Raw genomic sequence first — 259,374 nt, forward strand, 5'->3', positions numbered from 1 at the left:
TGTGCACATCCTTTAGCTCTTTGCATATCCTGTGCATAATTTAAACGGAAGGACAAACAAACAAATAATTGCGCATTAATTTATTGGCATTCTCATTAGGATCGCAATTAAATTGGTTGCATTTGTTGTTGTTGTTTTTTGCTTTGCTCTTAACTTAATAAACGCATAATTGAATAATTATGAACAGCAAAAAAATGTTCATGCAAATTTGTGAATAATTCATGGAGCTCGCTCTCCTCGCCGCTCCTGATTTTTAGCCAAATTAAATATACAGAAATAGCTTCGATAGAGGAATGTCTACCGCATTGCAGCGGATTACAATCGAATGCCATTTAATGGGAATGTGCTCGGTAATATTATAAAAATTAATATTAATTATTATTATTACTACAGTTTGTACCTTGGTACCTTTGCCACTCCACCTTCTTTTGTTATATTTTGTCACACACTTTCTCTAGATGTTGGTGGAGTATTTCAGTCGTCATTCGTTTCTGTCATTCCCCACTTACAGCTACCGATTTATGGTACACATATTCGGATTAACCCCATCCACGTGCTTTTCTTATTTAAGGCAAATAAATATTTGCATGTCTTTTGCCACCCATCCACCTACCAGCCAATCCACCCACCAACTACCAAATACCCAACCATTCATCCAAAGGCGGAGGGAGCATCATTTTACGAGTAATTTGGTTATGCATCGCCTCACATGCAGCCGCCTTTCTGGCCATGTGAAAATGAAAGAATGGCCAATGGGAAAATGGGCAAATGTGGAAAAAGAACGGGAAAAGGGAAAAGGGTGACCGAGGGAGGCAGAGGGAGCCGAACGCTGAACGCTTTTAATTATGTTGATTTTTCGCTGATTTAATTTTTACCTGCGTTCGTTAAGTTCGGAGCAGCAGCAGCAGCAACGGTAGCGGCAGCAGCACAAACCAAATGGAATTTAATTTAATCCTTTTGCCCGAAAGCCCCTTTGGAAAAACATTTCACTTTTTTGTTCAAATTGACCAGGAAAGGCAGCAAAAACAAAACAAAAAAAATAGAAACGGGTAACGGGTAACACAGGGGAACGCAGAGAAAAAGGCAAATTATAAAAGCGCTTTGGCAAACGAATTTTCACCGAAATCCGCACCCTTCCCACCCACACCATTCCTTTCTACTACGGAATAGACGAGAGAGTGAGAGCGGGTAAAAAATACTTCAAAAGCATCTATTCAAATGCAAACGAGAGAGAGGGTGAGAGCGGGGGTAAGGGTAGCCCAGACTCTTTTGGGGCACGTTTTGGTTAATGTTACACCATTTTTGGTTTAATTACTTTTTAGCTTTCGACCCCAACCCCCAGCTGCACACTTTCGACTGCACTTTTGCCGCGCCACTTGCGCAGTCAACAGCTTAATTAAATATCCTTTCGCTACCCAAGGATCTCTCGCTTGCTCTCTTTTTGGTTGCCTTGAAAGTAGTTCAATAATTGTATCAGAGCTCCAACAGATGAGCTAATTCGTGTTGGCATTATGTGGCTTTGGAGAGATTTGCGGTAATTAACAGATGAATACAAGCAGTGGCCACTGATTGGGCTGTAGCCTATAATAATAGAATGTGACATTAAAAACACTTAAATTGAATAATCCAATCTGTTATTGGGAGTGTGGATCAAGGTGTAACTGTAGGAGTAAGCTCCAGCGACGAAAACAGCGGCTGCACCACATTGGAGGTTGGTGCGCACGCTGCTTATCCAATGCGAAAGCAGTGCGGATCGGGAGAGCGAGAGCTGTTAGAGAGCGCTAACAGTGAGCTGTAAACGGGAAGCGGTCCGCCCACTTGCTGTTAATGTAGAGCGGCCACAACCAAGCAGTGCACTGGCTATTCACTGTGTGCGTTAACAGTCTGTTTAGTCTCTGTTCCCCTGCTAGAGCTCTACGCGAAGTTCATGCATAGCTTGAGTTATTTTCTCACACATTTACTACTTTCACTTTATTCATATTCCAGCATATCGTATTGTATTGTACATATCGTGTCGTAGGTAATATTAGAGGTATTGTACACTCGTAGAACTTGTGCCTGATGAACCTGTTTCGAGGGTCGTTTTAAGGGGGCATTGGCATAGCTGCATTTATGTAGTAGAAACGTAAAACGTATCGAAATAAATAGGTCTTTTGCTGGTCCGAACTTATTGTCTAACAGAATACCCGAACAGAAAACAGATACAGAAACAGAAATATTGAAAAACTATCACTGGATCCGCGTCCGATCTTATCACAAAAAAAAACTAAAAAAAAAACGACACACACATACATGTACTCGTCACTAAATAAAAAAAAAACAAAAAAAATATGACTAAACACAATTAATTAATTAATTATTGCAGCGATGCAGCGAAAAAATCACTCAAGTGGTTGTCTCCTCGTAGCCGCAGTGGATGTAGCCGGTGGAAAGGGAACCGCTGACAGCCGCCGATTTGCTGGGCAGCCCATTCTCCTCCTCCTGCAGGCCATTCGAGGCGGAGACGGCGAGAGTCTTCTCGCTGCAATCCAGAATCCTCTCGAAGACCGCCTCGAAGCGGCAGCGGTTGACGGAGAAGCGGGTGATGCCCACGGATATGTCCCGCAGGGCGGCAAACAGCTCGGAGAGCAGTGGACAGGGCGCAGCCCCAGGTGTCGAGGCGTCTCCGCCCGCACGCACCTTCACCAGGAAGCGCAGACTGTGGGCGTAGTGCTGCAGGTCGCAGGCGCCCGGCAGCCGCTGTGGCAGCATCTTGGCCAGCAGTGCCTGCTGGGCGGGTGGGCAGAAACAGCTGACGCTGTAGTAGCCTCCATGCTCGGCCTTGAGCCGGGCGGGACTGCTGCTGGCCACGATCTGGCCCGCCTTCAGCACCGCCACGCGCTGGCACAGATGCTCGATCTCGGAGACCGAGTGTGAAGTCAGCACGACGGCACGGCGGGCGGCCAGCAGGTGCTCGATGGTCGCGTAGACAAACTCCCGCGTCACCGGATCCATGTCGCTGGTGGGCTCGTCCATGAGGACGGTGGGCGTGTGGCCGCAGCAGGTGGCGGCCACCGTCAGTTTGCGTCGATTGCCGCCGCTCAGGTTCCGCACCTGGACATCCCGGCACGAGCGCAGCTCGTAGGTGTCCAGCACCCGCGCCAGCAGCAGATCCAGATGCAGAATGCCACGCAGGCGGCCATAGAAGAGGATGCATTCGCGCACGGTCAGCAGCGGATCCAGCGGATTGCTCTGCGGGCAGTAGGAGACGCCGGGCTGATCGAGGTGGATGTGCCCCACGTTTGGCTCCAGCTGGCCGGTGAGCACCTTGAAGATTGTGGACTTGCCAGCCCCATTCTTGCCCAGCAGCCCGAAGCACTCGCCCCGCTTGACGCCGAAGTGCACCTGGCGGACGGCGTAGCGGCCGCGGCTGTAGGCCACCCAAAGGTTGTCCGCACGCAGAGCCTCGCCCGGCTCCACGCAGCCCTTGAAGATGCTCTGCAGACTGACGATCTTCAGCTGCTGCAGCTTGTCCAGCTCGCGGCGGTAGTGCCAGTCGAGGAGGCGCTCCAGGCGCTTCCACAGCCGCTGCAGCAGATGGCACTCGATGAGGACATTCAGCACGAGTGCCGCGACACCCACCAGGGCGAGGGCAATGAAGTGGCGCTGCAGCAGATCGCTGGCCAGCGGATGCTTGTACGAGTCGATGTCGTAGCGCTTGAAGATCAGCGCCACCATGTAGTTCTTGCACAGCTCCAGCAGTCCATCGCCCAGCGCGTGCTGGGGGAAGATGAGGAAGGCCTCGTTCAGGCCATGCCGCCAGCCATCCCACGCAGTGCCCTCGCCCACAACGCCCAGAATGAGTATGATGCCCATGGTGACCAGTGGAATGATCATGTTTGCACAGAAGATCGACACAATGGCAATGCTCGAGTCGCTGAACAGCTTCTCTGCCACATGTACGGCGGGAACGCAGGCAAAACTAAGCAAAACGAAACGAAAGGTGAGTGAGATTGAAAGGTGGAAGAAGAGGAAGGGAAACCCACCTAAACATCAATGAGAGTCCAATGATGCCAATCAGCTGCTGTCTGGCGACAAACACGGGCATGCTGAAGATCAGCACGATGCCCAGGCAAACGGCGAGGGCCAGCACCATGATCAGATAGTCCCACAGGAAGGCCACCAGCCAGTAGGTCACAGCCGAGACGCCGCACAGTCGCTGCTGCAGCTTCTCACCGCTGATGCGCTCGTTGACGAGATAGACGGCATTGGCGGCCACCACCAGGCCGAAGGCAATCAGCAATATGAACACCATGCAGGAGTCGCCGGCCTGCCGCAGCAACGAGCTGGTACTGAGCTCCGCAAAGCCCAGCTTCCACGGCTCGTTGCGCGTGAGGATCCCGTACTCCGAGTCGTTCAGGCTGGTGCGCAGCAGCTCCGAGTTCAAGTCGTTCAGCCAGGCCATCATTGCGTGGTAGCCCTTGTTGTTGTACCAGACAGTGGCACCCGATCCGTTCAGCCCATAGCCACCATAGCGTCGCTCCCTGAACTCATCGATGGTCGTCAGCACCCAGTCGTACGCCTGCGCCGAGTCGCTGAACTCATGGCAGTCGCTGGAGTCGGAGGAGGAGTCACCGCAGCTGGATCTTAGACCTGGATAGAGCTGCTCGGTGAATGGTGTGAGGCTCTCGCGGCTGAGCAGCTGTACGCTGTGCGGGTAGAGGGCCCTGGTGAGGGGCAGCACCGTGTCAAAGTCATCCTCCAGGCGATAGCTGACGAACCACATGGCACACAGCTCGAACACGGCCGGCAGCAGGAGCACGTCCAGCAGCAGGCGATAGTTGCGGGCCAAGTGCCGCAGTCGCTTGCCAAACAGCAGTCGCAGCTGCACACAGGACGAGGGTGGATCCTCGGACACATCTGCGGGTCCAGCCACAATGCTGCTCTCCGATGATCCTGCTGCTGGTCCCACCTTTGGCTGCTCCTCGTTGCGACTGAGTTGCTCAAACTCCTGCTCCAGGCTGCTGCTCGACGAGAGCTCCACCTCGCTGATGGCTCCGAGGGACTCCTGCTGGTGCAGCAGCTCCAGGAACTGCACGGCAGCGGGTGTCAGATTCTCCGCATAGCTGGCGCTGATGGTCAGCCGATGCTGGCTCAGCTCCTCCTCGCTGGCAGGCAGCAGCTGGCTGTTGGTCAGCAACTGCTGGCTCCTGGCCGCCACATGAGCCGCCACTGGGGCATCCGCGCAGCGCATCTTCAGTCTGTAATTGGCCGTGCAGAGATGCTGCAACGAGTCGCGACTGTGCTGGGCAATGATGCGACCCTGCGGATGAAGGATTAGCAAGGGAAATTTCACACATAAGCTGGGTGGATCCACTCACGTTGCGCATGATGACCAGCGAATCGCTGAGGTACTTGGCCTCGTCCAGAAAGTGGGTGGCAAATATCACGGCTCGACCCTGGCGCAGCTGTTCGATCAGATGCCAGATGTCCTTGCGCGCCTTGGCATCCACCCCGTTGCAGGGCTCGTCCAGGATGACGACACTGGGCGAGGCAATGAAAGCAATGGCCACACAGAGGCGCCGCCTATAGCCACCCGACAGCTGCCACGACGGATAGTCCTCGTGCTGGCCAAAATTGAGGCTCTTCAGTGTGCGACTCACCTCCGCCTCGACGCTGTCCGCCGACGCCATCTCGCACGATCCAGTGCCACTGCCACTGGGGGACATCTTTATGTTGGCATACAGCTGCAGATGTTCGCGTGCCGATAGCATTGGTATGAGAATGTTGTCCTGCCAGCAGACGCCGACATTGTGCTCGTTGGCGAGCAGCACCTTGCCGCCCGTCTGCCGGATCTGGCCGGTGAGCAGCTTGATGAGGGTGCTCTTGCCGGCCCCATTGCGTCCGAGCAGGCAGCTCACCTGATTGCGCGCAAAATCCAGATTCAGATTGGACACGGCACACTGGTTGCCATAGAGCTTCGTGACATTCAGCAGCGAAGCGCCCAACTTGTCGTCCAAATGGGAGCGCGCAACCCGCACGAAGCTGTACTCGGCTGAAAGTTGGATTCAAACTTAAAACAGATCTAACGGGAGGATCCTCTGGGACAACTCACTTTTCTTCCACCTCTGATAGGCATAGCCAATGGCTGCGTAGAGCAGAAAGTCGAGCAGGAACATCAGCATTGCCATGGCGCACTCGCTGCGCGCGGGTCCCAGCTGGATGAGTTGGCCCCAGGTGAGGCCCTGCTGCTGCAGCTCCATGCGCATCAGTTCGCCCCAGCCCTTGGCGAAGGCCGTCGTGAAGGAGAGATCCACCAGGAAGCTCTCCAGCAGATTCAACTTTGCATCGAACATCAGCACAATGATGAAGGGACAGAGACTGATGAAGAACAGCAGCGATGTGGCCACCGCACCAATGTTGGCCGAGGTAAAGAAATTGGAGCACATGTAGCAGAAGGAGATGAGGCAGGCGCCAAAGCTCAGGCAGTAGAACATCATGAAGAACCAGTTGGTGTGCGAGAGGATGCCGCCGCTGTAGAGCACCACGCTGATGAGCACAAAGATCAGGCACAGCTCCATGAGGCTCATCAAGGCCCAGGCCAGCAGCTCCGAGTGAGCCTTCAAGCCCATCGAACGCATCAACTACAAATGCGAATGCAAATAATATCAGCAAAGAGTAACGGACCCGCTGAACACTCCACTCTCACCATACTGTTTCTGCTCTCTCGCATCCAGATGCGCTCCCGCACACAGATCGCCACGGCCACCACCAGGCCCAAGCAGTAGGCCAGCTGCACGGCCTGTGCCAGGTAGAGTCCCCGCTTGAACTCATCGTTGACGTACGCGGGATAGGGGAACTGTTTCGTGTAGAACTGCATGTTGTCCACCTCGAACTTGGGCTTCTTGTTGCCAGCGCCGCCGCCCCCAAGGCCGCTCAGCAGATCCAGCAGACCCTGACGCTTCGAGCGGCTGAGTACATCGCCATCGCCATCACTGTTCCCATTAGCTCCCTGTACATCCTCCAGGTTGAGCAGAAACTCGGGCTTAAAGGTTGTTTCCTTCGTCTCCTGCGCCACTGTGGTGCTGGGTGGAGGGGCAGTGGTCTCTGGATCCTGGATGGGTGAGGTGCTATCCTCCGTGGAGGTGCTCTCGATGCTCAGATCGAAGTCATCATCATCGTCGTCATCGTCGTCTGCGTCATCCACAGCCTTGATGCTGAACAAACTGCCGGGAGATCTGGTGGCGGGCTCCTCCTCAATGAAGCCCGCCTCGTCCCGCTTGTGCTTGACAATGCCCAGATCCACCATTTGCTTGAGCTGCACGAACCCTCGATGGTATTTCATATCGATGATCATGCTGTCCGCGGGCCCGGGGAACCAGAAACGGTTCCTATTCTCGAACGTCGGCTGCGTGTTGTCCGTGTCCATGTGCAGGCGATAGACCACCTCCTTGGTGCCGACGCTCTCGAAATTCAGGGCCGCCAGGAACATGCGCTTCTGGTTGAGATCGTAGGCGCGCTGCTGCAGCTCCTCCACGCTATCCACGGCCACAAAACGGTCCGCAGACACGCACTCCATCAGATCCGAGACGGTGGTGAGTATGTCATAGATGATTTGATTCGTGCGAATGAACTGGAACACTCGCTCGATCTCCTCGATGTCAAAGTCATCGCCGACAACGCTCTTCACCAGCGGCGAGCGGGCCAGCTTCAGCAGGTTATCAAAGGCCAACTGAAAGGTGGCATTCGTGTGGAGTTTGGTGAGGATCGTGCCCGCCGCCTGCGACAATTGCTTCAGTTTGTCCAGCTCCTCAAAGGTGGCATTGCTCTGAGGAAAAACACACCCAAAATTAGCGAGGAAATGGATGAGATGACTCTCAGGCTACTCACAAACTTCACCACACTCTCTGTGAGTGTATTCGCTGGAGTGTAGAGTATCTTGCCCTGGATGATCGGCTTGATGGTGTTCCACGTGAGCTTGCCCTGATTCGTGGAGGTCACATCCAGGTAGAGCCGCTTGCAGTACTTGGCTGTGGGGAGGATCAGCAGAAAAAGGGGAAATATAGTTTCGAGGATAGCCTTTGAGCTGAGCAGCAGCTAACTTGGCCTCCAGTCCACTGTTCCACTGGTCTGCCTTCTGGCTCTGCCGCTGCTTTTGTCGCTGCTTTGATACTCACTTGGCATGGCATCCAGCTCCGCATCATTCACCTCGCTAAAGTCCTCCGAATAGAGGATATCATTGACCAAGGGAATGCTCTCCGTGCTGGGAAATGGATGGCCACACAGCAGCGTTCCCAGTTTCACAAAAGTCTCGCGATCTGCAGGAGAAATGTCATGCGATTAATGGACTCAAGGATTCAAGCAAAGGATTCCTTCCACCTACTGGAGAACAGATGCTTGACGTCAAAGCTGTAGTTCATCATGCGCTCAATCTCTGGCACCAAGGAGATAATTTCTGTGATGTTTGCTAAGGGGTAAAAAAGGGTAGAAGGTTAGATAGATCCTGGGGCAATCCCTGGGACCACTCACTGCGTATAATGTCTAGATGATCGCTGGTTATGAGTGCCGTCACCGCGGACACAAAGTTCGCCTTCTCCGCCAGCTCCACGATGGCCGTGTGGAGCTTGTCATCCGTCACAAAGACATTCACCACATCGATCACAGAGTGAAGTCTACAAAGTAATCATTAAATAGAAGGCATTTAATATATGATAATTCCATGGAACTTACGGCGCACCCTTCCATTTGGAGTACTCCTCGTAGGGCTTCGCTGGCAGGCACTTGTTCTCGAGGCTGCAAATGTAGGAGAAGGCGCTGGGCACCATTTGGTTCTTGGTGGGCAGCAGTCTGGTGGGATATTGGCAGGCGGCCTTCTCCTCGGAGCCATACTTCATGCGTATCAAATACAGCATCATGAAGAGCAGAATGGGCCAAATGAGTAGCGTGAGGGTGAGGCCCTTTTGGCGCCATCGCACCAGGAGATCCTTGCGCAGCAGCACTCGGATCTCCCGCGTATTAAAATGCATCCTCATACTCGGTCACGCACCCAATATCAGTGCTAGCTCCAGATCTGTGCTGCTACTGCTCGAACGATCTGTAGTGGTTGTGATCTCTTTGGGTCTTCAGAGACAGTCCAATCATTGAGGCATCTTGAGGCCTGCAAGAGAAAGAGTTGGGAGTGGTGTTAAAGGGCTGCATGCTAATGGTTGCAGTTGCAGCAAAAGGTGTCAAGTGTGTGTGAATTGTGGGGCCCTAACAGATCCACCAAAATGAATCAAACAACAAACAAGTCGGTCCCAAGATACCAAAAAGGAGAGCCAAAAGAATGGAATGGAATTCGCATCTAGATATTTTATAGCTTCTCATACGAGTAGCTGATTCTGTAATGCCGTGAAGGGGCATTCGCATCATCATCATCGATTTCCTGCCTTATGTACGTACGTACGTACGAGTCTGTACTTCCCTATCGCATAATTAGCTGGCTGTTTGTCTACCGCGTTTGTTGCCTGGTTTCCTTTGTGTGTGGTGTGGTGTGGTGTGGTTTGGTTTGGTTTGGTGTATCTCCGATTGTATCTCCAATACGGTTTTAGTTTCGATTTGCACATTGCTAATTCAGGCAGGCCAGGCCCGGCCCGGCCCGGCCAGGCCGTTAATTCCGCTGTGGTTCGCCTTCAAATTGCACTTCCCCCTCTCGGACCCATCCAGCTAAAGAGCGTTGATGGTGGTGGTGGCGAGGAGGGGGAGAGAGAAGCAATGACAATTATTTTAAAGCGTGCTTCTGTAATTTAATTTAAATGAAATTATTGCCTGAGTCACTGACCGACCGAACGATGCCACAATTATAGATAATTTCACAGTCTCCAGTCTCCGGAGTGCAGTGCAGTGCAGTTGAGGCCTAAATCGGTGATGAATCTCTTGCAGGAATCCCTCGTAACCTTGTCCTCCTAATCACAGCACTCAAAGTGCTTGAAACTATCCATTAGACTTAACAGCCGCACTCTCAGGTGGGGGGAGCAGATGAGCCGCATCCATTACCCAGGCAGACATTTGCCGGCGCGATTTATGGCTGGTTGAACCTCGCTGAAAACCAGTTACAAATCAAATAATGCTCGTCTATAGCTTGTGTATACCATGTATTGGATACTGTATACTGGATACTGGATATATAAAATAATAATGAAGAAGCAAAAGCACAGCCCAAACTCCTGTTCTGTTCTTGTCTGTTCGGTTTGCATTTCGTATGCAAAGCTTGTGACTTCTGACTTTTGCATACCCCCCGAGTCCCAATCACAATCCATACAATCGGTGGATCCGTGTGTGTGACTGTCTGGCTACAGGTTCAGTTTCAGGTTCAGCTTTCGTCATGGGATTCGATTGGATCTACGATCGAAAGTGAGAAAATCCCAGGCGAGACAAAAGAATATTAAGCCACGGACAATTCTCGATAGAGTCAACGAACATTTGGAAGTGTTTAAGGATGAGACGCATAGAGTGATGCCAGTGTATCGGAAGCATACATTGAGGGACTCCTTAATGAATATTTGCAATGAAAACAAACGGAAAAACGATTGCAAAACGGTGCAATAAATGGCATGGGAAAACGGCTGAAAAACCGCTTCAAGCTATTTTCACATCTAAAATGGAATATGTTTAAAGTGCAACAATAAATAATCGCACATATGTATGTATATTCGCTCCAGCGATTGATCACTGTAGCAATCATTGCCCCAGAAACCATTGTCTGTGTCGTGGCGGTTCTCCACGTTTTTCGGAAACAATACAAGTATTTCCCATAAGAGCAAACCCCAAAAAAAACAAAAATCACACACACCAAGCAAGTTATTTGCTAATGGGAACCAGTTACCCATTTCCATTTCCAGTGCAAGTTTTAGTTTTAGTTTTTGGAGATTCATTTTCCAGTTTCAATTGCAGCTTGCAGTTCCAGTTGCAGTTTTCTTGATTAGCCAACAGCATAATATGTTGACTCAATGTCATCATCAATGATCGTTCGATGGGGGAATGGCATTATCTAACCGATTGACCTGATTCGACCCGGCATTTGCTCCACTTTAAGCTTTTTGCGATGTTTTCGGAGGAACCATCTATCATCGGTACTGGCGCTGATGCTACGCTGTGATTATTACGAGGTAATTTAATTATATACACAAACAACGTAGTAAATCCCCCACTATATATTTTACAACTACAATTTAGAGTTCAAATTTACGCAAGAACTTTCGTGGTTCTTTTTCTAATTGCCAGCTGGAAGATATTGAGTGGGGGAGAGCTGGAAGATATTCCCCCACCAGGCAGGCACGAGTCGTACATTACTTTGCGAATGTACTCGTACCGCTCCGTACCCCTTACCCTTAGACGTATTATAAACCAGACTTTGGACCACTTCACTTTGAGCATTTAGACTAATTAAAATCACAGCTAAAATCAGCAACAGAAAGTGCGCTGGTGCTGGTGCTGGTGCCGGTGTTGTGTTATGATGCAGTCGCTAAACAGGATTTTGATGGTGATTTGAAAGTAATCTCCCCTGCTGTACCCGTGTGCCCGTATACCCGTATACCCTGTTGTGCAATCAAAACTTGTTTAAATCACGTTCAAATAGCTGAACAATTCGCAGAAGCAGCAGCAGAATCGGAATCAGAAGTGCCAGCAGCAGCAGAGCCCATCTAATGCTCAATATAGAGTTCAGATCAGGGATCGATCCCTTGCATTCGAGAACTCTGATTAGAGCCCGACAGACAGCCAGACAGACAGCCGGACAGCGGTGCACTCACTCGTTAATAGACAAGATGGAGATGAGAGCACCCACCTTGGACAGCAGCTTCTGTCAGTCGCATTCCCAGACCAGACAATCAGCCTCACTAAATCATCTAGTAATGCAGTGGAGCACTAATATCTCATACAGATGGGCATGGTGTGGAGCCCCCACGGCTTCGGTTCTGACAGTTTTACGATGATGTGAGCGAACGAGCGCCATTTATCATCTAATCGAATGAGCGACCTTGACCATGAGTCTCACCACTGAAGAGCGAAATCTAGCAAGCTTAATTTAAATATTAAATAAAAAAAACTAGAAACTAGTTTGTGGCTGTCCATTAGGCGTATGGCATGGCATGGCATGGCCTGTCATGTCCCCCCCCCGGATCACTTCTCTGCACCATAAATGTGGTACCGTGTAATGCATTTTGTTTTGATGATTATCCCAATTACACATCCGCTCTCTCTCGCTCTCTCTCTTCTATCTTTAGCTATTGTATTAGCCGCGAATATCGCTCGACAAAAGTCGCGTGCGACGCTGCTGCAGTGACGCGTTTAGAAACGCACGCGTGTTTTTCCGCTACTTTTGATTTTTGTCAGTTGTCATTGGTTAATGATTATACCCAATATATGTATGTACATACATAGGTACGTCAGTACGTATCCTCACAGATCTTAATAAGTATATTTATACCTAGCTATTTTGGGCATTCAATTTTGATTTCTTAATTCCTATTTATTTATAAAGAGTTCTCCGAATGAGGAACCCCTGCAGCTAAATTGGCAGCAACCGACTGAGTTGCACTGTCGCTTGACACGTGTCGGCAAGGAATGTTAAGGGATTAAAGTGGCTCCCACATCTCCCACTTGGCGCCTGTTTGTTTTTGCTTAGTTCTGCTTCTGCTTCTGCTTCTCGGTGTTGACCATCGATCGATCGATCGAACGAACGATCAGCGTGAGTTGGCAAGAACCGCAGAGCGTAGAGTTGGCTATAACGATATGTACATACTTTAGATATATAGACACTCTCGTAGGTTTGTATGTAGATTCTGTCGCATATTTTATTTATACGGCTGCTGGCTGGCTGGCTGCATAGGAAATGCTTCTGACTCTTATTTATTTTGTTTTATTTTTATATTTTCTTTTTACTTTGTTGCTGCTGCTGGAGAAGGCTTCAACAGCAGCAGCAGCTATCAAGGTCATTGCTTACATGTGCAAAAACTTGCGATGCAATTAAGTCTGGATATGCCCGTCGTTTAGCTGAGACTAACTGAATGAGTGAGTGTCTCCCTCCCTCCCTCCGTCTGCCTCTCTGTCTGTCTGTGATAACCAGTCTCTGATAATAACTGCTGCCTGTTGCTGTTTTAATGCTGCTGCTGCTGCTCAAGGGCCTTTGATGTTGTCGGTATATGCTAAAAGAATATGCTAATGTGGCCAGAATATTGCCAAACCAGAAGCAAGCGAGCGAGCGATCATCCAGCAAGAGATAGTAGCAAGCGTCTGTAGTGGAGTGGGGATTTCGTGAGTTAAAAGATCTACAGAGGTACATGAATAGTATGAGTATTTGAGAGTATATCTCCCCAGGCAACCCAAGTAAGATCTCCAAGATATTTGCAGTTCGCACGTTGCAAACTTTTGTAAGTTTTCCAACTTTAGATTCAATGTCGAAAACCTTCTAGTTTTGCTTGATTTTTGCCTGTATAACACTTTGAACGTGTTAATTACTTGGATATGCATGTTAGCGATTTCTCATGCGTTAGTTGCGGTGTGGGGGGTGGGTAGAAAATACACTAATAAAGAATGGGTATACCAAACAGGCAATCAAAGGCCACTCAATCCCCATATAAAGATCGCTCTAGTCTCTGTTTAGAGTATGCACAGTTCCACATGTTTTTTCATGCTACGTGCTTTGTGTTTTCACTTTCGTTGGTTTATTGTCGATTTTGCCACCTTCTTTGGCTCGTTTGGCGTTGCTTTACGGCCACCCCACATATTTTCTATGGATTGTCATGGCTTTTGTTTTGCCTTTGCTCTTGCTCTCTTGCTCTCTTGCTGCTTTGTTTTGCTTTGTTGCTGGATGGAGCCAGCCTGCCCAAAAGGCAGATGAGCAATCGGTGGCGGGGCAACGTGCCAAGAAAACCCGATCCAGAAACAGAAACAGAAAAAGAAAACCAAAACCAAAACTAAAAGCAACTACGATGGACCCCGGACAAGAAATCAAACTGAATAACAAGTTGAAAGCGATAGCGATTGAAAACAGCTGTCGGCACGCCACGGAACGGGGACGGAACCGAACGGCTTGCGTCGCTCTTTGCTCTTAAAGACCAAAAGCTCTTCAAGACAGGCGGGCGGGCGGTCGGTTAGTGCATTTGTGTACTCTTTATCTCTTTTCTCTTTTGGCTTACAGTTAGGAAGTGGAAAGTGACTTGAGGAAGGAGGAAGTAGAACCCTGGAACCATTTGGGAGTTATTGCGTATTGTGGAAACCTTTATCAAGACCCAAATCGGTTAACTGTGCCCAAAGGCAACCCTTCTTATATTTAAAGGGCATACAAATGTCGACATGGCTCTGCAGAATCCACATGCACTTTTATGTTGTTTGTTGTTGCGCTTGAAGCACTTTTTTTTGGGTCTTGGGGCCTGCTGTTGCAAGCCCAACTGAATGAGTGGGACGGGCAATAATACAGAAGTGAAAAATACTTACTATGCGGCAGTTGAAGCACCAAATTGATGGACTACCTTCCCCCACTGAAGGTTGTCTGTTGTCTTTGGGGGTTTTTGGTTCTTGGCACAGATGCAGATGCAGATGCAGCAACCGTGAGAGACGCAAACAAAAACAAAGCACACACAAACACACTAAACACACACGAGACACAGCACAACACAACACACTTTTGTTGCTCCACAGTTGAGTTTTGTTGTTGAGTTTAAGTTTGAGTTCGGAGTTCTGAGATCACTGATTCTAAGTCTGTTATGGCTGGGGGCGGCTTCGCAACTGCATCCTCTCTTCGCACTCACAGGAACAACAACAAATAAAAAAAGGAGTTAGTTAGTTAGTTGGCTAAAAAACTGTTGCCAATATTCAATCAATCGCCTTCCAATCAAAAGCTCAACCGTCCGCTTCCAGTTCAACAATTGAACTGAGCTTGACGAAACGCGCGTACCGGGAATTATTTAATTCCGCAGCGTCGTCCGACGCGTCGCTCGAAGCTCTTCGCTCTTCGCTCTCCGTTGCGATCCGATCGACGCAACGCGAAGCGTCGCCGTCTCTCCAAAACTTTAAAGCTCCCTGCAGCCACTACTCCTAACTGTTCTTTCTCAGATCGGCGATCTGCGATTGCGTGACGGAAGCGAGATCACATATCCCACATTTCCAATTCGGCTTTCAATATATTTCTATAATTAATAATTCCATAGATTTGGGGGCTGCGTTAATTGATAGTTCTGATGTTCTCCCTGTACTTATATCCAATGAAATGCCGAAATATAAAACCCTTTTCCAAGCCCGAAATACGAGAGATGAAGAGAGAGGAAGAGAGAGAAAGAGGGAGGAATGAATGGTGCTGTGTCGCAAATGAAGGCTAATTTGGGTGGCCAGTGGGGCGTGTAATGTTTGTACTTTGTACCCTACGGGATTGGATCCATATGGTACATATGCTAATGGAAGTGGTCGAGAGCTGACTCGACATGTTTTCACACTGCAAGGAGATCTCTACAAGGAAACCCCCAAAGCATAATAAATTGTTTGCCATCGCTTGATCATCATTATATATGAAGAATGGGATCATCAAACAAATAAATAATAAAAACAGACCCAAAATCAAAGCATACTAAAAACCTCTTTCGACTGTTTTCTGATAAAGAACTCCTTTGGAATGCGACAGGTAATAGAGAAAAACAGAACTGCCTCTTGGTGCCCTTGCACTGTTTTATTTAAATTTAGATTCAATCAAATGGCAGAATTATTTCCTCTATAAACAGCTGCATGCAAATCATACAAGAGCTCTGGGCCAGTAATCTCTGCAATTTTCTAGTGCTTGAGTACCCAAAGAAATACCAAAACACCGAAAAGCAAAGGTCCATTCCCCATGGGTAAAACAGAGCTTGGACGTACGCCAATGGCCACTGGCCACCCACCCCGCATTCCCCTGGGCGCATTATACGAACCAGAACCAGAACCAGAACCATTCTCACATTCCCATTTGAAAACGAATAACAAATACAAATGTCCAAAAGATTCGCTTGGTTGCGTATCAGTTGGGCATAATTGCCAAAGTCATTATTGCCCAGGCCCAGGCCGCGGATCGTAAAAAACTAAATGCTCAAAAATAGTAAAAATTAAAATTAAAATTAAAAAACCAAATTATGAAATTGTTTATCAGAACAAAGAGCACAACCACATCTGCAAACGAGCAGCGATGGCAATCGCCAAAGTACGTACAGGTAGCAAAACGAAAGAAACCCCTAACTAAAAGCAATTAAAAAACAAGAAACACCGCAAAAAACAAAGAACTTTTACTAGAGCCAATGGAGAGCTTATCAACCAAGGTTTTACGTGCTCTCAGTCCGTGCTTTTGGGTATACTCCTAGATGCAGGACAACCTGTTTACGCTCTTATTGTCTTCCTTAAGATTTAATTGTTTATTCAGCAAGACTAACAAATTGGAACAATACAAACAATTTGTATCCTTAAGTTCATTGGCGGCACAGATTCGAGTAAAGCTGTTCTATAATCCTTTGTTCTATATTTCTGCCGACATCATTCCGGGTTCACCTACGGGGGCGACCCCATCATTCGGACTTCAATAAAATGGAAGCTTTTTATTATAGGCTACTGCCAACAGGAAGTGGTAGAATGCTTCCCCTTGGAGTTATCACACAACAGAGACTCAGCTGCGAGTGGACACCACCCCCTCGAGACACGCACATCATTGATAGATCAAGACCTTTGTTAGGGGGTCAAAAGTCAATGGAAAAATTAACACAACAATAATGATCATGTGTGTAATTATTTCCATTTCGAAAATATATCAATAAAGAGATTGTGTCAAAGCAGATCTATCAAATTAGAAAAGCTTATAAGAGTTTATCAATTTGAACAGAGATATTCATGGGTTGATGCTACACTTGTTTATACTTTATTTCGCTTAATTTTAGGACATGAAAATCATTTATATCAATCAAGATTTTGTTTGTGCCTACATCTATTTCATTTTTAACCTTAAGAATAGCTACAGGGACATGTGCAAAGATCAATCGTTTACCTTGGCATTAACATATATTCTGTACACAATGAATTATAAGGCACCCGAGCTATCACAGGAATATAACTACATATGCATGATGATATATCCAGTCTCAATTTGTCGGTTAGGAAAAGGATTCGTGCTTGAGGGTGCCCTTTGGCCAGTTTCTGGATATCGGGTTGGGCTGGGATCGAAAGTCGGGAGACAGCAACAATTTTTGTAAATAAAATAAATAATTGCAAAAGAACTTAACAGGTTCGCGTCTGAACAGAACGGAACGGAACGAAAGGAAACGGCGTGGAGGGGCTGGGGCGTAATCACGTTGTCGCAGCTGTCAATAGAATATATATTATACCATATACTATATATGTACATACATCTCGTTGTAAGTCTTTATATCGTTACTATTTGCCAAGTTATTCAAACCCAAGCGGGGAGTGGGGTGGGGCTGGAGGGGTGGCGGTGGATGCCTGAGTGGATGAGTGCCACTTAAGTGGCATTTATAAGACGACGATTTGCAATAGACAAGTCATGATTACAGTTATCTCCGTAACCGGTTCTCTTCTCGATTTTCGAATCATTTGATGGCCGCTTCGTTTCGTTGCCGCCAGTCGCTTACGTGTTTCCGTTTAACGTCTACGTTTTGTAGTGAATTTTGTTTTGTCTTGGTTGGGCCTATTGCTCGAGCAGGCGGCGATATTCGCACAGGAGCTGCTCCTCACGGATCAAGGGCAGATCGAGATGGTCCTGATCGGTCTGATTGATATCCGAATTGAAGCGTTCGTAGGCCTTGAGTGACTCCAGCTCATCGCGCGCCTTGCTCAGCACAACGTCAATGATCGACGAGTTGTGAGCCTGCGATGAGGTGGAGGGTCTGTCGACGCCGCTGTCGTTCGCCAGCTTTGTGGCCAGTTCGAGTGTCTCCTTCAGCTTGTCCTCGCTCTGAAGGGCCTGCAGCAGAAACTCTATGCTTTTCTCGACGTCGTTACCGGTGCACTCCAGGGCGGCGCGAATTGTGACGTCGTCAAAGCCCAGCTGCTGGAGGGCTGCCATCTGGGACTCATCCGCCGGTGTAACACTTTTGTCGGGCAAGGCAGCAAGCAGCTCAGCCGAGTTCTTCTGCAGCATATCCAGCTGTAAGTAATAGGAAAAAAAATAGGTTATAGAGCCAATTCTTGAGGATTAGGCTAAGGATTGTGTGTGGGGTGGACTTACTGCTTTCGTGACGTCGTTCTTGGTGCGCTGCAGGGCAAGGGAGGCCAGTTTTGTATCGAATCCCATCTCGACTAGGGTGCAAACGCTGCGTGGGTTAACCCAATCTGCATCCGTGCCATCCTCCCTGCCACGTCGATGCACCTTGCGCTCCAGCGTGGATTCCTTGCGGGCATCGCTCAGCTTCTTCTTGCGCTCTTGAATGAACTGCACGGCCTGGTCAATGTTGCCGCCGCTGGAGGAGCAGGAGCGCAGAGCGAGCCTGGCCTCGGCGACATCGAAGCCCATCTCCATCAACAGCAGCAGCTTGTCCTCGTCGACCTTCAGCTCCTTTAGCAGCGCTGAGGCAGCCTCAAACTTCTCGAAGGCCTCGTCGCGGCGATTCTGATGGAAGAGGACGATTCCCTGCAGCAACTTCAGGCGCATGAAGAGTGCCCGCTCCGGACAGGCGCGCCCCTTGAGGGCGTACAGGCGCTCAAAGCTCTCACCGTAGCTGCGGCGGAAGCTGCGCTCACAGATGGCCAGGCGCGACTCGGCGTCGGGCAGGTGGGAGACATTCTTGAGGCACATGTAGCACCAGACAATGTCCAGATTGAGCAGCGCAAAGTTGTCCACCGACTCGAGGAAGCTCGACTGGCAAGCGGCGAACTTCTCGTCGCCTTCGAGCAGCAGGAGCAGGCATTCCTCGTAATCCTCCCGCCGCATGGCTGCCTTGGCCTTCTCACAGAAGCCTAGGGCCATCAGCAGTGAGCGGTTCTCCTCGGGCGGCAGGAACACTGGATTTCCATCCTGATCCTCCATCTCCATCATGCGGTTCTGCGACGAGACCACCGCCTCCACATCAGCCTTAATCTTGTTCAGTCTCTCGTAGAGGTCACCATTCTGGTTGTCCCCCTGTCCCCCAATGATCACAATCACAGCCTGGTTGTTCTTCAGGTTCTGCGCTCCCAGCGTGGCATTCGGAGCCACGATCTTCCCGCAGGCGATGCACTTGACGTGCTCGGGATTGCTCAGTTGCAGCTTGGCGGCAATGGCCGCCTGCAGCTCGGAGCCCAGAGAGTTCAGGTCGCACTTGATCTCCAGCATGGTGGTGGTGCCGCTGTGATTGTCAATGCGACGCACCTTGAACGTGGCCATGCCCGTCTCGCTGAACTCCCGGCGGGCGGCCAGCTTGCGCAGGGCATGGTCCTGCAGCTCGCTGAGGGCGCTCATGCAGTTGGAGACATCGATGCCAAGAAACTGGGCATACCGCTGGGCCAAGTCCTGTGCACAGAGTTAGATCAATGAGAAAACATTATACATAAACTCATCTCAGACTCTTACCTCCATGACAACTTCAATGCTGCCGATACCTTCCGTGTAGTACGGCTCCTCCCACAGTTTTATCTTCTCTGCCTGAAGACGGGCCCGCACCAGATTAAACACATTTTCAATTTGTGACATGATGATCCTGACGCTGGAATCACTCAAAAGCCACGTCAGAGCAGAGCAGAGAGCAGGACAATATACACCTAAATTTACGGTTAATTCTTAATGGAACTAAACTGAAGTCCTCTCTGACGCACGTGCATCAACAGGGCTGTTGTTGTTGTTGCTGTTGTTGTTGTTAGTGCAAATGGGATAGTTTGAATGGAAAACACACATTTCTAATGCGAAATAGACTTAATCAATTTTGTGCACTGTCACTAAAAAAAATGCTGGATGGAAAGTGAAAAGAAAATAAGAACAGCTGATTCGCGAATCGCGATATTCACTATCGTCTGCTATCTATCGAGTGTGGCGCAATGCTCTTTGTTTGTTTGATTGAATTGCTCAAAGTAAGTTATTCTAGTTATTCTATTGTTTTAGTATTATTCAGGCTTATATATATATAAATTTACATATTGACAGAATTTCCAAAGCGGTTTTCAGAAATTCCACAATTATTTTAATTATTCGACAATGAAAGCTATCGATACCTAATATCGCGCTCAATATCGATACATAGCCATTGCCATTTATTTGAACTTCAACTTCTGTTCCGCGTATTTTGTCAACATATTTTGTGTGCGTGTTTATTGCATTTTAAAAAGGTTTTTTCGTTTCGGTAACTGTGAGAATCAATGTGGATTTTGGTGCTTATTGTTCCGTAGTTCTTTGCTTTGGCTTTTGTCAGCTTGTTGTGCTTGCTTTAATGCAATTGCTGCGCTCAGCGATACATTCTATACAGACATACAGCTTATTTCGTACAGCAGTGCATCAGATATGGTTTTATTTTCATGTTCAGTTGTGCTGTTTCTCTGTCTCGTGAACTCGTGCAGCAGGACTTGCCGGCTGACTGCACACGGCGATCCTGCCACCACCTGGCACCACCTGCCACATTCCCTACGAGAAACAAGGGTGAGTCCCGCGCCGAAACGTCCCTGTCCTACCTGACGCACTGCTTGTCACAATTTTCGTTCTGTCACACGGTAAACTCATTTCGAAAACAGTTTGCCCACAGGCACCACCACACATTCGAGTCTCAGACCAGAAAATACTCCAATACTCAGCGGATCCTGCGGGAGGATTGCGTGGGGCAGAAGAATGAAGACCCGCCATGTGCCAAACAGCGTCCAAGCAGCGTCCGCCATGACATCGACAACGGCCTCGTACCGGGCCAAACGGCGCAGCCGCAGCGAGGATGAAAGCCAGGAGACCTGCGAGCGCGAAAGGCGACACGAGGCCCACGTCCGCGAGCGGCAGGAGGAGGTGAAACGCACTCGAGCTGCCACGGCGGCGGCACTGAGGTCGCGCCAGCAGCAGCACCACCAACTGCAGCAGCTATCGGCGCGCAACAGCCAACGCTGGCCAATGGTGGACCCCACCCCCAGGGGCACGAAGAGCGAGCGAGCGCCGGTGCTGGTGCCGGAGAAGCCAGCAAGCAAAACAAAACCCGCGGCAACCAAGAGCAAGCCAAAGGCCAAAGAAAAGCCATTGAAGGCAGTGAAAGAGCGTGGAGAAACCCCGCCGAGAGAGCAGCAGACGGAGAAGGATCCGCTTTGGAGCGAGGAGTTGTTATTAGATGATAGCAGGATCTGCGAGGCGGACATGCGCAGAATAATGAAGGAGCAGCAGCAGCAGCAGCAGGAGCAGGAGCAGTCGCTGGGTAAGTGCCGCACAAGCCTGATTCTGTCAGCTAATTCTTGTCCGTATTCTGCAGGTCATCAGACGCAGCCGCAGCCACGGCCAGCAGACTCCCAGCTGGCCTTGGCACTGCATAGCCTGGTGGCGGAATTTCTGCACGCGGAGAACTATCAGCTGGCCCTCTCGGTGTTCTGCAACGAAAATCCACAACGGAGGGGCGATCACGGCCTGGGGGCGGCGCACAGCGAGTTCCGCTTTAGCCAGAACGATGTGCAGGACGTGCTGGGCGCTGTGCTCGCTGGATGGGGCGACACCACGGAGACGCTCAGTGTAGCGGTGCAGCGCAGCTACTACCAGGAGCATGACCAGAGCCTGCTCCGAGCTTTGCTGCGTGTCCTGATGGATGCCAAGCAGCAGAAGCAGCAGCAGTTGAAGACCAAAGGGCCACCAACGGAGGAAATGGAACTCGCGGAGGAGGCCCGTTCCGTGTTGATTGGCCCGCGCCTCTGCGAAAGCATTCACTCCATGGAGCAGCGGCTGAGAGAGGTGATGCGGCACATGATCCCGCTCTCGACTGCATGTGCCCCGCCCGTGGATGTCGTCAGCGAGGAGGATCTCGAGGACTTGCTGCTGCTCGAGCTGGAGGAGCGAGATCGCCTGATCGAGGACGGGCACAAGCTGGAGCCAGGAGAGACTGCCCTACTGCTGCCAGACCTTCATCCACGCAACCAGTTGACGGCCCAGCAGGAGGCGGACAACCTAATGGTCGCCGCAGCTGCTGAACAGATCAAGGAGCCAGTGATGCATGTGAATATGCCGCCGCTGCCGCAACTCTTTGCGCAGCAAATCGGTTACATGGCCACCATTCGCCAGAGCGTGGAGCGGATGCTGCGCAGCGAGAAGCAGCCACAGCCGAACAACCTGTTCGCCAGCTTCGAGCAGATGGACCAGCTGGTATCGGAGCTGTGCGTCAATGTCAGCCTGCTGGTCAACATGGTCAACATGGCGATGGAGCAGGAGCATGCGGTGGGCAGGAACGCCGGCTTCAAGCTCGGCTACCACGAGGGGTTTGGCCACGGCCACTTCTTGGCCGCTCAGGAGGCCGCGAAGTTACCCCTGAAGGAGCAGTTGGAGCAGCAGCCTGAGGAGCGGCCCACCCAAACCATACCAACCCGGGATGTGGCTGTCCAGGCCAAGGCAATTCGCAGCAAAAATGTCTCCACGCAGACCAAGAAAAAGATGGTTCAGCTGCTGGTGCCAGAGGAGGAGCTCCAAGTGGAGGCTCCCATGGAAATCCCAGTGGAGGCGGCTCCAAAAGAGCAGCAGTGGGAAGTGGCAACACAAACGATAATGGGCCAAGTGCCTGTGGCTGTGGCTGCCACACAAACAAAGAAGATGCCGCAGACGGGAACCTCAGGCCAAGTGGCTGTGGCTGCAACCCAAACAATCAAGAGCCAAGAGGCTGTGGACACTGCAACCCAAACGTTGAAGGCGGATCAGGAGAAGGACCAAGTGGCAAGGGGCACCCAAACGAAGGCGACGCCATGCAAAAGGACCTACGAAGATTGGATCGAGGAGATGCTGCGCAGTGCCAGTGGCAAGGTCTTCCTGAAGCGCGTCGAGATGTCGCTGAAGAAGGCCAACGATCTGCAGAAGCAGCAACTGGAGGATCTCTACCAAGTGAAAATGAAACATCAGGCCGAGATGATGCAGCTGAGCCAACGACAGAGCTCCTGGCGGGTGAGTAAATGTCCGACATCTGTTTCCATTTTCATAATTTTCCACTTACTTTCTTAGACACTTTGCCGCCACATGGACTCGGATACGTCTGTCGAGGCACGGGATTTGGTGCACAAGATCTTCAATCTGCTGGAGCACTACGAGGCCCATCAGCAGCTGCTAACCGAACAGATGAAGGCAACGGAGTTGGCTGCCGAGAAGGCGGTGCGCTTTGTGCCCGTGTTCAACGATAACAATGGAACAGACATTCCCATCTGCACCTCGGCAGCGTCCACACCTCCTACCTCAAGTCGTTCTAAGTCAACAGCAGTGGCTGCTGCTGCTGCTGCTGCTGCATCTCCCTTGGAGACACCGCGCTCTGCCCAACAGCAGCAGATGGTGCCAGCGGCGCCGACAATTGTTGTGGTGCCAGCCTCGCACAGGCCCAACGTGCATACTGTGGCTACCAATACGCCGCGCGCCATGTCCTCGCCGCCTGAGCAAACAACTTCGCCATATCCAGCATCGCCTAATACTTCGACTCAGGCAGCCTCGTCTCAGCCAGCTTCGTCGCGTCGAGCCTCATTGCGTAGAGTGCCAGCATCGTCCTATCCAGCATCACCTCATCGTGAGTCGTCTTACCAAGCTTCATCCCAGGCAGCTTCGTCTTATCGAGTGCCGCCAGAACGAGCTTCACCTCAAGCAGCTTCATCTTCATCCACGTCTCAGGCAGCACCAGCAGCAGCTGTTGCGAGCTTTGAGAATGCTTTGGCCAGTGCCAAGAGTCGCATGGAGCAGCTGGAGGAGGAGAGTGAGCGGCTCGAGCAGAATTTTCTCGACTATCTGGAGCGCTCACGACAAACGTTGCCGGAGCAGCAGCTGCCGCCGCCGCCCAGTGTATCCAAAAAGAAGAAAAAATGCTCGAGACGGAAGTTTGAGGATGCGTCGACTCTGTTCGAAATAGAGGAGCTCAATGAGCAGCAACAGCAAACGCTGACAAAGAATGAGAATGAGAACGAGGTGGAGCCAGAGCCAGAGCCAGCCAGCTATCAGTTCATTAATACATTAAATGTGGCCAGAAAGAAGCTGCTGGGGGAGCACTGTCAGCCCGCAAAGGAGGCAACGAAAGGTATAAGCCGTGAGTTGGCGCAGGTGCAGGAGCAAACGCAGCAAATTCTCTACCGCATGCGGACAGAGCACTCGCAGAGCACCACGCACGACCACCTACTGCCGGAGATCACGTCCGACTCGAACAGCAGCAGCAGCGATGAGCTGGAAGTGCTCATGCGTCGGGCCATGCACGCAATGAAGTTGAACGAAGAGCAGTCTGCACGTCCAAACTTGCAGCTGCTGGACTACAGCACCAGCAGCACCCTCACCAGCGGCAGGAGCAGCCGGAACAGCGCTGCCAGCGAGATGTTCCAGCCAAAGGCTGCCGCCAGCAGACAGTCAGCGGATAAGGATGCAGCAACGTCGCCGAGCGTACGGCTGCAGCGATCCATGGCCAAGATGCAGGAGCTATTTGCAGGCGCTGGAATACTAGCACCAGAGCATAGAGTGCCACTGCCACTGCCCAGAGCCACAACCGATGCCACAAGGCCCGTCAGTGCACCCTCGCCTGGTGGGACGACTAGAGCAGCAGGCGGTGGTAAAAGCCGCCCACACACGGCACCCACAACGCAACAGAAGAAACAGCAACAGCAGCAACAGTACTTCCCTGCAACCATCGAGGATGGTTTCAACGTGAGCTCCTCCCATGGCAGCAGCAAGAGCTCCGTGGACAGCAGCAGCTACGAGGGACGGGTGCTGGATCATCTGTTTGACAACACGACAGCGAACCAGCCACTGCCATCCAGTCCGGAGATCCTGCACAGCCGCAACTTCTGGAAACGACTGAACCTATGAGACCACACATACAGATGGTGCCCTTCCTTGGTAGAGTAGATAAATGTGCCACTCATTTCCAAGCCAAAAGTCTTGAAGGGGATTTTATTTTGTAGTTAGATGGCAGACAGCTTGATGGGATGGGAAGTCTACAGTGTGGAGGCGCTTGGAGTCTTCAGTGCTGATGTCTAGACCGCTGTGCCATTGATCAGATCGTAGGGATCGAGATTCTGGCCAAAGAGACTCGCATGGGAGCGTCGACGCTCTCGCTCGATCTCGTCCAAATCGAAGGCGGCATCGCTGACCGCGAAACTGGCCCGCCTCTGGGCATCGTCAAAGGCATAGCCACGCTGGAATTTCGGTGGATGAGCAGCACCTGGAGCGGCACCTGGAGCCGCATTCACTGCCACACTCGTCGCTGGATACAGCGGCTGTGGATGCTGCTGGTATCCCCCATGGCCGTAGTTCGAGGGCGACGATGGTATGGCCGCTGGCCATTGAACCACCTGAGTCTTGGGTGGCAGCTGCTGCTGCTGCTGCTGCTGCTCCTCCGCTGGCCTGGGCAGCGTCAGGGTGGAGAGGTAGCGATTCTGCTGCTGCAACTGCTGCTGATGCTGCAGCATCAGGTGATTGAATCGCTGCTGACTGGCGCCTGCATTGAAGCTGATGCCGCTCTGCAGCGAGCCGAGACTGTCCTGGCTGCCGGCAGCCGCCGCCGCCGCGGCCGACGACTGTCGCATGAAGCAACGTGGCAGGGTGCGACTCTGCGCCTGCTCGGGGGGCATCAGTCTCAGCTGCCCCGAGGCGAAGGCGGCGCCCGGCCAGGCCGTCTCGTTGTGCAGCGAGAGATTCGAATTGAGTTTGCGCAGCGGATGGCCCAGAGGAGCCTCCAGGGGGCACATCGAGGCGCGTCGTGGGCCCACCAGCTGGGCGTGATCTGTTGAGGATTGGTTGGGAATTAGCCCATGGATCGACTGGCAATGGATCAAATGCTCTCACCTCCGACAACGTAGAGCTGGTCCTCGTCCATGCCGCCACAGCGGAACTGCCGGAAGCCGTGATCATCGCCATCCGCATCGTCGTCATCCTGCCGCACAGTCGTCTCCGGATCGATGCGCTGCTGCAGCTGCTCCTCCTCCTCCTCGCCGCCACTGATGTAGTAGATATTCTTCGGCTTGGCACGCCCCAGGACGCCAGCCCGGCGACAGAACTCCTGGAAGAGCTCGTCCTTGGTCTTGCGCAGGCCGCGCTTGAGGCCGCATAGACGGGACTGATCCTGCGACTGCGACTGGGACTGATCCTGCGGCTGCATGTTGTGCGTATTGGTGGCCATGTTGCGGTGCTGCTTGCGCTTCAGCTGGCCCGTGTGGGGTGCTACAGCAGCAGCAGCCGCTCCTGTCGGCGGCGTGCTGTAAATGTCCGTGGTGGTGGACACGGAGCGAGTGAGCGGAAACTCCTGCGGCAGATCGGCGAACAGAGCAGGAGCCGGCAGCGTTAGCGGCGCCACAGGCCCAACCGTCGGCCCGGACAGCTCGTTCAACGATTTGGCAAAGCTGCGCGAATGGAGATTGCACTTGGACACCGCCGGCTTCTCAAAGTAAAAGCTGCCAAAAAGGGATCACAAGGATCAGAGTGGAGAGATGACTCTGCATACTCACCGACGCTCCAGATCGTTGTGAAAATAGAGATTCAGATTGGAGGCCACATTCGGATGCTTGCGGCAGGCATAGCCCCCTGGCAGGGTCTGCGTCTGGCCGGGATTGCGTGCGGCATCGTGCACCTGATGCTGTCTGCCCACAGCGGTGTTGGCCCTGAGTGCTCTTAGCACCTGCGGCTGATACGATTCATGCGGCTGCGACTGCGACTGCTGCTGATGATTGGCTGGAAGATGGACTTGGTTCAGTGTATCCTGACTGCCTGTCTGCTGCTGGACTCCGGGCTGCTTGTATCGCTTGTAGGAGTGACTCAGTGGATGCTGTAGCTGCTGCTGCTGCTGCTGTTGCTGTCCCTCCTTGATTTTGGCATTGATATTTGCCACACTGAAGCAGGGCAGGCGCTGCAGGGAAGAGGAGGCACGCAGTGAATCCCATTGGGGAAGGTATGAATTGAATGCCCAGCAAATACCCACACCATAGTAGCTGATCTCCTGCAGATTGATGAACAGAAAGATGTTCAGGACACCCACAAACTCCGTGACGATGAAGCCAAAAACAAACAGAAAGAAGCTCTGGCCGTAGGTGACCTTAAACAGGGCCGGCTGCAGGGTGGAGCGTGGCCGCAGCTTCGATCCAATCTCCGCCTTCAGTATGGATATGTACGCAATCAGTCCGATGAGCATGACCAAACCTGCAAGTGGAACAGCACAGAGATCACACTCCCAGAGATCACACAGAAAACGAGAGCGAGCGGGGACATACCGCTGACAATGAAGAGGATGCCGGCACTGAAGTAGAAGAGATTATTCTGGTGCGAGCATGTGGGTATGAGGAACACAATGAAGCTGATGACCAGAAAGACGCCAGCAGCCAGAAAGATGGGGCATGACTTGGTCACCGTGTCTGCAACAAACAAAGAGAAGAGCAAATAAATGTCAGGTATAAATGGAACCATGAAGGATTCCCCTGCGGAGCATGTCCGTGTCTAAGTTCCTTTATTCTTGACTCTCAAATGAATTTTGTAATTTGCTTTTCATTTTTGTAGGTGTGAAAGCCTGTCCTGGCAACTGGTCCCGCTCCCCGCCATCATTCATTGTGTGAATGCTGCCGCAAGGCACTAAAATATCAGCACACCTGCGTACCCCGTTGAGGCGCCGCCATCCCCCAGTCCCTCCTCGGAGCTGTCTAATAGTTTTTTATTTTATTTCTTTTTGTTGAAATTGTCACCCGCGGCGAGTTTAAAATTAGTTTTGAGGAATTGCCCATGTTTTGTGTGTGTCAGGAGCGAGGGGGTGCGGGGGGAAGGGAGGATTCTAGCAGGACAATGGACTGCCTTCGTACAAAATTAATGAAAAATATTTCAAATCTCTGGTTGGGGATATTGGCTCCTGGCCAATTGTGCGAAAATTAATGAAATTCCATTCGGCCCCTGTCTGTCTCTGTCTCTGTCTCTCATTGCAAATTGGAATTGTCACAAAGGACACACGCACGGGACCAACAACACGCGAATATCCTTTTTGAAATTTCCAAACTTTATTTGTCAAATGAAGCAGCAAGGGAAGGGCAATTGATTTCTTTCTTATTCGTTTATTAAATGGAAAATTGCAAAATGTGCAGCGTACCCTTTCAACCCTCCGTGCAACACACACACACACACACACACACACACACACACAATCTGTGGCAGTCTTCGTGTCCGTGGGGACACCACAAATCATATGGACAAAACTTTCGACAGCACAGAGGCCAAAAGTCTTTAATTAAAATTCAACCAACTAAAGGTACTTCCCGCTCCCGCTCCCGCCCTGCCGCTCCCTCTGCAAAATGCGTTGGCCACAAGCAATAAATCAATTCCAATTTGGCCTAGACGGGAGAAGGAGTAGCAGGAGGCCAACTAAAAACACGAGTACGCAGCACACAGTACAATAAATGCGGCAGGTAAGAGACCATTAAGAGACCAGTCAAACAGGACAGCAGAGAAGAGAAGCCTTTAAGCCATGCCAGTTGCCAGTTTGCCAGTTGCCAGTTTGCCAGTTGATTAGCAACCGTAATGAAGTGCAGTCGCACACAGGCTTAACATCCACTTACAGGGTATCGCTGGCGTCGAGTCATGCGGATCCGGCTGGTAGCCCTCGTTGGGGAAATAATCAATTTTAATGCAATTATACGAGTCCACATCGAGGCCTGCAAAAAGAAACAAGTAAGACAACAAATGCCATTGTTTAGTTTTGTTTATTTTTCTAACCATATTTTGGTTTATTTTTTAGTGAAATTAAATATATGTACATATGTGCAGCTTGAAATTAATTGCAGTTTTGGCAGCAATAAAAAGCGAAGATTGTAGAGTCCAACTTGAAATTAAATAAAGCTTCAAAGGGTACTAAGGCGCGGTTATCATTGATCACCGTCTTGGGTTTAATATTTTATAAATATTTACGCACTGCTGCAGCTCGAAATTAAATGCGAGAAGAAGGAAAGTAAACGAGAAAGTAGAAACCAGAAATGAACAAAAAGAAAACAGCGAAATATCCGAATTATGCGAGGGAAGATGGGAGCAGGCAGAAGTATCTGAAAAGAGGCCTCTACTGGCTGCACGATTTGCATGAGCATTAGATACATGGATCCTTCAATTAATAACAAATAGATTCTGCTCCACAGGAATATTTACGCACACATAGAAGATCATTGTGCAATGATTGAAAAATCGGTGCAAGGCACACTACAAATTCGAATTCAAGTGGACAGGAGAAACATTGGGAAAAAGTAATCCCAGAAGTTCGATTTTACACTCAAGAGCTACAAATCCCAGAAGCCCAGATAACTCTGAAACTGAAAGACAAGCAGAGAATGCGTAGCACTGCGAAGCGTCAAACAACAGCAGCAGCAACGGCCAAGAAGCAGCCACAGCAGATGGGTTCCTCCACGAGCAAGGAGCTGATGAAGACACAGCCTTCGACAATGGGCATCACTTTGGCCAGCAAAGTCAAGGGACAGCATACACCGGTGGCTGCTGCAAGAAGCTCAGAAGTTGGTGCCGGCGATGGGCTGGCAAAGAGCGGAAAGGATCGCTTGGTGACGCTGCGCTTTCAGGACATCTCGCTGCTGCATGCGGACGTGAAGTTGCTGCAGGAGCGTAGCTGCGGCATGAACGAGCGGCTGGTCGCCTTCTACTTTGCGTATCTGCAGCACAGACGCTACAAGCGGCAGTCGCAGGTGTACTTCATGCAGCCGTCGCTGGTGCAGAGCCTGCGCCGGCAGAGCCAGCGTGCCCTGAAGCGCGAACTGTGCCAGCGCGGCCTGCACGAAACAAGGTTCATCCTGCTGCCGCTGTGCAGTGCGCCAGGCTCCTTTAACCTGGACCACGAGCACTGGTCCCTGCTGCTGATCTCCCGGCCGGAGCGCAGATTGTATTACTACGATTCGATGGACAACAGCCACAAGCAGCTGGCCGGCGCCCTGCAACAGTGTCTGTGCGTGCCGCTGGCCCTCACCGGGTTCAGCCTGGTTGTGGGTCGCTGCCTGCAGCAGGCGCACGACGAGCAACACCAGTCGGGCATCCATTTGATGTGCATGGCCGACCATGTGGCTGACTATGTGCTGCGCTGTGGCTACGCCTCGAGCAGCCTGCTCATCGCGCGCGACTATGTGCAGGGCATGCGCACAGTTGTCCTTCAGCAGATCCAGTGCATGGGCGGAATGCTGCCCAACCAGAAGCGCAGCTCCTCTGAAGCTTGAGCCTCTACGCCCTGACTGATCTTCGCTCCTTCGTTTTGTTGTATCTTTCAGCGAGTAAATTATGAATAAAATCAATTAAAATCCACTGCTAATTAATGGATTGACTGTGGGCTGTGGTCTGTGGCCTGTGGCCAGTCCGTAGTTCTCATTAAGGCCACACGATACAGACGCATCATCATTCACACCCGGCCGTGCGTCTGTGTCACATTCATCTCAATTTTGGCGGAGAGGCTTACCTGGCAACGTTGTGCACAGTATCCAGAGACTGGACTTTGTGTACTTGGTGATGTAGGCGCCATCGTCCAGGGCATTGAAATTGGCCGTTCCATTGTAGTTGACATTCGGCAGCTTCTCCTCGGTGAAGAGCCACTGGGGCCCGGCCAAAGCGGCAATCACAATGGCAACGGATATGCTGAAGGTACAAACGAAAAGTACATTAGATTCATACGTACATGCATTCCCCCTTACTGATGGCCTCCCCTTTTCCTTGCCAACATTTTAGCCTGATTAAAAATACCTCAAAAAGTAGAACGAAATGCCGTGTGGTGGTTGGCCTGTGTTCTGCCCGGGATATGCAAATAAATGTCGCACAAACTCAATTGCTGGCGTGTTGGTAAAATATGTGCGAACAAAAAAGCCAAGCACATGGCATGCGAAATGGATAGGTATTTGGGAATACCTTTAAAATGTGTCTAATTGGATTCAGGAATCGAATTTAAATGTTCAAATGCACGAGACTCGATGCCAAATCCTTTGTTGGCATTAATTGTAGGCGGCATTAATGCTAATACCAATTAAGCTGTGCAACAAAATGAAACCAATTGCATTTACTTGGCATGATGCAAACAAATAGGCTATTTAAAATGGGTATGCTAGAGTCGAGGGTCTAGCTGCTAGGACTCCAAGTACCATCAATATAATGCCATAAGCCTCTTAGAATCAGACTCTACACTTGTAAAAATAAAAGAAAAATTAGTTTGAATGGCTAAATGATTCGTGGCTGAGGGGTTCATTGCTAAAAATTTTTAAAAAAGAGAGAAAACTTCAACTTTGGTGCGTTAAATCTTCAGCTAAAGCCATTGAATTGAAATGCATTCAAAACTCCTATGAAAGCTCATACAATTCCATTCAAATCTGTTTTCAACCATTCAATGAATTATTTTGTATATTTGCGCTGCGAAAAAAGTGCGAAATGCCATCAAATAAAACACATAAATAAGAAATTATAAAACGTTTTTGCTGCTCTAAGCACGGGTATTTGTATTCTTAAAAAATAAACATTTGCATTGATATACAAGAAATATTTACCCGCACAGCTCATAAATCTATGCAGAGAAATTCAATAAAATTGTTTTGCTTTTTTCTTTACTTTGGGACTGAAACTTGGAGCTTATTGGCTGTGGCCTGGGTGGCTTGGGTGGCTGGTGCTGTTGTGGTGCGAAATGCGAAATAGTTTGCGAACAAATTAAGCCTCACTTTGCAGTGATTTGTGCTGCTAACACAATTATGTGTCGTCGTCGTCGTCGTCGTCGTCGGGCAGGAGCATGTTGCTGCTGGGCTGCTGTGTGCCTGTCGCCTGTCGACATTTCTTCAACTTTCTTTAAACACAAAACAGAAATGGTAGCCCCAGTGAGTGTGTGTGTGTGTGTGTGTGTGTGTCTTAAGGTGCTACTGCTTTCTCTACTGCTTCTTCTACTGCTTCTCTTTGTATATTAAAGGCTTTGGTTTTTATAAGATTTTTCAAAGGAATTTCTGGAATTTTGCAGCATGCACAAGGACAAGGTGAAAGGCAGCTACAAAAGAGCAAAACACACAATGGGCGTGTGCTCAAAGGAGCACCCCTTGAATTTATTAAAGAATTGTACATAAAACCTATCCAGAGGCTGTGACTTACCTGGCGGCAACAGGTGTAAGGAGCCACAGGTAACTGCCACTGGCCAGGCTGCTCAGACTGCTGAATCCATGTGTCTGCTGCTGCTGCTGCTGCTGATGTTGTCCATCGGCTGGCTGTCCACGTGGCTGCTGTTGATGGCGCTGGCGCTGCTGCTGTTCCATGGTTGGCAGCGGCAGCGGCACTGCTTGCTGCTGGTAGTGGCCCACTGCTTGTCGCGACTGCTGCGACTGGCGTCGTTTGCCTGCCAAATTGTTGAGCTGCAGATCGCTGCCAAAGCCAGTGGCGGGAATGCTGCCCGAAATGGTATTGATCACGCCAGTATTCTGCTGCTGCTGCTGCTGCTGCTGCTGCTGTCTCTGTGGATACGGATGTGGTGGCATGGCAAATCTCTGGCCACGCGGCAATGTGGCATAGGGTGAGTGCTCCTGTTGCTCCTGTTGCTGCTGCTGCTGTGACGGATAACTGTGCTCTATGGATGCACTGGTGGTCAATTGATGGGGCTGCTGATGCTGCTGCTGCTCAATGCTGTGGCAAATGCTGCTGCTTATCTTCGTTGGATGCATTATCGGCTGCACATTGTTGTAGGGACTCTCGCTGTTGATGCTGTGCGTGGAGGCCACGCGGAATACACTGGGCACCGATGGATAGTCCCTCATGATGCTGCCACTCGACACTCACTTAAACAAAAAACCAAAACAAAAATTCACGCGCCAAAACAAGCTAATCAAAGCACACACACACACACACACACAGAATGGACTCTCGATGGACACAGAGAAGAGGCTGCTTCCGCTTTATTTTACTGCTGCTGCTGCTGCTGCTTCCGGGGCACGTCTGTTGCTCTGAAGAACTTTCAAGCGACTAACAAGCCAGGCAGCAGGACACAGACACGGACACGCATTCGGCTGTGGCAAGCTCGCTTCACGAGGCCCCACGAGCATACATCGTTTTGGCTGCAGCATCGCTGTGGCACGCAGCTCAGAGGGCAGGCACACAGATATCAAGGCAGCAGCAGCAGCAGCAGCAGCAGCAGCAGTGGCAGTGGCAGGGCGAAACTTGGATGCCCTCGTGGTAGAGTTTTGTTTGGGCTTGGGGATCCCCAAGAATTGGCCAGCAAAATGTTGCCCCATCATCTATGCAAAAGAGCATTCAACCAGCAGGAGGAGGAGAAGCACGAGAGGCAGCACGTGGAGCAACACGAGAAGTGGCAGCAGCAGACGTTAGCAGCTTCCGGCTGTTGGCCAAAAGTCACTTCCGGCCGCTGGGGGATCTATCCATCTACCTATCCGTATCCGTAGCCATAGCCGTAGCCGTATCTATTCGTGTGCACATTTATTGCCCTGACCAGGGCGCTGCTCTCCCGCCACTGCTCCCGGCACTCCACTGCCTCCCTGCTCTTGCAAGCTCTCGTTTATTTAATTGAATTCCCACACGTGATTGAGGCAAGTCCAACTCCAGCTCCGACTCCCGGTGCCATGATTGTGCCACATTAAAAGGGTACAATACCTGTGCTGGGCCACACCACAACATCATCCACCAGTCATGGCCTCCTCCTCACCGAAGCGCCTTGTTAAGTGCACTACTGCCGGAAAGCATAGCATAGCAGAGAAGAGCCCTGAGAGCACGAGAATGAAGTGAAAGTGTGGAATTGCTGAGTGGCTCAGACTATGGCCACGGCTCAGGCTCTGGGCTCTGTGTTCTGTGTTCTGGGCTCTCTTCTCTATGCTCGAAAGCTAAAAGCGAAAGATTATAGTGGCATCATCGAGACACCTCAACTCTGCCCCTACTCCACATTGAGTACACACACACATTTTCGGTTCTATGGGCGACAAATTTCATCAAAATCGGGCATTGGTGATTGTTGCTGCATGCCGCATGCCGCATGCAGAGTGCAACGTTTGTGAGACAAAAGCCGCAGACTAGCACAAAGGAATGCGCTGGGCAACTAATCGAAAATCTGTGCAACTTCCTGGCGGCAGCTTCATGGCCATTAGTGACAAATGAAAATAGTTGGGCATTGATGTAGTAGCCCATTGATGGATTAAGAGGACACTAATTAAGGCTAGAAAACCAAATGGAAAGCTACTTGCAGCATAAAATATTGAGCAGGCGCCGTACAAATTAGTTTTGGGGATTGGGTCTAGGGATTATGCTCAAATTGCCACGCATAATACTCTGAGTATCTTTGTGCATGGGCCTCTGTTCAGCTTCAGCTGCAGCTCGTAAATGCACCCAAGCAGCGCCAAGCAGTGCATGCAGTGCACTGGTTCGCCGCGCAGTGCACAAGTTGTCAAGCAGTCCAAGCAGCTCCTTATGCTTTCACTAGCATTTATGAATCATTCTACTGGTTTGTTGACTTATAGATAGATTTTCCATGGATTATATTCCCTCACAACACAACACAAATGTTGCAAGTGCTTTCAGTGCAAAATACTTGGTTGCAAAAAAGAAACAGGATCTCTGTTGCCTTTTTTCGTTACTTTGATGTTTTACCCCTTGGCAGGGGCTAGAACTGAATAATTAATTAGATAAGTATTACATTTCTATTGAATTTTGATACATTTCCCAGGCCTCACGCTCGTTGCCGTTTCTCTGTGCCTCCTTTTTGGAGTTTTGAAGCATTTAAATGCAGAGCAGCCAGCAGCAGTGGCAGCAGAGTTTACAACTTTTGAGAAAGTTTCCCTTCTAAATTCGCTGCTTGCAAAATGTTGGCAACACTTTTGCTCGTTTTCTTTATATACATACACCCATATACTATTCATACATATATATATATATATATATTTACTATATATTTAATGCTGCGTTTTGTTTTACACAGGGAGACGTAGCGGCGGGGACTCTGTTTGCCTTGTGCCTTTTGGCAGTTTAGTGTTGCATTTTCTTTCTTTTCTTCGTTTGTTCGCTCGTTTTTTCTTCCTGTAAAAATGTCAAATGTTTGCTTGACATACAGTCCCTACCATGTTGTTAGTGCCCTCTCGGATCATTCCTTGCAGTTATGTGACCGTGGAGGGGAACAGTGCCGAAGGTATACTCGTAGCGAGTGGGGGAGTCCATCTTGGGCCACTGTATTTGCTTTCATGTACATTGTCCATCTATTGAAGTGGATGTGGATGTGCGAGTGCAACATGTGTGTGGCTGTGTTGCAAGCTAATTTCGTGCTGCTGCTGCTGCTGCCACTCCAGCTTCCCTCTCCCCTCGCTAGGTACAAACGAGCAGCATCCTTCTCCCTCGCCTCTCTTCCGCAGACTGTCCAAATTCCTGGCTTTGCCCCTTGCTTGCGGTCACTTTTTGACATTTTTTGGGGTGCCTGGCCCCAGCCTTTGGCACACGCTGCTGCTGCTGTTGTTGCTACTGCTGCTGTTGCACTTGCAATTGCACTTCAATATTTGCTGCTCAAACAAAAAGAGTTTTTCATTTTGTACCCAAAGCAAAATGAAGGCCTGCGTGGGCCAGCGGCAGATTCCCATGGACGAAGAACTTCAATAAACATTTTTAGGCTCTTTTTGTGTTTTGCTTTGTTTTGAGCAAGCGATCAGGGAATTAAAGATCTTTCAATGCGAGCTTAAATTAGACTTTAGACATTTTTTAAGAGCAATTTAAGCACTACATCCAGATACATTTCTTGGGTATAATGAAAGAAAATGATCAAACATTTGGGGCTTAAATAAACCTTAATTTGGAGACAGTAATTAGTGCAGAAATTCTCTGCTACATCTATATCACGTAACTCAAATCTATGAGTGTATCCAACGGCTTTGGTGGTGTTCTCTGTGCTCGAGACTATATACTCCTAGATAGAGATATCCTTTCCGGTTTTCTGTCTGGCTTAAACTCTTTTCGACACTTTGTCAGTTGGTGGCGCTGTGGCTGCTGCTGGTTTTGCTGCTGTGGCTGCTGTCCAAATATTGATTAAATGCACGAAAACCAAAGCCAATGGAAAGGACTCCCTTCACTGGGGTTCGGGTTTGGGTTGGGGTTTGGGATGTCTAGCATAGTGACACACATAAACCGCAGGGACAGATTGTTGCTGCTGTTGCTGCTGACTGATTAGCGCCTTTGCCTGCTGTTTGTGTGGCTGTGTGTGAAAATTGATGAGCAATTAAGGTTATTGACCAACAGCCCGGTCGAAGGGTGGCAGAGTGGCAGTGTGGCATAGGGACAATGACGGTTGGCTAGGCAGAGCCACCTCGGGTGACCCAATCGCATGTACTCAGCCAAGCGACAACAATGAAAAGCCCTCCACCCCGCCTGCCCATGGCCATCCGACCATGGCAGGGACAGGGACATCGACATCGACATCGACAACGACAACGACAGCTCCTGGTCCGATCGATGCTCATCCAAACCAATCCGCCGGATGAGAGGCGTCAAACGGAAGCGGAAGCAATTGACTGGGTGACAGGCTGCTGGCTGTCCCTGTCCCTGTCCCTACCACTACCCTGCCCCACCCTGCTGCTGAATCAACGCCGCGGAATGCTGATTAACATTAACTGATTTAAGGTGAACGACTAACCTAAATCCAAAGCGTCAGAAGCAGAAGGAGCAGCAGCAGCAACAGCAGCCAGCAGCAGCCAGCAGCAGCAACTCCAGCCGTAAGTGGAGCGGAAGCAGAGTGTTGCAAACAAACGAAATGAGCAAGGCAAACTGCAATTAATTTTGCACATGCAACACCACAGTGCCCCTCCACCAGCCCACCACCCACCAGCCCTACCCAGCCTCAGGTGTACGAAAAAATAAAAAACATAGAGACAGGAAAAAAGATTGCAATTTTTTTGCCAGTTTGACGGCAAAATTCAATAAAGAGAAGGCAGAAAAGTGGAGAAAATCCAGTTACATGTCGAATATTCCAAAATTAAGCTGGAAAAAATGTGTAAATATTTTTCTGGCTCCGGCAGTCAATCATTTGATGGACTACTCTATTAACGGCAAGTTTTTTATTCGATGTTCTGTCTGCTGTGCGAAACCCTTTGGGCACGTGACCATTGGATAAACTAAAAATAAATAAAAAACCAGCACACGATTTAACAGAGGGGCAGGGAAGGTGGCAATGTAAAAAAAGAGCAACAGCTACATGTGTGTGTGGGGGTGAGTGTGTGTGATGTACACAGGCCAATGCACACAGCCGCCGGAGAGTATGCAGCGGGTTTTTTGTACCCCCACCTGCAATTGACTGCTTGACTGACTGCTTGACAACGATGCACTGCTTGGCGAGCCAGTACGCTACATGAACATACATACATACATATGTACACATATATGCACATATACTGCTTGGCGATTCACACGTTAGCCGTGCACACTGCTTGAGTGATGGATGTAATTAAACTTTTTTACACCCACCGTTAGAACAAGAGAGATAAAAGTAGAAGAGACGCGAACAAATGAAGAGCGAACGGTAGGGTGGAGAGGGGGAACAAAAAGTTAGAAGCCCCAACAGGAAACCAAAACAGGAAGCCTCAAGCGTTTGCAGATCCATCGCTGATTTTATTACTGATTAGATTTGGATTTCGATTTATATTCTAAGAGGAGACGGAACTAAGTAAAATAAAACCGTTTTAGCGGCCAAAAGTGCTGCCTTAATGGGTATAAAAGAGGTTGCACCACAACACGATGAGGATGGTCCACCACAGCCCCGTGCATATAGATAACCCGGTGGATGGCACAACCGCATACAGCAAAACCGCATCAAATATTAAAAATGTCGTTTGTCCAACTTTTCGAGAGAGAGGGAGAGAGAGAGGGAGAGAGTTTGGTCGTCTGTGGCCCCACGGCCATCTCCAGGACAATGTCGTTGGCAAAGTTAGTTGTCCCCCGGATCTGTGGCTACTACTTGCATGCATTAATTGCAAGCCTTCTGCCCTGCTGCTTGGTGTCTCCTGCCTTCTGCTGGCCCCTGCCTCCCTGCCATGCACCCAATCGTGCGGTCAAAAGACAACAGAGAGGAGAGCAGCGGAGACTGTGCTGCACGTCTCATGTCTCCCGTTTTTGGTATGCTTTTAAGGTTTTGGGGGGGTAAATGTCTAGTTAATTATGCAGTTTTGACTATATAATACTGTTGTACATATCTGATTAGATGTCCATTAACATAAACTGTCATTAGCAAGCCTTCCCCACAGAACTTACCTTCCCTTCTACGAGTAGATGCCCCTACATCCCGCCAAAGTAAGTTCAGTTAATGGATAAACAGATATTTGTGCCATGAGCGTTTAGCTGTCATTAAACTTATGCTTAGGTTTTATTTTATTTTCATTTTAATTAAGTTTTTAATTCTGCTCCAAGGTACGAAATACATTGAACTATTTGTTTGGTTTGCTTTTATCTTCGGTTCTCTTAGGTTTTCTGCTTAATGTGGATCTTACATGAGAGACAAACGTTGGGATCGATACAATACAATACAATGCAATGCAAAAGAATGCAATCTATGGGAGGGAAAACTCGAATAATGTGGCAATGAAACCAAATTCCATATTTGCATGCCTCAAAAAATCTCACAGTGAAAGGCAGTTTCAGGGCTGACTCTTTGCTCATTTTCCTATTGATATTGATGCCTAACTAGCTAACAAAATCATTAACGCCCAACGGTGCGTGGCGTGGCGGGGCGGGGCGGGGGGATTATGTGTACTACAAAAATAGAATGAGGCACACATGGCGCAATATCAAGATAGCCGGGTACATTAAATGCTCCAGGAATACTTTTTGGCTTCCTTCTGCCTGTACCAGGCATCCCTTCCTTTTGTTTTTTTTTTTTCAATTTTTGCCAGTTTATGTTTGATTTCTTCATGGTGGTGGGACGACCAATGATATGGGGCATATATTTATGTATGGGGTAGGGCACACACACACACACTGCCCTACGAGTAAGTACTGTGCTAAGGCTTGGGGATCGTTTGTGAATGGTTTCGGAATGGGGAATAGGTGGCCAGCGACACACAACAGAACATAATTTTTCTTACAGATAAGTATTCATATGTGTATGCATGTATGTTTGCATGTTTCTTTGTGTGGATGTGTCCTATGTTTAGTTTTTCTTTTTCTTTTTCTTTTTGTATAATGTACACTTAACAATTTGTTTTGGTTTTCTTACACTTTTTGCATTTTTTTTAATTGTTCTGTAACTATTTTTGTAACCATCTTTTTGTTTTTTGTAGTAATTCTCTTAACGTTAGGGTAATAAAAAAATACATTTTCTTCTTTATTTAATTAATAATCATTTCGTTCCTTTGTCTTTCCGTTCCCTAGCTGTTCCATCCCACGGTCCGCTTTCCTTCTGTTCTCCTCTTGTTTATATTTCTTTAGTTTCTAACCCTTTTAACCATAGTTATAGCGTAATACAATTTGCAACTAGACTAAATTTAATTTATAAATATATTTTCGCGCATTTCCATTTTGTAGTATGGCCATGGGTATTTCTGAAACACTGAAAGCAGTGCCATGCTGTGTTTTGCTTTAATGAAACCAAAAAAAATATTCCAAGGAAAATGCCATAAAATATATTTAAAAAAAAATAAAGATAATGATAAAACGATATCATTTTGTTCAATACAAAATACATTTAAATTCGATGTTCATCGAAAATTAACTGATTGAATGACTTAAACACTTATTAAAGCTCATTGACATCAAAATGAAACTTAAAGAAAAGCAAAAACTTCTGTGGCTCACACAAACTCGCATTGCCAAAGAAATACCCACAAAAAAATGTATAGTATTTGTATCTGTATTTGTATAACGACGCATGGCATTCGGTTTCCTTAAAAATATTGTAATTTTTTAGTTTCTTTTGTTTTTTTTTGGGCTTTTTCTGTGATTACCATTAGCAGCGGGGGCTCTCTCAGTATTACCTAAAATATACATCTAATAATACTCAAAAACACAAGTCTAAACATTTCCTCCTCGTTCCTCCGTCGCTCAACTGATCATCCTCTCACACGGCCGTCTCGTGGTCAGTCTCATCGATCCGTCCCAGGCGCCAGGAGTTTGGATCACCAGCTAAAAGCAAGTCAATTCAAAAGAAACAGAAACAAAAGAGAACAAAGATATATTTTTACTCAATATTGATTCCACATATAAAGTTTTTAGAAGTTTTTTGAAGAGACGGCGTGTAGCAAAAGAGTTGTTCGGCTTTTTAAGGGGGGGTAGGAACTAACGCATATGGAAACACTTTATTTTTCTTGTTTGAACAAAAGGCAGGGCTGGCATGCATAGAATATAACTCTAAAAAGCTTACAAAAACGAAAAACTATTACAAAACAGACACACAAACGGTCACACTACAAACGGTAACGGTAATGGTAACGGTAACGGTAACACAGACTTTTCAAGAGAGAGAGACACACACAGACTAAGGAGCATACATACGCTGACGGCTAAAGCATCTTTTCATTGATTTTATTTCATTTCTTTTGATCTGATTCTTTGTTGTAGCTTGAGTATTTGTTGGCACTTACCGCAATCGTAATACTTCGATATCCTGGGCAGGGCTGATACACCGATAACACCACACACAACAATCATCGATTGAGATTGGTGGGTTTTTTTTTGGTTGTTGTCGTTTTTTTAGTAGGATTGTAGTAGGTGTTGGTTGGTTGGTTTGTAGTTTTGTAGTTGGAGTTGTAGTTTTGTTGATAAACGTTTATGATCGAGAGTTTTTTGATATTTTTATTTTGGACATATCGTACAACAAAATTATAGTTCACCGAAAAAATAGAAAATCAAATACATAAATTTCATCACAAATCAAACATACAGATTACAATATATGTTGGCTTTTCTTTTGTTATAGGTAGGTAGCGGGTCTGGGGAAATTGTGAAAATCATTTGAGTATGGTAGGAGGAAAGCAGAGAGGGGGGAATAGACAGTGAGAGAAAGTACGGCTATGGTGGATCCAGATACAAACTACGACTAGTCTTCTATGGGGGGCAGTGTGTCACGCTCGCTAGTCGGGCGTGCTATTTTCAAAGCCTCTAATCGATTGCTATTTTGGTACAATCTGTCTCTGAACTAATCTGAGTCCAGACAGTTTATTTGTAAAGGTACTCTAGCTACAGCAGATAAGAATAAACTACCTGAGGCATTAGAACCACCATTTGGTTGACATTTTAGTCATATTTAGGACATACAAATCCGTTTTTGATGGTTCTAATTACTAACCGGGGCTAGCTCAAAGTATATATTTCAGTAATGTATTTGCTAATTGCGCTATAATTATTATTGATACACGGGCTTGCAAATGGGGCGGAAGTGATCAACTGCCTAAACAATTGATGTGTTTACAGAGTGTGTGCGCGAGATTGCCTCCTGCCTCACAGAAGCCGCAACACTTCCCCCTAATGCGATCATCGCAACGATAACCAGACAGACAGTCGGAGAAAGATCGCAATCAACAGTCGGCGCAGAGATCGCGACAATAGCAAAATTGTTTAATTAAATAGAAAATATTTTTGTTATTAAAATAAAAATCAAATCAATGCCAAAATAATGTTAATGATGCCAAATGGTCGACAGTCAACAGTCGGCAGTGGCAGAGCGCGTGCCTTCCCATTCAATTCATACAGTATCTGATACGAGTGAGAATGAGTGGAGTGGATGTTCGTTCTTCTCTTGATATATAATATGATTTTTAGTTTTTTATTTGCTTTCGTTTTTGGCTTGTTTACACATTCACATTGATTCCTTTCGTTATACAAATAATTATTTGTTGGGGGTATCTTGTGTGGTTGGTGGTGTTGGGGAGCAGGGACTTGGAGCGGGGCGATTATACACAGCAGATCATATATACAACTTTGTATTGGTATGTATATATGGTATGTACTATATTGCATGTATGGGTTATGTTATGTTATGTTATGTTATGTATATACAACGACTTAGGTGCCTAGGTGTATTGCTTACACAGTATTAAATATTATTCATTATTAATTCTAATTAGTTTTCGCGCTCAATTTGTATGCAAATCAATATAAATGTGGAGAATACAAACAAAACAAATAATAATAATAATAATATTAAAAATGTGTTAATGACAAACAAATTGATAGAAAGTATATTAGATAACAAATTCATTCAGAGAACTGATTTTTTGAAAGAGTTCACGTGGGTTCAAAAGATCATTTATAATTGATCATCACTTGTCACTCGATCGTCACCATTGAAGAAACGATGGATTCGAGCGCTGTTCTGAAGCCAGTTGACTGTTGCCTTTCAAGCAGCTGAATCGATGATTATGTGTCAAGGATTTTTAAGCTGCTTTGTGTTCAATTTTAGTGTCTCTTTGATCGTTTTCTATTTAAGGATACAATCTATGCGAGATTCAGATGGAGAATCTTTATTGATTGATATTCTGGTGCTAAAACAGAACATAATCTAAACTAAATGTCTAATCTATGATGAAGAATCTCTCTAATTACAGTCAAGTATCTTAATCTAATTCAAATCTGTGCTCATGTTCAGTCACAAGTGTCTATCAGCTTCAAATCTCGACTCGCTACAAGATCATCTGTCAGAGAATCATGATCAGCGTCAAACAAACATTTAAACTACAAGATACCATACACATGTAACTATGTATTCATAATCCAATCAACCTCAGGTATGTGTACGTTTGATCATGATCTGTCGAGTATCTCATGTTCACATCTGGTTTGACTACAACTCACACGCGACGTCGTGAGACATTCAAGGATTTGAATTAACTCCAACAAATTCCTCTGATTCAATTCAGATCTACCTTTTCTATGTTATTTCATTAGCGGCTCTGATCGATGGACTTCAATAAGAAATTTCCGTACTTCTGTGGAAAATTTCGTTGTGCGAGCGAGTGACAAGTGAGAAATTTTGTTTAGTCTGTGAAATTCGAGTGTTGCCTGGCAATTTGTTTGGATTGGGTTTTGGGTTTCTCGTTCGGTTGGTTATACAAACAATATAGAGTACATATCGTAATGCTTTCAGAGTGATTCTATCTGGTTAGACGGGTGGACGGGGACGGGGAGGAGCGTGAGTGTGTGTGTTTGTTTCTGTGTGCTAGATTCTATGAGATGCGATGCGATGATTGCTGCTGGAGTGATGATTAGGCGCTGGAGTTGGCGTTGGCTCTCTCTGCGATCGGATCGGGTTGATGAGTGGATGATGAACTGATGGACTGGTGGACTGATGATAGCTGCTGCTGCCTTTGCTGCTGTTGGTGGGTGGACTCCTGTGCGTGTGTGTGCATATGTGTGCCTTCTGCGGTGGTGTTGGTGGCTGTGGTGATTGATTGTTGTCTGGTTTTTTGGTCAGAGGCGAACTGTTTTGTTGGTATGGCAAGTGGCGGAGCGAGTAGCGATTAGCATCGTTGTAGCAGCATTTGATCTTCATTGCCCGTTCGTTCATTTCACAAAGCACTTTGATCGTTGTTGTTCGCGATGGAGGAGGACTCGTGCACTCGTGGCTCTGGTTGCAGTTGCAGTTGCATTTGCAGTTGGTGTTGCAGTTGCAGTTGTTCTTGTTGCAGTTGCAGTTGCAGTTGTTGTTTGTACGTGCGACCAAGTAAGGGAACATGCTCTTCTAAAATTAGAGTTTTTTTTTTGTTTTTTTGTTTTGTTTTTGCAAATAGATAGAAAAAAAATAAAAGAAAAGAACGGAACAATAAACAGAAACGTACAAAAATCCAAATGAATAATAAACTTAGTTTAACGAATAAGTCAAACTACTTGTAAATCGTACTTTGAGGTTAGGTTGGTTGGTTGGGTTCCAAATGTGAGGTTAGTTTCTAGCCAAAAGTGAGGTTAAGCCATGCAAAAGCCCCGTTACAAGCAGAAGGCGTGCAAACAGAGAGCCAGAGAGAGAGAGAGAGATAGAGAGAGAGAACGAGAGAGAGGTAGAGGTAGAGAGAGATTGTGAGGTGAAAAAATGAAGACTGAAAGAGGGAAGGGGGGCAGCTAGAGAGACAGAGTGACAGACACGTAGAGAGAGGGAGAGGGAGAGATAGACAGAGAGAGATAGTGTGAGAGAGAAGGTGTGGGGAACTCACCCTGCAATTGACGATTAATCAGCGCCGTCAGTCCATGGCCCACATCGACGCTCTTCTTCAGTATGAGCATCGGCTTATCCTCGGCATCCTCCGCATAGCCTCCCGATGGCAGGAAGCCATTGCTGGCTATCGATTCGCTCACCTGCAACAAAATCGAAATAATCGAATCATTTATCGGGCACTGTACGTACGGGGCGGCGGTGGGGCAGGGGCAGGGCGGAGAACCCAGACCAGACCTGTGTGACCTGCATAAGTTTCTTCACAACATCCCGGCCCAGTATATGATCAAAGACGGTCTGCAAGAAGGGCTCGGCCATAATTGACAATTTAAGCTTGTCCCGATGCCAGATGAGAACACGAGACTCCTCCATGGCCATAATGGAGACCTGCCAAAGAGCAATTAGCTGAGACACATACATACATTTGGGTTGAAAGTATTTACCTGAAAGTAATCATCGGTCGAGACGCCAAACCATTCCGGCGAGTCTAGGAACTGATGGGGAAACACAATATGCAATGCCCTCTGATGCTGCGAGACAACCAACCTTTCAATTGGGTAAAGGGAATACGTTTAGTATGTTCTCTTGTTGTTGGGGGTTGAATGATTCATTCATTTATTGGTTTAACTCACTTGCCACTCAGCACCAGCGACAGGCTATCGACCTTGGTGACCTTCTCCTGGGCATAGACCTCCTGGTACTTCAGGGCACGTATCACCTTCATGCAGTTAAGCACCTTTTTGAACTGATGGCGCGTCACATGCAGCGGCTGGAACAGGGCCATGTATACCTGTAATACCATGCAAAATGATCGGATTTTATTATCAAAATTAGAACAGAAAGTTACTTAAGGGAAGATCTTCCCATGAAATGTGTGTTCTTTGTGTCCCTCCCTCGGCTTGAAATGATCTGCAGTGATCTGTGATCTATAAACTCTAGTTGAAAACCTTCTTAACTCTGGGCAGTCGATGATTATTCATAATGGCATTCGTTTGAGTCATCGTACACATTTTCCACACGATCATTGGATGGGCATTACAGTATATGTACATTTTCCGTATATTTAATGGGCCTGTTTAAACATCTGTTCATACAAAATGAATTACGTTCCAGGTCGAGCCCCTCGCGCAGCAAAAGTAGGAGGATCCCCAGAGAAAGAGACAGAGAGAGAGCGAGAGATCATTGATCTCTCCAGAGAGCTGATCATCCCCCAGAAGTTGGGGGGTTGCCTCATCTGTTGCCAGGGTGCTGGCTCGCAACCAAAACAGCTTGTGGAAATCAGTCAATATTTTTCCACTAAACAAATCGTAATGTTGACATTCGTTTTGGCTCCGATTCGCGCCCTGCTAATCGTCAAGTACAACAAGATAGCGGCAGACGCTCTACGGGGGTGCAGGCGGCCACAGCCATATGACGTTTCGACCAGTTTTGGTTTTGTTTTCGGGGGCATCCGTCTACCCCTACCCCAACTCCCCACGCACACACAGCGAAATGGGCCACAAGCCAGCGAACAGCGAACGGCAAACAACGATCACATGGCCCAAACGATCGGCAGTTGCCATGCGAAAATGTTGCTGACGCAGCCGTTAGACAGGCGACCCAGGGGGCCCCTCAATCGGCATCGCATGGGAGGCACACCAACCAGCAAGTGGCAGCAGCAGCAGCCGCAGCAGATCGTATTGCATGCAGCGCCAGCAGTTTTGGCCCCGCGAATGCTCTGCTCTAAATACGAAGCACATGGACTTGTCGAGCGACCGATGGGCCCTGCTGGATGTCGCGAAATTAATTAATGAAAGCAGTTGAAGGACATGTTCTCTAGAGCATGGTTAAACCTATTTTAGATGTAAATTGTCAGTGTTGTACACTGTAAGCGGGAAATGCTTTAAAGAAGTGCTAAACAATTGAATATGAATAAAATCCAAGGGTCTCCCCACTTCGTTGTTTGATTTTATGTTGATTTACGTTCAACTTTTTGCTGTTTTGTGGCGGCAATAACATTAAACATTAACGAGCATGGCAAAATAAATAAATAAAATAATCAAAAATGTGTAGCCCGAGCGGCAGACAAATTGTAAATCCGACGACGGGGCAGGTTTGGCGGCTTCTCCTTCACCTCCGCCTCCGCCACCGCCACCGCCGCTCTGTGCCGCATGCGGCATCCACTCCATGGGGCGAATCCAGCGATTCGTTTCGATTTGCAACAGTCGCCACAGCAGTCGAGAGCCGGCAGTCGCCGGTCGTCGCGGACATTGCCGCAGATGCCAAAGTCACGTACGCCAAAAGCCCAGGCGGAGCTCTGAGCCGCCAGACGGCGGGCGGCTCCAAATACAAAGATCCATAAAGGCTACGCACACAGACACGGATGGGATACCCTTGCAAATCTAAAGATCATCGCCATTTAAGACAGAAATCGCTAACAGAATTCAACGATCTTGAGTGTGGCAAAGTAGGTTGAATTAATGGATGTGGAGGATGCTCATTCGACATTCGATTGCCATGAAAGTTACGCGACATAATAAGGGGTTAATAGATCCATTTAAAAGCTGTCTCAATCTGGAGGCTGACTAAGAGATTATCCATATAATCCATTTAGAAACGAACAGCAACAGATTGAAACAAAATTATAATAGAACCCGTCAGAAAGGGTAAAGAAAATAGCAGGAGGAGGCGGCACAAGCGGAACGAAGCACTGGGAATAGGAAGAGGCACTTGCAGATTAGTGGGTCTCTTGATGAAGATGAACTGCTGGACTGGGATAGAGATACAGAGATACAGATGAGCGATGCCCATACGATTATTGTCGTGTTCCTTTTTGTGTGGGAAACAAAGTGCAATTCCGTTGAGCCGCTCTACGCAATTTGCGAATTGAAATCAATGAATGCAAGAATTCCAAACAGAACACAAAAAATAATAATAATGCGTACACACAGAATGATAATACGGCAGCCACTGTACCAATTTGTGACATCAAATGGGGGAAGGGATGGAGATGGGAATGTAGATGGAGATGGGGCTGAGGATGATGAATGGCCTGATCTGAATGACAGATAATGCTCTCCGCTCCAATTGGAGCGCTTTGCGGAACCGATCCGCACTTCCAGGCGCCATAAAGCCAGGGACCGATAGCAAAAAGAGAGCGCAGGCTGACCCATAAAGATCGTAGCATTCCCAAGAAGATATCGCATACATTAGAATATGTTTTTTATTCTCTTCATTTATCAACATTTAAAAAAAGAAATTCTGTATAAAGCAGTAGATTTAACAAAATTTAAGCTGTCGCTGGTTTCCTGCATCGGAGGTTGAGTCGGATAAGCAGTAGAGCAAGCAGTAAGCAAAACTGACTAGCAGTGGAAGCTAAACCCAAGAAGCAGTCGAAACGCTGCACTAGTCCATCATCTCCCTCCGTAACAGGGGAATTTCCAGTAAGTGTCATAACGTGTTTCACGTATGGACATATGTATCTATGTATTTCCTTGGTCTATGTTCGTGACACCAAAGTAATTTTTCCTGCTCTCAATGAAATGCTCTTAACAAGTAGTGAGAACTAAAAACTGACCTGCCTGAATGAACAGATGAGAGACAGATCCCCCACCACTCTGATCAGTTTCCTAGATCGTTTCATGTGCATGTGTCTGCAAGAGATGAGTGAAAGCGCAGCAGCAGCAACATAGGCAGCCGCTCAGCAGCAGAAGAAGCAACGCAGCAGCACAACTTCAAGAAGCAGCGCAGCAGCAGCAGTAGAAGAAGCAGCGCAGTAGCAGCAGCAGCAGCAGCAGCAAAAGCACCAAAAGCAGTGCAGCAGCAGATCCATAGGGAGCTGAGCGCAGAAAAGCATTCAAAAGCCATTGAACCTGTTATGCCAAGCAGTGCGTGCTGTGTGTGCGTGTGTGAAAATAGCTGATAAGCAAGCGCCAAAGTGTGTTGCTTATAGGGTGTATAGGGTGTGCTTTATGCTAGTACTAGCGACAGTGAGAACGTCACCTACCAGCAGAGCCACTCTCTTAGCTATTCATAGAGAGAGAGAGAGAGAGAGAGAGAGAGTGGGTAACAATCGATAGGTGCACACGATCGGCTGCATGGCCCATGAATGCCTCTTCCATATATGGCTACCACGGAATGGTCAGAACTGGCAAAGGTAGTAGTATTTGTGGGAAGTTTCCAGTGCAGGCTAAGCCAAAATGGAGCGTGGTAAACAACAACCATCTTGCCGTCCTGCTGATAAGAGTATCTGCACCGCTGCACCCCTGCACTTCACTTTTGCACACTGCCACACCCACTCCACCCACAGCCTTCCTTATCATTGCGCCTCTGGACAGCAGGCTAGCGCCTACCAACAGCCATCTTATCAGCCGATCCTCTCAACAGTGCGATCGTCATTATGGTGAAATTCTTACCATGCGAAATCGAACTCCTGCCTTTTGGCTGTTGTTTGTTGCTCTCGAAAAATCATATTTCATTGCTGCTTGTTTGTTTTTTAGTGCTAATCGAATTCTATTGTCAATAAGCGACAATGATTTCGTTTCCATGTGCGATTCATATGACTTTCTTTGAGGCAGACACCGCCTCACGTGAGTTTTTTTCCTACCTCCAAAGGGGATTACATTTTGTTGGCTCTTTTTTTTTGGCAATGATTGAGCGAAGACATTGTGTGAGATTGGTATTGGGGGATCGTGACCAAAGACATGCCTACCCAACCCATGGTGATCTTTATTTGGATCACTGCCATATGATGGACAGACAGCTGATCCGATGATGATGCTGCCTAATGCTGACGCAGGGAGCGACATCTTTCATCAGATTTCGGGTAGCGCCTGACCACCGACGCGACGCCACGATGAATGCGTCAGGTGCTTAAAGAAAATCATTTCAATGTCCCCCTGCTGTACACTTTACGGGGCCTCTTCTCTCGATCACCGACCAAAACACACGCATGTGACGTGAAAGCCGAGCGGCACGTCCGCATTTGAGGCAATCAAGTGGAATTTGCCACAGACCCGAAAAAATAAACACCAGACGTAGCTTTTTGGCCAACGCATGTACCATCGCGTCCCATTGTCAAAAAAAAACAAGAGATAAGCGCGAAATAAGCAAAATCTGATACCATTCACTGATACCCCATGATCCCCCCGATGCTTCAGAGCAATGCCAATGTTGGAGGATGAAAAGCACAAAGAAAACAGAGGGAGTTTCTTTGATAGAATCAATATTTTAACTATTCTTGTATGGTGTCTCAAAAAAAAAAATTCAAATGAAATATCGACTAATCGAAATGAAATTAAATTTGATAAGAGGCTCCCGGACCCCCATGCATTAGCTCCTTCTGAAGAAGCAAATGAGTAAGCAAATGATTTCAAATGATTCACAACAACCCTACAGCCGACTGTCAGAATTTTGAGCATCAAAGTCAGAGATCAAAGTCCATGGGGAATGGGTGTATCGCCCCCACGAGTCTGTTCTTGGCAAAACTAAAAATAAACAACAAAAAAACCAAACAGAAAGTTGCCAAATAAACAAACTGATTAAATGATTAAAGGTCAGCCGCGGCATTGATTAGGCTGCCAGGCAGCTATCCAGCAATCATGGACAATCAGTGGATGGGTGGATGGGAGCCCCTTCCGAGGGTATTGCGTCTCCAACAATTCAAAGAACCAAAGCCCCCAGCGAATCTTCCTTAGCAACGATGATTGGGCAAGAAATCGAGTGAAGAGAGAACCATTAGAGAGAGCCCCCATGGAATTATTAAAATGCAATTATAATGGTCACGATGATCGGATCGGTTCGAATCGGTTCGATCGATTGGAGAAAGAGAGAGAATATCGGGGCTGCCATAACGATACTAATTGAAGCATTTGTATGCACAAAAAGGAGTCCCTGCCGCCATAAACGGATCCATCGATTGATCGATCGTCCGGGGAAAGATCCACGTCCGGCCAGAGCCCCAGAGCTGCACGGATCGTTTCGGATCGAATGGGAAGCGAAAAGAGTGAAGTGTGGAGCGGAGATTGGAGACCCGCCGTCGCAATTAGATAATGAGCAGTTTGTGGGCCGGTGGGCAGGCAGCGATTGCGATCGTGGCGGATGAGAAGATACTATATAGAAAGTTCCCTCCCGCCCTATCAATATTTCTGTGCGAGAGATCAGCTCTCTTGTCATGTGGGACACGTATCGCACAAAATTCGGCGGCGACGCCAAAAAAAATATTTTCTGAAAAAACGAATTCAGAAAATGGCCGACGAATCAGTCAATCAGTCAGTCAGTCAGGCAGTCGAGCAAATGCTTTAAAATAATGGTTATGGTGTCTGTAAAGATCAAAGATCTGCTGAATTTGTAAAGGCAAAATATTGCATGGATAATACAAGCAAATACATCCCCTTAGACTAAATGTAATTAAGTGATCCAAGTGATCTTTCATATGTTCCCAAAGCAAACATCTCGCAGTTTGAACCTTAAATGATCATCAATAACAATCGAAAGTGCTTTGAAAAGACATCACCTGTCCACTAGCAGATCAAAGAGCATTCTGAGGAATGATGTAAGCAGCTTTCAAACAATCCTCAAAGCGAAAAGTAAGAGCCCTTCAAAGTTATTGATTTTCTTAAATTTAACTAAGAATTAAGTAAAAGCAAATAAGAATGCCGTGCTAATGATATTTGGGGAGAAAGGAGTCGGGATTTCTGGTAAATTTCTTAAGAGAGGGACTGTTTGTTTTGGTTGAAAGAATCCCCACGAAAAAAACCACCATCGACGTCAAAGTGCGCGTATCAATTCATCGAAATCGATGTGCGACTCATTCGGGGATTTGGATTGCAGACTGGGTTCCCCAAAAGAGATGTACCCCCTCTCGGAGCACTCTCTCTGTGACGTCAAAGGGGAATTTTAAATCAATGAATTGTTTGTGAACTTAAATGTTTTTTTTTTGTAGTAGAAATTCCAAAGCCGATACGAACGGAAAGCTACACAAAAATCGTCAGAGACGGGTGAGCGCAGAGCGGTGAGAACTGAGAACTGGGAAATGGAGAACTAGCAACAAGTGGGATGGGATTGGGTGCGGGGATGAAGGTTAAGCCACAAAAACTATTCACATGTGGCGCTCATTAAAGCGCAGGGTCCCATTTGTCAGGTGCCTTACATGGTGGGCGGGTTCGGATTCGGATCGGGATCCAAAAAAACGCGAATGCGTGACAGAAGCCGCTAATTGAGATTCTGCAGGTGATAAGGGAACTGCAAAAGAAGGAGAGAGAGAGAGAATGAGAGAGCGTTGAGCGTTGAGCGTTGAGAGAGCGACTGCAACTCTCTCTCATTCTCTCGTAATTAATCCCGTTTAAGCGCAGAACTTGATCAGCCAAAAATCTGTAATCAAAGAAACGGGGAGAGAGAGAGCGTTGTCAAGAGAGCGCGCTGAAGAGAAGGAAGCAGCGACGTCGCAAAGAACCGAAGCGGCAGCGAGAGCGACGTCAACGGCAGCGGCAACAGCAACGTCAGGCGGCCCCCGTTGTATATAAAACCTTATGCCATGGCTGTCGGCCCCATTCACACCTCAACGCGCGTGGACGTCGTCGCCTGCCGTCACCCAACCAACCAACCACACACACTCCCCCCTTCGGCCACACTCACTCACTTACCCACCCAGTCCCGCGGTACCTCGACTAACCACCACGTACATTTCGAACTAAACAACAGTTAAATTTTTTTGATTGTGCAAAAAAGTGCTTCCGAAATACAGAAAGAGACATAAACAGAGCGAAAGAGAAACAGACAAAGAGGGAGTGCAAAGAACTAACTGTTAAATAACGTTGAGAGAAAGAAATCAATGCAAAAATGTGCCATAACTCGGGCATCGAAAAAGGCGAGCAGCAGATTGAACGGTACATGGCCTTCGGGATGCCCTCGCGTGCCGTCAAGAGCGTGAAATACACGATGCGCAAGCGAGAGAAGCAACAGCAGAAGAAGGAGCAGCAGCAGCTGCGCCAGAGGCAGCTTCAGCAGGAACAATACCTGGAAGAGCTGGAGCTGAGCAGCAGCAGCAACAGCAGCAATAATTACAGCGACAGCGAAGATAGCGGCACCGATAGCACCTCTATGCAGCTGGCCTCAGCAGAGGCAGCGAAAATGGTTGAAACAAAGCCAGAGGCCGAATCAGAACCAGAGGCAACAGAGCCAGAAACAGCAGAAACAGTAACAAGCAGCGCTGCAGCAGTGGCTGTGGCAGCGGCAGAGAACCTGACATTAACAGAGACCCACAACCAAAAGGGCATCAGCATGGATAACAGCAGCAGCAGCAACAACAACAGTGAGATCTTCAAAATTCCTAAAATGTGCGGACGATTCCGCAAACTGCAGCAGCAGCAGCAACAGCAACCGCAACAGGTGGAGGATATTTCAGAGCTGAAAGCACAGCAGCAGCGAAAGCTAAGCTCGTTGGAACCCTCCATGGATGATGCGCTCGCCATTGGTACCCAAATGACACGCAAGGTATCGGAACGGATCACCTGTCTGGTTGCCCAGCTGCAGGGCAGTCGCCTCTACACGTGAGTACCCTACCATATCAACGAGCCCCCAAAAATAGCACAAGCGAGCACACACCCATCCATCTATCATCATTTCACCATGTGACAAAAAAATTCCGATGCAAAAATGGGAATTATCAGCGGGCAGCAGGCAACAGGCAACAGGCATCCCTCTTATCGTTTGTTTGCACGGTAATGGATCATGCCGACCGACCGATCACCGATTGTCCGATCACGACCATTCATTATTTTCACCGAGTGCTTTTGAAATTTCTGTGCATATAACTGTATGTGTATAAGCTGTTTTGTCAGCTGTTGTTGTCTGGACACTAACATAATGCAAGCAGACCCACTCCAGACGAAAAATGTGCTTGATTAAATCTGAATCCCATTTGAATTTCCCTTCCCGTAAAGGGAGAGTGGACTTGGCCCCCACTGATAAGACCGAAAACACCCCCATAACCTAACCCAATACAACCTTACATTTCTGGCCCACAAAAAAAAACCAGTTGTTGCAGGTGATTCATTTGGGGGAAGACACCAGGCGGGCTTACTCAAATATAATTGGTGAATGCGAGTAATATTATTTTTAGATACGATAAATGTACGCTCGGTTCGTGTAGCCTTGACCGTTGAGTCAGCTTTTTGGATCGTGCGGGGGGTGGTCGAGATCCGGGGATCCCTGACGGAACGTAAAGTCAATAGAGTTCCTGCCCTCTCTTTGCCATGACAATGAAAGTGTTGCGAGGCACAAAGTGCGCTGCTGTGGCGTCAACGTCAACAGAGTTCCCGAGTTCCCTCGGAAACTTTTGCCTCCTCTCGGTCAAAGTCTGATTTCTGTGGCGACGTCACAGCAGAGAGAGAGAGAGGTGCTACTGGATCGTCGTCGTCGTCGTCTTCGTCGTCCGTCGGCTCCTCTCTCAATCTCTTTCCGGCATTGGCTATGTTGCTGAGTCGGCTACGTTCCCCCTTCCACCCACACTGCTGCGATAATGTTTCTGGATTTTTATCAGCTGGACGGCACAGCGCACAGCTGATTCTCTGAATTCGCTCCGTTCTCTGAATTCGCCTTAAAGGTGCAAGTGCAAAATTATCTACGGTTATGTAGATTGGCCATTTGCTACTTTAGTTCTACAGCTTCCCCCGACCCGCTATGGATGTTGTGTTTGTGTAGGGGGGGGGGGGGCCTTTTGTTAAGGGGAAGTGGAAAAAATGTTCATTATTTGGTTGCATGCGTTTTCGCACGTACGCCACTCTAGCTCTATATTCGCCGCAGAAGCAGAGCAACAGCAGCAATAAAAGCGCGAATATACATACACACAAGCATACATACATACATATGTATGCAAAAATGTGCACCCACCGAAGGTGGAAGGGGACTGAGGAGCAGACAACCAGCCGACGCAACAAATGCGTAAACCGAGACACACACACACACTCAGGCGTACAAACTTATTTGACGTCGACACCGACGCAAGAGGTAGACAAAAATAAATTATTAGCGTGCGATCTGATCGTTCACGCGCGCTCTCTATTTCCCTTGTTCGTCTGTGCGAAAGTTCGCTGCAAGCGAATCTAATCGTGAGGGCCACGTGTGGTGCATGCGTAACGGAACCAGAGAGAGAAAGAGCAACGTTTGATATGAACATTCAAGCGAGTGAAGTGACTGCATTCTGCCAGCCTTTACGTACAGTCTGTGACATAAGGAAATTTCGTGCTTGACAAAAGAGTTACAGCAACCTGGTTCAAGGGGTTTGGAGTTTGGACTGCACTCGAGTGACCCATCAGCGGACTCTGGATTGCATGGCACGGCTATAACTTATTCAGATTAGATAGATCAAAGCACTCGAACTCATACATTCATCGATTAGTCATCAATAACATGAAAACAAACAGCTTAACGGGTTAGCTAACTTTAATTTCGATCTTCTTTTATCTAAACAGAATACTGACGCGTACCACACAGCCAGCACACTTGATAGCCGTCTGCATTTTGGCCTTTGTGATGATGACTGTCGGTCGCGACCTTATCGAGGGTAGCCCCGCAACGACACCAACAACAACAACGACGAGAACTTTGAGCAGCAGCCCAGCCGGAGGAGGAGGCGGTGGAGGTGGCACCCTGCCGAACCTCGTCTATCTGGGGGCATTCGCCACTCACTTTGGTTCGCAGATCTGGATGACATTCGTCTCAGGTAAATGTCCATCCCATATCCATCTATCTAACACTGTTCCATCCTTGTAAGGGGATATCCCCTTGTACACTCAACTCAATGTATTAATCTATTATTTATTTATTTTCATGCAGGCCTCTCCCTGTACTTCTCCCTGCCGCGCCACATCTTCGGACAGTGCCAGCAGATACTGTTCCCCCGGTACTTTGCCTTTAACGCCATGCTCAGCCTCACGATGCTGGTGACCTATGCAAAGTACTTCCTCAGCGGCTGGACGACCGCGTCGGGGATCCAGGTCGGATCGCTGGCTCTGGCGGCGGGCATTGAGGTGGTGGTGCGACTATATCTGGTGCCGCCCATGCTCAAGCTGATGCACGAGAAGTACAAGATCGAGGGCGCCATCGGCAGTGGCCAGGAGGTGGGCAGCCTCGTCCAGGGCGACCTCATCGACTGTCCGCACTACCAGCGCATCCACAAGGGCTTCCGTCGTATCCACATGACCATTGCCATTGGCAACATGACCGTCATGCTGGCCACGTGTCTGCAATTGTATTTTCTGGCATCGAAAATACATCTTAGCTAGGGCACAGCACACGCTCTGAAGAGAGAGTCTGGCGAGAGGAGAGGAGCTGCGCAAAGCAAAGCGCTCAGCGCCGGAATAAAATCTGTTCTGGCATCCAAGAATTTATACAATTAATCTTAGAGTCTAGAATTCATTTCAAATCACAAAAACGCACGACCACACTACGCCACGCCAAGCACTCTCTCGATTGTATGTTAAATTTTCAACGATAAATTAAATTCCACATTCAAAAATCATTCGCCATCACACACAAAATAATTTCTTGAAGCGCACAAAACAAATCAAAACAAAACGAGTATTTTCTGCGATTTTCCAATCTGATTTTCCTGTGATAAAAACTCACCCCCAACAACCACCCACCCCTCCCCAAAACCACACACACACACAAAAAACATTTAGTCGATAGCCGCGTAGAAAATAAACAAACACACACACAGTTATTAATTAATAGCCTATTTGATAATTAATTATGCAGCAAGCAAAACGGTTTTTCTCCATCACACTTCCGTTTATATCTTCTTTTTTTTTTTTTTTTTTTGGTTATTTATTAATCCATCGAACCTAAAATATTTATCTGCTTTAATTGACAAAGCAAACAAACACTTAGTGAATAATAGTTTTTTAATTAAACATTACAAACAAAAAATTAAAAAAAAAACAACAAACAAAAAGAAACCATAAAACAAAACAAAAACAACAAAAAAAGAGTGAAAAGCGACCAAAAAAAAGAATAATTAAAAATCAATAAAAAATATTCAAACCACTTGAAAGTGTGCTTAAATTAAAGAGATACTGGTTTTTCCTTCGAAAGGGGTCCTGGGTGTGGGGAGATTATTTTAAACTACAGAAAATATCCGTAGATTCGGGAAAAATATTATCAAATAAGTAACGGGAGAAAGCGTCTGCTTTTCAAAAGTGTTTTTACCACCTTACGAATTGTATTGCATGCTTGTAGGCTGTACCAGCAAATAGCCAGAGAGGCAAAGAGAGAGTGCAAGAAAATTAGTGCCAAATCTAAGAGGAATCTCGAACGCTTAAGATGCTTGTGGACGATGCATCGTCTGCACTGCAGCATGAGTGCGTGTAATGCTTATGTCTCTCTCATTCTGCTCTCAGTCTGATCAAAGCTACATGCAAAATGCTCTAAAATTTAGAGTCTAAATCAGGGCTCGGCACCTATACAATTAACGAGCCGTTTTTGCGTTTGTGTGTGAAGACGCACGCAAAACGGAACATTGGTATTGGTACGAATCACTGTAATACGCTTGTACGTGAGGGCACCGCAGCCGCAGCGCAGCAGCAGCGCCTTGTCCCGCACCCATGGGATAGGGCCGTGCCGAGCCCTGGTCTAAATGCATGCGATGTATCGTCTAAAAGCACCTTAATTCAAGCAGCGGTACTCGTTCTTTCTCTCTCACTTAAAAATAGCCTACTTTTTGGGATTCAGAAAAGAAAATAAATATATTGTGTTATGTGCACTTACCGCCTCAATCTCCTGCTCAAAGCGCACGGGTCTCAGGCGACAGAGAACCACAATAAGATAGATGAAATTGACGCCGATGCCAAGGCCCGACCAAAGGACCACATCCGGTGTGCACTCCACCAGATAGCCATACATGCCCATCATGATGCAGCCGATGAGGAGCATCGCACGCATCCACAGCGAGCCGAAGGGGCCGTGGGGGGCGAGGAAGGCCAGGAAGAGGAAGGCCCAGCCGAGCTGAAAGTAGAGATGGTGCGGCTGCTGCCAGTTGAGGCACTGCTCGATGGACCAGTCGCCGGGATTGATGGAACGCAGGGTGCCGTTGTTGTCCCATGTGATCGTGCCGCTGGCGGCGCTCGTACCCGCCGTACTCTGCGCTATCAAGGTGCCTGCTGAGGCGGCAGCTGCTGCGCCAGCGCCCACCTCGGCAGCGGCAACAGCAGCCACACCTGTGCCCACGCCACTGCCGCCGCCCGCACCGATGCCCATGACGCTGGCGCTGCTGCCGGCGCTGTTGATCAAAGCTCCGACGCTGGCGGCGCTTCCGGCTGTGCTGGGCATGGCCTTGGCCTACCTACACAACGCTCTCTCCCGTGACTCTCTCACTCTCGTTCTCACTCTGCCGCGTATCAGTCTGTCGCTCTCCTTTTCAGCTTGCGCTCTCCTCGTTTTTCCCTGCTGCTGCTGCCTCAGCAGACGTTAGCGTAGGCGTAGACGTAGGCGTTGCAGTCCGCGCTCAACAGCTGTGGATGGGGGCGTGGGGTTCTTCTGCTGCTTGGGTATGCTGACCGAACTGCTTGGGTTCGCTGCTGCTGCTTCGTCTCTCGCTGCTGCCCCGTCTCACATTGTTGCATTGTTTCGCAGCTGCTGCAACGGCAAATTAAAAGTTGCCATTAATTACAAAACCGTTAATCAATAACGGTCAATCATCAACGATACAGGCGCAGCGGGAGTCACGCCACATGACGCCGCGCCACTAAACGCCATTAGACGAACTCTTCTTTGTGTGCATAAAAATGGCATTCCATAAGGGTTCGCGAGGGTACGGGAGGGTACATATGTATGTACATATGTATTTATTATTCATAGCTGCAAATTATGGGATAGAGAATAAAACCGAGCCGAGGCAAACGTTCTGGAGACACTGAAAATACTCGGAAATCATGGAGCAGATGCGCAGCAAAACTTTCACTGCCCAACTCCAAACACCTTCTTTCCATTCTGACCTCATGTTCTGCCACACTTTATTCACCTACAACAATGTCCAGTGGCTCGCTCCATGTACCAAACCGAGCACTCACAGCAGCACAGAAAAGTCCGCAGTTGCAGAGATACAGATCTTTCCGTCACACAACCTGTTCCATGAAGCAAAATGCTGGCCAAATGCCTCCTCCAGAGAGTAAGCAACAAAGCAAATATGGTAGACGGAAACTTGGTCGAAACCCAAGCGCCCAACAAATGTTGGTTTTCGGCTTTCAGCTGACCCAAAAACACTGCCGAAACAAGGGGGAAGTCGGACATAGCATAGAGACAATGCGGAAAAGGGGAAAGGTACAGTGAAAGGTCCCCCATGATTCCAGAGATACAGGGAAGCCTTCAGTGCCGTCTGTGCAGCGTTTCCACTGTACATTCAGTTTGGGTTGGGCTGGTCTTCGCTACGTTGTTTGTCAGGACTCGGGAAACATTTCCGGCATGGACTTGAACAATAACAAACAGCAACAAAAACAATAGAGAAAGAAAGAAAAAGAGTGGAAGGAGAGAGTGAGTGATGGGGGAAAGGCATACAATAATCAATTTGATGTCACCAGCAGACCAGTTCGTGGCCGAGGTGTCACTTATGGATCCAGAGTTTACATGTGTGTTTGTATGTTGATGATTATGATGAGTGCGGTCTGATGACCATGACTGTGACGATGACGCTGATGTGGAGGATTACTCAACACTTTGCATAAACTTGTACGCTCCTCCTCCTCCTCCTCCTCCGTTTCATCCGACAATTTCTTCAGTTCAGATAATGATGATGATGTGACATACATATCGCACAGGAAATACCAACAACAATCAGAAAACAAGGCCAATGCTTCCATTATCATGGACCATTATCATCATCATTGTTGTTGATGGAGCAGGGAGGCGGCGGGATTGCGCAGCAGGAAAGCAAAGGAACGACAGAAACTGCACACTGAACAGCCCAAACCAACGATAAAAACACACCAAACACACCAACAAATTGAGTAGACAATCACAACAACACTTTTACACACACCTTTAACAACATTCACCAACAGCTACATACAATGTACATATGCAGACCAACAGCTATGGTCAACCCTCAAAAACATGCATCAACGCCAATGAAAACCCTCAAAAACATTCACCAAAAACAATGCGTACCGCAAAAAACACAACAACACCTTAACACCATACATCAGCACCTTTCCAGACCATAAAAAACACACCAACACAATTGTACAGCGACAACAGCACCAATCTACACCCTCAAAAATACTCTAAAATTATTGTTAAGCGTTAAAAAACGTACACCAACACACTCCAATGTACACCTTCAACAACGCTACCCCAACACACAACCCACAGAACTTTTTAAAAACAAAAACCATGCAGACGGCGGCAACGACAACGACGCATGGGAGCAGAGAGAAGATGAAGTCATCGTCATGTTGTTGCCTTGAAAAAGAAGCAACAACAACAACGATTAAGCCAGCGTCTCGGCCTGGCCTAAAGCCCAAAAAAAAATGGGCACGAAGCTTGCACGCCAAGAAGCGGGCAAGAGCGGAAAGTGGAGAAATATAATAATAAAATGTGTAATACATGAAAACCATAAATAAGAAATGGCAGTTTAAAGCATGACGAAATGCTAATACTCTACTGGAGGGGGAGGAGTAGTACGTAGAAGTAATGCTGGAATGCAGTCAGATATGCTTTAATGTTTAACAAAATGTAGAACACACTGGGAATACTCTTCAATCTGTGCCCAAAACTTATTTTTGAGTTCGGCTACAACTCTTTATGGTGGCAGAACTCTCCCCCAAGATAGAGAGCCCCCCTAAAGGGGGTATTTTAGCCACGAGTCGAGCGAGCAAGCGAGCGGCCAATACATGGAACCAAAGACAATTAAAACGACCACGCAGTCAGTTCATTTGCTGGTTGTGCTTTTTCTTAAACGTTATGCACAGGAAAAATATACATATATGTACATACATATCTGCATAGAAAAAACCAGAAAACCTCTTGGATGCTAAAATGCCAATATGTTTGTGGGGCACTTGACTTGGTCGCTGCATTCGTCGGATAATTGCCACGAGGGAGTTGACGCCAGCGCTGTGGAGGAGTGGGCAGTGGCAGTGCTCCGGGTTTGTTTGGTTTCGGATTGGAGTGGGCAGCGCAGCGCAGCGCCACTCAGCGAACAGTGGGATGAATGTTGGAAGCAATAGAGAAGATGGCATGTCAATGGCCAATGACAATATTGACCGGGGCAGGGAGGAGGTTTCACCATTTATTTATGTTTTTTTTCTAGGGAAGTCATTGGGGGTATCGAAGTCATCAATTGCTGCTACTGCAATTTGAGTAATCATCGGTGGGAAATGCGGGAAAAGGCGAGGGCATCTAATGGGCATGTGTAATCGCTTTCCCTTCGCTGAGTGTCGCTGCATTTGTGGAACCCTATCAATATCCGCCTTGGCCTTATAAATCCAATTTTATTACGCATTCTGTGGTAGATATTTGTGGCAACAGAAACAACAATTAGCGGACTGCCTTCAAGGGGGTTGTCTTAACCCTATCGTTCTCCGATACGCGATATCTCTTCTTCGCCCGATTCTAATTGGTATTTGGCCCACAAACTGCAAATGATGGCTGCTTTCGAACCGCGCAGTCCAATTGGGAGTCCAGTCGCTGGTTCCGCTTGTTCCGTTTATGGCAGCAATTGGAAAATGGGACAGCGATCGAGACGGGACACGGAAGGGGGGAAGCGCTATAAAAGTTTAATTACATGAAATTATTTATGTAAAGAAACGTAGGGCAACGGCAACGGCAAATGCGACGGCGACTCGTGTTGCTTCGCTTGTGTTTTCTTTCATTTCGTTTGTTATTTATAATTTGTTAACAACTTTTGGGTGGGGAGAGTGGATAATGGATAATGGTGGACTGGCATGGAGTGGAGTGGCGTGGAGAGGATGCCTTCGAGGCAAAACAGAAAGTGAAAAAGCGGACAGGTTTTTTTAGTTGGCAATTTCCGTTTCCCACGGAGTAAACAAAAAGAGCGAGGACGGAAAAAACAGACAACAATAAGAATTATAATAATAATAATAATCATAAAGGCAGAGTCCCATCACATACCATATTTAACATCTTTAAACACAAAAAAACAACCAGCAAAAGAGATTTAATAATGAAAACTGCTTTAAAGTCTGCTTTGGTGAAGGAAAGCAGAAAAAAAGATGGGGAAATGGAATAATTGTATGTAAATATATCCAGCTGTGTATAAATATGATGAATCGATTATTATTAAATCCAAAGATCACAGATCTATCATAGAAAGAAACCCCCCTCTAACAAACTATAAAATTATTTTGCACTCAAATCAATTCAGAAATACGAATACTATTTTCAAAACAAAATGCAGTTTTATGATAAGGATCAGCGTCAGAGCTGTGTTCAATGGGCTATTATGGGTGAAATGCCGACCAAAGGGGCCTTGGCAAATATGCATTTTCCGTCCGGAATCGCAAATGGAAATCAAAATATTTTACCGTTTCATGGTGTAAATATTTTATTGGTTGCAAATCTGAAATTGGAGCCGGCAATCGGAACCAAAAGCTTCAGCAACAGAAGGGGGGGCTAATATAGCTGTAATATGTATATTTACAAATACATATACATACATATATGTATTTTTGTGGCCCCACATACATGGAGCACATTCATAAATCTATTCACTCACACCCGCATACGCATGGCAGAGTGCATGCCATGCAAATGCAATCAGCCACACGCACACACACATACACACACTCGTCTTACAAAGAAACGCACAGAGTACAAGTGGGAGCGAGTTAGAGCAATTGATGAAAGCAACGGAGGTGGCGGGTGGTTGGGGAGAAAGCATTAGCAGGAGCTTCAGAGTTTGTTGCCGCCGCCGCTGCCTTGCACTCTTTATTTCTCTGCTTCCCACCCGTTCACCTTCTTTTGCTGTTACTCCTTCTCCCGCCTGTTCTTTTTTCTTTTCCGTTTTTTTCAACTCTTTGTCCTCCTCCAACTCTTGGCCGTCCCTTTCCTGCTCAACTTTGCCTTGTGCGTGCTTGCAACTGCAATTTCTGCTGCTTACGTCGCTGCCTGCCCGTTGTTGTTGCTGCTGCTCCTATTGCTGCTGCGCTGCCACCACCCGCCTTGGGACACTCGCACACACACACACACATACACATGCATTTTTGGAGAGCGTAACTCGTGTTGATGTTCGATTTTTCATCATTCTTGAACATTTTTTATGTGCATTTTGTATTGAAATACACATAAACAAACACATGCATACACACACAGGCTTAGACTCCAGTGTGTACATTAACTCTGATTATAGATATTATTTAATTACTTTTGGCGCGACAACAGCAGCTGCAGTAGGCAGCAAAGACAATAAAAAGCCCTCTGCCGACGCTTAGGTTATGTATATAACTCTCCCTGTCACACTCCCACTCATACACACTCCAGTTTGAATGAACAACATTTGGCAAAAGAACAAAATAACACACACACCAGCCCAGTCACTCAGAAAAAAAAAACACACACACAGAAGGGGGGAGGGAAGATACGCACAGAGTGTGTGGAGCACTCGGGAAGATTTATATTTTACACGTGAGAGAGCGAGCGAGAGCGAATAAATAATTTACTCATTTATTTACCAGCGGAAATCTGTTTATATTATTTGATTCGCGACCCAACGACACTGCGACGACAAGCGACAATCCGACGACCCGTCCTGGGATGTTGATGTATATATTTTTGTGATAATATACTTCTAGAGATATCTCAACTACTCTGAACTTAGAAAATAATTCGATTGTTCGCGGCCCGAGTGTTCGGTCGTGTTTCAAATGGGGGCGGCAAGGCCGTGCCCCGTCAAAGATCCAAGATACTAGAGGTGGGTTTCAAACCAAAGAGGGTACTATCGATAAGATAGATAAGTTGCTAGCCGGTACAATCGATGACTAGACACCTCCACAAAATACGCCGCTTGCTTCAAAAAATATGTTTCTGTCAAAGATAATGGGAAAGTCATCTTGGAAATTGAGGAAAACAAAGACAAGGACACCAGGCATAACAATTTCTTAACATACCATAAACGCTTACAACATCTGAATTGATTCCGCCTATCGCATAAAATGTTTAGTAATATTTTATGATAATACCCTCTCTAGGTAACTCTCTTTGCAACCTTTTTATAAATACGCTTCTTATATCGATAGCAAAAAACCATCAACTTCACGGTGACAATGGCGTTCATTGTTCGTTCATGAACGTCCCAACATTCCTACCACTGCTGAGTTCCTGCCACGAATATAGTTCCATCGCGCAGTTTAAAAGTATTTTTTTGGTCCCATCATCAACTGTGAGCCAGTGCAGGTAATGTGCAGGACAAGCGCGTGCATTGGAGCTGTAACCCGAGCCCTTACCTACGTGTAGTTCTGTCCCGCAACACCCCAAATCCCAGCAACCGGCATACAGCGACCGGCAAAACCATGGCCGTGGACATTGGCGGAGGCGTGGGCGGTAGCGTCGCCAGCAGGGCCAAGGGTCTCCTCACCTGGGAAAAGCAGGAGCATCTGCTCAGGCTGGTCATCCTTATACTGGCCGCAGTGCTGTGTAAGTACCGCCATATGCATATGAAATGCATTTCAAGAAGCTAAAATATGTGTGTGTGGGCGTGTTGGAAAAAAGAACCAAACATTCAAAGCTGGTTCGTGGTCACCGCAAACCAGTTCAAGCGCTCCCCTATCGATAGTCACCGAATCGATAGGCGAACATTTGTGCCTAATCGACCGCTCTCCTCTTTTTCTTTCCGGCTGCAGCCTTCGCCACGCGCCTATTTTCCGTGCTGCGTTTCGAGAGTGTGATCCATGAATTCGATCCGTACTTCAACTACCGCACCACGCGGTTCCTGGCCGAGCAGGGCTTCTACAAGTTCCACAATTGGTTCGATGAGCGCGCCTGGTATCCGCTGGGCCGCATCATCGGCGGCACCATCTACCCGGGGCTGATGCTCACATCCGCGGCCCTGTACCGGATAATGTGGCTGCTGAACATCACTATTGACATACGCAATGTGTGCGTCTTCCTGGCCCCCTTCTTCTCCTCCCTGACCGTGCTGGTCACCTACGCTCTGACCAAGGAAATTCATGTAAGTTTCCCCCGTCCCTCCGTTGGAGGTTATGTTATGTTGTCGTGCACGTGGTTGTAACTTTTGTATCCCTACAGAGCACTGGTGCTGGCCTGGTGGCTGCCGCTTTGATCTCTATTGTGCCTGGATATATATCGCGGTCGGTGGCCGGGTCCTACGACAATGAGGGCATCGCCATCTTCTGCATGCTGTTCACCTATTATCTGTGGATAAAGGCGGTCAAGACGGGCACCATCTTTTGGTCGGCCATGTCCGCACTGGCCTACTTCTACATGGTGTCGTCGTGGGGCGGCTATGTGTTCCTCATCAATCTGATACCGCTTCATGTGCTGGCCCTGATGATCACCGGACGATTCTCGCACAGGATCTACATTGCCTACAGCACGCTCTACTGCGTCGGCACCATACTCTCCATGCAGATATCGTTTGTGGGCTTCCAGCCCATTCAGAGTTCCGAGCATATGCTGGTGAGTGCAAATTGAAATTTGAATTGCCGTCCCCTCCCCTTTTCGGATCCAAATATGATGATTACTTTTGTAATTCTTGATAGGAAGAGTATGAAACATAATGAGTACGAACAAACCGAACTGATTTGATCCTTAGATTCGATTACATTCCCCTCCGCTTTGATCAGTGAAAGATCAGACATTTAAAGCTTCTCTCTTGCACTTTTGCAGGCCCTGGGCGTCTTTGGTCTGTGCCAGATTCATGCGTTTGTGGACTACCTGCGCTCTCGCATACCCAAGGATCACTTTGAGCTGCTCTTCAAGACGCTGGTGTCGAGCATGCTCACACTGGTGCTGGTCGTGGGCACTCTGCTGACGATTACCGGCAAAGTGTCGCCCTGGACGGGACGCTTCTACTCGCTGCTGGATCCGTCCTATGCCAAGAATCACATTCCCATCATTGCCTCCGTGTCGGAGCATCAGCCCACCTCCTGGTCATCATTTTACTTTGATCTTCAAGTGCGTTTTTGTGGGCTGCTTACTGCTCTGTGGGGGACGGGGGATTGCCATTGATCCGCCAGTGATGAAAACCAACGATGCGAATGAGTTGCGACTTAATGCATTGCATGATTACCCAGCACTTTGATCGCTGAAGGCAGACACACGATCCTCTGCGGCGGCATTCTGCTGCTGCTGCTACAACTAATCCTTTTCGATTCCATTCTCGTTGCAGATTCTGGTGTTTCTCTTTCCCGCGGGCCTCTACTTTTGCTTCTCGAAGCTCACCGATTCGAACATATTCATCATTTTGTATGGCGTGACGAGCATCTACTTTGCCGGGGTTATGGTGCGCCTCATGCTGGTGCTCGCTCCCGTGATGTGTGTGCTGTCGGGCATCGCCATCTCGCATCTGCTGGCCAAGTACATCAAGAGCGTGGACGCGGGCGGCGCCGCCAAGCCCACGGATAGCAAGCGGCATCACAAGAAGCTCGAACAGCAGACGGGTGGCGTCAAGAGCGAGGTGGCCATCGGTTTTGTGGGCATAATCACAATGATGCTGATTGTCTACACACTGCACTGCACGTGGGTCACCTCGGAGGCCTACTCCTCGCCCAGCATTGTGCTCAGTGCACGCTCCCATGACGGTGGTCGCATCATCTTCGATGACTTCCGAGAGGCCTACTACTGGCTGCAGATGAACACACCAGAGGTAAGGCAAACAATTCTCCAACTAAATCCCCCCAAACCCCCTTCAATGATGACTATTTTGTAAATTCTTGATAGGAAGAGTATGAAACATAATGAGTACTAAAACAATTATCTGACGAAATTAAATCTCTAAATTGTCGTTAAGTCTTTGAAAATGAATCCCAACTAATTCGCTCATCTGTTGCTCTCACTTTCAGGATGCTCGTATTATGTCGTGGTGGGATTATGGCTATCAGATCACCGCCATGGCTAATCGCACGATTCTGGTGGACAACAACACGTGGAATAATACGCATATATCGCGGGTTGGCCAGGCCATGGCCTCGTCCGAGGAGAAGGCCTACGAGATAATGCGCGAACTGGATGTGGACTATGTGCTGGTGATCTTTGGCGGCCTCACCGGCTACTCCTCGGACGATATCAACAAGTTCCTGTGGATGGTGCGCATCGGCGGCAGCACGGATCGTGGGGCGCACATCAAGGAGAAGGACTACTATGCGGCCAACGGGGAGTTCCGTGTCGACAAGGAGGGCTCACCCACGCTCCTCAATTGCCTCATGTACAAGATGTGCTACTATCGCTTCGGCCAGATGTACACCGAGGGTGGCAAGGCCCAGGGCTATGACAGGGTGCGTGCGGCTGAAATTGGCAACAAGGACTTTGAGCTGGATGTCCTCGAGGAGGCATACACCACGGAGCACTGGCTGGTGCGCATCTACAAGGTCAAGGATCTGCCCAATCGCGGGGTCTAGGGGGCGATACGCCCATGAAACCCTTCAAGCATTCCATCTCCCTGTCCCTCTCCAGCTATCTCTGTCTCTCTTGTGTGGGTGTGTACTTGTATATTAGCCTCTCCCTATCCCTCTCTATCTTACGGAAACCGCATTTAGTAATCTCGCGCCCTGTCTCGCTCTCTAGCTGCCACTCTCTCTCTCTCTCTCTCATTTATGCCTGTGGGGCATAATCTTAGTTTTAAAATCATTTCATTTTTTTTTGCCTCTAGTATTTGTCCCAACTGTAAATGATGGCAGGAGCACACACACACATACTCTCTACACTGTCTGTGTGTGTGTGTGTGGGCTCTAGTGAGTTGCCCTCGAAAGGCGAGCGCCCCCAATATCCTACATTGTGTAAGCGAAAAGATCGAAATATATATTATATGTACTCCTATGACAAACCTGAACCACTGCAACTGGAGTTTCGTGCATTTTTTGGGTGTGGGGATCTTCATCAATTTGAAATTTTTAACCCATAACCCAACCAAAGCTCCCATTCAATTGTGAAACAGAAACTGCAGAAAGATATCGCAATACATTTTGTTCTTATGTAAAGCAGAAAGATGAATCTGCCTGAAGAATTGTTAAGCAGAAATGTTTTTCGCACTTGAAGCAAATTTGTTGGCACTTTGAAAACATTTTGAAATTCACAGAAACCATCATTGCCGCCATCTAGTGACCACTGGCGTCATCTAGTGACACTCACGTAATCTAATCTAGCCCGCTAGTGGACATTTACAAAACCAAACTCTCTTTGGGCGCCATCTACGATCACTTTTCGCGTGCAGTTGGCAGCACCTCCTGCAACGTTATTTTTGAATTCAAATACAAATTCAAATTTTTGTGTATATTTAAAATTCTTCATTTTGATTAAAAATTGGACAAATGCATGCGAGTTGGTAGTTAGACGAATAAGTTATCAGCTGGTCAGCTACAGTCAGTACATGGGACACAAACTGGGATTCTGGTTGGTGGTTTTCTGTTGCTCCTTTCATTTATGGATAGGATAAGTCCTCTTTAGTGGCTGTTGCCGTTGGTGGCGGTGCCATTACCATTGGCCGCCACCGTCTTCACCTTCTTCTCGGAGACAATGAATGAGGTCACATCCAGCTTGGTGGCCAGCGACTTGATCTCCGGCTTGCCGGCTGCACTCTTGCCCACAATAAGGACACTGGGATCCACCTCAAGGATGCGGGCCAGCTTGCCCAGCACTTCGGTGGGCTCCAGGCGAATCACGCGCTTGTTGAGCGCCTTCAGTGCGGGATCTGTTCGCTGGCGGTTCATGCTAACGATCTGATTGATCAGCGTCTCCTGCCCAACGACGCCCAAAATGGAGCTGCAACAGAGAGCGAGGGAGAGGTGTTAGAGAGGGAATTTCCCTTGAGGCTACGCTGCCACATACCCATCCTCAGCATCGATCATGGGCAGCTGGTCCACGCGATGCTGCTGCATCAGGGCAATGGCCTCGCCCACTGTGGCGCTGGACTGCAGCAGGGCGACGGGCGCGGGCAGCTCCAGTTGGCCAACGGGCAGGTTCCACCACCAGTGGCCGTGCTCGTTCACGGGCTGCTTGAAGCCGCGCGCCTCCATCCAGTTGTCGGAGACGAACTTGGTCATGTAGTTGCGTATGCCGTCGGGCAGGATCACCACGCAGCGCTGGCCCTTCTTCAGGCTGCGAGCATGGTCGAGGGCGGCCTGCATAGCGCCGCCACTGGAGCCGCCGCAGAGCAGACCCTCCTCGGCGTTGAGGCGGCGGCTCATGGGGAAGCAGTCCGCGTCCCCGATCTTGGTCCACACATCCACGACACCATCGTCAAAGACGGTGGGCGGGAAGTCGTAGCCGATGCCCTCCACCTCGTAGAACTGCACATCGCTCTTGTTCAGCTCCTTGGGGCGGGCCAGGACGGAGCCGAAGGGATCAACGCCGACGATCTTGCAGGCCGGTGCCTGCTCCTTGATCTTCCGGCCAATGCCGCTGATGGTGCCGGCCGTGCCGGCGGTCAACACAATCATGTCCACCTGGTTGTCCAGCTGCCAGAGGATCTCCGCGGCCGTGCCATCGTAGTGGGCCAACGGATTGCCGGCGTTCCGGTACTGATCCAACACAATCGAGTTGGGCGTCTGCCGCTGCAGCTCCTGGGCCACGTAGATGAGGCCCTCGGGCGAGTCGTAGGCCGCCTCTGTGGGCGTGCGAATAATCTTGGCGCCGAGGGTGCGCAGGGCCGACACCTTCTCGTTGGACATCTTCTCGGGCATCACGATGACGCACTTGTAACCCTTGACGGCGCAGGCCATGGCCAGGCCGATGCCCGTGTTGCCGGACGTCGGCTCGATGATGGTGAAGCCTGGCTTGAGTAGTCCCTGCTCCTCGGCATCCTGCACCATGCGGTAGCCGATGCGATCCTTCACAGATCCTCCAGGATTCAGGAACTCGCACTTGGCATCTATCAGAAGGAATCGTTTAATGAATATCAAAGGAGCAGACAAAAGGACTCTCATGATTACTTACACATTTCACACTCGATGCCCTCCTTTGCCGGGATGTGGTTGAGCCGCACCAGCGGCGTGCAGCCAATCACCTCGAGGATGTCCGGGGTGATCTTCTGCCTGTGTGCAATGCCGCGCTGCGTGTGCGGCGACCTCTCCTTCGTGCCCAGATGCCATTTGCACTTGGAGGGTGTGCCAGGATCAATATAATCGGCGGGCCTCTGGTACGGCTTGTTGGCTGACATCTCTCTACGTGAATGAAATCAGCGGAAGTGGAATAATAATTATAAGAGCTGCTGAATGCTGAATGCTGCTTACTGATTGCTGAATGCTGATTAAACACCACATGCCAGATGGCTTCTTCTGGCCTCTGGTGATCCCTAATCAGCCAAATAACAAAAACACGCTACAGATTTCTAACAATTTCTTGTCATCTCATGGTAGGCTGCATTATCGTGAGTTATATTTTTCAATCAGAAGCAAAAGGTCAGGTCCGGAAATATTTATTGGACAATGACGTGGTTGAAAAGTTCCCTACGACTGCCTTGGGGATGAATGACAATAGAGCGGAGGAGTCTCCAAGGTTTTCCTTATCAAACTGGCTGACGCAAGACGAAGCAAAGTAAGTGTCATCACCACACCTGCCTCTCTTTCGAGGACCATTCGATAGTTTGTCAGTTTGGATGAAAACAACAACAAAACTAACAGTACCATCGCTCATCTCTCTGAGAGCTGAGAGAGAAGCGTCACCTTATTACCAAATTCAGCTTGCTTAGAACTGCTACCTGAGCCGCTCGCAGGGAGTCAATCAGGTGCTTTCTCAGAGAGCGACCAACATGCATACATATGTACATATGTGTAAGAACTGTTATAATGAGCCTGCAAGTGTGACTCCGTTTCTCCATTACAGAGTTTATCTTGAGATGGCGTATGATCTTAGATCTAATTTCAGCATGGGGAAACATTGAATAGTTGTTTAGTTATCCCCCTGGGAATCTCTTCCCAAGTAATAAAAAAGGTCTTCAAATGTGTGCCGTCGCTTGCTTCTGTTTGGGTAGAGAGTGCCATATACCACTTAGCACTTTTTAACGAGCATTCATTATAGATAAGGTACGCCGCCAGGTGGCAGTGATTTACGCTACTCGAAACTGAGTAAATAAAAAACGGTGAGAGGGGGCCTGTTCCACATGGGTTCCACATTGATTTCTACCACATTGAAGTGCGCCACAGCGGGTCAAAAGCTAATGGTACACTAATAGTAATATTAAATATGCTAAACTGTTTTCCCAGTGTAAACACACTTATTTTCTAGCTGCCTCTCCCTTTTGCATTCCCGCTGGAAAGAAAGGAGAAAAGCAAGGCTCTAACTGTAGCTGGACTTTAGCTTCGCTCTCCTGCTCTCCTGATTATCTATTTTCATGCACACATGTTCACATAACACACTCTCTCACTTACATACATACATATGTACACAAGCATGTGTATTCTTGTTTCCACTCAAACAAAAAAAAGGCACAGACAAAAAATAGACAAGCACATGTTTCCCCCCCTACTCAGTGTATTTTCGTTGCCAAAAAGCCGGTATTCTAGCCATCGGGAGGTCGATGCGGGAGACGTTAGCATTTTCAAATGCTACTCAACGGAGAGTGTATGAGATGGCTGCAACTGCAGCTTGGCAGTGACCAGAGCAAAGAATCAGACCTGCTCAGTTTTACAGTTTACAGCTAAAACAAATACTTACTAATGCGAAGAAAACGCGAAACGTGTGAAGTGATGGCGAATGAGGGGACCGAGAGTGCGCGCGAGAACTGGTGCCGACCGCCACGATGGATGTGCCAATGAAACGGCCCCCATTCGGGTTATAATGTTTTTGGGCTGCTGGTTCATGGTATCACTATAATAGGTATGGCTATGAGCTGTTTGCTGCTCTTTAGGGGCCTATGCCATAGAAAAGTCTTGAAATTTTTCTGAAATATATTTTGAGGGAGCCTGTAGCCAGCTCTATGGCCAGGCAGAACAATTCGATTGCAAGAAAGTCGTTTGGCGTTGTTCTTCTTTCTATTACATTGCCTTTGCCAGAACTCACAAAATTCTCCAAAGTGGTAACTCAGAGGCCAATCACTGTGTTGCCCCTACCTTCAAGAAATTCTCCCGTAAGCGGTATATATCAACAGGCAACACCACCAGGTGAGAGAGAGAGCGAGTGAGAACAAGAACCGGTTAAGCAAGAGAGCGCTGCACAAGCGTTTACACTACTCAAGCTCGTTTCTAGTTGTTATACAATTTAAATATTTTATAAAACAATTAATTCAACCAGTTTGAAGCTACTGTGATTGGATTGAGTTGGTAATAATTACCAGGGCTGCAGTGTAGTGTGGGTCTTGCCGCAGCTTAGTGTAAACAGGGCAGCTACACAAAGCAGCTGCTCTCAAACGAACCGGTTAACAGCCAAAGTGCAGCAGAAGCATTTACACCGATGGCTTGATCTTTAATTACACTTGATTTATTATAAATTCTTAATTACATGCATAATTAAACACGTTTACAAAAGCGCCAAACCTGAATACAATCTCCCTTCAATCCGATAGCTTTTGAATAAGGAAATCAGATGTTGTTCATACATTTTCTTACGTAGGGGAATAAACAACGCAATCAGTTTTATGATTAAAATGAACCAACATCAAATCAAAAGCATGAAGATCACCATTGATCGATTTTAGTGTGAACAGAGCTTTAAAAAAACCAATGTATTTATGTATGTACGTGACGTTGTGCTTCAGCTGCAGCGCTTTACATACACATGCATTTATGTATAAAAAAAAAGTACATTAACATTTAGCTGTTTGTAAATCTAATTATTAAAAGGCAGCCGTCACCATGATTTGGAATGCCATGTACACGGTGGCACCGGCTGCCACAAAGAAGGACAGGGCGCGCGCCGGCTGGGGATCACGACCACGGCATAGACGAGGGTGTGGACAATGCGGGCAATACCCACGGCACGGAAGAGATTGATGGCCAGGAAAGCGCTGGGGTTCGTCAGCGTGTAGAGCAGGCCGATGATGAGGAAGGGCACAATGTTCTCCAGATCGTTGCGGTGGGCGCGGCGCACACGCTCCACATTGGGATCGTCGAATTTCACCTTCAGCTTGGGCGACAACAGATCCTCGGGATTGGCAAAGGTCTAGAATGTCAGGAGATAGAGAGATAGTGGCGGCACCATTAGTAAGTTTCACTTAAATGAGACTCTGACCTAAGCCCCAGCCCCTGCCCTAGCCACACACACACACACGCACCTTCGTCTTGAAGCGCTGCATTGCCGTGAGGACGCTCATGAACAGCATTTTGAGAACCAGAACGCCGGTCCAGAACACATAGCTCTTGAACACGGGGTTAGTAAGGCTGAGTAGTTCCACAACGCTGGCCATATTTCACTTGAGTCTAGATTTATTTTAGATTTGTAGATAATTTCTATTTTTGCTGCCGGCTCGCTCGACAGGTCTGCCCCACGCCGTGAAATTTAAACTTGTGAGAGCTTTAGTGCTTGTGTTTTCTTTATATCTATCACTCTCTCTCTCTCGCTCTCTCTGTTGCTGGAAAAGCTCTCTCAAAACTACAAGCAATTGTGTCGCGTCACTCTGAGACAGCTAGAAATGTGGGATGTTCGAGACTGTTTATGCTCTGTTGACACTACGCTAAAGACAAGAGCCATACCATCGACAACAATTGAAACCAAATTAATGAGCTGAGTTTAACCCTTAAAGGGAATCTTAAACTGAGCTGAATTATTCATTTTACAAAAATATTTAAGTCAAAGTAGTGTCAACAGGTTTTTGCAGCTGCGATGCAACAGAGGGAAAAGGAAGTGCACTTACTGCCGTTGCGAAGCGCGTGAGGCCCGTGAGGATGCTCATGGCAAAGATTTTGATGACCAGAACCGCCGTCCAGCCGAGGTAGACGCGGAATACCTCGTTCTCCATAGAAATCAACTCGGGATGCAGCATTCTGAGACCGGGGACCTTTCGCGTGCATTCGCAGACTGAATCGATCGTTGCACGCCAAGTAATGGAAATACTAGTAATATTGCGATTGATGCTCTGTACCGGCCACCCCAAAAGGGGTATATACTGGTCTGTCTGTGGAGTGTTGGCGTGGATTTGATTAGATCTATCATTTCCCAAGGGGATGGGTGTGCAATCAGCAGGGTATTCATTTACTTAATACCCGTTTTTCCATGATTAACATTTAATGAAACAACAAAAGCATACAAATTGCCGGTAATTAGCGTAAAATTGCAAAGACAAAAAGCTCCAAAGCTCAATTAGCTTTCGTTCTGGAAAATTGCTAGAAACGTAAACGTACCAACCCATCCCAGCTAATCCCCATACAAAAGTGGATGGGGGATTAATCGAGTGAGTGCAGCGATAAGCAGGGTCTATATATAGGTCGTAAGGTACATAGATTTTCCATATCAGCAGGTGCTTCAAAGCTTAGTGCTTTTTTGATAAGACCATTTCGTAACGGGGAAATCAATTGACATCATAAAAATGCACTTTAATAGGGTACGAAACTATTCTAAAGAGTGAATAGAATACCAGATACATCAACGGGTATAGACTTGGATGCAATTTTACTCTAAAATATTCAGAACCACACGGAAAACGGGTTACAGATGCAAACCTGATCGAAAACTAGTCGCTAACGGGGTGGCGATAAATCAGACATAAAACTAAAACAAATCTCTTCCAATCATAAGAATCTAAATGTATGTATAGTTAGAGTGCCCCCCAAAATTAGCAGACTTAACCTAATGGCCCCATTGCCCATTTGATTTCCGAGAGAGAGAGAGAGAATCTCGGCATAAATCTTGACATAACCTTCTAGCACTAAATCATTAGCCATGTGGAGCAGCAGCATAATAGACATAATTATAATTTCATAATAGGAGAAATAATGTATGCTCTGCCCCGCAACATAACAATAATTATGGTGGGGCACACAACAGTTCCCTCCCCATGCCCATGCCCATGCCCACTCTTCACTCAATCAAGAGGGCCTTCCTTAAGTGCACTCTGTAATATCGTGGGATGGCTGGCTGTGGTTCCGTCTTACAGCAGAAGGCACGCCAGGCGGTGTCCACTTCACGATAAACAGCAGATAAACAGAGCCACAAAAATGAAAAGCCTATTTCCTCTGTGGCCCTCTCGAGCCGCCGCCCAAAAGTGTAATTAATTAATTTCGCGCTCATTCGCCGGGGGATCCATCCAATCCGATCTGCTGCAGAGCATCAGAGATTTGCATTGCCTCTCGCTTGCCACACACAGCCGTCCGGGGGCAAGCAGCAATCAGTTTACGTTCCGCTTTGGTCGTGTACACGCTTAACGGATCCGATACCATCCCATCCATCCGCGTAAATACTTGTAGAATCGAAAGGATCGGGCAGCGTCTTCAAGCTGGATCACATCTTCGAGGATTACCAACGGCAACAGTTTCATAAAATGTCGCACGGCGAGCGTAAGGGTCGCCTCAATGTGGTCAAGTTTCTGGAATTGGTAAAGATTTTTTTCCAAGTGATCCTTTTTTTTGTTGTTGGACATTTGTAAAGTGAAAAAAGTGTTGGAGGAAAATGTGCTCGAAAGGAAGATGGATGCTTCCTTAATCCATGTTAAAGTTTATCCACTTGGATGGAACGGTTTTAATCCTAGAAAAAAGTTAAACTAAATGAGTATTAATCGTTTTATGGGTATTCCATTTGCTTACCCCTAAGCTGATCCAACACTGATCCCATTGAGTGTTGAGTGCCAAGCTCAAAGCCCTTTCGCTTCTTTTATCATCTCTCCTCAGGGGTTTGCAGTGGCCTGTTTGGTGCTGCACTTTTACAGCTTCAATGATCGGGATATTATGACATCGTTTCTGGCCACCGGCACCTTCACGGGCTACATTATCGTGGTGATTGGTGTGTTTGCTGGTAAGCACTGCGAATATAACCTTAATTTAATCCATAAAGAATCCATCACCATCTGCTTCCATTCTTGCAGGCGTTCTGATGCGGGCACCCATCCACAAGCGCATCGACATATTCTTCAGCGTCCTGGGCTGCGCCATGTTTGTGGCCAGCGGTGTGTTCATCATTGAGGCCTGGGAGTTCTCCTTCAGGACACGGACACGCGACCTGGCGCTGATCAAGGCCTCACTGTCGATCGTCAATGGCGTGCTGTTTGGCTTCGATGCCATCTTCACCTTTCGGGACAAGTGAAGTGAAGGCCGCACAAAACTTGTATTTTTTTTCTCTCTTTCATATGCATTTATTAGGCGTTAAGTCGATTCAGATTCAGAGTTCATTTACTTTATTTATTTATATATTTTTTACTCAAACATTCGCTCTTTAGAATAACACTAACCACACATACAACTGAATAGCTAACAACTTACTCGCGAGCTCCCCCAAGTTCTACCCTTACCCAACGTGCTATGCTGTGCTGATGGTGATGTTGTTGTTTGTGGTGGTGTCTTAGATTAATACAACTGCAGAGGTTCTAGCTACTCTAGCGCTATCCCTCGGGTGCATGCTTAGAGTTTAACACAATTGCAAATTGGAGACACTTGATGCATCTATGATTGTTACATTTTCAGATTGCTTTGCCTTTGCCTTTGCTCTACACAAAAATGGGTCTTAGTTTACATTTGCATACGTTCAGATCTAGTCTTTAACGATTCCATGCGTCGGATCGATGCGTTGGATTGCCCGAGAGTGAGACCAGAGACGCTCCTAGATACTCCAGCAGCTCGCATGCATCTAGCCTCTCCTCTCTGTTATTCAACGCATCGGACGACGATGGTTACAATTGCTTTTCTCTTAAACGCATCTAAGATTGCTCATACATTTTGCATACACGTTAGTAACTCTCTAACTCACGATGATCGTCCTTGTCCCCTAAACTCGCTTAAATGTAAGTGCAATAATTGTTGTTTTTGTGTGAGTTTTAGTCTCAATAAAAAGTAAATTGTCCGCTTTTTAAATTAGTCATTGACATGGAAAATGGAGCGCGGTACACGCTAATTTCATTTGCGTTTCGTTTACATTGTAATAGTAGTTAGAATTTAATTTCTTTGTTTATTCTGTTTTGTTCATAGCTGATAAACGTGAGAACTTGCAGAGGCGCTGCGTATGCGTCTGTGCAAGTGTATGGGCATGTTCATGGGCGTGGACCTCCACCCCATCCATTGATTGAGCTAGCCGTTGTTGATGTTGATGTTGGTGTTGAATAGTTGTTGAGTTGTTGAATTGTTGCTGCTGTTGTTGTTGTGCTTTCTGCTTATTTCTTGATGTTGGTGTTGAAAATAATCGTCATTGAGCTGTTCTTGTAGTTTTGTTGTTGTTGTTGTTGTCGAGTTGTTGTTTCTTCGCCGCATCTTTGGGTGTGGTTATGTATCTTTATGGATATTACTTATGCAGAATCGTGTATATTTAATCGGAAAATGTCGTGGGCCACAAAGAACGAGTTGGCATTGGCCTTCAGCGTAAAGACCTGCGAGAAGGCATGCGGGGGATCATCGTCGCACTGCAAAAGTTAGAAACCCAATCAAAATTAATAATAGATCTTCAATCCCTTTGGGTTTTTTTTAGTTTCGTTTAAAAGGCGTGCAAAAATCAATTGAAAAGATGAAAACAAACAAATTTCAAGCCGAGAGAGAGAGAGAGAGAGAGAGAGAGGGGAGTAATTAGGATACAACGCCAAGGCCGGACTCATTTTCCGACCATCAGATATACCCGCTACTCACGAGACTTTTGCTGGCCTACAAGTGCTTTTTTTTGTATTTATTCAAAAAGCAATTGAATCTTCTTATGGTAAACAAGGCCAAGATCTAGCTCCTTAATATTCGAGTTTCAGACAGACTTAGGAAGAGAGAAAGAGTAAACCCTTTTTGTGCTCTCACTCGTCGAGTAGGGGCATTTTTTTCTATGTTAAAAACCAACACAAAAAAAAAACAAAAATCATGCACAAAATAAAATGTGAGACATGTTAATTGTGGGGATTGATGAGAGAATCACGAGATTGGTTTAGGAATATTGAAAATTAGAAGATCAATGGGAAGGAGAAGAAGGAGGAGATGATGGCGCAAACAGCAACAGCAAAATGACAAACAGCAGAGTTAACGCTTAGGATGTACTTTCGTTACGTTACTGATTTACGTTAGATTCAGATTCGGATACGGAGACGGATACGAAGACGGATACGAAGACGGAGTTGGAGTCGTGGTCGTGGTAGGGCTTTGTGTCTTAGTTGGGTTACTGGGTTGAGGTTGAAGTTGAGGTATTCTTGGATTTCTTTGCAGTAAACTCAACAAAAGTGTCGCTTCTCTTTCTACTTGGCCTGGCCCGTGCCCGACTGCTCGCTTGGTGGTGGGAGAAGGACGGCGGCCCGGGGGGCTACACATCGTGCAGCGATAGCCGAAAGATATCGTGCTGCACAAAGAAACTACCGCCGACGGGCTTCAGCACAAAGGTCTGTATGTAGGCATGCGGCTGGTCCTCGTCGGTCTGCGTTTTGTTGTTGTTGTTGTTCCATTAATTGAATTTTCATTTGAAATATACGATATATATTTATACATATGTATATATATGGGTATACGTTTGCTGCAGGCATTGCGAAAGCAATCGAAAAGCGGTACGGTACATTTTCGAACAATTTCGAAATTGCACCGATACCTTTTTCGATTGCTCCCCCGCCTGGCGATTATGTTAGCCTTGGAGTGCCTTACCTTCAGACGTCCCAGGACATTGATGATAACTCCTCCATCGAAGGTGGGCTGCGAGTCCACAGCGGTTATCACTCTTGTAATCTTTTGAAAACTCAGGCTCTGTGGAACAATAAAACAATTCATAAAGATTCACTGATGTATGGTATTGTATATGTAGGAGGGGGAATGTGGACACTTACCTGGACTTTCTCTAATATCTTTGGAGCTCCTTGTATTTGGTGGCCCTCGAAGGTCATGAAGGATTCTGTTGCCTGGAAAGAGAATTGTTTCATGAAAAATCGTACATCATACTAAAATACATATGTACACAAACAGACACCCACACAAACACGCTTCTCGCAGCATATGTATGTACATACATACATATATGCAGGCATATATCATTGTATATACGTGTGGGCGCGCGTGTATTGGGAGTATGTGTCACACCAGACCGGGCCTATGGGAAGATTCGAGAAGAGGCATTAGATGAGGCGCCCCCCCTGAGATCAACCCAGGCCTCAGCATATATGGGATTTTGTGAATTTGCGCGCCCTTTTTTGTGTCCGCCTCGGATGAGGCCGAACGAGAGGAGGCGCACATTTTCAAGGGCGCAACGCACGTCACCTGTGCGCCAAGAGGAGGCGCAGCTGCGGCAGAGAGCAGCTCTACAATTGTTGCTGCCGCTGCTGCAGCGACACCTCTGCAAAGTTTCGCAAGCTGGAGCGTCCGGGGCACAAAAGCGAACACAGAAACACTTACGCTGTAGAAATTGACCACGCTAGCTCTGTTCGCCGGGTCGTCGAACAGGGCATAGTACTGCTGCACAAAGCCCTTGCCAATTTCTTCGTACTGGGGATTCAGTGACATCGTGTTCCAATTACTTTAGAAGCTATAAACAAATTAAGCAAAACTATTTCCGAAACTTCAAACGACCACACAAAAAATCACAGTTGCCAAGCGAGAGGTAGGGTTGTCAAAAATATATCAACATATCAATATATCGATATTGTGATATCTTTTCTGCCAAAATATCAATATATTGTTATTTTTGCGATATTTTCTTATATTTTATATTTGGTCCGAAATTTCTCAGAGATTTCTGGAAACAGGAAGGGGAAATTTATGCAGCAGTTGTGGTTTTTGTGTGATGATAGTGAGATAGAAAAAATTAGGATTTTTGTGCAGTGAACAAGTCTGTTCGTGTCAAAAGATTAAATATGTAAGCAAGAAAAAGTCGAACAAGTCAAATTTAAAACGCAGATATTTTTTCAATTATACATTTTATATAATTTTGATATATATTCCAAGAAAGAGATATCACCGATATGTTATTTTGTAAATGTATGTGACAACCCTAGCGAGAGTTCCGATGGAGTATTGAGTGATGGCCGGGCACAACCGATATCGAAGGGAAAAATATCGATGTTTGGTACCTCACTCACGTCAGGCAGTCACAGCGAAGAATTTTACAAATTAGAAGAATGCCAGTGGAAACGTTAATACTCGTTGTGCTGCAGATTAAGAACAAGGTGATATAAATAACTAATAAATAAAATAATATGAAGTAATAAAATGAAACTGCGTTCCACTTGAAATAAACTGGTAAAACTGCTCCCCAGCAGTCACGTCACAGAAGTCACCGCTCATCGCTAGCAGTAGCATTATCGATATCTTACTATCGCTGCATCTCCAGCTCTAGACGCAACGCGAAGAACACCACCAACACCCAGCCCACTGACCACTGGTTGGATTCCGCGAAGAAGAAGATAAAAGAACTAAAATTTGCCTGCTGATAACTCCTTTCGGGCGTTCCGTGCGCAACGCAACTGGCCGCGCCTGAACAATGTTCACCATTGCCAACATAGCAAGACAATGCCGCATATGCCTACGGCAACTGCGAGATCTCAAGGAGCACCGCTCCGACCACAGTTTGGACACCTTCCACTCACGTTCGGTCCACATGCTGAAGAAGTTCTTCGGCATCGATGTGCTGGAGCAGCCCCAAGGTTTCCCCAAGCAGATATGCGCCCTCTGCTACAACGCCATCGAGTACTTCGAAGAGCTGTGCAAGGTCGCCAAAGAGTCGAACGATAAGCTGACGCCACTGTTCCAAGAGCAGGCCAAGGGCTCAGCGGCAACAGACACCGAGGGGGAAGCACAGCAACAGTCATCCCATCATTTGGAAACACAGCTGGTTGATATAACAATATTTTTTAATGCCCAACACACTTATTCACATGACTAATGCTCTCTTAGCGTCTCTCCACAGCTGGCCAGCGATGTAGCGATAAAAGTCGAGCCACCAGGCAGCGGGGAGGAGGACGGGCAGGAGGAGCTGCAGCTTGACCAGCTCGAATCCGCAGATGCAGCCGAACAGGAGGCTGACAACGCCTCGATTTCAGTATCGTCCAGCAAGAGAGGAGCGGGAACCCTGGCCTGCGACCAGTGCGGCAAGCAGGTCTACAAGCTGCCCTACCTGGAGGCGCACATCCGCAGCGTGCACCAGGGCCATGCGAAGCCATTCCTCTGCCGCGACTGTGACAAGTCCTTCACGCGCTATGAGCAGCTTCGATCTCACATGCGCAACTCCCATCCGTCCCAGGGCGGCAGCGGCAGCGGGTCTGTCCAGCAGCAGCTGGAGGAGGTGCAGCGTCTGATCTGCGAACTCTGCAACCGGCAGTACAGCACCAAAAATGCCCTAGGGGAGCACCTGAAGCGGCATGCCCAGCGTAAGGAGCACGTCTGCGAGCACTGCGGAGTGGCGAAGGTGACGCGAACGGAGCTACTCACCCATCTGCGCATACACAACCCCAGCTGGGAGAAGTTCAAGTGCCAGCAGTGTCCGCAGCTCTTCCGTCACAAGAGCGCCATCAGTCGCCATGTGCGGGTGGTGCACGAGGGCCAGCGGCGCTTCCAGTGCGTCCACTGTGAGAAGCGCTTTGGGACGCATGCGTCCCAGCTGAGGCACGAGCGCCTGCACGCCAGCGGAGACCAGCAGCTGCCCTCCCGCTGCGATGTGTGCTCCAAGTGCTTCACCGACGGGGAGCGACTAGCTTCCCACATGCGCAGCCATGACAAGAGCCTCTGGCCCTACGCCTGTGCCCAATGCAACAAGCCGTGCGTCACCCGCCAGACCCTGGAGATGCACCAGCAGCGTCACAGCGATCCTCGGGGCCAATAGGCCGTCTGAAGGAGCATATTTTGTTGTATTCCTTTGATAGCTTTAGTGTGTACCTGATTTAAGAATAAAGTGTTAGCCATTTCAAATTTATTTAAATTGCGGGTCATCGACTGATAACCCAGTAACTATCGCTTACGGTATATCGATAGTTTTAATTTCTCCATCTGCATAATCTGCAATTTTATTTTGTTTTATTTTTTTTGAAGTCAACTTCAAATTATTTAAGTGCTAAATTAAATGAGGAAATATGCGGTTGCTTAGCTCGCAATGTCTCGTGTGGAATGGCTGCATCCCAAGGACTTGTCAGCTGCTTTGGCGTACAATAAACACACAAAGCCGGTTGCCATTCGCGCATTTTGCATTTATCGAAAAACAGCAGCAGCAGCAGCAGAGACAAAACCAAAAACAACAATTAAAGCGTCATTTGAGCTTGCAGCAGTCTTGCAGCACAAACATGGTCAAGTATCTGACTCAAAAAGAGGCCATCGATCTGGACATTGACCTGTTCGACACGTTCCATGTCGGCCAACTGATGGAACTGGCCGGATTAAGCTGTGCCGATGCGGTTGCCGAGTGCTTTCCCGCCCAAACCCATCCGCGAGTGCTCGTCGTCTGTGGGCCGGGCAACAATGGTGGCGATGGGCTGGTCTGTGCCCGTCACCTGTCCCTGATGGGCTATCAGCCCACCGTTTACTACCCCAAGCCCACACTGATGGCGCTGTACGAGAATCTGACCAACCAGTGCCACCACATGGAGATACCCAACATTAAAAAGTGCCCCTCAGCGGCTGCTGCCGAGGAGGACTATGACCTGATTCTGGATGCCCTATTTGGCTTTGGCTTCAAGCCGCCGGTGCGCGAGAATTTCGTGCCCCTGGTGAAGATGATGCAGCAAACAAAGCTGCCAATAGCCAGGTGAGCATGGAGCAGTACCCGATTATTGTATGTCAGTTCTCACTCGACTCTCTCTCTGTTTGTCCAGCGTGGACATACCCAGCGGCTGGGACGTGGAGAAGGGTAAGCAGAGCGAATCCGACTTTCAGCCGCAGCTGCTCATCTCCCTGACGGCACCCAAGCTCTGTGCGAAGCACTTCAAGGGCGAGCATCACTATCTGGGCGGACGCTTTGTGCCGCCGGCCCTGCAGCGCAAATACGAACTCAATCTGCCAGCCTACGGCGCCAAGCTGGTCATCCGGCTGTAGATCCACAATGCACAACTCGCACGTGTGTGTGTAGGAAGCGTTTACTGCTCAAAAATAAACACAGATTACACGATAATGGAAAGCTTATAGCTATGGACCCCACTCCCACCCTGACTCTCATCGCCACCCCGCTACTTGTAGAGACGATTGTAGTGCTTGCGACGGCGATCCTCCTCGAAGTTGTTGTTTCGCGCCCACTCTTTGAGATTGCCCTTGGAGCGGAGCATGGCCGACTTGGAGTCGACGTCGCGCAGCACGAATGGCGAGTAGCCGGCCATATAGTCCTCGTCCATGGCATTGGTCTTCGTTTTGGCCACGCGGGACGGCATCTGGCGGGGCATGGGCTGGTCCTCGAACAGAATGGGATTGCGCGAATGTTTGCCGCCATGGAATTTGGGCAGGCTTTGGTTCTTGTACTTGGACGTGAGCGGGCGACGCGTATTGATGTGGATCACCTGCTTGCCATTCTCGTCCAGGCTGACGGCGACGCGCTTCAGCGTCTTGTTGCCGCAGTTCGGGCAGAACACTTTGGTCATGATGCTGGTGGTCTTGAAGCAGGCGTAGCAGCGGAGGATGTACGTGCGCAGCTGCTTGATGATGCGTCCATTGAGGGCGGCCAGATTCAGATTCATCTGCTTGAGCACATTCTGAATGGCGTAATCTGTGGTCATGCAGGCCACCAGGGGCACCACGTCGGACTCCACCTTGCCTTCGAGCGCCTTCTTGGCGCTCCTGATGTTCGAGTGGGTGATCCAGCCATCGTCGCCCACGTCATCGTCCTCATGGCTGTTGGATACGCTGGCGGCCGACTGTTCCGCTTCCTGGTCCAATTCATCATCTTCTGTATTGGTCTGGGCCACCAGCATATCGCACTCAGGGGCATCGGACTCACAACTCAATTGCTCCAACAGCGTTTTTAGGTCCTCCTCAGAGATCTCGTCCTCCTTTGTCTCTGGATTTGTCTCAGTGGGCAGCTCTACGCCCTCGATCTGAGCCTCAATGGCAGCTTTAACGTTATCCACAGACTTGTCCTCCACATCCTCAACGTCATCCTCTTCAACATCATCTTCCTCGTCCTCGTCATCATCCTCTTCGCCTTCGGGCATGTACCAGCCCACCAGGCGCTTTGTGTTGGCCTCCTGCATCTCCTTGGGCTCCTCCTTGGAGGCAATGGTCTGGGCCATCACGGGCTCTGTGCGCAGATGCTCGGTGCCCACATTGTCCCTCTCCAACTCGTACGACAAAGCGATCACCTTCAGATCGATGCCGGAGAGGCTGGCATAGTCGCCCGTCTTCTTGGCAAACTCCACACAGTGCTTAACGCTCTCGGGGCGCGGTTCGCGCACCTCCAGGCCAAAGGGTAGAACACAGAGGCGGCGGATCTGGCGTTTATTGCGAACCTCGGCCACCACATCGGGCACGGTGAGCACACTCTCGGCGTATTCCTAAAAACGAACGGATTCAGCGGGTTGGTTTCAGGCGTTATCTTTCATTTCTCTAATTGACTTACATTCAGCGGAACTGCATTGATAAATGCTGTGGTGTCCGCCACCATATATTTAATTTTTCCATTTGTTTCGCTCATTTTAATTGCGTTTCTTCTTCACATAAATAAAAGGAAAACAATTTAGCCAGCACGTGTCGGCCCACTGCTATCGATAGTGATAACCGATAACTATCACTTCCATGCGATGAAATCTAATTGCAGAAATAATATAAGAAACTAGAAAGTTTGAAAAATATGATAAATCTAATCAGTTTTAATAAATTGATTACTATTTGGTTTATTTTCTAAATAATTGTTGTGAAATTATCCACCAAATATCGATATAAAAATGGTCCAAAGAATGTAATAAATAATAATAAAATAATAAATAAATAATAAAACTTCCCCAAAAGTGAGAGAATTCAAATTTGTTGTTTACAAATAACAAATAGTAGTAGTTGATTCAAATACTTTTATTTATGTGTCATAATCTGTTAGCCAATATCACTATCGATATTTCTTGCCATTTGCTATTGTATTAGTGTTGCGGCAATCGAGAATCCCGTTCCCCGTCTCTAATTTTCAAGCCAAAAATGGCGAAGTGAGTGGAATTTTTACTTTTTCTTCTGTTCGGAAATTAGTTTATTGCTGCAAATTACATATAATAACAAGTTCGCGGTGAGTTTAATGACGAATACAATAAATCGCCAGAGCACACACGAATAGTGCACGATGAGATAATAACGAAAAACCCATTCCCTGTGACCGAAAGTGTGCAAAAAAAGAGGAGTGAGAATGTGGAATCAATGGCCCGCTGCAGCGGGTATGGTGCCAGGCGTCGTGCCAATGGCTGCACCGCCCCAGCCCACGGTACCGCCGCCACTGCCCGACGCACCACCACCGCCGCCGCCCGCCGACCATGCGTCCACAATATCATCGGTGGTGTCCGCCGGCGACGCTGAGCAGGTCGCCATGCCTGCGGCACTGGGTGGCAACCCCTACAGCACGGCCGGTCAAACGGCCACAAACCCCTACGAGCAGTACACGGCTGCCCAGTACGCGGCCATGACCCCCGAGCAGCAGTATGCGCTGCAGCACCACTGGCACCAGTGGCAGACGTACCAGCAGGAGTACGCCAAGTGGCATGCCCAATACGGAGAGCAGGTGTGTACCAGCACCCATGCCCCACTCGACTTAAGTTGATTTAATTTGCTTCCCCTCTTTCAGTACAAACGGGAGATGGCTGCCGCTGCAGCTGGAGGTGCAAATCCCGCGGCCGTGGCTACTGCCGCTATTGCACCGGCAGTTGCTGCAGCGCCCGTCACAGCAGCAGCAGTCATTATGCCCGCCGCTGCGGCAGTGCAGCCGGGAGTGCAGGGCTATCCACCAGCACAGCAGGCATACTACCAGGCTCCGGCGGCGGTGGCTCCGGTGCCCCCCAATCCCCAAGGGGCTGGCATTCCGGGCAAGATTATGGCCCAACCGCAAATGTACAGCCAGCCGCCGCCGCCGCCACCGCAGAAGAACGCCAATGCCGGAGGCTACATGCAGCAGCAGCACCAGCACCAGCATCAGCCCGGTCCCAATATGTGGCCCACAGCGCCAACGGCGGCTCATCCACAGCAGCATCACCAACAACCGCCGTCGGGGTCTCGCTACAACCAGATGCCACAGCCACAGCCACAGATGGGAGGCTACGGGCAGCCACCCATGGGTGGCAATCCCAACGAGATGCAGGGCAACATGAATCCTTTTCCCAATCTCCAGCAGCCGCCGCCGCCTGCCTTTATGGGCGGAGATCCCAAGTTGCGCCCGCCGCTGCCCAATGCCATGGAAAACCAATGGAACCAGCATCTCCAACTTCCGCAGCACCAGCACCAGCCGCCGCCACGTACTGCAGCAAGCTGGGACGGCCCAACAGATGTGCCCGGACCTGGTCCGGGTCCAGGAGGAGGTCCAGGTCCAGGTTCTAGATGGGAGGGACCATCACCAGCTGGTGGGAACCGCTGGAATTCCGGTCCGCCGCCACCTGCCGCTGATGCAAACCGACGCTGGGACGGACCGCCACCACCGCAGGGTGGTGATGGCAGCAATCGCTGGAGCGGACCGCCGCCGCCTGCTGCTGAGCCAAATCGAGGACGCTGGGAGGGACCACCCCCAGCTATGGACCAGCAGCAAGAGCAGCAGCAGCCGCCGCCGGGCAGCAACAGCAATCAGCGAACGAATCGCTGGTCAACGAATAATCCCGATATGGAGCAGCGCCATGCAGGGAATAAACCGAACAATAACTTCCAGCGCAAGGGCTGGAGCGATGGACCAGGGCAAAAGGGAGGAGCAGATGGCCCTCCCCCACCACGCAGCAACAATCCTTTTACTCAGCATTCTGGCCAGGAGTTTGGCTCAAGTCAAGAAGGATTCAGCGGTCGCGGTGGAGCACCTGGACCTGGGCCTAGGCGAGCAATTACTGGCAATTCCAGTGACGGTGGTAACTCAGGAAACTTTGGTAATAGCCCTAGCGGTGGAGGAGGCGCAGGTGGATCAAACTTTATTAGCAACAACAGCTATGGCGGCGGTGGTGCAGCCCCAAGAGGATCGGATAGCTCTGGCAACTTTGGCAATAATTTCGGGGCCAACAATCGTCGTGGTCCACCGCCGAACAACAACAATGCTGGACGCTGGGATAATCAGGGATACAACGACGATAGAAGCGGCAACGGCAGCAACTTTGGCCCAAGGAACAGCAACAACAACAATCCACGTGGCGGAGGTGGAGCTCCTGCCGGGCCAGATCTGGATGAGGCGAGCTTCGATCGGCTGTTTGATCAGTGGGAGCAGCAGTTTGAGGACTGGAAACGGGCCAATGCCAATCATCCGGATCGCGATGAGTACCGCCGCTACGAGGAGGAGTTTGAGAAGCAGCGGCGTCGCATTGCCGAGCGTCGCGAACAGATGCGACGTCGCCGTCAGGCTCAAGATGGTGGTGGAGGAGCGGCAGTTGGTGGCGGCACAGGACCAGCAGCAGCCGCTCCAGATGGTCCACCAGTCGGACCAATCGCTAGCAAAGATCCCATCGAAGAGAATGAAGATGGTGGAGGAGGACGCTTCCGCGGTGGCTCCTTTGAGGGTACAATCAGAGGTGATGCGGCAAAGGATGCTCAGGGACAAGGAACGGGAACGGGACCGGGACCAGGCCCTGCTTTTGAGAGAGGACCCTTTGGAGGACGCGGACCTGGAGCTGCCTTTGATGGAGGCCCAAATCGAGGTGGGCCTAGTCCTGGCGGCAGACCTGGCTTTGCTGGCAGACACGGTCCTGGTCCCGGTGCATTTCCAGGCGGGAATCACGAGCAGCATCGCGAGCAGGAACCATTTAAGGAGCAGATGCAGCAGCCGCCACACATGCCGCCCAAGGAGCTGAAGACGGTAGATCCACAGAAGCAGTCGTCGCCCAAGAAGCCCCTGGAGCAGCAGCATCAGAAAAGCAAACTTGAGCCTGCTCCTGGATCTGTTCTTGGGAAGCGGCGGTTCGAGGGTGCCGCTGCCACCTCCACGCCGGCAAAGCTAACCAAAGAGGAGAACATTCTCACAATTTCACTGGACGATGACGACGATGAGCCGGAGCCAGAGCCGGAGCTGGTGGATACGCCCATGACGAATATCTTCAGGAAGAGCGATGGCATCCCTGGGCTCGATCTGGTCGAAGACAGAGTCAAGACAGCCGCAGCCGCTGTTGCCACTGACGAAAACAAGAAGATACCATCGCTGTTCGATGTGGTGATCAAGAACCCGGAGGATCTGGCTACCGACGCCGCTGTGGCTGTCGATGCAGCAGCCGTCAAAGAAAGCGGAGCACCTTCTGCTGTGAGCGCCAGCGGCGACAGCAAAAATTCGACGGATGAATCTCTGCCAGCGAATGTTTCCAACGCTCTTAAGGATCCCGATTTCATGAATAATCTCACCCAGGCAGTGGCCAAGGCCCAGGAGCGCTTAAGCGAGCAGCAGGGCGCCGCAGGAGCAGGAACAGGAGCTAACGACTCAGCGGAGCCAGGAGGCGCAGCAGGTGGCGCCGCCAACAAGGGAAGACCGCTTTCCTTTGCCGAATGGCAGCGCAAGAAGAAGGTTCACTCCCATTCGCAGTCTCAATCGCCTGGAAATGTGGACAAGCTCTCGCAAGACTCCAGGGAGTCGATGATGAGTCGGGATAGCGGCGATGCCGCCGACTCACGCAGCCGCAGCCGTGGACCCACCGACATGGATGATCCGCAGCACTCTCGGCTCAATCGTGGATTTGCTGGTGATGCTCCTGGTGGCCCTGGTCCCGGTCTCGGTCCTCACCCCGGTCCTGGTCCAGGCTTTCGTGACGCTCACGGGCCCTTTGGTCCCAATCAAATCAATCAATTGGGACCCGGACAGGTGCCTGGCGATAATTTCACGGACTTTAGCAACAATTTCGATGGAAATGGCCCCGGCTTTGGGCCAAATGGCAGGAATTTTGGACCTGGCCATGGACCCGGACCCAGCTTTGGCCCCAATGGCGGCCGCAATTTCGGTCCAAATGGTGGCCCGCCCTTTGGTCCCGGTGGGCCTGGAGGACCGAACTTTAGGCCCAATTTCGGTCCCAACAATCGACCAAATGGGCCGCACTTTGGTCCCAATTTCGGTCCCAACTTCGGACCCCACAATCGCGGCGGCGGACCCGGACCTGGACCCAATTTTGGTCCGAAATTCCGTGGTCCTGGCCCTGGATGTGGCCCCGACTCGGCACCGTTTAATCCCTTCGGCTTTGGTGGTCCTGGAGGTCCTGGAGGGCCTTTTGATGGCCCTGGTCCTGGACCCAACTTTGGAGGAGGTCCCAACTTCGGTGGAGGAGGCGGCGGAGGACCTCCCAACAATAGTGATAATCCATTCCGGCGTAATTCCGGTCCCCCGATGCCCAACTTTGACGACGATATGGGCGGAGGCCCTCCCCGCAATCGTCGAAACTTTGGACCAGGCGCAGGCGGAGGCGGAAACATGATGAACTTTGGAAATCGGAAGCAATGGGATGACGGGTATGTGTCCAAAAACAGAACTCACTCTCCACACTTTTATGAATAACTTTTCTTTAACCGCAAAATCAAAACACCAGAACACTTTGATCTCATGTGCGAAAGCAAAACTTATGCGAAAAAATGTTACAGAAAGTCCCTTTAATAAAGTTGACAAAAGGGATAGATATCCGTCTCCTTTCAAACTCCCAAGAGACTGTCTGTCCGCTGAATCGGTCTCTGATTAAATGCTTAAGGCATCTCTAGTGTTCTTTGTCCATGCCATAATTTATAAGAAATTTTATGAATTACGAATAGGTGTGGATGAATATACCGATGCCAGGTACTTTCCTCCACTTTTGGACTTGGCTTTTGAGGGATAGAATAGCTTGAAGCATTATAACCTGAATTGTAGGACAGGTTGCGATTTTATCATGATTCGATTTCCTTCAGCAAAGTTTCCTTCTCACGCGTGCAATAAACGACTGAGCGTCGCTGCTGCAGGACGCGTGGCACTTTAAGTACTGAATGCCTTGTGGGAAATGTCGAATATTTATTTGTCCGATCAAAAAACACCAGTTAAGTCCGAATAAATACTAGTTAAATAGTAGTTTATTCCGAATTAGTCCCAGGTTAAATAAAAGTATTCCGAAGAAGTACATACCCGTTAAATGCAAGTTTGTTCTGCAACAATACCAACTAGATACCATTCTAAAATTAAAGTTTATTCCCCAAAATACTAGATAAGTAACAGACTTGACGGGTTTTTTTTCACGCATAAATACCAGATATATGCAAGGCGTTTGTGTTGCGAACTTTCCACCCATCATTCCTATCCGTCGTCCGACGAGTCCTCGTCGATATTTGTCGTATCTGCCCCCGCCTCCTTCCAACCCACCAAATCTCCACCCACCCTTATATGTCGCTCTTTCTCCGTCTCGCTCGCTCGCTCTCTCTCTCTCTCTCTCTGTATGTTTGTTGCTCTCTCTTGTCTCTCTCTCTCCTTCCCCCAACCATTCTTTATGTAGATTATGTGCAGGCGATGTGTTTTTTCTAGTTATCGTTAATGCTGGAATTAAAATTCCATACCCGTTTTCTCTTCTTCTCTTCTACTTCTATGCAACTGATAAATACAAAAAAATATATATATCCGAAATACGAAATGAAATCGAAACAAAATACCAAAAAATACCACACAACTTTTGTTAAAAATACCAAAAAACAAATACAAAAAAAAAACAAATGAAAAAAAAAATTATATCATGGTATTGATGACATGTGATGGTGGTGGGTGAATCGATCGATCAATGCATAAATCCATGATCCCATACGATGAATGAATGGTGTCTTGTGGTGTCCGCGTGGTCTGAGCAGCGGTCAAGCTAAATTCAAGAACAGGACCAATAGAAACGTCCAGCAGCAGCAGAAGCAGCGCAGGATCTGAGTAGGAGAGAGAGTATTAGAGAAGGAAGCAGTGAAGAAGCGGCAGTGGAATGGAGGCTCCAGTGGCTCCAGAGGATCAGTTCTCCCTCTGCTCCTCTGAACTCCCAGCCCCAGCCACAGCCTTAGCCTCAGAGCTTCCTTTTCTACTTCTACATCGATAAACACATAGCACCATATAGAGATATAGTAGATTAATTCAGCAAATAAGAACATACACACCCACACCATGTACACATCCTCCAAAAACTCGAAGAAAACAAAACCAGAAACAGAGATCTATAGCTCTAGCATAATACCCTTAAACAATTGAAAAAATTTGTTGCTCCCCCAAAAACTTGACGAGAAAAGAAATCGAACTAACATCAAAAATGAATTGGTTTAAAATGAAATGAATTTGTAACATTTCCGCTTTGTTACGTTTTAATTCTGTTTTTTTTTTAGTTTCCTCGGAACATTTTCATTCTCTCTACTCTCTCTACTCTCTTTGCTCTCTCTTCACTCTACCTGTATCTGAATCCGAATTGAAGTTTTTGAAAGTTAATATCAGGATGTATTTGTTTGTAGAATTGAAAGTTTTATAAGTCGAAAATGAAATATCTAATATATACACCAATAAAAGATCAAACTGAGGTTGGGCTCAGACACACTCAGACACACCGATAAGAACACCAGAGAGAACTGCCCGATATCGAGTCAGTCAGTCCGTTTCTTTTGTACATACGTAAAGATGAAATTATATTTTTTTCCTTACACCTTGCCGCATCAATAGCAAAAGTTCAAGTTTTCAGTTCCAGTGTCGTCGTCTGGGGGTCGGTCTGATGTATGAATTACAATTTAAAAAAAGAGACGTGTACCTGGGGTTTGCAGTGCGTTTGAAAATCGGTAGGAAGATCAGAAAAGGATTCCATCCAGGAAATCCATATATATAGCGCCTGAACCACGCCACACTATTAATTATTGTGTGACCAATATTGACTTTTTTGATTAACGATAAACGATAGTTGATAGATATAGATGGATCGATTAATCAATAAGATAAATGAACACTGTGTTCGTTCGATAGCTAAACGATATATATTTAATCCAATTCAAGATATTTACGGAGTGCTTATCCGTTTTTAATTGGTTACAAAAATCCTACATAAATACGTTTCGATAACCGTTCGATAAATTCAATGGTTGCTCGATCAATAAAAAACGTATATCGATTAATGATATGGATTTAAATGTCGATAAGTCTTTCTCGCTCTCTGTCTATCTATCTCAATCTAACATGCTAAAATTGTTATATCGGTAGCTATCGATAATTAGCTAAAAATTCGATGTTCGATGACTGACCAACAAAAGAGTCGATAAGCTGTAAAATATTGTAAAACTATATATTATATAAGCCATATGATGTCCCCTTATATACCATACACTATTGAAACGCACTGTTTGCCTCAAATCTCGAAAGTTTTAAATAAATAAATATACAAATGCAATTTACGATATATACTAACATACATTAGATATTTAATGCTTGTCCGCTGATTTATGGAATATGGAGGATGCCTCATGGGATGGTATCTGTCCTCCTTCCGCCTTTATAAAAGATTCTCGCCAAAGAGCTGTCAAGTTTTCCGATTAATTATCGATATACATTCTATATTTTCTGTGAGGGATGGAGGAGAAAAATTCACTGAGTCCGAATTGTAATCTCTGAATAGAGGGAAGCGTCATTTGCCCCCTTTATTTTTGTCCGTACTATTTTCTGTGTGCAATTATGTCTGTAAAATGTAGGACCTCTGAACTATAACCCAGCCCCCTCGCCACGTTCAAAAACGCCCCGTACGACCCTTGACCCAACCACCCCGCACATCTTCAATACTTTTTTTTTTGTAAATTTGAAAGAAAAGTAAAAGTTAAAGTGTTTTTCTTTTGGTTTTTGAAACAATAAAAAAACCTCAAAAAACGAAACAAAAATCAATTAAAAATATTGAAAAAAATCGATATCGATTCATAATCGATTCAATAATCGAACAACCGAAATACCGCAAAATACCGTTCAAAATACTACAACAAATACCAACAAAAACAACCGATATTTGATACCGACAATACCGACCACGCCACTGCGTTCCTTCCACCACCCTACGCCCCCACCTCTTACACATCACGTTGCCCCCACGTTGCAGACCGGAGACGCCGCCGACACAGCAAAAGCCACAGGGGCCGCCATTCCACCCTCATTCTCATTCACGTGCGGATACCATTGAGGACGGCGACGAGCATCCCGTGCATCGCCCCATAAAGGTGTTCGACTACCAGAACCAAACGCCCGCCCCCAAAGTCATCGACTATGGCCACAAGTCATCCACATTGAGCGGGGGCGCTTCTCCAGCACCTGGCGATGGGCTGCCCGAATTTAGGCCACTGAAAACCTTTGAGTATGGACACGCCTCAAACAATGGATATGCGCCAGTTGGTGGTAGAATGGGACCTGGTCGAGGAGGCGGACGCGGAGGTGGACGCGGCGGAGCATCACACGGAATGGGGATGGGACCTGGAGGAGGGCCATTAATAAGAGTAGCAACAGTCGGAGCGGCAGCTGGAAGCGTAACCGCACCCGCATCCGGTCAGAATCAAAATACCATAAAACAGCGTAACAAAAAAAGAAAAAAACAGCTGCGCCAGCAGGAGCGTATGCAATTACAGCAGAATCGTCAGCTTCATGCGGTTTCGACCGAAGAGAGCGATCAGCAGGTAAGCCCAAGCGCCCGCTCTCCACATGACGTGGGGAGTCGAGTCGTCCTTCGATGCGATACCTAATCCGTTTTCAATCCTTTCCCTTAGACACCCGTCCCGCAGGAGCAGATCAATGCCAAGCAGTCCGATGATCTCGAAGATATATCCGATGGTGAAGAGTAAGTCCCAATGCCCCAGCCCCTCCATATGTAACGTGAATGACTAATGTGATTCCATCCTTTTTTGACTGCGTGCAGTAATCTCGTGGAAATACGAGATGATGACTCACTGCCATCGCCGCCATCGATGCACATCTTTGGCAGCGTCTCTTCCGGTGTGGAACCCTTCAGGAAGGCCTTTCCCGCCAATCCGCAGCGTCGCATGCTATGCGAAAGCTTATTGATACCGAAAACGGAACCACTGCCGTCGTCGTCGTCTCCATCAGAGGGTGCTCCTACGACGCTGCAATCTCTGTTTCCCTCGGAGGCAAAGGCCAATGAGGATGTGCCCGCCGGCCATGTTCCTGCCCCACATTTGGAGATGAGTGTGCCCACGATTGAGAATCGCAATACCATAACGATTGATGAGATTCTGTTGCCTCCCGGCCGCCTGACGCGTCCCAAGCGCATTTGTGTTATACTACGCGGTCCACCGGGCAGCGGCAAGTCCTTTGTGGCACGCCTCATCAAGGAGAAGGAGCTGGAAATGGGCGGCACCACACCGCGTATACTCAGCATCGATGATTACTTTATCATTGAGAATGACTACGAGGAAAAGTGCCCCAAGACGGGCAAGAAGGTGAGTGAGGCATCCCTCGAGATATGGAATGCAAGAGGTTTTCCATTCCGTTTGACTTTGTGTCTTACAGATACCCAAAAAGGAGCTACTCTACGAGTACGACGACACCATGGAAGAGACCTACATGCAATACCTGATCAAATCGTTCAAGAAGACGCTCAGCGATAACCTGTACGACTTTATAGTTGTGGATTGTAATAACAATTCGCTGCGCACACTCAACGAGTTCTACTGCAATGCAAAGGACTCGAATTTTGTGGTTAGTCTCCAGTGCGAAACAACCATTTGTCCGTTTGTTTATTACATAAACCTTCCTGTCTAGCCGTACATTGTGGATCTCTTTTGCGACATGGAGACTTGCCTGGGACGTAATGCGCACAAACGCACCAAAGGGGAGATCCAGTTGGCGCTGGATAACTGGAACGAGACACCCCTGCACTACATCAAACTGGACGTGGCCACGCTGCTGGAGAATGTGGTCGAGATGGAAGATGTTGAGAATATGGCAACGGTAACTATGCCCTAGAATCGAGATGCGATTCCCTCGCGTTGAACGCGAATGATGGGGTGGAAACGGGAATGATTCTCCCCCTACACACTCCCTCAGACGAGGCGGGAGCGGGAGACTGTTGGTCTCCGGCCTGTGCCGCCTGCAGCCTGTAACCACACCATGCACCTCCCCCCACATGTGGCGGCAGGTTGCAGGCGCTGCAGGCCAGAGGCCCGCGAGTCTCTCGCCACCGCCATCGACGCCTCTTGCCCAATCTAGTCATTTATGTATACGCAAACAAGCAAACAATTTTAACTTTTACTCTGGCCGCCTTTCCGTCGAAAGTTGAACGGAAAGATTAAAATTTAGAGATAGATGCTCTTAGACATAAGTTTTTTCTCTGGCATATATGCAATGCAATGATTATGAATGAATTATTATGAATATGAATATGATATCGATATATGCCGGATATGCGCTCTGTATCGCCACGATTTTAGCACATAAGTTCTCAAGCGAAAGCGACACATCATCGAAAATTCACTGTAGATCTATCTGTAGCGAAACTATATGAAACTATATGCGAAACTGATGAAATTATTCTATTATTAAGCTCTTTAGTAAAGGCAACTTCTGCAAAAAGGCTAAACACGAATGAAGCGAACGTTTTGTTGATTTATGGCGGCTTCATTTATTTCAGGATGATAATGCCTATAGTGAGGACACTGCTTCGAATGCCGCCACCAAGGCAGCAGCTACTGGGGATGGGGATGTTGTGGTCGCCGCCGCCGCCACCGCCTCCACAGCCGCCGGAGCTGTCGATGGCACGACAGAAGACAGCAACGGTGATGATATCTGCTACGATGTAAGTGTTAACCGATACAAAAATACAAACAACCAGTGTGGGGCTTTTGGTGTTATTGGGGGGTGATCCTTTTTCCAAAACAAACAAAACCCGAAATTTCTCCACCTTCTCCCCTTCCTCTACTCCTTTATTCCATCGGTGATTCTGTGTGGTTCCGTGCAGTTTGGCAATTTGAAAAGCAAGTGGGAAAGCGACAACACCGAGGATAATCTAGGTAAGTCCTGCCACATTATACTCCTTTTTAAGGATCTCTTCACTGATTTTTGTGCTTGTAGCCCGTCTGGACGGTACCATGCGCATCCTGAAGAAAAGCAAGACCGCCAGCATGGCCGAATATCTGCAGCTGGACGACTGGGAGCCACCCAAGACCTCAGCCGATGGCAAAAAGCGAGTGAGTTGTGGATAAAAGGCGTAGATCACTAGATCATGAAAATGAGCTCAACACTAAAGGAAAAGAGATGGAAAAAGTTGAAAGTCAATAATATTGTCTCTTTTTCTCACTCTGTGCAAATTTTGCATTTTGTGCAACGTTTTTTTTCGAGGGTTTTTAATAAACGAATAAAATGAAACTTAAAGAATATTAGATAATGGCCATAAAAAGTGATTAGCTAAAGTTTCATTAAAATTTGATTTGTAGAAAAAAAGATATTTGATATTCAGGATTGTGTGAAGATATTCCCTTTTTCTGAATGTTTTTGTTAGCTGTAATCATTATAGATTGGAATGAAACCTAAAAGACACAGAACTTGACTTAATGAGTGATTCCTAGGATTACAAGAGATATTTGAGATCCGTAGATACCATTTAGATATTAAAAATGTAACCAAATGAAATAATATCCGATGAATAATAGAGCTAAAAGTAGTTGCTGGAGATAGCGACTCCTCACATCATGTATTTTAAGGACACTTGACTCACTTTCCTTTCCGTTGCAGGTGCGCTGGGCAGACATTGAGGAGAAACGCGCCCAGGAAAAGATGCGTGCCATTGGCTTTGTGGTGGGGCAGACAGATTGGAAGCGCATGATGGATCCCAATGCCGGCAATCGTGCTCTTAACAAAACCAAATACATTGAACGCGTCAAAAAGCGTCGCTAGCACAGAGAGATACAGATAGAAAAACTGTGTTTGTGGGTTTGAGAGACAGAAAAAGAGGTTGAGGAGCAGGAGGAGGAGGGTCACTATTTTAATTTATTTCTTTATTTGTAAATTGTAATCACCACCTGGCACGCAACTGCCAGACACGAGGATCGACAAAATGCAATCCGAATGCAATCATTTCCAAGTGAACCCCAGTAATGCTAGAATAATTATATACATAGTACATGTACTCCAATGATGATGTACCGTACCAAATCGGTATATCATTTTTTTTTTTTAATTTTAAGCAAAACGTAGAAATTTCCTTTGTGCGGTGCGGGCTTTGCAAGCGATGCATTTCCGATCTGTAATAGGTACCTCCATTCGATTGGTGGCCCCTCCTATCGTGCAGTGTACACATCATGTATTTTAATTGTAAATTATAACATAATATTAAGACAAATGCATTTGGAAACATATTAAATTTATAATAAACGACATGCCTAAAAGATAGCGGATTGCATTTATGTACATGGATGCATTTGTATAACAGTGCACAACACTGGCCACAGAATCCCCGTCATTTGCCGCGGGTTCAGCGAACTTGTCGGTTGCCTGGCGTTTGTCCTTTCTGTTCCGCACCCGTGAGATGCGACAGACAGCTGTTCAATGGGTGTGTGTGTGTGCGAGGGATTGGGGGAGTGGATTTCATCTCCTCTCCTACGCTTGCCAAGGTAAATTCACAGTTGGACACAGCTCCACGCGGCCCCAGAGTTGCACAACCAGAAGCATTCGCAGTGAAGTGTGGGACAAGGGGTGCTACCAGCAGACTCTATGCTCTCCCACCCACCCACTCGCACACATTGGCATTGGCGATAGCCGAAGCAAGTGTTCAGTTTGCCGAAAAAAACAAGGAAAGAAGCCGAAAGCCAGGCCAGGCATGGAGCAGCGAGAGGAAAGAGAAAGTTTCATCCTCTGGGCCAACGCGAGCACGATGCTCAGTTTCGCGCACCATTTTGGAGCAGTCAAGCAGTCATTCCTTCAATATTCCAATCAAAATCCAAACAAACTTCGGCGCTGACGGTCGTGTTCTAGCGTATTAACGTATTTTTTAACCAACAGACAGAAACACTTACTGTATTTTCGTATCTGTGGCCAAGTTTATTATTTTTTTGTCCCTATATTGTGACCTTTAACTGCAACAAATATAACTCTCTTCGCGCAGCAGAGTGAGATTATCCGCACTTGAGGCCGCACTCTCACTTAAACTTGCAACAAATTAAAAGTAGTTAAGCAGAGTAATCCAACGCGTGCGTGCTTTTTTTTTCTCCAAGAAGAGAGAATTAGAACAATAGTTTAAGTGCAGAAATCATCAAAAAGAGTGCCATAAAAGAGTGCCAGAGAAAGAGAGAGAGAGAGTGTGCGGCGGAGCGTCATTGCGGAGGAGTTACGTCAAAAGAAGTCACAGCGGCAACAACAAACCGCGCGCCTGGGCACCCAAGACGAGTAACTGTGAAAGAAGAATACTAAGCGGAGAAGGTGGTGTAGGAGGAGAGCAGCACAAACAGCCTTTGGCGGCGGCGTCGCCGTTATTTTTCTGTTGTTGTTTCTTCTCCGTTACGTTCTCCTGTTTTTGTTGTGGTTTTTTTTTGTCTCTTCTCCCTTTTTTGTTGATTATTTTTGTTGCTGTTGTTGTTGGTAAGCCGGCTTTGTCTGAGAGTGGAGGAGTGAAGAGAGCGCCGAGCCCTGCAGAGCGGAGGAGCGCCGGCTGTAGACGGCCGAGTGGTGCGTGCAACGCTAAGTAAAGGCAAACGACGGGCGGACAACGTAACACAGCGGAAACGGGAACGGGAAAGGGAACACCAACGCTTATGTAAAGCGTAATATGGAAGCATGTCGTCCACGTCCAGCTCCGTGCTAACGTTGTCATCGTTCAATCTATTATTTTTCACCCAAGGTAAGGACACTTACTATATTTTTATATAACCCCCCGGGAGGACCCATGCACCAGCTGATTGCTGGATGTATGGAAAGCGGAGCGGACTGTAGGAACAGGGGAGATTGTGCTCTTGGGGCTCGGTCATTCATTTATCTTTTCATTTCCTTGCTCATAATTAATGTCCATGTGGCCCCCACATTTGGGTCTGGGTTTCGCCTTTCGCTTCCATCCTTCAGTCGTGTGGGCCTGTGTGCCTGGGGTATTCCCGTATTCCGTATTCCCCCGGGGAATGATAATAAATTGATGAAGATTTTGGGTATTAATGAGCAAGCACTTTGCCAGAGATTACGGAAAAATTTGATTAAAAATGTGAACAACAAAGAAATCATCGCTTTAAACCTCAAATAACGGTAGCTCTACAATATACAGTCTCCCTTGGTATCCCTACGCTCATCTTTCCATATATGTATGTATGTATGTACATATGTATGTTTGTTTATATGTACATACATATGTACAGTGTACATATAATCGAAAGGTATACCTTTAAAGATAAACTATATATCTTAGTCCAATCATTCTGATTCCCATTTTAGGGTGTTTCAATTCGGGTTCGGAATTTGACATTTAATTTGGCGTTGAGTTAACCAAGAGTCCAGCTATAACTGGAGTCTCCCTCGCGTGTGTGTAGCCATATCCACTGCCTCCGTTCTTTGTGAACAATAAATCGCAGTCAAAGTGCCTTAATTCTGGCCTCCCACTTTGGGGTCGTAACCAGCTTGATTTGCATGCAAATTGCGCATAAATCCTTGAATGGTTGGAGCCACGTTCCACCATTTCTTAGTATTATTGCAAGGGATAAGGACATGGAATAGGGAAATAGAGGACGTGGATGAGATGGCTTTGGTTAGTTAACTTGGCCAAGCTCTCATTACCTTGTGGATCTCTCTCTCTCTCTCTCTCTGGCGACAAAATGTTTGCTTTTAATTAAAACAAGAGAGATTTTCTTTTCTTTGTTTTTTTGTATTCAGGGAGTTGATTTTCTTGGCCAAGTCTGTGCTGGAATCAACAATTAGTGGCTTCAACCGTGGGATTTTTTAATTGGTGGATAACCCAAGGAAACACCCCACCAAGGCCGCAGGGACTAATCAAATTTCGCTGCACCTTTTGTTGACCCTATTCTGCGGTTTCGACACTCTGCCCTCTGCACGCTGAGAGCCCAAGTCCCCAAACAAAGGATAACAAATGCAACTATTTTTAGTCACTCTGCCACACACAGACATACCTCAGAGCACCAGAGTGTGGCAGCGTGGCTCCTACAGAATGTGTGTGTGTGGGAGACAGGAGGCCAGAAAGCAAGGGCAAGGTCGAGGCATGAAATACACTTATCCATAGATGTACGATTCAAAAGAGCTAACGGCGAATGAAACTCGAACGGAAATTGTTCGAGCGATTCTGTGCCAGTCGCACGTGAATGTGAAAATAAACGTGGATATGCAATCTGGAAAAATCTTAAGATGATAGCCAGATGGGCTTTGTGACCCCCTATTGGGGCAGGGTATACTCGCATAGGACACATCGAATGGTGCATGGTTCATGCGGCAGCAAGTGCGGCGGCCTGCTTGGGGCAGATGTGGGGCACTGTTGACAAAGAGAAGGCTTCGGCGTCGGCGTCGGCATCGGCGACGGAAACTCTCAATGTCAATGCCAAAAAGAGAAAGGTTAAGTGTCATTCCACACCCCAGCACCAAAATCTTCAAGCCACAACACCCAGCCAAAGGAGCATCCACGTGTCCATGCATCATGTGATTTTTGCATTGATTTTCCACTTGAATGCTGGATATAAGGATAAGGATCGAGTGGGGTTTGCTGTTGTTCCCGCCCCCTCCTCAGAATACACACAGGAAAAAGTTCAACAAGTGTGTACCCGCAGGAGAGGGAGGAGAAACAGCTGCGGCTGAATGGCGACACGATGGAGCCAACTCATTACAGTCTTCGCAGGCTTAATCCTTGCCACCAGGAAACTGGCAGAATGCAGCAGCCCAGGACCCAAGTTTTTGCAAAACAAATAAACTGCGAAATGAGAATTGACGTGAAACGAGCACAGTGGACACGAGAATAGTGGTAAATGGAATGAAAATTCAAAGCATTTTTTCCAAGGAATGGAAATACGGAATGCAGAAATCTTTTCCGAAACTACCTCAATGCGCCCAAATCGCTGCTCTCTTTAGAATCCTTTTCTACCAAAATTCCCATGAGCGAAAGGTAACGCTGTTTCGATGATTTTGTTCCCACTGTGCGTGCTCTATGGTCTATGGTCCACAGCCCAGAGGCTGTGAGGATTAGCTCTTGTCGTGACCTCATTGCCCCCTCACTGCACCGCAGTCGAGTCGTGGGGCAAAATGCAACTAATTATGAATTTTAATTAATTCAGCCATTTTAGTTTGTTGCCCCAAAAGCCACCCCAAAAGGCCGTTGGGGCAATAATAATAAAGTGAGTTCTAGGGAATTGCACACGAAAATTCTTTAAGCAGCTTTTCCATTTTGTTGCCTTTGAAACTTGACATTGAAGCCACTTCTCTCACCGGGCACGAAATAAAATAAAAATAAAAATAAAAATACAAATAAGAAAAGAGAGCAAAAGTATTAACATTGAGTGACTCTTTTTGTTGTCGCTTGAATTTCGCTTCCATTCACTCGAATGGTCTTCTTTGGAACATGGAAGGAATGTTTCCTCGTAGGAATGTTTCTTCTGCCCCAAGTATTTCAATGTTAAATGCATTCTTTGATGTCTGATTGAAGAAATTTTCAGAGTTTCAGCTATTTGTTGCATCCATTTTGTTTGGTATTTCAATTTTCATTGCATTTTTCCACACATTTATTTGATTGTGTGTCCCTCACGCCATCTGTATGGCTGAAAGCTTTTTAAATTGGAATTTAATGTTCTCTCTGGATAAAAATTGCATTTTCCCAATTCCATTTGTTGTGCCACATCCGGCCACACAAACCCATCGATGCATCGATGGGCGTCGATACAGCAATGGTTCTAAGACAAATGCATTATTAAACGCCATAAAAATGTCAGGGCCCTCTCTGTTTATATTATATTTTTTATATGAAGGGAATACTTCTCCTTCATGTCCGACATATGCACGTTTACTCTGCTGGTGGGTTTGCTTTTCGGTTGCTTGTCGCTGAAACATGACAACTGCGACAACGAAACAACGAGGGACGTTCTAGGGGGAGTCATAAATATTGCAAATTATTTAAACTCAAAATTGACAGAACCATGTCACAGGGTAGCATTCTGGGTACATGAGGACTTGCAGAATAGATTTGTATTTGCATATTTCAGTTCACAATAGCAGCCGAGAGAGGATCAACTCCATTCGTATTGTTTCGCTATTAAGAGGAGAGAAGTAGAAACAATTAAGGAACGTTTTTCAAAATGTCAGTTGAAGCGCTGAATAATGGATACTCAGTTGTTAAAAAAGAAACGGCACTCTAACTTGGAAAAAATGGCAAATAAATTTGTTGACTTCATTTTGGAAGAGAAAACTCATCAACGGAACATTGAAAAAGGCTCAAAAAATAGATGAAAGTTGAAATTGAATGGCAATTGAAGTGCTCTCGATTCGTATGCATGTTGTAAATAACAGTGAAAATTCCGTACTTTCCCCCCACCCACTTTAAAGTTGTACAATTTTGGAGATGGGATACTTCTTATGCGGGAGAAACTATGCGTGTGTAAGCACTTGAAAAGTTTTCGCAGCAGCAGGCAAAGTTTTTGCCTTGAAGACCTATTGGATTCGATCTCCCAGCAGGGTCCTATTTCAGCATGACTTTATGTTGATTTGCTTGTTGGCTGTTGTCCTGAAAGGTGGATATAGCCAGCCGCAAATGATGCTCCTTATGCTCCTCTGGAGGCTGGCAAGCTCGCAGTACCTTAATTATTCAACAACGCAGCAAGCCCAAAAGCGAATGGATAGAGTAGGAGCTGGTCTGTGGCTCTCATCACTTGGGGAAAACAAATTAGGTGAAAGTCTGCCTTCCAAGAAGTTTTCTCAGGTATTTCAGTGCAAAAAAAAGACATTGGGAAATCATATTAAAAGGATATTTTTAATAATTTTGAATAATGAAAACGGTACCTGTGTGTAACCTTCAACGTTCGTGCCAGTTGCTTCTCCGCTTTCATTCATTCATCCATAATTTTGATAAGCAATTGGCCAAAAGTTTATGCCGTTCGGCCCGGAAGTGAGGGCCAGAGCACACCACTCGATGAGAATATGATGTAAGGCTCTGCCTGGGCTGTGCCCCTGTGTCCCTCCATCCATCCGTCGGTTCGTCCATCCATGTCCATGTGCTGACGTCAGTTAATTGATTTGAAACACGGAACCACCCAAACGCCCCCCCATCGAATGAAGTCTTTGAGAGTCATTCGTTCATGCAGTGAGACACTCACTCATTCAATCACTCACTCGTTCAATCACTGGTCTCATTCGATGGCTGGGGCTGTCCATCAATTCGGTTGCCCATTGTCAGCATGTGACGCCTTTTTGGACACATTAATATCGGCTTAGGCATTGGATTTTGCCACAAAGTAAAAGCCAAACGGGTAGTACAAAAATTATTTGAATTGCACTACTCGGGCATTACTTTGTCTTCAAAGAAGGGTTCGATGGGGACTTCACACTCAAGAGTAAGCGGTGCAATATCCAGAAATGTTCGTTGCCATTAGTTGCATTAGTCGATAATTGTCGAAATAGAGTCACAGCATAAACATCTGAATGTGAATGAAATACTTCCTTCGCTGGAAAACTGAAAGGAAATGAAGGCATCATTATTAAGCTGCCAGAGAAATCATCGCTTAAGAGAACCCAAAAAAAAAGCAATGGAAAACACTATAACAGTTGCTGCTTTTGATGAAATGTACAGCACCCGCCTGCCCGCTACCACCATATGGGTGGTGCGGGGGTGCATGGAAAGTGGGTTGGCTTCGTCGCTTCGGCCTCTGGTGTATGCGTGTTTTTGTATGCCGCCTCCTGACCTTCTCGCGCATCGCATGTCGTGGCAACATTTTCTGCAACAACCAGAAATTGAAGCATTTTTTTTCTGTTTACCTCCACAAAGTCCCACCCCACACCACCAAAGAAAATCGTGCGCCGTTTTCCTTCTCCGTTTCATGATTTATTCACTCAATGAATGAGGGACACAAATTGCAGAAATATGACCAGTACTTCCAATATGAAGAAAAACATCTGCAAAGAGAGGACGAGAGGACCTTTCAGTATCTTTTTATTTGTGTGTGCTCAAGTTAAATGTCCGTTGCAAGTCCTACCGCTGCCAGAGTTTGCAGATTCAGATGGTAGATGCCGCAGACATTGAACTGCAGGGAGTCTTGCATGATTTGCAGGGCAAACTCCTCAATTTGGCTGCGCTCCTGGGACGTCCCGCCACGCTTTTCGCTTAGTTGCCGTCGCAGAATTTTTGACTGTAAAGAGGATTCCCTTATGAATGATTATTCAATGATTGGCGGACACTTACCCCTGCCACAAAACGATCACAGGCGGCGCACACTGTCCAGATCTTCACGAGTGTGGGCACCACTATGTAGACGGCCTGCCAGAAGACCAGCCACGTGGCAGGCACTGATTCCATATGCTCCACCATGAAGTACACATTGCAAACGATGAGAAAGTCGCCCAGAACGAGCACATTCAGCAGCAGCAGCGACGGACCATAGAGCTGCGACAGAGATCGGCACAACCGCGCCAAGTGGGCATACGCGGAGCGCAGCTGCGGGTAGTCTTCCAAAGAGCAATCGATCAGCTGGCGCTGTAGTTGCTCCAACTGCGCCTGCAGGCGTCGGACCAGAAGGAGCATCTGCAGATAGCGTGCGCGTACCGCCTGAGAGCTGAAGACATAGCGTAAGTTCTCAACGAACTGCCCGAACCTCAGGGCATCGGTAATGGCAATCGTCAGGGCGTACACAACCATCAGGAGTTCCAGGGCCACCAGACGATAGACGGCCGCCGTGGCATGCGTGGGTGGCAGCTGCTGCAGCAGACGACGCTCCCGCCGGCATCCGACTAGCGCAATGAGGGCGATCAGGGCATGGACCAGCTTGTAGAACACATTCACAGCCTGAATGGCCTTGGGAAAGAAGAGCCTTCGATCGATCATAAGCTCTTCCCCCTTGCCATAGCTCCTCATCTGTACCAGCAAATCAATGATCACTAGCACCAGGTAGAGGCTGCTCAGCAGGCGACCCACACGGCGATTGGAGTAGCTGCATCGCAGGCCAAGTAATTGAAAGTATCCGCCCAGGCAGCGTTCTAGCCAGTCTCCAGACATCGCAACTGGAGGCACTGGAGGGAGTTCGTAAAAGCCAAAGGGTCCTCTTCGTCGTCGTCTCTGTCTATCAAAGGCAATTAATCCAAGTGTGGTGCAAAGATCTAAGATCTATCTTAGATACGGGAGCTTGTTACCACCTAGAACCGAGTGGCACTGCTGCATGACGGTCTGGGGAAAGGGTTCTCGTTCACGTTAACGTTCACTGCTGACTGTCTTTTATCCTTTTGCTTTCTTGTTTATTTTGCAGTGCTCACGGTGCTTAGCTCCACGATTAAGTACAACGAATATGCAACGGATAAGGGCGGAAATGTCAGCATACCCTGCATCGCCCAGGGCAACATAATGTGGGTCAAAGAACATGGCAGCAACAGCACAATAGTCCAGGTGAGTGGTGCAGCCAGCCCGGAGCCCACCCAACAATTGCAGAATATACCTTTAGAACTTATTTCTTCTTCTGTTTCCCAGACGGGTCGTGTCTTGGTGCTGCGTAATGTGAGCACATCGGATGCTGGCATTTATGTGTGCTTTGCCACAGCCACAACCACTACCACAACTACAAGAGCAACAGCCACAAGCCCAGCGACAACTACCTCACCGCGACTGGAGAATGAGGGGGAGCAGCAGCTGCCAGAGGAGGAAACCGCAACCGCAGCCACAACCGCAACCGCAACCACAACACAATCCAAAGAGCAAAAGCCGAAGCAGGTGCAGGAGGAGGAGCTAAAGTATCAGGCATACCAGCGCACAAAGCTCACGGTACGCACTGTACCCGGCCCAGTGACGCAGCTGTACTTCAAGGCCTCCACCATACTGGGCTTTCTCATCTGGCGCTTCAACAAAACCCAGTCGGGCGGCTATCCCGTGCGCAGCTTCACCGCCGAATTCCGGAATGTATCGTACAGCCAGCCGCCGGCAAATGCCAGCTTCGAGCACGCCTGGAGCCGCATGGATCCCATTAATATAGCACCCAATGTGGTCAGTACTTGTCTCTGTGTATATATTAATCACAACTAATAACAAATAACAAATCCGATTGATTCAGCGTCAAATGGAGGTGTATCGGTTGGCGCCAAACACCACCTATGAGTTCCGGATATGGGCCAACAATGAGCTGGGCAGCGGCGTGGTGGTAACCACCAATGTCACCACCTTGCCGGAGACCAAAGAAGAGGGTGAGTACTCCCAGTGGAGGTCCACACACACAACTCACATACTCTTACGCTCATACGATAGTTAGGCGAACTGTATCTTAGGATAGGCATTATCCATAGATTATCATAGGTTCTAGGGTCTGACTGTACTTTCATTTGCTGGATAATCTTTCAGCCGTACTAACTTATTTTTCAATGTGTAAATTGTACTTTTTTGTTGTTGTTATTGTCGGTATTTGGATGCGGCCAGGTTTGCCGCCAGAAACTAGTTGCAACCCTGGTTGTCATCGCTACGCAACTCTAGTGTTATCGTGTATTATCGATTGACTTGACTTAACCTTAAAATTGTAATCGTAAACGTAATCGTTATCGTATACATAGATCATTGTTTTAGTATATATTTTGTAATTCTTTTTGTTGTCCATCTATGTCTCTTTTTTCTCTCTCTCCCCCTCTCACGCTCTGAAAAAAACTCTGTCTCCCTTTCGGGAGTGCTCGATGTGTGTGTCTCTCTCTCTCTATATATCTCTCTTTCTCTCTATATATATCTCTCTTGTTGCGCGTTCAGATCTCATACGCCTTATTAAACCCGACTTAGACAATTTCGATCCACGCATTTGGATAGTGGCCGTCAGTATAGTGCTCGGAACACTTGTGATATTAGCCATTGGACTCTGCATTGTGCTCTCCAAGGAGTGCTACCAAGCATCGCAAATGGGTACAGACTAAGTCGAATTAACTCACAAATAAAAAAAAAACCAACAACTCCAAAAATAACTCCAAACTCCAACCAAACAAACAATCAATTTATCAAAATCGCAAAAGATTTCACGTTTTGTGTGTGGCTTGCCAGTGCTGTGCAGCGAATGCTTGTTACCGTTCCTGTGTTCCTGTGTTTTGTGTATGCCAGTGTTGGGCAATGCAATCTACTAGAACCATTTTTTCGTTGCGTTTAATTTTTCTTTTGTTTTAGCAAAGATTTTAGAACCACATAGATGACGGGCGCACAAAAAACGATGTACCAAAATCACTGTAACGCTGTTGGGATGATCCAGGCGTCATCTTAGGCTCTATAATGTTTGTTTTCTTAGCTAACTTTTCAGTTTTGTATGTTCCTCCGTTTTGTTTTTATCTTCACGCATTGTTGTTCTCATTGCTATGGCTATTGCTATATTGCTATTGCTATTTGCTGTTATTGTTGTTGCTATTGTTATTGTTAATACATATATTGTTGCAATTGTTATTCAATGTTCCATTCAGTTATAATTTGCGTGTTGTATGAGTGTCTATATGTATGTCTGAAAACGGCCCCCAAATTAATTGTTTGCTTTAGTGTTGATGTTATTTATTAGTTATAAGTCATTATATGTATATAGCTTTAGTACCAATACCCCTCTATATAATCTGTAAATACAAATACCATATACCGTATGCTATCCGCATACTAAATGTTCGTACATATATAAAGATTTTTTCATCAGTTTATCAGTCAGCCAGTAGACAGCGCTGAATTTACTTTTTGATTGAATTCAGTGCAACGAACCAGTGTTAAAAGTAAATGAGGAAAAATATGAGTGTTGTGCAGCGGTATTGTTCCTTTTGGAAGGAACATTTCTTAAAGAAGATCCCACGCCTAGGTCCTCCATTCAAGATATCGGAAACTCTTTTAAAAATACTACTTTTGGTATAGCATTAAATTCTTTTTCGAATTGTATGAAAATAGTTTCACTTAAAGTAGAACTTTGATCAGTTAATAGTAGATTTACTCGACAGCAACACCATTATGCCATCTCGTATGTACATATGTACATATGTACATTTGTTTGTATTTCTAGCGCGTTATGCGGCAGCGCTTCTCTGTTAATATTCCTAAATAAAAAGTGCTCTTTCAAGAAATAGGTGATGTAAGTAGGCACACATAATGTGATTAAGTTCAACAAATATTCCAGGCAGTAAGAACATGGATAAAAGTAGCTTCCATGGTTCATCCCAATTTATCCCAAATCACTTCATTGAATAAATCTTTATATATAGAACTCAGATAACTCTTACCCTTCTATAGCCTTAAGCCAAAGTGCGATTTTTCGCTTAAAAAAAAACCAAAGAAATAAATGAATTGCAATAGTAGACCAAAGAAATCAAAGCTTTAAGCACTTTAACTGTGATAGCCAGCGCACTTGTAGCAAGCAATCAATGAATCAAAATCGATAAAGACCGAAAAACTCTAAACACTTTTGAAGTTTTAAAACATTTTGAAGTAATCCAAAAAAATGGCTAGAAAGCGGTAACCAAAGATGCATATACCCCCAAACTCAAAAATAGAAAAACTATTGCTTAATTAATATTGTAAAAGGCATAGCAAAAAAACCAAAAGAAATAGCCAAAAAAATCGCTTTATCAATGTTGTAACCGTTTATGTAATTTATATATATATTATTATGTTATTTGCATTTAAAAACCAAGCACGATCATTAAACGTTTTAATGGAAAAGAACAAACAAACAAAAAACCCAAAAAGAATGTGTAAATGTTTTGTTGAGCGTTTGATTTATGTTCGTTACACACAAAAACACACAGAAGACACGCCATAGAATCTGCACACAACACACACAAACACAAATATAGACACTGGATAACCTACTATACAGATACTAAATACAAAATATACGATATAAACTATACTTACTTAGATTCAAAAGTTGTTGCTTTTGCGGCATTGCGAGGATGGTCACAAGCTTTTGTTACACGCTGGGCATTCGCTCAATGGGTATTCAAAATCTTCTTCCCACTGGAATTGCTCAAGCTGTAACTTGAGCTTAAAGTTTTTTCCTCGAGTGTCACGTTGGTCGAGCTTTAACTTTGCACACACACACATACGCAAACACAAAAAACACAAAAACAAAAACCCTACACGCTAAAAACAAAACTGCCTTAAAACAAAAGCTATCCCCCCCACCCAAAAAAAAAAAGAATATACAAATGCAGAGGTAAAGTACAGAACAATTATCATAAATTTATCTAATAAATGTATTTTTTTTCCTCTCTCTGTCTCTCCCTCTTTCTATATCTCTCTCTGTCTATATATGTTCCTATTACGATTCGTGATCCCTTCTGCTGTTGTGGCTTGAAGAACTGCAAGATGGTTGGGACAGCATTGAGCTTATACCGAATATAATACTTAATCCCGGTTTCAGCGAATCGGATGGAGGCGGTGCTGGTGCTGGTGGCGACGAGAATGATGCCGATGCGGCAGCAGCTGCCGAAGCGGAGGAGGAGGCACGAGTGCGATTTACACGCACCATTGTATTCGGGCAGAAGCCACGACCCAGTCGCCTGCACCCCCATGGACATCCACAGCATCGTGCACCGCCGCCGGTGGTGGTGTTCGATGATGACGACGACGATGACGAGGAGGATCACGAACCCACGATGGAGAGATTCAAGCGCAAAGTTTCGGTATTTTTTACAGGTCCCACCATCAAACGTATTTGAGAGTACAAACACTTACCACATAGGTTGTTGCCACATTGCGGTTTAATCTCGGATTGTTATTAGAGCTTACACTAGTCACAGTTACGAGTACTTGCAGAAATGCTACTAAATACAGTTTGATTTCATTTCGGTTTCCTGCGTGCTTCAGAGTTAAGCGAGTTGAGCGCTTTCCAAGTTCTGATTTGGTTTGCTATTCCGAATCGTCACACCACCACACTACACCACAACGCCACAAATATCTAGAATATATATATATATATATAGATAATATATACACTAACTTAACTAAACTAAACTAAAACAAAACAAATATATTGCTGTGATACCAAATTCAATTGAACGGAAATTGTAAGGATTTACCAATAACGAACGTATAATTATTCATGAATTTGCTGAAGCTACAACAAGAAACCGCTTTCAATTTTGCCTAGTTAATGCCATTACACAGCCATCGATCGAATGGATCCAATCAATTAATATACAGAGACCGAAAGATCAACTCCAGTTTGCTTTAAGCTCTGACACGATTCCGTTTCTACTCAGATCTTAGGTTCTATCTCAGATCAGATTGCAGGCAAATTAATTGTACCTGTCGACTATAAAGCTTTTCGACTCTGACTCTGACTTGTTGTTGTTTTTTAGTTGTTGCTTGGTTGGTTTTGTTGTTGCTCGAATGATTCAACAACAAACTGTGAAACAATTTTTGTAATTGAGCAAATATTTTGCACTGTAGAGCGCACCAAATCGATAATCGATATACAAGTTTGATAAACATTTTAAATAAATGGCCAAATGCCACGTGCTTTAGTTCTCGGCCACACAAGCGAATTCGATTGAAGAAAAACTAGCAGAATAAATCCAAATGAATCAACTAAACCAAATTTATATAGTTATAGATGATATATTAAACATGCTATTGTAGCTGGGAGAATAATAATTAAATTAAATTAAATATATACTCGTTTCCCAGGGAAAAAACACCCACAAAGAAAAGCTGCTTCCACACACAGAAAAACTCTAACCAAACAAAAAAAAATGAAACTGGAGAAAAACCAACAATGAAATTGTTATAAAATACATTAAAAAGAAATCAAAATGAATTGTTAAACAAGCGATTACCTAGTGTATATACCGATATGAAAATATACTACATATAGAAATATATACAAAAACATATACACATACATATAAATGAGGGGACATGTACATAGGCATCTATCTGCATACATATAGAGGTTTTTGGGCTGGGCTAAATCTTAAGAAAGACTGTAGCTAACTTTTAAGACACACTTTGGCCTGCGCTTTTACCAATGTGTTTTTTTAGGCGGGAGCATATTTTCGTTTTGCATTGATCTGCTAGAGCTACCAACAAATGAAACCAAAACAAAAAGAAAACTACTAGAAATAATGTTTCTAACAATTCGGAATGTGCACTTAACTAAAGTACTAACTACAACTAAAACTAAAACTAAAACGAAAACTAAAACAGAACAAAGCTAACACATAAATAATATAAGTTCATGGCTAAGCCCTGATCCTAAACTCTTGGCTGTATTTCTAGTTGTTATTATTGCTTCACGGTTGAGCATCATATGGCATATTGTTGGCCCACAGAATCGCTAAATCACAAACCATAAACCACTCCAAAGATCGCTCCGACACCCCACAAGCAGACAACAATGAAATAAATCTAAGTTTACAAAAACCAATCAGAGTTGCGTATTCTTTTGGAAGTTGGAAGTCCCTCTCTCAAAGCTATCCCAAAGATCATTTGAGGACACATGTCATGGATACGTTTCAGCTCCTTTTCAAAAGGAGTCTTTAGCGTTTATTTGCAATTTGAATTTTTGTTTTTGCGAGTGGCTCGTTATTCGAGTGGAGAAAATGCCAATTAGGGGTTTAGCTTAGTGTCTACAGAATGCTAGATAGGAAGTCCATCCGTTGTTCATCCATTTGGGAAGGGTTAGAGGCAGCTTATTCGTAGTCCTTGTTGTCGTTCTTCCACGCCTGGTGGACACCATGGTAGCTGCTCTGCTTCTGGGCGGGTGCATTGCGGCCGAAGGGGCTCTTGGCGTTCACCTGGAGGATGTAGTCACCCTCGATGTCGTGGGCAGCATCGATGCCCATGTAGGCGCGCTTGCCGAATCCATCGTTCTGCTTGTACTGCTGCAGGGAGTTGGCAGGGACGGCGGGGAAGCTGCGCTCGTTTCCTGGGCGAACGGACTCGGCAAAGTAGCGGGTGGCGCGCATGGTGGCCTCGATGACATTCTCGGCTCCGGGCACACCGGCGGCGGGTCCATTGGGATAGAAGTCGGCATCGGCGCTGCGCACGCGGGTGCCCATGCCGTAGACGGAGGTGTGGATGGCATCAACGAACTCGGCATCGCCGCGGGCCAGGCCGGTGAGCGTGTGACGGGTCTTGGCCACAATCTTGGAGGGATCCAGACCGGTGACGCGACGCAGCTTGTGTCCAGTCAGGCGGGTGAATTCCTGGGCACTGGCGCCAGCAACATGGGCACTCACACCCTGGCCGATCAGATGGATGGTGTCGTAGGGCATGTCCAATTCGTTGACCATCTGGACGATCCACTTGCCGATCTTGGCGCCGGTCTTCTCAATGTCGAGCATGGCATAACGCTTGTAGTTGGTCAAAGTTGCACCCAAGTCAATCACCTAGAAAGATGCAAGCGAAAATTGGAGAGAGAGTTCCATTTTGTTGGGGGGAGAGGCAACGTACAATGATGTCACCGCTCTGGGTCTTGGCATTCTTGGACTCCTCGCTGGAGTTCTCCTCGCTGGATGTGCGCTGTCCCTTCTTCTCGTTGCTGTCGTCGTAGTCGCGTCCCTGTCCTTGCTGGCGCTGCTGCTGCAGGTTGTAGCGTTGCATGTAGGCCTGGACCAGCTTGCGGTTGGCCTTCTTGACCGTCTCCGTGGTCGAGGGCAGGCCGGTAATGATGATGGTCACCTCATCGTCGGCAAAGTTCTGCTTCTGCTTCAGTCGCTGGATCATCTCGGTCAGAGGCGCCACGATCTTCTCGCCATTGCGCTTGGGCACATACACTTGGATGTTGCTGGCGCTGGGCACAAAGTTGGGCTCCACATTGTGGTTGATCTGCGACAGATGGTCTAGCAGAAGGGCAGAAGAGATTCCTTTCAAGTCAACGCTCGTGTAAGGGTAGGTGGAGAATGCACTTACAGATCTGCTGCAGGAGCTCGGCTCCCTTCTCCAGCGACATGTTCTCCAGACGCTCCACGGTCAGGTCGTCGGCAGCGGGAATGGCTTCCAGAGCGGCGCCAGACAGCCACTGCGACGGCTTGAGGGCCTGGCTGACCGTGTTGTCCATGCGGCTGCTGCCTGGCTTGCCCATAACGGCGACGGCCAGGAGCGCCAGAAGGCTGAGCACTCTCATGGGATTCATGGCGGTGGGTGTCCGGGTGTATAGGCTTTTCGACTTCAACTACGACTTCAACACTTAAGCTGCAAGTCGATGAGTGGAACTGTCTTACCGCTGCCCAACCAACTGTTTATATAGCGTTCTGTTTTTGCTTATCAATCGAATTGATATTTTTTCAGTAATTCATTTTCCAATTTCCCATTTTGCACCTTTCTGCCGCGTCAGGCATTTCGGGAGAGAGCTCCACTCTGATTGGGGTTTCTGCAGCGTAAGGGATTTGTCAATCATGGGAACAAACTGATGTTTATATATTTGAGTTGCGTATTTACGAGTATATGGTGCAGATGATGACGATGATAATGCGAGTGCCTTAATTAATCATTTTATTAATTTGTAATCACATTGTAGCCCCAACTGATTGTGTCTCTAAGGGCATTCCATTTAGTTATTCTATTTCCAAGTCCATTCTGTGCATCCGTAACTCTTTTGTCATGCAATCATGCAAATTTGAAGGACAAATCAGTTGCAGGTTCATTGAACTACAACGATAAGAGACTTTTGCGTTTCTATGCCAGCTACATCTGCCATAGATAGTTGGAATTCAAAGGTTAAAACGTGTGAAAAATCCGACTGAAAGGTGATGGAAAACCATTCCAACTCTGAACTCTAAGTATTCATTCATAAATTCTCGTTTAACCGCCAAATGCGAAGGGAAATTTGAGTGGATATTTGGGACAACTTCGGAATATCAATAGCAGGAAATATCAAATATTTGTTGCAACTAACTTGAGGATGATATGAGGCAGAATTTATTTGCATTACGAGGACTGCTGCCAGTCCTAATGGGTGGGAGTTTTTATTTATTTTTATTGTCCAACCAGCAAGCAGTCCATCAACAGTTCATCGAAATAGTGTCACAAAAATAAACAAAATAACAGTCTTTCTCAGCGAATTGCTACAACATTTCAACATCAACAGTGCGGGTCATTCAACCCGATCGATCATGAGATTTTCTCATGCACTTTTCCCATATGAAACCCAATCGATCGCGGCTGCTGTTACGTAAGTTTCCCATGAAGTTGTCAAATTTTTGAGTAGAGCAAAACAGAAAGAGAGACATGAGCCGCATCATCATCAAGAATCAGCGACTGCTGACGCCGACAATCAGCGCCAGCAAACTGATAAAGTGGAAAGTATGTATATACAAAATAAATATACAAATAATGGAAAAGTGCAAAAATCGATTCTAGAATTTCTGCTGATCAGGCCAATCGATCGATCGTTGCTTCCGTTCCGCGCGATCCCATGGCACGTGTGGGCTGAGACGAGGGGTTTCGCTTCCCCCTTTTTATTTTGTGGGCTATAAAAGTCAAACGAGCCGTTGGAAAATTATGCAGTACAACTTGGTACATCATCCAGTCCGAGTCTCTTTACTGATCACGATGAATCCTCTGCGCACTCTCTGCCTGATGGCCTGCCTGGTGGCAGCATCGATGGCCAACTCGAACACGGGCTCCTCCAGCCGTCGCTCCTCCAACTCTCTGAGCAACATCGATCAGCCCAGCAACTGGGTGAATCCTCGTGAGATTCAGGAGCTGCCCTCCCTCAAGCAGGTGAATCTTCGCAAGCTGCAGGAGATGAGCCTTGAGGAGGGTGCCACTCTCTTGGACAAGCTCTGTAAGTAGTCCCTCCAGACTTATACCCGAAACCCATACTGATCCCCTTCCGTCTTCCGCGTCTTTCCTTCTGTAGATCATCTTTCCCAGTTCAACAACGTGTTCCAGCCCGAGTACACCCCGGAGCCCAGCCAGATCAAGGGCTTCATTGTGGGCGAGCGCGGCCAGAAGGTCGAGTTCAACCTGAACAACCTGGTCCAGACGGTGAAGCGTCAGCCCAACTTTGGCGACGATGAGGTGACCATCTTCATCCAGGGTCTGCCCCAGAGCTCGTCGCAGGTGCGCAAGGCCACCAGCAAGCTGGTGAGGGCTTACCAGCAGCGTTACAACCTCCAGCCCTATGCCACCGAGCAGTCCAGCAGCGAGGAGCAGCAGAAGTCCAGCAGCGAGGAGCAGCAGCAGCAGCGCCGCAAGCAGGGCCAGGAGCAGGACGACACCAAGACCGGAGACCTGATTGTGATCAATCTCGGCGATGCCATCGAGGACTTTGAGCAGTTCGCTACCCTCAATGTGGAGCGTCTCGGCCAGCTGATCGGAAACCGCCTCGTCGAGCTGACCAACGCCGTCAACGTGCCCCAGGAGATCATCCATCTGATTGGCCAGGGACCCGCTGCCCATGTTGCCGGAGTCGCCGGACGCCAGTTCACCCGCCAGACCGGACACAAGCTGCGCCGCATCACCGGCCTGGACCCCTCCAAGATCTACGGCAAGCCCGAGGAGAAGCTCACCGGCCTGGCCCGTGGCGATGCTGACTTTGTCGATGCCATCCACACCTCCGCCTACGGCATGGGCACCCCCGCCCGCCTTGCCAACGTTGACTTCTACCCCAACGGACCATCGACCGGTGTTCCCGGAGCCGACAACGTCGTGGAGGCCTCCATGCGCGCCACCCGCTACTTTGCCGAGTCCGTCCGCCCAGGAAACGAGCGCAACTTCCCCGCCGTCGCCGCCAGCTCCTACAAGGAGTACAAGCAGAACAACGGGTATGGCAAGCGCACCTACATGGGCATCGCCACCGACTACGATGTCCAGGGTGACTACATGCTCCAGGTGAACTCCAAGAGCCCCTTCGGCCGCAGCACTCCCGCCCAGACCCAGAACGGCTTCCATGCCGTCCATGAGGCCTGGAGCCAGTCCGCCCAGGGCCAGCGCCAGGGAGCCCGTCAATAGACATCCACTTCCAAAAACATCCCATCCGGCACCACTCGAAACCGGATCGCACAACCCTCATGCGAACGAACCCCCACACCATCCATCAGAGCATGTAAATTCCTTCCCCATTGAATCCCTAGATTACGCTTCGTTTTTTTACCACACAATAAAAAAATCATTGCACTATTAAATGAAATAATTTTTATAAATTGGAATCTCCTATTGGGCATCTACACTTGAAATCCAAAAAGCATATTGGAAACGAAGGTAAACAGGAGCTATTGAGAAATTATTTTAAGCTAAAGCAAAGCCTCACTTTATTGAGCCTATGCTCATTCGTTTTTATACGAATTATCTTTGAAGATTAACCAAATTATGGATTTATTCTCATTCCTATTTAAGTTGAATTATCGGCGATGATTTCTTCTGCAGTCTCTGGTCTGTTCTCGGATCTTAATCCCAAAAATAGATACTCTCTAGTGATATTGGATTACACGATATGGTTTATGTTTATTTGATACAGAAAGCATATTATCCTTTATAATAGATAGCATATAGCAGACATCGGTATGTGTATGATTGAGCAATCGATCGATGAGCCATCGAATAGCTACAACATAGACAAAATTTTGCTTACTCGCTGAGTTGGCAGGTCGCAAAAAAAAGGTTCTCGAGATATATCACTAAGCTTAAATAATTAACATAAAATTGCTTCATCATCAACATCCTCATCATCGTTGTGGACTTAATTCCATATCATATTTTCATCATCCTCAGCAGAACTAATCACAAATTAGAATAAAAACATTTACAACATTGGGCATGGGAATGGAAAACAATTTGCAATGGGTACAGTAACCGGAAGTGGGTAATAGATGGGAGTGGTGTGGTGTGAAATTCGATTTCAGAGTTGGTGGAATGGTGGTGAATGGGTGCATTGTGCATTGTGGTGAAGTGTGTGCGTATATATTCAGTCATTGCCATCTAATCCCGGCATGCAGCCTGATCCGAGGGCGACCAGGTGCACATGCCCCCATTGCCATCATAGGTGAGACCCTTGGGGCAGGTGTATTCCCAGCCCACAATGCCGCCGGTCTCCTCGAACCGGGCGCAGGAAATGAACTTCCGGCAGTTGAGTGGATGCGGAAAATTACCCTGGGCCCGGCACTCGATGATGCCCCTGCCATGTACGATTACCTTCGGCTCTGACTGGGATAGGGACTGTAATGCGGACTGGGACTTGCTGCTGCGACGCCTCTGGGCTCCCTCCTCGTAGTCCAGGGTCGCCGGGTAGTCGCTGCGTCGACTGCTGGCGGTGGCCGTCACCAGTGCCGGCTTGCTGGGCGGGCGGCTGTATACCTCAATGTACTTGTGGGGCCGGCGACGACTCTGCTGGCGGCGCGACAGTGGCGGAGCCGAGTGTCCTGCCCCAGGGTTTCCAGTTGAGTAGTAGGGCGTGGCAACCGTGGTGGATTGTGGCCTACGTGGGCGTGGCACTAGCTGGCGACCTGTAAACAAAACGGAAATTGGGATCATTAAGGGGAGAGGCTTTTGCAATCCTCGTGGAGGGTGGGTGGTTAGTCGACTCACGTATACCCGGACCGAGGCCCAGTGGTGTGGCAGGGGTGGTGCTAGTGCTCGTGGTGGTGGTGTTGCTGCTGGTGGTGGTGGTTTGGCTGCCACTGCTGGCGACACTTTCGAAGGGTATCTGATTAAAGCGGCTGGTGTGGATGCTGGATTTGGCCACTTGGTCCTCATCGTCCTCGGTGGCATACAGATTCGTGGTGGTCTCCGTCAGCGTGGGCACAAGGGTGGTCCGCGTGGCCGGTGGTGGTGTGGTGGATATCAGGGTGAGGCGGCGCTTGAAGAGGGGATTCTGGGTGCGCGGCACCTCAGTGGCTGCGGTATACAAAAAAACATCTATCATTTCCAACACAGAGCGTCACAGACAGAGAGATTGCGTGGAGTAAAAACGAGAGAGAGAGAGAGACATTGGTTGTACACATTTCACCTCTGGCCATTCTGTGATCGGAGCTATGCGGATATTAAATGGAAGGTAAGATCGGCCGGTCACTGCCTTACCTTCTCATTAATATATGGAGCTCGAATCAGAGGCTGCCTCGCTGCCACTTTAATTGCTGCTACTGGCGACGCTGCGCTACTCTACTCACCACTTTCATCCCCGCTGCTTGCGCCCGGCGCAAAGGTCGTCAGTCGACGCGTCTGGAACTGACGTCGCAGCGCAAAGCTCGCTGGCTGGAATTTATGCTGCTTTTGTGTGATGTCATTGCTGCTGGCGCTGTTGCTGTTGCTGGCGATCGCTGAAGTTGTTTCTGCGGATGATGAGCTTTTGGCTTTAAGCTTGCTCAAATAACCGTTGCTGTTGCTGCTGCCTCTGCTGGCACTGGCACTGGCTGTGGCTGTTGCAGATGTTGCTCCAATAGCTGCTACTGCTGGAGTTGTGGCGGCTGTTGCTGCTGCTGCTGGAATTGTGGTTGCTGCCGCTGCTGGCCTGCTGCGCAGTCGATTGTATTTGGAGGTCGTTGTTAATTCTGCAATTTGCGTGGTCGTCACTGCTGCTGCTGCGGCTGCCGCCGCCGACGTTGGCGTATTGATAATACGCCGGCGCACACTCAGCACGGGGCGCCTCGAGACGTTGGCAGTTGTTGGCTGGCGCAGCTGCCGGTCGGAGGTTCGTTGTTTAGCGTTACATGAAAGAGATGGAGATGAGAGCAGAGCAGAATTCCAGTTAGCTTTCGTTTGGAAAGGGTATTTACAGGGTAATTCACTTCGTTTATCGCGTGTGTATTCTACTCTATCAGACTTTCTTTTTGTGAATTTTCTTTGTGAAACTTTTTGTGTAATATTTTCGGATTCATTTTGTGATTTGTGATCTTCTGTTTTGTTTGTGCATTTTTCCTGGCGGTGCAGTTTTCACAGTTCAACAACAATTCAAAAGCGCGCTACATGCTGATAAATAATAATAAAATAATACAAATAATTAGTTCGTTCTAATCAAAAAATACTTGCAGCATTAGTATTAGTAAATATTTCAACTAAATAGAAAAGAAACGAAAAAAGTAAAGAATTACTAACATTTCTTTGTGCAATAAATTATTAGGCATTTTGGCGTTTGGTTTTGTTTGTGTTTTTGGTTTTGTTTACAGTTTTTCAGGAGCGACAAAAGAGAGTGTGAAATTGTTGAAAGTTCCACAAGCGGAACCATACCCTAACTCCTAAACGTTTAAGCCTTCCAGTGGAAAGCACTTTCATGCCAGCGCATGTCAAGAGCTCTAACGGCGGTTGCCCCTACCCCCTTCCACTCGATTTGATTGAATGCGAATGTCAACCGCAAACGAGAGCACATGAATATTGAGAGCAACACAGCAATAGCAACAAAAATGCAGTCAGGCATTTTAATTGAAGGACGTTCGAGTGCAAAATAAATGCCATTCAATAATAGTTGTGGAGAAATACCAAAGCAAAATGCCAGTTGAGTTGCGAGCATTTTGTGCTAGTTTTTTTCTCTTTAGGTTTCTGTTGTTGTTTGTGTTGTGTGGACAATGTTGTTGACATTGAAAACAGCTCCAAGAAGCAGACACACATAAAGAAATAGAAAACGTGGAGATGGAGAGAGAGAGAGTTTATCTTCAAGAGCTTTGATCAATGGCCCTCAACGCAAGTGTCAATGTCGCTGGTAGGGCCACTGGTAAGGCACAGACAGACAGACACGTCTCAAGACAAAAGCTTGCATAACGGAAACGGGCGCAAGTTTATCTCCAAAGTGTGGCACGCCACACGCATATGATTATCGCTTGAGTGGGAGCCGGAGCAGGGGCTGGGCAGATGGATGACACACTTTCAGCTTTATGGTGAGGAGGGAGGGAGAGGGAGCTTGCATAACGGAGTCCGGTGCTCATCGCTTGGAATCGATTGGAAGATTGGAACGCAGCAGCAGCAGTAGCGGCAGCCTGTGGCCAGATCTGGTATTTGGCAACTCTGCTGCCGACTGCATTCCAATGTGATTGCATAATCCCGGATAACCAAAGCTGCTGCTGCTGCTTTGCAGGCAGATGCGCGCTGTCAAACTGGTTGGAACCTTAATTAAATATTGTGCAAGCATCATTTGCCCCTTGCTTAATCATCATCATGATGGAGAGTCCGGCGAATGATGCGTGCAGGGCGTCGGCCACATCTGCGTACAGCGTATCTTGTTTCAGTGAAAGTTGCCTCTGGGGCGGACTTGTGGAAATCAAAAGATTCAAGAAACAAGAGTGAAAGCGCAACCCGAATCTGAAAGGGCTGCGGGTGTGTGTCTGGAATGAAGAGTGAGATCCTCTTCAAGGTTAACTTGCAGTTGCAATAATGGGAGCGGCTTTCCAGATCAACAGAGAGAGAGAGGGCGAGCAGAGAAAGATGCAAGCACAAACGAGAATAACTGTAAGGCGGCGAGTTTTCTCTCACAAGAAGCTTTGCTTTGAAAAAAAGTTCTTCAAGAATCCACAAACATTATATGTAGAAAGATTTGTTTATCTTTGGAATATTGAACGGAAACGCTACACTTTGATCTTCTCTTGACATTCAAAACACTGAAACGGAATCAGCAACAAGTAATCTAATGCTTTGGTAATCTTTCTTGGAATCTCCACTGCCTGCCTCATTGGCATTCAACTCGCAACAAAGACAATGAGAATATAATGTGGCACTGTGTTGCTTGCCTTTGTTTGGCTTCTTTTTATTATTCATTATTACGAGAGGGTATTTCTTTGCTTTGTAAACTTTTACTGCATCTTTCAAATTGGATTTTCATGCACTCTTGACATCCACTCGAGGATTTCAAAGACAAAATCAGCCGCCGGCACCGTCGCTTCAAGACACTTGAAAAATCGTTGAACCGTTTTAATGTTTCTCACGTTAACGACTTTTTTGTCAACCTGATTTCGGAGACTCTTTTTTTGTATTTTTGTCAGTTTTGTTATGCGGCGCGTGATTTGACTTTTGGCAATTATCATTTGGCTGGGGGATGGAGTGTACGGCAGGGGACTACGTGGAGTAGTTCCAAAAGCGAACAAACCGACGACAATTACGATTATGAAACATGTCTTGTCTCCCCTGTCGGCTCAAGTCTTTTTGCAAATTGTTTTAATGTGAACTCGTTTTTATATTTATTTTATGGTTTGTTTGCTCTTTTGCGCCTGACTGACTGACTCTTTGCTGACTTTGCACATCTTGTGCGGCGGATCCAACGAAAGTTGAAACCGATTATCCGTACAAACGGTAAACATATGAAGACAAGCACAGACATGTTTATATGTACATACATATGTACATATGTAACCTTATGTATGGACCGAAAAATGTGCAGTATTTCGAATGATTTGGAAGGTATAGACACGAATGATGATGAAAAAATGAATATACAGAAAAATAGATATCTGTCGCCGTGTCGATTGAAAAGTAATCATCAGAAAATAAAGTATGAGTTTGTTAAGGCGAAATGATTAATAATATAGGAATATATCCTAATGTTTGGAATATCTTTGACACATAATATTCTGAATATTACTCTCCCAATTTCCCACTGTGCACTGGCTTGTAATGAATGGTTTGTTTTTTTGCATATGCATGAGGCAATAGTCACTTCATGAAACGATGACATTTCATGGCAGCAGTAGAATCCAGCAAAGAAGAGACCAAGCTAATGAGATTCTACGGATGACATTTGCTGGCAGTCGAAGCTGGGGGATTGCCGATTGCCTCATCAGACAACCAAAGATTTGCCAAGCGTTTTTCTTATAGCTTTAATAATGATCTAATACAAATTTTAGAAATCCCCTAACAAATCCTGCTGTAAATGTAAAAAATAGTATGTGTTAAAAGCGATAATCAATAAAAATATAAAATTAAAAAATATATACAAAATATACAAAACTTGTTGCACGATTTGTTACCATTATACAATGTGGGTATAGGTTAGGGGACATTTTGGTGGAATTGGGTGGTTGTTCTTGTGTTCTGTTGTGGCTGTTGTCGCAAAAAATATAGTATGTATAATTGGTTTCTTTTTGTTCATTATTTTATTGTTGTGCATAAATATTTTACAACTAGAGCTATACTTAAGATATTTTTTTTTGTTCGGGATAGAGGATAGAGTGGATAGAAGAGGGGAAAGATAGTAAGTAGAGAGAAAGTAAGAGGAAAAAACTGCGCATGGTAAAAACAAAAGCAAAATTGAAAAAAAAAGTACTTTAAGGCACTTTCAAGTATATCATCCACTGGGGGGTCGTATCGATTGATTTGTTTGATTGATAGATTGAACCAAGGAAAGACTTTTCGTATCTGCATGGGTTTGAATGTTTCAATGTGTGTGTGTGTGTGTTGGTAAGTACATGTGTATGTGTGTTGCTTGGCTGTGTATGTGTGTGTGTGTTTGTGTTTGATTTGTGTTTAGGTATGGCAGCTTGAAGAATACGAATTGTTTAAATAAAATATTTAAAAAAAATGTACATAAATGTTTAGAAATGAAATAGAAATAGAGAATATTATTCTGGAAAGCAGGCAGCACTTGAAAATGGACAATTTTGGTGTTTTAAATTAGGAAAAATTAGAAAATTTGGAAAAAAAATCAGCGCCAAAGAATTTTGCGGTTTTGTTTTTTCAAAGACAAAAGCATCGCAGCCAATTATTTACAATGGGGCAAGGTGGCAGCAAGCTTGTGTACCTTGCAACACTAGAGCAATGAGTTGGGGCGGGGGGCAGGCTCTTGGGGGGATAAGACTAGAAATAACTAACTACGTGTGTGTAGGGTAGGGCTGGGAATTTGAAGGGATTTTGAAGGCAGGCAATTTGAAAGCCCTACTGCAACGGCACCACTGTGGTGTCGTCGTCTGTCGTTGTGCTTGTGGTTGTGGCCGCTGTGGTTGTTGTTGTTTTTTTGCGAAGCCTTCGGCCACGCCCCTTGCGACCCGCCTTCTTCTTGCGATGCACCACATGAGTCTCTGTGCTATAGCTGACTATCTCGCTCACGCTGCTGCCAATCATGTTATTCGTTGTTGCTGTTGTTGTGGTTGTTGTTTGTGTGGTGTTGCTGCTGCCACTGTTGTTGTTGTTGTTGTTGCTCGACAGCTGTTGTTGAGTGTTAATTGTTGTTGTTGTTGCTGTGTCTCGTCCACTAATAGCGCCACTGCCCAGCGGCAGTTGTTGTTTATTGCTGTCAATTGTGGTTGTTGTTGTTTGAGTTGTTTTTGTGGTTTCTTGTTGTTGTTGTTGTGTTTTGTGTTCAGTGTCTATTGGTGCCTGCAGCACTGAGGCATGACGAACAGAGAATGCCGAATTCGAATCGTTGCTAGTGATGGTAGAGGTGGTTGTGGTGGCATCCGCATCGTCATCGCCATCAACATCGGTGGCAATGGTGGTGCCCTCTTCGGCACCAGCACCCTTTGACTCGGCCAGCGATTTCTGCACCTTGCTCAGTATGACTTTATCGAGATTGGCTATCGAGATGACTAGGGGAGAGGATTCGTTGGACTCGGGACGCAGTAGGGGTACAATGGGTCTTACGTATGTGGCCTGTGCGGCAATGGCAGCGGCTGTGGGCGGCACCACCGTCGTCTCACTCTCCATGGTCGTTGTCTCCTCAGTGTCCTGCAGTATGCTGTTGCTGTTCAACTGCTTGCCCTTGCGGGCCGAATCGAAGAGGCCCTCCAGCGATATGGTCGACGTCTCCAATGCACCACTGATCACCTCCGGCAGCAGGGACTTGCCACTGCGTTCGGCCTCGCTCTCTGCCCCTGTGTCTGCCTCGCTGAGTGGCAGCGTATTCCGCACGGGTGCCGAGAGGCTGCGATAGTCGGATGTGGCTGTGGGCTCTGTGGGTGTGTAGTCGGCAACGGTGCTGTGGCCATCGTTGATCTGAATGGCGCTGCCATCGACCAGATGCACATACTTCACCACACTGATCTCGCCCAGCTGCTCCACGTGGGGCAGCGACTCCACGCGCAGCATGCCGAAGTCCTGCTGATTGGCCTTGGACTTGCGCTGAGCGGCCTTCGCCTGCTTCGAGTTGATCTCCACAATGCGATTGATCTCGATCAGCTTGTGCTTGGGCTCGGCAATCGTCTGGCGGCCCACACTGGCCGGGTAGGACTTTGCTGGTGGCCTGCTGGTGGAGGTGGAGGCCGCCTGCTCATCGCCCTCACCCTCGCCCTCGAGCAGGGTGAAGACATGCAGCAGAGTGGTGGCCGGCGGCGGTGATTGGGTGGTGCTGGTGGAGAGCTGTGCTCCGCCTGTCACTGTCAGATCCTGTGGGAGTGAAGAGGGGGCTTCATTAGCATTGTGGGTCTCATTGTCGTTGGTGGGTGGTGGATTCTGTGGTAATATCTGTGGTGGTGGTGCGGTGGTTTCGTTATCTGTTTCTATACTTGGAGTGGTGTCTGTGGTGGTGTTGTTGGTGCTGGTGTCTGGCTGTGTGGTAGTTGGTGGTGTGCTTGGTGTGGTTGTCACATAGCCCTGTTCCTGCTCCTGTTCCTGTGCCACCTGCTCTGTGGTCTCCATCTCAGTGCCAGTCTCCACCTCCGTTTCCGTCTCCACCGTCTCCACCTTCACCACCTTCGGCTTGAGTGTCGTGTGCTTCTTGCTGTTGATATCAAAGATCTTCTTGTTCCTGGCATTCAGCGCATCAATGTTCAGCTCCTCGATCAGTGAATTCTCGCTGGCCGTTTCCGTGGCCTCTGTGGAGGGACCCGTGTACTTCCGCTCGTAGCTCCTCGTGTTGCTCGGTATGAACGGTGCCGGCTTCAGCGGTGTCAGCGGTGTGGTGCGCTCATAATCGCTGGCCACAGGCCGCAGTGTCAGATTGGGCGTGGCCACGCCCGGCGGTCGATTGACCACGCGCGGCCGCTTGGTGCTGCCACCGAAGCGACTGCCGGCAACGGAGCCGGAGCCATTCGCTGTCGAGGAGTTGGGCTGCCGACCACGTGGATTGTAGGGCACATTGCTGCCGCCGGGACCAGTACCGGGACCGGAACCACCTGCGGTAGGTGCAAAACTCGGACGACTGCCGGGCAACGCGCGATTGTCCTTGGGGCGGTAGGGATTATTGAACTTTGGCTTGGGCGTGGCCCCGCCGCTGCTGCTGCTGCCTTCTTCCGTCTGTGACTTGGCCTCTTCGTTGTCGTTGTTGTTGTCCTCCTCCTCATCCTCTTCGTCATCTTCATCTTCCTCCTCCTCTTCGTCTTCCTCCTCGCTCTCCTCGTTCTGGCTCTTCTGTGACTGTGGCTGGTTTCGGGCTTTGGGCACAAAAGGCCTCCTCAGGGCTACACCGGAAGCGCCCAGCGGGCGATTGTTCTGCGGCTGCTCCTGCTGCGCCTCTACAGCCTCCTCGCTCTGCTCTTCCTCCGCATTATCATCATCATCATCATCCCCATCATCCTCTCCCTTTTGGGTCTTAAAGCGGTCGGCTCCGGGCAGACGGGATCCACGGGGATCGCTGCGCACGAAACCCTCGCCCCGGTTGCGCACACTCGAATTGAAGGGATCGAAGCGTCCGTTCTTGCGACGCACAAACTTCGGTGTGGGTCGCGAGCTATTAAAGCTGAGTGGTGCCTTCGTGGTGGTGGTGGCGCCACCAGCTGCCACAGCTCCTCCAGCGGGTGTGTAGGGCCTTCTGGCCACCAGCTTCCGCTTGAAGAAGGGCCGCGACGATACCTCCGTGGCTGGTGTTGCCTCATTGTTGCTGCCAATCTCCGACTTGTCCGATTTCTCTGACTTCTCGGCCAGAAGCTTCTTTAGGCGATCGTTGATCACGCCCTGTTCGCCAGTGCCCCGTGCCTGTTCCGCCTTTACCTTGTCCCTCAAACGCTGCAGCTCCGAGATATCCTGATCCTCTGCTCCTGACTTTTGTGCCAATCCCGAAGCTGGCTTCAGCCGTGTGCTCAGCACCCCATCGAGGGGTTCGCCCTTGGCCTGCTGCTCCTTGAGTCGCTGTCGCAGATTCAGCAGATCATTGTCCTGGCTCTCGCCACCTGCAAATCGCGTGTGGCTGGGCACAAAGGGTTTACGTGTGGTGGTGGTGCCATCTTCGGAGCTCTCCTCCGCACCACTGGCGGGGCTGCTGCTGGTGCTGACTTCTACGGGCCTAAGTTTACGCACAATCTTACGGAATCGCTTGGTATTGTTGGTGTTTACTGTGGTGGGTGTTGTTTCTGTGGTGTTTAGTGTGGTGTTTACTGTGTTGCTGTTCGTGTGGTTTTCTGTGCTTTCAGTGGCGCTATTTGTGGCTGTGCTGTTTTCGGTTGTATTAATGGGTCGTCGGAATTTTAGTACGCGTATGCGCTTTGGTGTCGGCTTGCTGAAGTTGTTGCTGTTGCTGGTAGTGGTTGTTGTTATTGTTGCTGCCGTTGTGGTGTCCTCTTGGGACGACTCTTGGCTATCCTTAGTCTGTTCATTCTCTTCAGTCTGCTCGTCATCATCGACTTGGGTTAATTTAGTTACCTGCTGCGTACGCTGCCGGCTGCCAAAGGCAAAGCGACGTGTCGTTGTTGGTGTTGCAGCTGTGGTGCTGGTGCCGCTTTCTGTGGTGCTGTTTCTGCTGCTGTTGGCTGTGCTGCTGCTGCCTCTGGTGCGGCTCAATTGAAAACGATTCTGAAAACGTCGTTTAGAATTAACTTCATTACCTAAAACAACACTCGAATTTGCATTCTCAAACCCATTCGCATTCACATTTAACCCAAAATTATTCTCATTCTCATTATCATTATCATTCCCTGGACTAGCATCGTTTTCATTCACATCATCATTATCATCATCATCTTGACTATCATCGTTATGTTTATCCTTAGTAATAGCTTTAACAGTGACTTGTTGTGGTTGTTGTTTCGTGTGGTTGTTGTTTTGGTTTTGGTTTTGATTAAGCTTGAAACGATTCAACAAATAATTGGCTACGGTGCTGTTGCTACGACTACGACTAGATACGACATTCAGTGGTGCTGGGGTGCCCGTGCTGGTGCCAGTGCTGTGGTTAGTGTTAGTGGTGCTACCAGTTACCCTGCTATTGTTACTGTTAGTGTTGGATACCTCTACGGAACTAGCTTCATCATCGTCCTCATCATCATCCACATCCGCCTCAATATCGTCCTCGTCCTCGTCCACGTCTACGTCCTCGTCTTGCTTAGTTTCTGTTTCTTTTTGCGTTTGTGTCGTGTCAGTCCGTGTTGTTTGGCTCGTTCTCTGTCTGCTGGCAAGCAATTGACTCAATCTCGTTGATGTTCTGGGCGTGCTTCCACGCAACTGCTGCTGCGGCTCCTCTTCCTCCTCCTCATCATATTCCTCCTCCTGCTGCTGTTCCTCTTCAGGCTCAGGCTCAGGCTCAGTCTCCTCCTCCTCCTCCGCTCGATGGTAGAGATTTCTATTAAGTGCCACCAGATTGCGTCGCGTACTGGAGCTTATCCGCTGCGGTGCCGCTGTGCTGCTGCGACGTGTGGCAAAGCTGACCGGCTTCAATGCCCTGTGGCGGTTCGTTTGTAGGAAGCCACCGCGTGCTGTGGAGCTCTCCACACGTTCCCCGTTCTCCTCGTATTCATTCTCGTTATCGTTATCGTCATCGTCATCGCCATCATCGCTGGCTGCAGTGGTTGTTGTTGTTCTGCTTGTTGTTGGGCCATAACGATTACGTGAGCGATTCAAGGCCGCATATGGACGACGAGTTGCTATCTCGGCATCATCGGCGTTCGTTGAACCTCCGCCCAATGTGGCCCTAGCGGTGGTTGTTGTTCCATTAAAGCGTCGGCGTATCAAAGGTGGTCGCCGTCCCGACGCCACACTGCTTGTTGTTGCTTTTGATCCACTGTCTTGTTCTATTTCATTTTCATCGCTTTGACTGGTTGCTGGCTCCACTGTCGTGGTGCTGCTGGTGTTTGTTGCTGTACCATTAAAACGGCGGCGTATCAAAAGCGGTCGACGGGCCGCGAGTCCAGCGGCTGTTGTGCTCCTCGTTTCTATTTCATTGTCCAGACTGTCATCGGTGGTTGGGGCTACTGTGGTTGTTGTTCCATTGAAGCGACGTCTTAAAACCAGCTGACGACGTGGTGTTGGTCGCACGCTATTGGCCTCAGTGGATGTGCTTCTGGTTGTGGCTGCTGTTGTTGTTGAACTAATTTCTTCTTCATCGGAAATCTCATTGTCCTCGGGCAGTTCGGCCAAAAGCTCCTCATCTTCCGCCTCTTCCTCATCCTTCTCCTCCTCAGCCTTCTCTGTTTCAGTATCCAACTGTGGACTGGAGTCTGTGGCGTCTTCAGTGGTTGCCCTCTCTGTTTTAATTTCAATTTCATTGCCAGATGGCAGCTCTGTGGTTGTTGTGGTTGTTGTTACCCGGCGATTGAGAGCCTTGTAGGGTTGTCGCGTGGTTCTAGCAGTGGTAGTTGTCGCCTCTGTGGCTGTGGTTGTTGCCTCTGTTGTTTTGGTGGTTGTACCGCGATTCCTCAGTCTGTTCAATGCGGCAAAGCTGCGTCGAGTGGTTATCTCGGATGGCGGCAATTCCGTTTCCGCTTCCGCTTCAGCTCCTTCTTCTGTTTCAACTTCCTCTGCTGCCTTTGTGGTTGTTCTGACTGTTGTCGAGCGACTGCGGAAGCGTTGGGGCACGCTGTAGCTTTTCCTTGTGGTTGTCTCTACTGTCTGCTCCTCAGACACCTGCAGCCGCGTGGACAACGTGAGGCGTGTACGATTGAGCTTCGTGTAGGTGCGCAAAGCTCGGGCATCCTCCTCGCTGCGCTGGGCATCGGCTTCGTCATCGGTGTTGCTGCTGGCGGCTTCCGCATCTTCCAGCAGCGAGATGCTTACGATCTTTGAGGTTTCGTTCGACGAGGCCGTCGTCAGTGGTATGGTCTTGAAGGTCTTTCCCCTGCGTTGCGACTTGCCAGCCTCTTTCCCATTCTCATTCTCATCCTCATCATCATCATCGATTTGAGCGGTCAGCTCCTCCTCCTCTTGCTCATCGTCTAATGTCTCCTCACCTGATCCGACTAACTTTGCCCCCGGGTGGCCTACTGTGACCCGGGGGTTTTCAATAAAAAATGACCGAGTTCGGCATTAATCTCCTTGGCCTGCTCCATGGCCAGGCGGTGGTGCTCCAAAGGCGCTTTCTCCTCCTCCATCTCATCCTCCACTTCGACGGAATTATTAATCGTATCCTTGGCGCTGACATTGAAGACATCGTGAATCTGCTGACGAATGTTCACCGTCACACTCTCAATGTCCGGCGGTGCTGGGGACTTGTCTATATACGTTATGGGCGAATCCTTCACATACTGATAGTACTTCCGGCGATGGTAGATCGGCAGCGATAGCTGCTGCTCCTCCTCCTCGCTGGTTTCCTTGTCCTTCTCCTTGCCCGCGTCCGTTCCTGCGACCTCCACTTCGTTGCCCGACTGCAGGCGGTTCACCGCGTTGTTAAGCTTTCGCTTCAGCACACTCAAATCCTCCTCTGTGGTGGCTGCCAGTGCCTCTTCTGTGGTGGTACTAGCGGGTGTCGTGGTGGTGGTGGTGCTCGTGGTGCTGGTGGTGCTGCTTCGCAGACGATTGACAAACCGCTGTTTGGCCGCAGACAGTTGATCTTCCGTTGTGGTGGATTCATCGATTGTTGCTTCGGTGGTTGTTGTCCTGGTTCCTATGAGTCTCCGTTGGGTCAGCACACGTCTAGTGGTGGCAGCTGCTGCCGTTGGTGGCGCCTCTGTGGAAGCTGTCGCTGTTGTTGGCGACTCAGTGGTGGTTGTTGAGGGACGCTTGAAGCCAGCAAAGCCACTGCGACGCGTACTGGCCTCAACTTCAACCGAATCTGTACGGCGAGTGGTTGTTCCTCGCGTTGTGGTGGTTGTTGTCGGTCTTGTTGTGGTACTTGTTGCTGGTCTCGCTGTGGTGCTTCTTGTGGGTCTTGTTCTGCGTTGAATGGGTCTAGCTGTGGTGCTGGTGGTGTGTGGTGCATCCTCTACATCAGCCTCTGCCTCGATATCGTTTCCCGCCTCGTACTCAAACTCTTCAACCTCTTCGTGCTCGATGGTCTCCTTGGGTTTCTTCAGCAGGCGCCGGCGTGTCTTTGTCACCGTCGCCTCAGCTGGTGGTGGAGTCTTCTTGCGCTGTCCACGCGTTGAAAAATCGAGGGCCAGCAGCGATGACAGATCGTTGCTCTGGAAGCGCACCGTGCCGCGATTTCGGGTAATCACCCGCTGGGTGGTGCTCGGTGGCGGTGCATGGCTCACCTCGTCGTAGATGTACTCGTACTCTGCGGGCTTCTCCTCCACCGTCTTGGTGTGGATTCGCTTGACCACCTTCTGGCCGGCGTCCAGGGTGCGTACGTAGGTGGTGCGTGTGCGGGTGATGCCATTGCCCAGGGATTCGGTCTTTGTTGAAGTGCGATTACGCACCGCAGCACCGCTGAGTGATGCGCGACTGTGGAATTTGCCAGTTCCTTTCGATTGTACCTCTGCTACCTCTATTTCTTGGTCTGCCTTTGCTTCCTCCTGGTCTTCCTTTGCTTCCTCATGGTCTGCCGTTGCCACTTCTTTGTCTTCCTTTGGTGCAGATGATGCTGCTTTGGGTGCCACTCTGCGGGACTCTTGGTGGTTGTACCTCGATCTCTTGTTGGCATCGGCAGCCAGCAGCGAAGAAAGATCCCCCTCCTTGCCTTGGGGTCTGAAGCTGCCACGGACTATGACGCGACGCCTTGGCAGGCCTGTGGTTGTCTCTGGTTGAATCTCCTCCTCTGTGGTGGTAGTTGTATCTTCTGTGGTGCTGCTGGGCGTCTTGCTTCGGAAGAAAGAGCGTCTTGTGGTGGATTCTGAGGTTGTTTCCGCCAACGAATCTTCGCTTGTTGTACTACTGCTGCTGCTGTTTGCTTCTGTTTTGGTTGTTGTCGAAGGCGCTTCAGTGGTGGTTGTTGTAGCAGGAGCTTTTGTGGTGGTTGTGGTCGAAGGAGCTTCCGTGGTGCTCGTTCTACTGCCACGGAAGAAAGTGCGTCGTGTTGTGGCTCCTTCTTCTGATGTTTTCAAATCGTTTTCCTTTGCTTCGGTGGTGGTGGTAGCGGAGCTGCTGCTCACTGGTTCCTCAGTGGTTGTTGTTTTACCACCTCGAAGGAAGGGTCGACGTTTTGTGGGCTCGGTGGTTGTTGTTTCATTGATTTCCGTTGTGGTTGTGGTGGTGCTGCCGCGACTGAAAGAACGACGACCGGGCCTCAAAGTTGTCTCTTGTGGTTGAGACTCTGTGGTGCTTGTGCCACTTGCAGGTGGTTCAGTGGTGCTTGTGCTACTTGCAGGTGGTTCAGTGGTGCTTGAGCTTTCGCTGATATCGGTTGCAGTTTCGTCATTCAGGAATAATGTGGTTTCGTCCAGAATGCTTTCGTCTGTAGAACTGCTAGCAAGAGGTTCAGGAGTAGTGCTACTGGAGAACGCTTCAGTGGTTGTGCTGGTGGATGCGTCAGTGGTTGTGGTGCTGGGGGTTGCTTCAGTAGTTGCTTCAGTGGTGCTGCTGCTACTGCTGTCACTTTCTTCCAACGCTGGTAGAGTGGTTGCCTCAGCCAAGTCCAGGATCTGTGGCTCAGGTGCCACTTCTGTGACAATTTCCGGGGACTCTTGCTCGGTGGCCGTGTTGCTGTCATCCGTATTGACGGCATTGGCGGCTGGTGCCTTGGTTCTGCCGCGAGCTACCGATGGCAGCTCATCATCGATCACCTCAGCGGCCACATTCTCATCCTCCTCGGTGTTGGTCTCCACCACAATCTGTCCGCCGCGTGCAATAGGCTGGTAGTTGCGGGTTGGTTGCTTTGTGGCCTCCCCCAAATCCTTTACGAAGCTTGAGGTGCGTCCCGCGGTGAGGTGTGCAGCGCCCACGTTGTCGCGGCTAATGGCCTGGTAGCGGATCTGGTCATCCGATGAAGCACCAGCTCCGCGGCTGGCAGTGCGCTGAATGCTTTGATAGGTGCGCGAACTTGAACCCGAAGAGGAGCTGGAACCCGAAGAGGAACTCGAACCAGAAGAGGAACCCAAAATTGTCGCCTCAATGGCTGCCTCGGACTCTTCCTCTGCTGAATTCAGTCGCCGACTGCGGTACTTGGAGGGCAACAGCTGCTGCTGTTCCTCATCATCATCATCATCAGCAGCGGAAAGCTGCTTGCCGGCATACCTACGTGTGTCCTTGTCGTCGCCGGCCAGGGCATTGGGCCCCGTCCCAGCCCCAGCCCCAGACCTAGTGGCAGCCGAACCCAGCCGTGCTCCCGCTGGTCCTCGAACCGAGCGCCAAGTGTACTTGGTATTGGTGTAGCTTTCGGCCTCGATGCCTGTGGCTGTGCCTGTGTCTGCGTCGTTTTGGGGTTTACTTATAATAGTTCTAACTACGTCATGCCTTAAGATATTGCCACCATTACCACTATCTACGACTACTTCTACATTTTGGTGGTGCTGCTGTGGTGCACTGGTTGCAGTTGTTGCTGTGGTGGTTGTATTTGTTGTGGTTGCGGCGGTAAGACTGGCAAGACTCACCTTGGGCCTATCCACTTGGGATAGTCGTGTCTTCTTCACTACATTCACAACTGCATCTGTTATCTGTTTATCGTTTGAGTTTGCGTTATCGTTTGAGTTATCGTTGGAGTTGCTATCGTTTATCGTTGTGGTGCTAGTGGTGCTTGGGACTGTGGGTCGAGTGCGCCGTCTGGGATAACCAAAGGGTCTTGGACTAGATACGCTACCTAGCGTATTATTCGGGTTAGTTGTGGGTAGTGGTTGTGGTTCTGTGGTTGTTGTTGTCTGTGTGTTTGTGGTGGTTCTTTGTGGTTGCCTTCTACCAGAGTAGTTGGTTCTAATGCTATTTACGTTAGTGTTGCTAATGCTATTCAAACCGTTTCGACTAGCATCGATCGCAGCTTCTGAATTGCTGTTGGTTGTTGTCGGCGTTGTGATTGTTGTTGTGGTCACACGTCTGCGATTTGTGGCTGCATACTTTGTGTATTGTTTCTTGGTTTTTGTTACCTCACTGTCGTCACTGTCGTCCACGTCCACGTCATTGCGTTCGGTGTTGCCAGTGATTGTTACTGTTGCTGTTGTTGTTGTTGGTGTTGTCGTTGTTGTTGTTCCCAGCTCGGGCTCTGTTGTCGTACTGTTTGCTATGTCAAGGACTAGTGGGATGGTGGGAGTGGCATCGCCCAGTGGCTCAATGGTTGCCAAAGAGTCTGAGTCAATGCTGTTGGTGGTGGATCCTAGAATAGGTGTAGGTGTGGGTGTGGTTGTGGGTGTGGGGGTGTTGGGTGAGGTTTGCTGGTTAGTGCTGGTTGTTGTGGTGCTTTCAATTGGTTCAGTGGTTTCGTTAGTTGTGGTTTCTGGTTGCGTGGTGGTGGTGCTCGGTGATTGAGGTTGAGGTGGTGGTGTTGTAGTGCTTTCTGCTGTTGTTGTTGGTATTGTTTGGTGGTTGTTGTTGTTGTTGTTCTTGTTGTTATTCTGTTTCACATTGTAGCTGCTGTTGTTGGTGGTGGTGCTGGCCTTGGCAGTCTCTGTGCCTTTGGTGGTTGTTGTTGTTGTGGTTTCTGGTGTTGTTTCTGTAGTGGTTGTTGTTGTTCTACTGCGACCAATGCTCGCATATTTACGTGTATTTTGGTTGCCTGTGAGACTTTGTTTGCTCTGTACCGTAACATTTTGCTGCTGCTCATCCTCGTACTCCTCGTCATCCTCCTCGGCAGCCTCCTCTGCGGCAGCTGCAACTCCACTGTTGCCGCTCTTCGTGGGCCTTGTACGCTCCAAATATTTGTAGCTAAAAAGAAAAGCGAGCGTGAGGCACGAACACGACTGAAGTATAAAGTGAATTTCTCACCGATTGGTTGTTGACTCCGTTGCCGTGCTGCTGCTGGTGGTTGTTGCCTCTGACTTCTCGCTGGTGCCGCGTCCTCGCTGGCGGCTTAAGCTGGCGTAGGACTTCACTTGGCTGAGTGACTCCTCCTCCTCTTCCTCCTGTTCCTGAGATAATTCTGCTGCAGCTGGGGTCGCTGTGGTGGAGGGTCGCGCGCGTCGCAGACTGGTGTACGATGGCGTTGCAGCACTGATGGGTCGTCGGGTGGTGGTTTCCCCCTCAGACTGCTCCTCGGCTGCTTCCTCGGACTCGGAGTCAGACTCGGCCTCGCCTTGGCTGGACGAACGATGGCGATTGATGGTCACATACTGTTTGCGCTCCTTCAGGAAGCCATCGAACTCGGTGAGCTTCTCGATGCCCTCATTCTGCGGACCCTGGCGACTGTTGCCCCTCAACACCGACGAGTACTTGGAGTAGTTTGAGTTCGAGTTCGAGCTGCTCTCGGTGCGGGTCTCTGGGGTTGCAGCTGCAGCTGCAGCTGCTGCTGGAGTCTCGCTGACCCTCAGTCGATTGCGCGTGAACGAGTTGAGTGTGCCAGGGCGACTGAGCACGCGATCGTAGAGGGACTTGCTGATGGTCGATGGTGTTGTCGGTGCACCGCTGGCAGAGTTCTCTTTGAGCGTGATGGACCCATCCTTGTTGCGCAGCAAGTGCTTCTCCAGCTGCTCGACGCCACCCACCTTGCGGATGAGATCGATCAGCTCTTTGATCACCTGCGGATCCTCTTCTCCGGGCGACTGCTCTTCGTCGGTGAGGAGGCTGCTGCCCCCTTCCTCCTCGTACTCCAACTCATCCTCAGCGGCTGGCGCTGCAGTGGTTGTGGTCGAGGTGGTGCTGCTGGTGGTGCGTGGTGCATAGATAGGTCGTGCCGGTGGTGCAGCTGTCACCCGATTGGGTCGCGCCGTAGTCGTCGTCGTTGTCGTGGAAGTCACAGGCGGCGATGCTGTGGTGGATCTAGGTGGAGAATTGGCAATGGTTAGTGTACTTAGATCATGAGAGTGTTTGCTGGATTGCTCACTTCTTGGTCTTGCATGGCACATTGCGGGCAAAGTCACAGGAGTCCGCAGCCGGATTGAAGTACAGTCCCGATGGGCAGGTGAACTGATGGGCCACAATGCCCAGGCCCGAGGGGCCGCTGTCCAGGCACCAGTAGTACTTTTTGCAGTCCCGCGGATGCTGGAAGAAGCCCTCCTCCTCGCACTTGAAGTCCGATCCCGGATCAGGTGTGGTCGGTGGCGGTGGCGTGGTCGAGCCTCGCCCTCCAATGTACAGCGACGAGCCCTCGGCCTCTGTCAACCTGAAGGTGGTGCTGGGTGGTGGTGCTGCTGTGCTGGTGCTGGTGCGACGTCCACCGCTGGAGCCGCGCCTCGAGTTGGCCGGCGTCGGTGGCTCTGTCTTGGCATTCAGGCGGTTTCTATTCTGTCCTGCATTATCACGACTGCGCGAACGCGATGGTTTCTGTGGTCCACTCGGCTTGGCCACCTCGTTGATGCCCAGACTGGAGGCAGGGGCGATATGTAATTGGATTATTAGAAGTCAACACCTTGGAAACAACAAAAAACATACCCAAGAGCATCCACCATGGCCTCCTTGGCGGCCTCGATCAGGGGATATGGCTTGCCGTTGCATGTGCCACGGAAATCGTCGTTGTCTATGGCCCAGAACATGATGCCGCCCAGGCCATGGGCCACCACATACTCGGCCTTCTTGCGCACCATCGCCTCGTCGTCGTAGCCCACCCACTGGTTGCGTCTGTAGGCATAGGGACCCATGACATTGGCATTTGGCTGCACCACCGTCCATTCGGGATCGTCCTTTAGCGTCTGACAGATCTGTGAGCGATTGGCGAGTAGCGGGTAACAAGTGGCGAGTAACGAATGAAGAATGGAAATTATATATCCATGGCAGGGCTATAGCCAACTCACCTCGTAGTACGCCAGATAGCCCTTCTCCCGAGTGGCATCACCCTGCTCGCCGGGACCCTCCGCTGGTGCACCCAGTTCCGTGCTCTCCTCGTTGATCAGCGTGTAGGAGCGGCCATAGGTGGGAATGCCCAGCACAAGCTTGTCCCGATCGGCGCCCGCCTTCAGATAGTACTTGATGGAGTAATCCTACAAAAAAAATGTGCACAAAGGAGAGCCCATCAGTCTCAGGTTAAGGGAACTATCCATCTGTCGTACGTACAATATTCAGCTCTGCATCGTAGTTGTACTCAGAGTCCTCCTCCAGCGAGTAGAGCGGTGCGTGATGGTTGACGGATGGCTCGTGCGACGAGTGAAAGTCGTAGGTGAGGACATTGAACCAATCCAGATACTTGTTCAGCTTGGGCACATCGTAGCCCTTGTCAATGTACTCGATGCCAGCTGGCACGGCCATGGTCAGGAGCAGACGCGTCCGTCCCGTCTTTTGGGCCTCGCGCTCAAACTCTGCCCTCAGCTCCTGCACAAATTGGGCGTAATTGTCGCGGTCACGCGACTTGCCACCCTCCCTATGCGCCGGATACTCCCAGTCCAGGTCGATGCCATCAAAGTGATTCTGTCGCAGAAACTTGAGGATATTCTTGATGAACTGCTGGCGTCGCTCGTTGCTGGCGACCAGCGGCGAGAAGCGAGAGCTGGCCTCGTTCCAGCCACCAATGGCAATCATCGTTTTCAGCTGCTTGTTGTAGGTCTTGAGGCCGGTGAACTTTGCATAGCCACCTGGATGAGGGGTGTGGGGCAGGATGATGCAGGTAGACAGACAGGAAATTAAAATCGAGTTGAATTAACATTGAATGCGGGATGGGAAATGGGGCATGAGAGATGGGAGATGGGAGTGGCATGCACATACCCTGCTCAATATCCTGATACTTGTCGAAGGGCTTCATTTGATTGTCTTTGGTGAATCCACCGAATGCGTAGACCAAATGTGTACACAAGTATGGATTAATATTCTGCGGATTAAACTTTGCCGTGCCCGGACGATAGACACTCCAGTTTGTGTAATAGCAAACGACGCGACCCTCGCTGCTGGCCTCTGTAATTATATCGAAATGAAATATACATAAATCCTTTCATATTTTTAAAATATTCTATGGATGCAAGCTTACCATTTATGCAATATGCGAGTGCGCAGAGCAGGAAGAGCGTTTGCCAGGCCGCTCCACGCCGGAACTGCAAGTCAAATAGAATCAGAGAGGGAAAATGTGTTAGCCAAGTATTTTGCAGTTGCAATTTAAGATCTCAAGGCGGAAGCAATTATCCGGCAGGCAGCATTGACACAGTGACATCGATGTACAGATCCGCATAAATCTCAGCGACAACACACAAAAGACAAAAGACTCGAAATTCGAAACTCGCAACACGAAAAGGTTCCCATGAAGGTCGTTTGTCTGGCGTCTTACATAACCAACCACTCGCACCACCACCACAGATAATATGATGATCTGTGCAGATGAATTTCATATGCAAATTGGACTTGTTGAAATGCAAATGCCATTGGTACACGCCCAGTTGCTGTTTGCTGTTGTTACGACAAGGAAGTTTTTCTGTTTCATCTCAAATTAGATCATCCATCCATCCACATAGAGACAGAGAAATTGAGCGAGAGAGAGAGAGGTCTCTGTGACTCATCGTAAATGTACGACGAATATTTGTTAAAGCCGATTTTCATATTAAAATGCCAAAGTGTTACAACAGCCACAATGGGCCCAAAAACTGTTTGCGGATTGGGATTTTGGTCAGCAGTCAGCAAAGAGAAACAGCTACAAAATTACATAAGACACAAAAACTTGTAGCCCCCGTAGACGACTTCGATTGCGTGTGTGTGCGTGTTAGCCATGCCGGTTTTTTTTTGTGTGCGTGTGTGTGTGTGCGTGTGCCTTCGTTCATTCATCGAAGTCATCGAATTGTACATCATGAAATAAATTGATCAAGTCCCCCCCATGTAAAACATCAGCAGCAGCGAGAAACATCTGCCATGAAGACATTTCGGAACAGGTTGAATCAACTCATAACTAATTAGCTACCGCCCCACCCTCTAAACTCACACATATGTATGTACATGCATATGTACATATACATATACTCAAATATATGCCCGTACTTATATGATATATGGAAAAAAAAACACAAGTGAATTTTGCTAATCAAAATAAAAGTTCGTCTGGCCGCAGGGCGAAACTTTCTATTTGTCAAAATGTTGCTGCCTGCAAGCAATTGTTCAATATATAAATAACTTAAATATAAATAATAATAAATACATATATTGAGTAAATATACATAAATAGAAATGGCTGAAATACTGCGCTCTAAAACAGCTCAAAATAAATATAATTAGATGCCTCGCAAAAGCTATTTAGAGATGGTTTGGTTTTGGGTGCAGATTTCCAGTCAATTGTGGCTGAATGTTTTTAGTATAACTTTGTTTGAGAATACTTAAAAGTCGAGCAAAAGAATCCATTACTTCGAGTACAGAATCAAAGTGCACTACAATGGGAAGCTGAAAGCCTGCTCCAAAGCAGCAACGTGCAATGCACTTTTTATTTTATTTGTAGTGCGAGTGGCAGAAACCCATCAACTAGCTTTCCCCCCGCCATAAGCCGTAAATCGCAGTCGTATCCATATCCGGCAAGCTGCTTGCTGCCACTCAACACATTCTATGGATATGGGGATGTGGTAGGGTAATGGCACATTTACCTACTAACAGCAAACAGAAAAAAGCAAAAAGCAAAAGAAAATAGTGTTCAGACATTGATTGGGTCATTGGACCAGCATAAAGCTAAACAAGTCATGTTTATGGAACTCTTTGGCCATTTACATTTATATATAGCCATCATTTACATGGCTTACAGTTTGGTTTGGACTCTCGGCCGTTGGACTCCTAACTGTTTGGCTCTTTGACTGTTGTCTCTTACGCATTGCTTAACATTTCTTTATGGCAGCGACTGCAGCACAGCTGCTTACATAAAATTGCATGCCCAACAACAACAGCAACACAGCAAAAATGCAAACAAAAATACAACAAAAATGCATACAAAAAACAACAAAATTACATACAAAAAAAAAAAACAGATACGCGTATCAAAACAACAACAACAGCAAGTTGAATGAAAATGAAATGACAACAATTTGGATTGTACAATGCGCATGAGCACTCGCATTGATTGGCCGCCGCGACTTGGTTTGACAAATTTGTCGATTTTACGCAAAGTGAACACAAAAGTGTACAGCTGCAACAACAACCAGCAACAACAACGATCAGGCGTCTGCAACACATGTACTTAAAGGCAAATGCCAGATTTTGCGCAGAGTTTTGCTCGAGTTTTGTGGCTCAAAATGGAGTTAGTCTGCTCCATAGTGGGATTGAACTCTCCAAAGAGCTGACTTATATACCCATTGAGAGCAGATTGCATTCTTATGACTGTTGGAAAGAGCTACAATCTACAAGCAATAAAAACCCAAAACTAATTCTCCTGCTATTCCAAAGGATTGCTCCTAAACAAAATGTTATCTGCATCTGTAATGCAAATGCAAGTCCCAGCGAATGACTGTTTAGTGTATCGATATCTTCGGCTTTGCTGGCATTATTTAGTGCCTGGCTTTGGGCTTAGTTTGTTGGCTCTTTTAATTGCGAATGGCTGGTTGGCTCTCTGGCTGGGTAGCTGGCAATTAAATCAGAGCTAAATGCGACCAGCATCTGAAGCTGGCAGCTTGTGAGATGTGTGATGTGATGTGTGTTGCTGCAGGGCGCCCCAAAACACACAACAGCAACAGCAACAGCAACGGGCCAAAATTGAGAATCGTTTTTGGCCGGATTTACAGCCAGCGGCGGCACAATTTATGGACAAGTTGCTGCTGTTGCTGCCGACGACAAGTTGCAACACAAAGGCAGAGTGAGACAGCCAAACAGATCAACTGTGTGGCACATATACCGAGTACGAGTACGAGTACAAGTCGCCTGCAACTGCAACTGCAGCTGGATAGCCCGTTGCTTACGTAAGGCAAAACGATGCATTACGCTGCTGCCTCACAAAAAATAAACCAAAAGAAAAAATGTATAAAATATTGCGTACAGATTTGCAATTTCCCAGAGGCTGGGCCTGTCGTCTGTTTGCTTTGCATAAAATCTGGATATACGGCTAACCTTGAAGCACGAGCAAAGTGAGAAGAGAGAAGAGTGGAGAGGAGAGGGAAAACGAGCTGCTGCTGCTGCTGCTGCTGCAGAGGAAAACCCCTGCGAGTGGTTGCACTCGAATTGGGAACAGGTCGCGCCGGACAATGGCCTCCGAAACCCGATCTCTGTGGCACATACATAGAAACTGGCTACCTTCGATTACTTGCCGCCGCATGAGGTAACTCCCTGCGATTATATGACATGAGTGCACCCATGAATGCACTCATGAATGAACCCCAGGCTAACCAAACACACAAATTTAGATTTAAATGAAATTTAAATGTATTTTTTGAGTGCAGTTTTTGAATGCTCATATGAGTGCCAGTGAGCACTCGTAAATTAGCATGAATCACCTTGAGTGCGTGAATGAATCATGAATGAAATGCAATGCCGTTTTTGGGCTCAATCAATCTTGCTGCCAAGAAATGCCACAGATAATCCCTAACGCAGCAGTGCCTGCTGCAGCTGCTGCAGACTCACGTGCACGCACACACACGCAGCACTCGCACACTCACACTTACACGCGCACTTATACACATTCCATGACTGGCCATAATACTGTGCGGTGGGTGGGGGTTGGTATGCTGTAAGTTGCCTTTAAATGCAACTTAAAATTCAAAGACGGTTCCGCTCCATCTCTCGTGCTGTGCTCCCCTGCCTACCTGCTCCTCCCGGGCTACTGTGCCGCTGCTGCTGCCCTGGCATTGACTGGAAATTTCCGCTGCGGCACGTAGAATGTGCCTCACGTCATGTCACGTTTCACGTACCGCCGCGCGTCACAATGTCAACGCCCCACAAAAACAACAAAAAAGCAACAAAAAAGAGTGGCAAAAGATCAATGTCTGCCAAGAGTTGCGTATACGCCCTGTGGGAGTGCCATTAGGGAGGAAAAGGTGCGGCCCCAAAAAGCTGAAGAGTTTTGCAAACAAAACTTTTGGCATTTGAACACATTTTGGCGGGATCTGGAGCAGCAGCAGCAGCAGCCGTCCGTCCGGCCGTCCGTCCGCCCGTCCCTTTGGCTTCATATACGAGTATGTATCCCGAGGGTGTGCCCCCCAAACCAACAATGGCCACAGATGTGAGCAGGGTGGCGGAATGGCGGAGTTGGCGTTAACTTGCTGCATTTAACTTTTGCATTTAGCCGGGATTTATGCCGTGCGAAAGCCAAACGCTGCGCATTGTGTTGGCCAACATCGAGATAAGCGTGCGAAAGATTTTTGCTTTGCTGCCTTTCAATCTGTTGGCCCGTTTTTATCCCATTTTGCCAGCAGTCTAGCAGCCAAGGCATTTTCAATTAAGCAATCCAAAGCCACGACACGACCGAAAACTGAATCATGGCCAGCGGCACATTTGGCCCAAAAGAACACAACAAGCAAACACAAAGAGCCCAGCAGGCACACAGGGCGAAATGCGGAAGACTTGACTGCAGAATGCATTCTTTTGGTAGCATTTCAGGGCAGAGATCCATCAAGCAGGCTGTCAGCGCTGCAGCTCCTAAGGAATGAAACTCAAGACACACACAGAAAGGAATTGCCAAATTATTAATCAACGTTTTTGGGTCAGTGACTGTTACCCAAAGGCAATCTATCCCCCGAGATAGTTCTCCCGATTTCGCACAGTGTTTGTGCGATGTCACGACCGCTGCACAGAGCCTAGACTCTCCGTATGCACTTTCATCAATCGCAGACGGAGCGAAACGTTCGGATGAGTGAAAAGCGGATTGACCAGGCCACAGCCAAAGCATACACACAAAAATTAAAACACATTTTGCGTTGGCATAAAGTAGCCAATTATGGAGCAGAAGTCATCCAGTCATTGACACCAGGCTCTGGCTGTGGCACTCGGGTAAACCAGTTGGCCCGGACTCACATCTCGTCTCGACTTGGATTGGCTTTCCTTTGCTCCTTGACTTGGACTGTCCGGGGATTGGTGGATTGGTGGATTGCTGGATGGTCTGTTGGTCGGCTGGTCCGTTGGTCTGCTGGTCTTGGCCTGGCTTTCTTAATCGCCTTTTGGCGTGACAGGCGGCGAGATGTGCGAGTGCACCCAAAAAAGCCGAAACCAAAACCAAAAATCAAAAACCGAAACTGAAACCGAAAGGAAAAGCGAAAGTTGATGTCGCCGGATGCTGGTGATGTTTCTGTTGCTGTTGGGGTGAGATTATGTCCATCTTTAATTCGTGTTCGAGTATTTTTCTCTTTCTGTTCAATGGATCAATGTATTATGGGTCAGCAAACGGCGGCGACGCACCCAAAAAAAGAAAAGCCAACTTCACTCGCTGAAGCGGTTTTCCAGCTCTCTCAACGACGAACGCATCGTCACAACGCACGCACGCACTCGCCGCAAACACACACAATTAAGCCATAAAAAAGGCTATCAATAGATTGTGAAATTGAATGATTTTTTACATCTTCACTTTGGCTGTAAACCTGTAAAGCTGTAGCCCACTGAAAGCTGAGCCGACCAGTGCCCGGACAGTCAAGGCCGGACAAAATAGAAATCTCCTCTTTCATTTCGATTTGATTTCGATTCGATTCGATTCGATTGAGCTCATCAATATTGCCGACAATCGATTGCCAAGGCCCCGTTGCCCAGCAGATCATCTTCAGCCACGATCAATGTCAATGCTCATTCGCTCCATCATTCAGCTTATTCATTCGCGTATTCATAGGACATGCATCGATGTCAAAATTTGCATTTCACATCATCAAAACATTGCGCAGAATTCAAGTTCATTCAGTTGCGAGTACGAGAAGAAGTAATCCCCATTGTCTGCATTAGCCATGGGGCCAGCCATCACCATCAACATCATCATCAGCATAATCCCCACCGATGGGTCGTCACGATTGGAACGTGGCAGCACAACAATGGCCAGGCAGGCAGTCGGGCTGGCTGGTAGTTCATTAAATCCAATTATGCGCCAAAATTTGGTTTTTCAGCTGCCTTTTAATGAGAATTTCGTTGAATTTGATGGCTGCTTAAGCACATGAGTGGCGCCTTTTCCCTATACCCTATCAGCCCTATGCAGCTCGGTTCTGGTAGCTCTTTCATTGCACAGTTTGCTATTGCTTCCAGGGAAAAAGGGTATGGGTCTGGCAATGGTGAATTCCGCCGAATTTTAGATTCGCCCAGCCGCTGCCTGAAAATATGTTTCCTTTTTTGCGGTTACTGCAGCGTAAAAATTCAATTTAAGGCCTCAATGATCTAAGCAGCACAGGATGCGATTGGGAATCGCATACCCATGTCCATGGCCATGCCAATGGCAACAATTTCAGTAAATCTTTTGCACTCCGCTGACTCAACGCGAAGCCATCTCGTGTATACCTATACATATAGCTGCTTAGATGCCCAGAACTAATCCGCTTAGACTCCCCCATTGACGCACATAATCGATGACATGACTCAGACTCCGACATGGAGGCGATAAAACGTGAAATGTCAGTGAAGCCACCCAAGAAGAGAACGTGGCTTTCAATTGCCCAATTCAAAGTCAAAGTCAAAGTCAGAGTCAAAGTTAATTTCCATTTGAATACGAAACTCAAGTCTCAATTGCCGCTCCTCTATCATCTGCTTTGAAGTGAGTGGAGCGGAGATCTCTGCTGGTCGCTGGACAAAACAAACAAGCCGCATAAATGATATGGCTAATGAATCAATTTTATTATTTGTAATCCTTATCGATTTGCATTTGTCGCTGTTAATGGTACAATTTTCTCCATTAACCCGCGGGCGAGATGGCACGCTGCCAGCTGTTTGGCGAAAGTCCAAGCCAAAAGCCAAAAGCGACACGATACAGTGGGCACTTGCTATGGCAGAAATGGTATTGAAAGTCTCACAAATTGACTAAAATTTGACTTAAGCTGCAACTTTGTTCCCAGAGTTTGTTGAACGTAGAACAAAGAAAAAAAAAATAATGTCGGTTGTGGCAGAGAAATCCATTCGAAAAAGTCATCAAACTTTCCCTGCCCAGTGTGGCCAGACTGGCCGTCGTGTTTTGACCATAATTAATGGTAAATCACCTTAATGGACGGTCTGATCACACCTGATACCAGGCTGGGTGAAATGTGTAGTCCACGCTGAGGATTTACGAGCGGATTTGCATGTCGCGAAACCGGAAAGTCATCATCGATCAACAACCGCCCCCCCTTTAACGGCTTCTATTGCTGATATTTATCATTTAAGTTGTCAAAAGTTGTACAGTTGTGTCAAAGCATGCAAATAATTAGCGAATAAATGGCAAGGTGAAAGCTCTCAGCGGAGAAAATAAAAGGATGCAACAGGAGAGTCAAAGTGAAGTGGATATCAGCAGATTATAGGATATTTAACACGTTATCTAAAAGATCAAAGCTGCAAGGGTTACAGTTTTAGGGGTGAGACATTTCCATAGCAAATATATTGTGTAAGAAATTGCGTGAATGCGTGTGGCGTGGCGCACTTCAAAGTGAAATCGAAAGTCGCGGCTGATTGACACCCTGCCCACTCCACGGCTTCCCCACTTCACGGCAGCCATCACAGGGCACCCTCAGGGCGGTGACGGCAGCAGCGACGCATCCAAACACCAAAAGAGTCGCAGCGCGACGCATTTCATTTACTCTGCAATTAACATTAACGGCGGCAGCACCCGGCGATGGCGATAATTGGCAAAGTAAACGCTGCAAAAGCGCTGGCAAAAAGCTCGCGCTCTCGCTCTTGCACACGCACTCGCGTCTGCTCTCCGAAATTAGCAGCGACTAACGGTAGGTGTTATATTCTGCTGCTGCTGCTGCTGCTGCTTCCCTCCACCGTTTGCTTATTTTTGCCAAAAAATTAGATAGTTGTAAAAAGTGTGTTTGGTGGTAGTTCGGGCGCTCATTTGAGCCAATTATGTCATATGCACAGCACACAATAAAGCAGCAACAATAAAATGAAAAAAGAAAGAAAAGAAAAGAAACCCCAAGCCCACAACAGCCACGGAGGAAGCAGCGCTCCATCCCGCAGACAAAGAGACAGAGGCAGAGAGAGAGAGAGAGACAGCGAGTGAGAGAGACCATTTCTTATGTAACTTTTATGCCCTTTTAAGCACAATTTTAGTATACAATTTATTTATACATTTTTGTTGTTGTTATTTTCATTCGTATTAAGCTTAACCGTTGGCCGCTGCTGCCGCTGTGCGGTTTTGCTCACTTTCAATTTTGTTCGGTTTTTGGTGGAAATTATTAAGCTGTTCAGCGCATCCGGCAACAAAGCAACCCAAAAAAACCAAAAAAAAAAAAGGAGAAGAAAAGATGAGCGAAGAAAAGAAACAAAGATACACGCCAGATAGAGAACGAAGGAAAAATTAATCGTGATGCACATTCAGGTTCAAGTTGAGTGAGGCGCAACGGTGGAAGATGGAACGGGCAGATGGAGTTGGAGATGAAGATGGAACAGGCAGATGGAAACGGAGTTGGAGCTGGGCACTGGCTAATTTGGATGCTGTGTGGATGATGCGGCGGCCATGAAGCAGCTGAAGCTGAACTGTGGCATGCCCCGCGACCAGAGGGCAGAGAGTCAAACCAGGGATCGAGTGCTGGCTATGGGCGCTTTGACCAGAAAGATAATGTCCATTGTTTAAGCCGAAATTTGGCGCAAACTTAATCAGATCGCAGCATGACTTGGTAACCATTTTTTGTTTTTGTTGGATCATCAAAATGGTAATTTGTGTGCTCTATTTTGACACAGAAATGTTGTGATGGGCACAGAAGGTAGAGTAAGATAAAGGAACAGAAAAATTCAAGAAAGACTAAGCACAAAACATCTCATTTGAGGGATTAAATTTTCCCTGCCCGTAAAAGATTTGTACTCTGATGTTGCGACGCTATCCTTGTGGCAATTAAAGTGACCATTGTTCATGCAACCCCCTCCATTAAGCATTCAGCATTCAGCATACATCATACTGATTTATTTGTTGTTCGTTACGTTTCGGTCTCGTTGTTGGGTCTTTGTTGCAGTCACATTCTTTTAAATACCAATTGGGGGTCAGTTAGTCTGTTGGTCAAGAGTCTGGAATTTTCAGCAAGTGCTTTTGTTGTACCCCAAAACGAGTTTAAACAGCGAACGGAGCGAGTGGAACATGGCCTGACTTTGAGACTGGACTGGGGGACTGGGGACTGGGTACTGGGTGCTGTGCTATGCTCTGGGCTCCGATCTGGCTTAATAAATTAATTTATAACTTTTGCTTTTTTTTACTCACTCACACAGTCAGTCAGTCATTCAGTCGGTTAGTCCGTTGCTGGCTAACACGGAGAGACCTGCGAAACAAGTTGACCTTCAGGCCGCATAGCCGATACATGAATATACATACATAAATATGTATAAATGTATCTATATTTATATGTGTTTTTTTTCTTGTCTTGATAAATATTCATATCTCCATGACGGATTTACAGTTACGTGATGAAGTGACAATGTCCAGAGGCTGGCTTCAAGGGTGGGAATCTGATATTTTGGGCGCGAAAGGTGCTCAAGGTGCCCGGAACCTATACACCCCATCAGCGATACCACTAACCATACAGACAGACAGACTTCCCTTCTGAGGGAAGATGCTTCTAAAGGGGTAAAGAAAATGCCATAGATTAACGCGGAATCCTTAGGCATCCTTTGGGTACGACTGTTAGCTCTAATGGGCAGAACCCACACTGACCAGATTTTAGAGCCCCCAAGGCCTGCTCAGCTCTTAAAGCTTCAATCAGCCAATCAGTCAAACTCTGCACTCGAATATCAAAGCAAAGTCTCTGGCTTCACTCTCCAACTGTCGTACGAGTGGAGTGTTAATGATTTGCATGTCCCCAAATCAAAATCAAAGCTAAGGCCCCGCCACCACCATCTCCTGCTGGCTGTCGTTGTTGTCATGGAATTGAATCATCCCGGCGGTCTCTGTGGAGCATGGTCTCGGTCTCTGTGCAATTGAGCCAAGCCAGGCAGCTATGCTCTACCTCTTCCCGTTGCTGCTGCTGCTGCTGGTGTTCCTCCTCTGATGTGGCCTGCTCTCGTATGTAACGTAACAAAAGCAGCAGCGCAGAGGAAGAAACAGCAGCAACAAAAAATGTAGCAACATTTTGCAATGAGGTTGAAGGCACAGACTGCACACGTGTGTATCTGTGTAGCTGTCAGATACAATTACCAAAGCGATTGCAGTGGATGCGACTGGGAATGCTGGAATTTCAGGCAAATGCGGTTTAATAGCCCAAAAAACCGGTAACCCCAGTCCAACCCATAACTGCACACAGAGCAGACTCTTCTACTCATAATCTTTTTAAATAATACAACAACCAAACTTAAAAGAAAAACAGATACAAAAACGCATCATTCAGCCTTCCTTCCATTCACTTTTCCCTCGCTCCCTGCGGCTGCCGCTGCTGCTGCTGCTGCTGTCCCTCTTTTGTGAGTGTCGACTGGTTTCACTTTCCGCTGAATGCGAATGCGAATGCCGATTTGCCAATCCGAAAACCTTTCTATAGAGTCGCCTATACACGGATACAACGATACGCGGATACACGCGGAGAGGCTAAGAGTTAACCTTCGTCGAATTGGGAGAGGGGAAACAGGGGTCAAAGTTTATGTGATTGCAAACAGTTATTTATGACGACACCGAATGGGAGAGCGAGTGGAATGTATGGAGTCAGCTTTGGCTATAGCGGGAGGATCTTTAGGGAACCGAAGGAAAGGGTATTCAAGAGGCAACTTCTTCTGATAATTATCAGACAGAGGGCACGGCAGATGCAGGTTCAGATACAGAGAGATAGATGGATGGATGATTGGATGGCATGGCATGGCTTGGGATGGGATGGGTTCAGTTCATTGTCATTGTCTTTCGTCTTTTGGGTGCGGAGAGTCGACAAAGCGTAGGCGTTGGCGTTGCACTGCTGCATTGATGCACTGCTGGCTGGCTGGTTGCATGAATGTGCAAATTTTGTTTGACTTATTTTCGGGCTGGGCGCCAATTTCCGCTTGCCACAGAGAGACAGACAAACCAGCGGACAAAAGCCTCAAGCAGATTTCCTCTTCACACGCATTTTTGTGGCCTGACGTCAAGTCTGACTCGCACGGAATGATGATGATGGGAGGAGGCTCATCAACAACAGGGCATCACAATGATGAGCATGAGCATGGGCATGAGGATGAGGCTGATGATGATGATGATGATGATGAGGTATCTGTTGGCTAGTTTGTAGCGCGGCACTTGTCGCCAAACGTGTTTGCGCCCCCGCGTGCCCGTCAAAGCCAAAAAAGCCAAAAATAGGAATAAAAACAACAAAGTTCCTAAACAAGTTTTCTGCGCATGTGCCACAGCCACAGCCACAATGAAATTTGCATGAGAGCCCAGCCGAAGGCAGCAAATATCAGCCTCAGTCCGTAGTAACATTGCCCCGTTTCGGGGCATATTTAAGAGCTACAAATGTACACCTACATATGTATGTATGTATGTATAATAACCCATACTCCCAGGCGGATGTAAAAAGAAATGCCCAAAACGAAACGAAACGAATACGAAACAAATGAAATTTAATTTAATTTCATTTTATTGGATGTCGATTTGATTTGTCTCCTCGGGGGCGCTCTCGTTAGAGATATAAAACTATCTATCATGGATTGAGCTGCTTATGCATTGCATGTATCTGAGTATCTGTATCTGTGCAGCATTCAGTCGGTATCTTTAATATGCATGCAATGTATCTGCCACTCTGCTGCTCTGCCTTTCCGATTTACGATTTCGATTTCTCGAATCGTGTTTGAAAGTTTTGCACTCCTTCGCTTCGATTAGCATGGGAATTGCAATCGTCAGAGTCGTCTTCGGCCGAGGTGTTAATCGAGTAAAAGTTTTTGCCATTACATAAGCAAAGCCCCCATAAAAAACCACAAAAATCCCAACGGTGTTCCGCACTTGGGTGATAACTAGTCAAACCTTTCGCAGGAGCTTTAGCAATTCCTTTGAACGGCTGATGTCCCCTGCATTTTCTGCTGAACTCGGAACTTTTGCCAGCCTTCGCTCCGCCCCCCGGGCATGGCATTAATTATGCAATCATCTAAGAGACATTTAAATAACAACAGACAGAGCCACAAACGAAAACGAAAATGAAATCAACTGGATAGCGTCCGGGGCCCCAATGAATAATTCAATTATTCAAGAATGAAGTTGAGAAGCTCGCAGAACCCGTTTCTTTTTAGTGCGAGATCAAGAAGCGATCTTTACGGGCAATTAAAATGTGGCATCTCCTCTGACATGTTCAAGTATCTATGAGATAGGGCAAGGAGCTGGAGCTGGAGCCGTAGCCCCTTCCTGAATCTGGAAACAACTTTCAGCTGTGGTCCTACTCAAGGTTGTCGCTGCCCATGTCGCACTTCCCTCTGTCGGTGGACCCTCCAATTTCGTACACCGTTTAGCTCCCCGTCGAGGCAGGAAATTGTTGCTACTTGGCCTGGACTAAATATTTACGACTCTTGGTCAGATTTGCGCTAATTGCGTACAAAATGCGCCAGCGAAAAAAAATAGCGATATAAAAATGATTTCTCAGTTTTCTCAGGTTTTTGCACAGATATTTTCCAGTTTTTTTTTCATTGCTCCGTTTGGGCAATGCAACAACAAAACTTACCGGAAGCATTTTGGCGGCGTTTTGCTGCTGGTCGAGGTGGCAAGGCAGTGGCGCTCCTTTGCACTGATTGTTGCTGCTGTTGCTATTATTTCAGTGTTCAATTGTTGTTGTAGTTTTACTTGGTCTTAGCCTGCTCTAGTTGTTGTCTAAGTAAAACGCGGCGGCGGCGACGGTACAAAAAAATAACGCTGCGATTAAGTGTGAGATTTTGGTTGTGTTTGAAAAATATTTGCTCAAAAAGTGGGCTAAATGCAGCTGCTGCTGCTGAGGCTGCTGCTGGGTGCATGTTTTATTTGTTTTATGCAATATGCAGAGATCTTGGCTATAGTATGCTCCACTGACCACAAAAGCCAGCAGCTACAGCAGCAGCAGCAGCAGCAGCAGCAAGAGATGAAGCCAGAAACGAGGCCGAAAGTAAAAACTGTTACACACGTCTGCGCATTCAGTTTTTCACTTTCGGCCAGGCGCGGCGGCGTCTCTTTTTGGCCACAAGTCACACACATATACAATATATAACTAATATCCATAGAAATCTATACATCTAACTGCACATTTTCCACATTCACTCGTTGCACGCAAAAAATAAGGCAAAAAATTCGTATAAACTTTGGAGTACGTAAATGCACAAAATGCACATGGAAGGAAATTGTTGATTTGTATGTTAATATGAATATTATTAGTATGCACGGCCAGAGGCAAGTTACCGCTAAGCCAACAATACCGTTCAAGAGTCGCCGTTGCACTGAATTCGTTTTGTGTGGCCAAAAAGCGTGGCCAACAGTACAGGCCTTAACAGAAGCCATCAAAAGCCACCAGCCAGTAACCGCAACAGCAACAGCAACAGCAAGCAGCAGACAACAGTCAACAGCAGCAGCAAAAGCAAGCAGCATAAAGCAGCAGGCAACAGCAAGCAGCAGACAACGGTTAGCAGACAGAAACCAGAAACCAGAAAGCAACAATGGCTTAGAGAGTGATGAAGAAAGGGATACCCTACAACCCATGGGAGGAGATACATCTGCACATAGGATTGATCCTTTCAATTCCTGCAACATGCAGATAATTTTGTGTTCATTTTTGCCAATTTAATAACAACGAATAATTTTATGCATATGCATGTATGGTTTATGTTTTTGTGATTCGCGCATTAGTTTCTAAGAAAAACAAACATATAAATTTACTTACCCCACATTAACTCTAAATGTAAACAGTAATATGCTTGAAAGTGTAATTAGTGTGCAATCTACATGTAAATGTGTTATCTATGCTTAATTTCCAAACCACTTCAATTTGTATCCCTATTTAATTAGAATCATTTTTCTTCACAGTGCCAGCCAAACTTTTGGCCAAGTCCGTACTCCCTGCCTGTCACGGGGCACCAACGTACCGTATCGTAGCCATAACTTGTTGGAGCTGCTACCGTAACAGTGCGCAGCCGCAAAGCGGCACCCTGACAGCCTCTGTTATGGGCACTGTTAAACGTTAACAGAGAGCCCCAATGCGGGGGAAAGCCTGTGCTGCTGTTGCTGGTGCTGCTGCTGCTGCCTTGGTGGTGTTTTGGGGAGGGCTGTTCCTCAGAGAGATGGCTATAATGAAGTACTCGTTACACAAATAATGAAGTTTAGCGGCAGGGCAGCCAAAACTGATCAATTATGGCCACACTTTTGCGGCTTCAGCGATTAACAGCACAGCATTTGGTCTCCATTCAACGCTTGAGTGGCGAATCGCCACTCGGAGAAATCGTTGCACAGATCATCGTCAAATTATCGCAAATTGAGCTGAAAGGAATTTTATAATACGGTGGGGCACGGGGACTTGTGATAGAAGTTCTGTCTAGAAAATTGAAAGCTACGCAAGCAGAGAAAAAGAAAAATTAGCTGGGAAAAATATTAAAATCAAAAATAATATAAAGTTAATTTCCATTTTGGTGTGGTGCAACTAGGTGCATAAGTAGATATGCATGTGTTATCTATGGTAAGGTATTTTAAAGAGTTAATTTTCATGAATTTCCATGTGCCTTAAAACAGTTTTTTCAGATTTTCTTGCCAAATTTCTACACTTTTTGCATTCTTCCTATTTCGGCTTAAAGAAAACGTTTGAAATGAAAGTGAAATTTATATTTTACCCTTCTTTCGCACAGCCTCCAGCACAGTTTATTGGTAATGCCCGCCCCCAGGGCATGTGCTTGTAGATGGAATGGTGGATCATCTGCATGTGAGAGTGTTCAATATTGCAACAGGTGTTGGGGGAAGGGGAACCAACCAAGATGGGCTCCTAATGGGCTTAATTTGTTGCGCACCCAAACAACAACATGAGTGGTGAACAGAAAGGCAGAGCGGAGAGTGTGCGTAGTTTGTGTGTTTGTGTCTATTGGATATTTCAAATAAAAACTCCAAAATAGGGTTTGGCCGGAACTCAAAATCAATTCAATATTCGAGTATGCACCAGCGACAGGGCTTAATAGTTTTGTGGTTGACCTTTGTTGAATGGTGATGGACTCCACTCCACTCCCCCTTAGTCTCTCTCTCACTCTCTTCGAGCTGCAGACCTAAAGAGATTACATAATGAGCATTAAATGCTGTCATCGAAATGCCAACGGGGGGGCTGCCAAGAGGCGGCGCGAAATGAATTTCAAATATTTTATCAAGCGATTTGCTTATGTCCATTGTGGCCGTCCCCTTGCCTGTTGTCTGTTGTTACTCTGTAACTGTTATTGGTGTCTCTGGGTCTTTCTCCGGTGTGCCAGCACCAGCTTACCCATGTGCACCCCTCGTGCCTTACCCTCCTCTTTCTCTCTCTTTCTTCGGCATGCTTCAGCTTGCTGCTGTACAATTTTAATTTGGTTTTAATACCCTGTACGCGTAGGGCCTGCAGGGCTGTCCCTGACTGACACACGCTGCGATTGGGTTAACTCTACAAGCAGGCATCTAGTTTGGATTCCGATATCAGGCTGGTATTGCATTAGTCGTCAGCAAGTAAACAGTCCAATTGCAGTCCTTTGTCCACTCTTACTTTTTGTGCTTATGAGAATCAAAAGGAGGGAAGCATGAAGGTAACCCAGAGTCGACCCTTATCCAACCTTTTCTTTTAACACTTCATTTCGCTTTGCTTTGGTTTGGTTTTCTCCAATTTTTGGGGCCAATCAATCTCACATTTCGGATACAAACATCAAAACATGTGAATATATGGGGCATGGGCAAGGATTGATGGGGCATGGCATGGGTGGGAAGGAATGGCCCATGCCATGGGTAGGACGATAATGATGCCGATAATCATGAGAATGACTCACGTCGGCTAGTGGCTGTTAATTGCATCCGCTGCATGCAGGCACCCACAGTTCCCCCCCTTCACACCCACTCCCACTTGCATGTATCTCTCCTGCTCATATGCATTCGTGGCACGTGTGGCACGCGGACAAGAGAACGGAACAGACTCGAAGGTGCCCCAGCTTCCGGTTGGATAAAGCAACGCTGGCAGGAGGAGAACCGGCAAAAGAGTGAGGGGAGTGCTGCAGGCACCGTTAGGCTGCGGGAACACAGCAAGAATGTCACGCGAATTATGAGAGTGCGAGGAGGCGTGGGGGTTCTATTTACAAAGAAATTTTACCTAAAATCTGGAATTTTTAGGGGCTTAACATCTGGTATAATCTTTACACTTTACGCTGCAGATAGACATTCCCCCAAGGAGCTTTTCAGAGACCAAAAAGTGTCTCCACTTTGCGAATAAAAATGCCGCTCGAAATAGCATTACATCGTGGATTTATCAAAACATAAAACTGAAATCAACATTCTTCCAGCAACTTTAAAAGTGTTTGTGTGCGTGCTGGCTTCTCTCTGTTGATTTCTTCCTGTAACAAATCCCATCGTAAAATCCCTGTAAAACGATCCTTCCTTTAAATTGAGTGTTTCCTTTGACGATTCCTTCGATCGTTCCATTAATTTGTGTTAATTTTTTGTGGATCTCTTCTCTACACGAATCACATGTTCAAATTTGTATTCTTCTTTCTTTCTGACGATCCTTTCCTTAAATTTAGTGTTTCCTTTGAGGATTCCTTCGTTGCATTAAGATTTGTAATGTTTGTATTTTTTCTTTCTCACAATCCTTCTTGTATTCCCGTCAAGGATTTCTTCTTTCAACGTCATCTAAAAGTTGTACTCGTCCTTCTAGTTGTCCTCCTTCTTTCCTTCCGAACTTTCTTTGGTTCCTTAAAAATGTATTCCTTAAAAATGTATTCCTTCTTTGGCACTTCTATCTTTTGTGTATGTGTTGTATATGTGTTCATCCTTCCTGCAACGAAGCCTCCTTTAACTCGTCAGGTAACGTCAAGCTACTTCTTAAAAAACTAATGACTATTCATAGGCCAATGGCTCCATGAGGCGATTGATGTCGTCGTACAAAGACATCAATTCAAAATCCATATTACCCGCGCTCAGTATCTGGAAGCAAATAGTCAAAATCCATATTACCCTCGCTCAGGGTCAGGAAGCATGACTCGGGTATGTTGCTGAACAGGACGTGGAAGGGGTTGTATTTCTGGAGGCATACAACGTCACCCAGGATGATCAGCTTATGTTTGGCGCGAGTGATGGCGACTGTGAGGCGGCGCTTATCTTCGAGAATCTCAGCGCCGCGGATGCGCCCCTGCACCTGCTCCGGCTCGCGTCCGGTCCTGGTGCAGCTATAAATGATTATGCTTTTGTCGCGACCCTGATACTGATCCACAGTGTTGAACTCAACTCGCTTGTCCAGACACTCGCCCAGTCGGCGCAGCAGCTCCACTTGGGCGCGGTAGGGGGCGATAACACCGACGTTGGACAAGTTAAAGCCAGCAGACTTCAGCTGGTGTAGTATATCCATCACAGCGCCCACCTCGCAGATGTTGGTGTACGGGAAGCCTTTTTGATTCTGGCAGCGCAAGGAGACGTCGTCGGTGTTTAACACCACGACGGCCATGTCCAGATGTTGACTCAGCGCGCGACGCACCCACAAGGGTGAGTCCCGAGGGAGATACAGCGGCAGATTGGCCTTGGCGACAGAATCGTTGGCGCACTGCAGCTCACCTTCGTAGGTGAGCAGATTGGCCAGACGGTTGATGGTGCCATTCATGCGGTACTGTACGGACAGCACGGCTGTGTTTTCGGGCGAGTCGAGGCGATCAAAGAGCGATACGTCAGCGCCTCGATTGCGAGCCTCGCGCGACTTAACAATTGGCGGAAGTTGTTCTGGATCTCCGACCAACACGAAGCGTTGGCAGTGGAACAGCGGACGCAAAATGGTGGGCTCCAGCACCTGGGTGGCCTCGTCCACGATGCAAAAGTCAAATGTGCGTTTGCGGAAGATGGGGTGCCCCATGCCCAGGCAGGTGACGCCCACAATCAAGGGAGTTTCCAGGGCGTCAGCCAACTGATCAACAGTGCTGCAGCGTCTGGCGACTCTCTCCTCGCTGATATCTTGCAGTTTCTTGGCTATGCGTGAGCTTTGGCCCAGCCGGACCATGGGCAGCCCGTACTCCATTAGGCGACCCATCAGATTGTCCACCGCCGAGTGTGTGTGGGCTGTGATCAGGACGCTGAGCTCAAGCATATGCAGCACACGCACCAGAGCGACCAGGGTCTGGGTCTTGCCGGTGCCGGGCAGACCCTTGATCAGAAAGTACGATTGGCCGTTAAAGCAGCGCAAAATGGCCTGCTTCTGCAGATTATTCAGATTCTTCAGAATATCGTGGCTCCTCATGCGAACATGTGAATATGGCACGCTGTCCGGCGCCTGCTGCCGTTTTAAGGCCACAATGATGGAGCGTAGCTCCTTGGCTCGCTCTGTGGGGGCAAGCAGCAAGGCGAGGCTGGTGTAATTGAATGAGCTGAAGCTCGTCGAGTCGTGCTTGTCTACGGTGAAGGTCTCGTTCTCGTACTTCGGCTTGAGGTCCCGATCCAGGGCGAGCGTCAGGCGGCGGCACTCCAACGAAATGATGTTCCCTGCGGCAACGGCCATGCAAGAATCGGTGCTGACGATCACATACTCGCCCACATCGAACTGCAGAAGGGAGGAAGAAGAAGGGAGCGATTACAAACATGCACACCACGGTTGTCACTGTATCGTTGACAAGCCAAGCCAATGATCGAACTTACCCCACAGTGATACATATTGATGCTGGGATCGACGCCGCTGGGCAGCTGCATGCTCTGCTCATAGCGGCCGTTGCATTTCAGTGCCAATTGGCCAGGATAGAGGCGCAGGTTGATTATGGCGCGTCCCTGCTTTTGGCGCGTGACGCGATCCTCCGTCCAGATGGTCGGCTGTTTAAAGGATTCGCGCGAGTGCTTATCCTCGAGGGCCAGTACGCCGCACCAGCTGTGGAAGTACTTAATATCGTCATCGGTCAGGTGAGCCAGCAGTGTCGGCATCAGAGTCTTCATCGAATGCGAGTCGCCCAGAGTCAGTTTGGTGTCGCGCTTGGCGTAGATGGCGCACACCGTATTGAACTGGCATGTCTGGCATGCACTGTGGTGGCTAATGGGACCCGGCAGGCAGAGGTCCTCGATGTCCTCCATCGGCATTGCCGGAGCCGTTGGCTCTCTTACCAAATACTTGGCCAGCTCGTTGCGCATCATGATGAGGTCGCGCATCTCGTTGCGCTTGCCAAAAATCTCGCGCATCATGTTCTCGCGCAGGTAGAGCAGCAGACCGGAGCTCGTCTCGACGCCCAGGGCCGAGTTCATCATCTGGTAGAGTATCAGCTGGCCCGTGTGCTCGATGGAGAAGGTGGAGCGGCCGGTCTTCAGCTCCAGAGGTATGGGATTCATGGACGTGTTCACGGACACCGACACATCCACCTTGCCCTTGAGTCCCAGCTGCGGCACCCACAGGTTCTCCTCAGTATTTTCAACCTCGTCAATGCGTCCGCGGAAATTCGTCGGGGTCGGCATAGTAGGGATCTTATCGAGCAAGTACTGATTGGCGAAGCGAACGATGGGATTGACGAACCGCTGCATATCCTCGGTTATCTCCTGATGGGTGATGCCGCCGCCATACAGGAACTGACCATAGTATGGATTCTGCAGCATGTACTTCAGGATGGTCAGCACATGGGATCGCGTGTAAATTTTATCGGTGAGCACACGTTGGAACAGTTCGTGCACCAGCGTGCCAACGACCATCTATGTGAAGGGGAGCGAGAGTCATGCATTTGATTGTCGAGATATTTTTTGCTGTTTTTACTGTGTACTCACCACACGGTTGTTCCACTGGAGGCCGCGGAAGCGCTCCTGCAGCACCGCCTTGCGGCGACAGAAGAGGGCGCCCGTGACGGTGGTGCCGGATATCAGAAAATCGGGATTGGTCACGCAGAAGCCGTGCTCCTTGTCGACCACGTAGACACTCTGCGAGGGCTGCCACTTGGCCAGCAGCGATACAATATCGCCCTGTTTCATGTCAGAAACATTCCACGGCGCGTGCACGTGACACTTGGCCGTCTGTGGCTCGTCGGCCACCTCGGGACTCTTTTTGACCAGCAATTTGACGCTGGAACTCTCCGTGTCCATTTCGAGCTCCTCGATCACGCAGCGCTGCCAGGTGGACAGGTCCAGCTTGTGCGCGGACTCGGCCGCTTCCATTTCATCCAATGCGGCCAGAAAAATTAAATCAAACTCGTCGTCGCCGCAATCGTTTTTCACATCGTCGCCGCGTTTGTTCTCCACATCGTCGCTGCATTTGTTCTCCACATCGTCGCCGGTGTCCAAGTCGCTGTTACTTTTTACCTTCTTTGCCGGTCCTTGGTTGGGAGAGGTCGGTACGTTTTCCTTGCTGGGCGTCAGTACGCGCTTCGATTTCGGTGGCGGTGCCGACATTTTTGCCCGGGAATTTTTTCAATTACCTATTTTTCTTTTCCAAGCACGCGTCTAAAAGATTTTGGCGCAGATTTTCATAATGACATGTAGCTAGTGATGTCAATTGTATATGTTACCACGATATAAAAACCCATCGATATGTAGTTATTATGGCAGTTCTAGTATATCGACAAAAATATCAATATCATATAGGAAACTATCATGCGTTATTTCAACGCTAATCGTTAATAATTACATACATTATCCCAGACGTTTCATTGCAAGTTTTTAATTCTGTTGATTACACAGCGTATATATCGATACTTTTGTGCGATTAGCACAATGTATATTTTCCACGAAAAAATGTGCGCTGGTTATGGTTAGAAGGAAAATATTTAAAAGTTATGCTACTATTATGCTAATGCTAATATTTAACAGTTCGTAACTGAAATTAATGTTTTAATGTATGTCTCAAAATAGAGAACAGCAATGCAGCAGTTCAGCAATAGATGGCAGTGTCATTGGAGTACAGCCGAAATCCAACAGATGTCGCTCCCACTGGGCGGTTAATTTGAAAGAATTCACCAAGGCTGTTTTAATTTAAATAAATACCGCGAAATGCATTGCAATTGCACATAATCTAAGCTTAATCTGATTACTTTACATTGTTCACTTGCTTTTCAGACAGAAAGTGCAGATGCTGATGCGTCTGCTGTGGCCTCCACCGCCACTTCCACCTCCACCGCCATCGTTTTCGTATTTATGCAGCAGACAAGGCTGAAAATCGGTTCCTGTGGTGGACAAACAGAAGAATGATCAGATGGAAATCCAATTAAATGGGAGGGTATGTTAGCTTTCGTACCTGTCTGCAGTGTGCTGCTGAGATGGGTGATGTAGCTGCTGGCCAGGCGGATGATCTCGATCTTCGAGAGCTTGCGGTTCATCGGCTCCGTGGGTATCATACTGCGCAGAGCCTCATACGCGGCATTAACACTGTTGAAGAGAGGGGGCGGGAGAAGAAGAGCTTAGACCTGCTGCAGAGCTATGGTTGGGACTCCCTGGGACTTACTTGAAGGTCCTGTATCGCTCTCTGGCATTGATCTTTTGCCTGGGTGGCCGCCTCCTGCGGCTACCGCCTGGCTGCGAGTCCTCGGAGTCGCCGGCCCCTCCACTGCCACTCCCATCGCTGGGACTATGACTCTGGCTGTTACTGTGGCTGTCGTGGGTGAGCGCCGTGAGCAGATACGAGGCTGTTGCTGCTGATGAGATCGCCATCCGTTTGCCTCGCCGTTCGCTGACTGAATGTAGCACAGCAGCAGCAGCAGCAGCATCAGCAACTCTGCCACAGAATCACAGCCACTGCCGCGGCCACCGCTTCAGCCGGACCATTGGCTGGTCCGCTGGGCCTCTGCTAAATGAATTAAGTCATCGCCAAGTGACGACAAATTGTGCATGAAGAGACACACAACAATAACGAGAGCATTTCTTACCCACAGCTCGCGCACTTGTCAAAACAAAGCCGCACACAGCTAGCTGCCTCCCATTCTTGCTCTCACTCTCACTCACACTCTCCCTCGCAGCATCTACCCATCCCTTTTTCGCCGCACCGCACAAACGAGGCACTTGTACAATATTAATGGCGCATAGAGGGTCGGGTCGGGTCCGTTTCGTTCCGTTCCGTTTCAAGGATAAATACTCATCTTCATTTGTCCATCGATAATTTGTTTAGCCGCTTTATTTGTTGGTTTTGTGTGCGGCCTGCGGCCTGCGCCTGGCGGCCTGCTGCCTGCAAAACGGAAGTGCTTGCCCCCGTGGAAGACCACACATGCCACGCATGCGCTCAAGTGCGGCATGCGTTGCCCCTCTCCCACTCTCATTCCCTCTCTATCTCTTTGTTGAATTCAGTTAGTCGTTCAATCATTCCGCTGAGCATTCAGTCAGTTCCATGGAATGTTGCCCGAGGCAGTAATTAATATTACAAGATTCAAATTAGTTCAAAAACATTTTCCAATTTAATATTAAGAATCATTTTATTTATATTTTATACACATTGTTCGAAACATTCACTTAGGTAGCTAAAAAAAAATCATAATGAGAAACAAAAACACAATTCGCTTAGGATTAGGGAGGCGTATGAACAAATCCAGTTTGGGGTTCGTGAGTCGGGAAGGGCACAAAAAATGGGTCGTGGCATATATAGATATAGAAATAGATTGTATTGCAAGCTCGATCAATCGATTGTGCGTGTATATATTTCATATGAGTATATCTGTTCTTTGAGTGTGCGTGTGTGTGGGAGTGTGGCAAATAAACAAACAAAAAAAATATATCTGTAGATGGGTAGATAAAATATTATAAGATCGAGTAAATGGTTCTGCTTAGGGGGCTGTGGACACTTGATGTGTGTGTTTTCCTCATCTGCAACCTGCGCTCCGCTCCTTCTTCCGTTATGATAATTCGTTCTCTTCATATTTCGTTTTCGTTTAAAATAATTAAAAATAATAGTAAATAAAACACCACAGTCATGATTTTTAATAGAACACAAAATATACACAAATATTGTAGTGGGACGACGACGATGGATCATGTAGGTCACGTGGAGGGACAGGGAGGGGGAGTACAAATTAAGGAATATCTCGTGCAAAAGGGTCAGGGAGTATGTTGTGAAAACTTGCAAATAGCAAAAATATATTTACAAAAGCCAAAGACAAGACAAGAATAAAAAGACAGCACTAGGAGGAGGGGCTTCAGGTGTTTCTTTTTTTTTTTTTTTCCATATACATATATTTATCTTTATATAATCATTTTTGCATGTTTTGTTTGCTTCATTTTGTTGTTCGTTTTTTTTATTACAAAATATAAATAAATTTCTTCATTTGATCTTCAGCATTTCTTTTCTTCTCTTTTCCATGTCTCTTTTTCTTTTTTTTTCTTTTGCTATATTTTGTTATGAAAATTTTGCTAAACGTTTTAAGAAAAAAATGTACATTGCCAGAAGGTTTTTGTTGTTGCTTGTTTTTCTTTTTTTCTTTTTGTATCAAATGAGTGGCGCGTGTGTGTGAGAGAGTGAGAGACAGGCAGAGTGGTCGGGGGAGATGGAATGGGCTTTGGGTGTTGTTGGGACGGGGACGGGGACGGGGGGGAGACAGTGTGTGATCTGCTGCTGCATTTGACTCTGTACAGTTGTGAGTGTGACTTGACTAAATCGGGCGAGGGCGTGGCCAGTGCTGGTATGGAGCCAAGACCAAGGCCGGGAAACTGCATTCCGCGGCTCTTAGATCAGTGCCGTTATCAGCTTGGCCTTGAAGTTCACGAACTTCTCGCTGGTGGCGGCCACGCGCTGCAAAAAGGAAAGAGGAATACGATTAAAAATCGATTGCACTGCTAAGAAATCGCAGTTATCGATTCAGGTTTTGCTTACCAGTATTAAATCTTGCACCAGATTGGCCAGACCACGATTGGCCAGCACGACCAGGCGCGTCACGGGGCCGGGAATGCCCTCGGTGTAGCCATCGGCATTACGGGTGCTATCCCCGTCCGTGTCGTCGGAGCCGAGGCTGCCACCGCCGCCGCTGCTGCTGCTGGTGCCGCCGCCCACGGAGTTGGCGGCCTCATCGCCCTGCTGGGTCTGGACGCTGCCCGAGAAGAGCTAAACAGATGAAGGATGTTGGATAATGGATGGATGAGTTCGGTTGAACCGCCTGGTTAAGCGGGGGGGAGCAGACTCACCCGCACTACATCGAGCAGGAAATTGCCAGAGCCGCCGGCTCCGAGGCTATTGCCGCTGGGCGAACCACCGGCACCGTTGCCGCTGGACCCACCGGCCAGACCCGCACCGCCGAAATTGAGGAACCTTTTGAACAGATTACTATTTGGTGGGTGGGTGCATTCAATCCATTTTGTGGTTTTGGCATGCGTGTGGTTTTGTTGTTGTTCAATTTTGGTTTGTTTTTTGTGGTTTTGTTGTTGTTGAATTGTGAAGAGTTGGGGGGAAGGGTAGGAAAGTGTAAGATTAGTTTAGTGTCTTGGGTGGAAGTTTCATTTGAGTTTTCACTAAAAAGTTAATGCCATCGATAGACGGAAAGATCGCTAAATTGATCAAGCAGCTCCATCGATAAGTGATGTAATGTTTAGGGTTTGAGTTTCTGTCGTGTGACTCCTGTACCGATTGCCGACTGACTCGGAGCACTTACCTCTTGTTGCGGTCATCCAGCTCGGCCGTCTCCTCAGCCGAGTCGAGGGTCAGCTCATCGATGGCCGGCGACTTGGACTCCGACTGCTGCAGATCATTGGTGCTCAGTGCCTTGACATCGCTGAGGCTGGCTGTGGGCGAGGATGTGCCACTGGATGTGCTGTGCGTGGGCAGCTCATTGTTGAAGCTCAGCTGAATGGGTTCGTTGGACTTGAGGGGAATGGGCGCCTGGGCAACGGGCGAAGACTGGGAGGCCGCAGCGGCCGCCTCCGCCTCCTTGACTTGGCGTGCCACGCGAATGGTCTCCTCGAGCTGTTTGTTAATCGCCGACAGATCGATTTGTGTATCGGTGGCGCCGTTCTGTGTGTTATCGGGGGGATTGCAGGTGGCAGGTGGCAGGTTGCAGGTGGCGGGTTGTGGCATATTTTCGGGTACGGGGTTCAAATTCGGGATTGTCATTTGTATGTTGTTTTTTTTTTTATGGTTGTTCGTTTTTGTGGTGATTTTTACAAATTTCGAAATTTTTGCGTTGATTTTGTGCGTTTGTGTGTGTGTGTGTACAGAGGGAGGGAGGGAGGTTGTGGGTTGGGCAACAGGCAGCGGGAAGCCAAAAGGGTGTGTGGGATAAGGCATAGGATTCGGCGCAGTATGGTGTGTTTTGTGTCAAGTGTGGTGGCGTGTGGTGTGTTTTGGTGTGTTGAGTATCATACAACGTGTGTGTTTGTGTGTGGTGTAATTGGTGTGAGTTTAGTTTGATGTGAGGTTAGGTTGAGGTAGAGATGGGAGACATGTTATGGCATGTTGCACAATCGATTTGTTTGATTGATCGATTTATTTTTAGTGTGTAAATGAGTGGAATTCAATGCACGTGCACAAATGCGTTTTGATGTATTTTTGTATACATTTCGGTTGCAGTTTTCGTTTTCGTTTCAATTGTTGTTTGATTGTCGAATGATTTGCAGTTATCGGTTGTCAGTTATCGGTTATCAGTTATCGTTGATAGTTTGATTATTTTTTTGTTTTTGTTTTGGTTGTTTTTTTGTGAGTTATTGATATTGCACAAATCGAATTGGGTTTTAATGGAACATGAAAATAAAGAGAAAAAGATACAAAAATAAGCAAAAGACGAAAAACAAAAGTGTCGTAGATTGGATTTGGATTGGAGTGGAGAAGGAAGCCGATAGATTAAGCAACGATATGGCGCCAAGCCAGAACAAGGACTCTCCCTTGATAGAACGAACGAATAGAAAATTCATAATCGGTTTGGATTGCCTCTGAACTTGAGCGGCGAATTATCTACTCTGAGTAACTATTGGAGGATTGGAAATTCTGCTTTTGTTTTTTGCTTCTTTGATCTTGAGCGGCAGAAAGACGAATGCTGGAGACGAGAGACGACGGCACACGTGGATGAGTGCAGGAATGAGTAAATGCACGGGCATATATCGCTTTTGTGGATGCTTTGGATGTGCGCAACGATTTGGGTGAGAGTCAGGCTGATATGAATGAGGATACTCATGATTATGAGGATTGATCACCCAACAAAAAAAAAAGAGAACAGAGTGTGACTCGTTTCGATGCGTGACTTGTTTCCCACATAATGTAATGGGTTTCGCCGTCTGTCTGGGCACCAAAAGTGTGAATGAAATATATATATATATAGAGAGGGAGAGAGAGAGAGTGGGATATATCGGGAGCGAATATGTTTTCAATAGCAAAAGTCATACGAGGGGTAAACATTAATTCGGTATATTTGGAAATGTATTAAAAAATGTCTTACACAACTAATACAATATAAATGTAAAATATAATTCTTGTAAAAAAACACCTACTAGCCTAGGGACGAGTGAATGACGGAGGGAGAGAGTGCGCATGAGGGGGAGAGGTACAGACAGAGAGAGAAAGATACAGAGAGAGGGGAAGGTGCTGAGTGGAGGTAGCGGAGAGAACAGTGAAGAGAGGCAGATGTAGTACAGTCAGAGACAGAGTGAGAGAGCAGCGACAGACAGTTAAGGAGAGAGACAGATAGTTCTTGGTTGTTTATGTGTGTGTGTGTGTGGGTGTGTGCTGAAAACCAGTGTTGTAAAAGTAATTTCAAAACAATTTCGTGTTGCTTAACAATGCCAATTTCATTTCATTTCTTTTCATTTTCATTTTAAAATAATTTCAATTCAAATTTCGTTTCTGTTGGCGCTGCTCTTGTTGTTGATGGTGTCACATGTGCCTGTGCCTGTGGCTGTGTTGATTGTTGTTCTTGTAGTGTTGGGAAATATTCTTTTAATCGCTGCACAGGGAAAAATTTAATAGATAGAAAAACCAATTTAAGTGCCATTTCTTTTAGAGTTGTCTCAAAGTTGTTGTAGCAAATGGAACGCACATTTTATTGTTGTCGTTTGTTTTGTGACTTTACAGCGTGTCAGCAGACTCGGTGGTGGTTGAGGTGGTGCTGCTGCTGCTCTTGTCCACCGCATCGATCTCGTTGTCATCGTCGGGCTCGAAGGTTGGCAGCTCGATGGTCACACGGGTGCCACTCGAGTCGCTGCTGGTGCTGGAGCTGGAGCTACTGGGGCTACTGTCACTCTTGCTGCTCTCATCATCGTCGTCGTCAAAGTCCGCATCGAAGCTGGTGCGTGCCGCATTGGCGCTATTGCCCTGGATGGCCGTACGTAGCACCGTGGGTCCCAATGTGCGCAGCAGCTTGGAGATTATGCGGTTCGCTTGCTCATCGATTTGCTACAACAACCAGGAATCGATTGTGATTGCCGATTGTAGATTGTAGATGGCAGATTCGGTGTGCGTGTGTTTGTGTGTGTGTTGCAGGTGCAAGTGGCAGGGACGATTGTTGGTAGATTAGTTTACTTGACTGTCATTATATACATGTTGGGTGGGGAGGGAGGGTTTTGGGGGTGGTGAGTGGGTGTGGCAGGGGTCAGGGCTACTGAAAGGAACTTGCAACTTGTTGGGTCTCTAGGGGATATCAACGTTAAGAATGCGTCATAAATGTGAGGTGCTAAGGCGTGAGTTCTACAGGGTAGGATTTCCAATGTGGTGAGAGGGATGTAAAGTGATTGAATTTAAGTTGCCTCAGAAACGGTTCAACAAGTGACTGGGCCACCCCCCATTAGGTTTTTCCAGCATGTGGTTCATAGCTGGTGCAAGAAAAAAGGAGTTTCAATGGGGTTGTGGTTGTATCTTTGAAGTTCCTTATTGCACCATCGAACCATGCCGCACCACCGTTGAACCGTTTCGCGTTTCAATCAAAATGTTGAGTGGATTTTAATGTGGAAATGTTTTTCAGATGGCTTTTCCTTCTTCTTCTGTGGAATGTTGCTGTATTTTTTGTTTCTATTTTCTGTTGGAGTAGATGTTGTTGTTTTTGTTGTTGTTTTTCTGGTTGTTGTTGTTGTTGTGTTGGTTGTTGGTTGTTGCTTTGATATCCTTAGCATTTGTTTTCAGATCAATCAAATACTGGCAATAATTTCGTTATGTTGCCCGTTGTTGTTGTTGTTGGTGCAAGGGTGGTGGTTGTTGTTGTTGTTGTTGTTAGATTATCTCTGGTTGTAATAAAATAATTGGTAGAATTTAATAAACGATTTATATCAGCGATGATGGTTAGCAATTGTGGTTCATCGATGCTATTGTCGGTGGGAATCTGGATGGTGGTTTTGGTAGGTACTGGAGGGGGATTTTCAGTAGTAGTGGTGGTTGAGGTGGTTGAAGTGGTCGAGGTGGTGGTTGTTGCAGGCGATGTTGTTGTTGTTGTAGTTGTTGTTGTTGAATCTGGCTCCAGGGAGCGCGGCAACAACTGGCTTGGTCCTGGCTCCACATTGCTGTCGGTGTTGGTGATGATTGAGGTGGTGGTTGAGGAGGTGGGACTGGGACTGGGACTGTATGAAGATGCTACTACACTGGGTAAGCTATCACCTTTAGTTGTCGCCGCTGTCGTCGTCGTCTCTGGCTCAAATGTTGGCAAATCGATCTTCACCCGCGAGCTGTCGTCGCTTCCATTCAGCTCATTGGTGGCTACGGCTGCGGCACCACCTGTACTGCTGCTGCTGCTGCTGCTCGGAGCCACATCGTCATCCTCATCGAAATCGGCATCGAAATCCGCATCAAAATCGCTGGCTGGCGTCGTACTGCGTCCGCCTGCACCACCGGCACCGCCACGATTGCCGGCCAGTATGCTGTTGAGCAGGCCGGGCCCGGCCACACGTATCACCTGGGCTATAATACGATTGACTATCGAGTCGATTTCCTATCGAGAGAGCACAAGAAAATATGCAACGAAACGTGACAACAACACTAAACACACTGAGAGCTGTGAGAGCTGCGAGAGCTGGGCCCTGAGCTGCCACTCCGTGACTCTTGTGGTCGGTGGATGATTCTTTGGTGGTTTAGGTGGTTGGTGCTTCCACATGAGATGCTGATGCTGATACGGATGCTGATCTTGATTGTTGGTGTCTCTGGTTTGATTGTTTGTCGATATCTTTTTGCTGATTTATTCATTGATGATGATCTTTGGCCAATTTGGTTTGGAATGATTTTTGGTTGGTTTTTTCTTTTTAGCTGAAAACTCAATATGAGATTCGTGTTGCGGGGCTGGTGTGGATTGTGTTTGTGCTTTTGTGTCAGTGTTTACTTGGTTGGTTCTACGGGGGGTGGTGGTGGTGGTGCTGGGCATGCGGAGAGGAGTTGGTGGACATGCAACGGGTTGTCGAGGGGATCCACTAATAAATAACTCCCATATCAAAATGTTGCCAATAAGAGTGGGTAACCGGTAAGTGCCTTAAGCGATAGCCACATATACCTATACATATGTATATGTGTGTGTATAAATTCAGGTTAGATTCAAATTTTTGGCTCCTTGGTCTGGCCTGCAAACTCCCGATCGGGCTCGAACTGTGTCAACTCCTCGGGCAGGCTCTCATAGTCCTTATCGCTGGACGGTCTCTGGTCTTTCGGCCCATCCACATCCGCATCCTCGTCCTCATCCTCGCCTGAGGGTCTCTGGCTGTGCTGCCCGTCGAACAGTGGATTGAGTGCCGTACCGAGGACAATGGGACCGACGCGTGACAGCACATTATTGACTAGACGATTGATTTGCATATTGATCTCCTACACGGAACACATTTGCATTGCATTTCAAAACACACATTTCATTAAGTTAAGGCTGTGACTGATTGAGTGATTGATTGATTGATTGAGTGATTGCCTAGCCCTAGTTCTAGTCTGGGTTTGGATCTGGGTCTGGGCAGGAACAGAGTCAAGTGTCTGAGAGTGGGGTTGGGTGGGTGATGTCAAACGGAGCTCGAGAGAGAGAGAGATCGAGATCGAGAAGGGGGGCTTGGGGCGTGGGCAGGGGGCAGGGGGAATTCGATATATATATATATGTTTATATAGTTATTCGATTCATACCTTGGTTATGTCCGGAAACAGTTCCCGCAGCAATCCAATTGTTCTTTTATTGCGATCGGCTATCAATTGTTCTTGATCGTTGGCGCCCAATGTCAAGACATCGATTTCCTGCAAAAACAAAACAAAAACAAAAACAGTGAAAAATAAGCCAAAAAACAAACTGTTAGAGTCAGTATCTGTGTGTCTGTTACATAAGATGACAAAGTCAAAGAAAGAAAATTAAAAACAGAAAACAGAAGACAAAAAAATTGCCCCCCAAAAAACTTTCACTTTAGACAATGAGTCGCCTTTGGCTCAGAGACTCTCCAGCCCCAGCCACAACCCCAGCCCGCCTTCCCGCCTCACAACCCTGTCATTTGTGCAATCAAGTTTCAAGTGTAAATTGTAATTTGTAATTTGTCTGTGGTTGTCTCTTGTCTCTGCCATCCTTTCCCTTTGTGGCCCTGCATCACATTCTGCACCACATTGAGCCACTAAGTGGGTGGCTCTTGGTGGCACAGGGCACTCAGCTACAGCCGCACAGCCACACAGCTACACAGCGAAATGACTTTACACAAAAACGTTGTTAACGTTAATGGGCTATGCGGAGCTCGAGCTTTGAAAATATTGCACAATAAATTTTGAAAATTGCATTAAAATTGCATTTTGTGGGTGGGTGGAATGAATGAATCACTGCATAAATGGGTGGGTGGATAGGTTGTGATGGCAGCAGCAACTAACTTGGACAATCAACAGCACGAGTCACTAAACATGCAACAGCAACAACTTCTTAGTCGCAGCAATTGTCAAGGTTCCTGGTGCAAGGGGTACGTGGGGGTACGAACGGTGTGCCCAAGCAGCACAATCTAATAATATACCATCAACACTTGAACAATTGGAAAAGTTTCTGACACTCGCCTCCCCCCCGGCTTTGCCTCAACAGACAGAGAGAGAGAGAGGGAGTAGGGCAAAGGCTGTGGCAGGGGTTAGAGGTGTTCATTTCAATATCGGACAATGCAAAAAGATAAAACCCACTCATAGTTTGCTATACCCTAAGCAGAGACTAGAAGCCTTGCCTTTTGATAATTGACTTTTCCAACTTTCAGGGAAATTTGTGGCAGTGGAGAATCGAACTACTGCGGAGAATGTATTGTGTTTATCTATCTATAAGATAAAGTATATTTTATTGAATCTAAAATTAATATGTATCGCTGCTGCATACAATGTGCCCCATTGTTGACACTGCTTCCATTGTATTTTGTATGAATAAATCATTTGATTGAAGTTATTTCAGTTTGTTTGTTGCCTGTAACTACACTTTGAGCTGTGGCAAAGCTCAACTGTTTGGCCACATTACCCCTACTTGTTGTTGGCAGTGTATTGAAATGAAATTGTCACGTTTTTCAGCTGGTAAAAGTTTGGGAATGCTTTGCGCAGCTACTTAAAGGTAAAAGATATGAAGCGGAATGGCCTCTGTGGCAGTGGCACCCCCAAGTCCCAGTCCCAGTCCCACTCTCAGTCCAAGTCATTCTCGTGGCTGCTGCTGCTGCTCCTGCTGTTGCAGCGCCTGATGTTGCCACTGTGCTGTGCTGTTGCAGTGTTTAATTGACTCAAAAGTCGCTGCGGAAGTTGACTTTTACACGCGGGGCGGAAGTCAGCAACGAAGATGATTACGATGATGATGATGGGGCGGAGACATGGCATAAAGTAAACTTTTGATAGTTTGGCCAACAAACTGTTGCCACTTGCTACTGTTGCCAGCTGGCAGTGTCTCTTTCTCTCTCTATTCATCATATTTTAAGCTGCCTGTCAGTGTCAGTTTAGTGCGACAATTGTTTGGATAGCGGCAGACAGACAGAAAGACAGACAGACAGAAAGTACTTGAGGCAAAAGTTGCCATTTTTATGGGACATCTTAATGAATTTCAAATGAGTTCAGGTCCAGGCAAACGTCATTAAAGCGAATGCTGTGAATTTTAAGCAGCTGCCCCAAGCAGCCCAAGTATGTTGGGAATTCGTAAGCCAAAACGCGGAAGAGGCCAGCGCGTAGGCTTCAGGTGTGTACATAGGTGTTCCTATGTATACATTTACCTACATATTTCTTTATATAATCGTAGTAGTAACGCATGGACTCTGAACTGGGCTAGCTTCAGGCACCCACTAAACGATTCGCAGCCTAGCAAAAGCGAAAAACGTTTTTGAATACAGTCAAGACAGAGAGACAGACAGACAGGCCATATCGATTGCCTTTGCCTTGACCTTAACCAACTTAAGGCAACTCGAAAATGCCACAAGAAATGCCACAAATAACTGTCAGACAAACATATGTATATGTATATGTAGATGTAGTTTTATGTACACGTATATGTAGCTGTCTTTATATGGCTGGTTTATGCAAAGAAACCCCCAAAGCAGCAATCAACGGCGAATAGCTGGCAAAGTGGAGCCGATAACTGGCTTCGATAAGCGACGCATAAATTAGCGATGCAAAAAAAAAATACAAAACAAAAAACATAAAATATTTTTTAAAACAAATTATGGAAGATTTCAACAAGGGAAATACAATACAATAAATGTTGTTAGCCAAAAAGAACAATTTAAACAATAGAAGTTTGAAGTTGAAAAAATGCAGAACACTGTTATTTGGGTCTTAGGCAACACTGTCAAATGCCAAGGAAGCGAAATACAAAACTAAAATGTTTTTGGCAAAAAAATATGTTCAGCAAAAGAAATTGAAGGTTTACAAATTGCCCAACACTGTTTTTAGGGTATTAGCCTACACTGCATAAATGCTAACACTGCGCCCCGCCGTGCACACACCACGCCACACCAACTGAGGCCATCAATTATCAATTTAATTGCAAATTGCGACCCCGTCAGAGTGCGTGTCATGATCAAAGTGGATTCGTCCAACTATTTCTATATCTAAATCCATATCTAAATCTATTATACATATGGCTGCGGGCCACGCCCATTGCTGGCTGGCTAATCCATTGAGGGGGGGCGCTGCTCGAAATGCTTGAGCCACTTGCCAGCCAGCCAGTTTAAGGCCTTGCTCAAGCGCAGCTAATAAAAAATACGCGACACAATTAAATTAAATTGGAAAAAAACAAAAATGATTAAAACTGGAATTTTAAAATGAATAAATCAAATCTAGCCCAAGTCTAGAGGCAGTGGATAATGCCCCAGAGCCATTAATTATTCTCAAGAGTTTGCCAATAGTCCAAAGAAAACATATAGCTGGGGGGTTTTTTTGTGTGAGCTTTTTGTGGGTCCCTCTGCCATATTGAGGATCTGGAAACAACATTCCTGCAGCCTGCTGCAGCAATTCTGCTGCCACATCTGCCATAAGAATGACGCAAGTGGCAGTGGCAGATTCGCAGATCAAATCAAAGCTTTTTGCATACATTTTCCGTTGACTCAAGTCTCGTTTGCCACTTAACAAAAATGCAGCTACCAACAAATTGGCTACACAGAGAGAGAGAGAGAGCCACAAGCGACTCCCCTCCACCCAGCAGTCACAAATTGCGATTGTCGCACAATGCGGCGGCATATGCGTGATGTGTGTGCAACAGAGCGGCGGGGATGGAGCGGCAGCAGGGGCTTACATAAGCGGAAAGGCAGGGAACGAGGAACGACACTTGCACTTGGCAAGGAATCCAAAATTGCCATCATTTGTGGGTGCAAAACCAAAGCGAAGCTGACAAAGAGACTGCGAGACGCAAGACACAAAAGGAAGAGCAATGTTAGTGGAGGGGTTGTAGATCAAATAGTAGGGATACCCCTTAAACCCGCTGAGGGATATCTGCTGCGTATCTATGGCAAAAAGTGCTCAAAGGATTTGCCATTGTTGGCTGAACTACAACTGCCCCTCAGGGTACGACAGGGTATTCGTTGTGTGCCCCACGGGGGAAGCGACAATCGACAACGGACCGGTTGTTGTTATGTCATTTGCTGCCACGTGCTGCGGTGGAAAAATAGCAAGAGACAGTCAGTCGAAGACAAATAGACAGACAGACAGAAGGAGAGACCAAAGAAAATAGCAAACTGCTCGACGAGTACGAGTAAGCGGCCACAATGGAGTTATCATTGCAGTTGACAACCGCGCTGCAGTTCCATGGAAAAAAAAGAGGAAAATTGTCGTATGCTACTTAGGGGTTTCAGGGGAACGGGCGGGTGGAGCTTGGCGGTTCAATCATCATTGTCAGCCTCTCGTTAAATGATTTATGGCGCAAGGCATGTCAACACGCCGCAGAGATGAAGCGCCCCCAAACAATGATAAAGAGCAGCAGCTGGCATGGCATGTCGTGTGGGTTATAGTTAACTAATGTTGCATACACATATGCCTACGATAGGTAAGTATGTGTATACATATCGGCATCATTATCGTATCATCGTTTTGTGGGCTACATTTTGACCTAGTTTGCCGTTTACAGCCACAGCCATAGCCACAGCCAAATTGGGCAATGACAAAACTTTGTTGAATATTTTTTTGGACATTTTTGGTGGGCCCTAAGTAGATGATATTTCAAAATGCGTGGGCGCTGGATGCGCTTAAATGTATTCATGATATCACAATGCCCCACAATGCTGCAACAATTTGAGCACTCAAAACCCAAAAGGAAGCAGCCATCGAGTAGGTGGAAGTGTATCTCTGCAGCTGTCCTTTGTGCTTGAAGTTGCCTTCAGAAATACATCACAAATAATGAATAAAATATTTGACAAATCAAGCGGCGGGACTGGCACACAGCCACAGCCACAGCCACAGTCATTTGTGCAAATTTGTTGCACAAAGTGAAAGCCATAAATTGACATAAAACAATGCTAAAACGCAGAGCGAATAGCTTTTTGGGTAACAAATTAGCAGAGACGGAGGGTCTGTGGCAGGGGACTGCAGCTGCCGGGGGAAGTAGCTGGAGACAGAGTGTTAATTGCCAGCCACAATGATCCATGAGCCATGGAGGCTTTGGACGACGATGATCGAATGCGGACAATCCGCACGAAGCTGAGGCCCCCAAACTGAAAATGAAATGGAAAATGAAATTGAAATTGTATTCGGGGGACTGCGACTGGCACTGGGAATTGTCTTGGCTGGCAATTAAGTAATAAAATAACAGAGCCGACTGCAGAGCTTGCCCAACACTCGGAGCTGGTAAGCCAAAAGTCCGGTTTGAACAGGCCAACACCCAGGCACCCAACAACAACAGAAGCAGTAGCCAACCAACTAGCCAAGTAGCCAAGTAGCCAACTAGCCAAGTAGCAGCAGCTGAGACTATAGACTGGCCAAGGAAACAGGTAACAAGTGTGCCAACTTCCTTGGAACTGGTTCGATCTTTGGTTCGCTGGTTCGTTGGTCGCTCGAGCTGGTCACGCAGGTCCGACGGGGGCCCAGAGACCCCAAGACCTGCATATGCCAAAAAGTAAAAGGAAGTTTTTTTTTGCGCTTTTGTTGCTTTACCCAAACACGTTGGGTATGGCCCGCTCTCTGCAGCGAGCCACGACGATCTCTGTCTCATCCAAGTGCAAATTTGTCAAGCAAATATGGTCGAAAGGGCAACAGCAGCACGCGCAGCTCTCTCAGCGAGGTGCGGCATAAAAGTTTATCGATAATAATAGTAATAACTAAAGCTAAAAGGAACAGCTCGTGTCACACCTGTGACTGGCTTAGCTACCCTCGTTGGTTGCACTTACCTTGCCATTGGCCAGTGGTATCTGCAGCACATCCAGTTCCTGGTTGCCCGCTGGCTGCGGCTGCGGCACGGGTACGGCGCTGATCAGGCAAACGGCGCTGCAAAGGGCCAGCGCCAGAATTTGCTGTCTGCTTGGCTGCCTCATGGCTCTGCGAGTATGAGTATCTCTGTGTGTGAGTGTGTGTGCGCTGGAAAGAGAGGTAAACAGAGTGGCATATTAATTAATGAGATACACACACACACACAGGGAGTCTCGGATACACAGCAGCCACTGCTGGACGGACGGACAATCGATAAAGGTCGTCGCATTGACCTTCACATGATGCGGCAGTTTTTTGTGTTAAAACACCAAAAAAAACCGATGTCAATGTGATCAACGTTCAAACGGAATTAAAGCCAAAAACTCGTGTTTGATGTTCGCTGTTCGGTCTCGTCTCGTCCAAGGTCCCTGCCGGATATGCGGATGCTAACGCCAACTGTCAATAGAGGCAGACGCAGACGCAGACGTGTCGCGGCATGTGTTGGTTTTGGTCAAGTTTAAATATTGGACATTTCTTGGGCAACACGGCGTATGAGTAATGCCGCATGCAGTGTGTGGAAATGGCAGCAACAACAGCAACAGCAACAGCGAGTAATTTACTTGTTTAAATCACAACAGAAAGCGCGGCAATCAGAATTATGTAATTTTTTTGTTCACTTTTTGTTGTATTTTGGCCAGCAGCAAAACGTTGTGGCTGTGTAGCTGTAGCTGTGCGCATTTGTGTAAGAAATTGAATGAGGCTCGAAGCAGAGAGGCACAGAGAGAGAGAGAGCGACTAGCGCTAGTGCGAAAACACACACAGAAAAATGTGAGAAAATGCATTAAAACGCCTCAAGTTGCGACTCCAATTGAAGGGTTAGAGGCGGCTTGGGTGCCGGTGCCGGGTCGCAGCTCATTTTCGTTGGTCAACAGAGCCCCCCCACCACCAACCCACTCCGCAGCTGAATCACACTGATGTGTAGACTTAATGACAATCTTTTATTGGAGGTGAAACTAAGTATAGAGTGGGATAAACCGCTAATTAGAACTGCTTGAACTTTGGATATACATATATTCGAGTATTCGTCTGGAAGATGGGCATGGGCCCAAAGGCACAAAGGTTAACAGCGCATTCGACTGACAAAACGTGGAAAATTGTTGAGGCATGGCAAGTGCCAAAGACGGGGCATCTAGCGAGGAATTAGGTCAAACTAACACCAGCAGAACTGTGGAAATATGGAAAGACCCAAGCTCAAGTTCAAAACTACACACAAGTGGCATTAAGTTAGCCCATCTAAAGGTCAACGGCAGCGCTTTTAATGTTTCAAAACTATTTTAAGAATTTCAATAACTGTTTTTTGAGCTCTGCAAATTGTACTACTTTATATTTGTAATTAATTTCTTGAGCCTTATAAATGAATTCATTTTTTGAAAAACTATTCATTTTGTAGGTTCGTTGTTTGAACTTAAATAAATAATTTTTTGAGCGTTACCAATTTGAACAATTCTTGTAAGAATTTTAGTTATTTAATTCTTCTATAAAAATGTATTTTTGGGAGTTTTAAGAACTTAAATGATTATGGTTTAAGGTCTCTACCCCGCGCATATTTTTGTATTATAAAATATCTTTTGCTTGAACTGAACTTGAACGTCTTTTGTTGTAGTCTTTCTCGCTGCCAACTAATCAGAGAGTCGGACAAGGGGTGGCAGGGACTGGAGAAGGTGTGTGGCAGAGGGTACCAGAAACAATTTTGTTCGCCAGTTTGCTGTAATGGCAACATGCAACAAGTTGATGATGGTCAAAACAGAGAGAGAGAGAGGGAAAGTGGTGGTTAGGCTTAACATGGCTCAAAGACTATTAAAGTAGGGCGTAAGCGCCAAAAGCAGGCAGCACAGCGAGAGAAAGAAAGATGGCAAGAAAGAGCTGTATAAAGTGTTAAGCAGAGAGGGAGAGGGATACCCAAAACCGGCAACAACAGCGCCACAAAGTTATGTCATCTGCCAACTTTTGCTTTTACTTTCAGGCTGCTCTCCGTCTCTCAATCTCCCTCTCTCTGTCTTTCTCTCTCATTCGCTTGGGTTTTTTGTTGGTTTGTTAATTTATGCTTTTTTTGTGTTTTTGTTTTTATGATCCATTTGCTTCTAACAATTGTCCAAAAGTGATCAGCAATCACCGATCACTTCACACAGCGATCACCTCAACGTGACTGGACATATATTCATTTTGCTGTTACATTTCGTTTGCTCTTTGCATACGTACATTTATGTAGTTTTGCTTTTGGCTTTTGCTTTTTGGTTTTTTTATGATTGCACAAAATTTTGCCATAACAACAACAAAAGAAAAATCAGTAAAAATCATTAAAAAAACAAGGCAAATGTGGCATTGAGTGCCATGCAGCTACATGGACATGTCGCAATTAAAAAACCCAGCAAAAGGAAAAGAAATAGAAGCTGAAACCGTAATAAGCAGCGCTGAACGATTTTTGGGTCTTGAAGGAGGCAATAGAATGAGGCGGTAAGTGCAGCCTACGCTGCATATGAGTAGTGGATGGCAGCTATGAGACTTGACTTGACTTGATTGGCCCGAGCTGATTGATCTTTAATCTGTTCTCCACTCTCAACCATTTGGTAGCCTCTTCCCGCCATTGAACACGAAACACGAGACCCCCTCCGAAACTCCAAATTGCCAGCGAAAATTGGCAATCAAAAACGTTTTCTGCTTTCTGTTTGCTGTTTTCTGTTAACCAATTCGCAATTCGCATTAATTGGGTAATCGGATTGAGTGCAGCAAATGAGCAAATGAGACAGAAAACCTCGAAAATAGTTCAGCACACGCGTCATTTTTGGGTTTTTTTTTTTTTTTTTGGGTTTTGCGCCTTTTGTTTTGGGCATTTTTCACGAACTGAAATTTGTCTTGTCTGAAAATGAAATGCACAGCAAAAAAAAATGTAAAAAAAATAAGTCAAAATTTAGTGCAAGTTCAAATCAAAATTTTGGATAAAACTTGTTCCAATGTTTCTTGGCGGAATTTCTGCAGTTCTTTTTTTGGTTTCTTCGTTTTTTTGTTGTCTTGTGTTTGATGTTTTAAAGTGTTTGGTTTTTTGGATTTGATTTAGTTTGAGTTTGAGTTTTGAGTTTTGGCTTTAATCTTTGGTTGGTTAACGTTGGTTTATCCTCACTATTCCGAACCGATCCGATCCGAACGGATCACACGACGAAGATACATACGCGTTGATAAACTGCCTGCGGGCTGGACGGGGTTGGCTTCCAAAACACGACAGCAACAACAATAAAAAAAAAAACAGTTGGCAACAGTTGGCGTGAATCGATGCGGTGGATGCAACAAACAACAACAAAAAGTGTGTGTTGGTCTTGTGGGGTGGCTTATCGAGAGTGCTGACTGCGATGCCTGCGATGCCTGTGCCTGTGCCTGTGGCTGTGCCTGCGCTGCTCTATGTGGTCTGGGCTGTTGGGCCTGCAATTGATTACTAACGTGATTTTATCACACACAAGCGACTAAAGCTCGAGACAAAGCGCGCTCTGGCCGGAGCAGAGCAGAGCAGCGTCAGCGTTGAGCCAGCTCCAGCGTCGTGTCAGCCGCTTAACGCCTCGGCGACGGCGTCAGCGTCGGAGTCGGCATCGGCGTCGAGCCGAACCGAGTGCCTCTGTGCCTCGTCTCGAGCTCAAAAGCCTGGCCAAAATGAAAACGAAAGTGAGCCAAAAGCCAAGCTTCAGCTCTGAGCTTGACCAGATTTTTGAGTGGTTTTCGTGCTGCTTCCCCCTTTTGTTTTTGGTTTTGTTTTCTTCGTTTTGTTTTCCTTTTTTTTTTGGCCAAGACTATTACGCGAAAAGTTTCCGCCTCGTGACTGCCAGCTTCACTTTGTCAGGCTGTCTGTCCCAGTCCATCTCAGTTCCCCCTGTCTCCCGGTGTCCGTTTGTTCGGAGTTTGTCAGTGGGCCAGTGCTGGCCAGGATTAGAGCTGCCCCGACGGCTTACACAATCTCCCGCAGCTGCGCATCGTCGCACTTTGCATAGTTTGAAGATCGCTTGTTGTTTTGGCTTTCCTGAAAACCTTTTCCTCATCTCCTTTATGCTCGATAGTAATCGTTTAATCGCTTAATCGTTTTATAGTTGAATCGTTAGTGTGTTTCGAGGCATTTATTGATCGCAATTTGCAGAGCAATCGACTGTTGTGCAATTCCATTCAATTCCCATTTGATTGCAAAGTTTTTCTGCGAATTTGAAAATCATTTCCCCGCAAATTGCCAAAAAAATATGCAAATTTCATTGAATTTTGCATGCGTGTTGCTGGCTAATAGATCACAGATATGTACATTAAGTATGGCAGGGAGAAGTCTAGCGTCTTAACCTAATCCTTGGAGTAGATTGTTGGTGTGCCAGTCCCTGCGTAAACCCATTCTATGTGCTGCTTTTTGGTAACTGCTCTGAGAGCCTAACAAAATCTTTTCTGCAGCGTCATGTTGGCCATGCACTTTGCCCAACGACTCGATGATAAACGACAGAAAACCTTCGGCTGGTCGAGCAGCAAGGCAAACCAAAAACCAAAACCCAAAACCCAACGATCAGCGATCGACCACAAGACAATGTCGCACGACCACATGGTTGTCGGCTGTCCGTTTGTCCGTCTGCCTTATAGTTATAATTTGTTCTTGAACAGCGTGTTCAGCGATCGATCACAATGATAATGAAGATGCTTAGCTATGCCGCCGGCTGACCTCCGGCTCATCATCGTGAACGACATTTTTGTCGAGTTTGGGATTTGCGGTGCGTGAATGAATGAACGAAGAGTGGATCTAAAGTGATCTTAGCTGCATTGAAGTTCTGGCAGCCGGAAGCTTTTATGGCACATAATTCGCTGCGATTCGATTCGATTTTGTTTGCTGTCTGGAGGTATCGAGTGGCGCTCTCTTTGTGGAACCCTTACGAAAACCAGACCAGTCGCCGACTTACCTTCGGCAACAAGTTGTGAAGGATAACCAGTACTGCTGCTGCTGCTGCTGGCCTGCTGCTCTGCTCAAGATCTGCAATGGGTGAACGACACGAGTATGGGAATGAGAATGGGTAGCAGTAAGTACAAGTAAGTGGAGCATTATGAGTGTGAGTATGAGTAGCAGTACTCGTACGCATAGCAGTGCAAGTATTCGCGCCGTCAGACATGCTTGGTGTACTACAAATTACGCATACGCCGCATTGTACAAGCAGGCAACCAGGCAACAGGCAAAAACACAGATAAAGTATCTCTCTACACCGTCTACACCGTACACGTTGGCTTTAGTCTTTGTTGCTGTATTGCAAAAGCAAACTAAATCCAAAATCAGTCAGTCTGGCAGTCAGTCAGTCAGTCGGGCAGCTAGTCAGCGACTAGCCAGAGGGAGAGACAGAGAGAGAGAGAGAGACTCACATAAAAGTTGCATGCGTTCGAAATCAGTTTAAGGTGAATTAGATTTTGACACAAACACACACACACATACAGAAGATAGCAAATATGTATGTGTATGCAAAACTACACAAAGAGTTAAAAAATTATGAAATTAGTTGCAGACTTTGTTCGGCTTTATTTTTCTTGGTTTTTTTTTGTTGCTTTTTGGTTTTTGCCAAAATCGAAAATGACAACGAAATTAGCTTTAATGGCCGGACCTCTGCCTGCATTTGTTGCTGTCTCTTTGGCAGTGCCACGCCCGCTTGTCATGCTGGCACTAGGGCGTCGTTGTGACATTTAAATTCGGGACACTGCAAAAGCAGCTTCCAGACCTCGTAGATGGGATGTAGGAGGAGAAGTAAGCATGTCGGATGGATGGTTAAAGAGTCATTAAAATAATGCAAAAGACGTATTAATTACTGCTGTCGCTACTGTTCTTCGATAATGTTTGCAAAGTGTTTTCAAATCGGTTTTTGGGCTTTGCCCCTACCTAACTGGCAATAATCTGGCCCCCATCTTTGATGGCTGATCTAAATTAATAGCCAAGTTTATGGACTGGCACAACAATTAATGCTCATTCCGGTAGCGCTCAAATTGTAGCTCTAATTGCAGGAGAGACACTGCCACTGGCTGCTGGAGACTGACTTGTCCCTGCCATTGAACCAGGCCATTCATGGCGCATCAATTAATTGTGGCTCTGGTACCTACGACGTTGACAACATTTTAAATTGTTCAAGACTCGCTTCAGTTCAGTTCGGATGAGTCTGTTGCCTGACAGTTCACTTTGCCATGTGCCCGCCCAATGGTGCAATTAAATGTAAAAGACATTGCAGCCAGTCCCCTGTAGTCCGTAGTCTGTAGTCTGTAGCTGTTGCCGTTGCTGGATTCGGTGTCGATGTCAGAGTTGATGTCGTTTGCCATTGTTGTTTCTTGCCTGTTCAACTTTTAATGACAGGCCATAGACAATAACAAGGTTGTGCGGAGCAGCCCAATCCCCGATCTCTGTGGCAGCTTCATCTTTTCATCTTCTTCGTTTTGTCTTTCCCCTGATTTAATTGCCACCGTTTTTGGGGCCATTACATGCGGGGGGGAGGCACTGGTGTGTAAGTAGCTGCACATTGCTCAGTGTCTCTGGCTCGGACTTTGCGCTGATTTTGAGTCATCGAATCCAATCGAATGGCGAGCTGTGATTGCGAGTGCCAGCCAGGGGAGGTGCCATAGGCAGGCAGCACTTGTCATTGCATAAATTAGCCCATAGCCCACAGTCTCTCACAGTCTGTCTCCGGCTCAGAGCCTTGCAGCCTCGGTGACTAATTGCAAACAATTACAGATAATAAGTGGACAATATTGTACGTGTACGAGTGTACTCGTACTGTAAACATAAGACCTGGGGTGAGCCCACTGCAGACAAATCACTTCTAATGCCAGCGGACAACATGATGTGAGACTCGATTGCCGACTGCAACGGCCGCTTGCAACTGCAACTGCCGCCTGGCACTGCCTCTCCATTGCCCCCGTCTCAGCCTCTCTTTCTGTGAAAAGGAAACTGTCAGCCGCTCAAAACACACACCGAGACCCATTCTAGCATGCAAAAGCTGCACACAGGATGCTCTACATGAAAATATGTAAGCCAATTGTTGTACACTATACAAGTGTAGCTACAACTATGTTCCATGCTGTGTTTGCTCTGCTCTGGGGAAGCTTCTTTTTGGCAGCCAATGAGCTCGTAAACTTTCGCATTATTCACTCAAAAGCACTTTGGAAATTGTGGCAGGGCCAAACAACAGAAATAAAATCATAATGCATTTAAGCCGAGTTAACATGTTAACAGCTCTGCGGCTGCTGCTGAGGCTACGGCGGCTTTCGGTTTGGCCGTCATTTTTCAGCGGATTGGCAAACCGAACGTGGTGTTGCCAAAAACAAAAACAACAACAAAATTCAAAACATTTCAGCGTGTTTTTTGGGTGTGAAATAATGGCAAAAGGAAAGGCCACAGATACGGAGAAACGGAATCATGATTGATCAGTTTTGCTGTGACTATTTCTTGGTTGTTGTCCCAACAATACGTGTTATCGATCAGGTCGTTTGATGCCTCCTCTTGATGCTGTCTCTCGATTATTTCTTGTGGTGTTTTGTGTCGTGTCCCGTGGTCATCTGGTGGCACACTTCAAAGGCACAACAGCACCACAGCTTTGGCATTACTAAGCACGGTTTTAGCAAGTGACTGGCTGAATTTTCGAACTGGATTGGATATCAATCAGGCAGCAGGCAGCTGGCAAACTGGCAATCTGGCAGCCGCTTGCCTGAATTTAGACTGTGTCTGGCAGGCTGTCTGGCATTTGATTGCCGCAGTGATTGGCTGCCCTGACAAAAAATCTCTGCATAATTAAATGCATGATTTGGCGTTAAATTATTTCGGGGAAAGGATGTAAAGTCAGGAGTCAGGAGTCGGCTAAGCAGCTGCTGGCCCTAATAGATTTTCTATCGATTAATCAGAATGCTACCAGCCATTGTTTGCGGCCATCTTGGAGTTATTTTATTTTAATTATTTTTAATGATATTTCCATTCCATTTGCTTATCCTTCTTCTACTCGGCATTCCCTTTCTTCCCCCACCGCGTTTATTTCTTAGGACTTAGGACTCAATTTCAAAACCAATTGTATAATCATCGTTGAATGTTGCAATGAAATCGAAGCAAAAGCACTCTAAAAGTGCCGTCCAAAATTGCAGCAACTTAAGAGTTTACTTTTAATATTTATGGCGCTATTTATTATGTTAATTTGTTGTTGTTTTCGCCTCTGGCTACGGCTTCAGCCACGTTCCGCTTGGCTGGCAGTCAGGCAGTCATCGATTTCTCATTGATGACAGATGCATTTGCTATCGAATACCCTGGCTGAGGGCATTATAATTGCATATCCCCAAGATCCCCTGTAGAGCGAACCCTTTTTGCACTGCGTATGCGTGTTAGTGATGGAACATTTCAGCAAATCTATCGGTACCAGACGCTTCAACAGCCGCGGTGCCACCCCCCGCAATGACAGCCTTTGATGTCTTGCCTTGATGTGTGGTAGCCAGGCGCCAATAAACATAAACCAAAGTGTAACAGCAACAAATTGCAACAAATAAAAGTGCAAAGTTTACATGAAATAACTAATTCCTGCGCTCTCTGGCAGTTCGAACTCGATTTGAGGCAGTGGAGCAGCGAAATCGGAATCGGAATCGGCATCCAAAATCAAAAAGTTGTTCGCTGCAGTGCAACTTTTTGTCTCTCTCTCTCTATATCTGGTTGTGTGTGTGTGTTGCCAAGCAGCGAAACGAAGTCCAACGATTTGGCAAGGTTATTATTTATTGCACAAAGATATGTGTTAATAATATACGCACACATATCGCTCGCATATCTGTACTTATGTATTTTGTATACAAACTTTTGATTCGATCGATGGCAGCGCCGCTCTGCTCTGCTCTTTGGCCTTTGACAATTGTCAATAAACCCTAATTGGCAGCACAAATTCCAATGATACTCACACTCACACTCAGCCCAGCCACAATGTCAAGTGCCGCTGGCTCATTGGCGCTGGCATTTCCGCTTCCGCCTGTGGCTCCAAGCCAACAAAAGGGTTTTTACTTTTTTTGCTGTACTAATGGCAACCACAAGTCAGTGGCAGTGGCAGCCGGCAGTTGCCACAAACGAGCTGACAATTAAAAGTGGGACAAAGAATGCGGCAAGAATGCGAAGAGCCTAAAGCTGGGGCTACCAAATTAGTGGAAATCTGAAATCAGATCCGGCTGAAGGTCTGCCATCTTTGTCTTAATTTGATCAATTTTTGAAGCGCTCTAAAAGCCCTGAAAGTCGACACGTATGCGGAGCTATTTAAGGTTCATAAAACTGCCATTAGATGAGCGAATTAAGTGGCCAATGGAGCTGCGATCTGCGAGCAGTAAATTCACGATCTAAGGGCAATCGAAGCATTAAAGGGCAGGCCACTATAATTGACAGAGTTTTGTGTCGCTTTTTTTTTTGGTTATTTAATTGGTTGAATTTGTACACTAAATACACGCACTTAGGAGTGGGGCATAGACTCGTATTTGATGACTATATCTTATGGCTTATGGCTGATGGCTTATGCCTTCCCCTAACCATTCGGCGCTTTGTTGCGTTTAGTCGCTTATGTCATGTCAATCCAAGTTGAACCTCCCCTGCCCTCTCTGCCCATTGCCCTTTGTCTTTGTCGCACTTGAAAGGTTAAACGAGCGTAACGCCTGCGGCTTGGACTTCGCCTTCGCTTCGCTTCGATGCCAAAGCCCCCACCGCCATACGTCTACGTCTGAGTCCACAGCTACGGATGATCATTGAGATCGAGATGTACCCAGAGAGTACAGCCAGCTACTGGTAATTAAGAGTCACGCACAGCTGCGACACCTGCGATGAAGCTGCTGCTGCTGCTGCTGTCTCTTCCCCGAAATGGCTTATATAAATGCTTTTAATTTCAAGCACCTTTTGGTTTGCCGCCACGGGGAAATGGCCCCATTAGGAAATTGGCTAATGGCTAATGGCTAATGGGTTTGATCTGTGCCTAATGGTCGCTGCTGCTGCTGTCTAGCTTGTGGTTCTTTCTGGCAGCTGCCATCTGCAGAGCAGAACCATTGCCACGCCCACTTGCGACTTGGAGATCGATGGAAAATTAGCATATGACAAAGAGACAACTGGCTGACATGGCTGAATGGATCGATGGCTGGGCTGGCTGGATGCACAAACGATTGCACAACAAAAGCAAAAGGAGAAGGAGGAGCTGAAGAGGCGTAACTAGCGCAGCTGCCACGCCCACAGCTCAGGCGGAGCGGAAACGAATATCGATCGATCCGATGCTATAATAAAAAGTGCGTGCACCTCGTGGTCGCAGTTTTCGTTGAGTCGCCACCGCTACATGCAGATGGACAATATCCGCGTGAGAGTGCTGCTCCTGCTCCTCTGCGTCATCGTGCCACGGGCCAGCAGTCGGCCGAGCAGCAGCAGCAGCAGCGGGATGCAGCTGCAATCCCATTACCTGAGAGCCATGACAGCGTACCGCCGCCTGGAGCGGACTCTGCCGCGGCAGGAGCTGCGCGCCCTCACGGGCATTGGCCTGCTGAATGGCGCACGGCAGGCGGAGGAGCTGATGGAGCAGCATCTGGTGGGGGCCATCAAGGAGCTGTTGCTGCAGCAGGACAGCGAACGGGTGTTGCCCCACATCGATGCCATTGAGCAGCAGCTGACGCGGGATCAGCGAGCCCTCGAAATCCTGAGCAGCGCCCTGGACGTACTCTCGGACACAAAGGACGATCACGAGTTCCGGCTGGAGCTGCGCGAGTTGGCGCAGCAGCAGCACGAGGATGAGCTGCAGCAGCAGGAGATCTCGGCGGACAATACGGGCGGACAGCAGCCGGAGGGGGAGTTGCAGCTGGAACTGGAACTGGGGGAGCGACTGGGCCAGCTGCGCAGGCAAATCCTCAAGCAAGTGCCACAAATGAAACTGCAACTGGATGCAAAGATCGAGAAGGCGCTGCAGCATTTGCTGGAGCAAGCCTCCGAGGACGGGCCGCTGGCCAAGGCCCGCCAGAAGGTCATACAGAAGCGAGCGGTGCAGGAGGAGCATCAGCACGACGACGAGGAGGAGGAGGAGCCACAACAATTGCCCGAGGAAATGCGCATCATCAAGTCCATTCTGTCAGAGGTAGGTGGCTGCTTCAGCGTGTGGCTGCCACATTTAACCCCAGGCCAAACATTTGCGCTTGCAGGATGACTTCCGCGAGAATCTGGTGGAGCAGCAGCAGCAGCAGCCGGAGAGACGCAGCAATCAGCAGCCGGAGAGACGCAGCAAGCAAACGCAGGAGCACAATCAGCAGCAGGGGTTCCACAACAACTCGGAGCTGGATGATCTGCAGGAGGACGAAGACGCGGAGCAGCAGCTGGACTTTAAAGTGAGTAAAGAGCCAATTGCTCGCCGTGTGACTAACACCCAAAACCAAAGCCCCCAACCCGAACCCCGAACCCACACTTAACCCATTGCCGACATGGTCTAGTCTTAACCCAACTAACGGGCTCTTGAAGTCGCCAAATGTTACAGCCAAGGGCAGCAGAGCTAAGCAAAAGGCGAAAGCAAAAGACAAGCCCAAACCCAAGCCAAAAACGAATCAGAATGCCAAGCAGCAGCTGGAGCCTACAGCTGCAACTGGCACCAACGAAGCCCAGGTCCAGTCCGAGGCACAGTCCGAGACGGATGATGATGATGAACTGGGAGACATTGGAGACGATGGCGCAGCACCTGCTGCTGGCGGCGGTGGAGGTCTGGTCGGCATCATTGGCAGTCTAAGTGGCGTGAGTAGCAATCAGTCCAAGAGTTGCCCCTTGGCCACCACCTCCAACCAAATCTTTTGATTCAACTCCAGGGCGAAGGCGGCTCGGATGTGGGTGCCCTCATAGGCGCCCTCACTGGCGTCGTCTCCACTTTATTTGGGGTAAGTGCAAAGCCCTCCCAAAAGATTGCCCAAATGTTTACCATGGTTTTTCGTGGGACAGCCTGGCGGCCTGGACATTGAGACGCTGATCAGCACCTCCACGTCGCTGCTGTCGGGTCTACTGTCTGGCAACAAGAACTTCGGCACGGTGCTCGGCCAATATGTGGGCACTGCCCTCGAGGGACTCTCTGGCGGTGGTGGAGCGGTAAGAACAGCAGCAGACCAGCGGAATCTCAGCTCATTTTTCTGCTCTTCTGCAGATCAACAATGGACAATTTCTGGGCAACTTCCTGGGCACTGTGGTGGCCTCACTAAGCGCAGTATTTATCCAATCAACCCAACAGCCCTACCCTCTCACCCTTCCCCCTAACTGTTCAACTAACTCCCAAAACTGCCCCCGCCACACTCTTGCACGATTTTGAATGTTTTCTTTTTGTTCCCTGCCATAGGACCCCGAGGAGGAGGGACCACCGCAGCCGCTGACCTTCGCCAAGAGCCTGCTGTCCAGCTTCCTGGAGGCCAAGTTTCGCCCCGCGGAGGCTTCTGAGGAGCGCCACGACAGCGCAGAGCTGCCCATGCCGCGCAAAAAGAAGGCGCGGGAGGGCGGTGGCGGCCATGCCGCGGCTGGCTTCGATTCGGGCGGCTTTGTCAAGCAGGTGGCCTCCCATCTAGTGAGCAGTGCGCTGGGTCTCCTGCTTAATGCCGCACTGGGCGCCTCGGGTGGTGCCTCCAAAGCCTCCACGGGCATCTTCTCGAGCAGCAGCAGCAGCAGTGGAGGAGGCGGAGGCCACCATTGGAAGCCAGCGGCCCACGAACGCTCATGGGACTACCAGGAGCTATTCTAGTTGGGGTTTTACCTAAGCGTCCCAGTACTCGTAATTACTGTAACCATTTTTTTTGTTAGTTTTTAAATAAAGAGATTTCGTTACCCGACAAAGAAAGAAACAGAAACAGGCAGACGGACGGGCCACTTGTCGGTCACTTGGGCAGCCAAGAAAGCGTAAAAGAGGCATTAAATCAACTGCCGTAACCGCCTTGGCGGGTGTGTGTGTGATGCAACAGACTTCAGTCCAGTGCAGTCCAGCCCCAAGCCCACCCCCAACAAGCTACGCCCACGCGTACGTCACAGCTGCCGGGCAAAGGACCCTTGGGCCAGGCAGTCGAAGGCAAACGCAAGACAAGGCGGAAGCAAAAGGTGCACAGACAAATTTCGGGGCATAGCAATAGCTACACAAGGTATGGCCATAAGTTGGCCTAACACGATGGGGGTCATCGCTGGCATGGGCGGGCCATAGGAATGGCCACCCGATAGTTGAGAGTACACAGAAATATTATGGCAATGATTCATCAAAGAATAAATACAGTTAAAATAACTGCTATTACTTCTCCGATTTGCTTGTGCGAGAATTACTTTTCCCTTTCCCTCTTTCCCTTCTTTGATTTGGTTGCAATCTTGTCTGGAATTCCAATCTGTGCAGCGCTCTCTTTCTCTCTCCCTCTGCATCCGTCTTTCTTTCGCTTTCTTCACTTACGCTCTTCCGCTCTTTGGCTCTCGGCGTCTTCTTGCTCTCTTGCTCAATGGAGCAACTACTTTTGGGGGCCTTGTGTCACTTTCTCGTACTGATTGCACGTTTTATTAAATCGCTTTTGGCTTTCCTTTTCCTCCGTCTTTCACTCACTCTCTCCATCTACGTCTTTCTCTCTCTCTTACACTCACTCACGCACTCACTCTCTTTCCTCTTGCCCCCGCTCTTGGCCAGTGTCTCCCCAGGTACGACTGCGTTCCGTACTCGACTCTGGCTCGACTTTCAGTTATGCGTGAATCTTTCACAAGACAAAGTGACATTTTGCCGGGCCGTTTAGTTGTCGCGTCTTTTTAATTTGAAAACTCTTCAACTGTTTTGTTTATTGTTTCTCGCTTGTTTTATTTTATATTTTTTGAGTGTGTGTTGTGCGTGTGTGTGCTGTGTGTGTTGCATTTGGAAATTGTTAATGAACTCAATTATATATATTTTGGGTGCTGCCCCGTCTCAGAGTTTGCATTGCAATTAAAGTTTGCTGCCAGCCAGCCACTCAGTGCTGCTTCTTCTTTGGTAAGTTTTACATGTAACATACATACATACATGTACACATGTACATATGTATATATTGTGTAAAATTCATGCCTGCTGGAGGCAGGAGTGCAGGTAGATCCCGGCTCTTGGTGTGTGCCAAACAAAAGACTTAGGCAACAAACTTGCTAACTGGACTACGCCTCAGCTTTATCGCTGGCCGGCCAGTGCTCAGACACTGATTAGCGCTCGGCTATTAATCGCTGTGGCTACTGAAATTTGGCATGTAGTAAATTTCCTCATAATTCGAAAAAGCGCACAAAAAGAGGGACATTTTATTGGATATGAATTGTGTGATTGAAGGATTGTCGCGCTGAAGAAGCTTTAAGGTAGAAGGAGATTTGACTACTAAAGTTCATTGAATCTGAAGCTGGCCTTTTGGTGCATTGAAATTCAACGATTTTCGGTTGGGGTTAAGCCACTGGCAAGTGGGTTGACCCCCAGCCAGCACGGAACATGATTGAAGATGGCTTAAAGTTGGAATAAAATAGAGACAGCGACAGCGACAGCCATAGCGTCAACGTCAGCTAACCACGGCATATGGCCCAAAGAAACCGGTAATCGTCTCAAGGTCGTTGACAGACAAGACTCGATGACGAGATAAGCCCTGACTTAGCCCAACGGCAGTCGCAGTCGCAGTCGCAGCCATCAACGCCGCTTTTGGGCCACAACAAAGACGCGCTTTGTGCCCATCGATGGCGTCGAAAGAGCAGGCGAAAAACAACAACAACAGCAACAAAAACAAAAAGCGAAAGTAAATGCCATGAAAGTGGAGCACAGAGCTGGAGCTGGACGACGCGTTCGAAGGCAAACCAGCGAGGGGGCGTCCACACAGAGGCACACAGATGCAAAGATACACAGATACACAAATACTTATGTATGCACATCCACAGATACATAGATACATCTGCATGCAGCATGTTTATGGTTACAGGTGTCATATCTAAGTCGGTCAATAAGTTTATTGACCAGAGAGACCACAAGCATTTCGTTTGATTTCATTTTCGTAATAAATGCTCCCGCGAGATGAGAGTATTTTCCCGCTACGATTATGCAAACTCCCTCCGAACCCCCCTGAACCTCTCTCATCAAATTGGCAATAAACCAAATGCCCCTCGGTGGAACTGGGTCTTAATAAATAAAATATTTATCGCCCTGTTTATTATGTAAATTTGGAAATCTCTGTACGATTCCGCGACACGCTCCTCAGCTCTGCGGATCCTCTGCTCATCTGTCCGTGGGCTTTATGGGTCAATTATGAGCCGCTAAAATCCGCGTCGAACATTGGGTCTTAGGGGCATTTTCACACATTTTTATGGCTGATCAAAGATCGAAGATTAAAGAGTGGCAAAACGCATCGAATTTGCATTCTTTCACGAAAGGACAGGTGGAGGCCTGGACAAAGTGCAGAAGTGATTTTCCAACTTTATGGCTCATTTAACAGTGAGCCAGGCCGGCCAACGGTCATTAGAGCCATTGGCCAGTGGCCATTGGCCAAGTTCTCACTCGAATGGCCAATTAAACAAAATGATCAAATTTGAAATGCCTTTCAAAAAGCGATTGGCCGCTTGGCGAGCATTTAAACATTTATCGAAAAAAAAATGATATTATTACAGAGGCAGCGACCTTCGAGGAGTACAAGATGTACACAGGTGGGGAGGGGGAGGGCGAGGGGGAGGTGTAAGTGTACGTGTACCAGTAGCTAGATTTATTAATGCCAACGAGCGTCTATAATTATTGTGATCAGTGAACAAACATACGCCACATGACTCGGCGGCTAATAAGAATCCAAAGCGGCGGCAGCATTAACCTCTAGAGTCTCAACAGATCCAAGAACAAAGATCGACTCCGGTGTGGCGGTGGCGGTGCTGGGGCAACGCCTTTTCCAATTAAATTCGCAGCGCAGATTGGGAGCAAAAGCATTGATCCGAAGGATTTGGCCAAAAGCTAAACAGTTAATCGAGAGGTGTATCCAAACTATTGCTCTAGCTGTGGCCACGTGTTCCGCGGCTTATCCTCCAATAACTTATCAGTTACAGCGCTATGCCATAGATGCCTGGCTGATGGCTAAGTGACTTGCGCCATCAACAGTTCATTAGAGGCCCAGCAATATGGTTGGCAGTTTATTTGGACTCGAACGTCTTCCTGCCAGCCGCTAACGAGCCTCGTTGGCCCGGCTCTTAACGAAGTCCGTGTCTGGGCATGTTAATAGCCCAAAGCACTGCATAGATATGGCTGGTAGCTTACGGGTAACCATTAAGTGGCGGAGTGGGCCCTGTGCCTCTGCGTGCCCCGTCATCGTGGCAAGAACCAAGGAACCATGGAACATGTGACATTAATGCCACACACTCTCGGTGCACAACAACAACAAAAAGTCATGCATAATGACAAAATGTTGCACAAGGCACAAGTCAGTCAGTTAGTCAGACATAGATTGGGCAATGTACCAGCAGCATTCAGCATTCAACATCGAAAATTCAGCTGGAGAACAAGTTGCCTGCCACTGGCTACTAGATACAAATTTAATGCGTCTGCCACACAACTTGTTTGCCACATAACAGCAGCAGGCAGCAGGCAGCAGCTCCCTTGCCCCTTTGGCATTTTACACGAGACTCCAAACTGAAAATGAAACCAAAAACAAAACTCAAACTCGAACCGCTGAAGATCGGCCACAAAAGCGAGTCAGTTCATTGAGGGTCAGCGCTGGGGCAAGGACGACTCCAAGCTACAACTACGTCTATGTAGATCTAGTTGTACCTTATCAACCAGTGCAATTATGTCCGCTTTATGAGCCATCAGCAGTGTGTGTGTGTGCAACGCTTTGCGTTTGGGGTCTTGGCCAAGTCAAAATGGCTTGACAAGTGGCTCGAGTTCGCAACAGCAAAACAAAGTCTGTCATAAATTTTATGAGCCACGCTCTGGGTGACAGACAGCAGACAGGAGACTGACTGACAGATTGGCCAGCAATTATGGCGTTCTAATTGAGGCGCCACAGACGCCACAGACGCCAGAGCCGCCACACACAGCAATAGAAAATTTGCAACAATTGTAATTGAATTTTCCATAGTTAATTTGTTAATTGTGCAGACAAATTAGGACACTGAATGCAACTTTTGATTGGACTGCCTGCAGCTGGGCTGTGGGGACTCTCTCCAGCGATTCCCTCTGGGCTTCATTTGTATTCATTTTGGTTGAAATGAGATCAGTCGGCGGCAACCAGTTGGAAATTGAAAGTCAATTTTGGCTAAGGTTGAAGCAGGGCAAAAGTAAGAGGCACTCAGTCGGGTTCTGCAACATCTCCGCCAGAGATCTACACCTGCCAGAGATCGGTGTGCAGACTGGAGACTGGAGATCGGAGATCTTCTGCTGCCGCCTTCTACTCGGCTGCGCTCTGTCAACTGGTGCGACCTTGTGACCCACAAAAACAAAAAACATTGACAGTTGTGCGTGCTGCCTGCACTTTGCATTTTGGGTTTTCGCTTTTTAGTTTTGCCAGTTTGGTTTTCTTGTAGTTTTGTTTTTTTGCGGTTTTTGCGGTTGCTTGCTGAAATTTGTACATTTTTTATATTGTCATTTCAACGGATGCGCGCATTAATTTTGCTTTATCTTGGCTTCACTTTTGTTGTCATCGTCGTCTGGCCATCGCCATAAAATGTTGCATAAAACAGCGAACCAGTCGGGGCAAGGTGCGGCAGCAGCAGCTCTTAATGTCAATTAAGGATTATGTTTCGTTCCCAGACCCAAACCCGTATCGACCTTGAGCCCAGGCGTTGATTGAGTTCGCGGCTCGCACATTGATAAGCGGCTCACCTGATTTCTGCCAGCCCCAACAGAGACCCCAGAGTCAGAGGCAGAGTTAGAGTCAGCGCCAGAGTCTGGTTAAAACGGGTTAAGTGCTGTCCGGCGTTAATTAGAAAGGCATCCATGCATCCCCCGAGTGCCCGAATGTCAAGTGCCAATTTTAGGGAACAGTTCGTGACATGAGCTATAATTAAGTGACTGCCTGATCCTCCGATGAACCTCTCACAGGTCTCTCAGAGCAGCTCAGTCGATGGTTGATTTTTGCATCTACAGCTGCAGTTCAACATATAAATAACATTAATGACTTGGTCCAATTTGTGCTCATAAATACCTTCTCAGAAGCATTTCAGATGGTCTCATTTTAAACCAATTTAAATGTCAAAAATTGACTTAATCAACAGCAGATTTGCTTGGAATGGGATTTCCAATTGGAATTGGCTAGCGATTTATTTAGTTAATTGTTCAGAGTTCAGCCACAATCGAATTGACTAATTATACATGCATGCATATGCGGGCCACATCGAAACGGATTGGCTTGGCTTGGCTTGGCATGGCTTGGCTTGGATCGTATCGTATCGGACTCTATGCAATTCCAGTTATTAAGTTTTTTCTTAAGTCTGAATTCAATATGCGCGCACTTTGACTCCAATTTATCGGTCTCCCTCTGGCGTCTGAAGGCGAACGACTTGATTAACTTTTCTCCACTTTGTATGCTCGTATTCTCTTTTTCAGCTGTTGGTTTTGGTTCGGTTTTGGATCGGTTTTTTTGCTTGTGTTCTTATTACATATTGCGCGGATTTCTAGCCTCCAGTTGGTACATAAATATGTATAATTTATATTGGCTATAAATCGTTAAAAAAAGGCGCATTAAAATGCCATTTTACATAGTTAGCACATTGTCGAGGCCAGTGTTCAATGTTGGATGCGCATAAATTTCGCTAATTTAATCAATACCAGAGTCAAGGATCTACAGTGGCAATTCTACATGGAACAGCCCCTTAGTAGATAGTTAAATATTGTCATTGAATTAGCGACAAGTTGTCCTACACTAAAGAAAGATTTATTACACTTGGCAGAACCTTGCAATTTGCATTTCCCTCTGTTATCCAGCGCCCTAAAGCAGGCTAGAATGTGGCCTCAGCCCCAGCAGCATTTTTTGTTTGTTTTTCTATGCAAAGAACTCGTTTGGCAATCAATCAAAAAAATACTCAGTGCTAACCATCCTAAACGTATGTGCCATAAGCCCTATTGGATCTATGTTCGTTGTGTGTTTTGCTCACTAAGTGCTCTGGAAATGTTTGTTGGAGTCTTGCGATCTTACGGCCACGCTCAAAACTAGTTCCTTGCGAGATATTTCTTCTATTTAAGCGCCCTAAAGTATGGTAAAAAATATATGAGCAAATACTTGTTGCCATCAAAGTCCTTCCCCATTTGATGTTACCAAAAACCTGTCCAAATGGAAAAATCCCAACCAACAAAATGTTGTGTTGTGTCGATGCCTCCACCCTTATGTAAGCGCCTTAGGCCATACCATGCGGCGGCGGGGCGGTGTGATGATGACAATCCAATGCGGAGAGTGCTTGAGAATGCATTAAACACAGTTCCAGAGAGTAGCCTGTGCCTGCCTCAGTGCCTCTCAGCTGGCTTGGCTGTGCTTTAATTGAAAGCCAAAAAGTACAAATCAAAAGCGCATTGCAGAAACAGTAACAGCAACAGCAACACCAACGAAGCCAAAGCACAGACAGAGTGACTTAACACATATCTCTCTCCATCCGTTTTGCACTTTATTGAGCGCTTTTCGGTGTGCGGTGCGACGCGGTGAGTTTTTCGCTCAAAAACGAGTTGGCCAGCGAGTTTGAGAGGCGACGTCGACGTTGCTGGCGACGTTAGCGCCGCAATAAAATTCAATTTGGATGGATTTCGTTGAGGTATTTGTTGCTTTGATTTTCGGGCTGCCAGACGCCGACGCTGGCAGTAGCAGCAGCAGCAGCAGCAGCGGGCAACTCAGGCAGCAGGCAACTCAGACAGCAGCTCGGGCAGCGCGGTAAAAAAAGCTCCGACGCGTTCGGGGCTGCGCTTGCGCTGTGGCGCCGTTGCGCCGTGGGCTGTGTAACCGATTTTTTGGCCACTGCTAAATCATTGAAGTAACTTTCGTCTGCAGTCATTTGCTTAAAGTTAGTGAACGTGCTAGTATCGCGTATCTGGCGGCGCGGCTCACCACCGATCGAATCAAAGAAAAATCAAGAAAAACCTCAGACCGTCTCAATTTTCATCATACACTTTTTTGTTTGCTTTTTGTTTACCTACCACTTGTCTGCCCTTTAAGCGCTTCAAGTTTTGTGTGTTTTTGTTTGTTTTTGGTGTGTAGCCCCCCGCAAAGGGGTGAAATATTATTTCAGTATCCACCCCTCTTGCTCCCCTCAGAAATATAATTGAAAACTGTGTGTGCCCAGCAATTGATAGTCTTTCCTTTGGTTAATTGCAGAATTTACAACGAAAAGGAGTCGTCCACACAAGATGCAGTACACAAAGTGCAAAACGATGCTGATGCTGGCCGTGCTAGCGTTATCGCTAACGCTTTCGCTATCGGCACCCTCGCCCCAGCAGCTGAACGCCGAGTTGGAGTCCACCCTGCAGGACAGCAGCTTCAGCAGCAGCGACCCGGACCTCAATCCCATCAATGCAGAGGTAAAGCTCCCTAACCAACCATCCACCCAAATCCCAACAAGGAAGTCAGCCCAAAAAGAGACAGCAGACAGCAGACAGACAGCGAGAGAGACAGAGTGGGGAAACTCGATTGTCTCGTCTCCTTGGGGGCAGCTGGGGCGTGAAAGTGAATTTTGCCTGCGGCTCTCTGCGGCTTGTTGCACATTTCGCCGTTTCTCTGTTGCTCTGTTGCTCTGTGGCTCTGTGGCTCTTTTGCTATTGTTGTGTAAGCCGCTGCTAATTTTTGCGGCCTGGTGCATTGAACCGACTTCTGGCATGGCCATAGCCATGGCGAATATGTTAATATCGAATATCGCACAAGATATCGATTTGAATTCGAATATGAATACGAAATTCGTTGCCGAATACAAGACCCACAGACATGACGACCTTGAGCGCGACGAAACTTGTTAACGACCTACGTTAACATTTCAAAACCATTCCCCAAAAAAATAGCTGAAGACCGAAGACCGAAAACCCAAAAACCCAAAGCCAACGCCTCGAGAGGGGAGGAGTGGCAAATGCAGAAGCAGAAGCAAAGGAAAAAGCACAAAAAGAGAAAGAGAGCGTGTCCAAGCGAAGACCGACCGCATCCGTGGCTCATCACTTGTCTGCCTACGCGCCCTCTCTCGCTCTCTCTCTCTCTCTCTCTCTCTCTCTCCTGCGCTGCTGATGCGAGGCTTGTGAAACATTTCCCCGCTTTAACAGTTTGTTAATACATTTCTACGCTCTTTCGTGCTTATTGATTCAACAACAATATGTTGTGAAAATTTAATTGAATTCACACAATTTGCACACAAAACAATTGAGAGTCAATGTGCAACCAGCAGCATGAAACAGTGGAAGCGGAACAGCCGAAACACTTCCGAAGAGAGGGAGGTAGAAAGGGGTCGAAAGAATGGGAGAGGGATTTAACTGTGAATGAAAACACTCAGCATGTATGTACATGTGTTCTGATCTGATTTATAAGTTTGCTCTGGGCCTAACTTTCGGTTCATAGCTACCTTTTGAAGGCCCATTCATAAATTGTCTGCCTGACTACCTGCCCTTTAGCATTTACCCAGTTGCACCTTTGTTCAAGTCCCTGTAGCGCTTTCAACGACTGACCTGATTTGTGGCATATATAAATCATAGCTCACGACCAACACAACAAAATGCTTTGAAAACTGTTTGTCACTTCGGAAAACCAAAACAAAAACCAAAAACAATGCAACGGTCGGGGGGTGAGCGGATAGCGTAATGTGTTTAGCGTTTTGTTAAACTAATAAATTGCCATGCAAATGTTTTAGCTTTTCGAAAAAAAGAAACCAAAATAGGCAGAAACAAAAAGCATGTGGGCCGCCGCAGGCACTGGACCGCAATTTGCAAATCTCAAGTGGGAGAATGGCAGAACAATGGAGCAAAGATTTTTGTCAAATTACGAATATGTACATGCAACCAAAAATGAATTGCACAAAATTTCGGCCAAACAAAAAATGACAAAAGAAGTGGCCAGGCAGGCAGCCACAAAGGGTTGGTCCAACCATGAGTTTAAAATACTTAACCGCACTGCCTAGAACCACTTTATTAACATTAACTCTGGGAAAAAATTTGCCAGCAGTTAAAGTTCCCTTTTGGCTGCACCAACGACAGGCCAGAGAGTAGGGCGGGAGGCCCCTGAGTCAGAGGCTGAGTGCTTTTCCCGTAATGCGAATTAATATTCAAATCACTTGCCCAATAATTGCATAACTTCGTTAGAGGCTGAGCGCAAGAGTAATAGCGTACACAACGGAAGAGTGCCACAAGTGCAAATGACGTCACAAAACAAAACAAAACAAAAACCAAATTAAAATTATATCCAGAGGTCGTCGTATAACTGCAAGTATCTATACGTAGCGCAAGTAATCGCCGAGTCACATCCGATTGCACTTAAAGAGCAGCAGCACCATCGACAGCTCAGCTGAGGCTCAGTAGAGCTCGGTTTTAGATCGGATTGGATCGGTATAGTTTTGGTTCAGTTACGGTTTGTTTTGGTGGGGCATGTATTATGCGTTTTGTTTAGAAATGAGCTGCTTTAGGCTTCAGTTTCGATTTCGATTTGGATTTCGGCTTCGAGCTGCATACATATCGCATGTTTTGGGCCAATCAGAGTCAGAGTCGGAGTCAGCGCCTGTTGATGGACTGAATGCTAAGTGCAGATCGTTGGGGTCGATCGAGAAGCGGGCCAAGCTATCGACGGCTTAGAATGACCAAGATCGAGACACCAAAGCGGCCCCCAGCAGCAGGTTCAATTTGATTATATGTACATAAGTATGAGTGTTATAATTACTTATGTGTGAATACGTTTGAATGCATGAATGTTTCACTGCTTCAATGTGTGTGTGGGGCCAGCCAGCCAGCCCCAAAATTGGGTCAAGTCGAACCGGCCTTAAGTGTCGGAGATTATCGAGTGTTTTTTTTCGTCTATTTTTTTGTTTACTTCTTTGCCAGTAATTAAACTCGAAGTCAGTTTTGGGCAAAGAATCACACAGAAAATACTCGTAAACGAACAGCAATTAGTTGGGGGGGAAAACCCCAAGCCACTGATACGAGTAGATGGCTTGAAAGTTCAAGGTCTAGAGAAGAGCCCCTGCCAATGTCTGTACCCCGATTCGATTCCTTTTGCAGGAGGTGTTGGGCGATGGCCAAGAGCGCAACAAAAGAAAACTACCCGATGCGACATTTGAGGCCAAGAATGCCGTGCTCGGCTTTGTCTTTGGTGTAAGTATAATCTGCCCCACAGTGGCTAGATATGATATGAAATGTCCTTTTGTTTGCTGTGCTCTTTAGAAAATCGACAACTTCCTGGACACGAAGACCCGCGTGATCGAGCAGCTGGACCGCGCCAATATCGAGAAGAATAAACAGTGGGACATCAAGTCGCCGGTGCCCATCAAGGACTTCCAGACCCTGATCACAGCCGTCGTCTCGCCGAAAATCCGCTCGTTGGGCAACATTGCCAACGACATCACCACCGGTGTATTGACAACCATCACCGCCTTCAGTGGCTCCTCGGCGGGCAATGGCAATCCCAATGCCGGCCTGGGCAATGTTGTCTCAAAGTTCTTGAGCTTCTCCGGCCCCATACTGCAGGGCTCCTCGGGCGGCGCTAATGGCATTGGCGGTGTGACGACACCCTCACCGGACTCTGACGAGGCGGGCTACTAAGCAGGAGCCACAGGATGAATGGAGAAAAAGAGAGAGAGAGAGAGAGAGCAATGAGAGCGCTAAAACGGTTGAACTTTGTAATTTATCGTTATCCTTCGACCAACTCTTAGATTCTCACTCAACACTCTTGGATGCATGGAAGCGTGGATGCAAAATCTTGTTGAATTTTCCCTGCCCCGCCCTTGCTCCCCTCCCCCACACTAGTTAAGCTCAACTTTACGCATTGTTTCATGTTTGTACATACATTCGGCATATAAAAATACTATCGATATCAATCAACCCACACGACACTATGGCGATCGAAAATAAATAAAGGAAAAAGAAAATTAAACACAACAACAAAAACGCAATCGAAATGTTTGAGGTTGGGGCTGGGATTTGGTTTGTTTGTTTGGCTTTGAGTTTAGCTTGGGTCTGTCGCTGGCTGGTTGTCTCTGTTTCTGTCTCTTTGTTGGCTAACACACACTCATCGCAATCTGTCTCTCTCTCTCTCTCTTTCTCTATCTATCTCTCGCAGAGCAAAGGCAGGCGGCCACGTGCCGGGGACCAGAAGGATGCCGCGGAGCTGGACGGCAGCATGGTGTCACTCGACCTGCCCTCTGGGCTCTTCGACAAGTCCTTCCGCACCATCACCAATGTGGCCAAGTCGCTGTCAGGCCTGATCATGGTAAGAGCGCGAGACAGCAGCTTGTTCTAGCTATGCAATGAACACAACGAGAGAGCTTTTGCCGTGAGCTTTTTGGCACGTGGCTGCAGCAGAACTTTTAGCAAAAGTTTACCGCTTTAATCTCTCTCTCTCTCTCTCTCTCTCTCTCTCGCATTCCACAGGGCACTGCACGCCGCTATTCCCGCTTTGTGCTCTTCTTCAAGCCCATCTTTGGGGATGCGCTGGTGGTCGAGGGTTTTGAGGATCCCACCACCACAACAACAACCAGACGCACGACCATCGCCAGCACCACCACAACCGAGTCGGTGGACAAGCTGAACGAAGTCTAAGCTCGAATTTCTTTATACTACATTTTATACATATTGTTTTATTTTTTTGTTCGTTTCTTAATTGTATTTGTAACCTGTTGGGCCTTGTGGAAAAATATATAATCGTATTTATTGGAAGCCACACCCACTCCTCCGTCTACGAGGATCCACTGCGTGGGCGCAGCATCATGCGAACTATCTTCAGGGAGCCCTTGGGTCCGTCGAGAAAGCCGCGCCACAGAATGCCCTTGTAGCCGTCTGGGTCCCGGTCGAGCAGGCGCTGATACAAGCCAAAGGGATTGCTAAGAAAGAAGAGAAGTGGACAGTGCAGACAGTGGGGGAGACTTGTGAATGAACGGAACCCACCTCAAATTGCAGGAGCTGCCGTACCAGAAGGCCGCCGACTGCGATGCCGCACAATTGGCCTCACTCTCGTCGTTGTCCCTGTCCTGGGTGCTGAACTTCTTGCCGGTGTGCTGGCGCAGCGCATCGGCGGCATCGCCCTGATACTTCCCGAGCACGTTCAGATGGTACTGCTCCGACTCGCTGCCGATGCCAAAGTGATCGTAGAGCGCATAGCGCAGCTCCTGCTTGCGGTTCTGAAGCTGGACGAGCAGCTCGTAGTTGTCGCTGCTGGTGATCTGGTGCAGCTTGTCCAGCCCAATGAAGAACTCGGTGGTGAGCGGCCCGAAGCCGATCCTGTAGTCGGCCCACTTGCGATTAAAGTCCTCGCTGCCGTCGTAGCGATTGACCACCATGATCCAGCCGCCGCCGCGCACCTTCTGGTCGCAGAACACAAAGAAGGGCTCCACATTGGCGCGGGGTCGTATCCGCACCACGCCATGCTGCTGCTTCAGGCAGTTGCTCGGCGTTACGGGTGCAGTCACCGCTCCGTTGCCCTGCGCTGCCAGCAGCTGTGGCTGTACATCCAAGCTGGAGAGGAGATCGGAGATGGGTCTATCAATCAATCAGCCAGTGTTCCCCCACACCCCTGACCCAACCCGCACAGCTTACAATCGAGAACCGATGGCATGCGGCGTGCCCAAGGCCAACACTGGCCCCCCACTCCTGCGCAGATCCACCAGCTGCTCCTGCAGGCCTCCAATCTGCTCCTTGACACTGGCAATGTCGTTGCTCAAAGTCTGGATGCGTGTGTTGAGGCCACTCAATGCAGAGATGGGACAGCTGGTCTGCTCAAAGATAGAGAGAGAGAGAGATGTAGAGAGAGAGAAAGAGACTTAGAGCTGTCGAATGACTCACTGTATTATCCAGAGTGGGCGGCACCATGCCCAGTCCACCGCCCAAATCCGTTTGCGTTGTGGTAAGGCACGCCATGGCCATAACCAAGGCATCCAGCTGTAGCATCTGCTGCGACATGTCTCACTGACGGAGCTCTGACCACTGACTACTGACCACTGACCACTGGGGGGGCTGATCGACTGCTCTATCGACGACTGCCCACAAAGGTCATCATGCAATTAGATTAATTCTCTCTCCAGCCAGCCACCCAGTCAGCCAGCCACATGGCAAACGAGTATGCAAAATGCTGATCAGTGTTGCGCGGTGATCGTGCATCTAATGGCTGCTACTGTCAGTGCCACACACTGCACAGTGTGATCGGTGATCGGAGATCACTGGGAGTGAATTGTGGGCGGGCATCTCCAACCAGCCAGCCAGCAGGTGCACTTGCAACTGCGTCGCAGTCGCAGTCGTTGGCTCTAGCTGCGATCGAGCACAAGTTGATTTGTCGCCGGATACATAGGAGTACAATCATGGCACTGGAGTCGCTCGTCACGGCTTTGGCCTGCCTCAGCTCCACCACAATGCCGGAGAAGTCTCTGTCTCCGTCTCTTCCTCTACCTCGGTCCTCTGTGATAATGCGAAACTCAGTGGAGCCATTCCTCCTCAATGTAAACGTGAGTATTATTCAAATCTCTCCTTCCACTGCTGATGGTTTCTTTCTGCCCAGGACACTGCGTGTCCCGTGAGCGCCTTGGGCGGCCTGGCAGCGCGGTGAGTGCTCCGAGTGTTCGATGGGAAAGATTTGCTCCAAGACAGCGCCTCTACTTATCCTTACAGCATCCAGTTCATGACGGACGAGCTGCAGACACTCAGGACGGAGCTGGGCGAGCTGCAGCAGCTGATCGATGAGTACAAGAACCAGGCGCCGGGCGAGGAAATTGGCACACGATCGTAAGTGTTGCACTCCCACAGTTGATCCTCACTTATCCTCACCTACACACTGCAGACTACGTCCCGTGCCAGCTATTGTCCAGGCATTGCCAGGGGTTGGGCCCAGCGATGATACACCGCGGAATTGCTGGGACCAGAAGCACGGCCAGGTGCGCATCCGTGTGGCCCAGGACGTGGAGCCGTTCTTTGTGAACTGTGACCAGAAGGAGCGCGACGGTGGCTGGCTGGTGATCGCTTACAGATTCGATGGGAGCGAGGACTTCAATCGCGACTGGCAGAACTACAAGGCCGGCTTTGGGTCACTCAACTCGGAGTTCTTCATTGGGCTGGACAAGCTGCATCTTCTGACCAACAGCGAGCACCACGAGCTTCTCGTCATAATGCGCAGCAAGACGCGGGAGCAGCGCTTCGCCCTCTACGATCACTTCAGCATTGGCAGCGAATCCGAGAAGTATCTGCTGTATGTGCTGGGTGCGTACAAGGGCGATGCCGGTGACTCGCTGCGCTACCATGCGGGCAAGAAGTTCACCACCTTCGACCAGGACAACGACGACAATGGACAGAACTGCGCCAGGACACATGCGGGCGCCTGGTGGTATGGCCGCGAGTGCTTCGAGAGGTACCTAGACATTGACATTGACTGACACTCTGCAGTTTGATATTGAGTTTCTCATTCTCCCATTTTAGCAATCTCTTTGGCACGTTCCAGTCCAAGTATGGCCAGGAGATTGGCTACTTCAAGGGCATACTGTGGAAGAGTTTTGTGCCTGGACCGACGGGCTCCCTCAGCTACGTTCGCATGCTCATTCGGCCGACGAAGAAGGCCCAAACTTAATATCCTTGACACACACAATAATTATTAAATATTTCGAATTGTTGCGAGAATTGTTTTGTGGCCATTTGTGTCACTCGCTATGGCTGATTGCCTCTGGGGAATGCCTCTGAAACCAGAAACCTGAAACTGGTTTTAATTATTGCAATTATTACATCTACGATATATATTTCGCATTGAAGGTGCTCCTCGCTCAATTAATTGGCACACAATGCACTCATACACTGGGGAAAATAATGCCATGCCCGCTCATTAATGGCATATTATCATGAGAACATTTCTACGACATTCTCTTTACTCATTTGCATACAATGCAGCCAGGGGAGGGAGCTTTCAGCTTTTGCTAAGCAACGGAAATTGTTTGTCTCTAAAAATAATACACACACACACAAGCACACACACGCCAGAACTCGCATTACGTGTTCCATCTGCATTTCAAATGCTTATAGTATCGAACGCCACACACTGCGTATACGTAATTTAGAACAAAGCAAAGTAGATGGCGTGGTGGGGGTAGGTACGCACTCGTAATTCGAGTGTCATTGGCACATCCACGGCTCCCACTTCCACTTCCCAGAGCCCCCGACAGATATACTCGTAAGAAAACTTTGACGCCAAACAAATTTCATAAATTTTCTACACAGCAATTGAATGCGTGAGTGAGCGGAGGCGAATGCTGGGGGGTTGGGTGGTTGGGCAGCAGTAGCTTCTGTGCAATTGTGTGCCAAATTCAATAAATAACCAGAGTAACCTGCGATCGCATTTTTGCTGTCCCCACAACGATCACTGAATACCCTTCAACCAGAGGATAACTGAAGAAAGAACTTTGGAACTGAAACTAAAATATTTATTAATTTAATGAGGGAAGAAGTTGCTGCTTAAGGAGGCTGACATTCTCCCCATATTTGGCTCCATTTTGAGTTTGCTCTCTGGCATGGAATAGCGAGTATTCCCGGAGCAGCGACACGGCTCATTGGAGGACATGATAGTAAATAAATTTGCTCACTCGAACACCCGGAGTTTTGGCCCCCAAACACAACTTTTTGACAGAGTCGGAAAATATTAAACAATGCGCACGGCGCTCGACTGACAATGAAATGCGGCATGCGGCATGCGGGGTAGCTACTTCTACTTCGACTCATACTTCCACTTGTTTTTCCTTTTGTTTCGTTTGCTTTTCGTTGTGTTTTTTGTTTTTTTTAAGAATTTTCATAAAACTTTTCCTCGTTTGCCGCTAATAAATTATTTTTTTTTTTCTTGTTCGAGAGAGAAAAAGTTGGCTCCTGGCGATTGCGATGCCTTCGAGCACTAAGCTGTCCGCAGAAGGGGCAGGCTGGGGCGTCTCCCTGGGGTCTGACTTCGATAACGATTCCATACCAAAAACTGCATATTGTTCCAGGAGTCCGAGGCGACATCACAATCCTCGTTTTATGTCTGTCTGTCTGTCAGTTGTAGTCCTGTGTGTAGCGCGTCCTCTTTGGGGTTTATTATTCCTGGGTGTGCTTCTGCTTTTTTCATAAATAATTTGCGCCACAACTCAATTTCATGAGCGTAAATCACTGTGTGGTCACTTGGCACCCAGTGCCGCTTCTACTGCCGCTTCCACTACCCCTCTTCCAGCCACCATCCCCCAGTTGCTTATTGTTTCCACTTCTTCTTTACGAAATAATTCCCCCGACTTGTTCAGCTTTATTTCCACGATGTTTTCCCTTCGCTTCGTTTGGGTTTCCTTGTTGGTTGCGTTGGTTTGTTGCTTGCTTTGTTGGTTTGGATGCCATTCGGTTGTTTGGTGGCCATTTACCATACAATTCCTTATTTATGTGCCGGCCCTGAGAAAGTTTTTTTTCCCTGTAAGTCCCCTGGAGTCTTTGTGGAGTCCAGCCGGAGTCCGGTCTCAATAATAGAGGGACAGCCGCCACCGCCACCGACACCGACATCACCTCACTTTCTGACTTAGTTGCCCTCTGAAGATGGTTCTGTCCTGTCCCGTGCCATATATGTGCGTTGGCTTTGTGTGTCTGTCTGTGTGTGTGTTGTGGCAGGGTGTGTTAAATCAACACAAAGTTGCGCCAAACTTTTCAATTGGCTTGACAAATATAAAGAAATTTACAATATCGCATCCCGAAGCACACAAAAAAAAGGGACACAATGCCCATCAAAATTCGAATTCGAAGCCCAGGGAAACCCCAAAAAGCAAACGTTTTCTTGGTCAATAAAAGAAGTCATTTCTCACACTGTATCTAACGTTTCGTATCATTTTTACATTCCATAAAACGCCATCAAGTATCTTTTAAAACATTGTAAAGCCCAGTGGAAGCGGCTTTTAATGGTCTTCGGAGCGTAGAATTGGAAAGAAACTCTTTCAATATGCCAAATCCAATTCTCCTACCCTTTACTTTATGTTCCAACTTTCAACTTTTCTTGTACAAATAAACTTAAGCCCCCAATGTCATTGTAGCTTTACTCTCGAGCAGAAATTATCTCGTCGAAAGGTGATCCGATCAGCCGAACTTGGGATCTAAGAGTATGCAACGTGGGAGAGGAGGCGACGTCCCTGCTACGCATTCTGCACATGGATTCCGCAATAAAAAACAACATTACACTAAATTCTCATATTTCTTTTGCTTTTGCCGCCCCGCCATCCGACAGAGTCACCGTTTTTCCGCTTGTTTATTTACAGCCCAAAAAGGAGCACGTCAGGGTGCTGCCGCTTCAGGCAGGACTGTGGGACGGGCGGGGCGGGACAACAATAAATTGCAATTCCAAGTCACTTAAATTGCAACAAATAACAGGAGGCAACTTGACAGCGAGAGAAAAACGCAAACTGAGGAGCAGCCAGCAGAGAGAGAGAGAGAAAGAGAGAGAGAGTGAGCGAGCGAGAGTAAGCGCCGTGAGATGTCATCAACGTGTTAAGGGGCAAGGGGTGGTGCCACTGGTATCCTTTATCCATTTATTTCTGCTGCAGTTTTACGAGTAATTATAGCCATGGAAAGAGGTGCAGAGATTGGATAAAGAGGTGCCCGGAAACAGCTCTTCATCGACATTTTAATCCGGCTACAGGACACCTTTTTGAAAGGAATATCTGAGATCTTGAGATAACAAAGTTTAGCTGCCAAAACAGTTGGAGTGCAACGGGTATTCTGCTGGAATGAATACTCGCACCTCAAGTAAAGTACAGCAGCTGTCCAGCCCTGAGCTCGTTTGCCTGCTGGCTGACTGCCCCTTGGCGTTGGTTTATGCTTGCAACGCACACAACTCTGCCGGCAGCAACTAGGGACAAACAAGGGACCAACTGCAACAAATAGTGTCAACGTTGATGCATGATACAGATTTGTTGCTGTTGCTGGAAGATGCCTGCCTGCCTGCCTGCCTGCCTGCCTGCCTGCCAGCCAGCCAGTTGGATTGTCATTTCGCTTGACTCTTATTGCATTTGGACAAACACGAAATTTTTATGAGCATCTCCTCCGACTCTGACTCTGACTGTGACTGTGACGCTGATTTATTCACATTAAGAATTATTATTATGTTATCCTGCCACGGCCCTTGCTGCCTTCCACTCGCTGCAAATAAAATATTTAACTAGAAATAACTATTAAATGTTATATCAATGTGCATTTGCTTTTAGCGGCATTAAAAATGCATTTACCGGAGCACCAGGAGCGCCAGGTAGGGAAACATAAAAGAAAAGTGCTGGGAAAAGGTAGAGCAGAAGGGAGAAAAAATTCTGGAGTAGTTATAAATATATTAATAGTTCTGGCATAAATCGGGCCATCCATGAATTTTATTTACCACAAATAAGTGTGGCATTTTTTTTTTTTTTTTGCAGCTCAAAATTTGACAGCAATTGCGGCAGCCCAAAAGTGACAGACTTCAATTAGTTACGGGGATCAACCCCGAACTCGAGCCCAAGCCCCAAACCCTGCAGAAAAATGACAAAAGAATGGCAGACAGACAGACAAAACAGCGAAGAAGCCCACTCTCTGTCGCTTTTTCTCTCTGTCTCTGTTTTCGATTCCCGCTCTTCTCCCCGCTTCTCCAGTTGCCGCACCTCTTAATTAAAACGAAATGTTCACAGCCGCTTTGGCAATTCAGTTAGCCCGCCCGCCCGCTCGCCACTCAACTGTACCTGGGAGCGGTCCCTCCCCCCGTATCACCCCCATCCAAGTGCCATATATAACTCATAACGATTCAGTTGGAGCAGCAGTCCATGTCCAGGTCCTGGTCCAAACAAAAAGCTCGAAAAAATTGGTCAGGCCAATGGCTAAGCAGCGGTGAGAGGCCCCAAAAAAGCCGCAAAAAAAGAAATGCAACTTTATGCGTGCCACACACAAAAAAACAAAAAGAAAGCGAACAAAAAATTGAGCGGGAGTTCCACTTTTTGTGGTGCCCCGAAAGAGGGTAAAAAGCTAAACAATGACAGCTGCAGCTGACGCGGAGCTGCACGAGGACGAGGAGCAGACGAAGGAGCAGCAGCAGGAGGAGCTTTTGGGGGCAGGCACGGCACGGGCTATGGCATTTACTTACGGTCGAACGCACTTCATCTGGAAACCATAAAATTGAAAAATGCTGCAACGAACAAGGGGCAGAGGCAGAGGGGTGGGCGTGGGCGTGGGAGTGGGTAGGAGGGCATGGCAATGACGACGATGATGGCTTGTTGGGGGGTTCCACGGTTTGGCGTGGCATGGCATGGCATGGCGCCTGCTGAGGTTAGGGTTCAGGCTTTGGGTTTGGTTTTTAAACCGCACAAAAGTCATTTGAGCGCCGTCGTTAACATGTCACACACATACACACACACACACACACACACACACCCCATAGTCGGCTGCGGGAAGGCAAACAATGCATTTGTCTTAGCGATGGGCGCGTGAGTGGCACTGCGGCATATGCTGCACCGTGTCCACCGTGCAACTAATGGGCAAACCTTTGGCTTTTGCTATCACATTTCTTGTATGGATTTTCGCTGCTTCTCACGCGTTCATCTCAAGCTGGCCCACATCATTGCCATCGCCACCGCCATCGCCATAGCCATTGCCATCATCATCATCAGTGGCAGTGGCAGCCGCAGTTGGCCTTTTCTTTTGGCTTAGACCGCGGACTGCCTTCTCCTCCCGCCTCCTTGGGCTTCTGGGGCGGGCGCCTCCTGGGAGAACCGCAGAGTACGCGGCACGGGACCACATGTCCATTTTGTTCGCCTTTTTCATTTGGCGATCGTATGCACAAACATATATATGTATTTATGTACATATGTATGTATGGGACTTTGTTCATTTCGTTTGTTTTACAATAACCTAGCGGCACAAGGGGGTAGATGTAGATGTAGAGAGTCCGCTCATAATTAAAATGTTTGGCAACAAAAAAAAAATAGTAGAAAAAAAAGAAAGAGAGTGGCAGGGAAGTGGTAAAGAAGTGAGCAGGCAGCGGCAGCGGTCAGTCAAATAGGAAATGAAAGAACGAAAGAAAGAAGCGTTTTCCAGCTAAATGAAATGTTAATGGCAGCCATTTGTTCTCTAACGTTCCGCCATCTTCCATATTGCTGCTGCTCCTGCTCCAGCTACAGCTCCTGGGCGCTTCCTTCTCCTCCTACTTCGTCTTGCCTGCTGTTGCTGTTATTGTTTTAGCCCGCAGACAATGCAGGCAACTTTAGTGTATTATCCAACGACAGGCGGAATGAGTTCTCCGAACGCCCATATATTTGCCCAAAGGTTTTTCAGTTCTGTGGTCTGTGAGGGGGAGCTTTGAAAGGGCTAAAGTTACACCTTCTTAAAGGGGAAGATCATAAAGAGTTGTGCCTGCCTTCAACACCAATATAACGCATTGCCTTTATGGCAAAGTTAGCCTTAGTCTAATGTCATAGCCACATCACTACTCACAGAACACAGCAGTACTCGTAAGCGAGTAGAAAGGGAGTTCAGGGTACATCAGGGAAATGCATGTACTTTTATTTGTATTTTCTATTTTGTTGGAATTTTCCAACCGCTTCTGCCCACCCGCTTCTGGGGTTCCCCGGCTCCACTGTTCTGCTCGGCTCGGCCTTTCCTTTTGTGAGCATTTTTACATTTGTCGACTATGCGAGCGCGTAATTAATTTCCCGTTGCTATTATTTGCATTGCAATCACGGGGCCAGCAACACACACTAGCCGCACACCAAAGCAAGACCAGAAACTAGCCACCACAATGCGAGCCGCTGGCATTTTTAATTACTTGCATGGGAATTAATTATAAAAATGCGACAGAGAGCAAAAATGTTAGAGTAAAGTGTAGAGGAAAAGACCACGCAGAATGCTGAAGGGGAAGTGGCAAAGCTCAAGCATTATGAATGCCAATGGAAGAATGTCCCACAAAAATGAAGGGTGAATCTTCCTTCGGCAATTTTACTTCGATTGGTTACAATTATAGAAATATATTCAATATTTGTGTACTGCTTGTTGTTATTAATTATTATTTTTACATTTTTAACAGATTTAATTTCCCTAAAATGAAGAGCCAAAGAGCTTTGTGGGTCAATTATCTGGCCACTCGACGATAGTGTCATATTTTTGTTCTCAATGTAGAAAACTCTTTTTTTCTACAAGTATATTGCTGTCTCATCGTCTGTTAATTCGAGAGAGTGCAACATTTTCACGCACTGCAAACATCAATCAGCATTTGGAGCTCCACAAGTTTGAGTTTTTTGCCATAAAATCTGTGAATTTTCGCTCCGATTTGACCAATGCGCCGCTTTCTGCACGGCTCTCTGATGAGTGCTGATGGATTGTGTGGCCAAGAACCTGAATGAAGTGTTCCGTTACCTAGGCATCTTCCAGGTGCCACCCCCATTTTAACGTATCATTAATAAGACCTAAAAAAACTTGCCAAAACAAATTTGCAAATGTTCTTCGGTTCGTCGATTGTTTTAGAATAATCAACAACAATAAACAACAGCAATAATGTCACTTTGTTGGGCCAATTTTCTGCTCTCAGCTTTCAGCTAATTGCTGTTAGCTCGGCGCTTAACGACTGCGACTAAAGCCAGGCGGGGTTTGGGGGTGCTTTACGACTGCGACTAGCATTAAAGCCGGTTGGATGTTGGTCAGATCAAGCTCGGAGTATAATAATAAATTTCATCAAGTCACCAAGTTTCGTAATATGCCACACGTATGTCATTAATCTTCAGTTTTGAGCTAAATTTGATGAATTAGTGGCCAATGGACGAACAAAACAAGTAGGGCAAGGGGGCGAGGGGGCGAGGATGCTGACAGGAGCTGCTGGACAGACAGGAAGGCATTAAGTTTGCCTGGCAGCTGACGACAGGCAGCGATGTAGGCTTGGGCAGGATATCAATAAAGCCAGAGCCAGAGAGCCACAGCCAGAGCCAGTGCTGGCTTCACACAGAAAGCCTATAAGACTTGCCCGCACACTAGCACACACACACACACACTTGACATGTCCTGCCTTTGATTTGGGTTCAGCAGCAATCTCTCTCACCCAGCCCCAGCCATCCGACTTTCTCTGCGGAGTGCAAAAAAGAAGTTTAACTAAAATAATAAAAGTCAAACACTGTACAAACAGCTTTGGCCTTAACGACATTTGTATGTGTGTGTGTGTGTGTGTGTATAGGTGTAGGTGTGTGGCACATATGTGCGTGTGCGTCTGGATAAAGTTTGCTCAAAGAAAAGTTGGTCCTGGCCGGGGCGCCTGGGTTCCTGGTTTCCTGACTGCTTGGGTGTTGGGTGTTGGTTTCATGTGTTGCGTGTTGCCTTTAATTGATATGCTAATGAGTGGAACTGAAAGCTCTCGATTTGTTTTTTGCTTCGGTTCTGCCTTGCTGATTCTGTGTGGCAAAACAATTAGCCGGAAAAGCGAGCAGCAGCAGCAGCAGCACTGAAAAGTGCCGAAGAAGAGCCACTCAATAGAGAATTAGCTGATTGATTATCCAAAACCCACCCATCCACAGTAGATTTGAAGATCCCCATCCCTAACGCATATTATCCAGCAATTCTTTTGGACAGCGTCTTGGAATCTGGAGGGTCGTTCGGTCGGTCTCTTCTTGTTTGTTGGCTTTCAGTCTGCCTGTCATTTGGACAAACATTCAGATACTTGCCATGATATTTACCCACAATGTCTGCCCGGGTGGGCACACACAAACACACTCGCACTCACACTCACATATTTCTGCTGTCTAACGATGTAACCAATAAAAACTGCAACGCCATGGTAGAATCAACCTGCCAGGACACGGACACGGATACGGACACGGACAGAGAGAGAGAGAGAGAAGCCAGGGCCAGTTGGTCAGCACATGTCGAGGTCTTGCTGGGTTGCCAGCTGGCTCTGGGCAGCTCCTTCCTGTCCCGGTGACAGTCCTTTTTACCATGTGAGTAGCAGTGGCTCCTGGGGGGCTGGACTGGGCTGTTCTGGCTCTCTGTATCTTTAAGACTCCCCGGCACATTCCTGTGACATGCTGCACTTTTGGCCATATTTTATTTTCCACTGCGGAGAGTGGAGAGTGGAGAGAGCATTCGTTATGCCCCTGACAACGGACAGCTCCCATAGTCGTAGTCGGGCTGGTCTAGCTGGCTGCTTCACTCCGATATTAATGATGGTAGCCCGCCACTCGAACAGGATAATTCCAGCACAAGTCGAGTATAACCAATTGATGGGTCTGGCAAATGCATGGCAAACTCAGTGTCCAACTCCATGTCCATTTCCAACTCCAACTCCATTTCCATCTCTATGCCTGGCTGCTGCCATCTGTCGTCCAGCGCTGCCTCATGACATTAGGCCCGAATGTCCGGTGGCCCCCTGGCCCATCATCAAGGTCGCAGGCCACAGGTAGGCCCAGGTCCATAATGCCAGGTGATTTGTTAGACTGCCTTGCCCCATCCCATCCCATCCCATCCTATCCTTCCTTCCTTCCTGGCCTTTGTCCCAGGGGCTTGTTTAGCCTTCCGCTTGCCCCCGAGGCATTCACCTGAAAAATTCCACAATGCCAGGGGCCATCTCCGGTTGGGGATTGGAAGCGCCTTTCGGCCCGGCCCCATTCCTCCACACAGACAAATTTGCATGCCATTTGTCGTGAATTTCATTTAAGATTTATTTAAATTTTCTGCCTTCTCCGTCTCTGTGTCCGTGTCCGTGTCCTTTGCCCCCGCTCGAGTGCGTGTGAACTTTTGGCCGCATCATTTTCACATCGCCTTGTTTTGCTTAACGGCGTTGATATGATAATTTGCTTACCATTTCTGTTGTTCTTGGCCAGAAACCTCACACCCCCAGCCACCCTTGTGCTCTCTGGCCAATGCTGTGGTCTGTGGCTGGCGCCACAGTGGGGCCAGGATCTCTGATTTGTACAAGGAATCTATCAAGTTTTAGCATGGACAAGGAATTTCCCTTGATATATTTCTACGGCATAGGTCTCTAATAATTATTTAATTTTTCCTTGTTTTTTTTGCTATTTTTAATCACTTATTTAAATTTTTATTTAGTGCTAAAAAGAAAGTTAAGCATTTTGTCGTGGTTTTGGTTTTTATTTCGAGCGAGACATAGATGAATCGAAATAAATTTAAGGCTAATGCGCCGACGGGCAAACTCTCTCAGGAAAAACCACATAAAGGTAGGAGAAGAAAGGCGGCGGCAGAGACAGCGACAAAGACAGATACAGCGCCAGAGACAGAGTGAGATTGGGGCAGGGAGGCAATGGGAAGTGGCACTGGGAATGGCAAGTGGGAACTGCAAACAGCTTATTTTGCATTTGAGTAATGTGCTGCGTGAAATTATTCGAGTGTGTGTGTGTCTCAGTGTGTGTGTGTGTGTGTGTAATTAATGTGACTGTCTGTCTGCAAGCGCCTTTGCCCTCCTGGCGGCCATTCCCTGCCTTTGCTTACACTTTATTTCGAATTATTTGCACATTTGCCGCCTTGCCGCCCGGCTCTACAGCCAAACACCAACATTATTTTCACATCATTTAATTTAATGCACGACCAGGGCTGGAGCTGGGGTGTCGGCAAAGCAGTGCAGGGGAGGGGTGGCATAAAAAATATGGCCAAGCTTGTTGTTTGCCTTTGTTTAACATTTTATTTCACTTGTTGTTGGCCGGGTCCTGGTCTGGCCTGGTCTGCCGTCTTACACCTTACACACAGAACGGACGGACGGAACGGACAGACAGACGGACAGAGCCCCTCTGCCAGCTAATAAATGCCAAAGCAACGCGACGAACAAGGCACTAAAAATTTGTACAGAACAAGGACGATGACAGGGCACTAAGCAGGCGGCGGAGTGGAGGCAGGGGCAGGGGTGTTGCGACGTTGGACTCCCCCCTAAAAAACAGTTTTGAAAACTGTAATTATTTTAAGGGATTCTTTATGCTAAACAGGGCGGAGCACCCCTGCAGGCTGCCATCAGACCCCCTTGAGCAGTCCAAATTGAAACAGCAGCAGCTGAGGGGGTGGTGAATGGGTGGGTGGTGCCTGGGTGGTGCCTGGGTGGGTGCCCTCAATGGTTGCTGTGCTGCGGTCTGTCAGGTGCAAAGTGGCAACGGCCTAGCAATGAATAATTACATTTTAATAGAGTGTCCATGGGAAGTGTTTTAAAAACATTTTTCCAGCACAGACTGCGCCGGGACACGGGGGTAGGAGCGAGGACGCTGCTTGTGGGTGAAACTTAAAGAGGGATTAGCTGTGCCCGCCGCTGCCCGATGACTTTAAAACGCTTAAGATTTGTTTAATTTTTTTATTTGATTTATTTGAATTTTTGTGCCAGAACTTGTAGATTTTAATCAATTTAATTTACATTTTTTAGCTGTTCAAATTTGTTGGGGCAGAAGATGATGTCTCCTTCATTCTCCTTCCCCCTCTCTGCCTTTCCCTCTCCCTTTTTGACCGTCATTGTTTTACAACATTTTGCAGCATATGTTGTGCTGTGCGTTATCTGCGTTATCCTCTCTCCCTTGTCATAATAAAATGTTAATACAATTTTCGTAGCACAGATTTTGGAGCGCCATAAAGCGGCAGCGCATAATGAGTGGCTCGCCCAGGCACACACACCCTCCACCCCTGCCTTCACCGTGTCCTGGCTGGCTGGCAAATCATTTTACGGTTATGGGGTCGCGTCGACTGGCCGCATTTGAATAACCATAAAACACTTTGTGCCACCGAAAGGTGCTCCTGCTCATGCTCTTGCTGGAGTGTGTGTGTGCGTGTGTGTGTGGGCCATGGCCACCGTATGTGGAGTCAGGTGGCATCAGGTGCGAATGGCCACCAAATCCAATGAATGTCAATGATGTCGCTGTCGTTGTCGTTGCGGCAAATGGCAGACGATGCGAATTTATGCCGCACATAATACAATTTTGTCGACCCCGCCCGCACCCATGTGTATTTGCTTACTGGCTGCCTGCTGGCTGTATCCGCTCCCCAAGATAAGCTCCATTATCGGCCAAGGACCTTTTTGTGTGTTCCGTGCAACCCTTTAGAGAGGGCAAATAAAATTGGAATCTTTGAAAGTATTGCAAATTTTATTCGCATATAAATGTAAAAAGCAACTGCAGAGCGTTGCAGAGATGCTAGAAAAATATTTAAGCACAAGTGATCTGTCGGAAAGCCTCAGCCACTAGCTTCAATTTGGGTAACTAGAAACGCAACAGAGTTGAATGAAAGACCCCAAACCGCGTCGCACCTCAGGCCCACAAGTTGCAACACTTTCGAGAGCCTTTATCCCACACATTCAAAGGAAAGACATAAGCAGATAGATCTTATATGGAACGACAATTTTATTGGTTGACAGAAGCTTGAAACGGACGCATGTTTATTGTGAAGGGAGAGGAGACAGACTGGATGGAGTGGGAAGGGGGCCAGAAGGGTACTCAGAGTACCATCATAATGGAGATGATGATCTCGCGTCGCAGCTTTAGGGTGCCCACGTAGCGTGATGGACCACTGCCGGGCATGTAGGCCACGCAGTGGTGCAGCACGATGGTGTCCTCACGCTTGGGCTCCATGGTGCCAATCAGAATGATGTCGCCTTCGGGCGCCTTGGGTTTCTTGTCTATCGGCTTGGGGTATGGCTCAGGAGCCTCATCAGGAGGGCAGGTCATCTTTGGTTCCTTGGGAAAAATAACCAAATATGTTAATTATTAGTAATTATTATTAAAACAATTTATGGAAGAGCTTTTTTTTTGTACCTTTTCGGTTTTGTTCAGAGAAATTTAAAAAATAAATATTTTTACTGGTTAGAGAGAGTTCCGTTCACGCTCAGCTGTTGGAGTGGAATGAAAAATTCCAGTGGGGTTGGTTGGGGTTTTTGATTTATAACTAAAAGAACACAAGTTGCATGTTTTTGTGTACATTTTTGAGGCCCAATTTTGTGGCTAGATTTATCGGCTATCAGTTCTACATTTATTCTGCTGTCAATCAATGGAAATATTCTCTGGGGGGTACGTACACAATGCTCTTAATTATGCGTTTTGCCGGCTTCAGTGGGTTTTCTTTCGCGTTACTTTTATTTTCCACCGCCTAAGTCTTCGCTGAACTTTCACCTGAGCGGCTCAAAAAGTTACAAAAGTCTTGTGCCGGCCACAGAAATCAAGCCTCATGAATAAACACAAGCCCCGGAAAAGCAAAAGGGGGGAAAGTTATTAGTTTTCCCCGCCAGCAACGAGGAGAATCAGAGCAGATTCGGAGCCAGAGTCCTCTCTGCTCTGGGTCCTCTCAAGTGTTGCACAAACAAGCGGCAGCCCAAAATTAAATGAAAGCCACAAAAATAAAGGGTTGGCCAGGGGTGGCGGATGGGAGATGAAAGACAGATTCAAATGGAAATATTCTAATTCTTTGTGCCGAGAAAATGTGGGGGGTATGAAATTGAAATGAAATTAAATTTGTGGCGGCAAATTAATTGAAAATATTTTACATTTTGCTCGCTGCCCGCTGCCTGCTTCCCGCTTAAGTATGCAACAGTTTTTGCTCGACTTACGCCTACGCCTCCTGCCTCTCGCCACCACCCACTCCTGCTTGCCACCCCCTGCTTTCTTGTGCTTTGATTTTGGATTTTGATGTTGGGGCAACCGCAAGCAGCCATCGCATCGACCAGCAGCAGCAGCAGGTCAGCTCCAGCAGCAGCAGCACAGGCCAAAATTCTTAGCATTGCCCCACGAAATGCGCTTTGAAGGCTCCTCCAACTGGAGCATTCCTGGCCCACTGCCCCACAGCCCCCCACCAACCACCCTACCCTTTCCTAACAAGGAAGACCCGCACAAAGCTACAACATTTATTGGTTAATTGGCATTTCAATCATTTTGATTTCGGTATTTGGCTTGAGCCTGAGCCTCGGCCTCAGCGTCTTGGGGTTTTGCTTTGCCTTGGCTCGAATTTGGGCTTGTGCCTCAGCCTACGCCATTCCCGTGGCAAATCTCGTTTGGCAGCTGGTGGACTCGTTTTGCCGTGATTAAACATTGCAAAATGCCCAAAAGCGAGCGACGATTAAAAGCGGGAAAGTGTCACGCCAGAGACAGTCGAACGGGGAAGCGCTCTCTGGCAAAAACCGATCTACTGGGGGCCATGGGAAAGTGTATGGAGGGGGACCCTTCTGTTCTCTCTCGAATCAAATTAAAATGCTGCAAAAAAGCGGAAAATTATGGCAAACAGTGGAGCAAGAAGGGGGCGAGGAGGGCTGCTGCCAGGGGCCATAAGGGAAATTGTTGCAGCGCAGATAGAAAGAAAACATGAGCACTCACACAGACACACACACACACACAACGACACAGAGACACACTCGCATGCTGACAGGCCGTCGGCAGCGCATTATGAAAGAATTTTACCAGCAAACAAAGCAAAGAAAAAAACAGAAAAGCAAAACCAACGAAAGGTTTCTGCTGTCGCTGGCCGAAGCTGAAGGATACCCTGGCATAGTGCAGGCACAACTTTCACCGTGTCATCGTACTACCTCCAGTAAGGGTATACAAAAACAGGAGTACAACAGGGACAACAAAAAAATGCAACCGGAAAGCAAACGAGAAGGGAAATAAAACCGCTGGCAGTGCCGCGCGAGAGGGAGGAGCACCAGAGGGTGGGTCCCCAGCGGGGGGTGGGACAGGCCGGAGGAGCCACAGGCTCATTGACAACATCTTGCAAACGGATTAAGAGCAAAAACTCATTAAAATTATGTTGGCCATGCATTAAATGCAATTCAATGCCGGCAAAACCCACCGCCCAAAGTCCCTGCCCCTGGTCCATGCTGCTGCTGCTGCTTCTGGCTGCTGGTCCTTCAGTCCTTCAGTCCCTTTGTCCGGCACACTTAATGCGGTCTTTGTTGAGCGTTAAATACAGTTTTGGGTTGGCCAGCCAGCCACCATATGAGCTGCTGTCCCTGCCATATGGCAAGATTAAGGTGGAAAATATAAGCCACAAAGTAGGTTCGCGGCTTGTAACTAGATGTGTGCGCAAAAATATATAAACTGGCATACAAGATGAGCTTTCCGTTTGGGCAAACTATAAAAAAACACAAACATGAACAAAATTTACAAAGATTTACTCTTAAATGCAAACCAAAGGGACAGGCCGGGGAATCGATTCTTTCGCTCTCTTCATCGCTCTTTTGCTAAACATTAAAAATATGTATAAATAATTGTCCCAGTTGTTTCAGTGCCATTTGAATTTGCAACTGCATCTAAATAGTTCACAATAAAGCCAAAAACAGAGCCAAGGACTGCGTCAAAGCCAAAGCCACAGCCGAAAGTTGGAGCCTTTTTCTATTAACAAAAGATTGCTGAATGATTCGTTGTATCATTTATATAGTTTTAAAGCGCAATTGTTAGTACACTGAGTGAGCGAAATCGAATCAAAGGCCATAGACACGGGGAGCAGCACACACCCAGCGAGAGAAAGAGCGACCATCAATGAGTCTGAGGGAGCCCAACCGACCGCAAATCCCTTAACACATTTGTCAACACTTCGTCATTGTCAGCAGGGGGCTGTGGGGCGGTTGGTGCCAGTTGCCAGCTGTTAGCTGCCAAAGGGGAGGTAACTTTTTGAACAAACATTTAATACACTCCACTGGACGACTGTTCATTGCTCTTGGCTCCTGGCTTGGCCCCTTTTAACCCGAGCAAGCCCCAGAGCAAAGTGGCAGTTACAGAACCCAGAGGCAGTCCCACTACTAGACTCTGTCCCAGTCGCACTGCCAGTCCCTCTCCCATTACCCTTGAGGAGCCAAAACAAATCAACAGCGATGAGCACAAATGGCAGCAGCCATAACAACTCTATCAAGCTTATTTCGATGGGCAAACAGAACACAGAATATACAACCAAATGGAGGAGGACACACACTCAAACAATACCCAACAAACAGCACAACAAAAGAGAGGAACAGAGCGATGGACAGGGGGACACGGGGACAAGGGACAGTTTTGGCATTTTGACAAACTGTGTCAATAGCATTTTTATTTGTGTCCAATTTGTTGGTGGCACAAACACGCCGTTAGCCGGGAGCCGGGAGCCGGGAGCCTTCACCCTCTGCCACTGACCTGTCGCTGCGCTGGCCCTGTCCTGCTGATGGACTCACGAGTGATAAGTATTTTCGGTTCCAATTTCATAGCCACTCACGCTTTCATCTCTAAGCCAAGTTGTCTTTTGCTTTTTTTGTGGGTTATCTCTCACTGGATTCGGGGCAGTTTTCAAAGCCATTTACAGCGTTTAAAGTTAACAAGCGAACAAATAACAAAAAGTCAACAATGTCCACACGCAGACCCAATGCCAGTGTGACCCCTTCACCCTGCCACACTGCCACGCTGCCACACGCCACGCACCGCACCGCACCGCAAGTGTCAAAAATGTGTCGTCTTGCACCCAGAAGGATCATCGTTTCAATTTGTAAAGGTTCATTGCTGTCGAGGAGTTTATTTGAATTGCTGGCTGAGACGTTGACCTGCCAGCGACCTTCACACAACCCCAACCAGCAGGAGCTGGCTCCTCAACCAATCCGAAGCCGAATCCGAATCCCAATGCCCAATGCCCAATACCCCCAGACCCTTTCGAGGCAGCAGTACAATCAAAGATACAGCCAGAGGAGCTGAGGAGCAGAACCCTGAGGAGCCAAACACACACGCACACACAGAGTCCATCCACATCCCGTTTAATGTTCATTTCTTACGGTTTGTTAAGTTCTTCAAATGTGTCAGTCCCTGGCCCAGAAACGTTTTGTCTTCAACTGCAAATATCATGGCGCTCCTTGGCTCCTTCGTTGCTTGGCTGCTCCTGGCTGCTCCTCTCTGCTTGGTTCCTTCCTTCTGGCTCTGAGCTGTGCTCCAATCTGCTGTCTCCAGCAGCAGCAAAGCGGAGTGCAAAGTCGATAGGGGAGGGGCTTGGGCTTGGGGTGCGAGTCGAAGACAAATGAATATTAATTAGAGCTCTGAACTCGAAAAGAAAACCTAACAGGAATTAATTGACAAGTGGCCAAGCCAAGACAAGGACACACACAGACACATGGAAAGGGCTACGGGATATATGGCCTTACCCAGATGTAGTTCCAGCTGCAGCTGCAGCAGTGGCAGGTGTAAGCATTGTGCACATGATGCACAAGGTGCATGATGCGCCTTTGACTTCGATTGAAATGAATAAGTTCCGCCAAGCGTGATCGTGTTAGAGGTACTCCAACGCCCAGTACAACCGCATGTGGCAGCTCTCTTCTCTCTCTCGCAGTTACTTCAGTTGCCATCAGTTTCAGCCTCAAATGTTGCAACACAGTCGTCAGTCGTCAGTCGTCAGTGGCATGGCGGCGCTCGGCGCATCCAGGCGGCAACCTCATATCATTTACAGTCAGTTTATTTAAGCGTTTTCGCCGTTGTCCGGACTCTGGATGCCATATTTTGCTGCTGGGGCTCTCTATCTCTCTCTCCATCCTGGAGCTCTCCTTACCCTCCTTGTCCTCCTGCCCGTCCCAGGACTCTGTCGATATTCGTTTTTGTGCTCAGTCCATTTGATGTTGCTCCCGATGGCAAAACGATAAATTCTCATCACGTTCGCAAAATATTTTTCTATCACCTATAAAACATTTGAAGCAGCCTTGCGGCACAAAAACTTTGCTGCTGCTCCCAACGTTTCCTTGCCACACAGTGGCACACAGCACCACAGCAGCCGTAAGGAAGCAGCAGCACCAGCAGCAGCCATGGAGTCCTCGTCCAATGTGTGTGTGCATGTCCGTGTGGTTGCATGCAACATTCCTCTACATGAATGTTTATTTATTTGATTTTTCTCTCCTTCTTCTGCTGCTGTTTGCCCCTTGGCCTCTGTTCTCCTTCGTTGTTGCATTTTGTTCTTGCCATTGTTGGTTTTTGGTTGTCTTGTGCTTGGGCGAGCCTGCATAATGCTAGTTCCAGCTCCAGCTCCAGCTCCAGACCCAGCCCCCCCTTTATCCACAGCAACAAACAACTGCGGGGCAAGTGTAACAACAACAGCAACAACAGATCCGAGTAAGCAGACAGCGTGCCACATTAGCCCAAGTTCCCATTTCAAGTTGGTCTTTGGTCGTACAACTTTTGGACTTGGATTGCAATTGCTATTGACTGTGAGAGCGAGAAGGAGGAGCAGGGAGAGGGGTGTGTGTGGTACTTGCAGTGATGACTCGCTAGAGGAACTGGCACAACGTATGGCTAGGCGTACCTGATCGGTAATAAATAAATACTCTCTCTTGCTTTTGCTTCAACCCCGAGACATGAAGTCAAAAATATTTCCTTCCTTCTCTGTCGCATTTGTGCATAGGCCATACTCCGCACGTAAGTAACGGATCTTGCACTAACCTCTCAGAGCGTTGCCCAGGGAGGGGGAGTAAGCGAGAGAGCACGCAAAGACAAGACCGAACACGTTTCTTGCTTCTCTGTCGCTGCGGCGGTTCATTCTCTGCGCATGAGCCGAAGCTTTCACGCTGTGCGTCTACGCCGACAGCGCTGCCCGAGATCTTTTTCTATGCACATACATACATACATACATTTGTACATAGCATTAGCATACGCCGCTGCCGGCCGAACTTTGTGTCTTGGTTCCTTCCGTTATTTGCTCTGTTAACTGCACAGGCCATACCGCAAGTATCTGCACAGCCAAAATCTAACTTGAATACATAAATAAACAAAAACAAACAATTATTTTACTGTAATGTTATTTACATTTTTAACCGTACATAAATTCTTCTTGCGACTGCCTCATCATTGACATTTTTATTTGTGCTAAAACGAACGGGGCAAAAAAACTTTATTCGCCTACCGCCTTAATTCCCCCCAAAAAACGCTAATTAAGTTGAACTTTTCCCATTTAGTGAAGATGCACAACAACTACAGACAGACAGCCAGCAAGCGGCTGGAAAAAGTATATGGCCAGGGGCTGGGAAAGGAACAGAGAAAGGAACAGGGACTGGGGCTGCATATGATTTATTGCAGACAGTGTGTTCTGTTTTGGTTCTGTTTTGGTTCTGTTCTAAGCAAATATGTGAAAAGTTTTTGGCTGTTTTGGCACGCGGATTGGGGCTTCATACATACATACAGTGGCTCCATCGCATAATCGGACAGCGGTTTCCTCTTTACGAATGTGCTCAAAAAGTATACAGAAATGCGTTAGACCAACCGTTTTTTCACTTTTTATACAACTTAATAGTATTACCCATCCAAATCATAAACAAAAAGTCATACTTTTTAGTGAGAACAGTTAGTTTTAATCGAAAAACCAAAAAAAGTCATGTTTTGAGACTCAACGCATAATCGGACAGGGCAAAAATGCCAAAGGAAAATCCCGTTTTTTTTCCAAAAATCTTTTCATAGTCCCGGTTTTTCTTATCGAATGTATGCCATGGATGCCTGGATATATACCAGACAAAACAAAAACATTTTGTATGCCCCCCCCTGGAGAGCAATCCTTTTTCGAAATTTCGCTTGCTATAGACATAGAACACGGAAGGAAAACTGCTCGGAAAACCGCCAAATGGATTGGAAAAGGCTAAACTATGGTTCACTAAATAAATATAAGGATCCATAATAAGTTTAGGCTGGTCAAAATTGTTCGGGAAGGCCACGGCTAACTTTTATATGAGCCAAAAAAGCATTCGATATTAAAAAAAATTAGTCAAAATAACTTTAAAAATTCATAAAAATTAGAACCTACTTCAAAATTGATCGGGAAAAGTGGTTTTCCCAAAGAGGGGGGTCTTATACATTGAAAAAGTACCATTTGTATGAGAGATTTCCCCGACCTAGTACATTTGTGGGCTCTAACATTGAAATAATTAAGTCGAGAACTTGTACTGAGAAAATTAATTTATCGAATAAGGCATTTTGATGCTATATCCTCTAAAATTCAAATTTGTTTAATAGTGTTTATTATTAAAAGATATTATTGAATGAATGCTACCAAAAAAGTTTGATTTTACTATGATATAGCATCAAAATGCCTTATTCGATAAATTAATTTTCTCAGTACAAGTTCTCGACTTAATTATTTCAATGTTAGAGCCCACAAATGTACTAGGTCGGGGAAATCTCTCATACAAATGGTACTTTTTCAATGTATAAGACCCCCCTCTTTGGGAAAACCACTTTTCCCGATCAATTTTGAAGTAGGTTCTAATTTTTATGAATTTTTAAAGTTATTTTGACTAATTTTTTTTAATATCGAATGCTTTTTTGGCTCATATAAAAGTTAGCCGTGGCCTTCCCGAACAATTTTGACCAGCCTAAACTTATTATGGATCCTTATATTTATTTAGTGAACCATAGTTTAGCCTTTTCCAATCCATTTGGCGGTTTTCCGAGCAGTTTTCCTTCCGTGTTCTATGTCTATAGCAAGCGAAATTTCGAAAAAGGATTGCTCTCCAGGGGGGGGCATACAAAATGTTTTTGTTTTGTCTGGTATATATCCAGGCATCCATGGCATACATTCGATAAGAAAAACCGGGACTATGAAAAGATTTTTGGAAAAAAAACGGGATTTTCCTTTGGCATTTTTGCCCTGTCCGATTATGCGTTGAGTCTCAAAACATGACTTTTTTTGGTTTTTCGATTAAAACTAACTGTTCTCACTAAAAAGTATGACTTTTTGTTTATGATTTGGATGGGTAATACTATTAAGTTGTATAAAAAGTGAAAAAACGGTTGGTCTAACGCATTTCTGTATACTTTTTGAGCACATTCGTAAAGAGGAAACCGCTGTCCGATTATGCGATGGAGCCACTGTACATATATCATTGACAGGCTGATGACGGGCTGTGTGGGGGATTGGCAGAGTTGGTGGCATTCTAATGAGCAGCGCTGCGTAGACGTAATCACACAAGTACGGCATAAGGCTTATGGTTACATTTTGGCAATATTTTGTAACAGTTTTGGCACTGAATTGACGGCAGCAGTGTCCAATGTTGCCTTTGCCATAGAGACAGGGAGTATCCTTGACTTGAATTTACTCGTATGTGGATAAAGAGCTAAAGTTTTCGTGTCACGTGAACAGCTCAGAGTTTTCCCTTTAGTAAGTGGAAAGCGGAGTGTGGGCAGGTGGCAGGTGGCAACGCCCCCCCTGCAGTGACAAGGTGCGAAGAGCAGACTTTTGCTTTGCGTGCAAGTTGGTTGCATGCGGCGCTTAAATTAATTTGCACAGGCTTCTTACTCTCCGTTGCTGTTGTCCCTCAAGTTGACGAAAAATATGTAAGCAAAAACACACACAAGCACACAAAACACACACCCACAAAGCAAAGAAGCGAGCGAGCGAGGCAGATGGTGAGACAGAGGCAGAGACAGGCGAGAGGCGCTCCCAGCCTGCCTGGCGACTGTCAACAGCAAAAGTTGTTGCCAGAACAACCAAGAACAACAATCAGAAAAACTTTATGCCCAAAAACCAAAAATATTTCAACCTATCCCTGCCCTGTTGTTGTAGTTTTTGTTAATGATGATACACTTTCAGTGGAGCGTCGGGGGGGTGGGCGTTGCGGGGTTTAGCTGTCGCAAAGACTCAAAAATTTAATTGGCTAAAGAACATTTTGCACTGAAATGAAGATCCAAAGTTTCGCCAGCCAGCCGCCAAATGGCACGGGGGAATACGAGTGGCTGTGGCTGTGGCTGAAAGCTGCAGCAGAACGTGTGTGATGTGAAGGATATTAAATGATGTGCGAACAGCAGAGGAATATATGTAGAAACTGCGAGCAACATATTCAGGTACTACAAGGTATATACAACATACAGACATACTTCTGCAGGACATTCAGTGATAGTGCCAATGGATATTACGCAAGTGTCTTAAATTCTGTTTAATTTTGTTGAAAGAAAATCAAATTTTCAATGTCTTTCTCCCTTTAAAGCTTCAACAAAGAACTCGGCGCAGTTGTCTGCCAAGTTCTGGCATATTTCTGTGCCAATTCTTTGGCTCTTTTTAGCAGCTCTTTCTCCTGCAACTTTCTCTATCATGGAGTTGCCCCCTACGTTGTGGTGCCATCATCATAATCCCCATAAATGGCCCGTCGCATTTGGCGCATTCAAATCACTTTTAACATAATTTGGCAATAAAAATTCATTGAATTATTCTTTGATTGGTTTATTGGTGGCCAAAACCGAAGCGTTCTCTATCTCCATCTCGATCTGCCCTGTGTCGCTGTCTCTTTCGTTGTGTGTTTGTGTGTGTGGCATGTTTATGTTATTAGAAAAAGTTGAGGAGGTAGCCCCAAAAAGACCTCGAGGAAATGTCAATTTAACAACATTTCAACATTTCAGGGGGGGAGGCCAGCATTGGTATGCGAAGGACAATGCCCGAGCAACAACAACAACAAGAAGCGGATTAGCCAATGTCCTGTCCGGCAGCTGGGCATAATCAGAGAGTGGTAGGCCATAGGGTTGATGGCATCCCCAAGTCCTTTCGTAGTCCAACATATGTACTCCGGCGCTTACCCCTTACCCCTCACCCCTCACCACTCTTTTCCCTACCTGCCATTAGCTGTGTGGGTGTGTGTGTGTGTCTGTTTGCGGTGTCCCTTTTATTTCGTTATTTATGCCATCAATAAAATTCACTGGCGTAAACGTTTGCAATTTTTTCTCAAACAGGTGAAAACACATCCCTTTTAGGGTGGGGTGGAAGCATATAGCTGGGCGGGGGTGTTTCGGAGGGGCGGTGCAAAATTATGTCGTGCCAAAAAGTCTGTTTATGGCATTAGATTTCTCACAGCACTTTGCTCGATTTGATTAGAAATCGTTTGGCAATTTACATAAATTATGGTGGCTGCTCGGCTTTGCTACAGTATTTATTGCCTTAAAAGGATAGACATAGCCCCCATCAATTGGTAACTATCACTGCAACACCAAGCAAGCATTTTCGTCAGGGCAGGGCAACAAACTTAGCTTCAAAGTGGGTCCTATGGAAATCAATTAAAATAAGTAATTATTTGGAGCCTTAAAAATTAATTAATAAACTAAAAACAAATGCGGAAAATATCTATAAGACATATGTAAAATATACAAATGATTTATATTTATTTATTTATTATTCATCACTCATATCCACAGCTCACTGTACCAACTCAATTAAGCCTGGCCTGAAGTTTGGTTTCGCCTGCGACTCCCCTCCGCCGGGCCACGCCCCCTTCATTAACGGCTCCAGCTGTCAACTAAAAACTCATCTGCTGAATTATGCGCACATTTGCAAGGGGGTGACAATAAATCGAGCCGCCTCTTCATCCATCCATCCATCCATCTGCTATACTCTACGCCCATCGAAATGGGGCAACAATTCTTCTTCACCGCCACACAGGTGACTCTCGGGCACAGAGCGGCACAGACAACTGTCAGCAGCAAGTCAACTGACAGCCACGCCCACGACAGCATGTGGCATGTGGCATGTGTGTGCTGGGTGCTGTGTGCTGTGTGTGGTGCGGCAGGCTTGGGTGGCAGTCCAAGTTGAAGGCGTTTTGTGGTTCTGGCGGCGGGCGGGCTCATCAAATCTCTGTAAGTGAAAATTCCAACCAGAGACAAGGAGTGGCCTCCCTCCAAGGAAGGAGACCAAGCAGGAAGAAGGGTCGCTGGGCCTGGCCTGGCCTGGCCTGGCCTGGTTGTTGGCCCTCGTATAATATTAATAAAGCAGAAATTGACAGATTCAGAATGACAAATTTGTCGTCGAGCCTGATAAATGATATGAAATCTCAGGGAAAAATATTGTTGCAAAAAACAGACAGACAGACAGACAGACAGACAGAAAGGCAGGAAGGAACAACAGAGTGGGTAAGAAGCGTGGCGGTGGCAGGACCGGGGCTCCTGTCCTTTGCTTGCAGCACCAAGGAGCACAGGGGCCGGGGGCAGAGGAAGATAAATATTGATAGCATCTGCGGCGAGCAGTTAAAAAAACGAGACCCACAAAAAAAATGAAATGAAAATTGCGCAAAAAGACGCCAAGACATGGCACAAAAGATTTGCAGCCGAGCAGAGCAGTGACGGGAACATCCTTCGCGCCCTGAACGGCGTGTAATGCGAAGCAATTTGGAATGCCCTCCATCCCCCCCCTGCAAGCCACCAGCCACCAGCCACCAGCCACAGTGCCAGCACTCTTCAGCTTACTCCAACTCGGAGCAGAATCCACTGGAGCTGAGCCCTCCACCTGGGGGACAGCCTTGCTAAGTGGTGTCGTCCTGCTGCTGCTGCTGCTGCTGCTGGTCCTGGCTGGCCCTTGGCTGCATGTTTGCATGTCAACCATGCCAATGCGGTGAGCAGGAGCAGGAGCAGCAGGACATGCTGATGCGGGCCAGGAGTGGCGCCACCAAAGAAGGTGCGGCATGTTGAACGCTTGCCAAGTGCAATTTCAAGATTTAACTGATAGTGTTCGTTAGTCAACGCCGCCAAAAGCAGAAAGGAGAGAGTGGAGAGTGGAGAGTGGAGAGTGGAGAGTGTAGAGTGGAGTAGTGGCCAAAAGCAGAGACGAGGATGAGGCATGGGGCATAAGTAAAGAGTGTCAAAGAGGGATCGCCCAGGGCATGATGGAATGCCTCTAAATAGTCACAAAAAACGAGGCAGCTTCGGAATTGAAATTCAATTTCACAATTTTTGCAGATCCTCTGAAGTGAGTCCTAGAATCGTGGGTCCTCTAATGGCTGCTAGTCGCCGAAGAATTGCATAATTTGTTTTATAATTTCACTTAGTCACAGTGTGTCGAGGCTGTGCCTGTGACTATTACTGTGTTAGTGCCTCTTCCGCTGCCGTTTCCGTTTCCGTTTCCGTTTGCTGGCTGCTTGCTCGAGGGCTGCTGCTGCTGCTGCTGCTGAATCCTTACTTTTACGCTTTTTTGCATACCCAAGTGCTCTGCTTTTGCCATTGCTCTGGCTTCTTGTGCTGCATCTGCGCCATCTACTGCTCCACTGTACCTCTGGCAGTGCTTCTGCTTCTGCTCCTGCTACCGATCCTCCTCCTGCATTCCGATGCTGGCCACCGAGTGCAATTTCAAGTGTTGGCTGCCGCCTGACATCAATCTGGCCAAACACGGCCAAAAAGGAGGAGCAGCAGCAGGATGGCCGCATTGTTTGTCAGCCTAATGTCTGTTGCGGGTGGCTGGGCAGAAGGCAGGAGGCAAGAGGGATGGTTGGCCTGGGCTTGGGTTTGGGTTTGGGTTGCCTCAAAAATACAATAAGATGAAGATGAAAGACACCTGAAGGAGGGCCGAGAGTCCTGCTGGATGATGCTGCTGCTACTGCTGCTGGATGCTTCGTCATTTTGGCAAGGACCTCTGCTGACTGCTCCCACCTCCCCTTGTGGCCTTTTCAAGTGATTTCCATCCAGCAGGCGGCTGCATTGCGGTTTTTCTATGGCCAACTTAAAATTCAATTTGTTTGGCTGTGATTTAGTGTAATTTAAGCGCCTCCCCATCCCCACCCCAGGCACTGCCTGAAAGATATATGAGCACTTCAGACGAGAAAGAGAGAGCGACGGAGCTCCAGAGTGCCAGATATAACGATATCGAGAGGGAGAGAGAGAGCGATGGCCCACCTCTCTTGTGCGTGTGACAGTTCATTAGTATGGAAAAGTGATTCCTGGCACCACGACATGTGCATGGGATGGCTGCTGCTTCCTTCTGCTGCTCCTTCTGCCTGCCAGCTGCTGATTGAAGGCTCAGTCTTTGGCATCAGCTTCAGCTCCAACTCCAACTCCATCTTCGATTTCGATTTCGATGCCGTTTGCAGCCTTTGGCTTTCAGCTGCAGTTGTCCGCCGTTTGTCAGCGGTTGACATGAATAAGTCATGGCCCCTAAAAATGCTCCGGGAGATGTCAGTGTGGCCAAAGAGGCAATCAGAAAAGCTATCCGAAAATCTAGCTTCAAATAGGCTGAACGAGAGCAAGACATGGATAGCCAAAAGGAGTAGGAGACAAATCTAGCATGAAATATGAGCCATTGGCAGGAGAGTATATCCTTTTGTGGGGTCTCGAAATATTATTTTGAACAATGTTGGCAGCACTGAGGGTCTGGCTATGGGGTCACGTCGAATGACATGTGCAATATTTGTCCTATCTCGCTTTTGGACAGGATGCGACACGGAATGGCGGCCAATACCAGTGGAGTTGTCAACTCATGCGCTCCACTGCGCCTTGCCAAGAGTAATGATGCACGTTCACCCCCCGCTCGTACCCCCTGCCAGAGCGCTGCCTCAACAGTGCAGCTGCTTTGTCAGCGGCTAAGTGCAAGTTAAGGCAAAAGTAATGGCCCAGCCCAGCCCAGCCCAGCCCAGCCAACGTACCAGCAGAAGAGAAATCGTTTGCCAGTGCAGCGAAGCCAAAGAAAAAATAAGAGAGAGAAGAGCGACGCGTGGAGCAAGACAAGAATAGAGAAACAATTGCAATGCATCTTTAGATGGGTCGGCAGAGGGATACGGGGGGAGTGGCAAGTGCAACAAAATGAATGGTCATTGCTCAAGTTTCTTTTGGCCCATTTGCCGGGAGTTATTTTTGGTTTGGTTCTTTTTTTTGTGACTGGTGCGTATCCCACCACCCAAAGCAGCCTCTCTCCAATGATCGATACTTTGGAGCAGAGGCAGCGCAGTCGGCATAGACGCACAGCGTGAAAGCTTCGTGTGGCTTCGGCAGCGGCAGAGCAGCCGGCAGCATTTTCGGCCTTGTGTCTGCGTGCTCTCTCGCTTGCTCCTCCTCCTCCTCCTCCCCCTCCACGCACCGATAGGTTAATGCATGGAGAACATTCGATCCTCTGCACAAATGCGAAAGAGAAGGAAAGAAATGCGAAAGAACAAACGCAACAAAAACATGCGAGTGGCTGCGTGTCGGTGCCTGCATTAAAGCAGCATTCAAATCAGCGCTGGAACTGTGTCGTCTATTTGCAATGCTTTTTTAGCTGGAAGTTCCACCTGTATGAAGTGATACAACTACTAAATTGTATTTTGAAATAAACCCAACCCAGAAATCCCTTTCAAACAACTCTTAAAGGTGTCACTTCTAGTCTGTTTTCTCTAGAAGTAACTAAAACAAAAAATTACTTGAAAATCAATCAAAATGGTATGCAATAATTACATACATATGTATATTCATCTTAATTATCATCCATTGTGTACAGCGCACTCAGGTGCACCGTCTTCCATCGCTGCAGGGGAGTCACCTCAAGGGGGACCTCTTTGTGGTGCTTGCAGCCGTTCCGGAGGGGGCTGGAGTGGAGATCTTCCTGAACGATCATCCAAATTTGGTTGAACGTGAACACATTCTGTTTGAGATTGAACCTTTGAATGGCACCCTGCTGCGTTCACTCAGCGGACAACTCGTCAAGGAGACGCTCGCACGCGATCTGGTGCTGGCCAATTGCGAGGCCTCGATATTCATTGATGACAAAATATTCATTAGTTTCATGGGCCTCGTTCGCCTGCCCATTGCTAACATAATTTCCACTTATTAACAGATGCACAGATACTCGTACACAGATACAGATACAGATACTCCTAAACATGTTTCAGGTCTTCCATTTGTAGCTGTTTAGTTTCTTTGGTTTCCTGTATGCCTCGCTCTTGGTTGTTGCTCTAAGAAATACAAGAATAAACTGTAATCTCAAGAGAAACTTCTACCCCATGCGAGAAGAATGCTGGCCCATTGATAGGCAAATGAGCTGGGAGGGGGGTGATGAAATCTTAAGACGGGAAATCAATCGAATCGCATCCGGCTAATAAGGGATGTGTGCGGGCTGGCTGTTGCTCCTGCTCCCTTTTGGGGCAGCGTTTGAGAAGCACTAAAAATTCTAGAGCATGCACGCAGCCAAGAATGCGGCAGCAGCAGTGGGGCAGAGAGAGAGAGAAGTCAGTTACCAGTTGCCAGTTGCACGCTGCCCGTTGCCTGACTGCCTGGGATAATCGGCAATTGGCAACTTGCACCAATTTGCGTGCAACCACAAATGCACCTGTCTGTAGCTGTGCAACTGTATCTGTGTGTGAGAGTGCCTGTCTCTGCCTCTGTGTGTGGCTCTGTGGCCTGTGTCTGTCTGTGGCTCGTTGTGGGTGGCAGCTGCAAATTGCCAAAGCAAACACCAAAAACAGAAGGCCTCAACCGGCACTGGCCCCCAGAAAACTCAGACAGACATTGACCCCTGCCGAGATCGTGTGCCGCCTCCCCCTTGGCCATGGTTATATGATTATCACTTTTTAATTGGTAGCTCGCCTCGGCCCTTGGCTGTCGCTGGCCAAGAGAAAAAATGTTGCGATTTTCGGGGGAATGCAAAATGCAAATGGAAATTTATGCAGTGCGCCATTTTTTGAAGTGTTTGGCCGTTTGCTGTCGAATGGCAAGGAAAGTTGTGCTGCTGCAGGAAGTGGAGCTGTTGGGGCAACATTTCTGGTTTCACGCTGACTGAATTTGATTGGAAATTTTCAATGCAAACGCAAACGCAAAACCCAAGCCCAAGCCCATGCCAAAGCCAAAACCCTGCCCCAGCAGCAGCAGCAGCATCCAAATGAAATCGAGCTGCAGATGGAGATGTTTGTGTGGAACTGCAGGAGTAAACATGAGCTGGGAGGATGGGCAGACGGGACGCAGTTCTTACCAACAGGAAACAAGCCAAAGAAAAGCATACTTCCGCCTGCATACTCGGCTCCTCCAGCTGCTGCTCCTGCTCCTCCTTCCATTGGGTGCCACAAATATGTCACGATAAACAACAGCAACAACTGCGGGAATGGCTGACTCGATATCCGGCTGAAAGTATCCTCCCCTCCCCTCCCCTCCCGCTCACCGTGTTGATGAGGAGCTGGGCACAAACCAATGGAAACTTTTAGCCCTGCCTGCAACTCCAGACAAAGCGGCAGCAGCAGCAGCAGCAAAGAGGAAGCAGTTCAGGCGTGCCAGGATATTTAGACTTTAGTTTTGGATAGTCGGAGCAGTCGGAAAAGGAGACAGCTACGGCGATGGCGACAAGGAAATGGCAATGCAAATGGGGCAAGTACTTGGCACAGTGGTGCACGCAATGGGCCACAGCAATGACTTGAGAATGGTTTGCCAGCAACAACACCTGAATGGCCCACTGTGCCACTACGCAAATTGAAAACTTCTGGCCCTCAAAGGGCGCCCGCAGGATGGGCGGCTGGGGCTGCGGGGCGGCTGGGTGGCTGGGTAGAAAGTGCCGCCTAAAATACCAATTGGAAATTATTAATTTCAATCAAAACTTTCGACAACGCTGCTTATCTGTGCGTGGCGTCCCCCTGTCCTGCTGCTAGGCCAAAAACTTTTCTCGCTCTTACCATAATTCAAAGTCCAAGACCAAGTCGTGACAGGACAGGCGGCCCAGGATCCAAGACAGTGGCCAGTGAGAGATACGCTGGCAAAGTCCTTTGTCTTGCCAGCGGCCAGCAACATCATTTGTTAGGTCTGCTCGTGGCTGGTCTTTCAGTCAGCCAGTCAGTCAGTGACTCACTCAATCATGCAATCAGTCGGACAGTCACTCTGTCACTCTGTCAGTCAGTTCGTGAGTTAGTCACTCAGTCACTTTGTCAGCTAGCAGCCGAGTCAATCGCTGTGCGAGCCAGTCAGTCAATCAGTTTAGACCAAGTCATCGATCAAAATCCCATGGGGAGGGCATGTGGCAGGCACAGTCCAGGCCAGCCCTTGACATTCAGCGAAGCATGCCACGGATCACGATTCCCCAGCCAATTTAATGTCCCCCGCCCCGAGCCCAATGATCAATTGACAATCTCCAATGAATCCACAAGGGCTCCCACTCCCACTCGCTGGGCGCTATATTAAACAATATTTCTCAGTTATTTATGTACAATACATGCGAGCATATACTTGTTTAAGACAGAGCCAGCTCCACCTTCACTCCAGCAATTTCCAGCCAGCCCAGCGCCGTTGTGCGATGAGGCGTATGCGCAATGTGCACGTGCCCAGAACGTTCCTCAGAGCAGGATGCAGAGGCCTGACGGCTCACACATGGCTCTGTGCTCTACGCCCAAGCCCGAGAGTAGCTCCTTCGATGCATCTTCGCTTTGGTAGAGGCTTTGAGTTTCGTTATTTTTCGGCATTTCTGGCGCTGTTGTTTCATTGTTGCTGCTGCTGCTGTTGCTGCTGCCTGCCTCCTCGCCTAGTTTTGTGCATCATTGACTTTGTGCCAGGCGCAACTTTTGCAACCCACTCACTGGCTTTTCAGCCATGCAATGATCCCGAAACGTCACGAAAAAAACAACGAGTAGAATGCACAAAAGTCATGAAAAGAAACGAAAAGAAACAAGAAAAAAGAAACAAACAAATATAAGTTAGGCGACATGCAAAATAAATATACACAGCAACCCCGCACACCCGCCTGCACTCCCACTCGAGTGTTTGTACGGATATACATACATTCATACATACATTTGTACATTTGTTTGTATGTTTGTACATATATTTATCCGACTGCTGTCGCCAGCGTCGTCTGCGTCTGTTTCACGTAATTTTATTTCCATTTTTTTTTGCGACTTTTCCCCTTTTTTTCTTCGTTTTGCTGCATTCTTATTCCTTATGCAATTTTTATTTTGTCGTTGGATTTATGACAGAGCAACAGCAACAGCAACTGTAACTTCAAGTCGATATTCCTGTCGACTTTTGTTGGCATTTCCCTCCCCTCCTCTCACTTTCACCCACCCAAAGGAATTGTATAGAGCTTGGAGCCTTTGCGGCTACCGAATTATGGCAGAAAAAAATGCATAAAAAATGGAGAGCATAAAAAAATAGAGCACGAAACGATTAATTTCAATGCCACGAATGCCAGACATTTCAAATATGCTGCTGCACATTTAATTAGAGCCACGGAAAATGGGGAAACACAATGGGGGGGAACATTAATTAATCGATTTATGGCAAAGATACAAAATTCCAGCGCACAATAATTGTAACTTTTTTGTACTGGGCCTGCACGGGAGGCGGGAGAGTAAACGCAATTTAATGGTCAGCAAATAGTCGTCTGGCATTCATTTTTGATCCTTGGCTAATCTTTGAAAGCCCAACAATATGTTAATATATTTCAAAACATTTTCCAAAAATAAAATTATAAATTTTTTGAAAATGAATTGTGCCAAGTTTATAAGCATTTTTTTAATACTTTCCATATAAATTGGTTGTGGCATTATTGTGGCAACTATTTTGCCATGGCAACGACAATCTGTAATCCCTTTGAGGCATGCGATCGCATCGCTCAGCATTCAGTTGCAAAGTTGCACGTTTCATGTTGCCGTTTTCCAATATGCCTTTGTGGCCTTTTGATGCTCATTTCCGTTTCAGTTTTTCGTAAACAGTGCCCACCATTGATTACCGCTACTACATTTTCCATTTTTGTGCATTAATATATGAATGTGTGTTTTTTGTGGGTGTACGACTATACATATGTGTGATGATGGGTATTGCAGCCATTTTGTAAATCATACTTAACATGTTGGCAAGACACGGGGCAGAGGGTGTTGCTGGTGTTTTTGCTTGTTTATTCGGTGAGTGTTTAATTGGTTTAAATTACACAGCAGCCCGCAGAGTGGGGTAGGGGGAACTGCAATCAGTAAAAGAGAGAGTGAGAGGGAGAGGCAGAAAGAAAGGGAGAAAGAGAGGGCGCGTGAATCAAAGTGAAAATCGAATCGAGAGCCCATGAAATCAACATTTATAATTGTTTACTTCTCACTGATTACACATTTAATAACACAAATAAATACAATTCAACAATACACCCCTATACATTGCAACCAATTAAATACATATGTATGTATGTATGTACATATGTATTTGTGTATGTACATATGTATGTACATTCATACATGTATTATGCCCTCTAAAGATTGTTAAATCATTTGTCATTGTCACCTCATTCGACAATTTTTGTTCTGCTCTTCCTTCTTTTTTTTGCGCCATGTATTTTGAGTGTGTTTTTTTCACTTTGTAACTTAATTATTATTTGTTTGACCTGCCCACACCCACGCACTTTGACACACAAATGTGCTTGTGTATTTCCATATGTATAAGTGTATGTATGTGTATGCATTCACTTGATTAACGCGGTTTTAATTACAATTGCAAATATATACAGGGAATAACTGCTGGGTGAATCCACTCACATTGCTGGCATTTTTGCCAACGAACAGATTATTTGTTTTTGGTTGAAAATTGTAAAAAATTTCAAACGGAATTTCACTTTGGAATATGTGCTTAATGTCTGCTAAACATGTATCTGCGCATTATCTGCTCACAATCGTACCTCTCGTAAACACTTTTTGAATTTGCTTATTGCTTATTGAAAATTTGATATTTTGAATGTGAATATTGTGTTCCTCATGCCGCAGGGTATACCCTATTCGGTCTGCCCTAGCAAATGTTATTTTTGTGCCTTTGCAAAGGCAGCAAAGAACAAAGCTTTGTTCAGTGCTTCGGTTCGGTTTGGTTTACATTTTTAAAGTGCACAAAAATGCGGGGCACAAAGTGCTGCATACTTTTGGAGCTGCAAATAAAAGCGAGGCAATTAAATATTCATATGCATGGAAAATAATATTCATATTTCCCCCTTGGCCCCAGCAAATGAGAGTGAAAAGATGGAATTACTTTGACTGAGGAATTTTTGTCAGCGATTTAACCACGATCAAGTATCAAAAGGGAGTTCATTAAAACCATTCAATGTATCGATGGACAAGAGCATTTGGCCATAAGCCTGAAACTGAGCCTGTACCAAAAGCCTGAGCCTGAGCCTAAGCCTTCCGCCACTCACCAACGGAGTGGAGGAAAGGACGTTCAGTCAGGGAGAGAGAGAATGAGTGGGAGACGGGTGGTGAGGGGTTTCTGGCCCAACCCAGCGACCAACCCAACGAAAATCCCCAACCAAATCCCTCAATCGCAAGCCGCAGATAAGTCGCAGTCACGTCGCTGTCAAATGGGTAAAGGCCGGGCAGGGCTGGCAAGCAGTGCCGCGCCAGCAAATTAAAACTAAATATGGTTGAGGGGGACGGGGGGAAAAAGCAAAAAAACAAAGCCACTCCGGACAGCATACACAGAGCATTCATTTGGGTCTATATTTGACCTCTCCGGCTGACATAAATTGATAAAGTCGCCCGATTGGCGATTTCATGACAAACGCCGATTCCGATTCCGAAGCTGCCGCCTCTCTTTGGCCGCTATTTGTCCCGTGTCAACATTTGAGAATTGAAAATGAAAATGAAAACGAAAACGAAGGCAAACGCTGAACGATTCAAAGTGTTTATTTATTAAAATCAATTTTAACACAAATTAATGGAGCAAAGGCCACAGCCAGACCACAACTCCAGCTTCAGATCTCTAGCACTGGAAATCATGGAAACAAAAATCACACACATAAATTTGGTTTGGGTTTGGCTTTGGGTTTTGGGTTGGGGTTTACTTTGTCGATTTGCGATTTATATGCATGATGATATTTTTATTTTATTTCAGATTTATCCTCGACGCAAGAAAAACAAGATGAGTAAACACTGTGATGGGATGTGATGTGATGCCGCCGCACTGTCACTTTAATGGGGATATATGAACAGGCGGACACAAGCGAACACAGACGATAATAATGCTCGCAGCGCGGTGCCTGGCCTGATTGTATAATTGCTCGACCGATTCCCAGTAATGATGACATCACAAGCGAGGCGAGCGGCACTCAGCGGTAGGCGAATGAAACAGGCTCGAAAAGGAACCAAGCAAAAAAAAACAAAAACAACAGCAGCACATTACAACAATGACAAACACTTCATCGCACTTCACTCACTCACCCCACCCCCGCCCCGTCGTTCGAACGATCGCTTGCTTGCTCTCTCATCATCAGCAGCAGCGTACGAGACGAGCCGCATACGAAAATAATCCAACAAGAGCAGATCAAATAAACAGTTTGTCGAATGCAAAAAAAAAAGCGAAAAACAAAAGTGCGGCTTAGCGAGGTTCGATTGGAGACTTGAGCTGATCATCGATGCATGTAATATCTTATCGTTAACATTATCCACTCAACCGCCTCTCGTTTCACTCCTCTCAGTACTCTTCCACTCCGCTCTCTCACTCCGCATTCGGTTTTCAAGCCGCGTTACATTCTCGTTCGTCTCGCGTTGCGCTGTCGCTACGCAGTCGCTGCTGATATGACTGTTTGTCTCTTCCCATCTCTGTCGCTCTTCTAATAACAGAGGTGGGCAAAAGCTCACGGCACTCACGAGGCTCACGTCCTTGTGTGCTTGATGTTGTGCGCTAATCTTGCAAGACAGCCATACATACGATACACGCACTCACGCAATCATCTCTGGTTTGAAGCTTCGCTCTGCTTTTGTCTTCACCTTAGTTTTAGTTTTCATCTGGTTCCAGTATTCGTATTCTCGACACTTAAAGTTCGGTTTACCTCGACTGTCGGACAGTTCCAGTTTTACGTTTAACGCGATCACAAGTCAGTCGAAGCCATTTGAATAATTCATATTGTGTATATTTTAGAGCTATAATTTTATTTGCCATTTGTTTTTTTTGTGTTTTGTTTGTTTTTGGTTTCTCAGTGTGTCATAATGTGTGCTGCTTATTGTGAATCTCAGATATCCTAAGCCTTTAAAGTTCATTAGCAAAATACTCCTCTGGACTTGAGAGCTCAAATATCTTTGTTTATAATATTTCTACGAATCATCAATGTAGCTTTAACTTCTGCCTAAAGTAGAGTTTGCTATTAAAAATGTTCATGAACTTCCATTTCGTTGAATTGTTGATTCGAAGAAATATTCATTATCGTTTTGTAGTCTAGTTCGATCCAGAAATTTCTATACCCTTACCGTTAGAGCCGGTAGCTTTCCCTTCTAGCTGCTTATCGCTAATCTGTTGTTCCGCTCTCTTTACTTTGCCTCTATTTACAGCTGGACATGAAGCTCTACGCCCTGCTCTCCCTGCTCGTGGGCTCTCTGGCCATCGGCCAGATCAGCGCCGCTGCCGGCACCCAGCATCTGCTCTGCTACTACGACGGCTCCAGCTTTGTGCGCGAGGGTAAGTCCAGTTCGAGGGGAACTTTGGTTTGGCCTGATTAGAAGGTTATCGGTGGGGTCTGGTCTCAGAGAGCGATACAATATTCCATTAGATGATTTTCACTTTTCATAGCCGCATGCTAAAAGCAGAAAAGTGGCCACTTCTCACAGCCCGTTAATTGGCAGTGGTGGGGCGAAGTTTTGTAAGTAATTTAAGTAAATTGCATCGACGACCCACTCGAGCCGCCGGTAAAAACCCACACGAGCGTTGAGTTTTGGCTAATTGCAAATTGGAATCAGATGTCGCCGATGTCGCCAATGAGTCACGGGAGGCTTCGACTCTGGCACTGGCACTGGCACTGGAACTGGCACCTCGAGATGCGTTAATTGATTATGTAAACGTGGTTTATTTTTGGGTTGGGCCCCTGGCCACACACAAACAGTTATTCCCTCACTCATGCCCCTGCCCTCCTGTTGCTCTGTCTGTGTAGGTCTCTCGAAGCTCACCCTCAACGATCTGGAACCTGCTCTGCAGTACTGCAGCCATTTGATCTACGGTTATGCTGGCATCAATCCCACCAGCAACAAGCTGGTGAGCACCAACGAGAAGCTTGACCTGGACCTGGGCAGCAGCCTGTTCCGCCAGGTGACGAGCCTGAAGCGAAAGTACCCCGCCCTGAAGGTGCTCCTGAGTGTGGGCGGCGACAAGGACATTGTGGATCCGGAGAACAACAAGTATTTGACTCTGTTGGAGAGCAGCAATGCCCGCATTCCGTTCATCAACAGCGCCCACTCGCTGGTGAAGACATACGGCTTCGATGGCCTCGATCTCGCCTGGCAGTTCCCCAAGAACAAGCCCAAGAAGGTGCACGGCAGCATTGGCAAGTTCTGGAAGGGTTTCAAGAAGATCTTCAGCGGTGACCACATTGTCGATGAGAAGTCCGAGGAGCACAAGGAGGAGTTCACCGCCCTGGTGCGTGAGCTAAAGAACGCCTTCCGTCCCGACGGCTATCTCCTGGGTCTCAGTGTCCTGCCCAATGTCAACTCCTCGCGTAAGTCTCGCATCCATCAATCGATACACAAACGATAATCGACTTACAAATGTTTTTTTCTTGTCGGCAGTTTTCTTTGATGTGCCAGCTGTGATTAACAATTTGGACTACGTGAATGTGCACGCCTACGACTTCCAGACACCCGAACGCAACAAGGAGGTGGCCGACTTCCCCGCCCCCATCTACGAGGCTAACGAGCGCAACCCCGAGCTGAATGTCAACTACCAGGTCAAGTACTGGGTGAACAATCGCGCCCCAGCCTCCAAGATCAACGTTGTCGTCGCCGCCTACGGCCGTGCCTGGAAGCTGACCAAGGACTCGGGCCTCACCGGCCTGCCACCAGTGGCCGAGACCGATGGCGTTGCACCGGCCGGACTCCAGACCCAAGTCGAGGGACTCCTTAGCTGGCCCGAGGTGTGCGCCAAGCTGCCCAATCCAGCCAATCAGCATCTGAAGGGCGCCGACGGGCCACTGCGCAAGGTGGGCGATCCCACAAAGCGTTTCGGCAGCTATGCCTACCGCTCGGCCGACGATTCCGGCGAGAATGGTGTGTGGGTGGGCTACGAGGATCCGGACACGGCCGGCATCAAGGCCGAGTATGTGAAACGCGAGGGACTCGGCGGCGTTGCATTGGTCGATCTGAGCTACGACGATTTCCGCGGCGGTTGCACCGGCCACGACAAGTTCCCCATTCTGCGCACCATCAAGAGCAAGTTGTAGGCGCTGACGACATAGCTGTATCCGTGAATCTGTGTCCTGAAGCATTGATACTACCATATTATGCATAATCTGTTTTTTTTTTTGTAATCATCTTCGTTTGAGTAAAGCTAAAACTGTGTAGTCGTTGAAAGCCGCAAAGAGTGTACTCTGAGATCCGTTCGGTTGCTGCATTGAAACGCACATTAACTGTAATTGAGTGCAACAACTTCCAATTACTTTCCCCCAAAGGCAAATAAACTGATTAGATTGCACCCTGCCACGCTGGTTACACTTTTGCCACCACCACTCGGCCCCAACTTCTGCCTCCCCCATGCACAAATGAAGGCATTCATGTATGAATTGTGTCCCATGCCTTTTGCCCCCCCAGTTCCCAGTTCCCAGTTGCAGTTGCAGTTGCCAGGTCCTGCTGGAACCATTCTCTGGCTGGGTTCCTGCCTCGGCCGCTGCCTCCCCCTGTGCCTCTGTCTGTGACTTCATTTTGCTGCTTCTTCCGGCGTTTCGTGTCAGCCTGTGGTCGCCGCCTGATTGTTTTATGTGCGGTGTTTGTGCCCCAGCACAAGCATCAGCAGCAGCAGCATCAACCCAACGGAAACATGCCTTGGCCTTCTACACGCTGCACACCCCCCTCCCCCAGGCAGCCAACCCCCCTAGCAGCCACCAATAGCCAACTTCAACTGCAGTCGTCGTAGTCGTCGTCGTGTAGCAACAGTTTCCATTCCATCCAGCATTGTGGCCAATGGCTCATTCATCTTTGGGAGGTGGTCATGCTGTGACCACTTGAACCATTGCCGCTGACACCCACTGCAACAGGGGAGGGTGAGGGTGAGGGGGAGGGGGAGGGGATAGAGTGTGGCGGGGTTTGTAGCCTTCGCTTGGATCACTTTATCATTTGCAAAATTGCAAAATGCAACCGCAAAAGCCATAACCCAGGCACATGCAAAGTATATTTTAGAGCCTGGGTGGACGAGAGTCCGGGCATCACGCATACGCACTGTCTGCACACCGGGCGCGGGCACGGGCTGGGGCTGGCATGGCACCGGGCAGGAAGTGGCAGAAAAACCCCCACACTCCATGCTCCGAAATATGAGCTTGCAGGGGGAGGGTTGGGCGCATGCCGTTGATTTAGTTCTCGGTTTTTGAAAAGCGCATTGCATTTTCGGGCTAGCACTGAGAGAAATTGTCTGCAGCAAAGTCGAGGGTTGCCAGCGACGGGCAAGTCTTTCTCGCTCCATTTCTGAGAAACCCTAGAAAAGGGATCCCCACAAGGGCAACACCAAATTAATGTGGCATCCCTGACTATCTTTGTATCTTGTTGTGTAGCTCGGATTATGACTCGGTGCCACATGATGGGGGATCTACCAGTGGCAGTGGCAGTGGCACTGTGTGTGCTGGACTCTCCTCCTGTTTGGGCATATCACTGGCAGAATAAATCTCGTGTCCGGGACTGCTGCTGCTGCTGTGGAGCAAGTGGCTCCTGTTTGGATTTGTAGCTGGAGTTGGGCCACATGACCATGACTGTTTTGCCGCTGCCTGATCCTGATGCTCATGTTGCCATGTTGCAAGTCCACCACCCACAACCCGATTCTGATTTCGGTTTGAATTCCTTTGGTGCGTTGCTCGGTGCGGCCCACACACGCAATTAGTCAACCACAAAATAACAAGTTACCGTGTTAAGTGCCACGCCCAGGCCCAGGCCCAGGCCCAGGCTCAGACCCAACTGGAGAGAATTGTTGCATGGACATAGACCCTTCCTGGCTGGCTGGCTGGCTGGCTGGCTGGCAGTCAGGGTGGATGGGTGGGTGGTGGTAGGTTAGCTTAGGTGCCGCGCATGAGATGTTAACAATTATCAAAGCAATTTGCTGAAAGGCCAGCCTGGTTGCTGCCTGGTTGCTGCCTGGTTCCACCTCTCAGCAGTCTCGGCACGCACACACATTCGGCTGTTACGGAATGGAAGTTCATAACAATTACTTGGGACAAAAGATACATTCGCATCCGTAAGATACAGTGTGCAATTGCTGCAAATGACTGTCGCTGCCTTCTGCTGAATCAGCTAACAGCCGAGCAGAACACAGAAACCCACAGAAGGCCAGAAGCCCAGAAGCCAGACCCCAATATGGGAGACTCCTTAGCCCCTCCTCCCCGCCCAAAAGGTACGCATATCGTTTTTGGTAGAGAGAACGCTTCAATTTTATGTCCAAGACACGTGCGAATGCAGGACCATCGCAAAAGGATTTCGGATTCTGTGGCCCCTTGCCGTGACACTAATCTGCAAATGCCCGAATGAATGGCCTGAATGGATGAATGCCAGCAGTCCAGTGTGTGTGTGTGTGTGTGTGTGTGTGTGCCATTGTGTGTGTGTCTGAGCATATGCAAATTGTTGCGACCAAACCCATGAGGCAATCATTCTGAATGCGGCTTTGGCTGATTTTCCAATATCCAAGTACACGTGCAAATATTTGTCTATGTTTTTTCTCTTGCAGCGGAATGCCTTGTGGCCACATTAAGGGTACTCCTGTGCCAGTCTTTGCTCGGCTGGTTAGCTGAATGCCTAGTCCTCAAATGAGTGCACTCATAGAAGGATTCATTCCTCCACTTCACCACTACGAATTGTTACTGCGGAGTGGCTTTATCCGGGCAGTGTCCTCGGAGAGCGTTTTATCCTGCAGACAGCTCAGCACCCCCCTGCCGTCTCCTGAGCCCAACAAGTGTTACATTTCGCACATGCCACAGCCCAACGTTGCGCTGCTGCGGTGGCAAACACCGCAAAAATTATGCTGCGTGAAAACAAGCAAAAAAAGTTGTTCCTTTTGGCTTGAACTCAAAAATGGGCGACACCTCACGTACACAGCGACAGTGTCCGTGTGCTGTCCATGTGTGTTCATGAGTGTGTGTGGACACGTTTGGTGTCCTGCTCCATGTTTACGACTCCTTGGGGCCCACTTGATCAGAAGGAGTTGCCTGGGAGTTGTAGCAGCATTTGTTCTCCAAGTGATTCGCATCTGCTCCTCCTGCTGCTGCTGCTGCTGCTGCTGTTTGCTTTTGCTGAGCCAGCACACTGCTACCACACACAGTAGTCCAGGCCACTGCCAGGCATTGCCACAACCAACCACTTAATTAATTAAAAAACCAACTTCATCTTGAATCAATAGCTGGGCGAAGCTCTCTGTGAACTCTGAACTCTGAACCAAAGGTGCGCTTATCGCAGCGCACAAATCATTTGATTCATAATGAAAATGTCCCAGGAACAAACACACACATACACACACACATTTGCCTGGGCAAAGCCAAAGCTCATGTTAATTAGCAAAACGAGAATCTCTCTCGCTCCATGTGGAAATTTTCTTTTTATCAAATTCATTAATCAGCGTGCCACAAAATGAAATTCAAGTTCGAGAGCAGAGCACAGCACAGCGCAGACAAAAGCAGAAACACACCTACAAGGGGTAGCAGTGGGGCGGGGGCGGTGGCGTGGGCGAGCTGTGGCTGAGTGGGTGTGGCACATTGACCAAAGAGTTTGCCTGTGAGAATTCATGAGAATTATGCGGCAAGCTATCGAAGCTGGGACTACCCCTTGAGCGAGGCACAGAGGGAACAACTCAAAGTTAAATAATTCCAAATGGAAGCAGCAGCGGATATACCCTGCTGCCCATACCCTAAAGCCCCCCCGCCCCCCTACCCCCGAAAAGGGTAATCAGAAATATTCTTCTGCCTTCTGCGTAAATCATAAAAAGCAAAGAAACGAAGAAACGGAGCAGCGAAGTAAAGTATTCAAAGCCCAAGGAGCTGCCAGCCCACAGTCCACAGTCCCCCAGTACAGAGTTCGAAGTTCAAGTGGTGGGCGTACGCTTGGTTCTGCTGCTGCTTCTGGCTGGGAGTGGCCAAGTGCTGCACGGCAATAGGCTTATGGGACCAGCCTGACTGACGTCTGATCAAAGCTTCCGGAATTATGAAAGAACAAAAAGAAGACGACGCGAACAAGGCGCAAAAGGGGCAGCAAATGTCTGAACAACATGGAAATTATTTATCGTTGAACCACGCACACACACACACGCACAAACACACACACTTACACACAAATTGTCGAGGAGCCATGTGGTTTATGATTATGGTCCTGGGCCACGCCTTCCGCCTAAAACGCCCACATTGTCTGCAGCGCCAAAGATGCTCATCAAGCGACTCTTGCCGCGGCTTTTGTATCTAAATGCTGTACGAAAATAAATCAAAACTCGGCAGGCACCCGAAAAGGGGTGGCAAATTGCTGTCAGGATATGTATGGGATGGAGGGGGGGACATTAGTAGTGTCTGCCAGCAGAAGTTGTGCCTTTAATGTGGCCAGCAGGACACACAGGAAGTGCAGCAAAAAAAAACCCCCCCAGAGAAACTAGCAGAGAAAACTACACAAAATATTCGGGAATAAAATTAAAGTTTTTTGCAAATTAAAAATCGAAATAAATGCGCCGCTCCAACGCTCTCTTAGTGTTGCTTCTCAGCTTTCTCCCGCCTCTCCTTAGACGTCCCCTTTTCCTCTCCTTTGCACCTTCCCCGTGTCACCACAATTTGTCGCCTTTGATTTTGATTTTGCTGCGGTGAATCCGCTTAAGCAGGCATTTAAGTCCACAGCAAAAACGGCAATTTTGTGCCAATCTTTTTTGCCCGCTCTGTTCTCCCACTCTGCTGCTGCTGCTCCCACTCTCGCACTTGCCACATCTCTGTTAGTTAGTTAATTTTGCTTTAAGCTCATGTACGGTCAATGTTTGGCCAACACCTTGTAATATCCGTTTAAGCTCAGCGAACGCTGCCTGACTGACTGACAGTTGGACAGGCGACACGGTCCACGGTCCACGGTCGAAGGGATGTCCGAGGGGGAGGAGTTTGCTGGGGAAGCTACAGGGCCAATTTAGCTACAGTTCATTTGAGTTGGTAGAGTGGAGGGTGGGTGAGGCAGGGTGGCTGTGTGGCTGTGTGGCTGGTGGCAGCAGCAGCAGCAGCAGCAGCAGTCAGTGCTCTAAACATGACTTATGACCAGTACGTGATGCAACATAAAAATGCCATTACATTGTGCGTGTTTCGCTTGCTGTCTCGCTCTCCGTCGGTGGGGGTATCCCCTCACCACCTCACTATCTCTCTGTTCTGCTGCTGCTGCTGCTGTGTGTCTCCCATTCACTCACTCTCCCACTCTCTCCCTCTCGCACAACGCGTCCAACATGACGTATGAGTGTTGCACGTTTGCCTCCGCAAAACAGGCGACTGCCACTGACAGGGCGAGAGATGCTCCACCGCCCCCGCTCCCTTCTCTGTCTGTTTTTCTCTGCGCAATTTCTCATCTGTTGTCCACCTGCCCCACCCCCACCACCCCCACTGACGACTGCTGAATGCCACGCATTGTTTGCTTTATTAGTGAAATTTAATGTGAAGTCTATTGGCCAGCGACAGCAACAGCAACAGCAGCCCCAAGATAGACAGACAGACAGACAGACAATCGAAGGAGGCTCTCCACTGGCATGCCCCCCTCCACCTACACCTATCATTCGGCATTTCATTAAAAAAGTTTTGCTTCGAGCATCGATAGGTGCAAATTACACAACACGGTGGAAGGGCAGGGGCAGCCAGAGGGAAAGGGAAAGGGATACGATACGATAGGACAGGATAGGATAGGATACCCTCTGCCACCGCCTAGAAGAGCACAAAGTTTGCTTAGTTAGGATGGGGGGCGACCACCAAAAAAAAAGAGAGTAAAAGAGAGCGCAAGGAACTGAACTGAAAGCAACTTGTTTTTGCTGCTGATTTCGTGGCAGCAAAACGATGCTTTTCGGTTGTCTGGCACAACCACACACACACACACAACGAGAGCTGCTCGAGTAGTTCTTAGAGCTCAAATGGGTTCCAAGAAAATGGAATAGAATCAAAGATAGACAGCCTGCAGCTTTGTCTTGTTCTGGCCAACTTTTGTGCTGCACCTCGCCGTGGTCGTGGCTGTAGCTGTGGCTGTGGCTGTGGCGGCGGTTACCTGCTGAAAACTTTGACGTTGCGGCAGAGTCAACGCTTAATGAGTTGCAATTGCTTGTTTAGAGTGGCCCAACGGACACCAGACCCCCGCACGATCCAGCCCCAGCCCCTAACAAAAGCTGAGTAAACTTTGCCTACGCAAAAGTTTGTTAAGTGCTTAAAGACACACACACACACACGCACATAGAAATTGGAGTGTAGAGAGAGGGAGAGAGAGTCAGAAGGGGTTGTGTTTTGTGGAGGTAATCTACAGAATCTGTTGGTTTATGCAGCTAATTTTGCCACTGCCCCCAACTAAATAGCCAATAAATCATGCAGCCAATCAATCAATCACAGCCACAGACACAGACACAGACATTGCCGCCATTCAAATGCAGATTCAGATACAAAGACAGCCTCGGGCTCAGCAGCAACAAAATGCAGCAGGAAAGAGAGGGAGAGAGAGAGGAACAGAGCGGAAGTAGAGAAAGAGAGAGAGAGAGACTGCAGAGAGCAGAGCGTGTGTCGAGTCCTTTTTTAAATGCCTGTCAATGGCATTTGACGATATAATGGGGCAAACAGCAGCAGCAGCAGGCAGCACACTGTGTGGCACATGCATTGTGTGGCACGAGGGGTGCCACTGAATGAATGGCAGCTAATTGCTCGCTTGTCGACGCACGCAAACAGAGAGTGAGAGAGAGAGAGGGAGCGACGGACAAAAAGCCAAGCGACAAGGCCTACAAGGCAGGCCTAGAAGTGTGCAACAGTTTTTGAACCATGGATTGGATAAGCACACAAAATGGTGGCACACAAAGATAACTACTCGTATGACTGATTGCCCCATTGCCTGATCCTCTAGCTGCCAAATGAAGACAACTTTTAACACAAATTTATTAGCTGAAGCGGCTTTGCTTTGGATACACTGCCCCCAAAGCCGGCTTAATGTGCGGGGAGGAATAGTAGAGATGGGCAGCCTCTGGCAAAATGCTGTCAATTGGATACCTTTCAAAATCATAGGGGATTAGCCAGGCACAATCAGCACACCGACTGCCCAGAACATGGAAGCCCCAAACATAAGAAGATCTTCAATTTCCAGGCAATTTCAAATGGCAACCAAAATGGCTGCATTCTGCTGCTGCTCTTTTGGGTTTCAATCTGCACAATTTCGAAATTGGATACGCACACACACACACACACACACACACACACAGAGGGGCAGATACTTTTGGGGCAGGCAGAGGCGGCTTGTTAAGTTTTTGAGCCTGCGGCCTGCTTGGCCATTTCTATCGAATCGATGAGACCGTAAAATTACAACCAATTAAAATAATTCCTGCAGCTAAGCAATGCAAATTGTATCAAATTACCAATTAATGTGTTGGCCTTACACCACACCCCACACACCACACACCTCGTACCCCCACTCACCCCTCGGGCAGTCCTTTGGCTGCTTAATGCCTAATGCCTAGTGCCTGCTGTCTTCTGATGCCTGGTGCTGGGCGGAGAGGCGCCAAAAACTGACAAATTAAATGCCAGAAACATCAAAAGACAAAACACAGCATGTCTTGCTTGCATGTGTGTGTGTAGGTGAGGTGTCTATGTGTGTGTTCGTGTGATTTATAAGCCTTATTATTAAGGACTACATAGAGCAAGAGAGAGGGAGGGACAGTCATTGTGTCTGTGTCTGTCCGCAGAGCATGGCGTTCCCTTTGTCTGCGTCTCATGTGTCTGGAAGGCCCATTTAAGTGATTTCAAGTGCCATTACATATTGATAGAAAACAAACACACACTCGCACGCACACATCTATGTATCTATGATTAAGCGGCTACGTATACATTTCCATCATGCTTCAATGTGCACATTTGACACAACATTCATTGTGCGACACTCGTACAATGCAAATGACAATGCAACAAAAAGTTAATGACTAAACGCCTTAAAGTAGGAAATATTTAGGGTTCAACTTCCAAATTTGAATACCAAATTTTAGAGACAATCTCTAGCTTATAAAAAAAGTATGAATATATTTCATGTTCATTGCAAATGCAAAACAAAGTTGAAGCAAATAAAAGTTTACACATTTGAGGTACAATTTGAAACCTGAAAGCGCAGCAAAAAGTGTCACCGAATGCTTTCATTCATTTTAAATGAAAACATACTTGAAACATTAAAAAAGTGGTAAATATGAGCTGCAATTTGCAGCTGAAAGAGCAGACAAAAATGTCTCAAAACGATTAAAAGTTCTCATAAATCAAAATATTTGAAAAGTTGCCAAATTCGAGCCACAATTTCCAACAAAAAGCGCATTAAAATATGGATTAAATAGAAATATTTAGTGTAAATGGAAACCAACAAAAGATTCCGAAAAGTGAAACATTTTTGCTATAATTTCCAACCTAAGTCCTAAGTACATGTCCGTTCCTCCCTGCCACTAAGAAACTTGTCTTTTGTTTATTATTTTTTAGTTGCTTTGCTTACCCTTTTTCCTTTGCTGATATTTTGCTCTGCTTGTGTTTGTTTTTTTTTTTGTTGATTTTACAAATCCGAAAATTTTGCCAAAAGGTGAGCGGACACATGCTAAATATTTTGTCCAACCAAACACCCCGTGTCCCCCCAGCCCCATCCCTCTCCCAGGCCTGCTCTGTGGTGTTTCTGTGTGTGCGTGTTTGCCTTTGCTTGTTTGCCTTTGCTTGTTGGTTGTTGGCTGATGTTGTGTGTGTGTGTGTGTGTTTGTGTGTGTGTGTCGCGTGTGAAATGCTCGACAAACAACTACTAAACTAACAATAAGGACCTGCAGTAATTTCTGGCGACGCCTTTTTCGTCATACCCTGTACGAAGGAGCACCCACAGGGCTGCAGAGTTCTATGGGCAGCAGCGAGCGGTCCGAGGAAATTTCAGCTACAAACTAATGCGATTTTTGTTTGTTCTTCGGACGTTTTTCAGCAGCTATTAACCAGTTTGAAAAATCCATTTAAACCCCTTTAGCATTAGCTCTCATCTATCAGCAGTTTTTTCGCCTGAACCCCTGCATTGGATTATCCCTCGCTTATCCAGGGTAACAGCGACGTCTGCTCAGTGGCTCTCACTCGACTGCAAATTGCTTTGTTGTTGCTCTGATGCTGTCCTCAGGCTGATTCCTGCTGCACACAGACCCACACAAGGTTGCATGTGTGTGTGTCGCGTGTGTGTGTTGGTGCGTTGGGTAAAATCCTTGCGTTAGCAGTAATCAGCACGTAGCGTTTAGTTCATTGTATGTGCGTGCTCATTCGCGTGCCGCTAGTGTGAATGATTGTATGAGTGTATGACTGTGTCTGTGTCTGTGTGTGTGTGCGTGTTACTCAATGTAACTGCATGTGTGTATGCGTGTGGGTTTGTTTGTTTAAACAAAATCCCAAAGCAGAAGTTGCCTTCCTACACTTTTTCTACTTTTGCTTGCCCCTTTTCGGTGCGGAACCAAACCAACTCTCCGCCCCGTACCATACTCTATTTGTGCAGGGTATGCAGGATACGTACACTTTACATATGCACATTTATGGCAGACATATGCCTGATGCTTATCCATTCAGATTTTAATTTACTTCAATGCGAAATTCGAGCCATGAACAACTTTTCTTGCTGCCAAAAATGGTTGCAAAGTCGCTTGGCTCGCACATCCCTTTATGGCCACCTTATAGGGTATCTAGCACTTCGTTATGCATCCATTTTGGTGGCAGCTTTCTTGTTCTACTGTGTCCTGGGGCAACGTTGAGCTACTTTTACATAAACACCAACTAGCGTCCAAATAACTTTTAAATGACGTTTGTTTGGGGGCGTGCTGGCGCACGCCTCTGCGTGTGAACTTTGTGGTTAGCGCCCCCCGCGCCCCCGCGCCACGCCCTTCTGCAGTTCTTCTTCATTCGCACTTTATTTTAAACTTTATTTATGCGATAGAAAGCTGCAAATTTTTGTTTGCGTTTTTAGCGCGTTCGGCGACCCGCGAGTGAATTTACAATCCGCACAGTAAAATCCCAAACCCAAGACCAAGACCAAGCCCAAGCCCAAGCCCAATGCTCCCCCGCATTCACTTTTGGCTTATGTAAGCGGGGGCGGCATTGGGTTGGGTAGGCGTGGCAGGCGTGTGTGTGTGCTGTGTGCTGTGGCATTGTTAACTTTATACCATTGTAATCTATTTTTAAGCATGTTATGCGAGTGTTTGTGTATTTTTGTGCAAATTATTCGAGCTTAGCGCGTGAGCTGCTTACATGCCCAGGTTCTGGCCCCGCCAGGGGGTAACGCCGTGTCGTTTGTCCGCCATGTTTATAGTGTCAGTTGCTGTTGTTGTTGTTGTTAATTTTTATTTGTATCTACGTTTGTTTGTGTGTGTGTGTGTGTGTGTATACGCGACAAGCGGATTTGTCGCTAAGCTGCCCCCAGACTCTGCCACAAAATACTCTCTATGATGTAAGCAATCATAATGTGCCGCACACTGCACAGACACACATCAGCTGTGCAGGATTCCTTATTTCTTTCGGGAATATTTTGGGGGTATAGATTATACTTTTCAATGCTTTTCCACACACTTTAAGAGAAAGAGAGCGATGGAGAGCGCGGGCGGGCAAGCGGAAACGCAAACGGAAACGGAAGCTGAGACAAACTTCAATCAAGCACATAACGGGACTCTCTGCTGGCTGCTGGCTGTTGGCTGCCACGTGAAACGTGCGCATAAAAACGAATTCCAACCCGAAAAGTATGCAACACTTTCTTGCGTCAGCGTAAAGATGAAAAAAAAGTCAACAACAACAACGACAGGGGACAACGAGAGGAATAAAGGCAAAGGACATACCTACAAGCAAGAACAAAAACTGATTTAGCGTAATTTGTTGTTTTAGTTTTTCCCTTTCGCGTGTGCGTGTGAGCAAAGAACGAGGGATGGGGCAGGGGCTGGGGAGCGTAGTGAAAGAGGAAGGAGTCAAGTATCCAGCGAGGCATCAGGCATGGAAAATCGCAATAGCAGTAGCAGTAGCAGAGGAGCAGCAGAGCAAAGCAACGGCAGCAGCAGCAGCAGCAGTCACGCGGCATGCAACAGGCGACAAAATTGGTCGAAAGCGCTGAAATTTCTGCGTACTTCACGCTCGAACTTTGGGGCCATCAGTGCACCTTTGTCGCCTGTACGCGACGTATTGTGATTACCGTGCCGCTATGTGTGTGCCACCGTGTGTCTTCTATGTCGCTGTGTCGCTCTAACTGTCTCCCCATCCCAACGTCTGTGCGCGTGTCTGTGTATCTGTGACAGTAACGTTGATGCTCACGTTGATAGAGACAGAGAGAGAGAGAAAGAGAGAGTAAGCGAGTATATTGTGTGACTGGCTGGCTGACTGGTGACTGCTGAATTGGTGACCCCGACGCTACTTGTCCTGCGAAACCACTCCACAAACAGCAATGGAGGCAGCAATTCAACAAACGCCAGCGACATGGCAACAACGGTAGTTTCAACAACAACAACAGAGACAGCAGAGACAACAGAGACAAAAACAATGTGCAGCGTTGGGGAGGCTTGGTATGGAGCAACATGCTCACGTCGCTGACGACGTGTCTCAAGTGTGTCCCCCCCATGCGAATATAACTGAATGGTGTGTCGCTTTTTTCTGTCTCTCTTGTCCCCTCTCGCTCGCACTCTCTCTTCTGCTCTCCCTTTTTGCTTTTCTGGCAAGTGTTTGTCTGTTGTAATTCACGAAATTGCCAGCAATCGATATAAACATCAAACTCTCAATGCGTTTGTCTCCTGTTTGCCGTTTCTGCCGCTTGCGCCCACGCCCCTCTCCCTTGGCAGCATTGTTGTGTGTCAGAGCTGCCAATGCTGCCAATGATCCTGTTGACGTTTCACACAAAACAGAAAGAGAAAACAGCAACAGCGACAGCAACAGCAACATCAGCCGAGAGAGGGCACAAAAATTGTTTGCTTGGTTTAGTTTTATTTTTATTTTTAGTGCCAGCGAAACTGACATTGATGATGATTATTGGGAGTAAATAGAATTGAAAATGCCACCCCGCTTTTGGCTGTAAAGTGTATACGTAGCCAGGACACGTGTGTGTGGCTGTTTGTGTGTGCGTTATTTCCCTTTTTCCCTACCTCATTCCCTTGCTTGCTGTTCGCATAATGCGCGCAAATAAATTGCAAAATCAATTGAGCGGTAAAATAGTTTCCCTCAGAAACAACAGCAGCAGCAGCAGTGGCAGTGGCAGCAGCCACGAATCGAAAGTCAATGCTGCAGCCACGCCCCATCGTACGCCTTCTTGAAGCACTGGCAATCGAAAGGAATCGCAGGGAATCGCAGTCAGTGCCACGCCTGTGACATGTGAACCCTGAACTCCACTCAATGCAGTGGGCGTACTGGTCTGGCTGGAGTGGCTTGAGTCTATGAGTAGGCGTCGCACTATGCAAAAGATACGGATACAAGTATCTGTTAGCTGCCTGCGATCATAAAGAGTACACCAGACGGAGGGTTTGCCTGCTCCAAGACTCTGGGCATTCATGGCACAAATCGCTGGCAAAACAATTATGAATTAATTATGAGGCTTACTCGCCATCCCTCCCTCACTGGCAATTTATTATTCATGAATGATCAAAAGTTTTTCCTGCTACTTCTGCTTTTGCCTTTGCTTTCGCTTTTCCTTTTCGTTTCCTTTATGTTCGCGTCTCTCTTTTCCATTCCTTTGGCATTTCTTGAGAGCTGCCTGCTCGCCGCGCGCCTTTTGTTCTGGCCATTTTCTTCATGTGTCTCTCTATCATTAAGGCAAAAGTACAGCTTAATTGTTGGCACAGACAATGGGGCGGGGAGAATAGGGATCCCCCATGCCACACCACACCACTCCTGCCCCTACCGCTACCCCTTCGGCTACACTCGTTTGCCTATTAAGCAGCATCATAATAATAATGTGTAACAACAACAACAGCTGCTGGCAATAACTTGTTCATGTGTGTGTGTGTGTGTGTGCGTGTGAGGTGTACGGGTGTGTGCCGTTATCTGTGTGCCTACGTATCGGTGTGTTTGTAGCGCATTTGGGGACGCATTCAAAGCAATTTCCACAATTTTCGTATTGTTTACTTAATTAATTCTGCACAAAGATTTCCATTTGTGTAAGTGTGAGTCTCTGTCTGTGTGTGTATTAGTGGCTGCGATTGTGTGTCTGCTGGCGCTATGTACATACACATGTAGGTATATGCTTTTGTGGGGGTTTTGTCTGCGGCCTCGCAGATGTTCTGCGGTTATTACAGCAAAACCCACAGAACTCCCACACTAGAAACGCACACCACCGCGCACCACCGCGCTCCACCGATACAACCCACTCCAACGCGCACCACCGATACCACCCATATTCTGCGCGTAGACAAAAAGGGCCTTAATGAGTTTATAACATTTAATGAATCCCGCAGCAGCAGCCGCGCCATGCGGCGTATGCGTAATGCACACTCGATTGTCACACAAAATGGCTTAAAGAGTGCGCCGTCCGCCTTTAAGTATGCAACAAGTTTTGCATGCAGCTCAATTTGGTTTCGAATTTATTGTGCTTTGAAATATATATAATTTATATAGCAGCTTATGGCTGGTCTAACAGCTCGATATCAGTCATATGTGAACGAGAAAAAATAAGCTTGAACGTTGCTTTGCTGCACAAATTTCCCCTAAATGAAAAGACTAACGCCAGTTATACTAATATTCTCACGTTTTTTTTTTAATATTTGCCAGGATAAGCGTACTCAATTCTGGAATATTCTTAGCTATTTTGGTACATTAAAAACACCAAACCAATCTCAAGATCGTATCGATTTATTCTCGTACTAACACTGACTAAGAGCCATTCCATTTCGCATTCTCTACTACTATTTCGAGATAAATTCCAGTCGAAATATCTTTACAGCAACACTGCTCCCTCTCTCTCTCTCTCTCTCTTTTACGCCGCCACTCGATTGATATCGAAATTCTTGCCGAACATAAAGTTGACATTGAGGCCAGGCCAAAGACAAGAAAAACCAAAATAGACAGATAGAGCCACACACAAAGTTACAGATACAGATAAAGATACTTACAGATAGATATGCAAATTGATTGACTGCCAAAGCACAGAAGAGCCCAGACAAAACCATAGATCGGAGTGGGGCTGTTTTGGGGGGCTTCTGTTTCGAAAACGAAATTCATTTGGCACTTTACTTAGCCATCATTAGCAAGCCACGCTCTTTCTTCCTACTCTTCCCTACATTTGTCTCTACTCTTTGTCTGCGTTTTTAACACATTTTGGGTTAGAAAGCTTTGCACTAGACCAGCAGAGAGAGAGAGAGAGAGAGAGAGAGAGAGAGAGAGAGAGAGAGAGAGAGAGAGAGCGCTAGCGGCAGAGGTTGATAAACAAAAAAAAATTGATGATTTTATGGTTTATCTGCTGTAAGCTGAACATTTTTTATGGGCGCCACATAAAAAAGCGTTTTGGGTCAAAGTTTGTAAGTTATTTGATTTGATTTTGGGTTTTATGTACTGTGAGCCTCGCTTTGGCCATGATACTTCTTCGACATTTTTATTGGGCATTTTTTAGATAATACTTTAGAAATTCCAAATTGTTTACCCAAAAAAGATGTGCATTGATTTTTCTCGCAGTGCCTTTTGAAAGCGCCTAGTTTATGGGTGCCACTAATAAGATAGAATATACGATTTATATAGTAAATTATACGATCGAGCCATGGCGGGCAAGGGAACTGGAATGGGCATGTAAAGTGTGTGTTGCCTTGTACTGACTTGTGGGTTTTATTATCGATTTCTGTTTGCCGTTTGCCCAGCTGTAAACCATCAACAGACAACTAGAAACAGAAATACAGACGAGAGCGGTAACAGAACTCGAAGCTGAGAGACCGAAACAACAGCCATGACAAGTCAAAATTGTTGTGGAGCTACCGTTTTTTGCTTCTATGTCAAGATCAATGGAGTGTGTGGTGGAGTTGCGGAGTTGTAGAGTGGCTGTGGACCCGAAAGAAATCGAAATCGAACTGCTGCTGCGTTCAGTTAGTGTATCTATGGCTTCGACCCACTAAAACGCAGCGTCGCATCTTTCTTGTTGTACTTTCACTTGTGCAAACACACAAAAGCGAACCAAGAACGTAGCTGCCACAGAGGGTCACCAGCATCAGCGTCGGCATCAGGCGGCGGGATGGCATGGGATGGGATGATCATAATCATCAAACAGTTTGATGATCGGTCGGTTGGTTGCTGGCTCTGCTGGCTGCTCGGTGCCTTCAGTAGCCAGCCGAGTGGCAAGCCAAGCGGTCTCTCTCCTCTCTCTCTCGCGCGCTCTTTGGGGCTTTGTGTTTTCTTATTGATATTTTGTATTGCATGCCTGGCAGTCACGTGTCCCGTCGGCAGACCTTGCCCGGTGGTGCTCTGGTGCTGCTCTTTGCCGGACTGCTGCTGCTCGGAAATGGCACTGCCGTGCAGGGCCTGCACCGCCACAGCATCATGATGAAGACCTTTCGCTATCTGCAGGAGACCATGCTGAGGAACAGCCTCGAGCGGGCACATCTCAATCATGGCATTGTCTTTGAGTGTCGCACCATGTAAGGCGCAGGGGCCCAAGTCACAGAGCGAGAAATTGATGATTGAATTTCCTTCCAGTTCGGACAGTGACTTTGGCAACGAGGTGCACTTCCTGCTGCAGCTGGGCGATCTTCGGGGATTTCGACAGCTGGATGCCAACAAGAAGCTGGCCCTCTTCCTGCATGGCTGGAACGACAAGGGCAGCAAGGACTGGGTGCAGGAGCTGTTGCTGAGTAAGGCCTTGAACTCTACTTGGACTCGCTCATTCTGCTTCTCTTTCACGCCCGCAGCGTGGACCCTGTTTGATGCCAGCTACAACGTGTGCGTAGTGGACTGGGGCAACTTGTCGCAGAACGACTATAAGACCGCTTCCATGTCCATCTTCGATGTGGGCCTCACGGTGGCAGGCATCATCATGGCCCTGGAGGAGCTGCGTCCCAACCAATTCCATCGCAGCAACGTCACCCTGGCCGGCTACAGTCTGGGCGCCCATGCCGCCGGCTATGCCGGAGCGGTGCTCGAGGGCCAGGTGGAGCAGATCATCGGACTGGATCCGGCCGGGCCGCTGTTCTCGCTGCCCGCCGAGGTCTCGCCCAAATACCGCCTGGACCCGAGCGATGCCCAGTTCGTTCAGGTGCTGCACACCTCCGGCGGTTCGCTGGGCACGAGCCTCAAGTGCGGGCACGCCGACTTCTATCCAAATGGTGGCCGAGCACCGCAGACTAACTGCAAGATGTTCGCGAATCTCCGCGACATGCAGAACACAAGTGAGTGGAGTGAAGTGGAGTGAAGTAGATCTCTCCCGATCCCCCTGGACTCCCAGCTGACTGCCTTCCCCTTCCTATTTTTAGATCCCATTGCCTGCAGCCATTCAGCAGCCGCCATCTTCTTCAGGCAGTCGATGGACCCGCAGTACCCATTCGTGGGCTACGAGTGCGGCAGCTATCGGGAGTTTGCCGCCGGATACTGTGACCAGAATCGACGGGCCCGCTTCGGCATCCACTCGCAGCGCAGGGCCCAGGGTAGTTTCTACTTCAAGACAGGCTCCACGCAGCCGTATGTGCAGCGGCGTCGGGATGGTTGGCTGAGCGACGTCGGTCGGCAGGTAGACTCCTCCACCGCTGGCCAGTCGGGAAAGGGGAAGGGAAAGGGTGGCCGCCTGATGCTGCGCCTCTGGTCAGGTGGGTGGCGGCGGGGCGCCAGTCGCAGTCGTGAGCGGAGTCGACAGCGAGATCTGTGTCGGTGGCCGTAGTAGTTCCTAGTGTTTAATTTATTTTTTTTGTTAGTGTTATGTTTGGCCGTCAAATATATATTTCCAGCCCAAAAGTATGTAAAAGAGAGAAAGGGAGCCGAAAGTGGCGCTAGGAAAACGATGCACGTAAGGGAAAGAGAGCAGCCGAAGACAGACCAGCGAAGAGCGTTGAGTCATGGCCAGCGAAGAGAGTAGCCAAAGCAGCGCAGCCAGCGGAAACCTCTTAAGTAACCGTTAAGCCTTGGCTGTGCAAGCACAACGCGATCATCGTAAGGTGGTGGTTCTGCACTCATACAAGTCAAGTGTCAAACGATCTACAGAGTTCGCTGCGTCACCTTACAAGACGTTCGTCTGCAAGAGAGTCTTCCGTTTGAGAGCGTCTTGCCCACGTTCGCTCTCTTCGTGTTGCCCCAAGTTCGCTCTCTTTGTGTCTGCCCACGCTCGCTCTCTTCGTGTTTGCCCACGTTCGCTCTCTTCGTGTGTTAAAGCATGCGATTATCGAATAAGAGATCTCTGTACGCCACTTACAGGTGGAGGACTGAACGACTTCCCTGCCTGGGCTACCTGCTCTGCCATTGTTTCTTGCTGCCAACCCCCCACGTCGCTGCGCCGTAAATATTTCCGTTCAATTTGGCAGGCTCCAAATTTTGCTTTTATTCTGAATTGCATGTTTGCAAAAACGAAAAACTTCCATCCATTCGCCCACACACGTGGCCCAAGTCGTTGACTTGCAGTCGGTGGGTGGGGTGCACACACACACCCACACACGTACGGTACACGCAGAAGTCGGGGCTGCATTTAACAGTTAATCGTAAAACAAAAATGAGAAGAAGCGAAACGAAGCGAAGGAGCAACAGCAACAGCAGCAGCAGCGCCAGCAACGAGAAACGAAACGAAAAACAATAAACTGGAATTCAATTTTCGCATTGTAAAACATAATTTTCTACAAAACTTGACGTCTGCTTGGCCCGCTTTTTGCGCTAAAAGGTAGTTAATATTTTTGCAGTCCATTGCTGGCCAGATTCTACCCCCGCTCCCCGCTTCATGCTCCACCCTCCCCACGCCACAACCACGACCGTTCCCTATCCGCAGGGTATGTGATGCAATGAAGGTAAGGTCTCCAATTACAATTTCTTGTTTAATTCTGGTGAGTGACTTACCCTTATTTCTTTTTTGTACGTGGTTCGGTCCCTGTTCCCTGGCTGGCTTCAGTCTCCTCCGACATTTTCCGTTGTACATTCCACTCGAGTTGTTCTTGTTCTTGTTGCTCCTCCAGTTCCTGTTCCTCCGGCTGCACTGTTCCTCCACTGTTCCACGGCTACTGCTACTGCTCCTGCCCCTCTGGCCATTCCTCTGGCTCCCTCTTGTTCCTGTTACTTCTCCTCCTACTCTGGCGCTTGTTGTTGCTCTGCCGGCTGCTTCCTGTTTTGTAGCTGTTTTTGAAATTTATGGCGCCGTCGTCGCTGCTGCCCCGTCGACTTCTCGCATGAGTTATGCGCTTTTTATTTCAGCTCCTGGCCACGTTAAGTGTTAAATTGTTTTATGCATGCATGTGCGGGACGAGGGGCGCGCCACACGGCAAGCGGCAAGCGGCAAACGGGGCAGGGAAATCGTGTGCCATGATGGTGTCGGGGCCAAGAGGTGGCACACACAGGGCCACTTCTAATAGGTGGTTCGGACTTGCCATTTAATTATGAAAGTTGATTCTCACAAAACATTTCAAGAGGCAGACAAAGAGAGTCGGAAGAGGGAGTGCGGGGAGGTGCTAGGAGGGGAGTCATGGAATGTGTAGCTCTTGAAATGAATTGAGGGAAAGAGATGTTCATACGTACAACCATACATACCTGTTTGTATGTATGTTAGCTTGATGGAAAGATAGTGGCACTGGCAATGCAAGCGCTAGTTTTATTTATTTTTTTATTTGCTTTTTTTTAACACAGTAAAAAATGTGATAAATGCTGCTTAAAGAAGTCAACGGATATCAAACAGAAATTTAAAAACTGGAAGGCATGATTTTTGGAGTTTAATTAGTTGGAATAACAAATATTCAAGGCAAGGATCCTCCGGCAGTGCTCTAAATATTCACGCACAAAAAAAAGTGTTTTCGATTTGCATATACAGTTTTAGCAATTTTTTAAACAACTTTAACAATGGATTTAGTTAAATATTTCATGATACATTCAACGTTTTAATGTTAATTTTTCCATTAGCTAACTTTTAAATTTTCAATCCATATAAAAAGTTTATACCACAATTGTTATGCACATTTTAAACTATTTTTTGAGGCATATTATCAATAATTTGTATGAACATTTTTTTGTAATTTTCGACAGTTAAAGAAGCCAATTCTGAAGTTTGTTTTCAAGTGAATTTTAAACTTAATTTTTTGTGTACAGTTTTTGTGGTAAATTCGCGCACCCAAAGCAATGGCAATGTTTGTTTGTGTAATTTAGAATGTGTTTCTGGTGGTGCTTAATTTTCGGAACAAGTTGGCAGTCATCGGCTCGAGTGCAGACACAAATAGCAAACAAAAAGGAGAGCATAGAAAAAAGAGAACAGAAAGAAGGTGAGGTGGTGGCTGGAGCATAGAACAAGCAGTAATTTTTTCTGCTGTTGACTCGAACCAACAAAGTGGCAAGCGTTAATGCGAAAATCATTCACAAACACACACACACACACACACACTCTCTAAGAGAGGCCAAAGAGAGAGAGCGAGAGAGAGTGCGAAAGAGGGGGCTAAAATCTAAAGCAAATTAACGTTTTAAACACCTCAAAAGTTTCGTGTTCTCATTGGCTCATTCCCTTACTTCCTTGCTTCTCTCACTCTCTCTCTCTCTGTCTCTGCATCTGCTGCCTCTCTCTTTCGCGCTGACTGTGCATATTCATTGCACCTGGCGTCGACGTCGTCCTGCTGCTACTGCTGCTCCTGCTCCTGCCGATCCTTGTGCAAAAGTTAAGTGTTTCTTTAGCTTAATAACGAAAACATTTTAGTTGCTGTTGGTCGGTCGCTCGGTCGTTTCGGCGGTTGAATGGTTGAGGGGAAGCCACGGGGCGGCTGAGCGATACGATAGACGCTTACACATAAACACATTCAAATGCTTCCGGCAATGTGTAATAGCCTGTACAAGGACGAGCAGGTCCTGGGCTCTAGGTGTGCTGCTCCGGACTGCTGCTCCTCTTGTCCTGGCTTCGAATGCCCTCCAGTGGCTGTAAATAACTCGCAGCAGGTGCCCCATCCGTGCATCGTGCACCGTTCACCGTGCCCCGTCCAAAGACGTCATCAATGTTGCCAGCAAGAAGGTGCAACAGAGAGAGGGAGAACAGTGTGTGTGTGTGAGACAACACTGGACGGCTGCAGCCTGCGGCAACGTTTTCTTTTGATTACACGCCGTGTGGTCGCCTTCATTGTTCTCCCACACAGCGCCCCACTAGCCCTGCAACCACGCACTGCCAACCCACTGCCAACTCAGCCTTTGCCCGTGTCTGTCCTGGGAGCGACTCTTTCCATAAGTGCAAATGAGCATGAAAGATGAAATATTAAGAGTCGTCTTGGATTTTGCTTTTTGTCGCTCCATGACTCCTTAGGGCTTCTCCTCCGCTCTCTGCTTGCCTCACTCCACTGCACTCATTTGGCCAAATGCAATTTTCGCTAAGAGCGCATATCCGCCAAAACAGACACAAAAAACGGCAACGGCCAGTGGCAGGCAGCAGGCAGAAGGCGGCTAAAAACTTGGTCAAGTCAGCAAGTCGGCCAGCTACACTGCCAACAAAATGATATAAATAAGGAGAAATTGTCAAAAGTTTGTCAAAATAGAAAATATTTTTTTATATATTTACATAAATATTTAGTTAGTTTTTTATTTATTTTGTTGAATTTTTCTTGGGCAGCGCCTAAAAGTAGGCAACGCTTCCGTTGCGCTCAGTGGAGCCTCTGTGGCTGCGTCTGTGTCTCTCGGCCTCTGTTCAACTCTTTTTTTCTTCTGGTCGTATCTCGTGCGCTTGCTCTTGTGGCGCTGCATTCCCCAGTCGACCATCATGGGCCAGTGGCAGCAACATTGCCGCGTGCAGCCCTCTCGCACTGTCTGCGTCTCCTCTGTGGCCGGACGGCGCTTGACACAAGTTATGGGGCAGCTGCATACCTCTTACCCACACTTACCACAGGCCCGCACGATGTCCTGCTTGTAATTGCAGCATGTGCTACTCCAAACCAAGTGCCAAGATCTAAGCGGTGCATTGAAAGCGATAACCTGGAGACCCAAGCACTTGATCGACTTGGCATTTGACACTCACACACAATTGTGCCTGCCTTTATGTATATGCCTCTGGGGTAACATGCATCCATCCATTCATTCCTCTGTGCCGCTTTCTGTGTGCCAGCAGCAACATTCATCCCGTTGTGGCAGCAACCATTTCGCTGGTTGCTGCGACACTAAAATATTGCGTTGCAGCTTTTGCCCGAATTATCATTTGCCAGCGCCAAAAGGCAGCTGCCAGCCTGACCAGTTGGACACCTGACCTTCTGCTCACTCTCACTCTCTCACTCGCTCACTCTCCCTCTCTGTTTATCTCTCTTTATCTCCCTGCTGCGCTCTTTCTTTCTGCACTCGAGGTGATTAAATTTCCGCGCTAGAGAAAGAAAGAGAGAGAGAGGCTCGGGGCGAGCGGCACTCGAGCATTCAATTTCCAGCGCATACAATTTAGTTAATAACTTTTAAGCAAAGCGCCTCATAAACTCTATCTGCCACCCATCTCTTCTGCCTCTCTCTCTCTCTCTTTGACAGCACTCTTCTTGGCCTTAACAAATGGCTAGCAATAAACTAAACGCAGCAGATTACGACTAAGGTAGCCAGGGAAATGATTCTAAATGGAAGCAGCAAAAATTCTGCATGGAAAAAAGGAAAGGCAAACACGATACTTGGGCATCGGACAATCGAAGTGACTATCGATGAGCACGTGAAGCCGATAAATATACAACAAGAAAGATAAAGATGTGTTAAGTTGCATTCACAGAATTGCAAACATAATTTCGATGCTGATTTTAAATGGTAGAAGCCGAAGGTCCTTCCTGGAGTGTTCATCTCTAAATCGCTTACATGCATTGCCATCTCTTTTGCCAGCCATTTCTCTCTCCTGCTGTGAGTGTTGTGTGTGGCGTGTCCTGCCAGTTGATGTGTCCTGGCTCTAAGGATGCTTTTAACCAAACAACAAGCAGGGATAACAGCCAACAGCAGCCAACAAAAATGCTCCAACAACTTAAGCTTAGCAATGACAGTGGCGTGAAAGTGGCCAAACGAGAGCAAGGAGAAAGGGGGAAAGGGGTGTGTGCCTGTGTGTGTGTGTTCGGTTGGAAGGGGAACGGGATGGGATGGGAGGGGGGGAAAGGGCATATAGCGGATAAGCACAAAAACGGAGACAATGCGGAAAATTGTAAGACACTAAAATTGGCTAAAAGGACTCAACAGCCAAACAGGACAGGCAGTGTAGTATGTTGATGCTGTGCCACTGCCACTGCCACCCCAGTGCTTGCAACACCACCGTCCGCCCCACAACCGAATGCTGCCTCCTGCCGTTGCTCCTGCTGCTCCGGCTGCTGCTGCTTTGGGGGCTCTTTGAGGGAAGGAACTCATAAAAGTGAGCAACAAATTTCATTGTTTATAGCCAGGCTTCGGCTTCATGTGTGTGTGTGTGTGTGTCTCTCTACTCCTCTACCTCTACCTCCCCTTTCTGTTGCCCTTTCTGCTCGTGTCTTTGTGTTTTTGCAATTTGCTTGCCATAATGCCGGGCAATTTTGTGTTAGGCCCCTGCTCCTGCTCCTGCCACAGCACTTACGCTTCTTCAGAGCTCGACTTGTGCCGCCCATAAATAAAAATTAGTTTCACTTTCATCTGGCACTTTCACTTTCGCCGGGCCAAAACGCTTCCGAAACAGCTCCACTTTCGGGGAGGGCAGGGGCACAAAAACTATTTTGTGCCCTGCCGAGAGTGAGTGATTTTTGTGTGGAGCTTCGTGCAAAATATTCTGCATTAAAGATCCAAAAAAATATGTTTGGAAATCAAAGTCAGGCGATCCTTCAGTTCGAATCAGTTGCTGGCCACCCAATAGACTCCTCGGTCTCCCCCTCGCTCCGTTTCTCTCTTTTTATTTATTAGAAATTCATTTTATTACGACTCCTTTTTGGACCCCTCCCTCGCGTGGTTAAGCAAAGCGTGAAATTAAATTTGACTTGCCTCCAATATCATTTTCATTTTCATAGTTTTTCCGTACTGCAACCGGAGTGGCAGGGAAGGGGTTCGCTATTCTAATAATACAAAAAATTCAGTGTGGCCAGCGAAGCTATGCACACACACATCCACACACAGACACATACTCGTACATATGTATGTGTGTGTGTATATGTATATTTTTTTGGGCAATTTTTTATGCTCCTGGGAGTTTGGAAATT

At 47.5% G+C, this 259,374-nt stretch overlaps 30 protein-coding genes, 1 long non-coding RNA gene and 2 other non-coding genes across 66 annotated transcripts; 18 read left to right on the forward strand and 15 right to left on the reverse strand.

The window, feature by feature from the left end:
* Positions 1–1,941: 1,941 nt before the first annotated feature.
* LOC117889602 (ATP-binding cassette sub-family A member 13) lies at positions 1,942–14,890 on the reverse strand. Of its 2 annotated transcripts, XM_034794020.1 has the most exons (11): positions 14,455–14,890; positions 8,710–9,136; positions 8,509–8,651; positions 8,363–8,446; positions 8,157–8,297; positions 7,870–8,009; positions 6,689–7,807; positions 6,095–6,623; positions 5,361–6,034; positions 4,026–5,302; positions 2,386–3,961 (listed from the first exon to the last, which is right to left on the reverse strand). In XM_034794020.1, exons 2-11 carry the CDS (start codon positions 9,009–9,011, stop codon positions 2,386–2,388), a joined length of 5,985 nt encoding a protein of 1,994 aa, XP_034649911.1. In that variant the 5' UTR covers positions 9,012–9,136; positions 14,455–14,890. The 2 variants fall into 2 exon arrangements, with proteins under 2 accessions (XP_034649920.1, XP_034649911.1); XM_034794029.1 differs by lacking the exon at positions 14,455–14,890 and having other exon boundaries at positions 1,942–3,961; positions 8,710–9,011.
* Positions 14,891–16,857: 1,967 nt separating this feature from the next.
* On the reverse strand, positions 16,858–19,929 carry LOC117897878 (NEDD8 ultimate buster 1). 2 transcript variants are annotated; one of them, XM_034806957.1, is made up of 4 exons: positions 19,720–19,929; positions 19,532–19,658; positions 18,212–19,471; positions 16,858–18,130 (listed from the first exon to the last, which is right to left on the reverse strand). In XM_034806957.1, exons 2-4 carry the CDS (start codon positions 19,649–19,651, stop codon positions 17,672–17,674), a joined length of 1,839 nt encoding a protein of 612 aa, XP_034662848.1. In that variant the 5' UTR covers positions 19,652–19,658; positions 19,720–19,929; the 3' UTR covers positions 16,858–17,671. The 2 variants fall into 2 exon arrangements, with proteins under 2 accessions (XP_034662848.1, XP_034662856.1); XM_034806965.1 differs by having other exon boundaries at positions 19,532–19,664.
* Positions 19,930–20,218: 289 nt separating this feature from the next.
* LOC117903473 lies at positions 20,219–25,200 on the forward strand. 2 transcript variants are annotated; one of them, XM_034815528.1, is made up of 4 exons: positions 20,219–20,587; positions 20,691–21,335; positions 21,390–23,053; positions 23,111–25,200. In XM_034815528.1, exons 1-4 carry the CDS (start codon positions 20,467–20,469, stop codon positions 24,935–24,937), a joined length of 4,257 nt encoding a protein of 1,418 aa, XP_034671419.1. In that variant the 5' UTR covers positions 20,219–20,466; the 3' UTR covers positions 24,938–25,200. The 2 variants fall into 2 exon arrangements, with proteins under 2 accessions (XP_034671419.1, XP_034671420.1); XM_034815529.1 differs by having other exon boundaries at positions 20,220–20,587; positions 20,680–21,335; positions 23,111–25,199.
* On the reverse strand, positions 25,085–32,929 carry LOC117895794. The gene is made up of 9 exons (XM_034803702.1): positions 32,455–32,929; positions 32,201–32,292; positions 30,543–30,718; positions 28,660–28,755; positions 27,334–27,474; positions 27,045–27,262; positions 26,575–26,972; positions 25,916–26,520; positions 25,085–25,853 (listed from the first exon to the last, which is right to left on the reverse strand). The coding sequence occupies exons 1-9, from the start codon at positions 32,854–32,856 to the stop codon at positions 25,105–25,107; spliced, it is 2,877 nt and encodes a 958-aa protein (XP_034659593.1). The 5' UTR covers positions 32,857–32,929; the 3' UTR covers positions 25,085–25,104.
* On the forward strand, positions 29,137–30,339 carry LOC117903486 (sentrin-specific protease 8). Its single transcript, XM_034815553.1, has one exon. The coding sequence runs from the start codon at positions 29,419–29,421 to the stop codon at positions 30,304–30,306; it is 888 nt and encodes a 295-aa protein (XP_034671444.1). The 5' UTR covers positions 29,137–29,418; the 3' UTR covers positions 30,307–30,339.
* A 7,042-nt stretch (positions 32,930–39,971) lies between the features above and the next one.
* LOC117903481 (blood vessel epicardial substance) lies at positions 39,972–63,105 on the reverse strand. Of its 8 annotated transcripts, none has more exons than XM_034815543.1 (8): positions 62,876–63,105; positions 56,958–57,824; positions 44,843–45,000; positions 44,654–44,756; positions 44,403–44,597; positions 44,212–44,353; positions 40,651–40,683; positions 39,972–40,192 (listed from the first exon to the last, which is right to left on the reverse strand). In XM_034815543.1, exons 2-8 carry the CDS (start codon positions 57,516–57,518, stop codon positions 40,128–40,130), a joined length of 1,257 nt encoding a protein of 418 aa, XP_034671434.1. In that variant the 5' UTR covers positions 57,519–57,824; positions 62,876–63,105; the 3' UTR covers positions 39,972–40,127. The 8 variants fall into 8 exon arrangements, with proteins under 8 accessions (XP_034671434.1, XP_034671436.1, XP_034671435.1 ...); XM_034815545.1 differs by having other exon boundaries at positions 44,448–44,597; positions 62,876–63,101; XM_034815544.1 differs by lacking the exon at positions 40,651–40,683.
* LOC117903477 lies at positions 51,729–55,710 on the forward strand. Its single transcript, XM_034815532.1, has 3 exons — positions 51,729–52,738; positions 54,662–54,912; positions 55,026–55,710. The coding sequence occupies exons 1-3, from the start codon at positions 52,029–52,031 to the stop codon at positions 55,472–55,474; spliced, it is 1,410 nt and encodes a 469-aa protein (XP_034671423.1). The 5' UTR covers positions 51,729–52,028; the 3' UTR covers positions 55,475–55,710.
* Positions 63,106–63,462: 357 nt separating the features above from the next.
* LOC117903474 (dolichyl-diphosphooligosaccharide--protein glycosyltransferase subunit STT3A) lies at positions 63,463–67,155 on the forward strand. Its single transcript, XM_034815530.1, has 7 exons — positions 63,463–63,596; positions 63,657–63,836; positions 64,043–64,371; positions 64,449–64,838; positions 65,049–65,336; positions 65,551–66,027; positions 66,224–67,155. The coding sequence occupies exons 2-7, from the start codon at positions 63,713–63,715 to the stop codon at positions 66,776–66,778; spliced, it is 2,163 nt and encodes a 720-aa protein (XP_034671421.1). The 5' UTR covers positions 63,463–63,596; positions 63,657–63,712; the 3' UTR covers positions 66,779–67,155.
* LOC117889650 lies at positions 64,886–64,968 on the forward strand. Its single transcript, XR_004648527.1, has one exon. It is a non-coding gene; the product is annotated as a small nucleolar RNA Me28S-U3344 (small nucleolar RNA).
* On the forward strand, positions 66,067–66,149 carry LOC117889651. Its single transcript, XR_004648528.1, has one exon. It is a non-coding gene; the product is annotated as a small nucleolar RNA Me28S-U3344 (small nucleolar RNA).
* Positions 67,156–67,650: 495 nt separating the features above from the next.
* LOC117903476 (cystathionine beta-synthase) lies at positions 67,651–71,177 on the reverse strand. The gene is made up of 4 exons (XM_034815531.1): positions 71,031–71,177; positions 69,312–69,538; positions 68,205–69,246; positions 67,651–68,138 (listed from the first exon to the last, which is right to left on the reverse strand). Exons 2-4 carry the CDS (start codon positions 69,532–69,534, stop codon positions 67,820–67,822), a joined length of 1,584 nt encoding a protein of 527 aa, XP_034671422.1. The 5' UTR covers positions 69,535–69,538; positions 71,031–71,177; the 3' UTR covers positions 67,651–67,819.
* Positions 71,178–72,136: 959 nt separating this feature from the next.
* On the reverse strand, positions 72,137–72,798 carry LOC117903487 (microsomal glutathione S-transferase 1). Its single transcript, XM_034815554.1, is given in 3 exon segments — positions 72,137–72,239; positions 72,242–72,473; positions 72,586–72,798. Coding segments are annotated over 3 exon segments (456 nt in total). The 5' UTR covers positions 72,718–72,798; the 3' UTR covers positions 72,137–72,147.
* Positions 72,799–74,646: 1,848 nt separating this feature from the next.
* On the forward strand, positions 74,647–76,297 carry LOC117903488. Its single transcript, XM_034815555.1, has 3 exons — positions 74,647–74,841; positions 75,134–75,257; positions 75,328–76,297. Exons 1-3 carry the CDS (start codon positions 74,788–74,790, stop codon positions 75,543–75,545), a joined length of 396 nt encoding a protein of 131 aa, XP_034671446.1. The 5' UTR covers positions 74,647–74,787; the 3' UTR covers positions 75,546–76,297.
* On the reverse strand, positions 76,173–79,009 carry LOC117903489 (probable nuclear transport factor 2). Of its 2 annotated transcripts, XR_004649505.1 has the most exons (5): positions 78,794–79,009; positions 78,232–78,303; positions 78,053–78,151; positions 77,484–77,831; positions 76,173–76,851 (listed from the first exon to the last, which is right to left on the reverse strand). XR_004649505.1 is itself a non-coding variant. In XM_034815556.1 (4 exons), the coding sequence occupies exons 1-4, from the start codon at positions 78,899–78,901 to the stop codon at positions 76,738–76,740; spliced, it is 393 nt and encodes a 130-aa protein (XP_034671447.1). In that variant the 5' UTR covers positions 78,902–79,003; the 3' UTR covers positions 76,173–76,737. The 2 variants fall into 2 exon arrangements, 1 of the variants encoding a protein (XP_034671447.1); XM_034815556.1 differs by lacking the exon at positions 77,484–77,831 and having other exon boundaries at positions 78,794–79,003.
* Positions 79,010–79,715: 706 nt separating this feature from the next.
* Positions 79,716–81,305, forward strand: LOC117903484 (zinc finger protein 771). Its single transcript, XM_034815551.1, has 2 exons — positions 79,716–80,228; positions 80,304–81,305. The coding sequence occupies exons 1-2, from the start codon at positions 79,878–79,880 to the stop codon at positions 81,213–81,215; spliced, it is 1,263 nt and encodes a 420-aa protein (XP_034671442.1). The 5' UTR covers positions 79,716–79,877; the 3' UTR covers positions 81,216–81,305.
* A 94-nt stretch (positions 81,306–81,399) lies between these two features.
* LOC117903485 (NAD(P)H-hydrate epimerase) lies at positions 81,400–82,493 on the forward strand. The gene is made up of 2 exons (XM_034815552.1): positions 81,400–82,130; positions 82,198–82,493. The coding sequence occupies exons 1-2, from the start codon at positions 81,463–81,465 to the stop codon at positions 82,415–82,417; spliced, it is 888 nt and encodes a 295-aa protein (XP_034671443.1). The 5' UTR covers positions 81,400–81,462; the 3' UTR covers positions 82,418–82,493.
* On the reverse strand, positions 82,472–84,083 carry LOC117903478 (RNA-binding protein NOB1). The gene is made up of 2 exons (XM_034815533.1): positions 83,928–84,083; positions 82,472–83,862 (listed from the first exon to the last, which is right to left on the reverse strand). Exons 1-2 carry the CDS (start codon positions 84,000–84,002, stop codon positions 82,549–82,551), a joined length of 1,389 nt encoding a protein of 462 aa, XP_034671424.1. The 5' UTR covers positions 84,003–84,083; the 3' UTR covers positions 82,472–82,548.
* A 362-nt stretch (positions 84,084–84,445) lies between these two features.
* On the forward strand, positions 84,446–96,838 carry LOC117903472 (collagen alpha-1(I) chain). 7 transcript variants are annotated; one of them, XM_034815522.1, is made up of 12 exons: positions 84,446–84,581; positions 84,676–85,067; positions 85,131–88,951; positions 92,548–93,115; positions 93,206–93,276; positions 93,355–93,895; positions 93,966–94,154; positions 94,218–94,406; positions 95,086–95,250; positions 95,413–95,464; positions 95,526–95,641; positions 96,186–96,838. In XM_034815522.1, the coding sequence occupies exons 2-12, from the start codon at positions 84,699–84,701 to the stop codon at positions 96,345–96,347; spliced, it is 6,243 nt and encodes a 2,080-aa protein (XP_034671413.1). In that variant the 5' UTR covers positions 84,446–84,581; positions 84,676–84,698; the 3' UTR covers positions 96,348–96,838. The 7 variants fall into 7 exon arrangements, with proteins under 7 accessions (XP_034671413.1, XP_034671418.1, XP_034671417.1 ...); XM_034815523.1 differs by having other exon boundaries at positions 84,464–85,067; positions 85,131–88,749; positions 88,780–88,951; XM_034815524.1 differs by having other exon boundaries at positions 84,465–85,067; positions 85,131–88,434; positions 88,492–88,951.
* A 465-nt stretch (positions 96,839–97,303) lies between these two features.
* Positions 97,304–109,677, forward strand: LOC117903480. Of its 3 annotated transcripts, XM_034815536.1 has the most exons (6): positions 97,304–98,286; positions 104,870–105,006; positions 105,088–105,597; positions 105,665–105,794; positions 106,342–106,491; positions 108,904–109,677. In XM_034815536.1, the coding sequence occupies exons 1-6, from the start codon at positions 98,223–98,225 to the stop codon at positions 109,263–109,265; spliced, it is 1,353 nt and encodes a 450-aa protein (XP_034671427.1). In that variant the 5' UTR covers positions 97,304–98,222; the 3' UTR covers positions 109,266–109,677. The 3 variants fall into 3 exon arrangements, with proteins under 3 accessions (XP_034671427.1, XP_034671428.1, XP_034671429.1); XM_034815537.1 differs by lacking the exon at positions 106,342–106,491; XM_034815538.1 differs by lacking the exon at positions 106,342–106,491 and having other exon boundaries at positions 108,968–109,677.
* Positions 103,464–104,660, reverse strand: LOC117891852 (putative gustatory receptor 9a). Its single transcript, XM_034797607.1, has 3 exons — positions 103,813–104,660; positions 103,607–103,759; positions 103,464–103,526 (listed from the first exon to the last, which is right to left on the reverse strand). The coding sequence occupies exons 1-3, from the start codon at positions 104,620–104,622 to the stop codon at positions 103,464–103,466; spliced, it is 1,026 nt and encodes a 341-aa protein (XP_034653498.1). The 5' UTR covers positions 104,623–104,660.
* Positions 109,678–111,060: 1,383 nt separating the features above from the next.
* On the reverse strand, positions 111,061–132,773 carry LOC117903483 (vitellogenin-1). 3 transcript variants are annotated; one of them, XM_034815548.1, is made up of 4 exons: positions 132,753–132,773; positions 112,462–112,692; positions 112,003–112,391; positions 111,061–111,938 (listed from the first exon to the last, which is right to left on the reverse strand). In XM_034815548.1, exons 2-4 carry the CDS (start codon positions 112,682–112,684, stop codon positions 111,240–111,242), a joined length of 1,311 nt encoding a protein of 436 aa, XP_034671439.1. In that variant the 5' UTR covers positions 112,685–112,692; positions 132,753–132,773; the 3' UTR covers positions 111,061–111,239. The 3 variants fall into 3 exon arrangements, with proteins under 3 accessions (XP_034671439.1, XP_034671441.1, XP_034671438.1); XM_034815550.1 differs by having other exon boundaries at positions 132,747–132,762; XM_034815547.1 differs by lacking the exon at positions 132,753–132,773 and having other exon boundaries at positions 112,462–112,745.
* On the forward strand, positions 114,045–115,684 carry LOC117903479 (vitellogenin-2). The gene is made up of 2 exons (XM_034815535.1): positions 114,045–114,337; positions 114,413–115,684. The coding sequence occupies exons 1-2, from the start codon at positions 114,052–114,054 to the stop codon at positions 115,504–115,506; spliced, it is 1,380 nt and encodes a 459-aa protein (XP_034671426.1). The 5' UTR covers positions 114,045–114,051; the 3' UTR covers positions 115,507–115,684.
* Positions 115,974–149,317, reverse strand: LOC117903471 (mucin-5AC). Of its 3 annotated transcripts, none has more exons than XM_034815519.1 (12): positions 149,130–149,317; positions 136,457–136,520; positions 136,198–136,383; positions 135,553–136,067; positions 135,294–135,479; positions 134,935–135,200; positions 134,387–134,866; positions 133,333–134,322; positions 133,149–133,272; positions 117,660–118,167; positions 117,079–117,387; positions 115,974–116,996 (listed from the first exon to the last, which is right to left on the reverse strand). In XM_034815519.1, exons 1-12 carry the CDS (start codon positions 149,136–149,138, stop codon positions 116,473–116,475), a joined length of 4,161 nt encoding a protein of 1,386 aa, XP_034671410.1. In that variant the 5' UTR covers positions 149,139–149,317; the 3' UTR covers positions 115,974–116,472. The 3 variants fall into 3 exon arrangements, with proteins under 3 accessions (XP_034671410.1, XP_034671409.1, XP_034671408.1); XM_034815518.1 differs by having other exon boundaries at positions 117,079–117,408; XM_034815517.1 differs by lacking the exons at positions 115,974–116,996; positions 117,079–117,387; positions 117,660–118,167 and adding an exon at positions 121,800–126,129 and having other exon boundaries at positions 132,012–133,272.
* LOC117903491 lies at positions 118,163–118,895 on the forward strand. Its single transcript, XR_004649506.1, has 2 exons — positions 118,163–118,268; positions 118,420–118,895. It is a non-coding gene; the product is annotated as an uncharacterized LOC117903491 (long non-coding RNA).
* Positions 149,318–152,867: 3,550 nt separating the features above from the next.
* On the reverse strand, positions 152,868–157,071 carry LOC117898643 (DNA replication ATP-dependent helicase/nuclease DNA2). The gene is made up of 3 exons (XM_034808209.1): positions 156,356–157,071; positions 155,255–156,283; positions 152,868–155,159 (listed from the first exon to the last, which is right to left on the reverse strand). The coding sequence occupies exons 1-3, from the start codon at positions 156,971–156,973 to the stop codon at positions 153,546–153,548; spliced, it is 3,261 nt and encodes a 1,086-aa protein (XP_034664100.1). The 5' UTR covers positions 156,974–157,071; the 3' UTR covers positions 152,868–153,545.
* Positions 157,072–157,476: 405 nt separating this feature from the next.
* Positions 157,477–158,305, reverse strand: LOC117895069 (basic helix-loop-helix transcription factor scleraxis). Its single transcript, XM_034802457.1, has 3 exons — positions 158,022–158,305; positions 157,815–157,945; positions 157,477–157,743 (listed from the first exon to the last, which is right to left on the reverse strand). The coding sequence occupies exons 1-3, from the start codon at positions 158,225–158,227 to the stop codon at positions 157,622–157,624; spliced, it is 459 nt and encodes a 152-aa protein (XP_034658348.1). The 5' UTR covers positions 158,228–158,305; the 3' UTR covers positions 157,477–157,621.
* A 1,547-nt stretch (positions 158,306–159,852) lies between these two features.
* LOC117895138 (cell wall protein DAN4) lies at positions 159,853–182,014 on the reverse strand. 8 transcript variants are annotated; one of them, XM_034802592.1, is made up of 7 exons: positions 175,472–175,740; positions 172,226–172,412; positions 166,557–166,664; positions 161,146–161,504; positions 160,682–160,805; positions 160,374–160,601; positions 159,853–160,292 (listed from the first exon to the last, which is right to left on the reverse strand). In XM_034802592.1, the coding sequence occupies exons 2-7, from the start codon at positions 172,367–172,369 to the stop codon at positions 160,227–160,229; spliced, it is 1,029 nt and encodes a 342-aa protein (XP_034658483.1). In that variant the 5' UTR covers positions 172,370–172,412; positions 175,472–175,740; the 3' UTR covers positions 159,853–160,226. The 8 variants fall into 8 exon arrangements, with proteins under 8 accessions (XP_034658483.1, XP_034658475.1, XP_034658512.1 ...); XM_034802584.1 differs by having other exon boundaries at positions 160,682–160,820; positions 175,472–175,739; XM_034802621.1 differs by lacking the exons at positions 166,557–166,664; positions 172,226–172,412; positions 175,472–175,740 and adding an exon at positions 161,718–161,837 and having other exon boundaries at positions 160,682–160,820; positions 161,146–161,686.
* A 594-nt stretch (positions 182,015–182,608) lies between these two features.
* On the forward strand, positions 182,609–185,023 carry LOC117895796 (involucrin). Its single transcript, XM_034803717.1, has 8 exons — positions 182,609–183,394; positions 183,438–183,479; positions 183,552–183,641; positions 183,772–184,038; positions 184,110–184,178; positions 184,240–184,383; positions 184,439–184,498; positions 184,628–185,023. The coding sequence occupies exons 1-8, from the start codon at positions 182,609–182,611 to the stop codon at positions 185,021–185,023; spliced, it is 1,854 nt and encodes a 617-aa protein (XP_034659608.1).
* Positions 185,024–192,166: 7,143 nt separating this feature from the next.
* Positions 192,167–197,084, forward strand: LOC117901700. 3 transcript variants are annotated; one of them, XM_034812575.1, is made up of 4 exons: positions 192,167–192,264; positions 192,576–192,778; positions 195,443–195,535; positions 195,605–196,025. In XM_034812575.1, the coding sequence occupies exons 2-4, from the start codon at positions 192,608–192,610 to the stop codon at positions 195,980–195,982; spliced, it is 642 nt and encodes a 213-aa protein (XP_034668466.1). In that variant the 5' UTR covers positions 192,167–192,264; positions 192,576–192,607; the 3' UTR covers positions 195,983–196,025. The 3 variants fall into 3 exon arrangements, with proteins under 3 accessions (XP_034668466.1, XP_034668474.1, XP_034668457.1); XM_034812583.1 differs by lacking the exons at positions 192,167–192,264; positions 195,443–195,535; positions 195,605–196,025 and adding exons at positions 192,273–192,450; positions 196,500–196,649; positions 196,811–197,084; XM_034812566.1 differs by lacking the exon at positions 192,167–192,264 and adding an exon at positions 192,289–192,450.
* LOC117901691 (microfibril-associated glycoprotein 4) lies at positions 197,062–198,397 on the reverse strand. Of its 2 annotated transcripts, none has more exons than XM_034812548.1 (4): positions 198,218–198,397; positions 197,972–198,147; positions 197,324–197,914; positions 197,062–197,259 (listed from the first exon to the last, which is right to left on the reverse strand). In XM_034812548.1, exons 1-4 carry the CDS (start codon positions 198,332–198,334, stop codon positions 197,115–197,117), a joined length of 1,029 nt encoding a protein of 342 aa, XP_034668439.1. In that variant the 5' UTR covers positions 198,335–198,397; the 3' UTR covers positions 197,062–197,114. The 2 variants fall into 2 exon arrangements, with proteins under 2 accessions (XP_034668439.1, XP_034668448.1); XM_034812557.1 differs by having other exon boundaries at positions 197,063–197,259; positions 197,324–197,890.
* A 269-nt stretch (positions 198,398–198,666) lies between these two features.
* On the forward strand, positions 198,667–200,199 carry LOC117889593 (fibrinogen-like protein A). Its single transcript, XM_034794007.1, has 5 exons — positions 198,667–198,873; positions 198,927–198,970; positions 199,037–199,150; positions 199,206–199,769; positions 199,838–200,199. The coding sequence occupies exons 1-5, from the start codon at positions 198,730–198,732 to the stop codon at positions 199,983–199,985; spliced, it is 1,014 nt and encodes a 337-aa protein (XP_034649898.1). The 5' UTR covers positions 198,667–198,729; the 3' UTR covers positions 199,986–200,199.
* Positions 200,200–233,687: 33,488 nt separating this feature from the next.
* On the forward strand, positions 233,688–236,260 carry LOC117897170 (chitinase-like protein Idgf4). The gene is made up of 4 exons (XM_034805856.1): positions 233,688–233,812; positions 234,264–234,390; positions 234,860–235,420; positions 235,491–236,260. The coding sequence occupies exons 2-4, from the start codon at positions 234,270–234,272 to the stop codon at positions 236,138–236,140; spliced, it is 1,332 nt and encodes a 443-aa protein (XP_034661747.1). The 5' UTR covers positions 233,688–233,812; positions 234,264–234,269; the 3' UTR covers positions 236,141–236,260.
* Positions 236,261–251,422: 15,162 nt separating this feature from the next.
* On the forward strand, positions 251,423–252,969 carry LOC117892221 (pancreatic triacylglycerol lipase). Its single transcript, XM_034798325.1, has 4 exons — positions 251,423–251,700; positions 251,759–251,913; positions 251,971–252,447; positions 252,532–252,969. Exons 1-4 carry the CDS (start codon positions 251,480–251,482, stop codon positions 252,930–252,932), a joined length of 1,254 nt encoding a protein of 417 aa, XP_034654216.1. The 5' UTR covers positions 251,423–251,479; the 3' UTR covers positions 252,933–252,969.
* The last annotated feature ends 6,405 nt before the right edge of the window (positions 252,970–259,374 follow it).

This window comes from Drosophila subobscura, chromosome A, assembly GCF_008121235.1.
Source record: "Drosophila subobscura isolate 14011-0131.10 chromosome A, UCBerk_Dsub_1.0, whole genome shotgun sequence".
NCBI lineage: Eukaryota > Metazoa > Arthropoda > Insecta > Diptera > Drosophilidae > Drosophila > Drosophila subobscura.

What these genes read in the sequence shown, in the direction of transcription:
- LOC117903480 (XM_034815536.1), top strand. Translation starts at nt 98,223, where the DNA reads ATGTCGTCCACGTCCAGCTCCGTGCTAACGTTGTCATCGTTCAATCTA. An exon ending in TTAATATAGCACCCAATGTG is followed by an intron (nt 105,598 to 105,664) that starts GTCAGTACTTGT and finishes CGATTGATTCAG; the next exon opens with CGTCAAATGGAGGTGTATCG. An exon ending in CTACCAAGCATCGCAAATGG is followed by an intron (nt 106,492 to 108,903) that starts GTACAGACTAAG and finishes TGTGGCTTGAAG; the next exon opens with AACTGCAAGATGGTTGGGAC.
- LOC117895796 (XM_034803717.1), top strand. Translation starts at nt 182,609, where the DNA reads ATGCAGATGGACAATATCCGCGTGAGAGTGCTGCTCCTGCTCCTCTGC. An exon ending in TCATTGGCAGTCTAAGTGGC is followed by an intron (nt 184,039 to 184,109) that starts GTGAGTAGCAAT and finishes ATTCAACTCCAG; the next exon opens with GGCGAAGGCGGCTCGGATGT. An exon ending in TCTCTGGCGGTGGTGGAGCG is followed by an intron (nt 184,384 to 184,438) that starts GTAAGAACAGCA and finishes GCTCTTCTGCAG; the next exon opens with ATCAACAATGGACAATTTCT.
- LOC117903488 (XM_034815555.1), top strand. Translation starts at nt 74,788, where the DNA reads ATGTCGCACGGCGAGCGTAAGGGTCGCCTCAATGTGGTCAAGTTTCTG. An exon ending in TGGTCAAGTTTCTGGAATTG is followed by an intron (nt 74,842 to 75,133) that starts GTAAAGATTTTT and finishes ATCTCTCCTCAG; the next exon opens with GGGTTTGCAGTGGCCTGTTT. An exon ending in GGTGATTGGTGTGTTTGCTG is followed by an intron (nt 75,258 to 75,327) that starts GTAAGCACTGCG and finishes CCATTCTTGCAG; the next exon opens with GCGTTCTGATGCGGGCACCC.
- LOC117903485 (XM_034815552.1), top strand. Translation starts at nt 81,463, where the DNA reads ATGCGGTTGCTTAGCTCGCAATGTCTCGTGTGGAATGGCTGCATCCCA. An exon ending in ACAAAGCTGCCAATAGCCAG is followed by an intron (nt 82,131 to 82,197) that starts GTGAGCATGGAG and finishes CTGTTTGTCCAG; the next exon opens with CGTGGACATACCCAGCGGCT.
- LOC117895069 (XM_034802457.1), bottom strand. Translation starts at nt 158,227, where the DNA reads ATGGCGATCTCATCAGCAGCAACAGCCTCGTATCTGCTCACGGCGCTC. An exon ending in GAGCGATACAGGACCTTCAA is followed by an intron (nt 157,946 to 158,021) that starts GTAAGTCCCAGG and finishes TCTCTTCAACAG; the next exon opens with TGTTAATGCCGCGTATGAGG. An exon ending in CAGCAGCACACTGCAGACAG is followed by an intron (nt 157,744 to 157,814) that starts GTACGAAAGCTA and finishes TGTCCACCACAG; the next exon opens with GAACCGATTTTCAGCCTTGT.
- LOC117903479 (XM_034815535.1), top strand. Translation starts at nt 114,052, where the DNA reads ATGCAGTACAACTTGGTACATCATCCAGTCCGAGTCTCTTTACTGATC. An exon ending in CACTCTCTTGGACAAGCTCT is followed by an intron (nt 114,338 to 114,412) that starts GTAAGTAGTCCC and finishes TTCCTTCTGTAG; the next exon opens with ATCATCTTTCCCAGTTCAAC.
- LOC117903474 (XM_034815530.1), top strand. Translation starts at nt 63,713, where the DNA reads ATGGCCGTGGACATTGGCGGAGGCGTGGGCGGTAGCGTCGCCAGCAGG. An exon ending in AGAGTTCCGAGCATATGCTG is followed by an intron (nt 64,839 to 65,048) that starts GTGAGTGCAAAT and finishes GCACTTTTGCAG; the next exon opens with GCCCTGGGCGTCTTTGGTCT. An exon ending in TGCAGATGAACACACCAGAG is followed by an intron (nt 66,028 to 66,223) that starts GTAAGGCAAACA and finishes TCTCACTTTCAG; the next exon opens with GATGCTCGTATTATGTCGTG.
- LOC117903477 (XM_034815532.1), top strand. Translation starts at nt 52,029, where the DNA reads ATGTGCCATAACTCGGGCATCGAAAAAGGCGAGCAGCAGATTGAACGG. An exon ending in CAGGGCAGTCGCCTCTACAC is followed by an intron (nt 52,739 to 54,661) that starts GTGAGTACCCTA and finishes TTATCTAAACAG; the next exon opens with AATACTGACGCGTACCACAC. An exon ending in CTGGATGACATTCGTCTCAG is followed by an intron (nt 54,913 to 55,025) that starts GTAAATGTCCAT and finishes ATTTTCATGCAG; the next exon opens with GCCTCTCCCTGTACTTCTCC.
- LOC117892221 (XM_034798325.1), top strand. Translation starts at nt 251,480, where the DNA reads ATGCCTGGCAGTCACGTGTCCCGTCGGCAGACCTTGCCCGGTGGTGCT. An exon ending in GTCTTTGAGTGTCGCACCAT is followed by an intron (nt 251,701 to 251,758) that starts GTAAGGCGCAGG and finishes ATTTCCTTCCAG; the next exon opens with TTCGGACAGTGACTTTGGCA. An exon ending in CCGCGACATGCAGAACACAA is followed by an intron (nt 252,448 to 252,531) that starts GTGAGTGGAGTG and finishes TCCTATTTTTAG; the next exon opens with ATCCCATTGCCTGCAGCCAT.
- LOC117903489 (XM_034815556.1), bottom strand. Translation starts at nt 78,901, where the DNA reads ATGTCACTGAATCCCCAGTACGAAGAAATTGGCAAGGGCTTTGTGCAG. An exon ending in AGATATTAGAGAAAGTCCAG is followed by an intron (nt 78,152 to 78,231) that starts GTAAGTGTCCAC and finishes ATTGTTCCACAG; the next exon opens with AGCCTGAGTTTTCAAAAGAT. An exon ending in ATGTCCTGGGACGTCTGAAG is followed by an intron (nt 76,852 to 78,052) that starts GTAAGGCACTCC and finishes TAACTTTTGCAG; the next exon opens with TGCGACGATGATCCCCCGCA.
- LOC117897878 (XM_034806957.1), bottom strand. Translation starts at nt 19,651, where the DNA reads ATGTCACAAATTGAAAATGTGTTTAATCTGGTGCGGGCCCGTCTTCAG. An exon ending in GCATTGAAGTTGTCATGGAG is followed by an intron (nt 19,472 to 19,531) that starts GTAAGAGTCTGA and finishes CTCTGTGCACAG; the next exon opens with GACTTGGCCCAGCGGTATGC. An exon ending in AGAACGACGTCACGAAAGCA is followed by an intron (nt 18,131 to 18,211) that starts GTAAGTCCACCC and finishes TATTACTTACAG; the next exon opens with CTGGATATGCTGCAGAAGAA.
- LOC117903484 (XM_034815551.1), top strand. Translation starts at nt 79,878, where the DNA reads ATGTTCACCATTGCCAACATAGCAAGACAATGCCGCATATGCCTACGG. An exon ending in ATCATTTGGAAACACAGCTG is followed by an intron (nt 80,229 to 80,303) that starts GTTGATATAACA and finishes GTCTCTCCACAG; the next exon opens with CTGGCCAGCGATGTAGCGAT.
- LOC117891852 (XM_034797607.1), bottom strand. Translation starts at nt 104,622, where the DNA reads ATGTCTGGAGACTGGCTAGAACGCTGCCTGGGCGGATACTTTCAATTA. An exon ending in GTGATCGTTTTGTGGCAGGG is followed by an intron (nt 103,760 to 103,812) that starts GTAAGTGTCCGC and finishes TCCTCTTTACAG; the next exon opens with TCAAAAATTCTGCGACGGCA. An exon ending in ATCTGCAAACTCTGGCAGCG is followed by an intron (nt 103,527 to 103,606) that starts GTAGGACTTGCA and finishes CTCTCTTTGCAG; the next exon opens with ATGTTTTTCTTCATATTGGA.
- LOC117903472 (XM_034815522.1), top strand. Translation starts at nt 84,699, where the DNA reads ATGTGGAATCAATGGCCCGCTGCAGCGGGTATGGTGCCAGGCGTCGTG. An exon ending in ATGCCCAATACGGAGAGCAG is followed by an intron (nt 85,068 to 85,130) that starts GTGTGTACCAGC and finishes CCCCTCTTTCAG; the next exon opens with TACAAACGGGAGATGGCTGC. An exon ending in GATATATCCGATGGTGAAGA is followed by an intron (nt 93,277 to 93,354) that starts GTAAGTCCCAAT and finishes GACTGCGTGCAG; the next exon opens with TAATCTCGTGGAAATACGAG.
- LOC117901700 (XM_034812575.1), top strand. Translation starts at nt 192,608, where the DNA reads ATGCAGTACACAAAGTGCAAAACGATGCTGATGCTGGCCGTGCTAGCG. An exon ending in TCAATCCCATCAATGCAGAG is followed by an intron (nt 192,779 to 195,442) that starts GTAAAGCTCCCT and finishes TTCCTTTTGCAG; the next exon opens with GAGGTGTTGGGCGATGGCCA. An exon ending in TGCTCGGCTTTGTCTTTGGT is followed by an intron (nt 195,536 to 195,604) that starts GTAAGTATAATC and finishes TGTGCTCTTTAG; the next exon opens with AAAATCGACAACTTCCTGGA.
- LOC117903476 (XM_034815531.1), bottom strand. Translation starts at nt 69,534, where the DNA reads ATGTCAGCCAACAAGCCGTACCAGAGGCCCGCCGATTATATTGATCCT. An exon ending in GGGCATCGAGTGTGAAATGT is followed by an intron (nt 69,247 to 69,311) that starts GTAAGTAATCAT and finishes TCCTTCTGATAG; the next exon opens with ATGCCAAGTGCGAGTTCCTG. An exon ending in ATGATCGATGCTGAGGATGG is followed by an intron (nt 68,139 to 68,204) that starts GTATGTGGCAGC and finishes TCTCTGTTGCAG; the next exon opens with CTCCATTTTGGGCGTCGTTG.
- LOC117889593 (XM_034794007.1), top strand. Translation starts at nt 198,730, where the DNA reads ATGGCACTGGAGTCGCTCGTCACGGCTTTGGCCTGCCTCAGCTCCACC. An exon ending in CATTCCTCCTCAATGTAAAC is followed by an intron (nt 198,874 to 198,926) that starts GTGAGTATTATT and finishes CTTTCTGCCCAG; the next exon opens with GACACTGCGTGTCCCGTGAG. An exon ending in TTGGGCGGCCTGGCAGCGCG is followed by an intron (nt 198,971 to 199,036) that starts GTGAGTGCTCCG and finishes TTATCCTTACAG; the next exon opens with CATCCAGTTCATGACGGACG.
- LOC117895794 (XM_034803702.1), bottom strand. Translation starts at nt 32,856, where the DNA reads ATGAGGGACTATCCATCGGTGCCCAGTGTATTCCGCGTGGCCTCCACG. An exon ending in AGGAGATCAGCTACTATGGT is followed by an intron (nt 26,973 to 27,044) that starts GTGGGTATTTGC and finishes TCTTCCCTGCAG; the next exon opens with CGCCTGCCCTGCTTCAGTGT. An exon ending in CCAGCTCTACGTTGTCGGAG is followed by an intron (nt 25,854 to 25,915) that starts GTGAGAGCATTT and finishes AATCCTCAACAG; the next exon opens with ATCACGCCCAGCTGGTGGGC.
- LOC117903481 (XM_034815540.1), bottom strand. Translation starts at nt 57,518, where the DNA reads ATGCCCAGCACAGCCGGAAGCGCCGCCAGCGTCGGAGCTTTGATCAAC. An exon ending in CGACCGATGATTACTTTCAG is followed by an intron (nt 44,598 to 44,653) that starts GTAAATACTTTC and finishes GCTCTTTGGCAG; the next exon opens with GTCTCCATTATGGCCATGGA. An exon ending in CCCTGCCCCACCGCCGCCCC is followed by an intron (nt 44,354 to 44,402) that starts GTACGTACAGTG and finishes ATTTTGTTGCAG; the next exon opens with GTGAGCGAATCGATAGCCAG.
- LOC117903473 (XM_034815528.1), top strand. Translation starts at nt 20,467, where the DNA reads ATGTTCAGTTGTGCTGTTTCTCTGTCTCGTGAACTCGTGCAGCAGGAC. An exon ending in ATTCCCTACGAGAAACAAGG is followed by an intron (nt 20,588 to 20,690) that starts GTGAGTCCCGCG and finishes GTTTGCCCACAG; the next exon opens with GCACCACCACACATTCGAGT. An exon ending in AACGACAGAGCTCCTGGCGG is followed by an intron (nt 23,054 to 23,110) that starts GTGAGTAAATGT and finishes TTACTTTCTTAG; the next exon opens with ACACTTTGCCGCCACATGGA.
- LOC117898643 (XM_034808209.1), bottom strand. Translation starts at nt 156,973, where the DNA reads ATGTCGGCACCGCCACCGAAATCGAAGCGCGTACTGACGCCCAGCAAG. An exon ending in TCCAGTGGAACAACCGTGTG is followed by an intron (nt 156,284 to 156,355) that starts GTGAGTACACAG and finishes CCCTTCACATAG; the next exon opens with ATGGTCGTTGGCACGCTGGT. An exon ending in TCAATATGTATCACTGTGGG is followed by an intron (nt 155,160 to 155,254) that starts GTAAGTTCGATC and finishes TCCCTTCTGCAG; the next exon opens with TTCGATGTGGGCGAGTATGT.
- LOC117903483 (XM_034815548.1), bottom strand. Translation starts at nt 112,684, where the DNA reads ATGAATCCCATGAGAGTGCTCAGCCTTCTGGCGCTCCTGGCCGTCGCC. An exon ending in CGAGCTCCTGCAGCAGATCT is followed by an intron (nt 112,392 to 112,461) that starts GTAAGTGCATTC and finishes CCCTTCTGCTAG; the next exon opens with ACCATCTGTCGCAGATCAAC. An exon ending in CCCAGAGCGGTGACATCATT is followed by an intron (nt 111,939 to 112,002) that starts GTACGTTGCCTC and finishes GCATCTTTCTAG; the next exon opens with GTGATTGACTTGGGTGCAAC.
- LOC117889602 (XM_034794029.1), bottom strand. Translation starts at nt 9,011, where the DNA reads ATGAGGATGCATTTTAATACGCGGGAGATCCGAGTGCTGCTGCGCAAG. An exon ending in CGCTGGTCATCATGCGCAAC is followed by an intron (nt 5,303 to 5,360) that starts GTGAGTGGATCC and finishes CTTCATCCGCAG; the next exon opens with GGTCGCATCATTGCCCAGCA. An exon ending in GGACTCTCATTGATGTTTAG is followed by an intron (nt 3,962 to 4,025) that starts GTGGGTTTCCCT and finishes CGTTTTGCTTAG; the next exon opens with TTTTGCCTGCGTTCCCGCCG.
- LOC117903471 (XM_034815517.1), bottom strand. An exon ending in ACGATGCAGAGCTGAATATT is followed by an intron (nt 135,480 to 135,552) that starts GTACGTACGACA and finishes TTTTTTTTGTAG; the next exon opens with GATTACTCCATCAAGTACTA. An exon ending in CCCAAGTGGATAGGCCCAAG is followed by an intron (nt 126,130 to 132,011) that starts GTGAGTCTTGCC and finishes CGACGTTTTCAG; the next exon opens with AATCGTTTTCAATTGAGCCG.
- LOC117903486 (XM_034815553.1), top strand. Translation starts at nt 29,419, where the DNA reads ATGCGTAGCACTGCGAAGCGTCAAACAACAGCAGCAGCAACGGCCAAG.
- LOC117897170 (XM_034805856.1), top strand. Translation starts at nt 234,270, where the DNA reads ATGAAGCTCTACGCCCTGCTCTCCCTGCTCGTGGGCTCTCTGGCCATC. An exon ending in CTCCAGCTTTGTGCGCGAGG is followed by an intron (nt 234,391 to 234,859) that starts GTAAGTCCAGTT and finishes CTGTCTGTGTAG; the next exon opens with GTCTCTCGAAGCTCACCCTC. An exon ending in GCCCAATGTCAACTCCTCGC is followed by an intron (nt 235,421 to 235,490) that starts GTAAGTCTCGCA and finishes TCTTGTCGGCAG; the next exon opens with TTTTCTTTGATGTGCCAGCT.
- LOC117901691 (XM_034812548.1), bottom strand. Translation starts at nt 198,334, where the DNA reads ATGTCGCAGCAGATGCTACAGCTGGATGCCTTGGTTATGGCCATGGCG. An exon ending in CATGCCATCGGTTCTCGATT is followed by an intron (nt 197,915 to 197,971) that starts GTAAGCTGTGCG and finishes ATTGATTGATAG; the next exon opens with ACCCATCTCCGATCTCCTCT. An exon ending in GGCAGCTCCTGCAATTTGAG is followed by an intron (nt 197,260 to 197,323) that starts GTGGGTTCCGTT and finishes CTTCTTTCTTAG; the next exon opens with CAATCCCTTTGGCTTGTATC.
- LOC117895138 (XM_034802575.1), bottom strand. Translation starts at nt 172,369, where the DNA reads ATGAGGCAGCCAAGCAGACAGCAAATTCTGGCGCTGGCCCTTTGCAGC. An exon ending in TACCACTGGCCAATGGCAAG is followed by an intron (nt 166,665 to 172,225) that starts GTAAGTGCAACC and finishes TTGTTTTTGCAG; the next exon opens with GAAATCGATGTCTTGACATT. An exon ending in TGTTTCCGGACATAACCAAG is followed by an intron (nt 165,397 to 166,556) that starts GTATGAATCGAA and finishes CTCTCTCGATAG; the next exon opens with GAAATCGACTCGATAGTCAA.
- LOC117903478 (XM_034815533.1), bottom strand. Translation starts at nt 84,002, where the DNA reads ATGAGCGAAACAAATGGAAAAATTAAATATATGGTGGCGGACACCACA. An exon ending in TCAATGCAGTTCCGCTGAAT is followed by an intron (nt 83,863 to 83,927) that starts GTAAGTCAATTA and finishes GTTCGTTTTTAG; the next exon opens with GAATACGCCGAGAGTGTGCT.